This window comes from Periophthalmus magnuspinnatus, chromosome 24 (assembly GCF_009829125.3).
Source record: "Periophthalmus magnuspinnatus isolate fPerMag1 chromosome 24, fPerMag1.2.pri, whole genome shotgun sequence".
Taxonomy (NCBI): domain Eukaryota; kingdom Metazoa; phylum Chordata; class Actinopteri; order Gobiiformes; family Gobiidae; genus Periophthalmus; species Periophthalmus magnuspinnatus.
In genome coordinates this window covers 7378660-7613014 of record NC_047149.1, presented here as the reverse complement: position 1 = coordinate 7613014, position 234355 = coordinate 7378660, and the positions used below count along the sequence as shown (strand labels likewise).

General features: G+C 40.6%; 2 protein-coding genes across 5 annotated transcripts; both read right to left on the bottom strand.

Moving 5' to 3' along the window:
- Nucleotides 1-1048: 1048 nt before the first annotated feature.
- On the bottom strand, nt 1049-20986 carry pals1b (protein associated with LIN7 1, MAGUK p55 family member b). Of its 2 annotated transcripts, none has more exons than XM_033990889.2 (14): nt 20900-20986; nt 16760-17199; nt 15341-15549; nt 13519-13596; nt 8239-8361; nt 7789-7950; nt 6932-7009; nt 6338-6521; nt 5391-5462; nt 5239-5307; nt 2938-3099; nt 2057-2259; nt 1592-1702; nt 1049-1385 (listed from the first exon to the last, which is right to left on the bottom strand). In XM_033990889.2, the coding sequence occupies exons 2-14, from the start codon at nt 17106-17108 to the stop codon at nt 1209-1211; spliced, it is 1977 nt and encodes a 658-aa protein (XP_033846780.1). In that variant the 5' UTR covers nt 17109-17199; nt 20900-20986; the 3' UTR covers nt 1049-1208. The 2 variants fall into 2 exon arrangements, with proteins under 2 accessions (XP_033846780.1, XP_055088259.1); XM_055232284.1 differs by having other exon boundaries at nt 8239-8349.
- A 5176-nt stretch (nt 20987-26162) lies between these two features.
- Nucleotides 26163-139495, bottom strand: gphnb (gephyrin b). Of its 3 annotated transcripts, none has more exons than XM_033990885.2 (25): nt 139413-139495; nt 94010-94088; nt 86021-86078; nt 85479-85571; nt 81120-81214; nt 79915-79981; nt 76076-76366; nt 73293-73427; nt 58056-58097; nt 55043-55117; nt 48930-48986; nt 45423-45465; nt 41818-41955; nt 38007-38099; nt 37405-37460; nt 37190-37309; nt 36750-36808; nt 36476-36629; nt 35064-35185; nt 33335-33422; nt 33038-33111; nt 31496-31563; nt 31238-31341; nt 28192-28288; nt 26163-26901 (listed from the first exon to the last, which is right to left on the bottom strand). In XM_033990885.2, the coding sequence occupies exons 1-25, from the start codon at nt 139474-139476 to the stop codon at nt 26768-26770; spliced, it is 2406 nt and encodes an 801-aa protein (XP_033846776.1). In that variant the 5' UTR covers nt 139477-139495; the 3' UTR covers nt 26163-26767. The 3 variants fall into 3 exon arrangements, with proteins under 3 accessions (XP_033846776.1, XP_033846777.1, XP_033846779.1); XM_033990886.2 differs by having other exon boundaries at nt 31499-31563; XM_033990888.2 differs by lacking the exon at nt 48930-48986.
- Between the last annotated feature and the right edge of the window lie 94860 nt (nt 139496-234355).

Below are 234355 nucleotides of genomic sequence, written 5' to 3'. Positions count from 1 at the left end.
AGCCCTGAAATGTCCAATCTCTACTGAACAAAAGGTAAAAGGTAGCTGGTAACCTAAAAACTACCACTTCAAGACATCACAAGGTGGAACAGAGCATTTTGAGCTTTGGAGATGCAGACAGACTAATAATATAGAGTTTGTCAAACGTGTGAATGAAACAAAACACAACTCTGGGTATGTTTTTGAGGAGGTAACAACATAATAACATGATTTAAAGCTCATAAGAGTCAATTTTGTGTAATATAGGGCATTTAAGTGTAAGCACTCACAAATACTCACAAATAACACATGAGATATTTTGAGATTGTATACATTGTTTTGTCAGTGGTCAAAATCTTATGACTGAAAGGTGAAGTTGCATAATATGAAAATTGCTTTGAAAAAAAAGAGAAATACAATGCAAATCGTTTGCATCGACATCAACACAAGACAGATAATACTGACACTGGTGCAACAGCAGATTCAAAGGAAGACCTTTTCTGAAATGTCTTTTTGGTTTGTTAACGACATACTTACATACAAAGCCCTTTAGCCAATATTTAAACTCCACAGTAAAATGTTTTAGGTTTAGGGCAAAAACAAAATATATGTACAGATATAAATAGCTGATATGATTTTCTATTTGGTCGATAAATGACAATTTTTGTAAATCTGGAAAAACAAAACACAGACAAACATACAGTATTAACATGACAATAATAAAATAAAGTCCTTCCGCCTCTTCTTCATCAGAGGTAAATGTGCAAATGTGATCCATCACGTTCACCTGGTACTTCAACACGTCTGGTTCAAAAGTAAAAACACATTTTTTTTTTGCCTTTATTTGGTCATCCTCAGAAGTCTTGGTCATCATTGGAAGTGAATCGTCGGTAACACTTTATATAACGACTACACCTTAATTAGTCCTAATAAAGCATGAATAAAACTTCATTCAAAATGAATGAAGGAATGAATAAATGCAGGAGTAAAACCATTGCTCAGACATGTATAAATCATACTAAATACAACTTCCAGAGGGTAAATGAGAAGGGGAAATAACTATAACATGGTTAAACACTCTTTAAAGTCGATTTTGCGTAATAGGTCCACTTTAAGGATAATCAAGGTGTAGTTGTTATAAAGTGGTAACCCACATTTGTAATTCATCCATTCTTTAAAATATTTTGGGCTTTAGTAATGCTATAATTCAAGTATTCTGCAGGGTGAGTCTAGCAGAGCCAGGAGGTAGGGACCCACTGTGGCTCTGTGTCCAGCCTGTCGATGAGGCGTCGGAGCTCGTGGAAGGACTGCTCCTGGTCCATGTTCACCAGGGACGCGTCAAACAGGTGCCCAAAACTCTGCTCCATCTCACGGGCCTTGTCCAGCACCTCCTTCAGCTCCTCCGGCTGTGGGCAAGGAGGCAATATCATGTGAGCAAAAATAGAATAGTAAAATTTGATAAACCACATCTGAAGCAGCAAGTTCAGGCTTGAATAAGGCATGGTCCAGCTTTTTGGTAAATTGTTTAATGAAACACAATTAATACATTTGCCAACTGTTTGCAAAAGTCAGAGTCAAACTAGATTATGTATAATAGATAAGTGCAGTATACCTTTGGTGTTTTCCCCTCTGCGGCCAGCAGGGTGCGTAGTCGTTCCTGAGATGGAGGAGCGATATAAATGACATAGGGTTTGAGGTTGGAAGTCCTCAGCACTTTTAATGACTGTAAGACACATACATAAACATGTCATTATTTAGTGAAACCACCAGTGTTTGTAAAATTGGACAACCACATTTTGAGAGAAAAAAAGAACAGAACACAGTTAATAAGACATTTACAGATATTCCATGCAATAAATTTCCATTTGGGGGTCCAGAGTAAACGTCTGAACCCAAAGAGGACGGTGCGCCTGGAATCTTTTCAACAACAAAAAAGTGCTGTCAATCACAAATCAATCAATCAATCAAAAAAAAAAAAAGAAGCATATTGATCCCATCACAGCATAGTCAGATTCTGTAGTCCCTCATTCTCCGTGCGTAACCCTCCCTCCACAGGCTGTAGTGCTGAAGTATTTACCCTGGAGTGCAGACAGAGCAGGCAGATCTTCCCTGAGTTGACCACATGCCTCACAGAGTCAGTGCTGGTGCCGTACAGGTTCTTCTCGTATTCTCCGGACTCGACGAACTTCCCCATGGCCAGGTCTGCCTCGAACGCAGTGCGGTTCACAAAATGGTACTCACGCCCGTTACGCTCATGGATTCTTGGATTACGGGTCGTGTCTGTAAAGAAATGTTTAAAAATATGAGCTGGACTACAATCTAAACATGTACTCTATAGTATTGATATCTCAATATCAAATAAAGATACAGTATTGTCTACATTATATTATCAAAATGTGCTAAATTAGAATTGGTGAATTAAAAAGGAAACAGGGTATTTGTAGATTTCAGCTTCCTAGGTGCCATTTTTTCATCATTCCAAAAAATAGAATGTTTTATTGTGAATTGCTAATTGCTATGGTAACAGTCCTAATTTTTCATTGCTCTGAAACTCATGGATTAACTGGTATTTCTACACTTATGTGGTTACAGTCAGTTCACATTTGTGCAGAATCATCTCCATGGAGACAAGCTGGAGGAGTAAACTTCACCTGAAAAGTTACATAGTGCACCTTTAAAATATTCAGCAAGTCTGGTTAAATTAGTCTGGTTTAGTCTTTATCCATGGGTTTCAAAATGATGGAAATTTGTTGCCATAGTAATTTACGATTTAAAACTAAATATTTTATCTTCCAAATGGTAAAAAGTCCTCAAAATGTTGCATGTAAGTCAAATGTGTCAAAATAGCTTATTCAAACATCACAAAATTCACAAATGGACTATTCGCAATTATCACATTTATTTTTACATTTTTAAATTAGAGTTTTTTTATGCTGTACACAAACATGGATGCCTTACGTGGAACAGCTACGGCGTATTTCTCTGGTTCGATAGAGAGCAGCCTTCGCCGGAGCTCGTCGTGCCCGCTGTTAGTGGGGCCGATCAGGGCGATGGGGCGCTTCCGATTGGCCGGCTGGTGGTACAGGGACATCTCCTCATAGGTCAGGATCTCATCGCCGTCTGAGCAAACACGGAGAGGGTTAAATGCAATCTTAAATGAGAAAGGTGAAGTCAGGCAATAGTTATGTGTTCAACACCAGATTATTTGGGTTAAAGTGGCGGTTAGTGTTATCAAAACTCTGGCTTGAAGTTGTACAACTCATTGTGCTGAATGATTAGGATACATAAGGTCAGTGAGGAATAACTTTGGACAACTGTAAACTGTTTAAAATGAGCTAGCTTGTTTTTCACATTTTTAAGACAGTAAAAATCAGTTACAGCGACTTAAAGAAATACATAATAATAAGACAGAGATAAAATATTTAGAAAACTGGTCCACACATTGAGCAAATAGTATAATTTAGCATATGTTTAAAAATTGTTTCAGCTATCAAGCTAAATTTGATTATAATGAGGTTTTGATGCACTGATGTAACACAGACTAGCCAGAAATATGCTATAATATATAAGGTGTACCCTCTACCAGAGAACACAATTTTATAAATGAAACTAAAAATATATAATGCACCTGACCAGTTAAATAGTGAAAATCTAAATCTAGTAGCGTTTGGTAGGCTTGTTCCAATGTGAAGTAATAATGAATGCTTCTGACAATTTTGTGGCCCTATCATAACGGCTTAAAGTGAGAGGTTTTGATGACGCTGCAATTTCTGCTTAAGTTAGTGGGATAAAACATGTAAATATACATGATTTTTTTTTACACCATCAAGAAGAAATTTGTGAAAAAAGTTGAAAATGACAGGAAATAGAGAGTTGTATTTTAGAGAGTGCCACACTGACATCGCATTGGGAGAATTCTATCCAAAAATTTCAGAAAGTTTTTTTTTTCTGATACTTCAAAAATAATTTCAACAAAATAAAGGCATTTCTTATATTTGTATCTGTCAAGTAATAATTTCTGTGACATTAGAGGCCTTGTTTGCAGTATGCTTGTTAACAGGTTGTACACGAAGGATGTTAGGTAACGGTTATAAAATTCCCTAGTGTGATGTCATGATTTCCAACCAGGAAGTATAATTTGAAACTTAAAAAATGTCCAAACTGGGAAAAAAGCAATTGTTTTTGTAAATTGTGAATACAATGATTTAAATTGTGTTTTAGTAAAATGAATAGCCTATTATTTAAAATGTCATGCATTTTAAATAATTGATTTCTCCAGGGTGTGCACAGGCCTGAGGACTTACAAACCCTGCAGTGGTACAGAGGCAGTACAAGTGTTAATAGTGTTAGACACCTGTTCTCAGTCTGATCCCATCTACAAACACTGGACTAATCTAGTCTGGACAAGCTGCTGCTCTCAAACTTCAACTCCTGACACACTACTGCACATGCCACATGCTGCTACTACTACTGCTACTACCACTGCTGCTTCTGCTGCTTCCACTGCTGCTGCTTCATCTATGGCAAGACTGCTAGTACTACTCAATGTAAAAATAATGGAAATATTCTGACTGAAATATATCTCATGTCTCTCAATGTTATTGCTTTGACAAATGATTTCATGTCAAAATGATTTAGTCCTCTCCAAAACAGTGGATACTGTGCTATTTTATAACAGAAGTAGTACATTACTACAGTACTAATGTTACCATTAATTATGTGTTATTGAATATTGTAGTTACTGGCATTGCTTTAAGTGACGCTGAAGGCTCATTTTAACAAGCTGAACATGAGCAGGGCAAGGGGCCGTCGCTGTGTGTCTGAGAAGAAGAATACACTGATTTTATTCAGTCTGTGCAAGGCTTTGGAAGAGCACACGTCAGACTTGAATTCAAAGCAAACTTTACCAAAAAAAAATTCTGTTAATTTGTTATCAATCACAGACAAGTAGCTCGCTTTACCGCTGCACACATTTATGAACAGCACACAATGGTGTGCGCTTGTGGAGAGGAGGTATCATGAGGGGGAAGAATGTGCTGTGAGGTTTCTGTGGGGAGCAGGCTGGAGGTCTGCATACATGCATCACATGCACTGGCTCCGGTCACTGTCTCCATTTTTGTGACAGGAACAGGAGCAGCTTCTGCTCTGACTAGCTGAGTCTTAACTAAAACTAACTACTACCAGATTACGTGGTAGATCAGGGAAACATGCACTTTACTACAATAAAGGATTATGAATCTATCGTTGTATTGTTCTTACCATTTTTGTTTGTGCTGGTCAGGCTCTTCTTCTTTTGCTTCTTGCTCTTCTTCCCATACCAGTGTTTTCCTGTAGAGTCACAATGAGCATGTTTTATGAGAGCCCTGTGTGGAGTGTAAAACAGGCCATGTGTGAGAGAGGAGGGACTGGACCTTGTTGCTGGTCTCTGGCTCGGTCTGTGATGGTTCTTCTCAGCGTCTCCCTCTGCTGCTGGAAGCTCTTTCCTGAACAAACAAACAAACGGCATGTTATTAAGCTTTATGGACTTACTACACAAGTTTGAACAGTTTTCTTAGTTTTTTTCTTTTTAATTAATATACTGTAACTTTTTTTTTTTTAATTTACAGTATGTAGTTTATTTGACAGCATGTATGTAGTGACATTTTTGGGATCTGTCTGCTGGTATCACTGGGGATGGACATAGACCTAGTTTTGCAGACACTACAGACCTGGGTCAGTGTAATTACAAATGACTCTTGGGTGTTTTAACCTTGTGGATGTGCCAGCTGGGTGGAGTTTGCTGCCAGGGCAGATCAGAAACTGCCTGGTTAAGTACAGTACCATACATAATGCCTGCACATACATTATATAAAACACAAATGTTAAGGCTATATTCTTTTTTATATTTTTAAGCCAATCTCACCCTACAGGATTACACAAATCTGACCTGTAGCTTTTCCTGCTTGTCACCATGGAGTTAGTCCAAATACAATGTTGTGGAACATTCCAGGCAAACCATGGCCATCCCTCTAACAGAAAGGTTACATAGAACACCTTTACAGTGAGACTAAAACTAAACTCTGCCCACAACCAGATTTCAAATAGAGCTGCTAAACTGGGCAGTACCTGGAGGAAGAGTGGGGGGAGGGGGGTCTGGGCAAATGTTTGTAATCAGAAACACCTGGCTGTGTGATGTCACATAGTACATGAAATTGCAGCAGCCACTGGAGGCAGTGATATTTTTTTACCAGAATGCAGCAAATTTCCACAAAAATTGTCAAGGAGGAACCATAGACACTTGTATTCAAACACCACGTCCACAGTTAAGCTGCAGCAGGCCTTTTTTTCAGTACATTTTGCATCTTTGCCTCTTTTGTACCTGGCACCAGTCCTGCGAGCGGCTGGTTGTCCTCGTCCCCATCCCGATACGCCTGCCACCAGTTGGGGTCATCCTGGCTGATCACATGCAGGATGTCGCCCTTCTGGAAGGACAGGCCCAGCTCCCGACACGGCACAAAGGGGTCATCCGAGGGGTCGTAGTCAAAGTAAGCCTTGACATGCATCTGTGGACAGGGTGAGAATGCGAGTAGTGTAGTGGCAGACAGGAACAGACAGGAGCAGACAGGAGCAGACAGGAACAGACAGGAGCAGACAGGAGCAGACAGGAGCAGACAGGAACAGACAGGAACAGACAGGAACAGACAGGAGCAGACAGGAGCAGACAGGAACAGACAGGAGCAGACAGGAGCAGACAGGAGCAGACAGGAACAGACAGGAACAGACAGGAGCAGACAGGAGCAGACAGGAGCTGACAGGAACAGACAGGAGCAGACAGGAACAGACAGGAACAGACAGGAGCAGACAGGAGCAGACAGGAGCAGACAGGAGCAGACAGGAACAGACAGGAACAGACAAAAGCAGACAGGAGAAGAGAGGGGCAAACAGGAGCAGACATGATACACTGTATATTTACCACGGTGTGTCTGTGAGGGGCCGCTTTAATCTGAGAGCTCGGGATCAGGAGGAAGGTGAGTGTCCCCTGCATTTGTTGCTGATGGAGAAACAAGATAATTTTACTGAAGCTTTTTGCACGTTTACAACTCACAATGTTTATGTACTTTAGAATTGAAAAACAAAAATAGGGTGACCCTAACTAACCCCTATGCAAACAAGTGTATATGACACTGAAAATTCAATTGAGTTTAGTACTGAAAAAGGAAAAAGTATCATACTTGATACCTAATCAGACACATAAGTGATAAGTACAAACACACATACTTCTCAGACAATAGAAGCTATTGTTAAAAACTGTGCTAGTAGCCAAAAGTTCATGCATGTGAATATTAGTGATGTGCAAAAGGGTTTGTGAGAGCTGAGAATTAGTCAATATAGATATAACTGCCTACTACCTACTTTCACAGTACCCCTGCTTTAAATGACTTTTTTCAGTTCTCAATTGTGTACCTTGGGCCGACACTAGTTTAATGTCGTTTATTCTCTGTCCTAATTTATAAACAACTCTAATGCAAACAGAGAGATTTGGCAGTGAAGATAAGCAAATCATAGAACTGATCAAAAGCACTTGAGCACTTCCTGGTTTCTGCTTTTCTGGTTTCCGCTTCATGACATCACAAGGTAGAACAGAGAATTCTGAGCTTTTGAGATGTAGACAGACTAATAATTAAGGAAAAATCAAACACGGGTGAAACACAACTCCAGTTATGTTTTTGATGAGGTAACAACATGAGAACATTGCTTAAAGCTCACAGGAGTCCATTTTGTGTAATATAGGACCTTTAAACCCATCATGTGAGTGTGGACCCTCCTCACCAGCATGTCGTGCACTTCGTTCACATGTTTGCCCCGGATGGGGATACCGTTGATCTCCAGTATCTCGTCTCCTTCACTGAGGAGACCGCTGCGCTCGGCCACGCCCCCTTTGACCACACGACTGACCACAACGCTGTCCACATCGTTACGCACTGTTGCACCCTACACACCACAAAATATCACAAAATAAATGTTTGCACAAAATTACCAAATACAGGTTTTGAACTTTGCAATGTGCCTATGACTCATTTCAAGTATTTATCAAATTTTTCAAAGTTTGACAGTATTTGTGGTTTATTCTTATACTTAACTTTCTGGTATAAAATTATGACATCATACTAGGTATAGGTATAACTGTTACCTGAAAACCATAGTACACTGTTTAACATGCACAATATTTATTATACGACAAATAATAATCAAATAAAATGTAATTAAATAAAAAATAACCAGTGGCGTGTCCCGGGTCTTCTCCAGTCTGACCAGTTTGACGGACTCTCCAAGATACTGAGTGAGCACCTGGCCCTCCGGCAGCTCCTGCTCAGCCACGTGGTCATGGGCCTGCATCAGCGCCTGCCACACACACACACACACATAGAGACAAGACCCATAGAGACACATGGACACACACACATACACACATGTGCACACACACACACAGAGACAAGACCCATAGAGACACATGGACAAAGACAAGGACAAAACACACAAACGTACAGAGACATGAGACAGAGACAGTGAGAGAGACAGAGGCAGGCAGAATTAATGGGACAGGAAATGTTCCATTAATGGGTCATTATTAGGGATGACACAAAAGCATAATTTTGTTACATTTTGACTGTCAAAAATGATATAATAAATGTGATGAGGAGTCCAGTACAAATAATCTCCACTCTAAATCTTTCTGAGGAAATAAATGTCACTGTTTACACATTTGAAAAACAAACTCACTGATATAAGTGGGATTAGTTCTGAACAATTTGAGAAAATTATGATTTTTTTCTGACAAGCCTTGAGACTGTGACTAGATTTGTGATTTATGTTTTAATGACAAGAATATTTATGCAGAATAAGACATATTCTGTTGTTTGTGGAGGAAATTAAGGTACTTCAAAAACTGCAGCCTTTGTGATTACGCCCATTCAAATTGTGACTGAATACAATTAATCTTGTAGATTTAAGCGGGATTAATATATCAAGCAGTACAGGTTAAACATTGTCTACATATTTGCTACATTTTTCAAGAGTTATTTTTATCTATGTATCATGCAAATTAACATTATAAATGTTTTTTTTTAAATGCACCTCTGTGACTGGTTTGATAACTAAGTTTTAGAGTTAGAGACGGGTCTGTCTGTCGGGCTGGGAATCGCAGGGTCCCTCATGAGTCCTCATTTGAAACAATTCCTGCAGATAAACATGGTCGCCCACATACAGAATGGTTGGCTTTAAGGAGGTTCTGTGTGAGGAGGAGGAGGTTTTGTGTGAGAAGGAGGTTCTGTGTGAGGAGGGTTCTGTGTGAGGAGAACGTTCTGTGTGAGAAGGGTTCTGTGTGAGAAGGGTTCTGTGTGAGAAGGGTTCTGTGTGAGAAGGGTTCTGTGTGAAGAGGACGTTCTGTGTGAGAAGGGTTCTGTGTGAAGAGGACGTTCTGTGTGAGGAGGGTTCTGTGTGAAGAGGACGTTCTGTGTGAGGAGGGTTCTGTGTGAAGAGGACGTTCTGTGTGAGGAGGACGTTCTGTGTGAGGAGGACGTTCTGTGTGAGGAGGGTTCTGTATGAGGAGGACGTTCTGTGTGAGAAGGGTTCTGTGTGAAGAGGACGTTCTGTGTGAGGAGGGTTCTGTATGAGGAGGACGTTCTGTGTGAGAAGGGTTCTGTGTGAAGAGGACGTTCTGTGTGAGGAGGAGGTTCTGTGTGAGGAGGAGGTTCTGTGTGAGGAGGAGGTTCTGTGTGAGAAGGAGGTTCTGTGTGAGGAGGGTTCTGTGGTTCTGTGTGAGGAAATTTCTGTGTGAGGAGGATGTTCTGTGTGAGGAGGAGGTTCTCTTTGAGGAGGTTCTGTGTGAGGAGGAGGTTCTCTTTGAGGAGGTTCTGTGTGAGGAGGAGGTTCTGTGTCTCTCTAAAAAAAAGCAGGAGTGTCTTCCTCACCAGGCTAAGCCTGCAGTGCACAATCCATCCTAATCCCTCTGCAATTAAAAGTCAGGCTGCACCACTTACTATCAGTCATCTGACCTGTGTTTGTGAACTTGCCAAGAGGAGCCATTTTGATAAAGCTGGCACTCTGTCACAACAGTACTAATGTAGACAGAATCTAATGATGCTATGTGAGAATACAACATGGCCAATATAATTACAAATGATACAAATGTTTTTTGTCAAAGCAAAGTCCTGTCCACATGGATATCACTTTAAGGACTTCTTCCCAATCAAAGATACTAATATTTGCCTTTACCTTGTTAATCGGTGTGGCAACAGTCCTACATCAAAGCACAGGTTGAAAATCAATCGATCGATTAAAGGTCCCATATTATTATCTGTTATTTTCTGATCTATTATAATGTTGTTTCCTCATCAAAAACAGTTGGGTTTTGGTAATACAGGAAATGCCCTCACTGTGTTTTTAAACTTAATACTGCTTCACTAGACTCACTTGGATAATTTCTCTGTATTGAACTAAAGGTAAAGGGTAAAAACTACCACGTCATGACATCACGAGGTGGAACTGAAGATTTTGAGCTCTGTAGTTGTAGACATCCTAATAACGCAAGATTACTCAGACATGTGTGAATGAAACAAAAGACAAAGGTATGTTTTTGATGAGGTAACAGCATTCTAACATCGCTTAAAGCTAACAAGTGTCCTTTTTGTGCAATATAGTGTATAATGTAATTTAACCTAAGATGTTGCCATCTTTTGTAGCTACAACTACCATAGGATTATACTGTGTGATCTGAGCCAGTGTGCTACAGTACTCATTGGGCAGGTAAAGGGTCTGACAGAGGCACTGGCATGGCTCCCTGCTCCCCTCTGGCTCCCTGTGGTCCAGATCTTCAACCGCATGCTGTGCTCATACTCTACGGTTAAAACTAAAGGAGCAAACAGTTTTAAAAGTGACTATAAGAATCTAGAAGAGGAAGACGGTTCTGAGGAAACAAAGTGCAATAGTACTCGGTAACTAATTGCAAAAACCTCACATTACATTATTTTAATATCATTTTATCCACAATAAGTTAAAGCAGCATGGCATGATTTTTGATGGTGGGCACGCCATCATCCATGATAGATATATTTTATTGGTGTCTTCCAGTCGGCCTCAGAGGTCAGATTTTCCAAGTTCCGACTTGTACTTCACAACTGGAACACCCGTGATCTCGGAATTTCTACTCAGAAAGTCAGAGAACATTTCAGAGCCTGAGTTAGAATATCACACAGCCCTGCATTTTGGTGGCCTGTGTGTTTCATGGTATTTTAGTCCAAATAAAACACCCATAGAAAATAAATCCCTCTTACTTTAGTGTATTTTTCAGTTGTAGTCTTAGTCTGTAGTAGTCTGTAGTCAGCTGATTGTGTTTTGATTCTGTTTTGGCTAATGAAGGTTCACAATTTTCAGTATGTAGCTCAGCCTTTGCACAGAGAGCCTTCTCATACAAGGACATTTAAGACTGGAACAAGCTCCCAGGCAGACTGAAACTCTTCTCTGATCTGAGGGACTTCTCTTATAATGTTAGAAAAATCCTTTTAGGGAGTCAGCTTTGTCAACACTCATTTGCATGTGGTAGCTTAAATGGTAATTTTTGGCATGATATTTAAGTAATTTAAATGTGGAAATGTGAAGTGTGATGTTTTTAAATGAAAGAATGGGAGATTGCATGGTTTGATTTCAAATGAGCGGATACTTAGATGTATTTTAATTTGTAGTTTAGTTTGTAACCTGCCCGGGGACTGCAGATGGAAACCAGTTTGGGCAAAATCTGGTGTAACGCATCTCTTCTTTCATGAGATGAATGTGTTCACACATGGTCAATATTAAAATAAACCAATAAACTAAACTAATCTGTAGAGTTATTAAGTGTGATGTCACTTCCAGGTTCATCAACTGATTGAAAACAAGTAACATGTTTACCTCTTAATGACAGCACATTTCACATTGAGAAAGCTAACAAGTTTATAAGCATGGATCTATGGTTATAACTGTGACAGAAAGTGTATGAGGGGGGCTGAGGTAAGAAGCTAGGCTAGGCTAAAATAGCATTAGTGGTGACCGGAGGTTAGTGAGATATACACACAGGTAATCCTATATGCTTAATGATAGATTATTACTACATTATTTACATATTTGATACAATTTGTGGTTGAACATACACTTTAGAAAGGTAACGGTCTCTTTTTTGATGATTAAGGAATAAAAAACAAAGCTAGAAATCAGCTGTGAAGTTTCTAGTTGGACTCAGAAATGACAATCACTGAACAGCTCCATTGTAGCAAACATGGCAGATTTAGCCAATAATGTGCTGAATATCTTAATTCTTGCTTTGCTGTATAGTGACCTCACGCGATTCTGATCAAACCTAGTTATTACACACTGTCCCCCTGTGTCCTGACTTCTATAACCTTGGTTCACTTCATTTCACATTCTTCAACATTTGTCTGGCTCTGCTGCTTGTCTTCAAAATCTCTCTCTCATTACAGACACAGCGGCCTTCTCTCCATAATGGCCGCCTCTCTGCCCAGTTTCATTAATCTCTTGTACAAATGGTGCCAAAAGGCGCTCCGCTTTGACTTGTCTCAAATTAAAGGGAATGATAAAGGAGTGAGGTTAAATGAATGTGCCAGCAGTGGGGAGACAAGAATTTCATTGCTCCATCTTTGGTGTTGAGATATGCTACTGTACCCCAGTTCAATATTCCAGTGCTCACTTTAGTTAGGAATTGTAACTTATCTGGTGGGGGATCTGCCAACTGCCTGTCTCAATGGAGAAGTTATTGCTTTGCCTGGAATATTCCACAGTAAACTTATCTATGTTGTCTTAACTAGATTTCAAGTGTTATGAAAAAAAAAAACAAAAAAACTTGATACAGTAAATATGCATTCTTACAGTGAGCGGGTTGCCTCTCGTGACATTTGACCTCTGGGTGCGATAGATTACGGTACTTTATCCTTCAGAAAGTTCAATTTCATAAAGTGTGTCACATAGTAGATGACCTATACCTAGACCTATATTAAAAAGATATATATTTTGTTTTCTGGCTTTGTCACGGTTTGGTCCTGGTTTAATCCTAGTTTATTTCTGGAATAGTCCTGGTTCAGACTCAGTTGGTACTAGTTTTAGTTTGATGCTGGTTCAGTACTGGATTGAGAATTTTGCAGATCAATGTTGGTAAAGCCTTTTGCATTTATTTTTCACAAAAATCGAATATAGCAGTTGTTACATCATTATGGAAACAGATCTGGTGTTGGGGAGATTTTGTTGCCCTCCAAAAAACTGACCCTTAAGAAAATTAAGTTGAATATTCCCATACTAAAGGAATAGTAAACGGTGATCTATTAGACAGTATGAATTTGTCCAATTGGTCATGGTGGCAAAATAAAAATCTGAAAAAATAAAAATAAATCATGATGTTTCTCCTCATTTTAATTATAAAACCAATATTTAATTTGATATCAGAACATTCCTAATCCCCTTTAAGACTAATCTTATATCTGCTCAGATATAATAGTGTGTGTTCTGAGGTGTGACCTGTAGGTGGGGGTTGGTGAGCAGCGTCCTCAGTTCAAGCCCCTCCTTCTGTTGGCTTGACTGGAGAATTCGCTGCACCTGAACACAACACAAGTAAGAAACGTTTTTTTTAATGTCAGAAAAAAAAAGATGTGCTGAGGGCAGAACTGTATAGCCAAAGCTGCTATGCTCTGGTTAGTAGGTAATTATTTTTCAATTGGTCTATGATACATTGAAATAGTTTAAATACAGTTTAAGCAAGTAAAAGCTGACTGTGATTTCATCTTCTTTACCAACACACACAACAAAGAGCAGGTGCAACCACTCCACCTTAAAAAGTCTAACTAGGTCAACTAAACCACAAAGGAAGGGGAAATATCACAACTAAATACACATAATTCCATCTGCTCAAAAGGCAGACCAAGAGCTTTTAACCTCCATTTGCCTCTGGATCCCAACACAGGTAACTTATATAAGTATGCTTAACCAAAACTAAATTTACTCAGTAAACAAGGTTAAGTAATGCAGACTGGCTTGGTTCATAATTCAGCATTTAATTAAAGAGTTCAAAAGGGACATTTAATTAAAGTGTTCAAAAGGGGTCTCAGAATAAAACTCCAATCGCAAATCTAACTGCAATTCAGTCAGAAATAGGGAAGATCAAGATTATTAGGTTAATCGATAATTGTGACAATTCAAGTCACAATATAAAACGAAAAACTAATCCTTGTGGCCATTTTAGAACCAAAATTAAGTAATTTCAGTTCAATCTAACAAACATCATAACACTGAAATTTCTGTGACATCAATAGAAATAATTAGTTATTCAGTCCTAAATGTTTTCCCCCTATCCCAGCTTTAACCCCCTGCGGTTCTGTGTGGGTGTGACAGGTGAGTCCCCCTCCCCCCACACTGTGTCTGGGCTCTCACTGCCATAAGCTGCTTTCCTTTTCTGTACCAGGTCCACTGCTTCTGCTGCTGCTGCTACTGGAGATTAGCTCCACCTGCATGTGCTCAGGCCGTCTACACGCACAGGCACTGTTAAAGTAAGCAATCCTAAAAATACTCTAATAGTTTCAATTATATTATAGTGAATGTGCCATGTCTGCATCATCAGTGTTTTGGCATAAGAGTCCCTAGTGGATAATCACCTACATTTTGATTTATCTGAGAGACTTCCCATTCGCCCCAGTCATACAAATTGCTGGGTTTCAGATGGCATCATAACATTCTACAGGCCAATAATATTTAATACACATGGAGGCAAGTAAAATTATCAATAACAGAAATGACCTTGGATAAGTTATTGTTCTGTCTGGAATGTTACACAGCATGGTACTTAACTTGTCTATCTTGTATTTTTCCCAAATTACAGATGTTTTTATTTCTAAAATAATAACATCCTTGGGCAACCAGTTCAAGTTATGGGTCAGATCTGTGAAGAGGCAAGCACACTGTAAGAATATGTTTTTCAGTTCACAGGTTTCAGGCAAATGATTCTTTCCTGATTTGCAAGAATTTGCAAGGACCTTTCCCCAATCAAAAGATATAATAATTTGATTTGAATTGTGTTGTAGCCATGGCAAATCCTCCAAATCCGGAAGAAATCATTATGCCTGAAATCCATGAATAAAAACACCTATAATTAAATGAATACTTGATTGATAAGTTAGCTGTCATACTGTGGAACATTCCAAGCAAGTGGCAGTCCATCATTAACTGGACAAAAACTAGTTAATTGAGTAAATGTTTTTTGTTAGAGGAGAGTAAAAAATGGAATGAATCATTACAATTAGCATCCCTAAATTTGACTGCAGAAGACTTGTGTGTGTTGATCCTTTACCTCCAGACAGAGGTCCTGTGCCTGTGTGGTGATGGGTGAGGTGGGGCTGACATGGCTCAGTTGCTGGGACACCACGCTGTAGATGCTGTAGGCGCTGTGGAACTCCTCTGAAGACAGGAACTGGAGGAGCTGCTCTGTGTCCTGCAGGCTCTGAGGGTCTGACAAGCAGCGCTCGGCCCATCTCAGGGACTCAATGAACTCAGACACATCTGGGGAGGAAGCGTGTATGGTTAACTTATCAGTTTTCCAAAATAGCTCAGAAAGGACTAATTGATATTTTGCAGTGACATAATGCTGGGGGTGGGGTCTGAATGTTTGTCTATAGTGGAATGTTCAGCAGTTACAATAGTGACACAATGCACACATTAGCAAACACTACAAAATATGTTTTTAGATTGTCTGAAAATTCAAGAAACAAATACAAAATGGATAATTTTTTTCAGGAGATTGTGATCAATACGAGCGTTCAAGGTCCTGTTTAGGTGTTTGATTTTCAACAAAAACATGACTGTTGGCTAATGCTAGCTAGCTTGTGACTGTAATGTTATTTTAGAGGGACTTGTTTAACAGCACAAATCAGCTCATCTGTTGTAGTAACTAAATCAGTTATTTTTGTGTTAATGCAAAGCTCAGATTAAAGTCTAACTTGAGCAACAGAGCTTCAGACAGAGCAGTGCTTCCAGATAGCTTCACCCTCCAGGAAATGTTAAGAGAGTCAGCTGCAAAGTATCAATAGGCTAGACGTGGTATTTATACTCCATGAGGTGCAGTTAGAGCATAAGTTTACATTTTGTTCAATATTCATCTACAATAGCTTAATAATAGAAATGGGTTAATTGACTTCCTGTTAAAAACTGAAGAACAATAAGCACATTTTTGTGACATTTTTAAACCCAACACATAAGTAAACACAGAGTAGTGGGCGGGGATAGGGCTTAAGTAACAACAGGAATTTTCTGAGCACAAGTCTCAAATGCAGGACAATACAGGATTACTCCAACATGCATTAATCAATCAAAATACAACTTAGAGTAAGATAATAATGAGGAAAAACATCACACCATAAGCCACCTCAGACTCTCCATCCTCTCCTTAACCAGTTTTAATGTCTAGCAGGGAGGCCCGAGATAACATGTTTTATGAGGGTAATACATAGTCAAAGAATCTCATCAAGATAATGTCATTTATTGGATCCAAATATAAGTGTTCCTCTGCTGTTCTTACAACGCCTTGTTCACTATTGTTACTTCAGGCTCTACAGACCTATTGTGTTGGATTCCTGTGTGTCACTTCTTTGACCGCTCTGCCTCTGGGTGGGACCTCCCCTGTTGTTTTCTTCAACCCCCACACACCCTATAATCTATTTTAGTGGTCATAATCCTTTGTCCAAGTCATAATAACACCGCCTTTGCCACTCACCAGTCACATAGTCCGGTACACTCTCTCGGCTGATCTTCTCCTTATTCTCAAAAGTGGGGTTATCGATGCCCACTTTCTGGTTCTGGGAGAGCTTCTTGAGCCTGAGCGATGCATTGGGGTCAATCTCATGCTTGCCCCCCCTGCTGGCTGCCTCCTCCTCGCGCCTCCTCCTCAGCTCCTCCTGATAGTGCTTGACCCTCTCTGTGTGGGCAGGACATTGGGGAGATTTGACCAGGTTTGGGGCAGACTGGTGGTCAGCTCCCTCCTCCTCCCCGGGACAGTCCACCGCCCGCTCCCTCACGCCCGGTTTGGCTTCCTGGACATAGCCGTTCATGTGGCCGGTGATCATCTCTGCCACATTTGAGAAAATTTATGTTTTGTTTCTTGGTTTTTCATCTAGAGTCCCATACCAGATGTTCAGAGGACATTTTCAACAGCTCCTAAAAACAAATAAAAAGAGAAAATATCGGTTGATGTTTGATGTGGTTACTATTTATATTTGGTAAAGTAAAAGGGGAGGCAAACCCATTCATTGTAGGGTAACAAAAGTGAGTAAAATTAAAATAAAATTAAAAAATATATATTGATAGGAAACACAACCTTACGTTTTTAGATTGTGTTCAATATTAGCATTCATGGTCCTGTTTAGGTGTTTGACAAAAGTTGTTTAACAAAACAAAGCTGAGGCTTGTTGGCTTGTGCCTGTAATGTTACATCAGAGGGACTTGTTTAACAGCTGAAATCAGCTCAACTACTGTAGTTTCTAAATCAGTTCTTTAAGGTCAGATTTTGTTTAAAACTCAGACTAAAGTCAAACTTAAGTAACAGAGCTTCAGACAAAGCAGTGTTTCCAGTTAGCTCCTCACACACATCATGACATCAGCTGAAAGGTAGTAATATCTGTCTGCATGATATTAAAGAATAAAAATCAAGACACAGCAGTGTTGTTTTTTGCAGCAAACTAGAGGAAACTGCTACTATAGGAAACTGAAACAATTTAAAAACTACCTTTTTTAAAAATTGATGATAACTTTGATCATTTAAAAAAAGGAATTTCTACAATAAAACTGAATTTCTACAGTAAATAGAGGCGTCCAGCGCGTCCTTGATGCCCCGGTGTAAGAAAGCATAAGAAATTTAAATATCATATCATACCTAATGGAGATTGTAAATTGTTATTCCTATAGTCATGGTTAATCAAGGACACCTCCACCCTCTCCATCACTCTCTCTAATCTAAGTGGTCCCATTCAAATCTCCTAACCCCTGCATTGTACACCTGCCCCATGTGTCCAACAGCTTAGCCCTGCCCTGCCCTCAGAGACCTCTATGGAAATCTACTTTACAGGAATGTCCACCTTTAACCCGCTAACAGGGTACAATCATGATCTAGATTATGATAATTTCATGAATTCCGATGAAGTGCAGGGGCCAGCATTATATGTAATATAAAAATATGCATAACATGTAGGAAAGGCAAGTTTACAGTAAAATCACAATACAAACAAATCAAAACATATATAATCATAAATAATCATCATAAAATTAACATTAAAAGAAAACATTTTCAAAGTCGAGGCCTGTCTCACATCTTCACAAAGACTGCTCCAGGTTTTAGCTGCATAAACTTGAAACTTTGATTCCCCGTGTTTAGTCCTGACTCTGGACACCAGCAGGAGGTCAGTCCCTGAAGTCCTCAGAGTGTGAGATGGTTCATATGGCACTAAGATGTTGGAGATGTACTTTGGTGCTAGACCATGGAGACATTTGTACACAAGCAGAGCTGCTTTAAAGTCTATTGTCTGAGCCACAGGAGCCAGCGCATTATCCAAAATGAAAATCCATAAATGATGAATGACTTATGACTTTTACTGTCAACAATCATATTTTTGCAGTTGTGAAAAAAAATAAAAATAAAATTGCCTTATTTCCATCATGCCGATGGAGAAGACGTTGACCTTTGGGCCAGTTTTTGTTTAATGTGGATTGGAACAGTAATTACAGGGATATCAACCATAAACCAGGTCTGCAATCTGCCAGTTAAACAGTAAATTCCACCATATAATTCTGACCTGCCTCCAGTTCAGGTTAAACTATAGGGATTTTAAATGTTCTGATGTCACTACCTATTAAAATGAATGACTGGTTGTAGTTCATAATGTAACATAACTTAATGTGGCACTTGTGAACCAGCTTTGAACTCGTTAACCCATCCTCTCACCCTGATGATCATCTGCACGTCCACTGTGATCACAGAGGTCAGGGAGGTCTTGTTTTCACCTGCTTGTACACAACCAACATTTATAGAAACCAGAATGTATACATAGGCCAGACTAAGCTTCTAAACAGCTTCAGTCCTCCTCATGCTTCTGCCCACTGTCATAGATATGATCATGAGCCATATTAGCTCTGGCCCCTGGTCCTACTTCCCACACTTTATTAGGTTTAGCGATTCGGCTGCCTAAGCCCTGCCCACTTGCTGTTAAGCATTTAGCCGCGTTTAGGCTTGGAGTAGTGGGGCTCACAACTAACACAGAGCGCTAAAGGACCATCTGTTCTACGGGCTTAATTAGGCCAGTGTGCTATCTGGATCAGTGGTCACTAAGCACTGGTAGTATACTGGGCAATAGGCAGGGACTGAGAGCTGGGCCTAGAAAGGTGCTATTGACCTTATTCCATCCCTCCCACTTTTGCCATAAGTATAACTAAACTGTGCTTTTTTGTGGTGGCACTTCAGGCTAAGTGGGAATCCCATTCATTTCAATGGAGAATTTGGGAATAGTTTTGCCGCTAAAATATGATATTAAGTAGGCTGATTTGTGTGAAATGTTCAGTGTTTATGTGCAACAATAAGTAATTGCACTGATTCTCTGGAGACTTTAAAACGGCTTTGCAGTTCCTATAGAACTTATTTCTTTTTAAGATCGCCAGTCCCATGCAGAATAAGACAACATGAAATAGCGATGGCAGCTCTGTGATGCCATGTTGGTGTTTTATTGTTCTTTTCCTATGTATTCTCTTGCATACTGCATACTTTATACATTTTTTGTTAACTTATATGTGAAGCACTTTGGTCAGCTGCAAGTTCTTTTAAACGTGCTATACAAATAAACTTGAATTTAATGGAAATGAATAGGCTACATGGGCTGACAAACATAAAAAAGTCAAACATTTTCAGTGTAACCTCACTGTTAGTGTCACTACTTCCTGTCCAATGGTATCCCTATGAGGTTCTTGCCGAGTCAAACTAAAATGAATGAATTTTTAAAGATCAGGCAGAGGACAGGGAGCTGTGGGTGTATGTCATTGACAACTTATTGAAGACTAAACAAATGAGGTGAAGACTACTCTGAAGGGCACTTCTGTGTTTGGAAAGAGAGATGCAACGCTAATGATAATTTTGAGACATAAGACACACGACAACATCAGCTCCCATTGGCACTGTAGTTTTCTAACGTAGAAGGCAGGTGACTTGTTTCTTTAAATAAGCTGTTTTAGATGAAAATTGCGATTTAAAATGTCCAAATTATAACATAATGATCCACAGGTGTCATAGATTATAACTATAGAGCAGACACAATAATACCCTGAGGCAAGAGGTTGATAATGTTACAATATCACACTTTATTACAGATTACATCCCTATGTCACAAAAATGCCTAAACTTAAAGTCCCTGTGCCCAATTTTTTTCCCCATATATTTGAGCAAAATGTGTCTTGCCCCAGTGTGTATATATATATTGCATAAGAAGCTCTTGAGGTAAAAAATAAGTCAGCTCTGTTCTGTCAGCATCTAATGATAAAGCCATTTGTTTGTCCAATAATTAGGAAGTGCATTCTTAGCATGCTAGTTGCATGCTCTACTGTCAGAAAGTTGTGAAAACGGTGCATAATTAGGATGCTCTGAATGCATAAGATAAGTCAGGAATACCTTCGGCCCACTGCTGTTTTAAATAAACTAATTACGATTTCCCCATTTTTAAGAATGTAAGGTGACTTTAATCTCAAAACTAGATTGTCTTAGAAGCACAGAGCTGTAAGAATTAACTAAACAAAATGAATTATTGGTAATGATATAAGCTTGCAGAAGCTCTTGAGGTGGTGAATGGTAAAAGTGGTGTAGAGAGTATAATTGAGTTACCTGGCATAAATCCTCTTGTACAGTGCTGTCCTCTTTTAATGGAATCAGGCTTCAAATCCTTGATGAGAAGAGAGGAAATGCACACTCTCCTTCTTTGTGAATTTCTAGCAAGCAAAACACTTTAATTCTAACCAAGTCAACCAGTTGTCCTTGATAAAGTCATAGCATTTCTTTTAAACACTACAAAACGTAAATGCACATTTATTACTTATACAGACATAAAGTGGTGATGCCCAGCGTTACAAACTTTACTAAAGCTCCATATTACAAACTGTAAAAGAAAACATACTCTTTTTTTAATCATTCTAGGCTTAGAAAACAGGCCACTGATGCAAACATTTTACTTTGTGCTCCTTGTTCAAGAGGACAATTCCAGGTTTAAAGGTGCACTTTTCTAATGGAGGGTGCACAACTTAAGCTTCTTGTTCCCCAACACATACTGGTTTCCCCTGTCCCAGTGGCTTTCGATACAAAGGAATAGACTCTGATACCACAATGATAATAAAACATTCTTTGTTTAGACAATAGAATATAATTTGCACCTTTAAATCATAGTACTTTTGTTTACTTTACAATGTGGCTTTATATCTCTGTAATCCAGGTAGGTTCCATAGTAGTCCATGGGTGTATACTAGTCTATGTGTCTTATACTTGTTCTAATACAGCTCAAGATCATTCTAAAGTTATCCAGGTTCATTTCTGTCCTGTGAATGGGACTTTTTCCTGTATTGATACCTATTTAAAACGAGTAGGTAGCAATACAATGATACTTCTGACAACCCTAATCAACCCTAATTAGAAAACTGAGTCATTCCATATTGATTCTATCTTAGTTTAATGGAAAAAATAAATATATTTCAACTTTTTTTTTTTTTATGGGCCAACTGCAGTTAGATTTGACCTCCCATTTAATTAGCACAGTGTGGTTCAGCACCCCAGAATAATTCAATTTTAGCATCTTCTTATCTAATCTATGGGCATTTAAAGTCTGTTACTCCTCAAATTCAACTCTTATTAACTCGTATATAATATGATAACAACAATTACGCAGTTTTACTTCTCCAAAAATAACATTAAGCTTATTTTGTAGCTATCATGTTGCTAATTCATCTTCCATATTAACTTAGTAACAATGGTAAGTAAGTTAGCCTAGCCACGGCTAACACCAGAGCGCTACTCCTCTCCTCCGCACGTACTCACCACAAAGCAGCCTGTTGGTCGTGCAAAAGTGTATGGTTTATTTCGTTAAAATCCCATGGAATTGAAAGAACAAAGTGTAAAAGTGTCCAAAAGTGCGCCGTAGTGAGCAGGATCCGGGTGGAGCAGCGGGTCCGTGTGTGTATGGGACTCCCGGGCGGACAGGAGGGTTTAGCGGAGGAGCAGAGTCCGGGCAGCCGCTGTTTGGGGCCGTTTCCCCGGTAACACCACGGAGGGCACTGCGGTGAGACTGCGACGCCACGTGGACAAAATGGTAACTACAATGTATGTAGAGGTTCATAGCCAACAGGTTCAACTTTCAGAAAATAACTCAATTTACATTATTTTAGGTCTGATATTACATTCTGGGCCACCCTTACAGTGCTACTGATACTTTGCAGCGGATGTCATCAAAATTCTCTGGGGGTGTGATGCTAACTGGAGGCACTGCTCTGTCTGAAGCTGTTAATGAAATTAATTTAGATTTAATCTGAGCTTTTCAGCTTTACAGTTACAAGCTAGCTAGCATTAGCCATCGGTTTTTCAGTTAGTCACTCTTACCTTTTTTGTTAAACATCAAAATCCTAAACAAGACTAAACTCTCAAACTCATCACAGGCTTCTGAAAATGTGTGCATTGTCACTATGGTACCTGCTGAACAGTCCGCCATAAACATACATGTTGAACCTCCCAGCATGATGTCACTGCAAAGTATCAATGTTGTTAATTAAAAAATGACATCAAAATTAAGTAGCCTATCCATCCATCCATCCATTTTCTTCCGCTTATCCGGGGCCGGGTCGCGGGGGCAGCAGTCTAAGCAGGGACTCCCAGACTTCCCTCACCCCGGACACGTCCTCCAGCTCCTCCGGTGGGACCCCAAGGCGTTCCCAGGCCAGCCGAAGAGACATAGTCCCTCCAGCGTGTCCTGGGTCTTCCCCGGGGCCTCCTCCCGGTGGGACATGCCCAGAACACCTCCCTAGGGAGGCGTCCAGGAGGCATCCTGAGCAGATGCCCGAGCCACCTCAGCTGGTTCCTCTCAACGTGTAGGAGCAGCGGCTCTACTCCGAGCTCCTCCCGTGTGACCGAGCTCCTCACCCTATCCCTAAGGGTGCGCCCAGCCACTCTGCGGAGGAAGCCCATTTCAGCCGCTTGTATCCGCGATCTTGTCCTTTCGGTCATTACCCAAAGCTCATGACCATAGGTGAGGGTAGGAACGTAGATTGACCGGTAAATCGAGAGCTTCGCCTTCCGGCTCAGCTCCTTCTTTACCACAACGGACCAATACAGCGACCACATCACTGCAGACGCTGCACCGATCCGCCTGTCAATCTCACGCTCCATCCTTCCCTCACTCGTGAACAAGACCCCGAGATACTTGAACTCCTCCACTTGGGGCAGAGACTCACCACCCACCCGGAGAGAGCAAACCACCTTTTTCCGGTCGAGAACCATGGCCTCGGATTTGGAGGAGCTGATTCTCATCCCAGCCGCTTCACACTCGGCTGCAAGTAGCCTAGACCTCATGATTTAAAGGTGCATTGTGTAACTATTCTGGTGAGGAGTCTCTGTATTATTAGTTTGTTGATGTCTCCAAACCTCAAAATGCTCTGTTCCACCTTGTGATGTCATGAAGTAGTAGGTTTCAAGTTAACAGCCTACCTTTAGTTTAGTAGAGGTGTATGGAGTTTAAAAACACAGTAAAGCACTTCCTGTATTACCACATGACATCACAAGGTGGAACAAAGCATTTTCTGATTTTTTTGATGAGGAAGTAACATTATAACAGATCAGAAAATAGCGTAATATTTGCCCTTGAAATTACATTAAAAATACAGATAACATAGTAACAAATCCAGGAGCTGTTTACAACCTGTCAAAAGAGCCCACACTTTGCATAGTTTATATAGGTTTTATTAAAAAAGGAAACCCAACAAGAACTTTTTTTACATAATGATCAAGGATTTTTATTCTCGTAGCCTCTTTCGTCAGTTTCATCTCATTACAGAAAATGTTATAGTACACCGTAGTTCAATGTCTCCTCATTGCTTAATAATAATTTCCATAGGAGTGCTGGTCACATATATCTGTACAATATGGTTCCATTTTTTTCCTGTACATTTTTTGTGAAGTTGGTTAAAAAGGCTGTCAGCACTTAAAGAAGCTGCTTCTTTTATCATATTTCATTTTTCTCATAAATATTTGATCAAACAAAAAGTTATTTCTCCCCAGGCTCGCTCGCTCGCCCACCCCTCTGTAGTGAGGCGAGGGAGGGCCCAATGTAAGGAAGCTTTGGGCAGGTTTCCCCCTCTCCCCAGACACCTCCTCCTCCATCTCCTCCTAACCTAACCCCGCCTACCGCGCACTCTGGCTCCGCCCCCTGCCCAGGCATTTGGCACTGCGCACATAAACAAGATTCACAAGATAAACAACAAGCAAAGCTTTTTGTGAAGCCGTTATGATGCATACTAATGAGAAAAACGGAAACGTCCCCTCGGACAGGAAGTCGGGGCATCTCGGACAGGAAGTGGCCGAGGGGGTCTCGAACAACTTGGCATTTTGCCCACAAAACTAATCTTTAACTGTTGTTGTTAAATTAACTTTGAAAAAAAAATAATAATAAAAAAGTGTTATTAGAAACAACTTAGAGTAATCCCTCATTCATCCAGGAGTGGTCCATGTGTTTTTAGTATTATGTTAATGGTTAGGGAAAGTTATTTTACTTGAAAGGATATAGCAATAATGAAATCATAATATCACAATATAGTGTTATGTCATTTACACAGAGGAAACTACATAGACCATGATCCTTTGCTTTCTTCTGTGCAGCCAACATAGACTGTATAAAGAAGTGGACTAAGTGAGTACTTCATATTTGGAATTCCGGGCACGAGTATCATAGCAACCAAGAGCCAATCCGGAGTGAGGCTGTTGAAGGTTAACGCCCCTTTCCCCCGCACCACTGGTCTAGCGGCAACACTGTCAAACAAATCTGTTGCTAATGCTAGTGGGAGCAACCTCTGGAAAAGAAGATGCCTGATTTGTCTGTTATTGTGTCATGTCTTGATTCAAGGACAAAATGGCGAAATAAAAATACCAGAATCATGTAGAGCGGGTCCCAATATGAAGATTTTAAGACCAAAATGACAGAGAGAGGGGCGACGGTTTTTCAATAGAAAGTGAATTGAAGCCAGAGTCGACTGAGCCGGAAGCAATTTGGAACGTGGCGAGTTAGCTATGTCCATTTATATATACAGTCTACGGTAGCCAACAAGAGGAATTCACTAGGCCTAATTGAGATGAACTGCCCTGCCCTGTTGACGGTGTCGACAGAGGGTGTGGAAAAACTGCTGAAGTTAAGCTGGTGTTATGCCATGAAGTTCCCCCCAGCCAAAAATTTAAAATGCATTCTTCACTTCAAGTTGTGATTTTTTTCCCTCCCTAAATGTCTTAAAACTGAGATGCGAGATGATATTTTTGTTAAAATTACTTGAAAATAGCTGACGGTGTTGTGTATTATTTTATATGTTTTGACATATAAGATGTAATACTTGGGAAAAAAAATTATATTCATATTATCCAGAGAAAGGAAACTGGGGATTTTAGCATGGGGGAACTTGATGGTATAACACCATATCAACGCAAATGACATCGCAGCGAGTCAGGGGCAAGTTAGACACAAATCTAACCAGGGTGTACTGCATTCAGATCAACGTTGTAGCTCATCTCAAACAAGTCTATCCTTATACTGTAATAAATTTTTTTTTTTAAATCTATTTCCTTTAGCGCAAAATAATGACTGCACTTAAATCCAACACTTTTAGAGTACCATTTGTTGTAGTTAGCCTCCATACAATATTGCAAAAGATACAGTACCATGAAGTGAACTGCAATAAAATATTCTACCAGGAAATGTGGGTAGTGCTGCATATTTAGTCATCAGCACATTGTAAAAAGGCAACTGTGTAAATATGATGTTCCTTAAACTGCTCAAAATAACTAACCAACTAACTCAATGTTCCAGCCCTTCACCAGTTGTGTCTAAATCAACATACATATTCCTGAACCACGCCCACTCTGAGCGAAATGCCTTGTACCGAGCCCCCAGTGGCCACGCCCCTCCTTCCTCTTAGCTGAGCACCATGGGAAATCTGAAAGTCTTCCTCAAATGTTTTCTTCATTTGTCAAAAAACAGATTATTTTTTTTCCACTAAAGATGAAAAAATAATAATTTCTTTTTTTTGTCCCGGCAGGCACCTACAGCTGTCTATTAAAATGCTACTGCTATAGATAAGGTCTAGCATTGAACACACAAAGCAATTGCAATGAAAGGAACAAAGTCGCCTTAATATAATAATGATAATAATAAGAATAATGATAATAATAAGAAGAATAATCATAATAATATATTACAGAATAAATCTCTTTTTATAATTCGATTTTTTTCCATTAAAAGTTATATTTTCTTAGTTTGAAATACTATAATCTTTTTAAATTAATTTTTTATATGTATCTAGGTGTGATCAAGATGTTGACTGTACCTCAACGTTATCCAAATCAATAAAAACTAGCTGTGCCGTTGCATATTACAGAATGATATGTGGACATGCACCGTGAACCACCGCCTCATTCACACCCGCCACACTCCACTCGCGTCCCACAGTGATGACATCATAGCCGGCCGATCACCATGACGTCCACCACCTCGCCCTTGTGCAGCTCCACGTATTGCTCTGTTTTGGGAGGTAGCATCAGGAGCCCGTTAGCGCTGCGCATGCTCATCAGCCGGCAGCTCACCTGGTTACCTGCGTCGGCGACCCAACAGGGAGGGAGAGAAGGTCAGGTCAGACAAAGATAGTTATAGTCATTAGTAATATAGTGACCGCAATATTAGAACATTTTCTAAGCTTTTGTGTTACTTTCCCACCCATCCACCCCTCCTACTGGTCAGCCTGTGTCATGCTCTGAGTGAGTGACAGGTGGTGTTAACCAAATGTGAAAAGTGTACTTTTATTTGTAATTTTTCCCACTACTGTGTCATATTTAAAATGTCCCCATGTATTTGCAAAATGTGTCTTTCCCCAGTACAGATATATTGTATAAGCAGCTCTTGAGATCAAAATAAGTTTGCTGTGTACTGTATGCATCTAATTATAAAGCGTTATAAAGTGTGCAGTTAGCATGATAGTTGTGTTACCTTTATCGTTAGTGTAAACTCCGCTCTTGTCTCTGAAAGTTGTGAAATGTGAGTTGTGCAACTCAGTGAATAATTAGAATGTTCAGAATACATAAGGTAATAATTTTGGACCCCTGCAAACCATTTAAAATAAAATAATAGTTCTGTCTTTCATGTTTTTAAGAATTAGGTACAGAGCCTTTAAATTGTAACACCAGAAATCGAAAATAAATGGTTTTGTGTAGCCAATATCCAAAAATCTTTGTTACTCTTGTTGCATTCAGGTGGTGTTCGGGAACTTGGGGAAAATGTTTTTCCGAGTTGATAACTGCACATGAATAAAGCAGAAGTCACAAAAACAACAGGGGAATTCCTGACGTCACCTTCTGTGAAGAGACGGACCAAAATAACCATTGGTTCAGTTTGTCAGTTGATCTGAAACATTTGAGCTGTTTGAGTTAAACTTTACAGGGGTTTACTGTGAGCTGACCAGATCATAAGATTTACACAGGAAAAGACCCACCAGTACAGTCTGATTTATAACTGAACTGAACTGAACTGTAACGTAGTAAGATGAAGTCAACATGGTAGGGTATTTTCCAAAAAATGTAACATTTAGTATTTGAGAAGGCTAACAACACCACATCTTACTGGTTAGCTCTATCATTTATCATAGAGTGAAAGTGGAATCTCAACTTCTAACCTTGGAAAACCGAGCACCCACAGAACCACATGAATCCACCAAAAACATTTGATCCTGATTAATTACAATAAAGCTCTGTCAGGACATAAAAACAAAACGTAAACAACAACAACAACAACACAAGCAAAACACATCCACAAGACATCACAGGACTTCTGTTGTGTACATGTTGTTCATGAACTCATTTTGGTGAGGTCATTGTTAACCCCATGTTACCTGTGCTCTGTGCCCATGGCAGAGGCTCCTGGTGGTGCCATGTCAGAATGCAGCGATGATACTCAGGGCGTGGGTCCAGCTTCACGTCACACGACAACTGAGGGACAAACACAGCAGACGCAATGTGTAAGTTACCATTTACAAGTGTGTATTATAAATGTATATATGTAAATACTGTATCCCATTAAATTATAGAAAATACATTATTCAAGCACCTTTCTTTCTGCACTGGATTATAGTGATATAATACACACGAAGACTTCAGCCACTACTTTGAAACCGTTAGATACACTCTTTCACTCAGCCCTTCATTTCATAACAGATGATGAATTAAAAACCCATTACTGTACACTCTTTGTAAAGTAGGTTGGCCATTGCTATCTCTTAGAAGAAAACAACACTGTATGAAATGTATTTATAAGGGACTGTCTCATAAACTGACTGAATATCTGACTTGCTTGTTGATCATTGGTACGGGAACATTTAATACAAAATCACATGACTGTATAAGTCTAAGGACAGGCCACACCAGAACTCAGATGGGAGAAAGGGCTTTTGCCGGTTTTGCTTCACTAAAATTGTATGTATCTCAAGGACAAGCATAATTGGATACTTTGGTGCCACAAACACAATTTAAAAACAAGAGCAGAAATGAGTATAAAGGTTAATGGTTTAAATGGACTTATATACCTATTTGTTTTGTTTGTTTTTGTTGTTTTTCTGTATTTGAACAAGGCACCCATGAAAAATAGAGTCTAAGTGCTCTCACTAGGTCTTCCGGTAGAAATAAAGATGGATAAATAAAAAATGTACAGGATTGATCTAGTATAATACTATTGACTAGTTTTTAAGTGGGCACAATACAGGACTACTCATATAAGAATGGTGTTGCTTAAAAATAATAGACCTCACAGAGAATGACAAAAGTAAACATCAAAAAATCAACTTGTATAAAGGTAGAGGTGATATGTGGGATTGTATATTGGCACATTGATATAGGTCTAATCCAAGTGTGAAAACTTATGAAATCATGTGTAAAAACTACTATTTCCTGACAGTAAAAAATGCATTGATAAAATTATTTTAAAAAATGTAAATGTAAACAATATTTTATCAATGTAAAACATATACTTCTGTGGAGGCTAGACAACACAAGTTTAGTAATAAGAGTACTTCAAAATAATATTACTCAAGTAGAAGTAAAAAGCATGGTGAGATATAACTATTCTTAGCAGTACAATAGGTTGGGTTCATGCCATAGACTGTATAAAGAAGTGGACTAAGGGAGTGTGACGTTCGGCTCCAGTCAAGTGACGCTTAACGAGGCTAGAAGATATAGGGGCCAATCTGGAGCCAAGTTGCATATTAGGAATTCTGAGTGTTATAGCAACCAAAGAGCCAATCCGGAGCAAGGCTGTTGAAGGTAGGCCTGATTTGCCTGTTATTTCTGTTCATATCTCAGGTTATGGACACAATAGCAAAATAGAAACACCAGAATCATGTTGAGCGGGTTAATACGAACATTTTAAGATGAGTCTGACAGCAGCAGTTATGGAGAGAGGAGCAACAGTTTTCCAGTGTAAAGTGGAGTCAAAATCATTGGAGCCAGAAGTGCGCCCATGCTCACTTCCTATTTGGAACGCAGAGGCTAGCAGGTTAGCTATGTCCATTTTTATATACAGTTTATGGCTCATGCAAAATCACATCATTCTACAATCCCTATAGTTTAAACTCCGCTGTTCTACAGATCAGAATTCTATGGTAGAATTTGCTGTGTAGCTGTCAGATTGCAGATTTGTTGGCCTAGTTTATGGTTAATATCTCTGTAATTTCTGGGCCTATCCACATGAAACAAACAAGATCTTCTCTGTCACTGTAAATAAACTGAAGTGATTTTTCTTTCACAGTAGCTTCAGAAAGCGGTGCCATTATTCAACCCCAGAGACGTAATTTTTGCCATATTAATCATACGTCTTAAAGCCCTTTTAGCTGACAAGTTTTTGGAGCCAATCCCAAATGAATAATGACACAACCTTTGTAGATCATAAGTTTGGATATTTCTTAAAAACAGTAAAAATTAATGATAAAATAAAATATGACATCATCAACTTAGTTCAATAGAACGTGAACACAACCTATTGATACATACCTTTACTTGATTTAACAAACAAAAGTCTATTACCCACCTTCAACATCGACACAAACATGTCCTAATCCTACCACTAGATGGCGATGTGGGCTTGCTTTGGATTTTCCTCCCTGCCTAACTATCAATCATGTTTGGAGAGCCGCCATATTGGCCCGGTCTCATTTGGCTTCTGTGGCGTGGCGCTCTCTGTGCATATGATACAGCTGTGTTTGGCCCAGTGTATGAATATTCAGAGAAAGGGGCAGGAGTGGAGGTCAGAGTGGGCAGTGACGGACTCCCCCGCCCAAACTCAAAAATATGGATGCAGTGAATAGTGAAAAAGTATGAAATCAGAACTTAATATGTTTTGAGTCCTATAAGTTTGTTCAAAGCATAATCCACATATCTGAAAAGGAGAGATTTTTTACAAACTGATGTCAAATGAAACCAAGATGGGTAAATTGTGGCTTTGCGGTAGAGCAGTTTTACACAATTTCGAATGAAAAAGTAAAAGTAAAATTTGTCTTGCCCCAGTACATATATATTTTAAAAGCATTGATCATAGATCAAAATAAGGCCACTCGTGTTTGCTCTCCAAGTACATTTTGAAATGGCTACTTACATACTTAATACTTAAGTAGATTTTTTCATGTGATACATTTACTTACGTAACTTTTTTCCTCTATCTGTACTTTTACTTAAGTAAAAAAATTGAGTACTTCATTCACTCTGCTTGACATTTAGATTTTGGAGTATAGTTTGAATTGAGTTAATTTTGCTTTGAAATCTGTCAAAATGTTTTTTGTTTTTTTTTTGTTCTTTTTATATTGTGAGTAAAAATGTACCCAAGCTTGAACTAAAACTATCTTCTGTCTTTGTTCTGGTCTTCCCATCACCGTGTGTGTGAGTGCATCATACCCTCGCTTTGATTATAGTAGGTCTGGGGTCCAAAATCCCCTGCATCTTTCTCAAGGCAGGAATTACAAAAAGATTACAGGTGACCACAGCCGACACGGGGTTTCCTGGGACAGTCGTCAGGGGCAGAGAGAGGAGAGAGGGAAAAGATGCAGAGAAGAGAAGAGAGAAGGAGAGAAGGAGGGAGAGAGGACATCATATCAGTACTGTCTCCTCAGCAACAGCAGTGTAAATGGGACTCTAGCTCTCTACTTCACACACTACCTGGGAGAGCGAAGATGAGTTTACGAGCACCGTCTATGTCCAGGGTGGCAAAGGTCGTCGGGAGGCTGCAGCAAAAGAGAGATAAACTTAGATTTTTTTGTTGTTGTAATCTTTCTTGCGTTCACTATATTGAATATTAGTCGACGACGACTTATTACTGTAAATTTCGCACTATAAGCCACTACTTTTTCCCCACACTTTGAACCTGCGGCCTATACAACGGCACGGCTAGTTTATAGATTTTTACTGGCTAACGGCCACCGGGGCGGCACTCTCTAGCAGTGAATGCAAAAGTGAGCCAGATTTGGGGAAAGATTATGCGCTGAAGATACACTAGTTTGCATCATGCACACACCCTGATCATGGAAAACACATGAAGAAATGCAAATAATGCAGCTTCTTAGTTAAAGGCAATCGATCTGGTATCAAAGAAGGAAATAGAGCCATTGCACGTAAGTTTGGCATTAATGAATCGATGGTGCGACATTGGAGGCAACAGAAGGAAGAACTTAGTCAATATAAAAAGATGAAAAAAACTTTTAGAGGAAATAAAGATGGCCCGTGTTGGAGCTGTTTGATTTTCTAAACATGCAGGTATGTTCATTCCGTGTTGATGGCGTGTTGGTGCCATACTGCCAATTTTCAGGCACAGTGAAAAAAAGTGTGTCTTAAATTAAAACTCAAAAATAAAAAAAAATAAAAAACTCTGTGTACCATCTTTCTGTGTAAATATCTCATGTTACAACATATTTGTAACATGCGGCTTACATTCAAGTGCGGCCTATATCTGTATAAAATGTGTTTTCTTTTCAAATTTTGCTGGTGTGAATTATACTCAGGTGCGCTCAACAGTCTGAAATTTACAATATGTTATTAGGATTTAATAATAGAAACAGTTCCATTGACTGCTGGGGCCACCTAATTGTCTTCATGGAGATGTATATGTTTAAAGCCATACAGTGAAAGATTCCAGGTAAATCAATTTGTGAGTTTCAAGCATAGACTGGATAAAGAAATGGACTAAGTGAGTGCAACATCACCCATAGTGTTCAGCTCCAGTCAAATCAAGGCTAACAGTTATATAGCGAATTTGGAGCCAAGTTCTATATTAGGAATTAGTTGCTACGAGTATCGTAGCAACCAAAGAGCCAATCCGGAGCGAGGCTGATGAAGGTAACACTCCTTACTGCCCGCACTGCTGGTTTAGCAGGGAGCGGGCGCTTGGCGATGCTGTCAATCAAACCTGTTGCTAACCCTAGCGGGAGTGACCTCAGGGAAAGAAGGCGCCTGATTTGTCTGTTATTAATGCTCATATCTCGATTTACAAACAACATTGCGAAATAAAAACACCATGATCATGTAGCGCAGGTTAATACAGCTCACCAGAAAAGTAACCAAAAAATCTAAAATAAAAATCTAAAATATAATAACTACTGAATATAATTTTCCATACAGTAAATTGTTAGACAAACATTAAAATTTTAATTTAAATTTTTTACATTTAAATTAAAGAAAACTAAAACATATTGTGTCTCTTACCCTGGTTTCATAAAAACACGTCCAAAGTGGATCTGAGCATGGAGGTCTATGTCCATCACCTGTTTTAGGTAGTCCTGAAATCACAAATCAAATCACTGAAGTTATTTGAAAAAGAACAAATGTTTGGAGAAGAATAAACAATTTGTATTTTTTAGTACATTCAAATAAGTTGAATAATAATGCATATTTTATATCAAACTTTACACTGTATTATAAGATCGTGAAATCGCAGCAGTACATGCTTGCAATTCCTTTTCCCACCACACGGCGTCAGTACAAGATAGTGCTGTGCTGTACCTTTTCTCCCATGGACACTCCTCCTGAGGTGATGATTACGTCTGCTCGGCTGATGCCTTCATTCAGAGCGTTCAGGAGGTCATCAGGACTACAAGAAGCAAAAACACAAACCATTATCACATTTAGACCTGAGGTTCACAGTTTTTCAAACCAAATATCACTCAAGAAGTTATCAGCAGTTCTAACCAAAAAATAGGATCTGTGCACAGCAGCACGCTAGCTGGCTCACTGCGTCTCAAACATGGATTTATTAAAATAACTGGACAGGGTATTGCTGCTTAGAGCTGTCTCGAGTTGGAGTAGTGGCCACTCATTGGTACTACGGCAAAAAAATCCCTCCTGCCCAGAAAGGATTTTTCTCATAGAGTGCAATGTAATAATAAACCGCTTGTGTTCAGCTGACAGGGACCTACAACTTTCACAAAGGTCGAATTTTGTGGCAATTTTTACCTATTTTCATAAACTTTTTCTCAACTCAAAATCCGTTTGTTGTCTTAAAAAACACTTTTAAATCGTTAGCTTCACCTATGCTCTACGTCGGCTCTAGCTAAGCTCAAGCTCTGATTGGTTAGAGCGATCACATGGTACGACATAAACGAGCATGTGAGCGATGTGAACAAGCCCAACTGAATGAGCCACAGGTTTAGAACATGGTTCAGAAGCTCCTGGAAGCAGAAACATTAACACTTATAATTTATTTACTATTTCCTTGCCTCATTCGTGGCCTCTCTGCTCTTCTCACCCTCGTCGCACAAAGTCTCATGGGGGGTAACTCAACTGCACATGTTCCATGGGCAGAATCGGATGTACCGAGCCTCTAAAGACTGAAGTCGCGACATGCACCATTGAGCACGACCCATTGACTTCAATGGGCAGCCATGTTTAGACCCTGGGGCTTGGTCTCAAAGTTAACAATCACTTTTATTAAAATAGGAAAAGATATAATAAACAACCTATTAAAATTAAAATTAATTAAAATAACTACCTGACTGTTTTTAAATGTAGAATACTTTAGTTTGTGTTGTTTTAATATTTATTATGCCTCAAAATTAGCATTAGTGTTAGCATTGAGACACAAACCTCCCTCTTCCTAAACATGTGTCTTCCGGTAAGTATTCATTTTATTTGTGTAGTGTTTAACATGTTGCAGGTCCCTCTCCACTGCCTGATCTTTAAATATTTATTAATTTTAGAGCAACTGAGCAAAAACCTCATGGATACAATTGGACAGGAAGTAGTGATGTTGCCGTGCGCTGTTGTGCACAAACCTATTACTCAAAGGACGACCAAAATATGATAAAATTGACTCGTAATTAACAAAACATTTGAACTGTAGAGAAGTGATTTTCAACCATTTACTGTGATAAAGATACTGCAGCACACCCTCCCCCAAAACAATATGAAATGACACCAATATGAGCAATAAAAGTGTAAATAAAGTCTATGACACCATGCTGTAGTGGACCTTACATACCACCAGAAGGAGCTTGAGTGCCACAGATTGAGATACACTGACAATAGAACAGGCACTAAAATCTGCTTTAACGCAAGTAAAACAAGGAACAATTTTCCTTTCCAGGTCGATTTTACCTCTCTTCCATAGCTTTATACACCAAGAAAGTTATATATTTTTTGTCATTTATGATACTTTGGTGTACGTCGGCCTCAACACCTCAACAGAACGGCAAAAGACAGAAGTATATCCGTGTGTATAATGGTCATGGCGTACTTGTCCCCCACGATGCCTAGGTTGATGGTGGGGTATCCGTGCTCCTGGATGGTGGCCAGCAGAGTGGAGCGGTTACTGTCCCGGATCTTCCCAGGATGAAGGTCGTCCTCTGGGTTTAGCAGCTGCACAGCACACAGCACAAATCATTTCAAGAGGCAGAGATCAGGCTTTTGATCATAGTTGTGCTCCTTCATTCAGAACTAACGAGGAATCTGTACTACAAAGCTGGCTATACTTATCCAGGCTAAGCTTTTTCTTATCCAAATAAACTAACCGTGCACTGAATATCTGGCTTCAGTCTTGAAATCTGAATTTGGATTTGAGTATTTTTAGTATTAGATTTAATGTTTAATGTTTATGTGATGGAGAATATTAAAGGGGCTGTACCCATTTTTTTTCAAATACAGATATGATGTAAAAGCAGCTCTTAGGGTCAAAATGAGACTGCTTTGTACTGTCTGCTGGTACACTGTTAGCATGCTAGTTGTTATTAGCAGTAGATTCTTTTTCTGTTCTGATCACTGAAAGTTTTGGATCACGCTTATAAACTCATTGCAGTGAATAATGAGGATGCTAGTAATGCGTTAGAATAACTTTATACCGCTGCAAACAGTTTAAAATTAACTAGCTCTGTTTTGCAAATTTTTTAGAAAGTAAAAATCAGGTACAGCACCTTTAAACTTAATTAAACTTGATAATATATCTCCTAATTAGGTAGCTACCATTTTCTTTCCTCATTGGCAAATAATGTAGCTCAACATAATAATACAAACACATACACTACCAGTCAAAAGTTAGGAAATACCATCTCATTCAGTGTTTTTTTCTTTATTTTGACTAATTTCTACATTTTAGACGACATCATATATATGAAGCAAGATATATGGAATTATGTAGCAAAGAAAAAATGTTAAATAATTCAACTTTTTTTTAAAAAATTCAAATCCTCACCTTTTGCTTTGTGAAAAAAAAGTAGTTCTTTAACTTTTTTTTTTAGTACTGCATAATTTCATAAATCTCGTTTCATATATTTCATGTCTTCTGTGTGTATATAAAATGCTGAAAGTAGTAAAAATAAAAAAATAAAAACATTCAATGCTGAAGTTCAATGTTTGACTGGTAGTGTAAATACATTTGAATATAAGTACCAAACTAGACGACTAGACATCCATGCAATGACTAAACTTATCAAACAAATTTATACAATAGAACTTAATGGACTGAATGAATGAAACTTATTCCTGTACCAAGAACAGTCAAGACAACACAGCCTAATGAGAAATTCACATTCTATTAAGGCCATATCTTATTTTATTAGTTCAAAATAAAAAAAACAAAACAAAGTTAGATGAAATCATAGTATATGTTTTGTGTGATTCCATACCGTATCTGTACCAGTCCTGCTGACCCACCTCGTTGCCTGTGGACATGACAGCCACCACAGGGAACTTCTGGACCTCCACTTCTGTGACGCCCACCGTGGCCAGGAGCCCGATCTCCGAGGGGCCCATGTGAGTGCCCTTGGCCAGCACACACTCCCCGCGCTTTATGTCGTGACCTATAGGCCTGGATGGAACAAAGGGCAGGAGAAACCTTCAGAGTTCACAGTTATTCAATATTTAATAATATTATACAATTACGTGGTGAGGATGCAGTAAGTAGTGAGTATGGAGATATGATACTGACCTGATATCTTGTCCAGGGCGAGCCTGTACTAGGATTCGTACCTCCAACTCTTCTGTACCCTAGAAAACATAGGATTCTCTATTATGTTAAGGTGGCTATTAAGTAAAAGTAAATTTGCACCTTAATTATTGCATTGTAGATAATTAAACTGCATTTAATCAATATTTTTGAACACATTCCATAGCAAACAAGCTGCACTAGCCTAGCCTCACTAGCTGATTGGTACTACTACAAGAGGTCAACACACACTTCCTTTTGAGCCTAAAATTTGCTTTAAGAGAATCTATAGCATTAAGTTGTGGGTTATTAGATGTAAGGTTAAGTGTCTTGCCCAAGGACACAGCACTATATGCTATGTAGTAGGCTTATAGGATTTTTAAAGTTTTTAATAACAAAACTGAATCTAATTTTCATATAGATTCATAATAGCCATCTCTTACGTCTTCTGACTCCCTTAGCAGCTCTGTGTCCTCCACTTGCACCACAGCGTCGGCTCCACAGGGGATGGGTGCTCCTGTCGTCACCCTCATCACCTGCCCGGGCATCACTGTGTGGGTAGGCTGTACAACACACACACACACACACATACATGATATTACATAGGATTTTCACAGTACGTATTGGTAACTATTGCGATATATTCTTGCGTTTGTACCTGTTCTCCAGCTTGTGATTCTCCAATGATAAAGCGGTCGCCGGGTCCATCGGCCGCTGAAGATGAAGGTTCATATAAAAATTTACTAAAAACGCTCTAAATACTTAAAATAAATACCAACATAATAAATAAAATGTTTAAAAATATATGGTGATGAAGGTAGAACTTTGTGTTGAAATTTTGAGCACTCTCAGACCTCAAAAACTCACTATTTGAACAGTTCTCCAACTAACATATAAAGATCTACGGGCTACTGGACAACCCTGTCTGGTACCTTTACCTTTCAATTACACTGCAAGCCATTCTTATAAATGCACTCCCATTCCCATTCATTATTATTACACTTTGTATTTCAGTTACGGCACCCCATCTTCAATGCAGCAGCAGAATCATCAGCCTCTGCAGCTTTGCAATCTCTTCCTCTTCACTACCACATGCCCAGGTCTAAGCACCAAAGCTTATATTTTCTATAAACTACTCTCTTTGCATAATAAACTAAAAACTAAACTAAAATATACCTTAAACTTAAACTAAACTAAAATAAAATAAACCTTAACCTTAAACTAAACTAAAATAAAATATGGATTGCTCTGGAGACATACCTCTCACAGCATAGCCGTCCTTGACCGAGGCAGGGAAAGGGGGCAGGTTGTCTTTGGCATAAACGTCCTGAGCGAGCACCCGACCCATCCCATCTGAGGAGGGGGCAGAGGTCAAAGTTACGCTTAAAGGCAGAGTGCAGTATTTGTTCTAGTATTAGAGGGAAAGGGTTTAGTCACCTAATTGCATCTCGTGACAGGGGTCATCTGTGACACAAACGACACTATAAGAGGTCATAGGCTTGTGAAGAATGAAGGATGGGATGTGTTATGTTTCAGCCAATCAAAAGTAGTTTAAATGTATGGATTGTACAATTTTAATAGGTGTAGCCCTTTTATATGTTGAGGGATGACAAAGCTTACCACGTATGCTAACAGTTTGTGTTCATCTAACAATTCTATGATAGAAGACAAAGATTTAATTATCAAGGAAAAAAATTGTGAAATGTAAGATTTTTTTTTTTTGTCTCTTTCTGTTTAGTCACATCCTTTTGATTTGGAACTCTCAACACATTCTGTAATAAGGTTTAATTTTGTGAAAACTTTTAAACGCTTTCTCCATTTTATTCATTCAATATCATCAAAGAATATTACTTTTAGGTCTGACATTAGTGTACAGTAGGCATGGAACAATATCTCAAGATAACCATCATACGATTGTGCACACGTGAAAAATTAGGTCATGAGATTTTTTACACCATGTGTTTAAAATAGAAACGAACAAGCACTGGTGAGTTACATCTCTTGAGAAGCTGTAGTCCCAAAAAGCTGTGCAAAAATTTGAAAATATGATACATAGAAAAACTGCGAGGCCAAAATTGTGAACTGATGTATTCATTATAAACTGTGTCATGTGGGAATCTTGCTATAAGTTAGGCCCAGTATTGGTATCAGCGGATATCAAGTTTTTGATAGCATCAGATGATACCGATATACAACATCAATATACAACTCTGATATATTTGCCCATCCCTAATCCCTACTGTACAGTGTCATTGTACTTTAAACAACTACTATCAAAGCTGCTATCTTGAAATACTAGTAAGCATATATACATACACATAATTAGATATATATAAAAAACTGTAAAAATGTTTGGTATGGCAGTTCATTATTATCAAAAATGTGTGCTTCTCTAAATCAGCATCACACATAACCTTTTATCTATTTTTACTCTTTAAGACTCTCCATCTTAATATCTCAAAATAGCTGTGCAAACAAGCCCTGTCTCCACATTGTACCGCTGTCATCCTCAGTCAGTGTAATCACATTTAATAGAGCTCTCATATAAAAGCACACATACGAGTGCCCACATACTGTAATCACAGACTATATATAGCCACCCAGGGAGCAGCTTTAAGGTATTTTCGAAGCTGGATTTTTCTCAACCTCCCACTCTCTGTGACTCTCCCACGCACGCAGCTCATGTCTTTGCGCCATACAATGAATTAATCACATCTAAAAATAATCTATAGAAAAGTTGTGCTTCACTGAAAAAAATGTCACTTTTAAAACAGTTTTTATTGGAATTATACTGTAATTATTGTGAACTTGCCTGATGATTTACACATTTATTTAATCTGCCTGTACTAGATTTAGTTACCATATGTATTTGAGCCTTGCCCCAGTACAGATTTATTGTATAAGCAGCTTTTGAGGTCAAAATAAGTCCACCGTGCGCTGTTTGCATCTAATTATAAAGCGTTTTAATCTCCAATAATCATGAGGTGTGCATGCTAATTGTTGTTAGCATCACTGTGATGGCGAAACTTGGCCCCTGCCTCTGAACGTTGTGAAAAGGGCTCATTGTTGTGAATAATTAGGACACTCTGAATACATAAGTTAAGTGAGGAATAACTTTGGACTGCTGCAAACTGTTTAAAATGAACTAGTTAAATGAACAATAAAATCATGTATTGCACCTTCAATTTTGGTGGGGGTCACATATGCCAACATAAAAAATTTCAAGAATCTTAAAAAAAAAAAAAAAAAAATGTTTACAACTGCTCTGTGAATTCCAATGGATATTTCTCAAATGTTAACAAAACTGTACTATATGTTCAGTGTTTACAGAAAACAAAATGGCTGACAGATACTACAAAAAAATGTCAATTACTTTATTTTTTTGTTTTTGAATGTGTATTTATTTACTCATTACCTACCAAGTGTGTCAGCAAAAATATGTGCAACAAAATTTACATAAAACAACTTTCTATGTAGTGCTGACACATTCTTCACAGTGTCCTAATTTGAATGTTAAACTGTGTGCATGACTAAAGCAGTGGTGGTATAAACAAAAGTTGCTGACTCAAGGATGTGTCTAACCCAGCGCTTAGAGACACTTTACAATGTGCCATCAGAGGTTAGCCAACAAGACAAGTAACATCAGCTAATGCAGCCCAGCGGTCAGGAGCAGTATACAAGTGCTGTTATGGTCAAATGTTGTAGTCCCACTATTGATTAATGGGTTGTTTCAAGTGAAAAGGTACAAAGGGACATTTAAAGAGCGCACTATGCAATTTTTCTGATGAAGTGTTTATCTCCTTGTCTCTACAGAGGTGTTATTGTTATTGACTGGAATTTTCCACTGTAAGCATTAAAGGTTCTATATTATGCAAAATTGACTCTTGTGAGACTTTAGCCATGTTAGAACACTGTCACCTCCTCAAAAATATACCTCTAGTTTTGTTTTCTGTAATTCACACGTCTTGAGTAGCCCTTTATTATTATTCTGTCCACATCTCCAAAGATCAAACTGCTCTGTTCCACTTTGTGATGTCATGAAGTGGTAGTTTTCAAGTTAACAGCTCCTTTTACCTTTTGTTCAGTAGAGATTATACATTTCAGGACAGAAATAATCCAGATGATTCTAGTGAAGGTGTATGGCATTTAAAAACACAATGGCGCACTTCCTGTATTATCACATGACATCACAAGGTGGAGTGTTTTCTGTTTGAGAGAAGAACTCAGCCTAAATATACAGGATTTGTGTACTAAACATTTGTGTGTGAGTGAAACAAAACACAACTCTGGGTATGTTTTTGATGAAGATACAACATTATAACATCCAATTACAGGCATTTTTATAGCTCAAATAAAACTTTGGATCTGCTTATCTCCATACTGTGGAACATCACAGGCAAAGCAATAACATCTCAGATCCCAAACCAGAAAAGTTCCCTAGTGCAGCTTTAAATGAGTGTTTAATTTGTTGCTCACCTCCAAAAGAGATGTAGGGTTTTCGTTGAAATATTGGGGTTCTGATGTCAAAACATGCTTCAGCCCTTGTCTCAACTCAGGGGTGTCCAAATAATGGTCCAAGCATATCAAAGTTCTTAATGACAGTTATTTCTTCATGTAGTCTGCACTTAAATGGAACAAAAGATCATGGTCTATGTAGTTCCCTCTGTTTTAATGCATTTAAGTAAAGAAGTTTATAATTCAATATACTGTGACCTCTGACGATACGACACCACAATATTTGAGTTATTATTACGTCTCTAATTATTGTTGGCTTTTAGGCTTCCTGTTCAGTTCCTGTGCAGTTTAAATGATCAAAGGCAGGTGGTTATGTCAAAGTTATACAAGATGTGCTAATCTGAATGACTGACTGTATTGACCCCAGGTTTTTAGAATCCTGTTTCAAATACATTTCCTTCAGTCAGGACACTCCTGCCTTAACTCCTCATTGGAGCGAGTGGTTTAGACGTGATGCAGATGTTTTAAAAGATGATTCCTCTTTGTTATGTAGCTCTATTGTTCAGTCCTGTGTGAGGCCCCCCCTCCACAGCCTGCGTGCGGTACTGTGTCTGACCTCTGTAGTTGATGATCTCGGTGCCCAGGACTGCGGTCATCTCCAGCACAGTGATGAAGGCCTTGTCCATGGAGGTCAGGGGGAACGGGGACATGCGGTGTCTCCGGGCCACTTTGGTGATGTCCACCGCGCTGTGACCTGACGCAAAACAAGGAAAAACAAAATGGTGGTTATTGTAAACAGATTCGAGATTTGTAAGATGGTTTTGTTACACCTAAAGAGCATACTGTCCTAGTCCTTTTGTTCATAATGTTGTTTCTTCATCAAGAACATTTCTGCATGTTTGAAGAAAGTTGACTTTGAGAAAAAAGCATTCAAGCTAGATTTCTGTAATTGAAGGTCCTCCGGATAAATAAATAAAATTAAAAAGTTAGTTTGATTTGATGCTTTGCTTTTATTTGTATTTTCAAAACTTAAATGCAGAACAAGACAGGATTACTCATAAAGGAATCAAATTGCAACTCAGGAAAGACAGAAAACAAAATTAAAATGATTAAAAGCTCATAAAACTCATAAAACCCATTTCACCAATGTCTCATTTGCCAGACTTACATCAGCATCAACATAGCCAGATACTGCTTTTTGCATTATTTAATGCTTCACTTCTCAATACACCTGTTGGGGTTTTTTAATGTAAAAATCACAACCTAAGCACTTCATGTTGTTTTCCACAGATAGTAAACAACAAAGTGGCACTAAATACCTAAACGCCGATGCTAAACTGCACAGTGCCTGGAGGACTAAAGGGGAAAAAAAGAGGAGGGGTCTAGACATATAAGTAACACTGTGATTGGTCTAACAGGTACCCACACTTCAAACTCCGCCCCTGCAGCCAGGTGTTTGCTATGAGACACATCTGGCTGTAACCCGGGTAGTCTTTTGTGATGTCACATAGTACTTGAAATAGCACACAGACAAGAAAGCGGCAAATTTACCTAATTTGTACATATACACAGGTTCGTAGTGAAAAAGTAAAGCAGTCTTTAAAATGTTTGAGTAGCACTGATGAGAGTTAAATGATACGTCTCAGCATTTTTAGCAGTTTAACTTCTTTAACTGTGCATTTTCTAAGTTAAAGGAAAGACACGGAGGGGGTGGAGAGGGGGGGCTCTGAGTGGTCCCAGAACACTGCAGTCTTCTGTTGAGGCCCTGGGGCATCAGCTCCAGCTCTCAGCTCAGTCTACGGGGACTAAACACTGTTTAAAATCTCCCTTTAGACTGAAACGTACAGAAGAACCTCCAAGGATCTGCTGGAGATCTGAGAAAAGGCCTGCGGTAAGACGTGTCTGACAGAAGAAACATGGGGAGTACAATTTAGGAAGGTAAAACGCCTTTAAAGTAATTTCTGACTATAGTTTCAATACATTTTTATTAGGTTGAATAATTAGAACTAAAACAAAGACAAATTACCATGAAAAAACTAACTAAGAAGGTAAGTAAAGGTAAGATATATTTCTGATTTTGAAGCTGTCTTAATATAACTATTCTCGCAGCGCATCCACCATCTGCTTGTCTCCATGGAAATAGGATTGTATTGGAATATTCCACAGTATGGCATTAAATTGTTAATAATTTAAGGAACCCCATTAGTCTCTACAAGTGCAAAGACAACTCTTTATGGGGTCCACTCACAGAATAAAAGCATTACACATTGACAGTTCATAAACTTATACTTATAAATCTCCATGAAAACAAGCAGGGTAGGTAACGCCCCTTCACGTCCGCACCGCTGGTTTAGCACGGAACAGGTACTTAGCAACGCTGTCAATCAAACCTGTTGCTAGCGGGAGAGACCTCAGGAAAAGAAGGTGCCTGATTCATCTGTTCATGTCTTGATTTACAATTATATTCGAACACTAAAATCTTGATATCCGCAGCATTGTAGTAACTTTGTGGTGAAATGAAGTCATTGAGGTGTAACTAATATCATCCCTGTGTTTGTACGCCTCTCCGGTCCTCTCTCTGTCTTTGAGTGGGGGATACATGCCCGGCTTTGATTCGTCCTGACCTACTTTCTCTAAACATGTACCAAAGAGGGCTGCAGTGTTTCTAAGGCATAGCACGCACTAACGACCACCTCTGGCAAAACAACACATACATGTAAATATACAAACAGCAGTATTCAAGCCTGCGGAGACACACATGTACGGAACACGTGTGAGGACAACTGGATTAAGATATTTATAGAATTCTATGAAGTCCTATACGTTTTATATAACTGTAACTGCCATAACTAGACAGTATTCTAGCAAAAACTGTTCAAAGTGCACTGTGACTTTTCTGCTCAAGGGTTCGTCATCTGCTTGTCTTATAAATCTGTTATTGCTGAAATGTTCCATAGTATAACATTAAACATATCTATCATTATAATGCTAAATTGACTTTTTGGGGCTTTCTACCATGTTGTAAAGTTGTCATCAAAAACATGCCTGAGAGGTTTTAGATCTTATCCATACATGTTTGAGTGATCTAGAGATCTCTCCTCAAACCCTTCTTATATATAATGTTTTGTTGTCGCCATAGTGAACCACACACATTTAGCAGTGTGACTCCATAAGGCAAAGAGTGTGACACAATGATGGCACTAAGGCAAGATTTTGAACTGGTGATCTTCTGGTTGATGCCCATAGAATGTATAAAGAAATGGACTAAGGGAGTGTCAACCATAGCATTCAGCTCCAGTCAAATTAAGCTCATTGAGGCTAGCAGGTACAGGGGCGAGCCTGTAGCAGCATTGCACATTAGGAACTCTGAGTGCGAGTATTATAGCAACCAAAAGGCCAATCCAGAGCTAGGCTGTTGAAGTTAATGCCCCTTCATGTCCGCACGGCTTGTTTCACAGGGAGCGGATGCTTAGCAACACTGTCAACTAAGCCTGTTGCTAATGCTAGCGGGACTGACCTTGGGGAAAGAAGGCGCCTGATTTGTCTGGTATTAATGTTCATATCTTGATTTACAGACACAATAGCAAAATAAAAATACCAGGATCATGTAGAGTGGGTTAATATAAATATTTTAAAACCAAAATGACAGCAGCAGTTACAGAGAGAGGGGCACGTTGATGGAGCCGGAAATGCTCCAATGCTCACTTTCTATTTGGAACGCAGTGGCTAGCAGGTTAGCTATGTCCATTTATATATACAGTCTATGTTGAAGCCACCCTAACCTTTTTACAATTATAGCTAAAAAGTAATTATTGGATCCTGAAGTTTATCAGAGAAATGTAGAAAATGAAAATCGTCAGTCAGTTAAAGACACACTATGTAACTTTTCTTGTGTAGGGTCTGCCATCAGCTTGTTTCCATGAAGATGTTGCTGCTTTGCCTAGAATGTAGCACAGCAAACGCAACAAACTTATCTATCACCATAGACACAAGCACTTGATGCCACCAAGCCAAGTTAGGGATCAGATCTGTGGAAAGGCGACAAAAACACCCGTAACTGAATAAATGTAGAATAGATAAGCTAAACACCATACTGCAAACCATCCCATGCAAGACAATAACATCTCAATGGAGAAAAGGAAATGGCATACTTTACACCAGAAAAGTTCCAGCGTACACCTTTAAAGTTGAACAAATCTGTACAGATACTCTGATACTCACTTGCTCTGAGTATATTCTCTTTGCTGCTGCACCTGGACTGCACCTGTAGAGAGAGGGAGAGGTGGGAGAGAGAACATGGGCCAGAGGGGGCAGGGGTCATTCTTATTAAAACATGCTTTAAATTAAACCATCAAACAGAATACAAAACAGACAGTGCACAAGCAGAGGCCAGGCAGTGTCTTTGTCCAGCAGAGACCGATCCAACAATATCGCTGTCTTATCTGACCACCCCATGTTGCTCAAAGTCAAATTATTCCAAGCTGACTACACTTAATTTGTGATATAAACTAAATTGTGGGTGTTAGTGATCAGAGGTGGGTGATACTCAGTTGCATTGACTTGAGTAACTATTTAATAAGATTGTAAGTGTAGTTTTTAGATGACATACTTTTACTTCTCCTTGAGTAATATATTTGACAGTGGGACAGTACTCTTTCTTCAGTAAACGTTTTAGTTCAAAAGTTTTATGTCGACTACTATGATTTAGTTATTTTCATTATTGTAGTTCATCTTTTGAAAATATCAGATTATAGGTGTTTCTACAAGGCAAAGTGGGTGAATGTCTTGCACAAACACGACAGCGACTAGCCACTATGTTTGGGCAGAGACAACCAGTTACTCTAAAAGTTACTATTGAGCAGTAGTTTCCTCAAATAGCTATTCAACTCTTTCTTGAGCACTTTCCTGCACCATAACTTTATACTTCTACATGAGAAACAGTACTCTTACTTGAGAACAATGTTTGTCTACTCTACCCACCTCTGGCAGTAGTTATATATGTATTACAATTTGCAATATTAGAACTATGGAGTTAATGTTTGACCATTTTCAGATCTGTCAATGTGTCCACAAACTTTGGACACCTATGAACGTAAATGGACCGTAGTGTTGTACGTATTGTAAGTATTGTAGTATTGTAAACCTTATAGTATTGCAGTTTTATAAGTATTGTAATATTGTAAGTATTGTAGTATTGTACTATTGTTCTATTGTAAGTATTGCAAGTACTGTAGTATTGTTGCTTTATAAGGATTGTTGTATTGTAAGTGTTGCAGTATTGTAAGTATTGTACTATTGTTCTATTGTAAGTATTGTAGTATTGTTGTGTTGTAAGTGCTGTAGTATTGTAAGAGTTGTATTATTGTAAATATTCTAAGTATTGTAATATTATAAGTATTGTAGTATTGTAGTATTGTAGTATTGTAAGTACTGTAGTATTGTAAGCATTATAGTATTGTAAGTATTGCGCAAATTTAATAATGTACTTCTTTCAGTAAAATAAATTAAATGAATAGGGAAAGTTTTAGCAACAGAGGGCAATCAGATGACAGCATTATTAATAATACAAGAAGTATTGAAAGATTAGGACAAAGGCAGCCACATAGAGTGATGATATCCAGGTAGTAGTAATGTAGTGTAGGTATCTGGAGTGAGGCAATGGCCCGCCCTAAACTGGACTAAAGCTGGACCATCTACACTAGAACTGGACTAAAACTAAAGCTGAACTGAGTTTCCCAAAATGTTCTACTAGCAGTATATTTAGAATTCATGTTTAAAGGTGGTATTTTGAGAACTTCATATAATATTTTGCTTTGAATAGTTAAATGCCATGACAACAGTGCAAATTTTTCATCACCCTAAAACCCACGGATAGCTAACTGCAACAAGCTAAATGTCAGTTCTTGAGCTGCGAATGGCTGAATACATATTAAAATGAGATATTGAACCATTTACTACTAAAAATAAAATAATAAATAAATCATAATAAATAAATAAATAAATAAATAAATAAATAAATAAATAAAGTACAAGGTTCAACATTTATTATGTGTTATTATGTTATTATGTGTTAAAATTTCATATAATTGAAATGGGAATTATCTTGCCCTGAAAGTGAAATCATAATGCCTATATTTTTACAGTAAAACAAAATGCAATAATAATACAACAATACAAAAAAAAGAAAAAAAAAAAATGTAAAAAGTAATAACTGACTAAAAATGTTTTGTGAGTACAGTGTTTAGATCTTACAGCTTTTTGGGAAACTCAGTCATATATACCTAACCATATATACGGTATATTCATGCTATTTCTAACCAATATTTTGAATAATACCATATTTTGAACCTAGCTAACAGTTTCCTGGTAGGGCACCACACAGCCAAGGTGGAGGTGGGTGATGGCGGTGGCACGGTGGAGAAGTTAGCATGACGTGGTACGAAAAGCTAACCAAGAAACAAACAAAAAAATCAAACAGCAAAAGACTATAGACAGAAACTCCACTAAACTACATAGTCTACACACATGACCACAACAGACGTACGTAAGCTACTGAAGCAAAGCATGTTATTTTTCCCCAAAAAATCCAGACACACAAATGCACGAAAAGACATCGGACGGAGTGTCGGAATACCGCACAGAGAAAAAAAGATAGCAAGACAAAAAGGTGAACGACAAGACCAGGGCAACAAGAGGAAAAACACTGTAAAAAACAATATCCAAAAGAGTTAACATGACTTGGATTCAGAATCTGGATTTAAAGAACACATATTATACAAAATGGACTTTTTGGAGATTTTAACCATGTTCTTGCCCCCTCATCAGAAACAGACATTGTATTTTTGTTTTCATGCATGCTTGTTTCATTAATCCATTGATTCAAAGTCGTCTCTCAGAACTAAAGAAAATGCTCCATTGATTTGAATATGGCCATTTTGGTTGTGTCATAGATAAAACTCCTATGCACTTTTTAAGCCCGAACTCATTCTGCAGTTAAATTGTGTTCATGACGAATGCGTGGGTCTGTTAGCATAGCATTCAAGGGGGATTTGTTTACTACCTTTTTGTTCATTCTCATTGCTGACAGCAGAGGGTGCTGTATATTGAAATGCCGCATGGAAATGGAGGTGTAGTTTATAAAGTATATTATCCAAATGCAGATATTAATAAAAAATAAATAAATAAATAAAAGTTACTAAAAGCAAGTTTAAAAGGAAATTAAAGCCACAAGAATGCATGATATGTGTTCTTTCAACAAACGTGACAATATTGACCTAATTACCTGTCCTTGGATATTTGACTTATTTCAAAATATTGTAGGGCTACTTAAAATATTGTGTTTGAATTATAGAATGTTGCAACAGCATTCCTATCAAATTAAAGTATTTGCAGTTGAATAAAAAAAAAAAAAATCTATTCATTTTGTGATTTTTCTTCTGCATCAAAAGTTGAAGCAATTCAAGCACGGATTTTGCTAGCATTCAAAAATATCTTTCAACGTGACAATGTTCAAGGCCTGATAATTAGATAAATCAAGTCAAAACCACTCAAAATTCTGAACTGAAGTCATTTTAACTCTTGCAGATATCATTTTTCACAGTGGATTTTTTCAAAAGAGAAAAGGAGGTAAAGGAGAGGACATAGGACATAGAGTGAGGTGGGGACAGGGGCGTTTGATTTGCGCGCTCCTTGAGGTGGGTGAGGGGAGAGGTGGGCGGGGATAGTTACTCGAGAGCTGAAGGTCCTCCTGCGATCATCTTTTAGGCCCTCCAACCTACACTGGAGCTAGTGGAGATAGATAGATAGATAAAGCATTGGGATCACATCAGTGCTTCTGTCAGCACACAGACACACACACGGACAGGACGGAGGACACACCCACTACAGAGGCAACTACGGCAACACCACAAGGACAAAAGAAGGACAAAAAGACAAGAAGGCTTTGAGGGATCTGGGAAGTCGCCTACTACTATGGCATGTACCTATAAATCATGGGCTGGGATTATTTTTAATTAGATCTGATTAAAAGATTAACTTTGCAAAAACTGTTTGTTACTCGAAATAAACTTGAGTAAATCATGCTTTTCCAATTCAAACTATCTACTTGTTTTTTGTCTAGATAAGTGAAAATGAATTGAATTAAAAACATCTTCATTTGAGCAGGTCCAACTAGATTTATTTACTATAACTGCACTTAATATTTTAGACAAACTGAATTTATTGCATCTGTGCACAATAGCCCGTGGCTAGTTTTGCTAGAACAGTCATCATGGCGACTTCTGCCCCAATTTTATCTCTATGGGGTTTTTATAGTTGCTCTAAAATGATCAATTCTAACAGATCACGCAGTGGACAGTGAGTTTCAGGTGGATGTCACTGACAGCACTTTAAAGACTTTACAAATGAAGTGAAGACGCGTCTGTGTTTAGGAAGGTCTTTCTGGTTCAATGCTAATGGTAAAGCTAACTTTGAATCATAAAAAATAGTATAACACAACAAACTGTAATAATACTGACATAAAAAAACAAGTGTTTATGTAAAGTTTTAATGAGCTTTTTAGTTAGATTTTATGATTTAATAAAAGTTAGCATTAGCTTTGAGACACAAACACCTTTAGCAGAAGTGTTCTTCCATCATGTATTCTCCATATCTGTAAAGTCTTTAACATGTTGTCAGTGACATCTATCCACAACTCTCTGTCCACTGTATGATCATGAGTATTTATTCATTTCAGCACAACTGAACAAAGACCCCACAGAGACTGAACTGGGGCTGAAGTGGCCATGATGATGTGCACAGAGCCTGTCCATTTCATTTTAAAGCAAAGATAGTCACGATTAACTTGCATTTGTGTGCTGCAGAACTACAGATGTGAAAGGTTTTTATTTGGCCAATATTCAGGTAGGGGGCGTTATAAACAAGATATGTCAGGATAGTCCCATAGTATTTTCATGCTGTGCAAAGAACGCTTGGTAAAAGAAGCAAAAATAGTAACGAAAAAAGATGAAAAGAGCTAAAAAATAGCTACAGCAAGACACAAAAGATAAAAATATACACAAAAAGCACATACAATCTAATTCGACAACTTGCGCTACAGCACATCTTATTCAGCATGAAACCCAATACAAAATATCATACGATTAACATTGCACAAGTTGCACCTACTTTCCAAGAAGCTAAAGCTAACATCCTAATGCTAACTCAAACTCATAATATAAAACAGATCGTACCATTCTATGGTGCCGTGGAGAGGAGACATTTGCAAATATGGAAATGGAAGGGGAAAGGGGTGGGGCTAAAGCAGTGGGCGTGGCCAATGTGTCAGGATGGGAGGGGTGAGCAGTCAGACACACTCTTATCTAATCTATACTGCTGTTATAATGGAAAAATGAAGACAAATGAGGAGGCATTTGAAAGTGTAGTAATGTAGTAATGAGAACGATTGTGTTATAGTCAGGTATTAACAGGATTTGGTACTCGCATATCAAAACATAGCATAGTATAGAAAAATGCACTATAGCTCATGGAAGTGAAGTATTTATGGGTTTCAGCTTTCTGTTTATAGGTGATATCTTGATGTAATATTTAGTTTTGAATTGTTAATCGCTTCCACACAAACCTCAATGCTGCTCTCTTTTAAGGTGAATTCTTGTGAGTTTGTGAACTCACAAATATCGTGAGAGTCCATCTGTGCAGGGTTCAATTGCTAAACCAGTGGTGCTAAATTTTCACTATGAAACTCATGGATAGGTAAAGTTGGACCGATGTGGGGTTTTTTCACGCCTGACTCTGATACTGATTTTCTTGACTGAGGGCCAATAATGCTAACAGCTAATGCTAAAGGTGTTTCAACAAAGCTTTGTCTATCTCCTTTAATCTGGTGGTGAAGCCATACACAATATCGGTCAGCGCTGGAGGTTTAAGGCCGATAACCGATACGCCAGACACTGCTAATATCGGCGCATATATATGTTGGCAGTATCTATAAGGTTAATGTCTGATAATTCAAGTAAGCATAGTGGCACTGAAACTGTGGAATTGTACTGTATTGGGTTTGAAAGTGATATCTTAGCCTGTCATCTGACCAAAAAAAGATTTTGTCATTTTGCCAACCAATCACAGATTTAGCGACACACTGCATCGACTATAAACATTTCTTATACCAAAACATTCAAAAAAAGTTGATCTTCACGCTGTGCGACTGTACAGTAGGTAGCGGCATAAAATCAGTTGTTTGTGATGGATTCTGGATTGGAAAGTAATTTACAATTGTCTCCACTTGTACAAAAGAAGATAAGATAGGTGGTGCTGTAGGCTTTATCCATCAAACGTCCATACAGGATAGTTATATAATTTGTCAGGCAGCCTCATTCTTCAAGATGTACACTATTGTTGAGCTGACAAATGGTTGAACTCGCTAATTGAAATGCGCAGACAAAATGATGAATAACCAATCTGGCTGTGACACACTGATCACTCTCCTCGCCTGTCATCGCCACGGAAACGGGTGACGGGTTGTCATGGATACGTGCCAGGAAGATCAGAGATGGAGTAACGAGGAAGAGCACGGTGCCAGATCCGTGCGCCGAATTGGTAACAGGGCCAAGTCCGATGGGCAGGACGGGGGGAGGGAAAATCAATGGACCAATAATAGGACTGTTAAAGAGATGCCTCAGGAAAAGATTAGCTCAGCACCAAGCTAACAGAGTTGTCAAATACATTATGTAAAAAGAGTAAGTATTTAGCATAGCTGTCAAAATTCAAGTGTCAAAATGCTCTTCAAGAGATATTAAAGGGGCTGTACATAACTATTTTTCATGTAATAAAATAACATTTGTTTTGCCCCAGTACAGATATATTGTAAAAGCAGCTTTTAGGATCAAAATGAGGGTCAAAATGTGAGGTCTTTATCTAATTATAAAGCGTTTTAATTGCCTGCTGGTCTCTGAAAGTTGTTCAGCAGTGCTAGCATGCTAATTATTCTTGGTAAATAATTAGTGTGCCAGGAATGCAGGAAAGAAAAAAAAACTAAGGAATAACTTTGGAGTGCTCTAAACCATTTAAAGTGGACCTACACATCTAAACTCCGCCCACAAACACATTTCAAATAGAGCTGCTAAACTGGGCAGCACTTGGAGGACTAAAGAAGAGAGTGAGAGAGGAGGAGGGGCGGAGTCTGGGAGTATAAGGAACAGTGTGATTAGTCAAACAGGTATCCACACTTCAAACTCCGCCTCTGCAGTTAGGTGTTTGTAATCAGAAACACCTGGATGTAATCAGTGCAGTTCTGGGTCATGTCACACAGTACTTGAAATTGCAGTTGCCACTGAAGGCAGCATATGTTTAGATTTAAATGGTTTTGGCCACAAAGCTACAAATTTACCTAGTTTGTACAAAAGTTGAAAAAATAAATAAATAAATAAGAACAGTAGATAATACTATTAAAGCATCAAATACACAGTTTATTTTAGGGAAAAAAAGTGGATTTAGTGTTTAGTTCCATTTTAACATCAACTAGTTCTGTTTTTCATGTTTTTAAGATGGTAAAAGGTGCAGCAGCTTTAATTTGCAACAATAACTCAGGATTCAGGACTCTTCTATAATAAAGTCACTAGTGAATCTATAACTAAAAAACATACATTTGCTGAATATAAAATGCTGAATGAAATATTTTGAGAAAAACATAATTTGGCTGTATACTGTCTGTGCGGCTTAGAGTCCATTATTTGCAGAATATAAAGATAAATTTCGATTCTAATTTAATAAGGTATGTGTGAAAGGTGGTGGTTGAAGAAGCCATTGGCACAGGTTGGCAGCCTAACTTCCCTCAGTCTACCCCAGGGCAACTGTGGCTACAACCAACATACCACCACTGTTCATGGAGTGAATAAATAATACAATGTAAAGTGTTATATAAATCTGAGGTATTGATGTGATAATACAGAACTGAAGAAGCGGCTTGGAGGAGCAGCGAAACGTCTTCATTCCTACAATGTTTGGTTGAGTTGACAGATTTAGACTTTGGCTTTTACTACAGTTCAAAAAGATTATAATTTTTGGTCATTTTGCTCGGGCTCCTATAAATGTTGTGGTGTGACTGGATGGGTGAGCGATGACAGAGGGATGAGAGCCAGAGGAAAACATTGATTTTATGATTTAAGATCCAGTGTTTTCTGCCAAACCTCAAACCTATCTCTAGACATTTGTCCCATGGGAAAATGTATTGTCTATAAATGTATTCTTTTCATTACCTGCTTTAACATGGTCTAGATGGATTCTTAAAATTATTACAGAAGTCTTATTGGCTCTGATCAGACGGATTGTACCCAAAAGCGCTACAATTTCAGCTGGGTAGGTATTTTAACTCAGATACCCTTTTTGAATGCAGCTAGCCACATTTGCTGTGAATGAACTGGGCAAATAGGTTAAGTGTTTTTTCCAAAAAACACAACATCAAGCGAGGTTTGAACTGACAAGCTTCTGGTTAGTGGGTAATTGCTAAACCCACTGGGCCACCAAAGTTATTTTTAAGTTGTATTATCATATGTCTTTGGTCATAATTACTCTATAACAATACTTTATACTTTTACTTGAATCAATTAAAGGTGCACATTGAAACTTTTCTGGTGTGGCGTCTTCCACCTTCTTGTCTCTATGGAGATGTGATTGCTTTGCCTGGAATGTTCCACAGCATTGCATTAAATGTATCCATCTTCCATATTTTCAATGACTCAAATTGCTCAAAAACCACCTCGAAAAACTTGGCATGAACGGGCTCTCTTCTCCATAAATCTGACCTGTAACTTGGCATAGTGCTGTCACGTGCTCGTCTCCATGGAGATAGATAGTTTATTGTCATACTGTGGAACAACCCTCCACCAGAAAAGTTAAATATTTAAACTTTTTCTATTTGAGCAACAAGAATTTTAAGTTACTGGAGTTAATTTTTGATTAATTAAGATGATTATGCATCCAGATCACATGTTAAAACCAGGTTATGATTTCAGACACTACTTTCACTTCACTCTAACTCAGGGGTCGGGAACCTATGGCTCGCGAGCCAGACATGGCTCTTTTGATGACTGCATCTGGCTCTCAGATAAATCTTAGCTGACATTTGTTAACACCATAAGTAATGAATAAATTATACATAAATACAGAAGTAATCAAATCAAGTATTTCTCAAAAATAAACAATACTACGGCAAGAAAACCATTTGGCTCCGTCTTTACGTGCTGCCTCAACTAACACGTTGTCACAGCGCGTGCTGTTTTCCCTCGTGTGTGCGATCGCTCTTAAAGTGACAGTAACATATTTACGTAAAACTTCAATAATGACAATCCAAAGATATTTTCCAAAATCAACATTAATGCAATAAAACAAGTGTAGCTTATACATATAAATCAAATATTAACATAAAACATAAATTATTAACATTAAAATATTAACACTGAATTTGCATGCATTACCAAACATAAACCAAAACTTGGCTCCCACAGATGTGATAAAAAAAATACATTAACAATACATTCAGAGACTTCTTATACTCTAAAATTGTTGGTCTTGTTTAAAAATTCACACATTTATTTGTATTCAGAGTTAAAAAATATTGTATGGCTATCACGGAAATACATTTGAAAATATGTGACTTTTTTTTGGCTCTCTCAGCTAAAAAGGTTCCCAACCCCTGCTCTAACTTCTAACGTCTATAAACAAACAGCAAATTGTCTCCATGCAACGCCAAATGATTTCGCCATTTATATCTACGTGTTAAACAATATGTGGTGAGATGCCATGCTGGGCGGACAGGTGCGTGGTATAGGAGGTGGGCGGAGCTTTACCTGGTCCAAGGTGGAGTACCTGGACTTGAGCGTGATGACCTCATCCAGGTGCGCCCTGAACTCTCTCCGCGAGGCCTGGGGAACCATAGGAGAGTCACGTCATGCACAACAACACACGAGCAGGCCGACTAGCATGCGAGGAGTAGATAGAAGACCGACGAAACCTACACCTGCTAAAATGAAGTCACACAGTCAGAGGCAAAATAACTTTAAAACGTGAGTAAAGGTAAAGTTTGTGTAATATAATGGGAAAAATATATATATATATTATAGCTATTTTTCAAGTAAGAAACTAAATACATTGCATAGGGCCCATATTACAATATTTTCTGATCTATGTTATAATGTTTCCTCATCACAAACATACCGGGGGTTGTGTTTTATTTCATTAACACACAAACCCTGTCTTCTTCTCTCAAACTGAAAACACTCTGTTCCACCTTGTGATGTCATGTGATAATACGGGAAGTGGTCCACTGTGTTTTTAAACTCCATACACCTTCACTAGAACCAATTCATTTCATAATTTTTGGAGTTGCCAAGCTCTACTAAACTAAAAGTAAAAGGTAGCGGTTAACTTGAAAACTACCACTTCATGTCATCACAAGGTGGAACACAGCATTTTCGGCTTTGGAGACACACAAAAAGATTACATAAACACGTGTGAATGAAACAAAACGCAACTCCAGGTATGTTTTTGAGACGGTAACAGCATTCTAGCATGGCTTAAAGTTCACAAGAGTCAATTTTGCGCAATATGGGACCTTTAATACTAAGGTCATTACTTATTTTTTATTATATTAGTTTGTCTACATCTCCAAAGCTCAAAATTCTCTGCTCCACCTTGTGATGTCATGAAGTGGTAGTTTTCAAGTTAACACCTACCTTTTACTTTGGCTAAATCCAAACGATTCTTGTGAAGATGTATGGATTTTAAAAACATAGGGCAAAATAGCACTTCCTGTATTACCACTTGATTACATCACAAGGTGGAGTGCTCTCTGTTTGTGTTAAACATCTACAAATGAAACAAAACACAACTCCAGGTATGTTTTTGATGAGGGAACATTATAAAATAGGTCAGAAAATACAGTAATATAATCCCTTTAAAATGCTTCAAAAATGAACTTGTGTTGACAGTACAACGGTATACTTAATTATTAATTGGACAAAACCTAATTTAAACATGAAAATAATGTTCCTCATTATTTTTACTTGGATACTTAGGTAATTCTTTTGCACCTCTCATTACCACTCCATTAAACAAATCTATAACTTCCTCAACAACATGGGACACTGGGTCAATACAATCTCTACTACTGTCGTCTATTAGGTATTGGCATTCTCCACCACATTTCAAAACACAACACTTGCAATAGAAATCATTCAAAGAACACAAAGAGAGCATCTTTCAACTTCATTTCTGACGTTGAAATGCATCCTGGGAAAGAAAGAAAGATGGCAGCTTGTTGGCTTGTTTACATGTGAATGTGGAGAGGAAAGGGTTAATAAGTAAGAGTTACAATACGTTGGACAAGAAGACGACAGGAGACATATTGAGGAGGCTAGACCAGATGACACAGAGAGGACAGAGAGGGCAGAGAGGGCAGGAGGGCAGGCAAAAGCACATAAAGTGCATTGGTAGTGAACAGTAGAGCTCCAGTTGTGGTTGGGTTAGATATACTGGTTGTCCAATAGACTAATATTTTCACTAACCACACAGAATAATTTATGACTTTTTTGTGAAATCTGACTAGCACAAATGTTGGTTGCCTTTCCCGACATAAACAAATAACCTCATGACGGCTATGTCCAAATGCCACCCCTAGCCCCTAACCCCTCATTCACTACAAAGTCTTGGACTCTTTAGCAGACTCAGCCATAGACTGTATAAAGCATTGGACTAAGTGAGTGTGACGTTCCCCACAGCGTTCGGCTCCAGATAAATGAAGCTCATCGAGTCTAGCAGTTATAGGGCGAATTTGGAGCCGAGTTCCATTTTTGAAATTCCGACCGCGAGTATCATAGAGCCAATCCGGAGCGAGGCTGTTGAAGGTAATGCCCCCTCCTGTTCGCACCGTTGGTTTAGCAGGTAGCGGCTGCTTTACACTCTGATGGTTTATATAATAGTGGTTTATTCATGGGTCAACAGTGTGTTCAAACAGTGCTTCAGTCTGCTGTTGTGTCCAGTTAAGACATTGTGGTCTAGTACCAACGCTGGACAGTACTTTTCAAGATGCATTGTGGAAAATTCTGAGAGCACTACTTTTTCACCCCCTGGCCATTCAGACACTGTTTTGTGCCCTATCTAGGAATTAGTGTGGACATTTGAACACAGCCGATGTCAACAAAGCCTAGTGTATGGAACAAACCTGAGTGAGCTTTAAGGGGCCTGTACTTGTAGTCTCGTTTTTTAATCTTTTTTTTTGTACTCCTTTTACTCCATACAGCAGAACTCCTCAGTATTGTGAAGAATACTTTGAAAATGTATTTAGTTACAGAATATTGAATACCTTCATTAAAATGTATTTTATAACATATTCTGTTACATGGTCAAATTAGAGTACTGTCTTCTAAATACTTATATTTTTAAGTTGAGTTACAGTGAAAGTAACTGTATTCTGGTACAGTTACTCTTAGTATTCACAATATGTAGTTTCTGTATGTTTAGTTACTAGTTACTATTGTAAAAGCAGTTATTTGTGGAAAAAATTAGACTGAATAATTTTGCCTACACTGGGATTTTGTTGGATGAGAATTATGAGGAAACAACTACACACAATTTCATCCAATTAGAGACAGTTCTCATGTTGTAACGAGTAGCTCAAAAGTCTAAACCGATGGTACCTAATCCACAATTTGACAACCAGTCGTCCTGTTTACTTCCATTGCACACAAATAAAAGTGTACAGTGAGGGAAAGCGAAGCCGGGTGGATGCAGGTGGATGACACCGGAGTGCAGAGGAGCGATGGTGAGACTGTACCCGACACACACACATGCAGGCAGGAGTACCTCGGCAATGCTTAGGGTGGATGAACAGGAAGGGAGCCGCGCCTGGTGCCACAGAGAAAAGAACAGGGTTAAAAAACGGTGCCAAAGCAGGTGGGGCACAAGCACACAGCGCCCTCTGCCTGTGTGGAGGATGCGGAGGGGTAGGACTCTGTGGGGAAAAGCATCTTTTTTTAAAATCAGCCAGAACAGTGAGGAGGACATAGAGAGGACAGGAGACATGTTCGGGACAGTTGGAATGGGACAGCAGGTAGGAGGCATAGGGGTCAAACTGGTTTAGGATAAGAACATTTTTTTTCAATTTCAATGTATTTATTTGACTAGATACACAATTAAGTACATACACATATTTTAAAGGGGTCGCACCTGATTTTTTCATGTAAATAAGTTTGCCCCCAGTACTGTAAAAGCAACTTATGGTCAAAATGAGAACACTGTGAATTGTCTGCATCCAATTATAGAAAGTTTTTTATTGTCCGTGAACCAGGAAGTGTGCTGTTGGCATGCTAGTGGTTGTTGTTAGTTACTGTGATGGCAAAAATCCGCTTCTCAAAGTTGTGAAAAGTGCTTATAAACTCGGTGAATAATTAGGATGGTAAGAATGCAATAGGAATCAGTTAAAAATGAAAATGAACTAGTCTTTCACTTTTAAGACAGTAAAAATCAGGTAGAGTGGTTTTAATTGAAACAACCAAAATGTATTTTCTTCACATTAGAAGTCTTATTTACATCCTTTTTTTTTACAAATACTGTATTTGCAACATGAATGCCCGGGCAGGAATTGAATCGGCAACCCTTTGGTTCATAGACAATTGCTTAATCCACTACACCAACATCAAATTACAAGCAAATTCAATATGTCTAAAATGTCTACACCTGTCCACACATCAATAGTCTCTATTAAATGAAATCATGTCAGCCATTTTGGTATGGTACAGTAGGTTTGCAATCTATAAAACTCCCAACATTCCCCATTTTATAACACAGGATAAATGCTCAAATATATTTATGAACATTGCCTTGTCTGAAATCAAATCAGAGTACAGTGTGTGGAGTTTGTCCTTACTCTCCCCACAGTGGCTTCAAGTGATATAAAGTTTTGTGCTTACGTTTTCAAAAATAAGAGTTATTGAAAAAGCAGTCTCAGATGGGCCCAGGATAAATTCATAAAACAGTAAGAGGAAAGAGGTGGATCTGACTTACAGGTAAATGTCTTACGTTACTGTAGCATCAGCTTATAAATGTTGGAGCGATTGTACTTATAGAAAATAGGTACATTAAAGCTCCATTACCAAACTTTTCTCTTGTATATGAATAAATTGTGCCGCGGATGCCAATATGATATGATGTGCCAAAAGGTTTGTGAGAGCTGGCACACGCACTCTCTCCTCACAGTAAAATATCTTCTCATGCCCTTAAACAACTAAAAACACACCCACCAGACTACTCCTCCAGCACCACAATCACTTGAAGAACAGAGACAGCACTGATGGGACGTATCATGAAGTGACCTTTTGAGTTAACTGGTTTTAATTGCAGAATCTGGCATCGCAAAGTGTGTAACTCATTCTGATTGGAAAATCGGCTAATGAACCAAAACAAATTGTAAACAGCTTGTACATCAGATAAATGTTTTTTGTAATTATGAATAGAGCCAACATTACCAGAGTGTTATCAGTGAAGTTAATATCTGATTTGAACATTCTTCACTTATACCGTGTCTGAGCTCATGTTATGAAATATTTAAGAATAAGCCGGTAATACAAGTACGGCTTCTAAACTTGCTGCAATTATTCAGTTATCAAAGGTCATAAATCACTACATTTGGGCCAAAACATGGTAATGGTAAACGGTCTCATCTGTGGGAGCTGGAATCGCACCGCCAACCTGTGGGTCAGTGGATCTGGCCACTCAATAATAATAATAATTTATATGTCAAAAAGCGGAATTCGAACTGCTAACCTTCAGATCAGTGGATAAACACATTACCAGTTACCACATGACAAGCTTTACGTCGCTGTGTCTGAGTTTTGGCTCATTTTAAACCATTTCCATGTTCAAATGTTTGCGAACTTATTCCTCACTAACACATTCTTACTATCCTTATTACTCACCTCAATGAGTTTATAAGTGCTTTTTAAGTGCAGCGGAGTTTTGCTGTCACACTAACAAAAACTAGCATGCTAATAAAACGTTTTATAATTAGATGCAGGCAGTACACAGCGGTCTCACTTTTACCTTAAGAGCTGCTTTTATCATATCTGTCATTGGGCAAGACAGATCTGATTTATTAGATTGATTTAGCCTTCATGAAAAATCCAGTAGCGCCCCATACTATCTTGTAGTGTATGAATGCATCCTCTAATTGTTACACATTAAGAGTGACAATAACTCAACCCACGCATATCCCTCCCCTCTCCTTCCCTGTCTCGTCCATCTGTCACAACAAAACCTGCTCTTCCTCTGTATCACCGTTAACTCCAGAACAATTCACATAACACGGGGTTCGCTGTTCCTCCTCCACCCCTCCCCAAGGCCAATACGGAGTCAGGGGTCTGATAATACGCAGAAGTAGTTATGAAGCTAACTAACAGCTAACAATTGCAAATGAATCATATGTTGACAGCTGAATGTAGCAGTTTAACTATTCCATTGGGTATTTTTCTATTTTTTTCAAACCACAAATGAGCTGTGACAATAGGAAATGATTTGAACATTTGTGGTTCAGATATGCTTTAGCTTTTCTCATTTTTGTCCTTTTATCCCTTAAAAATAGCAGATTTGGTGCATTATTTCATGTTTTGTTCTTCCAATTACAGTAACTTCAGATATTACGTCCTGCCCGTTACTCTTACTTCAGTAGTAGAGTAATATCTTGGACCACTAATTTGTACTTCTACTTACATATTATTTTGAAGTACAATTTCTGGCTACTCTACCCGCTACTGCAGTTTCCACATTTTTCCTCTTCTGTGGTCAGCTGTTTAGCCCACCTCACTGATGTTGATGATTGGTAGCACTTTTCTTGCTAAAGCTGCATGTTGCGAGCCGGGCGAATGGCGACGCAAACGTAATCGGATCAGGATGCTAAAGCTAATATCGAAAATGCAACATATATCTGAGAGATGACGACGCAGTTTATTTGTCATGTTAGCAGTAGGGTAATACGAATAGGAGTTTTAGATTATAGTAAGTCTATGGTCCGTAATGCAGTGTCAGTGTTATTTTCGACTTAACTGGGACTAAATATCATTAAAGCAACATGTAAGCTAACAAAAAAATATGTCATTGATCTATGAGGACCTGGAATATGGTGCCCAGCTAGCAAAAGTGTATACGCTATTCAGGCCCCACAATGTGATGAATAAGCGCAAATAGCAACAAAAACACATTCAAATATTGGAACATTTTTAACGTATTGCGTATCATCCTTAAAACTCCAGCAGAGGCCGATATTTTGTTTGACCAACCAGCTGCCTAAGTATGCACGAAGAAAATATGTAAAGCTTTATTTGAACACTTCAGTTCAAGAGGGTACTGCTCCTCGAACTCCTCCTCCTCCTCCTCCTCTTCCCACCTCCGCAACTTTGGCATCATCTTTGATCAGACTCTCTCCTACAGACACCACATAAAACTTCTCAACATTCAGAACTCCTCACCTGCACCTCCTCCCGTGAACACATCTCCCCTGGCTCCCCATTCCTTCAGCGCATCGAATTTAAGTCCCCTCCTCCTCCTCCTCCCACCTCCGCAACCTTGGCATCATCTTTGATCAGACTCTCTCCTACGGACACCCCATAAAACACATCGCCCAACCCGCCTTCTATCACCTCCGGAACATCGCTCGCCTCCGCCCATCCCTCTCCCCGCAGTCCACGCTTTGTCACCTCCGCCCTCGACTACTGCATTAGCCCGCTCTACGGTTCACCTTCCAAACTCTTCAATAGACTCCAGGACATTCAGAACTCTGCTGACCCACACCTCCTCCCCAACCCCACCTCCTGTCGTCAGAGATCTCCGCCGGCTCCCCATCTCCCGGCGCATCCGATTCGAGTTCCTCACCGTCGTGTACAAGTGACCTCCTACACCGACCTCCTACACCTCCACAAACCCAAATCCGTGTTCTCCTATCAGCTCACGCCAACCTCCTGTCTCCCCCCATCAGGACTAAACATAAGACCTGGAGGGGACAGGGCCGTCTTCGCTGCTGCAACTCCCTGCCCGAACACATCAGAGACTCATCCACACTCACCGTCTTCAAAACAGCCCTGAAAACTCACCTGTTCAAAACCGCCTTCAGATAACTGCATCTGCTTTTAAATCGGTTTCTTTCATTTGTGTTTTGTCTGACTTGAATTGTCTGAAGCGTGTTTGAGCATCATTAAAAGCGCTATACAAGTGTTTTGTACTAAATTCAAATGAGACAACTTGAGGAAAATAATCAAATTCAGTGCTACATATCAGGAAAAAAATATCGGCAGAGCGTATCGGACATCGCTTTCTCTGGATTCAAAACAAACAAAAAACAGATTGGTCATTCTCTACATACTATCTCCTGATCTTGATCTAATACGTGAACATTTATCATAATCAAATCAAAAGTGAGTTGAGTTGAGTGAGTTTGAGTTAGTGCAAATATCAAATCGTTATACAGAAAAAATCTTGTTGTACCTGTAGACCTCTCCAAACATGTTCTGAAATCTGATTCTTGCATTATTTCATCAGTTCAGATGTCAGTCTTCTTGCAAATTTTAACACTCCTGGAGTTATTAACAATGTTTACTCAGAACAGAACATATATCGCTAATCTAATCGCAATTTTTTTACCCTAGAGACTGACCGATATCTGTTTTTTCATGTTTAGAATAAAGAGCAACTGATGACCGATATTTAAGGCCGATATATATAGGGCAGATTTGGATCATTTTCCTCAAATTAAGTGAAATTTACTACAAACTGACCCACAGGCTTTTTTTTTAACCACAGACCTTTAAGAGAGCTGTGTATCACATTTAGTGCAGTTGTCTCTTCGTATTAAAGTGTTCAAATAAAGCTTTGTGTATGTTCTAGGCAGCAATCGACTAATACAAGACAATACAAGATCTCTGAATAAGTCTAAAAACTGACTGCACTTTCAAGGACACGCAAAACAGAATACATTGGTGCCACAAATGGACTTTAATAATCTGGTGATATACATTTATACTCACACCTTTTCCTGCTTTTAATGTTTTAAATTGACTTATTTTTACTATTTTTTTTCTGTATTTTTCAGAGTTTGAGTGCTATAAAGATTAAAAAAAAAAAGATAAAGCTGGTTATACGCAAGTCCAAAACATGCACACACATTTTAACACATCTATGTCGAACGCCATAAATAACTACTGCTTATACTCCATTGTTTTATATAACCACTTCTCCTTTAGCATTGAGCTAACATAGCATATACAGCCTCTTCTCAGACTCATCACCAACAATATATAAACAAAAGGATCTCTACCAAACCAAACAAAACCAGAACTAAACAATACTATGGACGTGTTTTAGCCTGCTGGGAAATTAAACAGATTAGATCAGATTTGTCCAGGAAAGATATGAGCCACTTACCATCTTGTGTCTAGAGACGGAGCAGAGTGAGCTGTTCGGAACATGCACACGAGGTACACGCGTTACATAGTCGCTAACTGGCAACCGGAGGGCGAGAGATGGAGGGATGAGATGGAGGGAGAGAGAAAGAGGAAGGGGAGGGGGTGGAGGAAGGGAGGGAGAGAGAGAGAAAGGGGAGGTGATAGAGGGGAAAGGTGGAGGGAGGTGAAGGAGGGAGAGAGAGGGGAAGGGTGGAGGGAGAGTGTGACAAGGAAAGAGAGAAAGAGAGAGAGAGAGAAAGAGGGAGGGGAGGGGGGTGGAGGAAGGAAGGGAGAGAGAGAAGTGAGGTGATGGGGGGAAAGGTGGAGGGAGGTGAAGGAGGGAGGGAGAGAGGGGAAGGGTGGAGGGAGAGTGTGACAAGGAGAGAGAGAAAGAGAGAGAGAGAGAGAAAGAGGGAGGGGAAGGGGAAGGGGGTGGAAGAAGGAAGGGAGAGAGAGAGAAGTAAGGTGATAGAGGGGGAAGGTGGAGGGAGGTGAAGGAGGGAGGGAGGGAGAGAGAGGAAGGGTGGAGGGAGAGTGTGACAAGGAGAGAGAGAGAGAAAGAGAGAGGGGAGGCAGTATGAGAAAGAGAGGAGGTAGGGAGAGGGAGGAAAGAAACATATGGAGGATGAAGGGGGTAAGAGAGGAGGAGACAGGGGGAGGTGAAAGAGAGAGAGTCCGGAAGGGTGGAGGGAGAGTGAGAGAAGAGAGTGGGGAAAAAGTGTGGGGGGGAGAAGACAAAATATGGTGGATACGGGAAGAGGAGGAGGAGGAGGAGGAGCGTAAGAGAGAGGAGTGGTAGAGGGAGGTGAACGATGAACAAAGAGAGAGAGACTGAGACAGAAAGGAGGGATAAAGGGTGGTGGAGGGAAGAGGAGGGTAAGAAAATGTAAATGGAGAGAATATGGAGAAAGAGGGAGGTGAAAGATAGACAGCACCGACAGAAAGATAGAGAGAGAAAGAGAAAGGGAGGGATAGGGGAGAGGAGAGAATAGAAGAGAGTGAGAGTGAGAGAGGGGGAGATGGGAGGTGAGGGAGATGGAGGGAGGTGAGAGAATGGATGGAGGAACAGAGTGCTAAATCATAAGAGCACAGAGAATGTCTGTTGAAGCTGTTAGCTGCAAATTGCACAAGGATGGATAGATGCATATTTAGATGAGTAGACAGAACTAGTCCTATGCTTTTTGATTTAAAAGGTGCAGATAGATAAGTTTAATGTCATACTGTGGAACATCTCGGAACGATAACTTTTCCACCAAGACTAGTAGGTGGCAGACCCTCCGCCAGAAAAATTAATTTGTGCTTTGAACCATGCAGGACTAGCATTTAGCAAACCCAAGTTAAACCAAAGCTAACCACTCTCTGAGGATCTGTTGTAGTCTATGTATCGTGAACGTTAAAGGGCTATACTTGATTTTTTTTCAGTAAAATTTGTTTCGCCCTAGTACAGATATTGTAATAGCTCTTAGTGTGCCGTTAGCATGCCATTTGTTATTAACTGATGATAAAACTGACTCAAGGTCGATCTAAAGCTCTTCAAGAAAGGTTCATTTCTGTCTGTGAATGTGACTTCCATATCGATACCTGCTCAAATGAGTATCTAGTGTCGATACTGGTTTTAGTATCAATTAGTATCTGATTTTTGATAGTTTTGACAATCCTACCAGCAACAAACACACTCACAATATTCATACTAGGCAAATTAGGTGAAATGTTTTGCTCAAGGACACAACAATTTCCATCACTAACCTGAGGCCCCACTGTGGCCCCTGGAACTTGGCTGGGAGATCACTGTGAACACCAAACCTGGTCCTGCTTGGTTTCAGAGATGTGACAAGAACTTTGAAATGTTTGTGAGCAAATTAAAACACTAGCTCTTTAAACCAGGACCGTGACAAAGCTCTATTTTCCTATTCCCAGTCCCATGTTTCATTTATATCCTTCTGTCCTCTCCTCACTATCCCTCCATCTCTCTCTCTCTGTCTCACTCTCTCTTTCTCTCTCTATCATGCTTTTTTCTATCTATCACCCCCACTTTGTCATTCTCTCCATCACTCTCTCTCTTTTTATAGCACTCTCTCAATCTCAATATCACACTATCACTCTATCTCTCTTTATATATCTATCTCTATCACTTTCTTTCTCTATCTCTCTCTCTATATATCACTCTTTCTTTCTCTATCTCTCTCTATCACTCTCACTTTCTTTCTCTATCTCTCTATATCACCCTCTATCACTCTTTCTCCCTCTCCCTGTATATATCATTATCTATATATCACTCTATTACTTTCTCTATCTCTATATATTACTCTTTCTCTATCACTCTCTCCATCACTCTATATTTCTCTATCACTCTTTCTATACCTGTCTCTCTCTATCGCTCTCTATATTTCCCTATCACTCCCGCTATCACTCTTTCTCTATCTCTATCACTCTGTCTTTCTATCACTCTCTCGCTTTCTCCCTCTTTTTTCTCTCTCTCTCTCTTCCTCTCTTTCCTTCCCTCTCTGACTCACTTCTCACCATTCATCCACATATTCACATTCAAATATTATGGAGTGCAAAAAAGTCCAGTACAAATGCAACACTTACACATCAAACTAAGGCTCTGCAAAAAATAAACAAGGAATTTTTCATATAAATATTTTTTTCAGAAATCAAAATTGAGTTGTACATGTCCAGGAGCATTAACGTTTGAGATATGAACAGCTAAACTAACACAAGAATCCCATGCAGGTGTCAGCTTTTCCACGGAACAAGACACAATGAAGACACAGGGACATTTTGGACCCTAAAGCAGCACTTTCAATCAACAAACCAAACCAGCTAGAAGGCCTCCACCAAGGCTCTAGTCCCATCTCGCAATGAGTAGCCTATAGTAAGGAACAAAAACTAAATGCAGTGGGACAAAATACCTAGACAACCACATTGCAAATAAAGCTGCTATTACTTGGAGGACTAGAGAGAAAGAGAATGAGGGGGGAGAAGGGCTGGGTTAATTTGCTTCTTTACTGACCCCTTTTGAATAAAAATAAAATACATAGATTTAAAATAATCTTATGAAAATGTGTACTTGTGTGCATCTGATCCTTCATTCCATCCTTCAACACAACTGTCCTAACCGCTAACCCGTCAAGAGAGGTTAGCCACCGCAGTAGTAGCAAGCTGAAGGATTAGACTACTTCATCAGTACTGTGTGCTAGTACATGGTAGTTGTTTCAGAGCATAGCCCCTTTCCCCCCCACACACACACCCCGCACCCCCTCCTCCCTCCACCCCCCCCAGGCCTGTATACAAAGTGCTGTACATGCTGCTTGTGATTGATCGACCTCACTGTAGTCAGCTGATTCCACAGTGTCCATAAATCTCCCAGGACTGGTCACCGCTCCTGCAAGGCTACTGTCGGACATCTTTGGACTGTGCGTGACTAGCATTTAGCGAACCCGAGTGACCGTCAAGTAAACCGTCCAAAATATGTATTGTATGGATGGTGAATCTTAACGTACATTGCCTTAGTGCTTACAGTATCGCCCAAACCCATAGTGTCGATGGTGGAGCTGTCTGGAGCAGAGAGAGACAACATACATCACGCTTGTCTTATCTAATCATTGAATAGTCAAAGTTAGCTAACTGCAAACATGAATCATACATGGTACAATATAGTAACAATATTAGCGAGCCTTTATAGAGAGCGAAATGTCCTGTCTCCATGGGCTCTTATGTTTATAAGCTGCTAAACCTGTAGTTTACAACTCTACAAAGAAGTCCTAATCTGCGTGGGATTGTTGTGTTCTTTCAGCAGTTCATAAGGATGATTACTTAATTACAGGAAAAAAAAACAAAAACCATGTGATTGTTTTAATCATAACGGAAGAGAGTACTGTGCGTCAACACTTAAAACTAAGAAAAATGAAAGACTAAATTCAAGCAAGAGATGAGTCAAGGTCTAAACAAGCTGTTATGAACGTAAGTAGAACACTCCAACGTGCAACCCACCCAGACACGGGAAGAATTTGCAAAGTCTAAACTTTAAACTTCGCCTACAACTGCTTTTCAAATAGAGATGCTAAAATGGATAGTACCTGGAGGACTAAAGGGGAGAGTGAGGAGAGACGGGGACCGGAGGACTAAAGGGGAGAGGGAAGAGGGAGGAGGGGCGAGCTCTGCAGGACTAAAGGGGAGAGTGAGGAGGGAAGACGGACGAGTTCTGGAGGACTAAAGGAAAGAGTGAGGGGGGAGGAGGGATGGAGTCTGGAGGACTAAAGGGAAGAGTGAGGAGGGTGGAGGGGCAAGGTCTGCAGGACTGAAGAGGAAAGTGAGGAGGGGTGGGGACTGGAGGACTAAAGGGGAGAGGGAGGAGGGATGGGGTCTGGAGGACTAAAGGGGAGAGGGAGGAGGGATGGGGTCTGGAGGACTAAGAGGGTGGTGGGGGGTATCCACACTTCAAACTGTGCCAACTACTGGAAAATTGCAGAGGTTACCAAAAACAGCACAAACTAATGATACAAATGTATCCACTTTGCACTAAAGTTGCCAAAAAATGACTAGGAACAGTAGATAATGCTATTAAAACACCATATATTAAAATTTACTAGTGAAAAATCTGGATTTAGTCTTTAGTTCCACTTTAATCAATTTAATTAGAATTGTGCAGCACTTCATCCAATGCTCATCTCTATTCCATATCCATTGAACTGAGTCTTACACAGCCAAACAAATTCAGTCCCCAAAAGAAAAATCAGCACTTATTACTAACTCCAGCCCTAGTTTAACCACACAAATCAGATCAGACCTTTTGGCCATAGTCCTATCCACTGCGCACTTTACCCCCCTGTCCTGGCGTCTTTAGCTTCTGTCATAGCGAAAAGAAACATGCAGCTTCAGTGTGTGAGCATGTAGAGCACTTATGTAACAGGCTGAGTTAATGAAGCGGAGGACACAGACTCGGGGTAATAACAATATGCAGCCGCCCCATGTATATTGGTCTTGTTTACACCGGGGAAATAATGTGCCATCATATACACATACAGACAGGAGCCAGACAAGTGATTTGATACCTTTGAAATATTATTTTTATGAGAGGAGATATTGTAATGTGAACGTGAAGTGACAAATATGAACAAATAAATAAACAAGACTGATTTAAACTACAGATTTTCAGGAGGCTGTGATTAATACGGGCGTTCATGGTCCCGTTTAGGTGTTGGAATTGATTCTAGCTTCCACAGATGAATGCTCACATAGATGAATGCTGTCGTGTCCTTGGGCAAGACACTTAACTCGCCTCTACCCTCGTGTCTGCGTACATGTATGAATGTGCGTGTGAATGGGTGAGTGTAAAGTGCTTTAAGTGCCTTGAAGGTAGAAAAGCGCTATGTAAAAATGCAACCATTTACCATTTAATGCTATCTTGTGACTGCAATGCAATTTGAAAGGGAGCCCTGACTAACAGAGCTTCAGACAGAGCAGTGCCTCAAGTTAGCTTCACAATTCATATTCAACTAATTGCACATATCTATTATCTCTTTCTTACTCCATGTGAACGCCTGGGTGATATGTGGCGGCATCTGCTGGCAACATTTAAAAGTGAAAGATTTTTAAAAGACAAATTGGCAGCATGGCAGATGTCAACATGAGCCCAGTGCAGGTAGACAGACAACACAAATGTACCACCAGAAAGGTTCCACAGTGCACCTTTAGAGAGGCTGTTACCAATATTTTTTCATGTAATAACTATAATTTCTCTTGCCTCAGTAGAGTGAAAAAAGGCTTTTGGGGAGACCACTGGGAGTTGTCTGAATCTAATTATCAAGCATTTTCTCAACCACAAGCTAGGAAGTGCACTGTTAACATGCTAGGTGTTGTTAGCATTGCAATGATGGCAAAACTCCGCACAGAAAGATGCGAAAAGTGCTTATAAACTCATTGCTGTGAATAGTTATGATGCTAGGAATATGCTAGTAAACTGAGGAATAGCTTTGGACCACAGCAAAGACGAAATAAAAGGAGCCTACGGTGGCTTTAAAATAGACTAAAGAAAAAGAAAGGTATATGAACCCACTCATGTTTATAAATAACTGACCTCGACATGTAATCCTTACTATTACAAACAAACACGGGCCCCAGTACCACATGCTCTGCTTGAGTAAACTCAGACGGCGGGGCCCCAGGGACAGTGTGTATATGGAGTTGGCAGAAGCTCTGGACCTGGGAATATCCGGAACATATGTTGTCTGGAGCAGAGGAGCAGCCTGGCAGACTCCGGCAGTCTGGTACATTGTTGCCTACTAACAAGTGTAGTGTCACTGGGACAGTAAAGAAAACTGGCAAGATTACAATGCTATTTAAAAAGGGGGTATTATGCAAAATCGACTTTTTGGAGCTTTCTACCATGTTATAACCTTGTTCCCTCATCAAAAACATGCCTGAAGAAGTTTTAGACGTCATTCATGCATATTTGAGTAATCTAGCAATCTCTCCGGGGCCCTATTTGAACCCTCCTTAAGGTTAGCAGTACAATCCTGTCAAAAGCTTGGCCCACAATTCTACATCACCCATGCTCCCACACAGCAACTTTCCATAAATATATAAAACGATACAAAACAATATACTACGACTTCACAAACCTGATGTGATGTGCAGTAGCTCCATTAGCAGGATGCATGCTGATTGTAATGTGATGTCACTCTGAAAGGGGATGGACTTGGCACGAGACATGGCAGTGAAACTTTTTAACATGTTAATACACTGTTTTTGGCAAATATAGCATTTTCAAAACAATAAAAGGTAACATGGTGATCTAAATATGTTATGTGTGTTAGCAATTAATTCCCCATCTTCGTGTAATACCTCCTCTTTAAGATCATTGATAGCAACCATGGCGATGCCTAAACAACATCCTTCAAACTATTTTCTTCACTTCCTGACCAAGACTAGCACACGATCTGTAGACGGGTCCATGATTGGAGGAATGGGTCAAATGCTGAGGACACATTTTTTTTACAGTGACAATAAAAAGCCCTTAACCTAGTGATGTTGAACGATTTAGAGAAAACATTTCCTAAAGGAGACAGCAAAGTATGCAATAACGTTTACCCAATCAGTATAAAATATTCATTAGCCAATCTGTGCGAATGTGTGCATTGGTCTGAGCTGGGATTGAACCGCTGACCTTTGGGTTAGTGGTCAAACTCTCAAACCACTCACCCATGTTTAGTCCTAGTTTAGACTCCAGGTATGTTTTTGATGAGGTAACAACGTTCTAACATGTCTTAAAGCTCACAAGAGTCAATTTAGTGCAATATAGGACCTTTAAATCACTGTTAGAAAACTGCACACGCTACAACACAAAGTTACCTACGTCCCCTAAATAAATCAAGAGTGCCGATATTGCGCGCTGTAGAGGAAGGCAAAAACAGCTCCGAGTCGGGTCCCTGGTCTCCTCATTATGCACAGTCGGTCGCACCAGGCTCCCGTGAGGTCTCTGGAGCGTTACATGCAGATTTGTGAATGTGAGAGAGAGAGGAGTGAACAGGACAGATGGAGATGTGAGGAATTAGACGAGAATCTGTGGACATGGAATTAAACTATAAACTATAAATTATAAACTAATTACAAGTCGGTCAGTGCTGGATAATGCTGTATGTATGTATGTATGTATGTATGTATGTATTAAGTGTCTGGCTCAGGGGCACAACAACAGTGTGTGTTTTGGATGACATTTGAACCAGCAACCCTCCTAATAACTATCTGTGGTTATCAGATGTGCATGAGACTTTAGAGCTGTTTGTAGTTGTTTGTAGAATCAGTACAATGACTTAGTTCATATTAAAGTATCTAAAATGTCATAACAATCAGAAAGCAGAATGAGCCTCACATGAGTCTCTCGTTTAGGTTGGAAGTTTCATTGCTGAAATCCAGTTGATTTAAACCTAAAAGGACTCTCTCTGATCTGAATTGTCAACTGAGCTACTGGGGCGAGAGTGTTTGTCCACTGATCCGAAGGCTGGCAGTTCGAATCCCGCTATTAACATAAACATCATTAGTTGAGTGGTCAGATCCTGCTCCCACAGATGAATGCTGCCGTTGTGTCCTTAGGCAAGACACTTAACCCCCCCCCCCCGTGTGTCTGTGTACACTGGTGTATGAATGTGTGTGTGAATTAGTAAGTGGTTCCTTAATGTAAGATGCTTTGAGGGCCTTGAAGGTGGAAAAAGCCCTAAATAAAAATAAAAGCATTTGTTACCTAAACCCAATCAGTGCTAGTGCAGCCTCTGCAGCTCAGTGAGTGAATTCTGGAGGTTCTGAGCTTTTACATGAGGCCTGTCCATAAACTGAGAAAGAGAAAAACCTGTTCATTTAAACATATAGCAAAATACTATAGAGGCACACCAGTTAGCCAATCACAGTCAGCTACCTTTGCATCTTCACCAGTCACATATCAAACCAGTATTCTCACTGTAGCAGCAGAATTATGGGCTTCCTCAGCCTCTCCATCTCCTCCTCTTCACCACTAGACCACTATCTGTCTAGACTCACACATATTACAAAGAATCTATCTTAGACCCCAGGAGACAGAAACGTCACCAATGTAATGAACAAGACTAAGCTCCAGAGTTTATCTATTAAATACATTAAAATGCATCTCTCGTTTTGAAAAGTTATGAGTTGCCACCTGCCTGCTGTCCCAAAACAACAAGAACAACAAGAGTAAAAACAATAAGAAGAAAGTAGACAGAAGAAGGAAGACCTGGAAATGTAAGGCATTTGGGCAAAACATGAGATTAGGTTTTAAGATTGTATGACAAATGATGTGTATGTATGTATTTATTGGATAATCCAGATTATCCTCTGGGTGGATTTCAGATTGTAGAATGTGATGGTGTCATAGCCTCAGATGGGGGCAAGAGCCAGATTTTCCTTTTGATAAGGTTGATAAAGGTAAAATCATAAATGTTGAACCTGATCATTTCTATTAGTGACTAGACCCATTAACAACTTGTATTACAATAAAAATCAGCATTTTAACAATATTCATTTTATCTGCCCCCATCTGTATTAAACATTATAGGCCTATAGAATGTCATGATGAAACCCACCAATAGGTCGGGTTCACATGACATTATAACATTCAATTCCTATAGTTTAATCTGAACTGGAGACAGGTCAGAATTCTACGGTAGAATTTGACGTTTAACTGACAGATTACAGATTTGTTGACCTGTGTGCGGTTAATATCTCTGTAATTCCTCAGACTAGCCACATGAAAGAAAAACTGGCAAAATGTTCAATGTCTTCTCTGTTGGCATAAATAAACAAAAGTGTATAATATTACAAATTTGTGGAGCCAATCCCATAACAAATAATGATATGGTTCAACATTTGTGGATTTTGGATACTTCTTTTAAAATTTTCCATAGAGTTATATAGACCTCTGCCCTCCATCTGAAATGACATCATCAGATTCTACTGACAGAAAACAGGAAAAAGATACTTACAATGTTACAAAGTCAATTGGATCAATAAAATATGATAATGTGTAGCAAATATAGGAACAGTTTTCAGATAGAACAGACATTGTAACAGCAGTAGTGAGCACTTTTGTTGTTGTTCTTACCTTGGGTGTGGGACAGGAGGCGGTAGAGAGGCGCGACGTGGCCTGTGCCCGAGGTGATTCTGAGGGCGTGGTGCTCAGAGACGCCGTATCCCGCGGCAACACCTGCACACCCCGCGAGATGATGGAGTCTGGGATCTGAGGTCACATGACACACACCGCGCACATGTAAACAACCACCAACAGATACACACAGACACCAGGGACGGAGAACGTCATAGTGATACTACTCCATGCACTGGGGCTCAAGAGCTCCACCTATTGGCACAGGAGCAGCGAGCCATGAGGCTAAATGCTGGTTAGCTGTGTAGTGAACGTCATTTCTTTGTTTGAGAAATCCTAAATATTTAGTCATCTCTTTCTCCTCAGTAAGCCTGGCCATCTGCCATCTGGTGCTCATCCAAGAAACAGTCCATGTAAACACATCTAATAATAACAATTAAACCATGCATTTGTGATGCGCTGTGCTTGTCAAAGCGCTGCACTGTTGTCATTATTCATTTACTCCAAACTTCTGTAGCCACAACTGCCCTGGGACACACCAATGGAAGTGAGGCTGTGCCATCGGCCCGTCCATCACCAATCACTCACACACACTATAGTCATACTAGGCAAGGAGGGGGTAAGTGTCTTGCCTAAGGACTAAGGTCAAAGCCCAGACCTTCGGGTTGGTGGACCTAACCACTGAGCCACCGTTACATCTACCAGTCATTCTGATGAACTCAGTGATCAAACACAGCTAAACAACTGTGATGATAGCAACTCTTGTTTTAGCTTTGTTTGAAAATGTGAGTGTTTGTGCCTTCTGCTGACAGCAGAGGTGCTTTATCCCAAACAAAAATCATGGACAAGTTCATTTACTTTGTTGTCAAGAATACAAATTAGTTGCAAGTTCTTCTTTATGCAATCGCATGAGGTGCATCATTTCAAAATCCAAATACTTCATAATAAAAGCAGAGCACGAATCTCCATGTCCCTCCCTGGTATCTGCTGTTTACATATAAAAAGAACATCAGAGTCACACGACAATCAACATGTGACAACACCAGCCCATATAATGGAGTGATATGAAATGAGTCTTACCTATGACATCTGAGCCTGGAGCAGACTGCAGACACAGTGAGAGGAGGAGGGTGGAGAGATGACATGAAAACATGAATATGAAAGGATGACAAGATACAATAACAAATGCTTATCACAGTAATATTCTTATTACTTTTGTAGAAGCAAAAAGCAGCGTTCCAAGAAGTGTCCTGGGGGTGAGTTCAGAGCACTAAAGGCTTGATACTTGATACTGATTACGATGTTGTAATAATAGTACTTTCTATAAAACTGCACTGTGGCCTTATGCTAGTTCTGATATAAAGATTAAGAAAAAAAGAAAAATCCAACCTATTTATGTGATTTTTTCTCAGTATCAATACTTGTTCAAATGTGTATCTAGTTTCTACACCAGATTTAGTATTGATTATAACATCAATACGTTTAACAACACTAGTACAACTGCATATTTAGCTCATGTTATTTGTACCCTCCTATCTACACAAAAATAAGTCATGTGACCTGTGATGGAGGCGAGTGTTGATGGATGCCACATGAGAAGGTGACACAGAGGATGGAGCTGATGTAAGACCTGCGCAACTTAGTTCAATGACAAAAACCCCATTTAAACAGGCACTTTCTGATCGGCACGGTAACAGTACTCAGCATCAAAATCATATACGAAAATATATATGCTTTGACTTTAGAATATATTCAGTAATATATAGAGATGTAGTAGTGATATGATAGTGGCTAATTGGTGTAACTGCGATTTTGGATGACGTCTATTACACTGCCGATCAGTAACACACATTCAGAGATGGAATATGCAGGATTTTATTTTTCAATTATTACTCATAAATTGATTCATCTCAGGATAGTGCTGTCTGTATGTATCAAATCTTACCTAGTATTTTTTTGGCTAAACCGTTACGTTACATATTGCGGCTTTAAGATGTGTTAAGAGCAAAACGTCTAAGGAACAACTTTCGATGAAGAATAACTAATAACAGATCATTTTAGGCATTTTATGATATTTCCTGGGGCCCTTGGTAGCTTGAGTCTGCTTCAAGATTGCTGATTGAATGATATTTAAAAGCTACTTACTGGGAAACTTCTTAAAATTGCTCTAACCAAATTCTAGTCATAATCGTAGTATATTTTTAAAGCAGACCTATTCTGCAAAATGGACTTTTCAGAGCTTTTAACCATGTTATATTTGTTTCCTTCTCATTTACCCTTATGTTTGGAATGATTTAACTCCTGTTTTCACTGGCACTGGTACACGCTCCAACTGTATTTTCTTAATCGATACGTGTAGGATTCGGCAGCGTTGCATAGCAATTTTGGTACAAATGACATAAAAAAAATCAGCTACTCGCTAGTGTGATGTGCAGCTATCCATAGGAGCGGCCAACAACTGTACATCTCTTTGTTGTGATGACGTTTACAGCGACGTCAGCTCCCATAGGGCATGTTCTAACACGTAATTTAAGGGACTTATTTCTTTTATTAAGTTGTTTTACTTGAATATTGCTAACATAATGATCCACAGGTGTCATAGATTATAACTATATAACAGACACAAGCACAATATGTCTTCTTTAAGTCTTAACATAGATTTTTGACAATTCAGATATACAAATCCTACATACTGCATCACTCAGAGTAGTAATAGTAGTAATATAAAAATGATGAATGGACAATAGCATGTCCCGCACCTGTCTGTGTCTCTGCCCCCGTACCTTAGCAGCGATGGAGGCAGCGGTGATGTGGGAGGACGAGCTGTCTTCGGTGGACGCCACGCCGCTGTCCTTCTTGTCCTCGTCCTCATCCTCGCACTGCACGCCCTTGTCCTGCGTGTGCGTGCGGGGCGGGGACAGCGGAGGGGGCGGGCTTCGATTGGGCGGAGACAGGGGAGGCGGGGGCGACGGGAGCTCCTCCAGCCCGTCGGATGCCTCCTTCACCCGGACAACCGCGTCCCGCAGCAGGTCGATGGCGTGGGGCAGGGCGGGCAGGATGAACTGGAAACACTCCTGGGAGAAGAGAGGATGAGAAGGTAGAGCTGGTGTTGGTTCGATGGTTGGATTAGCTAAAAAACTGTCCCTTACTATAGATCCCCTTTGGATCTATAGTACTTAAATAAAGTACAGATACCTAAAAAATGTATTTAAGTACATTTTACAGTGGATACGTTTTACTTTTACTTCACTACATTTGAGTTGAGCAGTATCTGTACTTTCTACTCCCACTACATTTTTGAACATTACTGAAAAGTAAATAGTACTTTTCATCTGATTTGAGGGTTATTTTTACCATGTTCGTGGCAACATCCTGACTAAAGTTTTCGAGTTCAAGTTTCAGCTTTGAGCAAACAAAAATAAACAAAATTCATAAGAAAAATTAAGAAATTGATTTGTCTTGTTAATGTTGAACAAAAAATCTCTCATCTTTAATCAATATTACTACATTTAACACTTAAACAAATTAACAATACTAAATCAAAATCTGTGTGAAATACTTTTACTTTTTACTCTTTAAGTAAATTTTTAAATGGGTACTTAAATACTTTTACTTTGTCCATGTGTACATCTACTTGAGTTTTAAATTTTCACCTGTGTATCTGTAGTTTTACTTTGGTAATCCTGGAAGTACAAGTACATGGTAGGGTCCTATTCTAGCCACAGCTGCCCTGGGACAGGCTGACAGAAGTGACACCAAACACCACATTCATACTAGAGGGGAAGCTGGCCCGATGTGATCAAAATAAAAATCATCTTTTACCAGACAGATTTATTAAAACAACTTCAGTTGTTTATTCAAATTAACTAATTACAAAATAAACTGTTAATTTGGTAAGACAGAAAACATGTCACTTAAATTAAACACTACAACCACCTGCACACAACCACACAGAAGTACTCCAACTCCAACTGGCAGCTTTTATACTCCCATGTGAGGGTCAGGACCACCCACACGGCAAAATAGATGAACAATAGCAGGTTATCACAACTTCATGTTTTTATGTCCCAATAAATGCAATTTGAAGTAAACTATAAACACAAGGAACCAAAATCAAATACAGAAATACAGTGGAAACTCAAAGAAGTCCAAATAGACTACCCCTACACATGGTCTGGTCCATGACCTCAACCAAAGCTTATAAAAATGTCTGACATTAGACATGCCCCCTCTGTGGTGAACCAGGTGGATGTGTATAGATTCAACTCAAATGTACAAGATTGTAATGTTTAGTTGTATATTGCAAAAGAAAATGAAATCATGAAGTGGTAAATAAAATAATGGGACCAAGTAATCATAAAACCTGCTTCTCACACAAGTCAAGGGGGTAAAGTGTCTTGCCCAAGGACGCCACTAGCAGTCCCTCATTTCCGTATTAACTAAGCCCAACCCTGCTTAACTTCAGAGATGAGACGAAAACGGGCTCTGACAAGGTGGTATGGCCTAGTGATGGGACTTTCAGCTCCTTTGTGGGATCAGTATCTTTTGGTCAAAGAGTCGTTCAAAAGACGGGCTCTTTTACTATTTATTTATATGACAAGCTGATGTACTTTTGTGCGGAAATCTCTCACTTGTGTCGTCTGATCTGCTTCTGTGCTGATTCTTGTATTGGTTTAGTGTTAATCAGTGTAAACATACATACAAATTGGAAACAAAAAATTGAAATTTGGATCCAACAGTTCCAACTCATTTACACACATCACATCACTAGTACGGCCACAACTTTTTTCAGAAGTACTCAAATATCTTGTTAGTTCAATTGCAGTTTAAGCTGTGAAAAACTAGGACTAAAATGTTCAAATGTGCTCCCAAAAAAGTCCCAAAAAAAGAAATGGTTATATATTTATAATTGAGTAAAGAAGCTCTTTTGAATACCAGTCCTTGTCACCTGTTCACAGTCCTCCTCTGAGAAAGAATTGATTGTTGAATTTGTATATGACACTGCCCTCTACTGGCCACTTTTGCACCAGCTTGAATTTCTATGTGGGTGAAGTTTCTTTTGGCTTTTCTACAGCACTTTTTTAACATGACAAAAGATATTACCAGATATTTTTAAGCAGTATTAAACTAACTAATATAGCTTTAGAATGATATTGTATTCCAGACAAATTACATAGTTGTATTGTTACCTGTTTTTTGTAGGAATTCTAATATAAGAAAGTATGACTGCACAATTATAAACATGACACATAACCCAAAATCTATAAAAAGGTCTTTTCAGGGGCCAACCTGAAAATACACAGGAATAAAAAGAAGCAGACGTATTGAGAGCGCAGTGCTATGTATACGCACTAGAGGCTGCATTGATTGGGGACTGTGTGTGTGAGCCAAGCACTGACAGTAGTGAAGGTGGGTGGTAGTCTTCAAAATACACAAGGATCACTTATTTTGGTCAAGTAAAAATAATTCTCACTCAGATTTTCACAACTATGTTTATCTGTCTATGGGGTTTAATATAAGAAAGGTATATGGTAATGTTACAGTTTGCATTATGGGTGTTTGATCCCATACAGGAAGTAGGAGGTGAAGTATTGTTTTTCTTTCTTTTTTCACATAGATAAATAGCAACTTTCTACATCTAGTTAATGAGCTAGCGTTCCATAGCATCATTAGCATAAATACCTTCATTACATTCTGAAATTATAGTTTTACCCAAGAAGCCCAAAGAATCCAATCAAAACTGGTCCAAACCCAACCTGGAGCCGGGTTAAGTACCGTTTAAGTACCCTAAGAGTTTTAAAGAGGGAGTATTTCACTTCTATGGGATATTAACCGCTAACATAACATATTTAGATCACCATATTACCTTTTATTGTTTGAAAAAGCTATATTCACCGAAAACAACATATTAACATGTCTTATGCTCTGAGTCTCCTCTCTCTTTGCTCTCTATGCTAAGTCGCTCCCCCTTCAGAGCGCTATCACAACACAATCAACATGCATTTCGCTAATGAAACTACTGCACATCGCATCAGGTTTGTGAAGTTGTTGTGTACAGTTTTGGTATCATGCTTATATATATTTATGGGGAATTGTCATGCGGGAGCGTGGGTGATGTCGGATTGTGGGCGGAGCATTGTACAGATTCTTACAGCTAACAGTAAGGAAAGTTTGATTAGGGCCTGGGAGAGATCACTAGGTTACTGCATGGATGACATTGAAAACCTCTTTAGGCATGTTTTTGAAGGGACCACAACATTATATCATGGCAGAAAGCTCAAAAAATCCCGTCTTTAACCTGGTAAAGCTTATATGTAAATGCATTTGTAGTTGTGGCAGCTTGTCAACCTCTGCCCCACGCTATCTTTCTCACTCACTCCCCTCGCTCTGTCAGGGCATCTGGCTTTTTCTCTCTCATCTTTTCCTCTTTCTCCAGTGTATCATCCATTTATTCATTCACAAATGTCTGCCCTCACATCGTTGCTACGGAGGGACATGTGTGCAGTGTGTTTCCAATGGCCCAACAACACACGAGGAGAAACTCAGGCTCAAATTATGGTCAGAGAATCAATATTTGCCACCATGCCTATGACAGACAGAGGGCGCCAGTGAGTCCTCTTACCTGTGAGCCTTTTTTGCTTCCTGGGAGGTTTATGATGAGCGTCTTCCCCCGAATCCCACACACAGGTCTGCAGTGACACAAAAACACACAAAATGACCACATTGTATCATAATTTGTACAATAAGTGCATGAGGTAATACTGAGGCGTATTATCGGGAGCGTGCCCCACTAGCAATACAATAGGAGTATGTAGGCCTGCAGTATGTACGTAAATGCAGTGGACTGTAACAAAGTAAAAGTAGTGAAGTACTCTATACTTAAGTACAAATTTTAGGTATCTGTACTTTACTTAAATACATTTTCAACTTTTTACTTTTTCTTCACTACATTTGAGAGCAGATATCTGTACTTTCTACTCTGTTAAATTTTTTAAGGGGATGAAAAGTAAAAGTATTTTTATGATAGTTTGAGACATTTGAACCTCAAAATCTGTGTGAAATACTTCTTTTTACTCTTTATTTTTTCATATGATACTTGTACTTAAGTAAAAGTACAGATACCGGAGCAAAAAACAAAAAAAAAACTCAAGTAGCAAAATTGAGTACTTCTTTCACCCCTGTGTAAGTATACGGCCTACAGCAGGGGTCTTGGGGTCCAACCTTTTTCCTCTGGTGAGCTACTTTTACAAAACGGAAATGGCAGAGAGCTCAAAATGGCACATTTACATTTACTAGTCATACCATTGAGTTATTCAGCGTAATAAATATAATTCATAAATCCTTTGGGGAGCTATTTGAAATGGGGTGGAGAGCTACAGGTTGGAGACCCCTGGCCTAAAGTATTAGGGCTACACAAATATTACAAAAGTGTCACTACTGCAATATTGGCTGATGCAATTATTGATATCGCAACAAAATAACTATCACAATAACATTAAGGTTCTCCATCAGATAACAAAATGCACTGTTTTTATGATTATATTAAGTAAAGATTATTTTCCTTCTTGAGTCCAAAGTTAGCCTTGATGTAGTCCTGGTTTTTGCTAGGTTTTTATTTGACCGAGTTTCACTAATATATTAAAGAATGTACTGTTTTACTTAAATATCCCAATAACATCAAAATCACAGTTCTTGTTCAATATCATGCAGCTCTGTACAGTATGTAAATGCACGTATATGGGCATTACCTGGACAGTATGTACAATAAGAGTATGTGTGGATGTAGGCCTAGTTTGTATATGTACGGTGGTCATATGGGGGGGTTACCTAGAGAGCATGCCCAGCGGTGTGACGTTGAGGGAGCCCATGAGCATGGCCAGAGACATCCCCGGGGCCTCGCGCTCGATCACCTCTTTAGTGGCCTGGAACAACAGCGCAAGAAGAGACAAAATATATGTTATGTGCCACAGCTCTTGAGCAATACGCAGAACAATACTTTTGCTGCATTTTAATATACAAATTTACTTAAACAAGCTATAAAACAACTCCTGTTTGTTATGTTTCTAAAATCACAATCATACAAATAAAAACGTCTCTATTAATGTCATATTGTACTTCTAATTTTACTTTTACAATGTACTGTGATGATGACAACTCTACTACTGCCTACAATAGTACTACTAACACTTCAGCTTTTATAATACTGTCAGTACTATTCACATTATTTCGCAGTACTAAAAATGCATTATTCAAAACCCCACACGCACATGCAGCCTGAAGAGTGAACTAAAATGACACGTTCCACTAGCTTCATTCATAATTGCATCCAGTTGTTTGTGAATCATGTCTAGACTGAGCACATCATGGCTGCCCTTCTCATATTGATTTACAGTGATGCTTCGAGCTGTCCGAGGATCCTTATATGACCTCCCTCCCTCTCCGTCTCTCTCTCTCTCTCCATCTCCGTCTCTCCTCCCTCTCTCTTTCCTGCTCGGTTCACCTGCACATCTTTCTATTCATACATAACCTATAAGCAGCGGTAGTCAAAATAGCCAGTATTATCAGCACGATATCAATCTCATAGAAAAATCGCCATGGAAACATCATTTATTTAAAGACGCTGTATCTGAATTTTACTGTCTTAAAAACGTTTTGCAGTGGTCCAAAGTTATTCCTCGCTTACCTCATGCATTGTGAGCATCTGAATTATTCACCGAGATAAGGTAAGAAGCGCTTTTCACAACTTTCACAGTCCAGGGTCTTGGTAATGCTAACAACAACTAGCATGCTAAGACTCACTTCATGTTTATCGGACAATAACGGTCATGGGTCACATTTTTATATAGCGCTTTTCCACCGTCAAGGCACTCAAAGAACTTTACAGCAAAGGACCACTCACACATTCATACAACAATGTACGCAAACACTGGGGATGAGGGGGGTTAAGTGTCTTGCCCAAGGACACAACGAATTGTACTGCCAACCTGTGGGTCAATGGATCTGACCGCTCAACCGATGGTGTTTATATCGAGATCCAACCTTCCAATCTGAGGAAAAACACTCGGCCAACTGAGCTACTGTCACTGTCATAATAAAACACTTTATAATTATATGCAGTAGTAGTTATTTTGACCTCAAGAGCTGCTTATGCAATATATCTGTACTGGGACAAGACATCTTTGCTCAAATACATGGAGAAAATGGGGTACAGAGCTTTTGCGCATATACCTGGTTTTAATCTTGTTCTAATTATTACTTCATCAACCATAGTTTTGCACTCATCAAGTGGCAGTTTGTGAGAAAAAGTTAGAGATTGTACCTCATTTTTTCATGTAATAAAGTAACTTCCGTCTCATCCCAGTACAGATATATTGTAAAAGCAGCTCTTAGGTTCAAAATGAGACAGCTGTGCATCGTCTGCATCTAATTATGAACTGTTTTTATTGTGCAAAAAACAGGAAGTAACACTGGTACACTGTAAGTATGCTAGCTGGTGTTAGCATTAAACTCCACTCTGGCCTAACTAGTTGTGTTTTTCACATTTTAAACCACAGAAAAAGTAGAGCTAGGGACAAATAGAGATTTCTTACTGGCAGAGAAGTTTTCTGATGATTTAAAACGGAAATAAAACTTTAAACAAAAAAAAACAAACAAAAAAAAAACTAGGGAAGTAAGTGTAATTCCCCCTCATCTGTGCACGTGTGTTACCTGTGTCCGCACACATAGGCAGGCACAGAGCTAGCCTGTCTGGTGTCGTTAGCTTCGATCAGATTAGCACTGTTAGCCTTATCGCTACACTACACTGTACAGGTCTGCTCCTCCTGCTAACACGCTGTAGACCGGAGCTGATCCAGACCAGAGATAGGACTAAAAGTGGACCCGCTGTCCCCAATACATGTGTCTGCGCAGGGTTGAAGGAGGGAAGATAGGGCCAGGAAGAAACTGATAGCATTTGAAAAAACTAGCACCAAGTTGGACATTTTAGTACGTTAGAATTGGACGTTTTGTTGCAAATAAGCTAGCTGTAGTACAGGGGTGTTCATTACGTCGATCGCGATCTACCAGTCGATCGCGAAGGCATTTTGGGTAGATCACGTCCCGTCATCCATCCAGTCACATGACTAATATACAGGACAGTCAGATTACACCTTAACTCTAGGTCACATCATGGACACTGCACACACATAAACAAGCGCGAGTTAGCTTAACCCTATAGCGTCGGATCCTATCGTCGCCGATAGAGCGCGGTTGCAGACTTTCCAGCAGCGTAACTCCGCAACCAGTCGTGATCTCATGTAAATTCAAATGACGTCTCAAAGTGGAGACATGGGGCTATCTAAATATTTTACCATCATTAGGGTAATCTGCCTCTGTTGTCCCTCGAAGGTGACGAATGAGAGCGCGGGTGATGCGGGGATTTTCACACTCATTTATTCGATGCATAAAAGAAAACATACAGATGGATGTGTAAAATAGAAGTAGTTGTGTGAAAAAAATGCAGTAAATTCTGATACTTCTTTTAACATGATTTTTATGGCTATAAAAAAAGACAAAACCGTAATCAACATGATTAGCTCTGTTATCGCTTTCAAACGAAAAATGCAATTTTACTCCTGGATGTCAGAAGCTACTGCCCGAACTATACATCCCTCACTGATTCCATTCAGTGCAAGTCAGAGCAGTAATCATCATTCAAGTAATGATGAACATGTAAGAAGTTCAATTGTGTTGTGCAGTATTATCTTATGACGTTGTGCCAGGTCCATCAAAATGCACTGTACATGTAAGAATTCATAATACATTTACAAATAAATATATGTTTAACATTTTTGTATTAGGTGGTAGATCTTTCAGACACGATCATTTTAAAAGTAGCTCACATACTGAAAAAGTCTGAGCACCCTTGCTGTAGTATAATCCCGAGTATTACACCATGTTACATTTAGTTTTGAAAATACCATATTCACCGAAAACAACATATTAACATATTTAGTAAGTTTCACTTCTTTTTGGAGTTCAGAGTCCCCCCTTTTTTTTGTTCTGTGCGCTAAGTCACTCCCCCTTCAGAGCATTATCACAACACAATCACGCAAATGAAACTACTGCACATCGTATCAGGTTTGTGAAGGTGTAGGGTATTGTTTTATATTATGCTTTTGTGTATTTATGAAAAAAAAAGTCTGTGTACTGCTGCGTTCGAATATGGCCCAGCAAAGATCGCTAGATTACTCAAACATGCACAGATGACACAAAACCACTTTAGACTTTTTGAGCTTTTAAATATAATATTGTTTCTTCCCAAAAAAATATCTGTATCTTTGTGTTTCGATTAATTGACACACGTTTGAATAATCCTGCTTCAAAATGCTCGGCTCCACAGATTCCTCTCTTTTAAAATAATTTACGGAGACCCTTGCCTAAAAATAGAACGTGCCGCCTCCTCACCACTTACAGCGCATTATAACGACTCATCTGAAACAACAGCCACCGCTTTGTCCTTTGTCCACTCAGCTCTATTTTTATCTGAGACTATTTTCATACAGACTTTGATTTGGTGATTTCAAACCTGGCTGCGCTTGGTGTGAATGTGGAGTGGAGGAGATGTGTCCGTACTGTGAGAGGTGTTACCGAACTGTTAGTCCTCTAAAGCCACGCGCCAACACTGCAATATGTCATCAACTATCAACAAATATGTCGGCTCACACGTTTAGACAGATCTTTAGACGAATCATTCTACTGTATTTCTACTTTAACTGACTATAATGCAGTATTTGGCTTTTAAATTGTTCCATATTAAAGGACCTGTATGCAGCCTCATTGTGTTTAAAAAGGCACGACCATCACAACTGAATGATCACCTGTGCCTAAACCTGCAGATAGAGAACACATACAAGTTTTTCTCATTCTCACTATATATTCAGATCAAACCAAACAGATTTCTGCATTGAAATTGGCAACACAAATGCCAGATGTGTATAAGGCTGATTCTGATGCTTTCTGATTTGATAACTGCTGTGAACCAAACACCAAATGACGACATCTACCTCCTGTCTAAGGACATGGATCATGGATCTGTAATAAGATCTTATTATACTTCCATAACATATATAGAAAGCTGAAATCAAAATGGCACATTCGGTTCTTTTAAATGTTGTAAAATTGAAAAGTGCTGAACTTGTGACTTACCTCTGGTGTGACGTCTCTCGGGGCAAAGCCGGTGCCCCCGGTGGTGAGGATGAGGTTGAGTTCTTTTTCATCGCACCAGTCCACCAGTGTATCCTGTCACATACCATTACATAAGTTTAGTTGAAATTAGTGATTGCACAAAAACATGTAAAAAATACACTAGCAATCACAGTTTTCAACATACAATGTTACAACAGTAACATTTTTGAAAATAATTGGCTCTGTGCACAACAGCACCCGACAACCTCACTGTTAGTGTCACTACTTCCTGTCTAATTGTATCTCTATGAGGGTTTTGCAGAGTCAACTAAAATGAATAAATATTTAAAAATCAGGCAATGGACAGGGAGCTGAGACACAAACACTGAGGTGTTTGTGTCTCAGTGTTAACAATAATACTAACTGAATTTGAATAGGTTGTTTATTTGTTGTTTTTACATTTTCTGATTGACTCTGACTGAAGTGACCGTTAGCTTTGAGACAGTGAGCTCACTTGTGTGCTGCTGTGCACAGAGCACATTGCAAATATCAGGAAATCATACCTTAATATCTTCTATTTCATCTGGCACTATTTTGTACGCCACGATCATTCCTCCCAACCTGGAAAAACACATGAGACATGGGTAATCAGCAGTGCGACGCAGGCATAATTGTAGTATTGTGTAGTACATGTAGTGTGCATGTCATAGTTATCAAGTAGTAGCCCAACAGTCATAGTAGTAGTTTGTTTTCATAGTAGCAGTATGCAAAAGTTGTTGTATTAGTAGTAGTAGCAGTATTTTTGGTTTGTTATAGCTGTATTTGTAGTAATAGTAGAAGGATTGCATTGACCACATACTCTCAAAAGTATATATTCTTTTCAACTGCAAGTGTAATTTACTAAAGTGGTTCTACTACAAAAACCTTTATTTAGTAGTACAACCAGTAACAACGTATGGAGAAATAGTACTAGTTACTATTTGTAGTTATAAACTGTAGTAGCCTAATAGTTGCAGTAGGAGTAGTTTGTTATAGTGGTAAAAGTATGCACAATTTGTAGTTGTAGTAGTATTTTAACTTGTGATATTAGCCATAATTGTAGTACGTGGAACAGACCTTTTCGGATATTGTCAAATGTACATACCTTCAGTAGTAGTAGAAGTTGTAGTAGTATTTGTTACAGTAATAGGAGTATGCAATATTACTACAGCTTCATAGTAATAGTATTTTAGTCTATGATGGCAGCTGTAATTTTACTGTGTAACACACCTTTTCATATGTTGTCAAATGTTGTCAAACAGCAAGTACATTTACGGAGATAAAACTACCTTCTTAACTACTTATACTACAAAAACAACTAACTGTAGTCCTACTTTTAATTAGCAATACAACCTGTAAGAAAAATACTACAATACAAATTATCCAAAAATCATCGAAGCAGCTTACTCCAGTTCCTCCTGAATGCCCTTGACCGGCCCCGTTAAACACACACGTTACTCGTCCAAAGTGTGATCTACAGCGCCCTCCTGTGGCCACCCGGGGCACTGCAGCTGAGTTAGAACAACCCCGGGCTCAAGGTGAAGCCTCTGCACAGACACGGCTTATGTAACCAGCTTCTCTTTTTTCACATGGGAGCTCTATTTTGGGACGACGGCTGCATCTCGCCTCCCGTGCACCAGCAACACTTAAGGAGAGGGCTAAATTCTGCCGCCCACCAAAAATGCGATACAAACTTGGATCGTCAGACAGTTACGCTTAAAGGGCCCATACTGCGCTATTTTCTGAGCTATGTTATAATGTTGTTTCCTCATCACAAACAAACCCGGAGTTGTGTTTTGTTTCATTCACACATGTTTAATACACAAATCCTGCATATTTAGGAGGTGTTCTCTCCAACAGAAAACACTCTGTTCCACCTTGTGATGTCACGTGGTGATACAGGAAGAGCTCCACTATGTTTGTAACCTCCAAAAACTTTCACTGGAATCATTTGGATACGTTAAACCCTGGAACTGCCAATGTCTACTGAACTACAGGTAAAAGGTAGCTGATAACTTACGACAACCTTTTAAAATACCACTTGATGACATCACAGGGTGGAAACAAATCACAAAAAGTGAACGTTGTTAAGTTTACTTCCTGGTTGAACACAGGTAGCAGACTTGGTAAAAGAGGTAATTCTGCAACAGTTACCTAGCAACTATAATGTTGACAAGGGCCAAAACTCATCTAAATTGCACAGTAGTTATGATCAGACAAATACAAATAAACAACTAACTCTTTATTTAATTTAAGCTGCTAGAAAAATGTGTTAAATCACAGTTCTTTCTTTTATATTCCCATGTGGCCTTATATCTGTGTAATACCTCAGTGTCCAGGTAGGTTCAATAGTGGTCCATGTGTGTATACTAGTCTATGTGTCTTATACTTGTCCTGATACAGCTCAGTTCATTCTAAAGATATTCAGGAAAGGTTAATTTCTGTCCTGTGGCTTTTTTAGTATCGATACCAGCTCAAATGAGTATCTAGTTTTGATACTAGTTTTAGTATCAATTAAATGTTCATAGTATATGGTCACATTTTTATATAGTGTTTTTCCACCTTCAAACCTCTTTACATCAGGAAATCACCCACCTATTCACACACACATTCATACACCAGTGTAACCAGTGTACGCAGACACCATACGCACCAGTGTACGCAGAATAAGTATCTTATTTTCGATGCTTTTAACAACCCTATTACCATGGAAATATAAAGTTCAAGCCGTACTTTGGAACATTCTTCATGGAGATGGACCCCGTTTTATTGCCTAGGGTTCATGTTTTTTATAGTTTTACTGTGGGGGATATAGTCAAAGGAACAGCATTTATATGGCCTGCTCCAGGCCCAATAAGAGTCAGGTTTGTGGAGATGCAAGCCTGTTCACGGTCATGACACATATTTTTCAGTGTAACATACAACAGCCAATGAGAAACATTATTTTAGTCTATTTTCTAGTCTTTGGCAAAAAAAAAGTTACTGTGGCTTTAAGTTTGTATATTTCTTTCAAAAACAGCTTAAGTCCCCTGCCCTCCATCTGAAATTATGACATCACAATTTATAGGTTATCTGAGTTGAAACACTTCTATGTAGCCTCTCTCTCTGTCTTTCTCTCTCTCTTCTCACTCTCCCCTCTCTCTCTCTGTCTCTCTCTGCTCTCTGTCTCTCTCTCCTCTCTCTCTATCCCCCCCTCTCTCTGTCTCTCTCTCTCTCTCTTTCTGTCTGTCTCTCTCTCTGTCTATCTCTCTCTCTGTCTGTCTCTCGTGTTTGGTTCTGGTGCAGCACAAATGAAAATATGCTCGACTCGAATAGCTGGGGTTCCTTCCTGGTTTCCACGGCAACCTCTCCATCCTGTCTGAAGCAGAGGAGCAGTGAGCGAGCCAGCCAAATGTTTCTTTTTTCTTTTTCTTTTCTTTTTTCTAACTATCGGGGATGCCATTTTTGCACAAAGCGGCAGTATGTTGTTGACTAGACGTTTTTGTGAGTGCGTCTTGGGAAGATTTTTGTGCAGTGCAGCGGGAACATATGTCAGTCAATCCCAGAGTCAACACAATATCTGGGCATGGATTTTGTTTAGTTATATATTTGCTGTAAAAAAACAATATTGTATCTATCACTCAAACAGCTGCGAAACTAAAATCAAATTGAGACTAAAATGAATAGTTTAGATTAAATAATTTCCTTTGAAAACTGAATGTCCTTGTGTCTCCTGTGTAAACGCTGCTAACCCTGTACGTTTAGACCTTTACAAGTACGTTCTGAAATGTCCCCGTGTATCAGATGCCCTCCCTGTGTCTCCATGGGATCCTTATTGCTTGTACTTTGTATTTTCCACAGTATGGCATTAAACTTATCTCCATGGACCAATGAGTTCCATCCAGCCTTCTGATAATTTATTTTTCCAGACCGACGTTTAGTTTGTTTTCATATCTGACAGTTTGGACAGCTCTCTAACTGTGTTCCTCAGAGTGGTCACATGATGATGTTGCTGTGACATGAAGAAGTCAGACTGCAGATGGCGCTGTCATCCTGTCTCCACCGGTAAGAAGACAGCACCATCAGGACTGTATACCCATGGGACATTAAACCGGGACGAGGGGGCCTTTTTACTCTCACGCGCCACGTCACAACAACATCACGTGACCACTCAGGAAGAGCGCTAGTGATAATAAACTATCTCCATGGAGACAATCGGGTCGACGCCTTCAGACTACTCGTTACAGGTCAGATCTGTGGACAGCTCGCTCTCAGTAACAGTGCAAGTATTTTTCAAGCAATTTAAACACCTGCAATGGAGCAAATGCAAGACAGAACAACTGAAGACTATACTGTGGAACATTCCAGGCAATGCAATAACACCTCCATGAAGACAATAGTAGTGACCGGTCAAACGAAAAGTTACATAGTGTACCTTTAAAGCTCTTGGGCATGTTTAAAATACTTCAAAATTTATGACAAAAGTGTGTACATGCTCAACCCATTAAACAATCATAGCACCTCACTCATGTCTTTATCTAATTCTTTCAACGTTAAAGACATTGTACCTGGTTTTAACTGTTTTAAAAATGTGGAAAAACACAATTAGTTCATTTTAAACAGTTGGCAGTGGTTCAAAGTCATTCCGAGCACCCGAATTATTCACCCTGATGAGTTTATAAGCGCTTTTCACAACTTTCAGAAGGCAGACTGGAGTTTTACGGTTAATATAATGCTAACAACAACTAGCATGCTAACAACATACCTCACTTCCTGGCCTCACGGCGGCCTCATTCCTTTTGACCCTTGTGTACAGGCAAGTTTAGCCCCTTTAAATTCCACTGAATCTTGTCACTGCTAAACTTTTATTTTCCTAAGACAAAATTTCAACTAAATTTCGAAATATCGTCAGAAACATTTCAATACTTTTATCCAAATGTCGCGCTAAAACGTACAACACAAAGCTTTTCTGTGAGATGGGAACAAGGAGTAGTCCTGGTTTGAAGACGGGCCTTTTAGCTGAGGTGTGGGTACGATTCCCGTTATAGTAACTCCTTAATGTTGGATGGAATGGTCTATGGTTTTGGCCTTGAAAGCAGAGATGACGGGTCCATGAATATAATAGCGACATGATACTTTGAAAGCTTTGGTGCGACTGCAGACCACAGCCACAGAAGCTAGCTTGGGTGTGTTAATAATTGAAGGATCTTGTACTCCTCTCTCCTCAGAGGGAAGGAGTAGTGGTTTGGAGTCCATTATACGATGGTAGTAAGGTTGTTCCAATCTGAGATGCTTCCACAGGTCAAAAACTGTGATGGAATAGAAAGTTGAGAGCTCAAATCTGAAATACTGTCATGACACTACAAATACTATGGACAACAACGAAGTTTACTGCAAGGTTAAGTTGTTGTCTCAAGAAGAAGTGAAGACAGAAAGTAGGACTGCCATAAAATCTGGTACAAGATTCTAAAACTAGAATCAAAACTATTAATACTTTGCAGTGACATCACACTGAAGGGGTTTTACATGTGTGTCTATAGAAGAATGTTCAGCAGTTACCATGGTGACACAATGCAGACATTATCACACTACCGAAAAGTTTAGTCTGAAACTCAAAAAATACAAAATGGATTTAAAAAAACACATTTTCAGGAGGCTGTGAACAATTGAAGCGTTCATGGTCCTGTTTAAGTGTTTGTTTATTTTCAACAAAAAAGTGAGAGTGACTAACTGAAAAAATGTTGCCGAATGCTAGCTAGCTTGTGACTGAAAATGTTATGTTAGAGGGACATGTTTAACAGCACAAACCAAGATACCTGTTGTAGTTTCAACTGAGTTAGTTCTTTACGGTCAGATTGTGTTAAAACAAAGCTAACTTGAATTACAGAGCAGACAGAGCAGTGCCTCTAGTTAGCTTAACCTCCCAAGGAAGGTTGATGACACCAGCTGCAAATTTCTTTAATAATTCACACTCGATTTCGATACTAACAAATAAACTTGATACTTGATACTGATTCTGACACCATGATGATAAAAAAAACACATTTTCAACATTAAATGGTAGCACTCTCTATTTTTTTATAACCCTAGATATGAATAATTAGAATGTATAAGCTAAGTAAGGAAAAACTTTGGACCTCTGCAAACAATTTCAAATGAACAAATTCTGTTTTTGCACATTTTTAAAGACAGGAAAAATAAGGTGCAGCGCCTTGAAGAACTAAAAACAACCCGTCTATATAAAAAAAATCCATCTCCCTCCCAAACAGAGACATGTTGCTTCACCTGTAGCTGCAGTCTCTGTCCTTGAGCTTGTGTGGTGTGTTCTCATTCTGCACATCATTTCTCAAGCTCACCTCCGGCTGCCCCCCCTCCTCCACACACAGACACACACACAGACACACACACAGACACACACACACGCACTGCCCCCTGATGGATGACATGTGTCGGCACGGCCCTGTGTTGTGTGTGCAGCACCCAGACTGTGATTAGGGCTTATGTTACACGTCCTGCAGCTCTCCTTCTCTCTATCTCTCCTCTCTCTGTGTCTCTATCTCTCTTTCTTCCCACAGTGGAGGTAGACTGGAGCCGCGTTGGGTAGTACAGTTACTTTTACTTGTACTTGTGTTGAGTAAAAGTTTTGGTTACTATTCCCATTGTGAGTCTAAAAGTGATAAAAGCTTTGACAATATTACATGGTTTGAACAACGTTTCTGGCACTGTTATATTTTTTTGGTGTATTCTTTAAAAATATCAGATTTGGGGCATTATTTAAAGACACTGTATGTAATTTCTCAAAAACGTGAAAAACTGAATTAAATAGTCACATTTTTATATAGCCCTTTTCCAATTTCAAAACACTCAAAGCGCTTTACATCAAGGAACCACTCACACATTCATACACCAGTGTACGCACACTAGGGGCGATTTGGGTTAAGTGTCTTGCCCAAGGACACAACAACAGCATTCATCTGTGGGAGCTGGAATCGCACCACCATTTAGTTCATCTTCAACACTTTGCAATGGTCCAAAGTTATTCCTTTCTTACCTTATGCGAGTTTATAAGTGTTTTTTTTACAACAGAGATCAGAAGTGAGACATGCTAACAACCACAAGCATGCTAACGCGCACATCCTGATGACCTCAACAGCTGCTTATAGACTATATCTGCACTGGGCCAAACCAAATTTAGCTCCAATACATTGAAGAAATAGGCTACAGGCTCTTTAAATATTTTCTTGGACAACAGAGAAGACGACGACTGCTTCTACTTGAGTAATATTATGTATAATTTGAAGTAGCGGTTTTCTTAGTTGAAAACCTTTTTGGCTACTCATTTCAGTAGTTGAAAAAAATGCTTGACAAATCATATTATGTCATCACAGCATCCAAAATCGACATCCAATCAAATGGCTCGTGAAGTCAAACGCACGTTCTCATTGGCTGTTGGTTACTCTAAAAATGGCCGACAGTAATGTAAAAAAAAATTATAAGTAGCTATTGTTCCTTAAAGATGTGACTGTTAACTCCAATATAAATCTATTATGATTGATTATTTTTTTCACATAAAACTTCTTTCCAAAAAGTGACAGTGCAGTAGTGGGTTAAGCACTTTCCCATTTACCAGAGGGTTGCCAGTTCTAATCTTACACAAACTCATTTGACACTTGCCCGCTAACTGGATGGTCGCTGGTTCAAATCTTTCGCAGAGTCATTCTGTAGTAGACTGTTTAAGTTAAAATACACATGACTTCTCTCCAGGAAGTGACAGTGGTTTAGTGGGTTAAGCCCTTGCCCGCTTTTGAATGGTCTCCGGTTCAAACCTCACCTGACCCCATTCTGCTGTAATCTGCTGAAAGTGAAGTGTACATGACTTCTCTCCAGATAGTGACAGGGGAGCAGTGGTTTAAGCACTTGCCAAATCTCTGGAGGGTTGCCAGTTCAAATCTTAAGCAAATCCATTCTGTTGTAATATGTTAGGGCAGAGTGTAGATAACCTCTCTCCAGGAATTTCCAGAGGAGCAGTGGGTTAAGCACTTGCCAACTTTCTGGAGGGTCACCAGTTCATGTATATATGACATTTCTATAGAGAGTGGCAGTTGAGCACTTGCCCGCTTACTGAAGGGTTGCCGGTTCAAACTTCACACTTCTTTCATAATCTGCTTAATGTGAAGTACAAAATGACAGTGGTGCAATGGGTTAAACACTTGCCCACTTACTGTAGTCTTACACAAACTTGTTCTGCTAATATCACTGAGTATATACATGAGATCTGTACATAGAGTGACAGTGGAGCAATGGGTTAAACACTCGCTCACTGACTGGACGGTTTCCAGTTCAAATCTCACCCAGGCTCATACCAGACACTTCTTAAACCTCTTCCTCCTCCAGTCAAACTCAAATGGACTTCCCGACAGGATAATTCCCGTTGTTTAGGTTACGGGGGGGAATTCACTGGTTGTGTCTGCATGGTCCGTGCTGTCAGTCATGTATGTATTTTTAGAGCTTAATAACCAAAGGCCAGGACTCACAGGGAGGGGTCGTGGATGAGGTCTTTGAGGTTGACACCACTGCGGTCCTCTGCCAGGTTTCGATAGCAGCTGTCACTCACTGCAGAGAGAAAAAAAAAGAATATAAACATATAGGTTAAATGGTGCGAGAAAATCTACATTGCTTTTCTTTATAAGTGACATATCAAATAAAAAAATATGGTTTAAGACAGATTAATACACTTCTATGTGGTATTAACGGCATATGTAAAATAGATTACATATATTTAGATATCTTTTATTGTTTTGGAAATGCTGTATTCACGAAAAACAACATCTCAACAAGTTTCAGTTTCGTTTTTGATGCTCTGAGTCCCCCCTCAGTTCGCTCTCCTTGCTGTCACTCCCCCTCTCAGAGTGCTATCACAACACAATTGGTGTGCATCCAGCTAATGAAACTACTGCACATCGCATCAGGTTTGTGAAGTTGTAGTATATTGTTCTGTATCATAAACGTATATTAACCTTAAGGAGCGTTCGAATAATAATGGATGACATACAAAACAACTTCACGTATGTTTTTGATGAGAAAACAACATTATAACAAGGTAGAAAACTCCAAAAAGTCACTATCTTTAAGTTTTTGACATACGTCTCTTGCCCCAGTACAAATATATTGTAAAAAAAAACAAACAAAAAAAACCTCGGGGTCAAAATGAAACTGCTACGTGCTGTCCAAATCTAATTATTAAGCAGTTTTAACCTCGTCCGTGAACCAGGAGGTAAAGTTATGTGCCCTGTTAGCATGCTAGCTGTTGTTAGCATTACTGAGGTGGCAAAACTATGCTCTGGTCTTGTGAAACACGCATATAATCTCATCGCAGTGAATAATTAAGATGCTAATTAGGTACAGTGGCTTTAATCTTTGCCTTGATATTAGAACATTTTTGAGATTTTTTGTCAATAACGTCTGGACATTTATTTGTGCATTGTATTTTCCAAGAATGCTACTTCTTTCTGGTAGAGAGTGACGCATCCACACTAAGGTCTGTAGTAATTTCAACACACAGTGACCTCAGAGCACACACTAATGTATTTTTTCATCTCGCTTGCCCAACAACCCAAATCCAATATAGTGTTGGTAGACGTCATTGACCTAGACCCACACCTCCTTCACTGTGTAATGAGGAGAGGCCCCTGACTGGAGCAGGTGGGGGCCACAGAAGGGTGGGGGCCCCGTGAGTCATCGCAGACTGGGGGATGGATGTAGACTGACAAGGAGAGAGAGGAGAGAAAGACAGAGGGGAAAGTGTGCAGATCGGCGAGGAGTAAAGGTGTCCCAAAAAGTCGTTAATAACAATAGGTGGGTTTATTTCGGACACTTTAGATTCCCCCATCAACCCAATATACGCTAGCTACCAGAAGGCTAACCGTGTCGCTTTGTAGCACTGAGCAACTGAAGATTCATGGATCCCTGGGTGCTGCACTGAGGTTGCGCCACCGGCAGTACGAGATGAGTGTTTGAGTGAGGTTTGTGGCAGAGCTGCACAATATATCATGAAAATATCGATAACTCAATATTGGCTGATGAAATTATCGATATCGCAAGAACATCAATATATCGCAGCAACTCAAAGTTCGTTTTTGGAAAGTAAAATGGACAAAAACGCAGATTGGATTCTTGATTTTCCATATTAAGTTTTACATTAGACTTGGGTTGGTCTCGGTTTAATCTCTTATGTTTTTTTTTTATTTTGACCCAGTTTGACTAGTAAATGAAGGCATGTGCATTTTCTACTTTAATTTAACTGAACTTATTGTGCCAAAAAGTATATTCACATAGCGCAGTATCGTATCTCTTTGTCATGTCAGGCAGCTCTAGTTTAAAGCAGCACATATTACGCTATTTTCTGATCTTCGTTAAAATGTTGTTTCCTCATCACAAACATACTTGGAGTTATGTTTTGTTTCATTCACATATGTTTAACACACAAACCTTGCATATTTAGGCTGAGTTCATCTCTCAAGCAGAAAACACTCTGTTCCACCTTGTGATGTCATCATGTGGTAATACAGGAAGTGCTCCACTGTGTTTTTGAACTCCACACACCTTCACTTTTCAGCCGATAACTGATATTTAGCTTTTAAAATCCATAACAATGCCCACAAACTTATTTAAACTTTAAGTAAATATCACAAAATACTTTTCACTGTTGTAAAAATAATAACAAAAAGTATTTCAATCGATTTTTTTGTCAGTTTCAGCTAACATCGATATTTCCCCGATGTTGAAACGATATGAGGGATATGACGGTCATCCCTAAAACAAAGTGTGCCTTATTCACAGAAGTGCATTATCTCTCCACTCTATTCCATTTCGGTTATAGACCCCAAATCTGTATCACAGCAGCAGAACCACCAGCCACCTCAGCCTCTCGAATGTGTTATAAAAGATAGACTGTTTTATGGGCTATACTATGGACATTTTGACTGCTTACAACAAAAATGGTTAAAATCTCAACCTTTTTCTGATATATACTTCACAAAAATGTATACAACTCCTTGGCATAACTTATATGAAGAAAGAGGAACACATTTTTAGACTAAGAACTCCACTTGGTCAACTATTGGACATTACTTTCAAATATGTCACCCAATTCTGCTGTTCCAACCTTCGATCTATACGCACATGGAACAAAACTACTTGCTGCATAAAAACCAGGGAACTTCCTTCAAGACTGCAGTGTTCCTCACAAGCCTGCGCCCTCTCTCTCTCCTCCTCTCTCCCCCTCTCCTTCTCTCCCTCTCTCACTCTCTCTGCTTCCCCTTGATCTAAAAATAGCTTGCTCCTCTCTCCTACAAAGAGGCAGCAACTGTTCTGAACCAATCAACATGCACTGTCAAAATCGGGTACCGCGGCTCCGCCATCCCTCCGTGTACGTGTGTGCGTGTGTGTGCGTGTGCAACGCGGGGAAGTCCTGGGTGCAGAAGAGACCGCGATGGAGGAGAGTGGCGATCCTCTGCTAATGTAACGGAGGGAACACAAGCCAAACAATACGACAATCAAATGTGTGTGAAATCTGCAGTGGAAATGGTTTCAAAGGAATACAAAGTGTGATACAGCGCCCACCTGCTAAGCCCCGCCTCTTGGACTTTTCCAGAACTAATACTGCAAGATGATTTGAGTCACCTGCAAAGTCAAAATGCTACAGGTCTTGTATCCAGAGGTGGGAGGAGTCATTTTACACATCTATGGGGTATTAACAGCTCACACGTAACATATTTAAGATCGTCATGTTACCTTTTATTGTATATATGATATGATAGATATACTTCTCCGAGTCACTCCCCCTTCAGAGCGCTATCACAACGCAATCGGTGTGCATTCCACTAATGAAACTACTCCACATCGCATCAGGTTTGTGAAGTTGTAGTGTATTGTTTTGTATCATGCTTTATGGAGATCGCCACATTACTCAAACATGCATGGATGACATCTAAAACCTCTTCAGGCAGCGATATAACATGGTAGAAAGCTCCAGAAAAGTCCGTTTTGAATAATACCCCCTTTTTAAAGCTGCACTGCGTAACTTTTCTGTTGGAGAGTATGCCACCTGCACCTGGTTAACTCTATGAAGATGTTATCGCTTTGCCTGGAACGTTGCACAGTATGGCATTAAACATATATAACTTCATGGAGACAAGCAAGTGATGCCACCAGGCCAAGTTACAGGTCAAATCTGTGGAAAGGCGTTCACACTCACAGAAAGAAAGACAGTTTGGCAATATATTTTCAAGCAGTAAAAACACTTAATTAAAACGTAATTGAAAAAGTAGAAGGTAGATAGACTGCTCCGGACAAACAACAGCTCCATCTAAGTATTTAAACATAACATAATGATGCAACAGTGTAAAAAAATCAGATAAAAAAGCCAGCATGGCCTGCCCCCTTAAAGAATTACAGGATGCACTGGAAAAGCCTGTATGGGTTAATTAGGCCGATTCATGGAGTAAGGGACCCATATACAATGCTCTTTGATCGAGCCCCCTGCTGTTTTCATGTAGTAGCTATAGGTAAGATGAGAGCTGATGTCATACTTTTGAAAGAAGAAAGCGGTTAGAAATTATTTTATGTCGATGTGAGATCTTCTGACTCTAAACTAAGCAATTACTGATCGTCGAAGTTCTCCACACATTCAATTCAGAAAACATGAAGACAATCAAAGTGGATTTGTGTTTTCATCTATGGAGCCTGTAGCTTATTGTACTATTTTAAAATATAAACCACAATATTCATCTGAAATTCAATCTGACTTGAACTTTTAAACTAAACTAAACTAAAAATGGGGAATGGACCATGGTCTCTCTGAACATCACCACAATACTTCCTGGCCTCACCTCTTCAAAGCAGCATTTTACAGAAGTGAGAAGTGGATTGTCAATATAGGCATTTTTTATATTTTTATAGGCAGTTTTTCAAAATTACTATGCATTAACACGACTGACCAAAAATTCTGCATCCAAATCAAAACTAGAGATAGATTGACATATCAAGTGAGTGATATTTGCACTTTTCAGCATGTTGGCTATCGGCTTTACATCTCGAACAGATGCCGATATTTTGTTTGGCCCAACCTGCTGCATGGAAAATATATACATAAAGCTTTATTTTAAAACATCTGTCCAAAGAGGGTACTGCAAAAAAATGAAAACACTGCTCTCCTATCCAGGTTGTAGTAAAACAAGTTTGTGAGTGATAAGATTTGGGGGAAAATGGTCAAAATCTGACCTATATATCGAACCAAAATATCGGTAGAGCTAGCTCCCGTGGATTATAAACTCAATATCGGCATCGGTCATGAAGAAATCAATAACGGTCAATCTCTAATAAAAAGCACTGTACTGGACTGTAGGCGGGCATAGGTGATGGGTTCAACTGGAAATTCTCTGAGCATTCAAGCCTCAAACTCAGACAAAACAAGTATAATCCAACATACACAAAGCGCTCTAACGCTGTATAACTAATAATAATTTTGCATACGTTCCCTTTAAATTAGGATGGAAAAATAAACTGACTAGAGAAGAACGAAACCAGGCCTTTCTTCTCTCCATAATCACAGCGTTGGCATTGACATGGTGACATAGTTCCAGAGACTACACTGTACACTGCACGCTGACAGGAGCAATGACAGGAGCAATGACAGGAGCAGCTTGTGTGATCGCTGTTTCACTCCACTGGGACATACAGCACTCCCTACAGTACAGAGCAGAGGACTATATCACAGGGCTGTACACGGATGAATACACCAGACAGATAGAGATGACAGCCATGCTCCAATTCAAGTAGCAGTAGTAGTAGTAGCAGTAGTAGTAGTAGTGGAACCGCAGCAACTTCTTAGTCTAAACAAGAAAAAGAAAAAAAACTTCAAATGACACATAATTTAAAGTTCAAGGCTGTCTGCGCTGGCTACCTGGAGTAAACAATGGTGTACTTCAAGGATCTGTTTTAGGCCCCAATATGTTTTTCCACAGTATGCTTGCTAACCTAATTTTGAATATTTGTTATGATATATGTAAAACTCTTTGTTATAATATAAATAAAAGAGTGTTTAATGTCTTTACTATGCTAAATTGACTTTTGGAGTTTTTAGCCATGTTGCTTCCTCGCTAAAAACACATCATGTTTTGTTTAAATTCACAAATTTTGAGTAATCCTGCAAATTTTGTCAATATCTAAGAACTCAAAACTCATTGTTCCATTTTGTGACATTATGAGGTGGTAATCCAGGAAGTGCTCCTCTTTGATTTTAAGTCCATGCCATTTCAACTAGGCTAATGCTAATCACTTCAATAGTCGGCTAAAAAAAAAGTACAATAAGATACATCTCAAATTTGAACTTTTTTTTTTTTTATTTAACTTTGAAAACAACTTTTAATTTAATTTAAACTGCTCATCATTCATCAGTGCAACATCCCTACTACTATAAGACCACCTGAAATTAAATAACGTAAACAAATAAACTGACTATAGTCTATATAAACCCTATGAGCAAGCTTTACCACTGATGCAGACCAGCGATCACACCATATATCTCCACTGTCTGGATGCTAAACGTACAGTTAGCATGCAGTCGCTCCCTGTCAGATTAGCCAGTGGGCCGTCCTAGCTAGCGGGCTACGTGCTGTCAGCCTGTCAAGCCGCTAGCTAGCACAATGCATTAATACAGCCCTGGCCTGTTCGCTTCACTCCATCATTTCCGGAACATAAAGCAGTCAGCACTCTTATCTCCCCGGGATCCCTCGCTAATGGGGCTTTCCCGTATAGCAACCACACTCACACACACATAGGGCTGTACGAGTGGCTATAGAATCAAATATAGATGGAGAACACGCTACAAATACAGTAATGTACAGTTTATTTAAAGGTGATGGGGGAAGCCTCGTGGACACCTGCTGCTGCAACCATGGCAACAAGAGGTTTCAAAATGTTGCCATCTTGATACAGTAAGTAGTTTGGACTGGTTCTGAGACAACTGTGTTACATGTACAGATTTGTTTTGATATTTTGAACTACGACTGAATGATTAGGTAAAATTTTTAATTGTGATTTTTCTGACAAGCCTTGCAATTACGATTACTTTTTCTATTTGTTTAGGATTCTTTTCAAAGTTAACAAAGAATCACAGGGTTAGCAGTTTTCATAAGTTCTTATAAGACAGGATATATGGTGTTTGTTGAGAAAATGATGGTAGTTCAAAAGTTGCGGCTTTTGCAGTTTGCTTCTTGCGTCCTTTCAAATAGCGATTTCAATTCAATTACGATTAATCTTGCAGCCCTATTCTGAACCAAATTCTCTGGCAAGATATTTCGAAACTAGCCAGAAATGAATCCAAAAATATTGCCAACTCTATCCGAAGCAAGATTCTCTATTTAATTTCATTTTAATGTATGCGAGGTGAAGTGTTAGTCGGGTAAATTTACAATATGGCTTCTTCTGCTACTCACTATTCTGCGATTCACGATCCCAGTGTCTTCCAGTGTCTGTGTACACTGGTGTATGAATGTGTGAGTGAATGGGTGAGTGGTTCCTTGATGTAAAGCTTTGAGTGCCTAGAAGGTGGAAAAGCGCTGCATAAAAATGACCATTTACCATATGTACCTAAGCCTCTACTAAGTATTGTCCTGCAAATACAGATTATACCAAGACATTTTTTTTTAAATTTAAGAATACTCTCAACTATGCCAATCATCTCTTCAGCCATTCGTATGCACACAACTCCCTTCGTTTCATCCACAGCAGCAGAACCTGCAGCCTTCTCAGCCTCTCCATCTGCTCCTCTTCACCACAACCAGTGTCTAAAGGCTCTGTAAGGGAGTTTACGCATTCAAGATCATTTCTATTACATCTTAATCCATTTTTTTTTGTTGGTTTACATCTTTTTCATGTACTCTACTTTGCATAATTCAAAACACAAGCCATCCCTTATCGAAGATGTTCATGCTGTGACCACGACAACATAGCCCCTGGACTTAGATTAAACGTGCCTAATGACAAACACTGGTATAGATCCTCCTACAGATTTGTAAAGAGGGAGGAGACGAGAATTTTGCTTGGAGGCTATTGGTTCTTAGCTTTCTAAAAAAAAAAAAAATCTGCCATCTCCCAGCCCACGGCATCTTGGGTAGATTTCCAAATTAATAAAAAAGGCTTGATGGGCGCTGCATGGTCAAATATAGTGGCAGCAATAACAGCAGATAAGCTAATCTAATATAAGGCGCTGTATCTTAGCAACCTTGTTAATTCCGAGAGAGCGGAGAAGGCATTCATCATGAACGACACGCCCCGAGCAACGCACCAATTACTCCCGAGGCAGCGTGGGGAATTCAACACACACGCAGGCAGGTGCAGGAGATGGACAAGGATTCTGAAGTGAGAAATAAAATGTAGAAAGAACAGGTTGGGTTCACAGAGATCACAGCTTTCTAGCCTTGTATCTGTGTAATCCCTCAGTCGTCCATTTACGTTCTGTGGTGGTCCATGGGTGTATACTAGTTTGTGTGGTCTTATACTTGTTCTGATACAGCTCAAGATCGTTCTAAAGATATTCAGGAAAGGTTCATTTCTGTCGGTGAATGTTACTTTTTTAGTATCTATACTTGCTCAAATGAGTATCTAGTTCTGATAATAGTTTTCGTCTAGTTTACTAAACCTCCCATAGCGTTATACAGGCCCTTTCACACCATCTGAGATTATGACATCATCAAATTCAAGGTTATGCACTGGCATCACTTTATTTGAAAAATGCCCCTCAACGTTCTGACTGAGTGGCACTGAGGCAGAACTATGGGCACCCTAACAGACAAAATGTGTTTCTTTGCTTTTTATTGCTCACCATTGACATTCACATACCTTTGCCAGTCACCAATAAAGTTCCAAAAGGCTGTGACGTCATCTGCATAACCTCTATGGATGCTTTGCAGAGACATCCTGCTGGGGGTGTTCTACATGTATGTGTATTGGCTGAATGTTCAGCAGTTACCATGGAGATACAATGCACACATTAGCAAACAATGTCAAAAAAGTCTTAAGATGGTCTGAAAACTCAAGAAAAAATACAAAAAACAGCACATTTTCAGGAGGCTGTGATCAATCCGAGTATTCATGGTCCTGTTTAGGTGTTTGATTTTCAACAAAAAAGGTGAGAGTGACTAACTGAAAAGCAGAAAAACTTTAAAAACTCAGAGAAGCTTTTTGGATTGACCACTCGATGTCATCAAGAGGTGTGTTTTCTTTAGCTCTCGTGAAGAGCTCTGACTAAATACACAAGATTATTCAAACGTATGCAAAACAAAACACAACGAAAAAGCTGAGAGTGACTAACTGAAAAACTGTTGGCTAATGCTACCTAACTTGTGACTGTAATGCTATTTGAGACAGACTTGTTTAACAGCACAAATCAGCTCACCTGTTGTAGCTCCAGCTAAATCAGTTCTTTACGGTCAGATTGTGTTCAAATAAAGTTCAGATTAAAGTCTATCAAAGCCTCAGACAGAGCAGTGCCTACAGTTAGAATCACAAACCCAGGAAATATTGATGACATCAGCTGTAACGTAGCAATACAAATTTAAAAGGTCTACTGAATTTTGAACCATAAGAGAGGAGCAAGATTGACCCTGAGTTTGCACTGCTTGAACTTGGTCTATGTTACAGTTTTCATTGTGGTATTGTGGGTCGTCATACTTTATTGTTAAAATGCTGATTTTCTTAAAACGGTATGACGAGCCTGGATCATGTAATTTCACAAGACAAAAGTGTTTAATAACAGTCATTTCTTCAAGTTAGCTATAATGAAATGGAGCAAAGGATCATGGTCTATGTGTTTTTTCTTTGCCCCTGCAACATGTTTTTTGGCTGACAGAGCGCACATAAAATTCAGGATAATATGGTAATGTGTTAAAAATGTGTGAGAGAAACAAAACACAACTCCAGGTATGTTTTTGATGGGGAAACAACATAATAACACAGATCAGAAAATAGCGTAATATGAGTCCCTCGGCAACAACATATTAACTTTTGCTGTATACAAAATGCCATCAGAGGGCGCAAGTTCTCCTCCATTTTTCAGACAAAACATTTAGCTGCTAACGTCAAAGTCAAGAGAGGGTTAGCTCTACAGTGAGAGAGATTTGAGTGCAGAAATGTTCAAAAATTGGTCTTTTGTATCTGAATAAACTTTAAAAACTTGGAGGAGCACTTCTGAATGACCACTCGATGACATCAAGGGGTGGGGGACAAGTGTTTTCCTTAGCTCTCGAGAAGAACATCTCAATGCAGAAGATTACTCAAACATGCGCAAAAGAAAACTCTAGATACATTTTGGATGACGAAACAAGATTTGCGGTCAGTTTAGTATAATTTGTACCTTTTATATAAATTACAACATGAGCAATAGCCTCCAGCCCTCCACTGTTAGCTTATTTGAACATCCTCGGTGCCATTAGCCGCTCTCTCCACTGCTGTGTTCACATGTGCAGGGGCTTACTGTAAGAAGGAGCGGAACAATGGGATCCTAATCGTTCCGGGCCGCATTTCAAAGCTTCCTCTGCAACACGGTTCCCAGATAAGATTTGAAAAAGGCTATTTATATCCTGCAGGGGAGCGAGGAGCAGCCGGAGACCAGGCGCAGCTTTTCATGTATTTCATCTAAATTGGGGAGGAGTTACATAATGCCGGTAGCACAGTGCGACATTCCACAACCAGCGACACAGCCATTGAGAAAGAGTGAGAAAAGAGGATAGATACAAAGACAAGTGTAACAGCTGTCAATATACGGCTCACAAAACCAGTTATACATTTCAATAAGAGATACTTAAAGTCATTTCCACTGTTAGCGACTTTAACCGGTACTACGACTACTATTGCTACAATAACTACTACACTATTTCTAAATCAGTCACAATTTCAGAACTATTAAATACATTTCAGGCCTACATACTTAAGGTTTAAACCATAGACTGATTATATGAATGGACATAGCTAACCTGCTAGCCAACGCATCCAGTTTTGGGCAGTGACCCCCAAACTGGAAGAGTGGGTAGCAGATCCCACGTAAAACATCAGACATCTCAGTCCAGGTAAGTGCAGTACTAGAAACGGCAAAGATACTGCGCTGAACCCTCAAACTCCCAGGCCTCTGGTAGAGCACCTGAGGTTGGACAAAGATCACCCATGAAGGTTGAGGAAGAGCTTATTTCTAAAGAAGTCCAAGTAGATTTCAATCAAAGTTTAAAATGTTATGCTTTCATACGTTAATATAATGTCTAGAAAACAGGTATACAAAATCAGCCGTAAGTTGCGTGCCAAAAAAACCCAAACATTACCAGAAGAGGGCGCAAGTCAAAAGTGGGATTAAACACCTAAACTCCGCCCACACTTCAAATACAGCTGCTAAACTGGGCAGTACCTGGAGAACTAAAGGGGAGAGTGGTGGGTTCTGGCGGTGTGATTGGTCTAACAGGTATCCGCGCTTCAAAGTCCGACCCTACAGCCAGGTGTTTGTAATCTGAAACACCTGGCTCTAATCAGGGAAGTCATGCGTGATGTCACATAGTACTTGGAATTGGAGGCAGGACGCGTTCTAAGCTGCAGAAGAGTTTCGTAGCAGCACGAAGTTGATTTAGCGTTTACTCTCATTTTAATTAAACAAACTTTGCACAGTGACGTGACCGTAGGAGAGGACAAAACACAGACACATGGCTCATCTGCATACTTGGGCACAAACCTAGCTCCTTGTAAACATGATTTGGTTGTTTATGAGCGCTTACCGCCACATGCCCACCCATCACCACATCGATTTCCTTTAGTGCTGAGGTCTGCATTTTACACAGCGCTCTATGGGGCTGCTGTCTACGCCATATACTTCCCACACAACCACATCACAAGCTGCCCAGAATATCCAGACAAACACAGGAGGTTAAAGGTCTTATATTTCGCAAAACTGACTCTTGTGAGGTGTGAGCCATGCTACAATACTGTTACCTCCTCAAAAACATACCTGGAGTTATGTTTTGTTTCACTCATATATGTTTGAGTTACCATTTATTATTAGTCTGTCTACATCTCAAAAGCTAAAAATGCTCTGTTCCACCTTGTGATGTCATGAAGTGGTAGTTTTCAAGTTAACAGCTAACTTTGACCTTTTGATCAGTCCAGATTGGCAATTCCAGGGCTGAAACTATCCAAGTGATTCTAGAGAAGGTGTATGGAGTTTAAAAACACACTTGAGCACTTCCTGTATTACCACATGACATCACAAGGTGGAACAGAGCATTTGAACAAAACACAACTCCAGGTACGTTTTTGATGAGGAAACAACATCATAACATAGACCAGGAAATAGCGCAATATGGAACTTTTAAGATGTACGGGACATGCCAGTGCAAAGGTGACCAAAGTTTAGCATCAAGATGGTATGCTAACTCAATATAATATAAAACTACTACTACTACTATACCTACAGTTACTCTTATTTCTTCTACCACTACTACTATGATGTGCAACTACCAGAACTGCTTTTACAAATATCCCTGTTACTTTATAGTGCTGGGTTTAAGATGACAACACAACTACTATTACTACTACTACCACAAAATATGGCCGATAACTTTTCGAGTCATGTCTTCCCCTTTCCTATCAGCTTTGTAGTGCCTGACAGTCCACCACACCTCTTTGCAAATATTACCCATAAATCCTTGCCTGGCTGCATAATGCCGGTCTTGACTGATGCATACATAGTGCTACATACTGCTAGCTTATGTCTCTACCCAGGTCCATGATAGCTTAAGTGCTAGTATCATGTGATAGTAGTAGTAGTAGTAGTTGTATGGTGGTTGACATTTGGACAGCAGAAGGCCCAGGGCGTAGCAGGCTCTGTGCGGTATCCCCTCCAGTTGTTTACACATCCTCTCACTGTAACTACCGCCGCGTCTTAAGAAATGCATGAGCCCGACCACTCACCACGGTTCAGTGGAGGAGCAAGTGTGCATGTATCTGTGTTAGCTGTGTGTCTACGCAACTCATACTGTATAAAGCATTCAGCTCCAGTCAAATGAAGCTAATCAAGGCTAGCAGTTATAGGGACGAATTTGGAGCTGAGTTGCATATTAGGAATTCCGACTGCGAGTATCATAGCAACTTAGCAACGCAACCGACAACGCTTAGCAACGCTGTCAATCAAACCCGTTGCCTACTTTAGCGGAAGCAACTTCGAGGAAAAGAAGGCGCCTGATTTGTCTGTTGTTAATGGTCAAATCTTGGGTTATGGACACAATAGTGAAATAAAAATACCAGGATCATGTAGAGCGGGTTAATACGAACATTTTAAAACCAAAATGACAAGTCTGACAGCAGCAGATACAGAGAGAGGGGACACAGTTTTCCAATGTAATCCCATGCTCACTTCCTATTTGGAATGTGGCGGCTAGCCAGTTAGCTATGTCCATTTATATATACAGTCTATGATGTAACTGCAAGATGAAGCTAAATGCTGAACGGACTTTGTTGAAGTGGTTATAATGTTAAAGGGGGCAAATTATGTAAAAAAAAATCGTGTTTGCTCATCATTAGCTTAATATTTCAGTTGCATGTGTGAGTAATCCTATTGTCCTGCATTCAAGGCTTGAGTGCTCAGAAAATTTCAGTTTTCACCTACCCCCTATCTCCACCCACAGTTCTATTCTTAGTTCTGAGTATTTAAAAAAAAAAATAAACCAATGAGTTATACATGACAAAAAATGTCACAGCCATTTTTACCATATAGGCAAAATGAAATACGCTGCTTGCTAGTTTTAAATGCCACTACAAAGAGGTGGCATTTGTCAATTCTTCAGTTTTGAACAGGAAGTTGTAAGTGTAGAACTAAATACCATGTATCTATTAAAATAACTGGCTGCTTAGAGCTGTCTCGAGTTGGATTAGTGGCCACTCATTGGTACTACAATGAAAAAATCCCTCAGCCCAGAAAGGATTTTTCTCATAGAGCACAATCACAAACTGCTCGCGTTCGGTTGACAGGGACTGATGAGGACAGGGACCTACAGCTTTTACAAAAGTCTAATTTTGTGGTGATTTTTACCTATTTTCAAATTATAAACTTTTTCTTAGCTCAAAACCTGTCTGTATTAAAAATGCTTTTCAATCGTTAGCTTCACCTATGCTTTATGTTCGCTCTAGCAAAGCTCAAGCTCTGATTGGTTAGAACGGTCACATGGTACAACATAAACAAGCATGTGAGCGATGTGAATGAGCCCAACTGTCATGAACGAGCCACAGGTTTAGAACATGGTTCATAAGCTCCTGGAAGCACAAACATCATAATTTATAATTTATTTATTCCCTTGCCTCCTTCATGGCCGCTCCGCTCTGCTCGCTCTCATCGCTCAAAGTCTCATGGGGGGGAACTCAACGCATGGTCAATGGACAGGGCAGGACCGGATGTACCTAGCCGCTAAAGGCTAAACTAGTGACAAGTGCCATTGAGCGAAGCCCATTGACTTCAGGGGCTTGCTAAATTCCCGTAAAAGGTATAATGTGTTATTGGATGATAATGTCTGGGACTGTCATTGGGTCGGTTGATGATGCTTTAGTCAATTAAACATTTTATTTAGATTTTAAGGATATTAGTAAACAGGCAGATTGAACTCACGATTCATATATAAATACATTGTTTGTTCTTTTGCTGCGTAAATGGTAGTTTTTGCATGTCATATCAGTGCAGTTTGGGGCAGAGACACAGAGATACGCAATAGTTTTGAGCACTTTTGCCACGTCCCCTTTTTCGGAAACCAAAAATGTATTTAGTCGACTACAGCCCAATCAGAAAGATCTGATGTCATTAGAGTCAATGGAGGGTGTATCCAGGTTAGCTATAGGCCTAGCGCTTTCGTAATGCACGCCTGTACAACAACAAGACTAACATGCAAAAAGGTATATTGATTTTTTGAGAGGTTATAATGTTAATGCTAATGCTAATGTAAAAGCTACATAAGCTACTTGGTTTAATTCAAGAGCTGATGTCATTAGTGTCAATGGAGCGTATACATATACAGGTTAGCTACACGTCTTTCTCACGGTACAAAACTGCATGATCAACAAAATAAATGCTAAGTGGACGTTTTTGAGTGGTTATAATGTTAATGCTAATCTAAAGCATACCTCGAGCTGTGTTTAGTTTAAAAAAAGAACTGACGTCATTAGGTTCAATGAAGAACGGCGTACATGTATCATGTATCTAGTCTTTATTAGTGTATTAAACTTCAAGATTAAAAGGCTAAATGCTAAATCCATATTATGAGTCGTGAAATAATCTAAAACATACCTGGAGTTGTGTTTTGTTATATCCACTATCTGACGTCAGAGGTTCATTTGAGGATCATCTGTGCTGTACATTATCCGGGTTAGCTATCTGTCCTTTCTGAAATTAATGACTCATACATCACATTAAAATAAGCATCTTGCCCAAGGACACATCACCTGTGTACAATTCAGAGCTCAGATCGAACCGCTGACCTTCGAGTTGGTGGGCGAGTGCTGAGCCACGGCCGCCCACGTGTTCTACAATTACTTTATAGATTTTCGCGGACAAAAATATCACCTACCCCGCTTAAGATGCTCAGTTTTGCAGATTTTTTTTCATGCCAGATGGCCTTTCAGCAGCAATAGTATAGTGTCACTGGACTGGGTAATGTGGGTTTTGTGCCCTATAGTACAAGTAAACAGGGTTGTCGAAAGTATTGTAAGTATTGTATCGAAACTAGATACTCATTTGAACAGATATCGATACTAAACGATGGACCACAATGGAACCTACCTGGACGACTGAGGGATTACACAGATATAAGGACAAATGGGAATATGAAAGAAAGTACTACTACTACAAGTGAATGTGTGGGATTTGAACTGGGCATCTTCTGGTTCTTAAATGCCTAGGCCACTACCACCACAGTTACTACCACACAACACTAGCTGTAACTTTTTGAAAATCTTTTGTTCCCATGGCTAAACATAGTCACATAGCAACACATTCGATCCAATTTAATATTTTTCTCAGCCTCCGACGCACAGGGCCAGGCTGAAAATAAAGTGTGACAAAGAAACACATAATAAACATATGTTGTTTTCTTTTGGTTGGAGATATAAAAATAACTGGGCTTCTCTGCGTGTGGGCGTCAGAGAGAGAGCGAGAGAGAGATGGAGCGAGAAGGAGAGAGCGATGGAGGGAGAGTGAACTGTCCATAACACCGCTTCTCCGGCGCTACAGGCGAGAATCTCCACACCATTCCACAACCATTCATGTTTTATGATATGAGAACAATCTGATGTGATGTTTGATACAGAGATATAATTGGTGATTCAACTAAGAAAAATATTACTGCAGCAAATAGCTTTTTAATGTAAGTGGCACAGTTTTTAAGTGTAGCCACAGCTGCCCTGGTGCTTGGTTACAGGAACACGCCTGCCATTCTGCACCAATGGCAACCATCAAACACATTTAGTCTGTGAGTGTGTGGGATACAACAGCTAGAACTGAAGTACAAGGACTTTTATTTGTCTTTAAAAGTGCACTATGTAACTTTTCTAGTGAAGGGTCATCCTGCTTGTCTCTATAAAAAATACAAAATAAAATAAGTGAATAAATGTAAATTATATGTTTAAAGCATAGATTGTATAAAGAAGAGGGCTAAGGGAGTGTGACGTCGATAACATCTAGCTAGACTCAAATGAGGCTAGTAGTTAAAGGGGTGAATTTCCATATTTGGAATTCCGACCGCGAGTATCATAGCAACCAAAGAGTCAATCCGGAGCAAGGCTGCTGAAGGTAACGCCCGTTCTCGACCACACCGCTGGTTTAGCAAGGAGCGGGCGCTTAGCAACACTGTCAATCAAACCTGTTGCTAACACTAGTGGGGGAAAGAAGTTATCTTGATTTACAGAAAAAAATAGCGAAATAAAAACATCAGTATCATGTAGAGCGGGCTAATATGAACATTTTAAGACCAAAATAATAATAATAAACTGGGCAGCACCTGGAGGAGTAAAGGGGAGAGTGAGGAAGAGGAGGGACCGGGGTCTAGAGGTATAAACAACAGTGTGATTGGTCTAACAGATATCCACACTTCAAACTCCGCCCCTGCAGTCAGGTGTTTGTAATCAGAAACACCTGGCTGTAATCAGGGCAGTCCTGTGTGATGTCATGTAGTACTTGAAATTGCAGTGACGACTGGAGGCAGCACACGGTGTTTGACCGTTTTGGACCACAAAGCTGCAAATGTTCCTACCAAAAAAGGACTAGGAACAGTAGACATGGCTATTAAACAAGATGGATACAAAAAAGTTGATTTAGAGTTTAGTTCCACTTTAATGCCGTACTCAAAGATTTCAAGCAAACCAATACATGTCCATACAAATACTCAGCAGATCGCCATCAGAAAAGTTACAGAGTGCACCTTTAAATGCAAAGACAAACCGCTATTGCTGTATTAACCACAAAGTTTAAGTGTGTGCTTTAAGTCTTTGAATCCCTCATAGTTATAGTTCATTCACTCCTCGTACTTGGTGTTCCCCGCTGACCACCACCAAATCCACCCAGCACATTCACGCAGGCAAACTGGGTGTAGTGTTGTGTGTAAGAGCTAAACAGCAAGAATACAACCGCCAACCTGCGTACATCTACACATCTACACCACTAACCTGCCAAGCCGTATCATCCCATAGTCCTCTTTTAAATCTCTCTCTCTCTCTTACTCCTCTTCTCAATCCCTTTCTCCCTCTCCTTCTCTCTTCCCCCTCTCCTCTCCTCTCCCCCCGGTGTGTTCATGTTATCTGGGGCTATCCATTAGCGCTGCTCCTCTCCTCTAGTTAGGAGGCAGAATGAGCCTGAGAGCAGCTCTATTGATTTCAATGGGAATGTGCTTACGCCGGCATCAATATCTCTGCACATGGGGATGGCTCCTGTTAGACCCCCCCACCTCCCCGCACAACCGCCTCCTCCACCCCCCCTGCCTCTCCTTCCCCCCTCCGCAGAGCTGCTGATACAGGGAAACCCGGACAAACCCGGCCCGACGGTAAGAAACACCCTTCCTCGTTTGTGCACACGTCTACCAGACTCTAAGAGAAGGCGAAAGGGATGAAACTGGAGAGCTTTTGGCTAGCATAGCACTACCTCGGCCTGTTAGTGTATGGACTAGAATGTCTCAAAGTTGATAGTTGGATGTGATTTTACTAACAATCCTGCCTAGTTTTCTCAAGTGTTTTAGTCCAGTTTGTTATGTTACTTCCTGGTTATGTGTTTATAACACATAATTGGTGTGTTGTGTATTGATGGCATGGACCAGGGGAGTCCAAACTATGGTCCAAGGGCCAAATGCGGCCCTCAGACCAGTTTTTATTGGCCCTCAGGCCTCCTGCTGAACCGGCCCAATTCATCATAAGCAGTACTTTTAACAGCAAATTCAACTATTTCTACCACTATATCCTCAAACATCACATTGCATTGTGACAAAGACCCAAAATGAATGTGTTTTAAGCCTTATTAATACACAACGGCTCTGTCAAAGCTGTGTATAAAGCACCGCACTGCATTGATCACCGGACTGTGGCCCTCCGCTTCAAATAATTTTTTTTTTATCGAGGGCCACAAGATTCCTACTTCCTGAAATTCAACTTTTTGTATCAACTTCTCTTCACAAACTGCCACTTGACTGATGTAAAAAGATGATAAATATTTACCAGCGGCACTTTGCAACCAAACCATGTAATATATATATATATATATATATATATATATATATATATATATATATATATATATATATATATATATATATATATATATATATATATATATATATATATATATATATATATATATATATATATATATATATAAGAAAGTGCAAACTTGTCATATGTACTATAAAGGTCGGTCCTATATTACGCAAAAACTGTGACTTGTGAGCTGTGAGCTTTAAGCCATGTTATAGTTACCTCATCAAAAACAGACCTGGAGTTGTGTTTTGTTTCATTCACACATGTTTGAGTAACACTTTATTATTAGTCTGCCCTCATCTCCAAAGCTCAAAATGCTCTGTTCCACCTTATGTTGTCATGAAGTGATAGTTTTCAAATTAACAGCTATGTTTTACCTTTTGTTCAATAAAGATTGGCAGTTCCAGCGCTGAAATGATCCAAATGATTCTAGTGAAGGTGAATGGAGTTTAAAAACACAGTGGAGCACTTCCTGTATCACCACATGACATCACAAGTGGAAAAGAGTGTTTCCTGTTTGAGAAAAGAACCTAAATATGCAGGGTGTTTTGTGTGTTAAACATGTGTGAATGAAATAAAACACAACTCTGGGTACGTTTTTGATGAGGAAACGACATTATAACAGATAAAAAACTGCATAATATGGGCCCTTTAAATAAATATATTTATAGTACACACTCAAAACAACTCCAATGAACCAAAGTGATGTGGAGAACGGTAATCCAAGTTGAAATGGTTAAAATAACAAAGGTGTACACTCTAGAACAGAACTGACATAATAAGATACAGCATAATAGTAAGACAAAAACAAACAAAATATAATGGGAAACTGCAAGGACGTTAACCCAAGAATCTAAAGTCACTACATTTCTATGCCAGAGGTGGAACGCCGAACAAAATTTGGAATGAAATTGTAAATTGGCCAAAACATTCAAAGTCCCAGTACTAGGAGCTTTAATGTTATAAATAGGTTTACTATCTTCTCTGCCAGCATCAATAAACAAAAGTGAAATAATTATTTGACACAGCTTCAGAAAGTGGTGCCATTATTCAACCCCAAAGACGTGATTGTTGTCATTTTGAAAGAACTTGAAGCCGTAAGATTAATATGGCAGGTTAGTGGAGCCAATCCCATTTGTGGATCGTAAGTTTGGATATTTCTTTCAAAATCGTAACTCTTCCATAGAGTTATATAGGCCCCTGCTCTCCGTCTGAAACTATGACATCAAATCTACAATGTTAAAGGCACAGTATGTAACTATTTAGCCAAAAAATAGACAAAAATGAAAGCATGTTGTTTATAAGTTTGATTTCTGTTAGTGGGCTTGCATCTCTAGAAACTCTTATTTGGCTCCCACAGTATGGTATGGAAAGTATCAGACTGTATAAAGAAGTGGACTAAGTGAGTGTGACATCACCCATAGCGTTTGGATCCAGTCAAATGAAGCTCATCGAGGCTAGCAGTTACAGGGAGATCCATATTTGGAATTCTGACCACGAGTATCATAGCAACCAAAGAGCCAATCCGTACTGAGGCTATTGAAGGTAACGCTCCTTCCCACCCGCATCGCTGGTTTAGCAGGGGACAGACACTTAGCAACACTGTCAATCAAACCTGTTGCTAACGCTAACGAGTGCGATCTCGGGGAAATAAAGGCAGCTGAATTGTCTTGTTAATGTTCATATCTTGAGTTACGGACACAGTAACGAAATCAAAACACCACGATCACGCAGAGTAGGGAAATACAAACATTTAGGGAAATATAAACATTTTAGGACCAAAATGATGAGTTTGACAGCAGCAGTTATAGAGAGAGGGACAACAGTTTTTCAATAGAAAGTGAATTGGAGCCAGAGCTGATGGAGCCGGAAGCGCATCCATGCTCACTTCCTATTTGGAACGTGGCAGCTAGCAGGTTAGCTATGTCCATTTATATATACAGTCTAAGGTATAGTATGTATGTTTTTAACTTTCTATTTCCATGAGACGATGCAGGTGGTCCAGAAAGTTACATACTGTACCTTTAACTATTCAAAATAAACCACGTATAAGACTATAAACTGTAAAATGAAGATTACATAAAGAAAATTACAACTAAACCTTAACTTTTATGGAACTGTTGTTACATCGTACACACATATCTAGTCATGTTTCTACAGTAGTAAAATGCTTTTTGGCCAAATCACATCTCGCATTGATTTATCGAGTGTCTCCTGCCCAATACAGTTCCTCCGTAACAGAACAAGCTAACGGAGAGGATGATCAGAGCGCGGGTCAAGGTGAGAGCGACATGTTTCAAATCAATGAGGCCTTGTTATCCCACCGGCCCCCCCTACAGGTCATGGGAAATGTCCAGGGTTGAGGCACACCCCCAGAGCTGCGAGGACGAGGCCGGTGAAGACGGGACAGCAGAGGAGAGAGGAGCTATGGGTGGTGAAGATGATGATATATTTTTTCAAGATTTAGCTGTCTCAAACAACAAATTTTAAAGGTCAAGAGTATTAATATGGAGAGGAGATGGCAGACTTTTGAACCCAAGTAGTAGTATAGTGCGCATTTAAAAGAAACCAAGATATTTACTTCTGATACATTCTACTTTCTGCCATGTAAAGGGTCTAACTATAAGGGGCAGTGCCAGACATTTTTGGGTGTAGAAGCTACACCCAAAAGCTACACCCCCCCTAGTACAGATATATTGTAAAAGCAGCTCAAGGGCAAAATAACCGCTGTGAACTGTCTGCATCTAAGCGTTTTTACCTGTCACGAACCAGGAAGTATTGCCATTGTGCTGTTATTGTGCTGAGCAGTTATAACAGCTAATCTACAACCATGACCCAGCGTTTCCAGGTACACGGTTTTCTAAATTCTGTATAAATAAATTCAAAAAAGAGACCACGTTACCCCAGTTTTAGTTCAACTCCAATGGCTGGCAGTGAAGTTTAGACTAGATTCTGAAATGTTTAAAAAGCTTAGCAGGGGGTAGCAACGAGCTGTGATAGGTGTCAAAGCTGTTACTAATGCTAGTGTGACCTCGGGAAAAGAATACACCTGACTCGTCTATTAATAATTCCCATTCATTCCATTAATTTATTAATTTCCATTCATCTTAATTTAGGGCTAAAATAGTGAAATTAAAACCCCAGGATCATGTAGAGTGGGTTAATGCAAACATTTTAAGAGCAGGTTCCTCAAAAACAGGACCTGGAGTTGTGTTTTGTTTCATTCACACATGTTTGAGTAACTCTTAATGATCCAAATGATTCTAGTGAAGGTGCATGGAGTTTAAAAACAGACGAGCACTTCCTGTATTACCACATGACATCACAAGGTGGAACGGAGTGTTTTCTGTTTGAGAAAAGAACGCAGCCTAAATACGTATACAGGGTTTCTGTGTTAATCAGGTCTGTTTTTAAGGAGGTAACAACATTATAACGTATATCAGAAAATAGTGTAATATGGGCCCTTTAATAAAGTACCAAGTTCTGTATTTCATGGGGGTTACTGGATGGACTCTTGCACCTTTTGTATTGCACTTTACATTAAAACTATGCTTTGTTTGATGCTCTAAACATAATCCCGTTGTTTTCTATAACTATGATAATACAATCTTGAATCTGAAAGTAAAAATGTGGTACAGCGACTTTAAAGCTCCAATTTGATTTTTCTTCTAACCCGACCATAAACTTTATTTTTTATTTTTTCCACAATTCCCCGGATGAAAGCTGCGTGGACCAGGCTTGCCACCCTCTCCTCTGCTCCACAAATCCGGTTTCACGGCTCCTCCGCCTCTGACAGAGCAAACAAAGGCCCATCAGCGCGTGTGGATTCAGGACACGTGAGACCAGAGGAGCAGAGCAAAGACCACTCTACTGCCCCAGCACCAGAGGAACCAAGGCAGGGGATAGGCCTGTTAAGATAACACAGTTCGATATGTCGCTAAAGTAAATATAGATGATAAACGATAATACTGAAACTAATTTATGCCACTGATGCAATAACCCAAGAGCAGGTTTAGGCCACAAAAAGTATTCCAAATAAAAGAAAAAAAAAACAAAAAAACATGCATGTATTTGTATTAATTTGCATCTGTAATGAGTGATAGCAGTGATCAATTTAACCTTTTATGGCTCAAATCTTATCATATAGACAAAGAATAGCCAAAACCTTCCCAGAAAAAGTACACACGAGAAATATTCACACCCTAAAAAATATTGTTCCATCTAACAAATGTTGAATGACAAGTCGATATAGTAATTATCGTGACCATAGACTGTATAAAGAAGTGGACAAAGTGAGTGTCACCCATAGCGTTCGGTTCCAGTCAAATGAAGCTCATGGAGGTTGGAGCAGTTATAGGGGCCAATTTGGAGCCAAGTTGCATATTTGATTTTTTTTTTTTTTTTTTATATTGGGCCATTTAAAATAGATTTTTGAGAATTTGATTCTCTCATGGAGCTCAACAGTCAGTCTGCCAAGATTACGGAAGTAAATTTCCCTTTAATTTTTCCCATAGACTTTCAAAAAAACTCAAATGTTTAGCTCAAAGACAGAAGCTAACCAGCAATGTGGTGGTAACTAATGACAACTGAGGCCACAACGTCCATAACATGGTTGTTTTAAAGGTCCTATATTATACAAAATGGATTCTTGTGAGCTTGTTGAACCATGTTGTGATTATACACGGCCTGGCCAAAAAAAAAAGTCGCCACCAAAAAAAAAAAGGTCACACACTCTAATATTTGCCTTTAGCTTTGATTACGTCACACATTCGCTGTGATATTGTTTCGATTTCGCTTCTGCAATGTCACAAGATTTATTTCCATCCAGTGTTGCATTAATTTTTCACCAAGATCTTGCATTGATGATGGTCGAGTCTGACGCTGCACAAAGTCTTCTCCAGCACATCCCAAAGATTCTCAATGGGGTTAAGGTCTGGACTCTGTGGTGGACAATCCATGTGTGAAAATGATGTCTCATGCTCCTGAACCAACTCTTTCACAATTTGAGCCTGATGAATCCTGGCATTGTCATCTTGGAATATGCCCGTGTCATCGGGGAAGAAAAAATCCATTGATGGAATAATCTGGTCATTCAGTATATTCAGGTGTCAGCTGACCTCATTCTCTGAGCACAGACTGTTGCTGAACCTAGACCTGACCAACTGCAGCAACTCCAACATATTTGCTTAGTTAAATCCAGGTGGTGACTTTTTTGTTTGGCCAGGCAGTGCATAATGTTGTTATGTCATTAAAAACAGACCTGGAGTTGTGTTTTGTTTCATTCACACATGTTTGAGTAACCCTTAATTATTACTCTGTCTACATCTCCAAAACTCAAAATGCTTTGTTCCACTTTGTGAGGTCATGAAGTGGTAGTTTTCAATTTAACAGCTCCTTTTACCTTTCGTTCAGCAAAGATCGACAATTCCAGAGCTGAAATCATCCAAAAGATTCTAGTGAAGCTGTGTGGAGTTTAAAAACATAGTGGAGCACTTCCTGTATTACCACATGACATCACAAGGTGGAACAGAGTGTTTTCTGAAGAAGAGAGAAGAACTCAGCCTCAATATGCAGGGTTTGTGTGTTAAAAACAGCATTATAACATAGATCAGAAAATAGTGTAATATATGCCCTTTAAGTCCAAACAATGCTTTTATTTAAAAAAAAAAAAAAAATAGAATAATAATATTTTTTTTTTTAAATGACAAAATGGTTTCATAACGTTGTGGTCAATGAAGTTTCAAAAACAGATTTTTTAATTAAAAAATAGGTCTTGGTCATGAACTACCACATAACTAAAAAACACCAACATCTGCATTCTTACATTTCCCATAGAAACCATTATTTGCATATTTAGCTATGCCTTGACAACGTATTTTACGATTATCTCTGAGTGATACTAGCAAACAAGGCCAACGCATGCTGTGCTAAAGCTAACCCATGTTGCCAGTGTGAATGCTGCTGACATGTACGCTTCTGGATGAGGCGGAGGGGCTTGTGTGGTGATGTGAGGAGGCCAGTGATTTCCCCGTAGTACACTTTGAGATCCCACATACGGACGCGGGGAGGGAGGGCCGCTCTGGAAGAATGAGAACTGTTTTATTACATCCGACGCTAGCTAGCAAGGGCGGCCATTACAATATTTATACAAGCCGAACAGTGGCGCTTGCCTTGAAAATCAAAGTTCGACCACTGGCGATCAAACGTTCAGGCTAAATTGAGCATTGATGGGACAAGATCGCGTCTACGAGAATGAGATGAGGCAAGGGTTTGACGGAAATAGTGCGGTTTAGTTGAAAATTTTGGCTACGCAATCAGTAATTTATTTAAACTTCCTTTTTTTTTTACTTTTATTTTAAACTTTTTCTTAAACAATGGCTTTTCAAATCAATAACTCACCAAAACAAAAATCTCACAAGGTTACAATTTAGCTACAATTCTATCTTCTATCTCGTCTCATCATTTACGCTAACAGAACAGAAACATTCACCCAGGTCCTTCTGTGTGGAGTTTGCATGTTCTCCCTTTGTCTGGGTGGGTTTCCTCCGAGCACACCGGTATCCTCCATCAACCCAAAACAACAAAAATACGTGAAATCCTCCAGCTGAGATAATCCTCCTGACTAAGCCTAGCTGGAGATCTGGAGATGGGTCCCAATGCTCCTGACAGGTTGCCCCAGCAGCATTGAAGCATGGGTCAAATGCAGAGGGCAAATTAAGCTAACCTTAACCTTAGCCACTTAGCCATTTCTGTGGTTCTAGACATGGAAAGAGGAACTGGAAACCATACAGTAACATGGTTCTAGCGTCACATCCAAGCGGCTTCTTCAGTTCTGACAGGACACTGATAAGTCACTGCTTATATGTGTCTGAGGGGAGGAGCTAATGGACACTGTAGTTGTTTACAGTAAGGAATACAGTGGTCCCTCGTTTATCGTGGGGGTTACGTTCTAAAAATAACCCGCAATAGGCGAAATCCGTTAAGTAGTCAGCTTTATTTTTTATAGTTATATATGTATTAAGGCTGTAAAACCCCTCACCACACACTTTATACACTTTTCTCACACAGGCATTAACATTTTCTCACATTTCTCTCTCGTTTAAACTCTCTCAAAGTTCAAACCTTCGTAGGCGCCTTTGTCGGTGCAGAACGTTTCATCGACATTGTGGCTTTTGTTGGGGAGAAAATTTGCAAACATACAGCACTTCAGAGTCACACTGTGATCTAACATTTATGTAAATTTGTCTGAACACATTCTGTACTGTACAGGAGACACGGCACAGAGGAGACTGATGGACAATGGTCTACAGTCCAACAGCCAATCATGACGCAGAACACAATGCATGTTAACACTGTAAAAAAAATTTAAATCTGCGAAATAGTGAGACCACGAAAGGTAAACTGTGAAATAGTGAGAGACAACTGTATCTGTTATTAGTTAAAACACAATTTGACTTGACTTTTCAGAGCTTTTAACCACGTTATAGTAGTTTCCCTTCTCGAAGTTGCGTTTAACGTGATTCATGCATGTTTGAGTAATCTTTATACTCCTATATTCAAGACGTCACTGCTCCAGTCAGACCCCATTCTCACAACCTCTGGTACACACCCACTGTAACTCTGTACTTGTAGTTTTATTTTCTTACTCAGTGACACACATAGGCTTCGGTAGCTTCGTTTATATTTACTTCAGCAATATATCGCACTTCAAAATGTGTTATCGTGACAAGTTTAACTGCGACATCAGCTCCCATTGGGCACCTCCATTTTCTAACGTGGAATTATTAAGTAATTTTAGATAAATATTGTGATTTAAAATGTGCGAATTATAATGTAACGATCCAGGTGTCATAGATTATAACTATATAGCAGACACACGCACAATACGTCTTCTTTAAGCCAATTAAACTACCCTCTGTGTCGTTCAATTATTAACTACAGAAATCCAAAGAATGCATCCGCCAATGTGCTTCCACTGTTCTCACTCACTTCTACCATGGGTCTGGGGACATTCTCTTTTTCTCACCTGCTATTTAAGTCTCCACCTGCACTCAGCTCCTTCACCCCTCCACATCTCCACCATCTCACCACTACGCCCTGCTCTTGTACATGTGAATTATGCACCATAGGCCTTTCCCTTTCCCAAGTCTATTTCCAGAAAGCTTTGGCATTGCTCGGTCAAGGTGCCGTCCAATTTCCTCCATTATTTAACACTTGAAATATGTCTGACCACGAAAGCCTCTCTCAGGGAATCAAATGTTTATGTAGCAGTTTCTGAGATGGATTTGCAAGTCCCTGCAGTCAAAATAAAGGAAACATATTTCTAAGTCAATGATGGATCACAAAGCGCAGTTAGATATCACATTTGCAGCCAACCAAAGCTAGCTCCTATTGCTAGTTGTTTTGAGCCCCATTTGAGCCTTTCTTGACAATGCAGAAAGTAGACTTCAGCTATTTTTTTTTGTTTGCTGTAAGTTTCTATAGCTAAAAAATACAAACTGCACTAAATAAACGCAACAGAATGCAACACTTAAGTCATTAACGCAGAAAATTTACTAAAAATGTCCAATTAGTACAAAGAAAAAGTACCCGCGGTAAATATTAACCCCCAAAAAATGACTGTTCTTCGTGTCGTATATGGAAAAATAAATCGATACAGTAATTACAATGACAGGCCTATTAACAATGCACTATGGAATGTTTCACACTATGGCATTAAAACACCGCGCCAAGTCACAGGTCAGGAAACAGACGTGGAGAAGTGACTCTTTCTCCTTTATTTAACCAGGAAACTCCCAGAGATTTGGCAGCTCATTTTCCTGTCCTGTGATCGGGGAAACCGGGGCACCCAGAGGAAGTGTATGCAGGCACAGGGAGAATGTGCAAACTCCACAAAGAAAGGCCCCATGCCGCCTGGAAGTCAAACCCAGGACCTTTAACGCTGCACCACCATGCTGGACTCTTAAGCTGTTAACACTTACACTCTTCTCATTGTAAGTTGGTATGGTTTTCACACGGCAAGATATTAATGCAATATTGTGGGACATTCCAGGCAAAGCAAGAACATCTCCATATGTTTCGTGAAATCCATAGACTGTAAATATATATAAATGGACGTAGCTAACCTGCTAGCCACCACATTCCAAACAGGAAGTGAGCATGGGCGCGCTACCGGCTCCATCGACTTTGGCTCCAATTCACTTTACACTGGAAAACTATCACGCCTCTCTCCGTAACTGCTGCGGGGAGCCTCGTCATTTTAGTCTTAAAATTTTTGTATTGATCTCCTCAACATGATCCTGGTGCAACAAGTTTGATTGACGGAGTTGCTAAATGCTTCTAAACCAGCGGTGCGGGCGGGAAGGGGCGTTAGATTCAACGACCTTGCTCCAGATTGGCTCTTAGGAATTCTATCATAGCAACCAAAAGAGCCAAACATGCAACTTGGCTCCAACTTGGCTCCAAATTCAACCTTATAACTGCTAGCCTCGTTGAACCTCGTTTGACTGGAGGTGAATGCTGTGGGTGACGTCACACTCACTAAGTCCACCTCTTTATTCAGTCTATGACCCGAAACTAAGCGAGGTTGGGTCTGGTTAGTATTTGGATGGCAGACCACTTGGAATAAGATAAGACACTTTACTCACATTGTCTAGTATGAATGCGGTGTGTGAATGTCGGTGGGGGTCAGAGAGGCCGATGGTGCGGACAGTGATGATGTTTCAGTAATATTTTAATGAGACATGTTCGTGTAGAAAAGGGTTTATTTGAAATATTCTGCTTAAGTGCTTTTACTGTGTCACGATTTTACATCTCACTTCCCTCAGTCTGTCCCAGGGCAGCTGTGGCAACAAAAGTAGCTTACCACCACCAAGTATGGAGTGGTTTTATAATACAGCCTGTTACTCCTCCTTCATATATTAATCTGTTGAGTCTTCATCTGTCAGCAGCTGGGATCAATACATTTATACTTTTCACGCAGCTTGGTCTGTCCCAGCCTGGCTCGGTCCCTATCTGTGTCAGTGTAATTAGCACCTCATCGCACAGACCGGAGCTATCTCCTATCTGCATCTACATCGCCATCACTCCTCCACTTTCTCTCCTCCCTTCACTCTCTTCTCTCTCTTTCTCCACTCGGGGGTTATCAACACAGACTGACCCCAGTGAATACGACAGGGGTGTATTTTACAGGGACATGGGGAAAAACAAGAACAAAAAGCTTGACGATAAATGGACGGAGGTGACGGAATTCTAGTCTAAAAAGTGACTGGTATAATCATTTGGTACAACTTATGACAGAATAAGAAACTGAAAAAAAAAATGTATTATATAGATTTGTGATTTGTTGGAGCAGAAATATAACCAATACTGCTGTTGTGTCCACGAGCAAGACACTTCAGCCACACTTCACTTCTCTCTTTCTCCCTCTCTCTACTTCTCTCTCTTTCTTCCTTTTATTACTCCTCACCATGTCTCTCTTTCCCTCCCTCTCCACTCTCTCTTTCTGCCCTCACTCACTTTCTCCTTCTTGCTGTCCCCTCTTTTTCTCCATCTCTTTTCCTCTCTCTTCACTTTTCTCTCTGGCTGTTCATCATCCTCTCTTTCTCCCTCTGTACACTTCTCTTTCTCTGTACACGTCTCTTTCTCCCACTTGCTGCCCCATCTTTTTTTCTCCCTCCCTTTCCCTCTCTCTTCACTTCTCTCTCTGTTCGTCTCTCTTGCGTTTCATCACCCTCTCTCTTTCTCCCTTTCCCTCTGTACCCTTATTTCTGCTTCTTGCTGTCCTTCACCCTCTCTTTTGCTCTCTCTCTTTCTCCCTCTTGCTGCCCCCTCTTTTTTTCTCCCTCTTTCCCTCTCTCTCCACACCTCTCTCTTTCTCTCTCTTGCTGTTCATCATCCTCTCTCTTGGTCCTTCTCTTTCCCTCTGTACACTTCTCTCTCTTTCTCCCTCTTGCCATCCTTCACCCTCTCTTTTACTCTCTTCTCTCTTTCCCCCTCTTTCTTTCTCTCTCTTTCCCTGTCACTTCACTTCTCCCTTCCTCCCTCTTGCTGTCCTTTACCCTTCCTCTCCTTCTCCATCTCTCTCTCCCACTTGCTGTTCATCACCCTCTCCCTTTCTCCATGTCTTTCCCTCTGTACACTTCTCTCTTCCTCCCTCTTGCTGTCCTTTACCCTCCCTCTTCCTCTCTATCTCTCTCTCTTTCTCCCTCTTGCCATTCATCCCCCTCTCTCTTTACATTCTGCTGTTTATTTATTGCAGCTCATGTATATTTAAAGTGTTTTTTGTTTATCCTGACAGATCTCGCTACACAAAAAAATAAAACGGTTTCCTTTTATGGATCAATGTCAATTTTCAATTTGATTTTAGACTTAAAAAAAAAAAAAAAAAAAAAAAAAGGCTTTTAGTTTTCACTTTTTGAAATTATTTGTGATTCATTGTAGCAGAAATATAACCAAGACTGCTGTTGTGTCCACGAGCAAGACACTTCACCCACATGGACTACTTTGAATGTGTAAGTCTATGAGTGTTGGCAGTGGTCAGAGGGGCTGATGGCGCAGATCGGCAGCTTCTTTCTGTCAGTCCGCCCCAGGGCAGCTATGGCAACAGATGGTGTTTATTTCATATAGGATGGAAGCTGCAGCCAAAATTGCGCTGAAGAAAGAGTAGAGAGTTACTTCAGAATAAAATTACTCAAGTAGAAGTACAAAGAGATCCAAGAAATTAAGTGAGAGGGAGAAGTGTTTTGGGGGAAGTACTCAAGTAACTGTAAGAATAACACCTGAAGGAGTGGTCTAAGAAACACAAACGTTCAAATAATTTATCAAAACCACTGTCAAACCTGTGTACATTTGCATCTGAAAAGTACTTCAAAAAGTACACATTCATTACAAAATATACTTAAGTGAACGTACTAAATGAATCCGAGAACAACCGACTTCTGACACCCCGATTAACACATGAAACTATAAACATTCTGAGACCTGGCAACACACGACTTACTGAAGTGATGGTTCTCTTTAGCTTCACATAAAAAGCACCGACGCTACGAAACCGCGGCAGACTAAACGCATACCTCCTCTCTTCTCCATGACAGTTCACATAGTCCACGCAGACGTCTCTTTCTCTGTATAATTCAGGCTAAGCCATCCTGAGCGATCATCAAGAGTGTGTGAGCGACACGGATACGGCATTAGCCAAACACGCATGACTGAAAACCACTGGCCAGCTAATCTGCCATGGCTAATGTGCATAAAGAGCTGGTTAGCAGGCGTTAGCTCAGCGCGTGGCTCCAATCATGCTAATATTCACATGCAAGTGAACGCAGCGTGACGGGACAAGATCGGGTCAGTAATACATATAAAGATGAGCAAGTCTTTCACCGCCGAGCGTCAGTTACAGAGGCGTGGATGTAAATGGCAGAAGGGTCACAACGAAACTGATGCCGTTTGGACATCAAAAAGGTGAGCTGGGAGGTAACCACCATATCGACTTATCGTTCAATATATTTTGGGCCCCAATATTTATCATGAGTACTTTTTCTTTGTAAAAGTGGAGATTTTGGGTATTTTTGTTGCAATATGATAAGATTTGAGCAGTGGAGGAGTGAATAAGCCTCTTTTATGGCTAATTATTGTTACATTCTATTTATTTGTTGCAGCTCATGTCTTCTCTCTTTTTCTTTCTTTTACTACCCCTCATCCTCTCTTTTTCCCTCTCTCTTCACTTCACTCTATCCACCACCCTCTATCTTTCTCTCTCCCTCTCTTCACTTTTCTCCTTCTCTCAAACTGTTCATCACCCTCTTTCCCTCTCTTCACTTCTCTTTCTCCCTCTTTCCCTCTCTCCTCACTTCCCTTTCTTCCTCTTTTCCTCTCTCTTCACTTCTCTCTCTCCCTCTTTTCCTCTCTCTTCACTTCTCTTTCTCTCTTTCTCCCTCTTGCCATCCACCACTCTCTCTGTTTCTCACTCTTTCCTTCTCTCTTCTCTTCTCTCCATTTCTTCATCTTGCTGTTCATCACCCTCTCTCATTCTCTCTCTCGGTGCCCCCTCTTTCTTTCTTCCACTTTCTCACTTCACTTCTCTTTTTCTCACTCGTGCTGTCCTTCACCCTCTCTCTTTCTATTTATCTCTCTCTATCTCCTCCCTTTTGCGGCACCTCAACCTCTCTATTTCTCTCCATCTCTCTTGCTGCCCTCTATTTCTTCCTCCTTCTCTTTCCCTCTCTTCACTTCTCTCTCTCTTTCTCCCACTTGCTGCCCTCTTTTTTCTCCCTCTCTCTTCACCCCTCTCTCTCTCTCTCTCTCTCTGTACATCACCGTCTCTCTTTCTCCTTCTCTTTCCCACTGTACACTTCTTTCTCTCTTGTGGTGCCCCTTCTTTCTCGCTTTCCCTATCTCTTCACTTCTATCTTCCTCCTTCTTGCTGTCCTTCACCCTCTCTCTATTTCTCTCTATCTCTCTCTTTCTTTCCCCCTCTTGCTCCCCCCTTTTTTCTTTCTCCCTCTCTTTCTCTCTCTCCCTCTTGCTGTCCTTCCCTCTCTCTCTTTACATCCTTCTGTCTATTTAACATGTTTTTTTTATTATCATGACAGATTTAGCTATATGGAAAAAAACAGTTTCTTCATATGGATCAATGTCAATTTTGACTTTAAGAAAATATGAAATGCTTTATCTGAACTATTTAACACAAAAATCATCAAATCTCTTCCTCCAAACTTTTCCGTCGGCTCCAAACCACAATCTTGTGCTGACAGGAGTTTGGCTGTGGGCCTCTACGTTCAAAACCCTCAATCAGATCAGACTCATTCACATGTTTCTGTTCATTTCCAGCCCAATACTCACTTTATAAAGTATCTGTAAGTGAGAAAAACACAAAACTGTTTTCTATTCTGTATTTTAATAATGGAACTGAGAAGCCTTTTGAGACGGGACGGTATGTTTTAGCATAAGAATCTGATTTTCTATGCATTAAAGTGGAACAAAAATGGTAAAAAAAAAAAAAAAAAGTTCTTCTAAAGTGTGTGTGAGGGGGCGGTAAGGTTACATTTTACAAAACCCTTCGAACATGTGAAAAATAACAACAAAAAACTGCTGTACTGTAAATGGGGACGACCACTTTATATTTTGACTTCACGTTTTATCTTATTTTGTAACGTAAAGCAACAATATGTACTTTATAGATATATATATTCTAGTGGTGGAAGGTAATGAAGTACAAGTAGTAAAGTACTGTACATAAGAATTGTTTGGTATCTGTACTTTACTGTGAATACTTTTTACTACTCTATTTGAGGGCAGTATCTGTACTTTCTACTCTACTACATTTTTGAACTGGAATGAAAAGTAAAAAGTACTTTCCATGTAATTTAAGGAGTTATTTTTTTACCATCTTCAGCTTTGATCAAACAAAAATAAATACACAAAACTCATAAGAAAAATTAAGAAATTCATTTGTATTATTGCCAAAATATAATAGTACATTTGTACATTTTTAAAGTTATTCAAAAACTTAGTAGATTTTTTTCATGTGATACTTTTACTTGAGTATTTTTTTGCTCAGGCATCTTTACTTTTACTTAAGTAACAAAATCGAATATTTCTTCCACCACTGGGTCAGTCAAAACCACGGAAAACACAAATTATATGAAACAAAAGTATTTCCAAAAGTAGTACAGGCGCAGTTGTGAGTGCTATAACAGTATTCTTGGTAACAGAAGTAGCAGTAGTAGTGGTAATAATGACAGCAGTAGTAGTAGTAGTACTAATAGTGGTAATAATAATATTAGTGGTAGTTGTAGTAGAAGTAGTAGTAGTAGCAGAAGTAGTGGTAATAGTACTAGAAGGAGTAGTAGTAATAGTGGTAGAAGTAGTCATTGACGTACTGTTTATAGTAGTAGTAGCAGTAGTAGTGGTGGTAATAGTAGTAGAAGTAGTGATTGATGTGGGGTGCTACTCTTTACAGTAGTAGTAGCAATGGTAATAGTAGTAGTAGTAGTAGTGGTAATAGTAGTAGAAGTAGTGATTGATGTGGGGGCGCTACTCTTTATAGTAGTAGTAGTAGTAGTAGTAGTAGTAGAAGTAGCAGTACACATCCCCACACATCAATCCTATGACAATCTGTTGAACACTTTTACAACTATTTGGGTAAAAATACTTCACAGTAACCATACTCTAATACTACTTCAACCTCAGAACCTTCACTTCAAGAGTCCTGTTGTCTATCTTACATCCCTTTTAGCACCAACCAAAATAGCACACTTGTATTCCAGGATACTGCCTACACTTTGGCAGTACCAGATAAGAGCTTCTTTCTATTTTAGCGCTCACCATCTTTGGAGAGCTTGTTAAAGTCAAACATAGCCTCCAGATATTATCAACGTTAATTAGGATAGGTCCGGTTAGATCCAGAGAGGAAGGAGTGGGAGCAGTCGCTGTGCCCACACATGAGGCACCGAACCTGGGTAAAGCTGCTCCAGAAGGACCCTCGGAGGGACAAGAGGTTAAGAGTTATGTTAGCACCGCTCAGCCACGTTCCACATTAAATTAACTTCTTATTATGAAGTAGATGTTATGTCCACACAGTTTCAAATACATTTACTTTTACTTGAGTAGTAGCAGAGATAAATCGATATATCAGTTGACCGATTTGTACTTTTTAGCGTATCGATTATCAGTTTCATATCTCCAGTTTAGGTCGATATTTTATTTGGAAATACTCAAAATTGGCCCAACATATCAGCCCAAAAATATCGGCAGAGCTCATCGGTCATCAGTTTCTCTGGACAATCAGTATCGGCACCTGCCATGAAAAAAAAAATAAATAAATAAAACATATCAGTCAATCTCTAAGTAGTAGTTTCCCCAAATACTTTTTACTCTTGTCAACTGGACAAAAAGTTGTAGGAGTGAAGACATTTCGCTGCTCATTCAAGCCGCTACTTCAGTTCTGTTCAGATTACTGGTGGACACTGCCTTACATCTATCTGAATTTTCATTGAGTAATTTCTTGGACCACTACTTTGTACTTCTACTTGTATAATACTGTTTTATTTTGGGCAACTCTACTCTCCTCAGAATAAGAGTAAGATATATTACTGAAGTAAGCGCCATCTACTTATGTTATTTTTTATTATGGTAGTAAAACCCAATAAAATAGATTTTACAATAAAATATACTTATTCGAAACCTGTGATCTTTAATTGTGAAATGGGAGAAATTCAGCTGTGGTGCTAGCATTTTAAAATATTCAACATTTTAAATAGATAATTATTTGATTATCTGAAACTTTCCCTTAGACTGTATAAAGAAGTGGACGAAGTGAGTGTGATGTCATCTATAGCGTTCAGCTCCAGTCAAATGAAGCTCATCGAGGCTAGAGCAGTTATAACGGCGAATTTGGAGCTGAGTTCCATGTTTGAAATTCCAACTGGGAGTATCATTGCAACCAAAGAGCCAATCCAGAGCGAGGCCGTTAAGGTAACGCTGCTTAAAGCCTGCGCATTGGTTTCATATCATATCTTGATTTACACACACAATAGCGAAATAAAAATACCAGGATCATGTAGAGCGGGTTAATACAAACATTTTAAGACTAAAATGATGAGCAGTTACAGAGAGAGGGGTGACAGTTTTTCAATGTAAAGTGAATTGGAGCCAGAGTCGATGGAGCCGAGCTAGCAGGTTAGCTATGTCCATTTATATATACATTCCATGGACCTTCCTGGTTGAATAACGATCAGATCAAACTCGCATGGCACATTGGATTACATCACTATCCAGTTTACAGTCAAACTCCTGTCGTTTGGCCCCTCCCTCACACTAGCCTCTGCGCTGTACTACCCCAGGCTGTGGCGAGCGCTTCATTCTCATTCTGTGTGTATGTGCCCGGCTCTACATGCAGCTCATGTACCCGACTGCTCCTCCAAGTCCAAAGTGAGCGACAGCCAGAGGAGAGGGTCAGCCTGCACAACACTGCCACATTCTGCAACAACCACAACAAATGTGCACTTATAAAATCAAATATCGAAATACTCCAAGCACGCCAAGATCTGTGAGACCACTTTTTAGAGTTGAAGACGTCATACACGATTTATATTGTCTTAAAGTGGTGAAAACAGAACTAGTACGTTTTAAATGTTTGCAGTAGTCTTCCTAACATCCTAATTATTCACCCTGATGAGTTTATAAAGCTTCACAACTTTCGCGATAACTAGCATGACAACAGCACACCAGCAGTACTTCCTGGTTAGCCGCCTAATACATTTCATTGATAATATCTTGGGTTACTTTTGCGTATAAGCCTATGTAGATTAGAAATGTGTATGCACTACAGGTTTTGATTAGTAATACGAGTACGCAAGGTTGGAGCGGTTAATATCTCAAACAATTTTACATAATATAGACTCTTAACAATCAAGTAGACTTTAAGATTAGTGACCACAATGCAGTACTTGGGACCTTACTCCAGCAGGTATCGATACTAAAAAGTCACATTCACAGGTCAGAAATGAACTTTTTACGTATAGATCTTGAGCTGTATCAAAACAAGTATAAGACCACGTACACTAGTATATACGCCCATGTACTCCTATGGAACCTACCTGGACGACTGAGGGATTACACAGATATAACACCACACGGATAGTAGTAGTAGGAAGTAGTGTCACGATACAAACATTTCCGGCTCATTTTCGATACTAATACAATAGAATGAACGTGTAATTTTCATCATTACACGGTAGTACTTTGGTTAAATGGTAGTACCTTAATGCTAATAGAATAGAATTTTACTATCATCGCGGTATCAGAATCAGTATTGAGTATCGTGTCCATTTCTTAGTACTGTATTGTAGATTGAAATGTTAGTACCATGACAACACTAACACGACTGTATACATCACAGTGGCAGTCGTACAGTTCTTGGATATCGTCCCTTCGTTCCATTGGTGGCACTACTTTTGGTCAGTCGCTCTGGCACAACACTCTGGTCCCTGCTGACTCGACTCCTGTCTCCCTCAGCTACAGGAGCCCGACTGGGACAAACTCCAAACAGGAAATCGTGTGGAAAAGAAGAGTTTATTTATAGCTGGCCTATATGATAGTAAATGCCAGGATTGAATTAGCATTATTGGGATATTAGCTAGCACAATGTTTATAGGGGAAGACATTTTCTGAAGTTCTTCTACCTGACAAATGATGAGGTTTTGGTCATAAACTTCTTAAAGACGATGTACCCGATTTTGATGCAAAGAATTCATTTGAAATAGTTTGCAGTGGTCCAAAGTCAGGTTGTTAAAAGTATCGGAAATCAGATAATAATTCATACCAAAACTAGATGCTCATTTGACAGACAGCACACAGTGGACCCATTTTAAGCTGCTTTTACCATATATTTGTACAGTCCATGGACCAACCCGAGCAGACTCCGAGGTAGAGACCAGACCAAAATCAGCACCTGACGCTCCAGGGGGTTGAGAGTGCGACTAACAACCCTATCCTATAAAACTACCATCTTGTTACGAAATTGACAATGAATGCTAAAACTACAAGACCTGGATGAAACTCACTGCTGCCTTATGACTTAAAGTAAGTATGATACAAAATGTACACAACAACAATAACAAATAAACAATAAAAGGTCACATGGTGGTTTAAATATGTTATGTTTTAGCAGGTAATACCCCATAGATGTAAATGACCTCCCCTCTTTAAACTGGCTTTGTACTCTATATAGAACTTATTTGCCTCATACTAAATAATACAACCTGAATGACAATGGTGCACCCATGGCAACTTCTACAATAAGGTGAATACTTCAAAGAAATACTTGAATTCAGGTGATGGCCTGATGTCTTGTTGGACGTGTGCCTGTGGTCAATCCATGTCCCTGTGATGGACAGAAGTGACATGTCCCCACATCCTCCATCATTACACCATGGGCCAGGGACAAGACACTGACCAATGATTTCTATCCTGCATGGTTTGTCCAGAGACATTTATGTCATACTGCAACTACAGTGAGAGACTTTTGTGGGTTTCCGATGACATCACAACATTTTATAGACCAATAATATTTAATCTTGGGTCTAGTCACTAATAGAAATGATCAGATTCAACATCTGTGCATTTCCCTTTACCTATTTTATGACAAAGTACAATGTGATCAACAGGGAAAACTCTTGTCCCCATCTGAGGGTATGACGCCATCACAGTCTACAATCTGAAAACCTCAATAATATAGTGATAAGTTTTTGTATAAAGTACCACTTAAGAGTTTTTGTGTTGCTGAGTTCCACCACATCTAAACCAGTGGTGGGGTGCTCAGGTCAGATCTCTTCTGACTTGATGTGCCGACATCAAATCGACAGCTCGGACTAAAAAAGCAAGCCCGTTGAAAAGATATATCTGCATTTCTCTGAATGTATTCAGTGGTTACGCAAAAAGTACAACAAGTACGCACTATATTTAATAATGTCATAGTACGACATTATTATTGTACACACAATGTATCGTAGTGTAATTTTAAGCTAGATGGGCCAGAGCCAACTTTCTAACCCCATTCTAGCCTTAACCATAATTTATAACCCTGTTCTTAAATCTCATTCCCTTTAATGACCGTTTGTCCCTCTAGGACAACTGTTTAGCTAGCACCAAGCTAAAACAAGCAGCACATGCTCGCAGTTTAGAGCAAGCACCTGGGCACATCAACTTGATGGGCATACCGACTCTAAGACTCGATTCTTTATTGTGAGTCAGAAGAGCCGATTCCCCTGAAGATGAGCCAAATCTAAAAATGCTCTAGCTTAGATCTGCTAAAACCCACACAACACAGCATCATGACATAGGCCAACAGTGTGCACTTCAAAATCTATTCAAAAATAGATTTTATTATTATTATTATTATTATTATAGACCATTAAACAACAATGGCTCCAGACCAAATTTCACAATCGATCAATAAAATCAAAACAATAAAATGATCCAAATTCAGCATGTAGCTAGCTAATCACCGCTCATCTCCCCAGGCTGCGTCAGCTCACCTGCCTGCTCCAATCAGAAGGGAGGGGGTGAGTGATGGAGCAGGGGGTGGACAGCGTGAACTTTGACCTCATACACACACACGCACACACACACGCACACACCCATGCTAACAGGCTAACAGCGGGCTAACAGAGATTGAGTGCCGCTTTGGAACTACATTAGCATTCCCCTCACAGAGACATGCCGCGCCGCAAGCTAACCGCACAATAGGTACCCAACCGGAGGTCCAGGTTATGTTTTAACTCAATGTGGACTGGGTTACTGGGATAGTGTAAGGTTCAGTTGGATAGGAGCAAATATTTTTATTAGTACTAACTTTATACAGTACTTATTACCTTAAAGGGGACATACAAAAATTACTTGAGTGCTACTGAGTGAAATTTTTATTTTATCTACCCCCATCTCAGCCCACTGCTCACCAAGGAAGTTGTTATAAGCATTATACATTTGGTATATTTGTGTATTTTCAAATAATTAGTTTTAGTTAATCATGTGAAAACAGTTGGAAGAGTGGCACAATTAGTTAAGCGGTCACCCACCCAATGCGAATAGCTGGTTCACGTACTGTTAGTGCCATTGGTGCCATTGTGTCCTTGGTCAAAACACTAAACCACATTGTCCTCTAAAATGACGGGTATTTAGACCTTATTACCACCACCACTACTACTATTACTCCTGATAAAGTACAACACATACATCTTCATGGTAAATGGTCACACTTTTATATAGCGCTTTTCCACCTTCAAGACTCTCAAAGCGCTTTACATCAAGGAACCACTCACCCATTCACACAGACACTTGTTGAGACTGGGATTTGAACCGCCAACCTTCAGACAAATGCTCTATCAGCAGAGCTACAGTTGCCCCCATCTTCACCTTTGCATTGACCTGTAACCTCATTCATCCTGACCTCCCTGACAGTAATCCTCCCTCCTCCCACTCCAAACAAGGCCGTCGGTAATGTCCCCTCTGTGCCTCATGTTGTCTTATGTATTCAACCCCATCCAAACACCCCATCCATCAACGCACTCCGCCCATGAGCGCCACCCTGGAATGACTGGTGATATGTGCATTACCAGTCAGGTTTGGACACAACTTCTCATTCAGTGCTTTTTTTTCTTTATGTTTACTACCAGAACAAATCAAGTAAACAATGCAAGATATATGGACGTATGTAGATAAGAAAAAACCTTAACTAACTGATGTATCCAAATCCTCAAAGTAGTCACTCTTTGCTTTGTTTACAGCGCTTCAAATCCTTGGTCTTCTCCCAATGAGCTTCTTGATGAACTCTCCTGAAATTGTTTAAACTTCACAGATGTGGCTTGTCAGGGTCAGGAAATGCCAAAAGTGCAAACCAGGGATAAAAGTGAAGGGTGGCTATTTTTATTTTTATTTTTATTGAAACTTACTATAGTCCATTTGAATCAGTTTAGTTTTGATGTCTTCAGAGAGAATCTACAATGTAAATAATCATGGAAATAAAGTTTGATTGGTCGTGTGGACAGGAGAAAGAAACATGGAGGAGAAGTGGAAGAGCAAGAAGAAGAAGAAGAGCAGGAGATGGTGTTTTTGGGGAGTAAGGACAATGAACAGGGTTGAGTTAGTGGTGAGTTGGTGAGTGATCAGCTTGGGTCTTTTAAATGAAGAGATCCGCAGCCAATCCTCTGTCTATAAAGGTATGTGTTTGGAACAGACACAAAACTGCTGAAACTTAACTTCTGTCTTGTTTATGTTCAAGAGATGAGTGTTGAAAGACCTTTTTATTGTTTTTAAAGCCATCGTATGTCAGTTTTTAGCCAAAAATAGACTAAAATAAAAGCTTTTTTGTGTGTGTGGTGTGTTTATTGCTCTAAAAAACATGCACCATTACTGTGAGCGGGCTTGCATCTCCACAAACCTGACTCTATTTACCCTAGAAGAGGGCCTACTGCTTGTCTCCATGGAAATGTTGTTCCTTTGGCCATAATCTTCCATAGTATGATATAAAAATGATCTATTGCCATGGAGAATGTTCCGAAGAACGCTTTTAACTTTATATTTCCAAGGAATTATGCAGATGACGGCCAACCTCCGGAAAGTTACATACTGTAGCTTTAATACGGGAAATACAATTGAATATGAGGAAAACAAAAACTGATTCATTTTTGTCACATCGTGGGGATGTAAAACTTATATTTGCAATATAAAACATCTCAAAATGCACAATAAGAACACGCCAAACCACATATACCATGATCCTTTGCTCTGATCAGCTGCAGCCCATATTATGTAATCAAAAGTTCCCTATCAACATGGTGGCACAGTAGTTCAGACTTGCGCCTTTTTACAAGAAGGCTAAATTGCTAAAAAAAACAAAACATGCGGGTAAGGAGCGCCACAGCCCTGCACTAACTCAGCAGTCTGCCATTTTGTTGTACTATTACTACTATTAATACATGAATAATGAAAAACAAAGCACTTATACTTGATACTCTAGTGGAAGTAGAGGGGGTCAGACGAGGCAAATTCTGTTGTAGGAAGAACAAAAATAGAAGTTAAAATGCAGTGCAGCGTATCCACAGAGAGGCAGGCCAGTGCTCCCTCTGGTTCCTATATGGGGTTGTCCTCGCCTCAACTTTCTAGCATCAGAAAAAAGGCATTACACAGCAACGGATAGGGCGGAATTGATACTTTGCAGCTGATGTCATCAACATTCCCTGGAAGTGTGATGCTAACTGTAGGCACCGCTATGTCTGAAGCTCTATTGCTCAGGTCAAGCTTTAATTTGAGCTTTATTTTGACTGGTAAGGAGCTGATTTAGTTGGAACTGCAAGAGGTCAGGTGATTTTGTGCTTTTAAACGAGTCTCTTACACATAAATTAACAGGCACATGCTAGCTAACGTTAGCCAACAGTTTTTCAGTGAGTCGCTCTCACCTTTTTGTTGAACATCAAACACCTAAACAGGACCGTGAGCGTGTGATTAAGTGTCTTGCCCAAGGACGCAACAGCAGCATCTAAATCCAATGCTGTTTAAGTCGAGAACAGGATTTGAACCACTAACCTTCGCATCAGTGGACAAATGCTCTACCAACTGAGCCTCTGTCGCCCATATGTAGTTTAAATCCATTTTTTCTTGAGTTGTCAGACAATCAAAGAACTTGTTTGGCCCATGTTTTGCTAATGTGTGCATTGTGTCACCATGGAAACTGCTGATCATTCCACCCTAGACATACAAGAAGAACACCCACAGCATGATGTCACTGCAAAGTATCGCTACAATAGAAAAAAACGAAATTACACTTCTAGAAACTAAATCGTGATTCAAAGCTATCACGCAATCATCTTGTAAACTATTTTAAACACAAACCTTTCACTACTCTCCATTTTGTACTTCTCAGATCACCAAAAACACTCACTCATTCATACAGGTGTGGAGCTTGACGTGTCTTGCCCAAGGAAACAACAATATGCAATATGCTAAACGAAGGGAATAGAATGGTCAAGGTTTGGGTTACGGGGTGGACCTTTTCTACCAACTACGAGATTGTCACAAATATAATCAATAGTATAATATAATAATACTATAATATATAATTAATAGTATTTCAAATGTATAAATGTTTTAACCGTTGCGTTTGGCCATACTCGTCAGTCTGATTATTATCTTATCATTATCGATTTCTGGAGTTATAAGATTTAGTGATAGAGCGATATGTGTTTTTTCATGGCCGACGCTGATACCGATATTCTTGGGACGATACGTAAGGCCGATTTTGATTATTTTCTGCAACAATTTAAATGTACTACAAACTCACCCACAGCGCTTTTTGTACCATAGACCTATAAAACAGCAGTGCAGTCACGTTTTGTGCAGTTATCTCTTTGCTCTATTAGAATAAATCTGTGTGTGTACTTTTATACAGCAGGTCGGCCCAAACAAAATATCGGCTTACGCTGGAGATTTAAGCCCGATAGCTGATACGCTAAAAGGTTCAAATCTCGATATCTGATTCTGATTGCAGGGGAAACTAATGTAGCAAAGACACAGAGGGATGGAAAGAGGTATTTTAAACTGCACTGTACTTTGTCTTCCAAATACAAATGGTAAACGGTCACATTTTTATATAGCGCTTTCCACCTTCAATACTCTCAAAGCACTTTACTCACCCATTCACACACCGGGGTACGCAGACACTGGGGGCGAGGTGAGTTAAGTGATTTGCCCAAGGACACAACAACAGCATTCATCTGTGGGAGCTGGAATCGCACCGCCAACCTGTGGGTCAGCTGATATTCTTTTGCGCAAATAAACACACACCAAAAACCAGATGTAATTATTGGGTTATCTGATTACTCTAGCTAGCTGATTTTGTCTGGTCATGTAAATGTACCCAATAGGGCCGTAGTCGAAAGAAACTCTTGTCCTGCCGATTGATTTGTCGACTAAAAAGGGGGGCGTGGCAAAAGCTCTCAAAACTATTACGCATCTCTATGTATGTGACCCAAACTGCACTCAGAGGACTACACGTACAGGGGGAGTTCATGCAAAAACAACTATTTATGTAGAAAAAAATAAGTACTAGGAAACAATGTATTTATATAAAGATAGATTCAAGTTGTGAATCATGAGTTTAATCTGACTTTTTACTAAAATATCAAATCTTCAGCTAACTCACTCTCTCACTTCAGCTTTCTTGCCCATATAAATCCTTACAATCAACAACAAAAGTTTTGGTGGACTAAAACGCTATCAACAAATTACTCGACTAAATGACTACAGCGCTAGTACCCAGGGAAAATTTTGACTTTCGGGCAAAAAGTCTATAGTGAAATGATTCTACCTCTCCACTAAAGTTGCAGAGATGTTACTTGCAGCCTTTTCATTCTAAAACAAAAATATAAATTGCACTACGGCAGATGGTCACATTTTTATGTAGCGCTTTTCCATCTTCAAGACACTCAAAGCGATTCACATCAAGGAACCGCTCACACATTCACACACACATTCATTCACCAGGTGGGTTAAGTGTCTTGCCCAAGGACACAACAACAGCATTGATCTGTCTGGATCTGACCGCTCAACCAATCATGTTTACGTCGAGAGCGGGATTCGAACCGCCAACCTCAGTGGACGAACACTCTGAACATTTTTTCCGACAAACCTTGCGATTGCGTTTAGACTAGTGATTTATGTTTTAATAAAAGGATTCAAAGTTCCCATTTTAAACGCATCCAGAAAGACTGACAAAGCTAACATTTCAGAACAAGTTCGTACAGATCTAAACTACAGAACTAGCCGTTTTTAAATGCAGACTAACATAGAAGATTTTGTTGTTTGTGGAGGAAATTATGGTACTTAAAAACCAAGAGCATTTGCGATTTTGTTTCAATTGCGATTAATCTCATGGCCCTGTACTATAACATAGCGCTAACCATAAAACTTCCCATATCTCTCCACCCCATCTCTACCTATCCCCAGCAAAAAAAACAAAACACCGTCTGTGCCTCCGTGTGGCGAGGGTCCCCCGTATCCCCCCGTACCCCCCTCCCTTTCCTCCGTATCCCTGGGTGTATCTATCTTGGTGCAATATTTACCGCGCTCGGGTCAGTACCGCACTGATTTGTGAGCGACGCTAGATTTCAGCACCACGGACAGCGCCAGGAGAGAGAGAGAGAGAGAACGAACTGAATAGAAGAGTGGAGAGGAAAGAAAGGAAGGAGGGAGGGGAGGGAGATGGAGAGATGGATCAGTTGTCGGTGTGCTGGCGAGGGGATTTCCCAAGCAAGGCAAGGCAAAGAAGCGAGGCACCCGTAACGCCTCCTTCCTCCGTCCGATCCCTCTGCTTCTTCTTCTTCTCCTTCTTCTTCTTCTTCGCTTGGATGTTCTCGAGAGGAGGACAGGAGAACACAGGGACAGGGCATCCGCATGAAATATTGATCCGGGCCCCTCGCTTTCCCTCAACACGGGATGGATAGAACAGATGAAGGCAAGAGAGGAGGAGAGGACAGAGAGAAGGAAGCAGAAAGAAGAGAGAAGAAGGAGGAGGGGGGCTAGTCGGTCGTTGTACTGTTGTAGGCTATTGAAAGAGAAGTAGGTAGGGGTATTCCACACTGCTTCTTTCTTTTCTTTTTTTTTCCCCAATCACGTCCTCCCTCCACTTTGCGGTCATGGCAACACGCCGCCTAGAAACATGACCAAGCAGTAGACGAATATAGGCGCACTGGCGAAACCGTAAAAAAGCAGCCACCAACCGCCAACTCGTCTCCTCGTAGCGACAAGCGTTTGTGTGTGCGCGTGTGTGTTTGTGTGTGTGTGTGTGTGTGTTTTTTTTCCAGGATAAGTGACAGACACGCCGTCATCGCTTTCATACGTAGCCATGGACCGTATCAAATCCAGAACATCCCAAAACGCATTCATACAAATACATATATAAATAACTATATATACCCCCCCCCTGACTCCTTCCCTCCCCCCTCTCCAGCCCCCCTCCCGCCCCCCCACTTGCCCTCCCATGTAAAAGCGGCCGTGGAGGTAGCGTGTGCACGTATGGGCCCCCCCTATCTGTCCCGAGCGTCGTCTGAAGCGAGAAATGTTACGGGGAAAAAAATTAAAAAAAAAATTAAAATACCAATAAGTCCATGGTGTTTGGGCGCGGAGTGGTTTTCAAGCACACACATAGTGAAATGAATAATTCAAGACGCATCCACGGAGCGCGCGCTGTGCAGTGGGTGACAGGGAAAGCATTGCAGAGGTTTTTCAGGGCATTTTTTTTTTTTTTTTTTTTTTTTTTGAAGGGATTGTACGTTTCCAAACCCGATCAACGTACGCGCGCTGGTTAAACGGTGCCATAGCGATGCGAAAAACACGTAAAGACACCGCCAACACCACCAGCAGCACCGCGCCACCTCCGCGTAAAAAAGCAGAACCGACATGACATGTATGAAGCCGGCGGATGAGGAGGAACGAAACGAGAGGGGCGCACGGGAGACACGAGGCGAGCGCACCGCGGGATGGGAAGGGAAAAGGGACAGCGAACGAAACAAGGTCGAGGTGGATTCAGTGTGGTTTTTTCAGTAAAGACACACGGGGGCTTACCTGTCAGGACGCCGACCCGGATTTGGTGGTCGTGGTTCGTTAAAATCATCCCGTCTGACGCCATGTTCAGCAGCGAGAACTCACGGCAGGGCCCCGAGCCGAGAGCATCGAACTTAGACGGGAGAGGGAGGGAGGGGAGGGGAGGGGAGGAGAGAGGGAGGGAGAAGGCAGGGAAAAAAAAGGGAAAAAGAGATTCAGGCGTGAGGAGTAGAGAGCAGAGTGGAGCACACCTGCGCTGGAAGGAGGTTACAGTGGAGATACAGCTGTGGTTTGGGTGTTTTTGGGTGTTTTTAGGTGGTATAATGATCAGCTTTTGGATTAGAAAGAAAAAGAAAAGTTCAGATTCTAAAATATGGTCTATAGAATGGTGTCTGTCCAGGTTTGATCCATAGTGTGAGCGATAAAGGCAGTGTCCACCAGTAAACTGAATAAAGATGAGCAGCCAAACGACTTCACTCCTACAACACTTTGTTCAGTTGCTTTTATTCTATAGAACAGGGGTGTCCAAACTTTTCTCACTGAGGGCCACATATAAAAACACAGACAAAGCTGAGGTTCGATAGAGGGCCATAGACTGGTCGCAAATACAGTGAATACTTCAAATTTGCGTCAGACTAAAGCACTAGACCTTTATTCACGCTCACATCCTCAACGGGATCAAATATTTGACATGTGCTTGTTAAAGTAGATTTTCATAAATGTACAGTAAAAAGTACAGTTTAAAATAATATTAGCCAATTCACCTGGAAGCTTGAGGGCCAAGAAAAATTGGTGTGAGGGCCGTATTTGGCTCCCGGGTCACATTTGGGGCATGTCTGCTGCCGAATGATGATGTTCAAAGGCAAAAAATGTGTAGAACTTTTATTTTATATGTCATAAACGCAATCTATCTGTGTCCCCATATATGAGGTCACCATGTTCTAATCATACATAGCTTTTACTGATAATAATGCTGATCTATTCTTTAAAAAAAAATATTGGACATGGTGGACAACTTCTGTTATCATAGTGTTTTGGTTCAAGACGATTATCTGATTAGAAAGTAAGTCTGAGTTCTGAGCTTTTACATGAGGCCTGTCCATAAACTGAAGCTACGTCAAGTTGTCCCTTTATCAGTGGTGGAACCTAACCAAGTAAAAGTAGTGAAATACTGTACTTAAGTAAACATTTTAGGTATCTGTGCTTTGTCTAAGTACATTTTACAGTGGATACTTTACTTTTACCTCACTACATTTGAGAGCAGTATCTCTACTTTCTACTCCACTACATTTTTGAACAGGACTGAAAAGTAAAAGTATTTTTTTATTCTTGTTTAAAACCTTCTGAAAAGGCTGAGGGTGTAATTTTAACATGTCTCGCAGTATGACTAATAAACCAATAAAAACAGCTAGAAAAAATACAATTTACTTGTTTCTGTACAAATCTGTATCAAAATCACTACAACTGAAGCTTAATTAGACTTCAAAATCTGCACAAAATACTTTAACTTTCACAGGTACTTTAATAGTTTTACTTAAGTAGATTTTTTCATGGGATATGTTTACTTTTAATTGAGATTTTTTTCGCTCCGGTATCACTGAGCACTTTATTTATACTTTATTTTATTTTGAAAAGTTCATTTTAGTACCTTATCACCAAAGTACATGCTACATATCGTCACTTTAATAAGCCAGAATATGATTTTTTTTTTTTTTTTTTTACACCAAGCTACTCCTCCCTGTTGCTTATAAACGGAGGAATTCCCAGCCTCTTACATCATCCCCACTGCCCCCCACACCCGTACCTACAGTCTGGCTTATGCTGACAGATGAGAGGGTCCACACACGGGGCCCTGGAGTACCCCTCTGGAGACACAGCCTCCCCCACACTCCCCCCTCCCCACACAGGCTCACCGGAGCTAGCTTACACCTGACCTGCGCTAACGCGACTACATCCTCAGGCGATGAAAACCTTACGATGCTATTTTTAGTCCGCCTTTCCATATCCTCTTGTTTATCTCACGGAAAAAAAGGGAAAATAACCTCGATCCAGACTTTCTGTTGGGAATCTGCCTATGTACATAATTCATGAAGCGTACAACAGGCGCGTCTGGAAGCGGGGTCAAAATGCTAGCTCGCGTGACTACGGCTTCTGTAGTCTTTTTGTTCATTGACCTAGACCCAAATTTGACACATGTGCAATTGTTAAAACATATATAAATGTGTGTGTTTTTTGTTTTTTTCTCAATAGTATATGGTAAATGGTAAACGGTCACATTTTTATATATAGCGCTTTTCCACCTTCAAAGAACTTTACATCAAGGAACCACTCACCCATTCACACACACATTCATACACCGGTGTACACAGACACTGGGGGCGGAGTGGGTTAAGTGTCTTGCCCGAGGACATAACAACAGGATTCTTATGTGGGAGCTGGAATCGCACCGCCAACCTCCGGATCAGTGGACGAACACAAGTGGAAGTGGAGTGGAATGAGGACTAAAACACACGCTCTCTACAGGATAGTACAGTTTCTAAGTTGCGTTTACCTTGTAGAGTTTGATGATGTCATGATTTCAGATGGAGGGCGGGGCTTGTATGATTCTATGACAGATTTATCCAAACTTATGATCCACAAGGTTAAAGGTTCTTTGTTATGCAAAAAATGAGATTGTATCCATGTTATGATGTGACCTCCTCAGAAACTGCTGTTGTGTTTTGTTTCATTCACACGTTTGAGTAACTCTTTATTATCAGTCTGTCTACATCTCCAAAGCTCCAAATGCTCTGTTCCACCTTGTGACGTTGGTAGTTTTCAAGTTAACAGTTAACTCTGTCTTTCTCTCTATTCTCTCTGTCTCTCTCTAATCTCTCTCAATCTATCTCTCTGTACTCTTTCTCTCTCTCACTCTTTCACTGTGTCTCTGTGTCATCTCTTTCGGCCTCTGTACTTTATCTGTCTCTCTGTCTCTATCTTGCTCACCTCTTTCACTCTCTATTCTCTTTGCCTCTCTCTACTCTCTCTGTTGCTCTCTCACCTCTTTCACTCTCTCTGTCTCTCTCTCACCTCTTTCATTCTCTTTACTCTATCTGTCTCTCCACTCTCTCTGCCTCTATCGCTACTCTCTCTGTCTCTCTCGTCTTTTTCACTCTGTCTCTCTCTCTTTACTCTCTCTCGCTGTCTCACCTCTTTTGCTCTCTCTTCTCTCTCTGTCTCTCTCTGTACACACTGTCTTTCTACTCTCTGCCTCTCTCTTCACTCTTTCTCTGGCCCCTTTTGCTCTCTACCCTTTCTGTCTCTCTCTCACCTATCTTGCTCTCTCTCTCTGTCGCTCTCTCACACTATCTCCTCTCTCTGTGTTTTCCTCTCCCTTCTCTCTTTCTCCTGTGTGAGAGCGGGTAAGAGAGATGATGAAGGAGGGGGGAGGAAGAGAAAAAGGTTAGAGAGAGTTCTGTTTTTCATGTTTTGAAGACAGTAAAAATCATGTACAGTGCCTTTAATGTCTCCATAGCGACGGTGGTTTGCATTTGACCCGTCGTCCCGCAGCACTGGGGCCTGTGAGGAGCAGATGTCTGGACGCAGATATTGGACCATCTCGCTGGGACCACTTGACGAGAGAAGCAGGTGCTGAAGCGACAGGAGCGAGGCAGGTGCTATAAACGACAGAGCTCCTGTAAATGACGTCACCGCCACACGCCAACGAGCTGGAGACTCCGGATACACGTATGTGCAAACAGCGCTCTTCATTCTCTCGCTTCTCTCTCCTCTTCTCTCCCTCTCTCTCACTATCTCCTGTCTCACTGTTTACCTTTCTCTCCTCTCTCTTTTCTTTTGCTCTCCCTCTCCTCTCACTCTCACTATCTCCTCTCTCACTGTTTGTCTTTCTCTCCTCTCTCCCCTCTTTTGCGCTCTCTTTCTCTCTCTCTCTCTCACTATCTCCTCTCTTACTGTTTGTCTTTCTCTCCTCTCTCTCCTCTTTTGCGCTGTCTCTCTTTCTCTCTCACTATCTCCTCTCTTACTGTTTGTCGTTTTCTCCTCTCACTCTCCTCTTTTGTCCTCTCTCTCCTCTCTCTCAGCTCTTTTGCTCTCTGTCTCTCACTCTCCTCACTCACTGTTTGTCTTTTGCTCCTCTCTCTCACCTCTTTTACTCTCTGTCTCTCTCCTCTCTCATCTCTTTTACTCTCTCCTCTCTCCTCTTTTGCTCTCTCTCTTTCTCTTTCACTATCTTCTCTCTCATTGTTTCTCTTTCTTTTCTCTCTCACCTCTTTTGCTCTCGCCCCCCTCTCTCTGTCTCTCTCTTTTGCTCTCCTTCTTCTCTTTCTCTCTCCCTCTCTCTGTCTCCTCTCTCGCTGTTTCTCTTTTTCTCCTGTCTCTCATCTCTTTTGCTCTCCTTTCTCTCTTGCTGTCTCCTCTCTCACCTCTTTCCCCCTCTCACTCCTCTGTTATCTCTCTCATAATCTCTCCCTTTCACCCTCCTCTCTCTCTCACCTCTTTTTCTCTCTCTCATTCTCTCCCCTCTCTCTCTCTCCCAGCTTTGTTCTCTCCTCACTTACTCTCTCTCTTTCTCCTCTCACTGTTTTTCCCCTCCTCTCTCTTTCTCTATTTTGTTATCTCTCGCTCTCTCCCTCCCTCTCTCTGTCTTTCTCTCCTCTCTCTCTCACGCCCACAGATCACAGGCGGCAGACGCTCAGAGCTGGCACGAGCTGAGGGACGGCTGCTGGGATACCCTCACTGGAAGAGAGAAAGAGTGAGAGAGAGGGAGTGTGAGAGAGAAAGTGAAGAATAGAGAGAGAGAGGAAGGGAAGGAAGGGAGAGGGCAAGGAGAGGGAGAGCAATGGGGAACGTGGAAGGGTGAGAAAGATAAAGACTGATGGGGACAGAGAGGGAGACCATCAGAGAGAGGGAGAGAAAGAGGGAGAAAGAGAGTAAGCAGAGAGTGGAGAAGAGAGATGATGAAAGAACGTCATAGGGAGGAGGGAGAGAAAAAGGGAAAGAGTAAAGAGAGTGCGAAAGAAGGAAAGAGATAGAGAAGAGATTGAGGGAGAGAGAGGGAGAGAAACAGTACACAGAGAGTGGGGAAAAGAGATGATTAAGGAGTGTGAGAGGGAGAAGGGAGAGAAAAAGGGAGAGAATAAAAGAGAATGAATGCCATAAAGAAAGTGGGAGAAGGAAAAAGAGAGAAGAGATTGCTGAAGAGAAAGAGAGAGAGACAGAGAGTAAGAAGATCTATAAAAAGTGAACAAGGTCTGTGTTTTCAAACCAGAACCAAGTCGACCCAATATTGTTGGGAGCAGACTTCCCCCACCCCAGACACTTCCTTCAGGGGCATCCCAAGATATTTTCACTTCAGCCAAGAGCCAAAGTCCCAAGTCTCTCCGTGGTCTCCTTCCAATGGGGAGTAACATACAACTGTGGAGGAGCAGCGGCTCTACTCCAAGCTTCAGTCCAGGATCTTGTCTAAAAGAACAAAAAAAACAAAAAAAACACATGGAGACAAGCAGTTGGGGGTAATCTCCTCCAGAAAAGTTACATAGTGTACCTTTAAAGGAGTTATTAAAGTGAATCTAACTCCTGCTTGACCATATTTAGATGCTATTGCGTAGAATATTACACAGTATGGCATTAATCTTAACATTAAGGTGTTTTATGGGTGTTTTTATTGCTTAAAAATGCATTAGCGAGGTCACCTATTCACAGATCAGACCCATAACTTGGCTTGGTGACATCATCTTGTTATCCCCATGGAAACAGATGCTAGTTTAAAGCTTGACTGTGGAACATTCCAGACAAAAACTTATCTTCATAGAAGCACCCAGGTAACATGTAATTAATGTGAACCTATTCCTGCTTGACTCCACTGAGATGCTGTTGCCTGGAATGTTTCACAGTATGGCATTAATTCTATTACAGACGTTTTTATTGTGCAAAAAGTGTCAAAAGAAAGAGTTTAAAAAAATATATATATATAAATTATGGCGGTGGAGACAGAAGAGGTATTCAGCTTTTTTTTTTTTTTTTTTTGGCAAGAAAACAAAAATAAAATGCATGAAGTTTGCAGGTTTTTGTAATTTTGTGTGCAATATTTCACCCAGTACGTTGGCATAGTAACATAAAATAATAAAAACTTAACATAGTCTACAGGCTCCTCTCTCCACAGACCCCACCTGTAACTCAGCCTGATGCTATTACCTCCTCGTCGCCATGGAGACAGACAGGTTCAACGGGGAGCATTTACAAGCAAACAACTAACGTCTGCGGGGTCGAGCTGACGGAAAAGTTACGCAATGGACCTTTAAGACACCCACAGCACTGAACACTCCATATAATTAATGAGGCCGGTGTTAATGACGCTGTAGTAAAGACAACAGCAGACGAGCTCGGTTAAACGCATGATAAAGCTAGCATATGGACCGCCCTGGCTCTGCTCCTCACCGTGGCAACATGTAGGTCAGATCGCACGTGAGGAATCGTACTACAGACTCAGGCGTGCTGGAGCGGAGCCGTTGTAGCGGGGCCAAGGAGCAAAGGAGGTATCTGCATTGAATGAAGTAAGGAAAAAGGAAAACTAAACTTTCTGGAGCACTATTCAAGTCCTCCTCACAGTTTGATACACTGTACAAGACCACGCCTCTTGTCTAAGGCACAGGTGAATGCTGTTGTTGTGTCCTTGGGCAAGACACTTAACCCTCTTCGCCCCCAGTGTCTGTGGGCACTGGTGTATGAATGTGTGTGTGAATGTGTGAGTGGTTCCTTGATGTAAAGAGCGTCTTGAACGTGGAAAAGTGCTATATAAAACGTGACCATGATTATTTTACCATATAGCAAGTGTTTATTGGCAAAAATTTTAATACATTTGGGTGTAGTTTTCCAAGTCAAACTAATGCAACAAAAAATATTCCTTGATAAATTTACTCAAAGTTAACAAAGATAAACAAAATACGTATATAAAATAAAATAAAAAAATTAAATACATAAATTTAAATTAGTAATATGAATAATACAAAAACAGGCCACTACCTGTGTCATTGGTTTGAATCCTGTTGCACTGTTGGGCCCTTGAGCAAGACACTTCACCCACATTGCTTATCTGTGATTGCGGTGGTTTACATAGATGCTTAGACAATCACTGCATAGTTTACAATACTGAAAACAGAGCATTATTTTGTCTTAAATTTAGTCTCTAATCTTGATGAAGTTTCAAATTGATATCTCTATTTATTTATTTATTTTTCCAATTCACTGCAGCGTCTTAATAAACATTTTCAAAGCTATCCTTAAAAAAAAAAACAACAACTGCGCCACAAGAAGACGGAAGATGTGGGGGCGGAGAGGAGACGGCGCGGTGTATTTCACAAAGTTTATGATAGTGAAAGTGAAAGTATGGCAGTAGTTGGGCTGCTTGTAATAGGAGCGAGGATATATGGAGCGGTGGGACTATAAAAGCTCTATATGTTTACACTGGGGGCTCTGGCATTTGCATAATTAACACTGTGGCATTTGGAAAAGCTCAGAGTCAGCACAAACATGGAGGCTAAACTTCACCAGGGGCAGGTTCAACACTGGGACCGAACACGCTAAACTTACACGTTATATACGACGGGTGTTTAAAGGGACTGTGGAGGGGCCGCACACTGCTGGTCTCTATGGAGCTGTTATTGCTATAACTGGAATGTTCCACAGTAAAGCATTAAACTTATCAAGATCAGTGAAGACAAGTAGAAACAAAGCTAAGTTAAGAAACAGGTCAGATCTGTGGAGAGGCGTCTATGTGTATCATAAGAATCCCTGTTTTTTCATGGTTTTAAGCAATACAAACACCAAATAGACAAGTGTAATGCCACACTGTGCAACATTCCAGGCAGAGCAATCACATCCCCATGAACACAAACAGGTGGTGGAGCCTCTACCAGAAAAGTTACACAGTGCACCTTTAGATAGGCAGATAGAGACACATACAAGTGTGTCTCATTCTCAGTTTATGGACAGGCCTCATGTGAAAGAACCTCCAGACTTCACTCCCTGAGCTGCAGAGGCTGCACTAGCACTGAGTCATGACTGTCTGTAGGTGTTGGAGTTTAGGCCCGACTGAGAGACTCATGTGAGGCTCATTCTGTTTTCTGATTGGATCATCTTCTTAAGAACCAAAATAATAAATTATAACATTAAAAAAAACTTGTCCATAATGTCCAGTGTCTGTCGTTAGTAAAAACTATCATTTTAAATCAAAGTCTTACGTATGATTCCTTTAATTAAACCAGTTTTGGGCAAAGGTGGGTGGAGCAGCACAAACATGTACTCAAATTGACTTAAGAAAGAAGAATGTTACTTTGAAATAATCTACTCAAGTAGAAGTAGAAGTACAAAGAACTTAAAACTAACAAACTATAACAGATCAATCAAAATCACTTTATTTGTCCCCGAGCGTCAGTTTAAACACACAGAGCAGTCAAATACTATAATAATAAAAATATTCAAACTAAAGTCTCAGTTCAGGTCGACAGGAAGATTCATCAGCTCCAGTGTCAGGGCAGTTTGAGGAGAGTAACAGCCCTCAGGACTGTCTGAAAAACTGTCCCTCCTGTTTGTCCAGTGTGTCCTGCAGCAGTGTACAGGGGGAGCCGGCTCCATGCTGGGTCGCCATGGATACAAGTAAAACAAACCCCTAAAATCACACAGTCCAAGAGTCCTGAACTTCTGTCCTTTCAACTGCACAAGAGGCTCTTCTGAGTTGGTCAAAATCCCCAAATATTAACTAAAAAAATTTAACATACTTTTTTTTAAAGTTTAAAAACTGCTCAGTGTGCCAGCCAATCAGCCACAAGAGCAGCCAACCACAACCATGTCAACCCTGTTTATTTGTTTACTCATACCTGTTTATTTTACAGTTTAAATGAGGCTAGTAGAAGCAACAGTAGCAGCTAGTGGTGAGATGCACTGTGGGCAGTTTTGGAGTATCTGAAATGTTCTCAAACCAAAGACATTATGCAGCTGTTTCTCACCTTAAAGATCCATGAGTCATGAGCAGAGAGCCGCTCAGAGCCACTGACCACTGTCTGACTCCAGGCTCTGGACTTATATCTATGAGATACATCCAAAGGGAGAGTTTTAATATATGCACAACGGTCTGTACCTTAAAAACATACCACACATGCCTAGAGAATGTTTTTTAGTTTTGTTTTGTGTTTTGTTTCAGTTTTCAGCATTTCAGCAAAATGCCTCTTATGTATAAAACATTTTAAAAGTTGTGTTAACATTGATCCTGAAGTACAGACTGTGGCAAAAGTGCATCTGAATGTAAACTCAAGAAATGACACTATTTCAACCCAAAACGCAACACGAAACACTGTATTTTTACAAAGTTCAGTGAAAATCCTATTAGTTTTAAATAATTCAGTTTGCATCATGTTAAAAAGCCAAAAACTCTCAACATGACCCTGACACATACATGTATTTGTACAGTACAGTAAAAGCAATTAACCAAGAAGATACATGGACTCTGAAGAAAAGAATTTTAATTTTATCAGTAATTCTTTGAGCTGTGTGATGACATTCCAGTGCAAATCCTCACAGACATAAGCCTTGTAAATGAGCACTAATTAGCTTCTTTTTTTCTATTTATAATTTCAACTTAAAATTAAATTATTTCCAAGCAGTTCGTCATCTTTTTATTTATTCAAGTGACATTAATGTTTGATGATCCGACACCAAAATGACGCCAGAAAACTCCAGACTTACCATTTTTCAGTTCTGCTTGTTGTTATAACGTTGTTCCCTCATCAAAAACATACCTGGAGTTGTCAAAATGCTCTGTTCCACCTTGTGATGTCATGAAGTGGTAGTTTTCAAGTTAACAGCTCATTTTACCTTTAGTTCAGTAGAGATTGGCAACTCCAGGTCTGAAATTACCCAAATGATTCCAGTGAAAGCGTGTGGAGTTTACAAACACAGTGGAGCACTTCCTGTATCACCACATGATGACATCACAAGGTGGAACAAAGTGTTTTCAGTTTGAGAGAAGAACTCAGCCTAAATATACAGGATTTGTGCATGTGTGACTGAAACAAAACACAACTCCAGCTTCATGTTTGTGATGAGAAAACGGCATTGTAAGATTAGCATTAGCATTACATTAGCAAACAACTTCGCCATCATGTTCCGTGCTGTTGTAATTAAGAATACATCACCATTACTATTGTTATTTGGCAAAGCGACATTTCATTTGAACGTGTTTTTAAAATCAAAATCTTACATATAGTTCTTTTAAAGGTGGAATATGTAACTTTTCAGTCAGTTGCTTGTCTCCACGGGGTGTTATTGCTTTGCCTGGAATGTTCCGCAGTATGGCATTAAACTGGCGGACTTGATAAGGCGGACTGTTCTAGTTTGAGCCCTCATGTAGACTTGGTTTGGTCCTGGTTTAGTCCCGGTTTAGTCCCGGTTTAGTTAAAATATCAACCAAACTACAGGCTAACATAAAGGTCTCCACGTGTTTGGGCCTGTGGTGGATTCCCGTGTCCACCAGGTCTTCGCAGCCCACATAGAGGCTTTGTTTTGGGTCAGTGCAGGTGGGTTGTGTCCCTGTAGCTTGTGGTTGTGCTAACAGAGGCTAACAGAGGCTAAGTCCATGCTAACGCTACTGTTACTGCTGCTGCCCGGGCTCTGTGCGGCTCACAGAGATGTGGATTGCAGTTTGATGAGTGTTTCTTGCTGCAATGCTGAGAGAGGGAGAGAGGGAGAGAGGGAGGAGAGAAAGAGAGGGAGAGAAAAAAGGAGAGGGAGGGGGGAAGAGAGAGGGTGGAGAGAGGGAGGAAGACAAGGAGAAAGGGAGGAGAGAAAGTGATGGAGAGGGGGGATAGAAGGAAGGGGAGAGAGAAAAGGAGAGGGAGAGAAGGAAAGAGGGAGGGGGAAGAGAGAGGGTGGGAAGAGGGACAGAGGGAAAGAGGGAGAAGAGAAAAAGAGGGAGAGAGGTGGGTAGAAGGAAGGGGAGAAAGAAAAGGAGAGGGAGGGAAGGGGGGAAGGTAGAGAGAGGGAAGGAGGGGGGTGGGAAGAGGGAGAGAGGGAGGAGAGAAAAGGAGAGGAACAGGGGGGTAGGAGGAAGGGGAGAGAGAAAAGGAGAGGGAGGGAAGAAGAGAGAGAGGGGGGAAGAGAGAAGGTGGAGAGAGGGAGGGAGGGGGGTGGGAAGAGGGAGCGAGGGAGGCGAGAAAGAGGGAAAGAGATGGGTAGAAGGAAGGGGAGAGGGAGAGAAAAAAAGGAGAGGGAGGGAATGAGTGAGAGAGGGAGGAGGGAGAGAAGGAGAGAGGATTAGTGGGAAAGAATGAGAGAAAATGAGAGAGGGGCTAGAAGGAAGGGGAGAGGGAGAGAGAGAATGAGGAGTGAAGGAAGGGGTCAAGGGGGGAGGAAGAGGGAGGGAAGAAAGAGGAGGGAGAAAAGGAGAGAAGAGGAGTGTGAGGAAAGCAGAGAGGGGGAGGGAAGAGGAAGGAGAATAGAGAGAAGGAGGAGTGAGGGAAGGGAAGAGAGGGGGGAGAGAAGGAGAGGGAAGAGGAGTGGGAGGGAAGGAGAGAGGGACGGGGGTGGGAAGAGGGAGAGACGGAGAGAGTGAGGGAGGAAGGAGAGAAAATGAGAAAAGGAGAGAGAGAATGAGGGAGGGAGGAGTGGGAGAGAAGGAGGGAGGGAGGGGGTGGAAAGAGAGAGAGAGGGAGGGAGGAAGGAGAGAAAATGAGAGAGAGATAAAAGGAAGGGGAGAAGGAGAGAGAGAAGGAGAGTGAGGGAAGGGGAGGGAGGGGGAAGAGAGAGGGAGGGAAGAGGGAGAAAAGAGAAGAGGAGTAGGAGGGAAGGAGAGAGAGAGGGGGATGGGAAGAAGGAGAGAAGGAGAAAGCGAGGGAGGAAGGAGAGAAAGTGAGGGAGAGAGGGAGTAGAAACAAGGGAAGAAGGAGAGAGAAAAGGAGAGTGAGGGAAGGAGAGGGGATGGGAAGAAGGAGAGAGGGAGGGAGGAGGAAGAGAAAGTGAAGGAGAGGGTGTAGAAGGAAGGAGAGAGGGAAAGAGAGAAGGAGAGCGAGGGTAGGAGAGGGATGGGTGAAGAGAGAGAGTGGGAAGACCGAGAGAAGGAGAAAGAGGAATGGGAGGGAAGGAGAGAAAGGAGTGAGAGAGATGAAGGGGCAGAGGGAGAGAGAGGGAAAGGAAGATAGAGAAGGAGAGTGAGATGAATGGGATGGAGAGGAAGAGAGTGAAGATGAGAAAAGAGTGAGGGTTAGAGAGAGAGAGAGAGAGAGGGGGAGAGAAGGGAAGTATAGTATAGGACGGGAGATGAGAAAAGTTGGGAAGAGGGAGAGAGGAAGGCGAGAGAGTGAGGTAGAGAGAGCAGGAGGAGAGGTTCCTTAGTGGCTGTCTGCTTATATCCACATCTGTGTATAAATATTTAACTTTGGTGTGTTTGAAACAAAAAAAAAGGTGATGATTGACAACGATGTATTTCTTTTAACATTATCGAATTAGTTTATGCCACATTTCTACCCCAGATGCCCTTCCAGACACCAGCACATTATGTTAGCGACTTGTACTGGACTCAAACTCTCGGCCATCTGCGCCAAATATGGAACAAACAAGATTAAAAACTTCATCATGCAAAGAGAGAATATGGAGTTTAGACCTCCACAAAGGCACTATCCCGCAACGAGAAAGACATATGGCTCAAATATGTAACATCACTTTTTATGCATTTAATTCTTTTAAGAAGAAAAGGTGGAAAGATGGAGAGAGGGAGGGAGGAGGGAGGGAAGGAAAAAGGAGTGGGAAGGAAGGAGAGAGAGAGAGAGAAAAGACAGGGTGGGAAGAGGGAGAGAGAGGGAGGTGAAAAGGAGAGAGAGGAAGAGTGGGAGGGACGGAGAGAGGGAGGGGGAAGAGGGACAGACAGGGAGCGAGGAGGAAGACAGAGGGAAAGAGGATGAGTGGGAGGGAAAGGAAGATGGAGAAGGGGGAGAGAGAGGGAAAAAAGGGAGGGAAGGAGAGAGGGGACGTGTGGGAGAGGAGAGAGGGGAGGAGTGGGAGGAAAGGAGAGAGGGAGGGAGAAGGCAGGAAAATGGAGAGAGAGGAGGGAGAGAGGGAGAAAGAGGAGTGGGAGGGAAGGAAAGAGGGAGGGGCTAAGAGAAAGTGTGGGAAGAGGGAGAGTGAGAGAGAGGAGGGAGAGTGATGGAGAGGGAAGGAGTGAGAAGGAGAGTGTGATGGGAGGGAGAGGAAGGGTGTGAGGATGAGAAAAGAGTGAAAGAAAGAGAGAGATGATGGAGATAGGGAAAGAAGAGACAGAGAATGAGAGAGGGAGAGAAAAGAGGTATAGGGGGATGGGGAAGAGAAAAACTGGAAAGAGAGAGAGGAAGGGAAGAGAGAGAGTGATGGAGAGGGTGAGAGAGTTAAATGCATATTTTTAACCACCTGGCCCTGTACTATAAAAAAGTAAGTGATCTGTAATAGCAAAACACTTAATATAGCCCCGCCCCCTCGCTAGTAGCCAGAGCCAAATCAAATTAGAGAGAAGTTATTCAGGAAGGGAGGGTGAGTGGGGCGGAGCCATGGATCTATTAAAACAACCGGATGGGGTATTACTAGTTTAGAGCTGTCTCAAGTTGGATTAGTGGCCACTCATTGGTACTACAATGAAAAAAATACTTCCTGCCCAGAAAGGTTTTTTCTCATAGAGCTCAATCACAAACTGCTCCTGGTCGACTGACAGGGACTCAGAGGGACCTACAACTTTCGCAAAGTCCAGTTTTGTGGTGATTTTGATCTATTTTCAGAGTATTCTCAGTTCAAAACCCATCTGTTGTCTTAAAAAAAGCTTTTTAATCATTAGCTTCGGCTACACGTCCGCTCTAGCTAAGCTCAAGCTCTGATTGGTTAGAGCGGTCACATGGTACGACATAAACGAGCATGTGAGCGATGTGAACAAGTCCCACTGTCCTGAACGAGCCACAGGTTTAGAACATGGTTCAGAAGTTCCCTGGAATCAGAAATATTATAATTTATAATGTATTTATTATTCTCTTGCCTCCTTTGCAGTCGCTCCGCTCTGCTCGCTCTCATCGCACAAAGTCTCATGGGGGTAGTTCAACTGCACACGGTCGAAGGGCAGGACCAGATGAACCTAGCCACTAAAGGCTAAACTCGCGACCTGCGCCCTTGAGCATGGCCCATTGACTTCAGTGGACGACCATGTTTAGACCCCAGGGCAGAGGTATTTTTTTTAAATACTCTGAGATATTAACCATAAACCAGGTCAACAAATCTGCAAACTGACAGTTAAAGGGCCCATGTTACACTATTTTCTGATTCTAATGGTGTTTCCTCATGACAAACAGACCTGGAGTTGTGTTTTGTTTCATTTACACATGTTTGACACACAAACCTGCATATTTAGGCTGAGTTCTTCTCTCAAACACAAAACACTCTGTTCCACCTTGTGATGTCATGTGGAAGTGCTCCACTGTGTTTTTAAACTCAACAAACCTTCACTAGAATCATTTGGATGATTTCAGGTCTGGAATTGCCAATCTCGACTAAACAAAAAGTAAAAGGAGCTGTTAACTTGAAAACTACCACTATATGACATCACAAGGTGGAACGGAACCTTTTGAGCTTTGGAGATGCAGACAGACTAATAACAAAGGATTACTTAAACACAACTAACACAACTAAGGTATGTTTGTGAGGTGATAACAACATTATAACAGCTTAAACCTCACAAGAGTGTAACATAGGGCGTTTAAACAGCATATTCCTCCATAGAATTCTGTCTCAGTTTAGCTTTAACTGTGAACATACAATCTAACTGCTTTTCATACAAACAGAGCACAATGAGTAGCTTTGATCGTCTTGTGCTAGCTCGATACTACTGCTGCTTGACAATGCACGGATATGCTGCCTGCATGTTAACCAGCTCTGGGCCTGCACCCTCCGCGGGACGCCCCATACTCTGCACCCATCCCCCCCTCACCCCTTCCCCTCCTGTCCCGAACCGGCGCGTCACCCCATCTGACAGCTAGAATACGCAGAAAAGGCTACTGTAGTGTATTTTAGGCTGTTTGAGTGAAATGAAATGTAGTAAAGGTCGGCGTACGTGCTAGTTGTTAGGCTAATGGTATATGATGATGTCATAGAGTCAGATTTCACTATTGATTACATTGTATTTACACGGGAAATGCATGGAGAGAAAAACTGACACATATTGAAAGTCCTCGTTGCTATTAACGACAGAACCCTAGAACTCGCTATATCATAGAGATCTCCATTTTAACATATTTAATTTGAGTTGCCCCCATCTGTATTAAACATGATTGACCATTAGAAGCTTCTGATGTCATCTGAGTTTGATGATGTCATGATTTCAGATGAAGGGCATGGACTTATTGGGCAAGAAGATTCCGAGTTTGATTCCTGGATCGCAGTTTGCATGTTCTCCCTTTTTCCATCTTCAAGGCTCTCAAAGCGCTTTACATCAAGGAACCGCTCACCCATTCACACATGCAAATTTGAAGCTGAGTTCCATATTTGTAACTCCAACCATGAGTATCATAGCAACCAAGGAGCCAATCAGAAATGACGCCTTTGAAGGTAACGCCCCTTCCTGCCCACAACGCTGGTTTAGCAGGGAGTGAGCGGCTAGCACGTTAGCTATGTCCATCTATATATACAGTCTATGATCTTAACCTTATTGAACTCTATGGGAGAACTACTGTTTTTAAAAGAAATATCCAAACTTTGGGAAAACACAATTATGGAAGTCCACTCTTGTCTCCGCTCCTGTTGGGAATGGAAACATGAGTGGGAGCGGGAGTGTCATGTAGCCTGTCCTGTTACTAAACACAAGCAAAATAAAAAGGCTTGAAACTTAACATCACACCTGCAGCTTAGTGTTTCAGAACTAACTTGCCATGTACTAGATTTTTTTCCATTTTTTTCCATTTCTTTCTTTCTTTCTTTCTTCATTCTTTATTTGTCAGGGACCACGTGCAAATCCATTAATCTTATAAAAGAAAAGATGATTTGTACCAGATTTGCCAACTGCTACTTTCCATCTGCAGTCCCTGGGCAGGTGAACACACATAAAGAATACACAGACCAACCCTCTGTCGGGTCAGGCGGTTACCTCCACGATGATGGAGCCGTCCTGACCAGCACCCCCTCAGGGTCTCAGGTGTGACCAGGAAGAAGGCCATCTGCCCTTAGCTGTACTGACACTATCTGGCAACAGAAGAAACCAAGGGGTAATGGAGGTAGGAGAAAAGGGAGTGTATATATTTTTTTTAAAGATGAGGAAATGAAAGGGAAAAAAAGAGCTTTATTTTTTTTCTCTTCTCTTCTTATTTCTCTATTTTTTTCTGTTTTTGTTTTATTACTTTCCTACCTAGTAAATAAAATATCCCAAGAACGATTTTTGTTTATATCTTGAATTATAAACACAACAGTTAAATAAAATTAGCAGGATCACATAGGACGGGTTAATACGAACATTTTAAGACCAAAATGACAAGGGTTTTTGTCTTTTATTGTTTGTGTTGTCTCTAATATGACAAAAGAATTTTTTTTTTTATAAGATTAACCTAGCTCATCTTTAACATTAGCAGTAAAATACAACAAAATGTCACCACTTCCAATACATCATTTTCTAAACCACATACAGAAATTAAAAAGTTTTTACCATGAATACAGAACAGTACAAATGAACTAGACTGATATGGACACACTTTATTATCTAAAATGTGCTTTTTCAAATCTATAGCAAAATTATTAAAATCTACAGACAATTTCAGACTGTCTGGAGCTGATTCCACTCTCTGATGGTTTGAAAGCAAAATGCCGACTGAGCAAAGGCCAAAGATTTGAGTGCAATTAGTCTCGCCCCAGTACAGATATATTCTATAAGCAGCTCTTGAAGTCAAAATATGTCTGCTGTATACCGTCTGCGTCTAATTATAAACTTTTTTCATGCTAGTTGCTAGTTGTTGCAATGCTAGTTGTTGTTAGCTTTACCGTCACAGCAAAACTCTGCGTGTATAATCTTGTCATGGCGAGTGTACGTTGGATTTGGACCACTGCAAGTTCTTTAAAATTAACTAGGCTCTGCTGTTTTTCACCTTTTTGAGACGGTAAAATCAGGTACACGTCTTTATACTTGGTACCCTTAAAGAAATAAAAGAAATGTAAATAGAGCTAACAGTGAGCTAGCTTAGGCCTGATTGCGCAGAGAGCCAGTTTAGCTTTAGCCGCAGAGACTCAAACATGTTTCAAAATGTGTTATCGTGACAGGTCTAAATGTAGTGAAGTAAAAGCAAAAATTATCCACCGTAAAGTAAACTACACATACCTAAAAACTCTACCTAAATGCAGTATTTTACTACGTGTACTTTGTTACCTTCCCTCACAGCTACAAACCAACTCCACGCGCGCTTCCTTCCTCAAACCCGGACGGCGTATCATTTACAAAGCTCGGATTAGGACCAGAATCCGAGATGAAACACATTTTTTTGGTCATATTTTTGGCGGCCCGCATAGATCCATTGTGCGGTGATTGGCAGGTTTCTGTGTGGAAGCCTCCGTAGAAAGTAACATGGCCCCCGTAATGCTGTGGCTTTGATAGTAATAGGAGTCTTTTTAGCGGCGCGGATAGCATTTGCATTTAGATTGAAATGACTCTGAGATGGACAGAAGACCACAGAAGGGCTGGAGAAAGACGAGACGCCGACTTAGGGGAGGGAGGCGGCCGTAATGTGCGTTGGATTTACCTCAAAAATCAAATATGAGCTTGTTGCATAGACTGTATAAAGAAGTGGACTAAGGGAGTGTGATGTCACCCATAGTGTTTATAGCGGTGAATTTGGGGCCGAGTTCCTTATTTGGAATTTCGACCGCGAGTATCGGAGCAACCAAAGAGCCAATCTGGAGTGAAGCTGTTGAAGGCAACGCCCCTTTTTCCACAACGCTGTCAATCAAACCTGTTGCTAACGCTAGAGGGAGTGACCTCAGGAAAATAAGGAAGCTGATTTGTCTGTTATTAATGTTCAGATGTTGAGTTACAGATACAATAGTGAAATAAAAACACCAGGATCGTGTAAAGCGGGTTAATACGGACATTTTCAGACCAAAACGACGAGTCTGACAGCAGCATTTATAGAGAGAGGGGCGACAGTTCCTCAATACAAACTGAACTGGAGCCAGCGTTGATGGAGCTAGAAGCATGCTATTTGAAAAGCAGTGGCTAGCAGGTTAGCGATGTTCATTTATACATACAGTCTATGGCTTGTTGGTAAAACGTGACGAGAATCCATGTTCAAGGGGCAACGCTTGATGGAGAATGTTGCCGGTGGCTAGCTTACAGTGTGTTCTAGAGTTGTTTTGCTAAATAAAGCCTATCTTATAACAGAACGTATTATTTCTTACCTTTTGACCTTAACATTAAAGGAGTTATACCAGATTTTACCATCTTAAAAACGTGAAAAACAAAACTTAAAGGGCTTGCAGTGGTCCAGAGTTATTCCTTATTTACCTTATGCGTTTCTAGCATCCTAATTTTTCACCAAGATGAGTTTATAAGCACTTATTTTCAGAGCGTGTATGGATAACATTTTATAGAAGTGATGCGGTGTAAATGAGGCAAAAAACAATAGCTGTAAGCTTTGTAGCTGAGATTCATCAGTGTAATTATCTCAGTGAAGGTGTGTGAAATTTCAAAAACATTCAAGAATTTTAACTGTAGTTCTGAAAGAATTCCATTTTTGTTATTTTCAATATTTCTTCCTTAAAGACAAGTTTTCATGTTTTTCTAATTCTGACTTGGTTTGGTGGGATAGTACCTTAGGTTAAATATTTATCATAGTTTTACATTGGTTCAGTGACAGATTGTGGGAATAAAGCTGAGAAAAAAGTACAAAAATACAGGAAATAGTGCTGAGTTATAAAGCAGAACGGTCCTACCTTGGTGGTTCGAGTCTCACTTTTGACGTAAACATCATTGGTTGAACGGTAAGACCCACTGACCCACAGGTTGTTGGTGTGATTCCAGCTCCAACAGATGAATGCTGTCATTGTGACCTTGGACAAGACACTTAACTACAGCATGTTTTAGTAAAATATAGTCTAATCTCCACTTTAAACCAATTTCCTGTTTCTATCTTCACTTTATCCCATTAGAAAACCCCCCACTTTTCACACTCTCCTTGTACTGAGTGGAGTATAGGCTTAATGGACCCAGAGTAAACACCTCATTGGCACTGCACTGAGCTAATGTTAGCACAAGGATTTTAGCATCTTACGGGCGTGCACTCCTGGTTCTGAAAGTTTGGAAGTCTGCATGTTTCTATTCATTTGCCCATAGACCTTTTTAAAATGAAAGGGTCTAAAAGATCAATTAAAAACCAGGTGCTAAATCGTCTTTACTTTTCTTGTCCTTACATTTCCCCTTTTGTCCTAGAACCCCCCCACTCTCCTCTTTAGTCCTGCAGACCCCCTGTCACTCTCCCCTTTAGCACAGACGTCCTCTCACTCTTGCCTTTAGTCCTCCAGACCTGTGTCTCACTCTCCCCTTTAGTCCTCCAGACCTGTGTCTCACTCTCCCCTTTAGTCCTGCAGACCTGTCTCACTCTCCCCTTTAGTCCTCCAGACCTGTGTCTCACTCTCCCCTTTAGTCCTCCAGACCTGTCTCTCACTCTCCCCTTTAGTCCTCCAGACCCCTCTCTCTTCGGGAGATGCAGTATCTGGAGTAACTCATAACAATAAAACTTTAATGACATTTATAACTGAACTCCAAGTACTTTCAACAAAATGTTCAATATAATTATTCTGGATTGAATATCGCCGACTCTTCTGTGCACTGATTATGTCACAAAACAGCAGTGGTGGAAGAAGTACTCTATTTAGTTACTTAAGTAAAAGTACAGATAGTGGAGCAAAAATACTTAAATAAAAGTAAAAGTATCACATGAAAAAATCTAATTGACTAAAAGCATTAAAGTACCTGTTTACAAAGGTACTGAAAGAGCAAAACGTAAAAGTATTTTGTGCAGATTTTGATTTTGATAAAGATTTTGCTGAATTTTGTTCAATATAAACAATTGATTTGAATTTTTTGTAGTGGTTTTTATTTGTATATTTTTCTTTGCGCAAACTACTGACATATTAAAAATAAACCATCCATCGTTTCCGCAGGTCTCAAACTATCATAAAAATACTTATACTTTTAAGTCCTGTTAAAAAATGTAGTACAAATACCTGCTCTCAAATGTAGTGAAGTAAAAGTAAAAAGTATCAGTACAGATACCTAACATTTATACGTAAGTGCAGTACTTTACTTCTTTTATTTCATTTTGTTCCATCACTGCAAATCCACTATTACAAAAGTCTATAATAAGTTACTTTTTGTGTTTCAAACAAAATATCTTGAGTAATTCAGGGATGACCAACTGAGGCTGAGACTTTTCTTCTGGATATTTGAAAATATGATACAATTCAATACAATTCAATTCATTTTTCTAGAGCCCAAAATCACAGCAGCATCTTCTCACAGGGCTGCACAAAATTTCGATTTATCAAACAAAATATGGAAAATGAAAACAGTGAAACACTGATGGAACAGGGACTATGGCTGAGAGAGCAGCATCAGCATCTGTGGAGTAAAAAAAAAACAAAAACAAAACAACAGAACTAAAACAAACAAACAAAAATGAGCACTATATCAAATGTGTAATAGAACAGAGCAGGTACATGGTCTCTTCTGGTGGACAACAGCACCACCTTGTGTCCATATTTCATAGTGCAGGCTGCTCTTGTGCTCAGTCACAGGAGGAACAGAGCAGGCTGCACATACTGAGAAAATACATCAAATAAATACAATTAAAAACATAAATACAATATGACCAAGCTCTCCAAAAATAACAACAAGAAGTGTAACCAGTAACATGACTTCAAATCTGCTATTAGTCTATATATTCACCAGTGAAGTACTTGATTTTGTTACTTAAGTAAAAGTACAGATACTGGAGCAAAAAAACAAAAAAATAAAAATCACATGAAAATATAAAATATATATGTAAATATAACTGAAAATATTAACGTAGCTGTTTAAAAATGTATTTAAAGTGCAAAAAGTAAAAGTATTTCTTGCTTGAGTCTTATAAATCTTCAAATGTATTGATTTTGAAGAATATTTGTGCTGAAACATTGGAATTAATCATTTTTCCTCTGATTGTTTGCTCAAATTATGAACTTGATACAAATAAATCCCACAAATTTTTCATCACATCTCAAACTGTAATAAAAATACTTTTTATTTTTCAGTCCAGTTTAATTTAACGGAGTAGAAAGTACAGATACTGCTCTCAAATGTAGTGAAGTAAAAGTAAAAAGTATCCATTTAAGTAAAATGCAGATACCTAAAAATTATACTTAAGAATAGAGTACTTTACTACTTTTACTTTGTTCGTTTTATGAACCTTAATGCTGTGACATTTCTTAAACATGTTCACATGTTGCTCTGTTCTGCCTGTACTGAACTTTTCAAACTCAATTATTGATTAAAAAAATGTCAGGTTGACTTACATTTACACAAATACTTATCAAATTTTATATGTCATTTATGAATGATGTTTGATTTGAATAAAACAAGTTAAGATCTTTATATTTAAAGCTACAGTATGTAACTTTCTGAATGTGTAACTTTCTGATTGTGAAAAATCACCTTCAGGATTCCATGTAAATAGAAAGTTAAAACAGTACTTTGGAACATTCTCCATGGAGATAGATACATTTTATGTCATACTGTGGAAGATTATAGCCAAAGGACAATAACAAGGAGCAGGTTTGTGGAGATGCGAGCCACACATATCAGCACTCACAGTAAGAACACATTTTTACAGTGCAATAAGCAAACCCACGATGAACAAAACAACAACATGCTTTTGTTTTAGTCTATATTTTACACACTGGGGCATAAAGATTTTACTAAAAATCTTAATTAAAATCCTAGTTGTTAAATTTCGGTGAAGTTGGTTGAACACGGACAGCAGATGTGACGTGTGTAGAGATAATTCCATAACTGATCTGATCTGTGTTATAAAGTTTCAGACTCAAACAGACCTGGAGTTGTGTTTTGTTTCATTCACATGTTTAACACACAAACTCTGCATATTTAGGCTGAGTTCTTCTCTCAAACAGAAAACACTCTGCTCCACCTTGTTGTGATGTCATGTGGTGACACAGGAAGTGCTCCACTGTGTTTTTAAACTCCACACACCTTCACAAGAATCATTTGGATAATTTCAGCTCACTAAAGGTAAAAGTAGCTGTTAACTTGAAAACTGTCACTTCATGACATCACCAGGTGGAACAGAGCATTTTGATCTTTGGAGATGTAAACAGACTGATAATAATATGTTACTCAAACATGTGTGAATGAAACAAAACACAACTCCAGGTGTGTTTTAGTGAGTTGACAGTATTATAACAGGACTTAAAGCTCATGAGTCATATTTGTGTAATATAGGAGCTATAAACTACCATGAAAATACCTTCTTTCCTTACGCTCCATATAAAACGCAATATTATGACTATTTATTTATTGTATTAGTATGCAGCACAGTATTGCAGCCTGCAGTTGTTGATAGCGTCCTGCATGTTAATTAGCTGGATCGATGTGATGCAGAGGGCAGATAGACCACAGCACTTTCCCTGTGAGATCAATATCGCCTCGTGCCCTGTGTGAATATGAGCTTTATATCTATGTCTATGAGAGAACGCATATGCTCGAGGGGCACCTGAGCGCACAGAACAAGCTTCAGTGAGTGCACGCTTTAAAATGAAAACGCTTCAAAATGTGCATTGAATCAACTAATCATTTTCCACTTTAAAGGGTCATATTACACTGTTCTTTGGTCTATGTTCTAATGGTGTTTCCTCATCACAAACAGACCTGGAGTTGTGTTTTGTTTCACTTGTTTCACACATGTTTAACACACAAACCCTACATATTTACGCTGAGTTCTTCTGTCAAAAGGAAAACACTCTGTTCCACCTTGTGATGTCATGTGGTGATACAGGAAGTGCTCCACTGTGTTTTAACACCTTCTTCACAATCATTTGGTTAATTTTAGCCCTGGAATTGCCGATTGCTACTGAACTAAAGGTAAAAGGAGCTGTTAACTTGAAAACTACCACTTCATGACATCACAAGGTGGAACAGAGCATTTTGAGCTTTGGAGATGTAGACAGACTAATAATAAAGTGTTACTCAAACGTGGGAATCAAACAAAACACAACAAAACACATGACAGTCAAGTTGTTTATGTTATAATTTGGTATTTTGGTTCTCAAGACAATTATAAAATCAGAAAATAGTAGTAGTAGTAGTAGTAGTAGTAGTAGTAGTAGTAGTAGTAGTAGGCATGGAGTTTGCATGTTCTCCCTGTGTCTGTGTGGGTTTCCTCTGGACACTCCCCCATCAACCCTAAAGGTATCTGTACTTTAATTAAGCAAATTTTACAGTGGGTACTTTTTACTTTTACTTTTTACACTTGAGAGCAGTATCTGTATTTTCTACTCCATTACATTTTTGAATTAGACTGAAAAGTCTATGTATTTTCTTAATAGTTTGAGCAAACAAAAATATACAAATAAAAACAGACAGAAAAAATTAGAGTTTCAATTGTTTCTATTGAACAAAATTCAGCATAAATCTTCATCAAAATCACTACATTTAAATCTTTATAAGATTCAAAATATGAGCAGAATACTTGTACTTTTTACTCTATAAATATATGTTTAAACAGATACTTTAATACTTTTACTTAAGTAGATTATTTTTCATGTGATACTTTTACTTTTTGCTCTTTAAGTACTTTTCAAATGGTTACTTTAATACTTTTACTTAAGTCGATGTGATACTTTTATGTTTACTGTATTTGAGTTTTTAGGGGTTTTTTTTGCTCCAGTATCTGTACTTTTACTTAAATAACAAAACTGAGTACTTCTTCCACCACTTGTCCTGACCGAGACAAGCTCAAGATCTGGCCCAGGATCTAGACTCATGCAGCACTGACCTCACCACTGACATCAGAGGTCAAAGGTCAGGAGGTCACATTTATAGCACTTTGGCTCATTCCCCAATTTGAGTCATTTGCTGAATTTGCGTCACTCATGCCAGTCGTTATCTTGAGTTTATTCCTTTATTTTACTCAGCAGACAGTTAAAAACACGACCTGTCAGCTGAAGCCTTAGTTCACCGTTCATTCAATTTAAATAGAGTTCACAAAGAGAGTTTCACAATGATTATTTTTAGAAAAGCACTCCTAAAATACCACAGCGCTGTGATCACAAAACACATGAAATATCACAATAGAGTCAGTTGACCTCGATGCTCCTCTGATTACTCTGTTTACTCCAGCTTTTTTGCAGTTAAATGTGGTGTTTACACAAACGTTTGGCTCATATGTAACTTAAAATAAACATATTTAAAGAATGAAACTCACTGATAGCACATAACATGTAGTTTGTCCATGTATGTGTTGCCGTAGTAAATTATTAACATTTATTGAATTTTGATGTATATTTGTCTGACTCACTCTGGGGAATCACAGGGTCAGTGTGTGATCTCTGTGGAGTCGTTGTCGTTACAGGCTTTTTGTCTCATTCACACACTCAGTCTGACCTGGGACTTTTCCTGCATTTAACCAGAGTCATGTGTGAATGAAGCCAGAAAAAAACAGGGACAGTTTTTTGTTTGTTTGTTTTTTAATAATAATAATAATAATAATAATAATAATACATTTTATTTATAGGGCGCCTTTCTGGGCACTCAAGGTCACCTTACAATACAATATAAATCATTTTGCTATGTGAGTCTAGTTACTACTACAACTACAACAACAACAACTACTACTACTACTACAGCTACTACAACTACCACAACTACAGCAACTACTACTACTACTACTACAACAACAACTACTACTACCACTACAACAACTACTACAACAACTACTACTACTACTACCACTACAACTACAACAACTACTACTACTGCTACTACAGCTACTACAACTACCACAACTACAGCAACTACTACCTACTACAACAACTACTACTACCACTACAACAACTACTACAACAACAACAACTACTACTACTACCACTACAACTACAACAACAACTACTACTACTACTACTGCTACTACAGCTACTACAACTACCACAACTACAGCAACTACTACTACTACTACTACTACTACTACTACTACAACAACTACTACTACCACTACAACAACTACTACAACAACAACAACTACTACTACTACCACTACAACTACAACAACTACTACTACCACTACAACTACTACAGCAGCTACTACTACTACAACAGCTACTACTACTACTACTACTACTACTACTACTACTACTACTACTACTACTACTACTACAGCTACTACTACAGCTACTACTACAACTACTAAAATTACAACAACAACTGCTACAACTACTACTACAACTACTACTAGTACAACAACTACTACTACAACTACAACAACAACAACAACAACTAAAACAACTACTACTACTCTGTTCCACCTTGTGATGCCATGTAGTGATAGTTAACAGCTACTTTTACCTTCAGTGGAGAATGGCCATTCTAGTGAAGGTATAGAGTTTAAAAGTGGAGCACTTCCTGTATCACCACATGACATCACAAGGTGGAACAGAGTGTTTTCTGTTCTGAGATAAGTCTAAATATTTAAATCGTGCCTCTGTTCATCAACACTGAACCTTTTCAATGTGCCTTTTATATGAGCTGGTCCTGGGCTCTACCTACAGCTCCCAGGTGGCGCTATTGGTTTTCTTTTATTATTATATATTATGTTAATTAAATTATTGAGTTAGCATTAGCCAACCCTCAGAACCGCACACACACACTCTGCTCCTTAGAACCAATAAAGAGAAGAGTATTGTATTGTACTGTAGTGTATTACATAATGTGTTAACAGCATCTTACGGAGAAGTGACGAGCCCCAGGGGGCGCTCTAATCTCCACCGCAAAACAATATAATCAGCTATGTCAATAAAATCCTGACCACGCTATTAAAGAACACGTTTAGTGCTTGAGCCTGGAGCCTGCGCTGTAGTTATAATCTCTGACACCCGCGGATCATTATGTTAGAATTTACACATTTTGAATCACAATATTCATCTAAATTTACTTAATAAAAGAAACAGGTCAGATGATGTCCACGGTAGAAAACTGTGGTGTCCAGTGGGGGCTGACCATGGATCTATTAAAATAACGGGATAGAGTATTGCTTAGAGCTGATTTGGACGACAACGAAAAAATCCCTCCTGCCCAGAGAGGATTTTTGTGAAAGAGCACAATGTAATCACAAACTGCTCGTGTTCGGCTGACAGGGAATGACAGGGAATGACAGGGAATGACAGGGAATGACAGGGGCTGACAGGGAATGACAGGGAATGACAGAGAATGACAGGGAATGACAGGGACTGACAGGGGCTGACAGGAAATGACAGGGAATGACAGGAAATGACAGGGAATGACAGGGAATGACAGGAAATGACAGGGACTGACAAGGACTGACAGGGACTGAGAGGGAATGACGGGGACTGACAGGGAAAGACGGGGATCTGCAGCTTTCACGAAGGTCCAAATTTGTGGTGATTTTGACCTATTTTCAGATCATGAACTGTTTCTCAACTCCCATCTGCTCTCTTAGAAAACGCTTTTTAATCTTTAGCTTCGGCTACACTCTACGTCAGCTCTGGCTAAGCTCAAGTGCTGATTGGTTAGAGCGGTCACATGGTAAAATTGTACGCATACATCACAGTGGGTGTGGCTGATCTGCAATATGGCGTCTTGAAAACGAGTGCACGAATCACCACAAAAACAACTTCAAGAGAGTAAACGAGAAGCAAACGAAACGAAGCTCTGAAAAGTACGTTTTGTTGAATAGGTCTGATTTAAGAACCCTGCAGAGATGTGAACGATTTTATACTAAGAAAGAGAGAGGGAGGGATAATAAAAGAGAGGTAGAGAGAGAGAAAGATGTACTGAATAGAAGAGGTGAGGGAGAATGAGATACGGAGAAGAATGGAGAAAAAATGGAGTAAAAATGCAAGATAGAGAGAGTGGAGTGGGAAAGAGGGGGAACAAAACAGAGAGAGAGAGAGAGTAAGGGGGAGTAAACAAAGAGGGAGACAGAATGGTACAGAAGAGAGGAAGGGCAAAAAAAGGAAGCAAGGAATAAGGGAGAGAGAGAGACAAAGAAAGAGAGAAATGGTAGGAGAGAAAGAGAGTCAGAAAGGGAGGAAGAGAGTAAGGGGAGAGAGACTAGGAAAGACAGAGAGAGAGAGGCAAAGAAAGAAAGAAAAATCAAGAGTCGCAGATGTAAATGGAAATGTAGGGAGAGAGAGAGAATAAGAGAGAGAGAAAGACACAGAGAGACAGAGAGAGAGAGGATAGAGTGAAAGTGAGATTGAAAAGGAGACAGTGAGAGAGAGAGAGAGAGAGAGAGAGAAAGGAAAAGTAAGATTGAAAAGGAAACACTGAGAGAATGCGAGAGGGAGGGAATAAGAGAGAGACCAAGAAAGACAGAGACAAACAGAGAGAGAGAAAGAGAGAGAGAGAGAGGATAGATAGAATGCGAGAGGAGATGAGATGAGAAGAGAAGGAGGAGACATCCGGGTGATGGATTGGCCCCAGGGGGTGGACCGTGGATCAGTCTAATACCTGGCACTGCAATACAAGTGCGAGGCATCAGGAGCAGGTTAATAAAGCCAGAGGGGAGGAGGGGGGTCGGGAGGGGGCTAATCGCTGGGTCTAATGGCTTTTTAATCATGTGCGAGGTGTCTGAGAAACACTAATGCCAACACGAGAGGAAGTGAAGGAGGAGAAGGAGGAGGAGGAGGAAGAAGAGGAGGAGGAAGAGGAGGAGGAAGAATGATGAAGAAGAGGAGGGGATGGAAAAACATTGGACAATTTTAAACATATTTGCGATTAGAGAAGTCTAATTCTATGACTGTTTTGATGTAGTGTCACAACTACATCACTATTAACAACTCTAGTGTAACTGCTGCTGCTACTACTGACATACTACTACTACTACTACCACCACTACTACTACTACTACTACTACTACTACTACTACTACTACTACTACTACTACTACTACTGACATTACCTACTACTAATGACATATGACCTACTACTATTACTACTGGCATATGGCCTAGTACTACTACTACTACTACTACTGCTACTACTGACATATGGCCTACTACTACTACTACTACTACTGACATATGGCCTACTACTACTACTACTACTACTACTACTACTGACATATGGCCTACTACTACTACTACTACTACTACTACTACTACTGACATATGGCCTACTACTACTACTACTACTACTACTACTACTACTACTGACATATGGCCTACTACTACTACTACTACAACTACTACTACTGACATATGGCCTACTACTACTACAACTACTACTACTACTGACATATGGCCTACTACTACTACAACTACAACTACTGACATATGGCCTACTACTACTACTACTACTACAACTACTACTACTACTGACATATGGCGTACTACTTCTACTACTACAACTACTACTACTACTACTACTACTGACATATGGCCTAGTACTACTACTACTACTACTACTACTACTACTACTACTACTGACATATGGCCTACTACTACTACTACTACTACTACTGACATATGGCCTACTACTACTACTACTACTACTACTGACATATGGCCTACTACTACTACTACTACAACTACTACTACTACTGACATATGGCGTACTACTACTACTACTATTACTACTCCTACTGACATATGGCCTACTACTACTGCAACAATTACTACTACTACTAAGTTTAACTACACCTACTATTACACAACTACCACTACTGTGAAAACTAGTCCAAATTACTATTGGACCAACTACCTGTGCTAGTACTAGTACTACTACTACTACTACTACTACTACCACTACTAATGAAGTTTTACCACAAATGTTATTACCACAACTATTACAACTGCTCAACCAGCTAGTGACACTACAACTATGAATCTAACTAGGCTGCTACTACTACTACTACTACTACTATTCTACTATTACACTATTACCCCAACTACTGTTACTGCAAAAACTAGTACAAATGACATAAAACTACCATCTACTGTACTGATAAAACAAATAAGCAGCTCTTGAGGTCGAAATATGTCCACTGTGTGCTGTCAGCATCTTTTTAATAACCAGGAAATGCACGTTCTCATGCTAGTTGTTGTTAGCTTGACCTTCAAACTCCGCTCTGGTCTCTGAAAGTTGTGAAAAGCACTTAAAAACTCATCAATGTGAATAATTAGCATGCTCAGAATCCATAAGGTAAATGAGGAATAACTTTGGACCACTGCAAAGGCGCTACTTCTGTTTTTCACGTTTTTAAGACAGTAAAAATCAGGTACAGCGCCTTTAAAATTCCATTTGGAGCGTGCTAAAGCTACGTACTTAGAAAAACGAATAGCTAATGTAAAATAGATGTACTGTATATTACAATATTAAAACGGTCTGATTTTTTGGGAGTACACGTAGCACATTTTATTATCTCCCATTGACTTTACACATTAATAATTCCCCATTAAAGTCAAGAGCTAATCGTCCATTCATCTTTTAAATACTATTCTACCATTGCCCTCCTATTAGGATCGCTGCAGGGGTTAATAGGCTGGGAAATTCTCTGATTTGTGCCGCAGTACCGCTCTCCTCCAGCAGGTGTCAGCGTTACCCTCGGCCACCTCCCCGGGCCGTCACGCGGAGGACAGCGAGCGGACAGGCCAGGCCGCAGTGCATCAAACGCAGGGGGGTAAATTGGTATTAATACGCCGTGGCAAGCAGACCCCCGGTGGGACGAAAGGGGAGGGGGGGAAAGAGAGAAGTGAGAAAAGATGGGAGAGGGAAGGAGGAGAGGGGAGCAGGGAGCATGGGGGAGTGGGGGGAGTTGTACATTGACACCCCAGTCCCGCCCGAGGATTTATAGTCCCTGCAGCTCCAAGCATCATTCAACATAACTCATTTTTAACAGTCAGACAGTGGCAGATGCAGGCACATAAATTTGTCAAAAGGCTGTCCACGCTGAGAGCTGGAGACGGGACAAGACTTAGGGAGCTTTTTTTTTTCAAACAGAAGTTGTATTCTGAACTCTTTTTTTTTCTTCCATACTTATAATTTCACTTAAAGGTGCACTGTGTAACTTTTTAGCCAGCGTGGATAAGCATAGACTAAAACACAGGGCAACAGTTTTTCAATAGAAAGTGAATTGGAGCCAGAGTCGAGGAAGCCGGAAGTGCATCCACGATCACTTCCTGTTTGTAACGCGGCGGCTAGCGGGTTAGCTATGTCCATTTATATGTACAGTCTATGTGGATATGTTAGTAATTCGCTGGGAATGCTCCATGGTGTAGCATTAAAGGAGAGGCGTGGAAGGATGGGTCAAATACAGAGGATAATAAAGTGTACCTTAACTTAACTTAACTTAACTATCTACAGAAGAATTACTTAGTTTTGTTACTTAGGCTAAAGTACAGATACCAAACCAAAAAAAGTACCTGCTTAAAAATGTACTTAAAGAGTAAAAAGTAATTATTTTGATTATGAGGTTTCAAATGTGTCGATTTTCATACAGATTTGTGCTGAATTTTGTTCAAAAGAAACAATTAAATCGATTTTTCCTTTCCTGTTTTTTATTTGTAGATTTTTGTCTGCTTTAAAAAACAAACAAACTAAATCTTCAGCCTTTTCAGCAGATCTCAAACTATAATCAAAAATACTTTTACTTTTCAGTCCTACTCAAAACATAGTGGAGTAGAAAGTACAGATACCTCCTCTTAAATATAGTTAAGTAAAAGTAAAAAGTGTCCACTGTAAAATCTACTCAAGTCAAGTACAGCTACTTAAAATTTATACTTTACTGCTTTTACTTTGTTACATTCCACCACTGCTTATTTATCTAGTATTTATTCCATTACAGATGTTTTTCTTGGTCAAAAATATTGATACGTTGATACTGACAGGGTATTACACAGTGTCGATTCTAAGGTTAAAATACTTGAAATTTTGCAAAAATGTACAACAGGGCAACTGAGACATGACATTGAAAAGTACTGTTTTTAATCATTTTTAAAATTTTAAAATTGTTATATTGTATATGTATATTTTAGTTTATCTCACCATTTAGACCTTTAGAGAAGTAAAAACAGCAAAAATTAGCTTCTATAGACACCAAGATTTTAATACATTTTAATACAAAACTCACCAGTATGGGCTCGATATCAGGACACGTGCCGTACAATTTCGTGGTACAGCAAAAATCCCTGGTATCGCTCGTCTCTCGTTTTTAACACGTGTTTCTCCATTTATTTTTACTTCATAAAATAACCCAATATGCTGTGTATAGACAAGCACTATGGTAACACAAACTTTCCCGTTGCAGTTCGTGAACCTGCTGAGATAAAAATACTCCACCCATATTAGTCCTTCCTGTTGATGATTCACAGACGGGTGACAGGGTCTGTTTGTGCACCTGTCCACAGCGTCAGGCTCCATTCATGGGGAGGTTATAGTCCCTGTCACACCTGCACCGACCACTTTTTCTTCTACACTTTTTTTCAAAATCAGAAAAAACCAGACTTTGATATACAAATACAAAATATACAGTGTTACTATTACAGCTGTACCAACTACTGAAATACTACAGCTCTGTTACTACTATACTATGAGCAGAACATCAGAGTAAAACCACTACTACTACTACTACTACTACTACTACTACTACTACTACTACTGCTTCTTTTTGTTAATGTAGTTCAGTCCCGAAGGTTGTCAGTTCGAATCCTGCTCTCGACATGAACATCATTCACTCACACGTTGGCGGTGCGATTCCAGCTCCCGCACATCAATGCTGTTGTTGTGTCCTTGAGCAAGACACTTAACCCACCCCAGTGTCTGTGTACACTGGTGTATGAATGTGTGTGTGAAAACGTGAGTGGTTCCTTGATGTAAAGAGCTTTGTGTGCGTTGAAGGTGGAAAAGTGCTGTATAAAAATGTGACCGTTTACCAGATGAACGGAAATTTTCAGGTTGGCGGTTCGAACCCCACGGTTGACAGTGGTCAGATCCAGGTTGGCGTTGCAATTCCAGTTCCCACAGATGAATGCTATCATTGTATGAATGTGTTTGTGTGAATAAGTGACTAGAACGTAGAAAAGCGCTACATTAGCGGGTAAATCCAATATGGCCGCAGGTGGCGTATAGGTCACGTATCTGGCATGAAACATTTGTAAAAGTATCTCTTAAGATCAAAATGAGACTACTGTGTGCTGTTTTGATCTATTTATAAAGCATTTTTGTTGGCCATGAACCAAGATGCAATGTTGGTGTTCTGTTAGCATGCTAGTTGATGACAAAACTCTGCCTTGGAATATGTAAAAAACACTATGAACACAAACCATTTTTGAAACATATTCTCTTCCCCAATAAACAGTAACCATTTTGCTAATTTCTCATCTTTTCATTACAAAACCTCTACTTAAAACAGACAGAGAGTACACACTTCTTTTTCAGACGAATTGACAGGAAAATTGGGCGGAAGCAGTGCAAACATTGTGTGGAGAGCGGGCAATTAGACACGGATAAAACTTAGACAACCGTCCATTACTTCCATTAATCCTGATTTAGAAGGGAGCGGCTGGGGGGGTGGGGGGGTCGTGGGGGGTGCGATCCATCCCCGTGACAGGAGCCGGTGTCTGGGGTCGCGGGCGGGCGGCGGGGGCCGACCTCCTGCCACGCTGACGAGGAGGCATGGCGCTGGCATTTGGAGCCTAATGCTACATGACTGCTGATGTATTTGCGCTGGCCGTAATGAGTTTAATGGTGGACAGTGGAATCAAAGGGAATATGAATGAGCAGGGGCCCAGGGTGGAGAGCTGTTGACAAGGATTTGGTGTAATGGAGTTTTGATAGCACATAGATTTTCTGGGTTGGGGTCTAATGTGTCTGACGTTAATGCAACTCTTAAAGGTCCTATATTACACAAAATGGACTCTTGTGAGCTTTAAGTCATGTTACCTCCTCAAAACAATACCTGGAGTTGTGTTTTGTTTCATTCACACATGTTTGAGTAACTCTTTATTATTAGTCTGGCGACATCTCTAATACTCAAAATGCTCTGTTCCACCTTGTGATGTCAGCTACTCTTTACCTTTTATTCAGAAGAGATTGGTAATTCCTGGACTGAAATGATCCAAATGATTCTTGGAAAGGAGTTTATAAAAGTTTAAAAACACAGTGGAGCACTTCCTGTATTACCACATGACATCACAATTTTGTTTTTTGTTTTTCTTCAGTTAGTCACATTTTTATATACAGTAGCGCCTTTCCACCTTCAAGGCACTCAAAACGCTTTACATCAAGGAACCACTTGCCCAAGAACACAATGACAGCATTCAACCAATGATGTTTTTTAACCTTCGGAGCAGTGGACCAGCACTCAACCAACTCAGCTACTGTCGCCCTCTCAATTCAATTCAATTTTTATTTTTCACAGTGGTCAGCATTATGTAAGGCACATACATACACACACGTAGCAACATACACATCTACACACTCAGAGTTTACATACTGCATACAGAAGTGTGTATTGTACACATATTTCTGTGTACTTATGTATGCAGTATATACATGACCTTGTGAAAAACATGGAACCACAAGAAGCTGTAAAGCTTATGAAAAGAGGTCCATCACCCTGTGCAAAACACAACATTTGTGGCTTGGCAGATAGTTGCGTTTTACTTTTGCCATTTGACACGGTGTTTTATGAAAGCAAAAAATTGTAAGAATAGAAAAAAAAGAAAAAATAAATAAAATAGAGACAAACACAATATAACACAATAATTAAACACATTCAATTATATACTGATATAATTATTTTATTTATTTATTTACCTTCATTTAACCAGGATTAAATTAAAGAAAAAAATTAATTAAAAAGAAATAAAAGTAATATTAATAAAATAAAGCAATGATAAAATAATAAGGTGGTGTTTTCAGTTTGAAAGATGAACCTATTTATGCAGGGTTTGTGTGTTAGACATGTGTGAATGAAACAAAACACAACTCCTATGTTTTTGATGAGGAAACAGCATTAAAATTGCGTAATATGGGCCCTTTAAATTTGGTGCAAGAATATAATAAGGAACAGCCACTGGTAGGTTTAAGTATTAAGAGTAAAATAGAGTTGATCTAAATGCAAAATATATCATATTGACCGAATAGTCACACAAAACCAAGCAGTGCAAATAAATAAAGCAGTTAAAACTAGTTATCTCACCAGAATGAGGAAAACCCAGGACACGCTGGAGGGGAAAACCTTCGGGTCCTACTAGAGGCGCTTGAGGAAGTGTCCAGGGTGTGGGAAGTCTGGGCGTCCCTGCTTAGACTGCTGACCCCGCGACCCGGCTCCAGATAAGCAGAATAAAATGGATGGATAGTTACTGCAATTCTCTATAACAGTGAAAGGTAGGGCTGAGGCAAAGGGCAGTGCACCTTTTAAAATGGAGCCAATTTGGATGCGCAGTTCAAACCGAGCAGTCACTAAAACACGGAAATACACTGACGAGGAAAACTCACTTTATTTAAATGTGTTGTCACTGAGCTCACAAAACGTCATATTGAAAGTACTGCCTTCTTTTGACCTTGTTACCGTAGTCAGAAACCAGTGAAATATTCTATGTGGCAAAGCAATTAACCCTAATTTAATCTGGCTGCACACTGGAGGATTTTAGCATTTTAAGACGTGACACAAAGCACACAGATCACAGACGTAAGGACATTTTGAAACGATTATTTGTCTCACGTTTTCCCATGAAGGACAGAGACAAGTCACTCAGCGAATTCTACAAAGCGCATTCAAATTGGGTTGGGAATCAAATTGGGGAATCACAGTTCTCTGCTATTTCTACAGGCTAAAGAGCGATCACTAGACAAACGATGGCTGGCGCGTTGTGGCTGTTCTGATTGGGTGGTTATGGCGCGGCCGCCCCAGTTCGTCCGCCAGTCCAACCTTTCCACGGCATTACCTTTGCATCCTATTTTCTTCCCAGTGGGATCCAGTTGCTTGCTCTTTTCTTTTCCAGTCCGCACCAAGCCCTGTTGTGGTGATTACCCACCAGCGGGGGATTGGTGCAACTGAGTCATGTGATGGTTGTCCAGGTTACAAAGGAAATGTACCTTACTCACGCAAAGGATAAAAATACAGAATATCATAAGATCATTCAACATCTGACATAAAGCTCACCACAGGTATAAATATTCAACATGTCGGAACATTACGAGTTGATGTTTTGGAGCTGCGACTGACAAATATCGGTAACAGAACGGCACTGACCCCACACACATGAGGAGAATCACCTCAAATAATCACTCATGAGAAGCTCTACTTTTCTCACTCATGAAGAGGCTGTGATCAACAACAAGTCCGGAAAGACACTGGCTTATTGTTGTTCCAAAGATTGGGTCTTAGTCAAAACCGTAGACTGTATATATAAAGGGATACAGCTAATGCTCCAGTGTCCACGTTCCAATAGGAAGTGCTCATGGGCGCGCTTCCGGCTCCATCGACTCTGCCTCCAATTCACTTTACATTTCCCCCTTCTCTCTGTAACTGCTGCAAGGAGCCTCGTCATTATGGTCTTAAAACGTTAACTACATGATTCTGTTATTTTTATTGAACTATTGTGTCAGTAAATCAAGATATGAACTTTAATAACAGACAAATCAGGTGCCTTCTTTCTCCGAGGTCTTTTCCGTTAGCCTTAGCAACACGTTTGATTGACAGCGTTGCTAAAGACCCGCTCCCTGCTAAACCAGCCTCGCTCCAGATTGGCTTTTTGGTTGCTATGCTACTCACGGTCAGAGTTCCAAATATGAAAATCAGCTCCAAATTTGCCCCTATAACCTCTAGCCTCGATCAGCTTCATTTAACTGGAGCCGAACGCTCATGGTCAAAACTCAAACCTTGATTAATATTCTCAATTCAAGTCATGCGCAGCAAGGCTAGATATTCGGTGCGTTGACCGTACTTAGAGCCTACTTATTTCCTGGTTCATTCTTGGTGTGAACATTTCCGTACCCACAGGACTGAACTGGAACATCCACTTCATACTTAACACATCCACCTTCTCCTGCTTTCTGTCAGATGTACCACAAATAGCTGTAAATACCCATTCACTCTTGGGTACTTTTGCGACTGCACCTCATCTCACTCCCCCTCCCCTGTCAGCAGACACGCGTTGAGTTATTTAACAGTGTAGACATTTGGGGCCCAGTTTTGCGTTTGGCACCCCATTATCGAGTCCTCCCCTCCAGTACACACGCTCTCCGCTATCTGCCAGATTGAGCGGCGAACATATGGGCCTGGAATCTCACTCCACAGTGCGAGAGAAGAGCTGTACGGAGCAGAAATATGGTGATTAAGGAGATCATTAGCAAAGTTTGAGATGACTGAAAATGGATTAAAGAAACTGTAAGAAAGTTTTAGGTTTGCAAGATTGGGAAGTTCACTGGAGCTGAAATGTTGGTGCAAATTGGTGCAGAGGTAATGGAGGGATTTAAAGAGTTACAGACAGTAGAGATGAAGATGTTGACGTCCTTGTTCACGATGAGGATGGGCAAGAAGAACTAAGAACACTTTAGGAACATTTACAAGTCCGTGGTACTTTTTTGGTACCTGTCCCCTTTTGACATGAACTGTAAATTGTGTAGTTAAAGAGGGGTATTGTGCTAAGTTTTTTTGCTTTCTACCATGTTTATAATGTTGTTCCCTCGTCAAAAACATGCCTGCAGTTTTGAGATGTCATCCATGCATGTTTGAGTAATTTAGCGATCTCTCCTGGTCCCTATTCAAACCATCTATACGGTTAGCTGTAAGACTCCGTCCAATGCTCAGTCTACAAGCCTACATTACCCATGTCCCACACAACAATTCTTCTTAAAAATATACAGAAGCATGATACAAAACTGTACACAACAACTTGACAAACCTGAAACGATGTGCAGTAGTTTCATTGGCACGATGCAAGCTGATTGTGATGTGATCTGAACGGGGGAGTGAGTTCCTTAGTTCCAGGAAAACTGAGCAGCTCCAGGAAACAAACAAACCTAAATATTTCTTGAAAAAATATGGAATGTGGAGCGCATACATCCCACATATCCATACAATCTGATATAGTGACAGATCATTTGAGGACTTTATAGGTGAACATGGTTTAGTTTTTTCCCTGCACTTCTTTTCAGTACAATTGCAATGCAAGGGGGAATTCAGGCAAGGAGGATATTTTCTTAGTTTGGTGCAGATTGCTTTTTATTCCCCAACAGAATCATTTAACTGACTGACAGGTGTGAAAACCACATCCTCAGATAGATACCACCTTCAGAATGCCAAATCTCACCTGATCTCAGAAGCTAAGTAGGTCGGGCCCGGTTAGCACTTGGATGGAAGACCGTTAAAAAGAGCAAGTGCCGTACTGAGACAGCAGCGGCTCTATTGTGTCCTTGGGCAAGGCACTCCCCCCATCCTCTCCCAGTATCAATGCGATGTGTGCCTGATTGATTGGTGGTTGTAATTATTATTGTCAAACTTGCTCAACACTTTTACCATTGTACCAACTTCTTTCACGTCAACACTCCAGCCACCCACAAACACGAGCAGGTGCCACAAAATGGATGACAATAGGCCTAGGGCTGCGGAGCTGTTTTTCTTTTTATAGTCCCAGTTTGACAGAAAACGTCAGAATCCCAAAAATGCCAGCTGCAGCACGGGGAAAAATGAGCGCTTTTGCCAATGACTGTGTGTGTGCAGGTGGGGAATGCAAACAGCCCTAATCCGGAAAAACATGATTCCTAGACCAGCGTGAGTCCTGTATCCAGTACCCCCCACTGCTGTTCAAAGGCTTACATGTACACACCGACACTGGGACTAAGTACAAATAATACTTCAAAAGATTATACTATGACTTGTATGAAATTATATTGTTGGGTGGATGGTGTGTCTGGGACTATACCATAATTTTCTGTCAATCTTCAGCTACTTGTCTCCATGGAGATATAAACGTATAAAGACGTACTCTGGAATATTTCCATGAAGACCCTCCATCAGAAAATGTACACAGTTCCTTTCAATCATTTATTTATTTATTTTTTTGACAAACTATCAGTATGTTTGGTTGACTTACTTTTAAAACTTTTAATGATAGTTTAAGATTTTTGAGGGAATTTTGGATTTTATTAAAATCTTGCATAAAGCTTTCTCTTAAAATTTCAACCAATGGAATTAATATATACAGTATAAAGTAGCAGGCACTTCTTTGTAACTTAAAAAAATGGATTTCAACCCATCGGCTGATGCTGAATGGGTTCTATTTGGAACCAATTACATGTACCATTGTAAAATCCAATATGCTTCAGACTTCATATGCTTCAAGAGGATTTTATGGTCTATGGAATCAAAAGCTTTAGTCAAATCAATGAACGCAGCCACATAATCTTGTTTCTCATCAAGGGCTGTAAAAATGACATTTAAAAATTGTGTGGTTGCAGTGAGAGTACTGTGCCCTTTTCTGAAACCTGATTGATAAGACTTCAAAATTGAGCATTTATTTAAATAAATTGTAACTTGATTTGTAACTTGGTTCTGAGCGGGATCTTGCTGTCCTCCAGAACTTTGCTGGATTTCTGTGACTCTCAATCAGACAAGAATAAGAAGCTTGAACACGGGCAGAGATTGGCTGACTGCATCCCACACCAGCAGGAATTTACACTGGGAACAGATATGGTCGTGTCTGATTCATTCATCATGGAGATGGACATGGACTTAGATCTTCTCACTGTCACCAGTGAGTTAAGGAGTCACGAGACTGGCTCTGGGTTTGAGTCAGTAAGTGTAGGGCAGTTCTCTGTCTCTGTCATCCTCGCTTGCAAGTGCAAACACCTGTCACAGTGCGTCATGCTGTTGAGTGATGCCATAGTCTAAAGGAAGTTAAACTAGACCAGTAAAAAGATCAGCTCTAAAGAACTGTTTCATGAACTTAATCACATCCATTTTAAAACTTCAAAACTTACACACAAGACCCTGAAAAGGAGCCCACCGCTTTGAGATGACTTGAGACTTTATGTGTTTGACACGTAATGTGGGAATCCTCGCCTAATATTATAGTAGCATTATAGTATAAGAATATTTGCACCACCTGTATATTTCTTGAGCTTGTACCTTTGTTTTACTGCCACTGATCGAAGGATTTTTGAGTAAAAATGCCCTATAATGTTAAGATGTTTTGACGAAAAGATTGTAGATTGCCATGTCAACGAAATTAACACTACAATCAGATATGCCTTTTACCGGCCGCTAACCCAATCACCCCTCGCGAACATGTCTCAAGCCAGAAAACACCATTTCTAAAGCATTGTCACAAATAACAGCAGCAGCAGCAGGGGGGTAAAGAGCCTAAATTACCCAAAAGGCAATGGGCTATAACAATGCGGAATGGTGCTGAAATGTTTGGGTCTGGCACAGGCCCTCACTTAAGGATCCATCTCCAGACCTGATTCATAACTCAAGTTGTCAGCTCAGAGAGGAAATGGACCGAACAATGGTTGTACGAAGCAATAATCGCTATCCAAGATCTACGAAGACATGTGCGGTAAGTACAGACAGTGGATTACGCTGGCTAAGAAGTTATTGAGAGAATGAAGAGATCTGTACAGTTGGCAGAGGTGGGCAATACTCAGTTACGTATTTACACAGTTACATTTACTTGAGCAACTTTTTATTTTGAAGTAACATTTTAACTCTTACTTGAGAACAAGTAAGAGTTAAAATACCCACCTTTGATTGTTGTGTTTTAATTGCATCATATTATTTAGGCCTGTTTCTGATTTTACATTATTAATCATGACAAATGTTCTTTACACATATAATCTATGCATTCTATGAAAAATGTTCTCGGGTAATAACTAAGACAGAGGTTACTGACGATGTCACCCTTTTTTGTTCAGTCAGACACATTGTTTACTAAAGCCTTGTTTCCACTGGTTCGATTTGGAGTAGTCGTGATGTTGACATGAACAGGGGACATATTCCAAGATAGACCTAGAGGAACTCAAAGGTACTGGAGTCCAAACAGAGAGCAGAGTCCCCCGCACCCCACTCCACCCACCCCACAGACTGAGGTCAAGATTCCAGGTAAACTTTTCACCCTGAATAACAGTTGGACCCCAACAAAAAACACAGAGAAGGATAGCAACTCCAGAAATAAAGCCCAGGATCCCAGCCAAGACTCCAGAAAAGCATGTAACAATCATAGCCAAGACCCTAATCAAGTCCCACACTAAGCCTCCAACCATGACCCCAAGCATGACCCCAAGGAAGGAGGCTGAGACCCCAAACAAGAATGAGGACTGATCTACATGGTTCCCCAGATCTCCCTAGAGCAGCTGAGATCTGTGGTGCTTCAATACTGGGAGCAGGCGCTGCAGTACTCAAACACCCACCATTCTCTGGCAGAGATGCTCCTGGAGGTGATTGGGACATTGTCAAATTTGATCATGGATACCTTCAGTGAGTTAGTGCTGAGTGACAGAGAGCACTGCCTGCAGGTGTCAGAGGAGGCTGTACACAATGCGGTGCTGTCCAGTCTGAGTGAACTGCTGAGTAAGGAATCATGCGCCAATGTCAGCATCTGTTTGCTCTGTAGCACACTGCAGTGCAATGAGCTGAAAGCCATACTCCGCCCTGTCAGGTCCATACTGTAGTCTGTACAACAGAGGTCATCTCCAGAACCCTGCCCAGAGGAGAAGTCCAAGACCAGGCTGCTGTCTACCAAAGACCAGAGCTGCTTCCCATGTGTCACAGAGGATGGGACAGGTGTGACAGAACAGACTGTGACCGGGTTGGAAAAGCCCTAAACCAGGTCTACAACCTCTGATGTGTTCAGACCACAGAGCAGATTGAAACCCACAACACCAACCCAGTACCTGTGAGGGGCAGATGGAGCTGCTAAGGAGCCTGAACCAAGACTTGGAGCATGCGGCGCTGTTTCTGTGGAGCAGCTGATGGAAATTGCCTCTCCTCTTCTGCAGGAGCTGGTCACAGACGACACAGAGCCGGATCTGTACGAACATCTGTTCCAGGACCTGAGTGTGAGACACAACCGAGAGATCAGCAAGCAGCTCACACACACCATCTTTGAAAGTATGGCACCTTCCAGAGGACAGCGCACACGCTGCAGGAGGTTAGCTCATGTTCACGTGGACTTCCTCGTGGAGAATACTGGAGCTTGGCTTAGCTTCCAACAGGAGCAGGAGAAAGACCCTGTCAAGACCAGTGTGCAACAGATTTGGAAACTGGTCTCCAAAATCACTAAGACCCAGAACCAAGAAGACCAGGAGGAAGTGGATCCAGGTCTAGTGGATCCCACAAGTGGAATTGCTGGACCTGGGATCAGAAAGGTGTTTAGAAGCCTGCTCAGAGTCTAGGATCAGAGAGATCACTATCAGCTGAAGACATCTCCACAAACACCAGAGCAGGAACTGGACAGAGCTCAGAAATCAGCAGCAGACATAGCCCGTCTCTCAAAGATGACCTCAGAGCATCAAGACCAAAGGTTAGACCACCAGAGCCCCTGTTCTGGTCCTCTATGTAAGGAGGAAGGAGCAGATGTATAGATGTTTAATGACAATTTTGCTATTAATCCTAGTTTCCCATATTTGGATTATTTAGTTCAAAGGTTCTCAAAATTTTACAAGCAGCTCAACTTCAGATTATTTTATGATTTCTGAGTACCTCCAGACCTAAATCAGGACTATGAGGCCCAGAGTAGGATCAAAAATGGTCTAACATGAGACTAAGCCGTGGATTAGATATTTCTAAATAATGATTAACCCAAAGGAGGACAAACATGAATACTTTGACTCTGAATAAAACAAACACTGGGCTAAGTTACACCGTAGTTATTGTCACATACATACATACATACATACATACATACATACATATATATATATATATATATATATATATATATATATATATATATATATATATATATATATATATATATATATATATATATATATATATATATATATATGAATGAGTTTCCCTTCCCTTTGCACACCAGTCAGCTCTCATAATCAGCGTACACCCCACTAATGAAACTACTGCACATGGCATCAGGGTTGTGAAGTTGTAGTGTTTTGTAACTCGCTTTTTTATGGAAAATTGTTGTATGAGAAGATGAGTGATGTGGTCTTGTGGAATAAACACTGGGCAAATTTCTTACAGCTAACTGTAAGCTAAAACATCTTCAGGCATGTTTTTGATGAAAGAACAATGTTATAAAAGGGTAGAATGCTCAGAATGATTTTGCATAATACTCTCTCTTCAAACAGCCCAAGTAAAGCACAACCCGCGGAGCCAGATTTTCCCCTGTGACCTTTGAAGAAAATAGCCAAAATGAGCGAGGCAAACTGCGGACCTGGCAACTATGAGTGACGCCCAAGTGTGTGGAGTGAATGAATAGAGCAATTACAACGATTAATTTCTCCTAAACAGCGCCATATAAGATCAGCATAATTACAAAACCTATTATTTTGCCTGGGTAGACAATTATAATATGTGACATTCTCAAGTCCAATTCATAGAGTAATGACTTTGGCCTGCGGTTTTACAACAAAGCCAGGATCTGCTCTGTAGTTTTGCTTATAGTGTTAATATTATCTCAATGTTATTCCCTCTTATTGCCCTCATCTGAACTGCATTTATCCAGCTATCCATTGGATCCTGCTGCGGTCATTCGCGAGCCTTCATTGGAGTGCACGGCCCGCTCTGCTCCGCTCTTATCTGCCTCTTGTCTGTTAGCTTCGGGCAGCCGCTAAGCTAAGACGGATGGGGCTGACCTTGGCCTAGTTCCTCCGCTCCTCCACCCTCCTCCACAACTCCACCCCAGCCCCGATTAGCAGGCACGGGGACAGGCAGCGAACTGGAACCGAGTGTCGCAGTGCAGAGAGGCCGCGGAGGAGCTTAGTACGTACAGTTGAAAGCAGAAGTTAACATACACAATATAAAAAGACACATACGCTTTTTTCCCCTCTCTGTCTGACATGAAACGAGACTAAACTTTTCGTATTTTAACTCAAGTAGGATTACCAAATAATTTCTATTTGCTAAATGACAGAATTTAAAAAAGGATTTTTTAGACTTTAGAATTTTTCTTCACTTTCTTCAAAGTCTCATTTCAGTTTCATTAGTTTTTTGTACCATTTCCCTTAAACTGTATGATTTGGGTCAAATGTTTTGAATATCCTTCCATAAGGTTCTCTCAATAGTTGGCAGAAATTTTGACCCTTTCCTCCTGACAGACTCAAGCCAAGTTTGTAAGCTTGGTTCATGCTTTTTCAGGTCTGTTCATACATTTTCAATAGGATTGAGATTATGGCTTTGTGATGGTCACTCCAAAACACTAACTTTGTTATCCTTAAGCCACTTTGTAACTCGTTTGGCAGTATGCTTCGGGTCATTGTCCATTTGGAGGACCCATTTCTGCCCAAATTTTTACTTCCTGGCTGATGTCTTTAGATGTTGCTTCAGTATTTCCACATAATGCTCTTTCCTCATGATGCCTCTGTTTTGTGAAGTGTACTAGTCCCTCCTGCAGCAAAACAACCTCACAACATGATGCTGCCATCCCTGTATTTCACAGTCAGTCTTTATCCCTGTGAGCATTTGCAAACTGTAATCTGTCTTTTCTTTTGGAGTAATGGTTTCTTCCTGACAGAGTGGCCTTTCAGTCCATGTCAGTCCAGTATTCATTTCACTGTGGATAATAACACACTCTTACCAGCTTCAGCAGCATCTTCACAAGGTCTTTTGCTTTTGTTCTTGTGTTGACATGTACATTTCGAACCAAAGCACATTCATCTCTGGGACACAGGTTGGACATTTCCATTTCCCTTTGCGTATTATTGTTTGAACAGATGAATGTGGCATCTTCAGGCATCTGGAAATTGCACCAAGGATGAACTTCCTGATATCTTGGCCGATTTTTTTTGACTTTCCCATGAGGTTACACAAAGAAGCAGTGTGTTTCAGATGTACCTTTAGATACATCCACAGGTGTGTCTCTAATTAAGTCAATTGTTGTTAATAAACCTATTAGAAGCTTCCATCATCTGGGTTTTCCCAAATTGTTTAAAGGCAGAGTAATCTCACTGTAGGTAAACGTCAGACTTTGAAGAAATCCTTCTCTCATTATTCTGGCACTCAGCAAATAGAAATAAATGTGGTAATCCTATTTGACCTAAAACAGGAAAAGTTTAGTCTGATTTCATGTCAGACAGTGAGAAAAAAAAGCATATGTGTCTTTTTATATAGTGTATGTAAACTTCTGGTTTAAACTGTATATTATCATGTTTTTCTAGTTATTACTTGGTTTGGTGGGATGGTACATGTGGTATAGTGATCATAGTTTTACTTCAGTTAATGTTACTTGATTTCTTCCCAGATGTTTAAGCAAAATGTGTCTCGTGCCAATACAGATATATTGTATAAACAGCTGAGGTCAAAATACGTCCGGTCTGACAAACCTCTACCTATGTCATTAACACAGACAACACAGGACAATTATGCACAAGGAATGTATTTTTTGGCAGTTTAAGCCTTCATTTAACAAAATTAACATGCTGATTTTTTATTCCTTTTGTTAGTCTAATCATAAATGTTGTGTAAGACGTTAGATGTATATCATATCTGCTGCTTGTGTCCAACCAGAAAGTAAACTTATAAACTTGTGTTGTTCCGTCATCAAAAACATGCCTGAAGATGTTTTATATGTCATCCATGCATGTTTGAGTGTCTTAGCGATCTCTCCTGGGCCCTATTCAAACCTCCTTAAGTTTAGCTGTAAGATTCTGTGCAATGCTCCGCCCACAATCCTACATTACCCATGCTCCCATATGACAATTCTTCATAAATATACATAAGCAGGATACAAAACAATACACTACAACTTCATGACCAATTACGTGATGTGCAGTAGTTTCATTAGCGGGATGCACACTGATTGTGTTGTGATAGCGCTCTGAAGGGGGAGTGACTTAGTAAGGGGAGGTGGACTTCAGAGCATGAAAACTAAACTTAAAAATGTGTTAATATGGTGTTTTTGGTGAATATAACATTTTCAAAACAATAAAAGGAAACATGGTGATCTAAATGTGTTATATATTAGCAATTAATACCCCATAGAAGAGCAACACCCCCTTTAACTATAATAATAGATCTGAAAGAGGAGGAAGATGTGAAGAGTTGAGGGTAAGAAAAGGAGACAAGGAAAGGAGATAAGGAAAGGAGACAGGAGCTCTCAGCGTGTGGCCGGGATAATGGTCACGGTTCAACGGCAGGTCAAGGGGAATGCACTAGGAGGACAATGGCAGTGTGGACACTTGAAGGAGGAGGTGTTTGGATTTTGGCGTTGGTCAGAGTAGAAGTATAAGACACATAGACTAGTATACACCATGGACCACTATGGAACCTAACTGGACGACTGAGGGATTACACAGATATAACTCGACATGGATATATAAGAAAGTACTACAATTACAAGTTGAAAATGACATTCTTTTGTTTAAATATGATCGTGGTATGGGGATCGGTATTGAGTATCGAGTCTGTTCCTTAGTATTGAAATGGAGTTTGGAATTTTAGCATCGCAACATGACTAGTTCTAGTTATTAAACAGAACTTTGCTCGTTGCGTGTGCTCCGTGTGTGTTATAGACTGGGGTCCCTGTGGGTGAGCCTGAAGAGGTGCTACAGTCTCACACACCAGACTGACTGCAGGGCGCTCCCAGCTCCATGTGAGGAGAGCTCTGAAGAGACAGGGGGAAAGTCAATACAAAGTCAGGCACACCAAAAAGACGAGCTGCAGTCAAAGCTGTGCACTGGTATTTTACATTTTATAGGCGGCATTGTGGATGGTGGCACGCTGCATGAGAGCTAGTGTCACATCAAGAAGATACTAGGAGCTCTATCACGATAATGACGATATTCACTTATCGTTCAATAATTAACAGATGGGACAGTCATTTTTAGGGGTCAATATTTATCATGGGGACTTTTTCTTTGTACAAGTGAAGAACCTTTAGTTAGTTTTCCTGCACTACGATAACATTTGAGCTGTAGATGGTTCAAATAACTTCTACGACTCATTAAATGGCAACAGTAGCTCAGTGGGTCCAGCATTTCTCCACTGATATGAAGGTTGGCGGTTCAAATCCCATTCTCGACGAGGTTGGTGGTGCAATTCCAGCTCCCACAAATAAATGCTGTCGTTGTGTCCTTGACACTTAACCCACCTCATCCCAGTGTCTGTGTGCACTGGTGTATGAATGTGTGTGCGATTGGGTGAGTGGTTCCTTGATGTAAGACGCTATAAGAGCCTTGTAGGTGGACAAGTGCTATATAAAAATGTAACTGTAGCTACTAAAGTGTTGCATTCTGCTACATGTTTAATGCAACTCATGTTTATTAATGTGATATTTAAAATATTTTTTGGGAATAATCAACTAACAATGTCATTGTTTATCATCAGTATTTTCCTCAACAGTATATGAGACGTTAAAATTTGTGTGAGGTACCAGGTTCAACACCCGGCTCACCAAAATGACTATATCGACTTATCGTTCAATACATGACAGATAGATTTATTATTTTTGGGAGTCAATATTTATTGTGGGGACTTTTTTTTGCACTTGTGGGAAACCATTTGGTTATTTTTCTGTGAGATGAGATTTGAGCTGTAGTCAGCAGATTTATTAAGTTCTACGACTCTTTATAGACACAAGCTAACTACTTAAGTGTTCTGTTATATATTTATAGCAATTCATATAATATTTTTTAACAATTTTGTACACTTAGAATACTTTTGGGAGAAAGTTTCTGCTTTATGATTTGGTTCCAATATTATTGCAAGAAATAATATTGGATATATTGCTATTTACTTTAGCAGTATATCCATCCATCCATCCATCCATTTTCTTCCACTTATCCGGGGCCGGGTCGTGGGGGCAGCAGTCTAAGCAGGGACTTCCATACTTCCCTCACCCCGGACACGTCCTCCAGCTCCTCCGGTGGGACCCCAAGGCGTTCCCAGGCCAGCCGAGAGACATAGTCCCTCCAGCGTGTCCTGGGTCTTCCCCGGGGCCTCCTCCCGGTGGGACATGCCCAGAACACCTCCCTAGGGAGGCGTCCAGGAGGCATCCTGAGCAGATGCCCGAGCCACCTCAGCTGGTTCCTCTCAACGTGTAGGAGCAGCGGCTCTACTCCAAGCTCCTCCTGTGTGACCGAGCTCCTCACCCTATCCCTAAGGGTGCGCCCAGCCACCCTGCAGAGGAAACCCATTTCGGCCGCTTGTGTCCGCGATCTTGTCCTTTCGGTCATTACCCAGAGCTCATGACCATAGGTGAGGGTAGGAGTGTAGGTTGACCGGTAAATTGAGCACTTTGCCTTCCGGCTCAACTCCTTCTTTACCACAACGGACCGATACAACGACCGCATCACTGCATCACACGAGTGAGGGAAGGATGGAGCGTGAGATTAGCAATATATCACACTACAAAATCTAGTCTGGACTGGAACTGGACAATAGAGGGTGAAGTGGATGCAGAATGACATCTCCTCTGAGTCTGGTGCTTCGATCACTGATTCTGCACAAATCTTCCAATCATTTATGTTGTGTTTTCCTCATTTTCACAATTTAAGCAGCCATATTTGTTTTTGACACAAATGGTCTGTGCATCTCTCTGATTGGTTAATCCGCCTGTCAATTATGCCGTCTGGAGTCAGTGAGACAGGATATGGCTCTAGATCTTACAACTAACCATAAGCACACTTCAATTAGGGCCATGGATGGATGATTTTGCACAATACATCCTCTTTAAAAGAAAAAAATACGACATTCTCCCATTCAAAGTATATCATATTTCATTTTAAATTGTTGATTGCCATCGTAACATTATTTTTGAATCATTCTGAAATCATATGCATCATATTTTTTTCTTTAGATTGTAAGTTTTGCCTTTCCCAACCAGTACAGATTCCTCCCTCTCTGTATACTATGTCCTTGGCTCCTCTCTTGTCAGCCCTACTCTTCCTCCCTCCTTCTGCTGAACCTCAAACCGATTTCAGTGCACTTTAGAGACAGGTGACAGCGGTAGGGGGCTAGCCTTTGTCCCCTCCCACTCTGTCCCTGTGATGCTTCCTATATAGTCCATAACATATTATACACTCATACACGCATTCCACCCAGTTATAATCCGGTCTTTCAAATTCGCTGATGTATATTGACTAGGAGGCGGGCGCGTGCTCTGCTAGGTCCATTCTCCAGGTGTTAGCGATAATATAAGTGCTAAGTAGCTCTCAGTGTATAAGGAGGACTTATTGAATAGGTGAAGATGAAATGGTCGTAATCTATCTACTTAGAATAGTTCTCTCGACCTCAAGTGCCTGCTGACTCAGTGCAATCTTTCCATCGGTAATTTATGTGGCATAAATTAAAGGCGCATTATGCAACTTTTCCGGTGGGAGCATATGCCTGGAATGTTCGTAAACGGTCACATTTTTATATAACGCTTTTCTATCGTCAAGGAACTCAAAGCGCTTTATGTCAAGAAATCACTCGTCCATTTATACATCACACATTCATACACCGATGTGCGCAGACACTGACTGGATTTGAACCGCAAAACGCACAACCACCTGAGCTACTGTCGCCCCAGTGTCTGCCGATCTATTTCGCGTTTATTCGGGCTTTTAAATGATGGGGAAAAAATACCTTGAACTTTGTCTGGTGGCATCACTTGTCTCGAAAATGATGGAACATTCCAGGCAAAGCAATCATTTCTTCTTGTAGACAGGCAGGTGGTATGGCCTCCACCAGAAACATTACATATTGCACTTTTATAATATATATGTATCGATGGGAGGAAAGTACATAAACTATTCACTTGATTTCCACATTAAAATGCCCTCCAGTCATCTATTGTGCGGTTTCATCACAACTTTCTAAATAATAATAATAATTAAAGAGGGAGGTTTATGCAAGATCGACTTTTGAGCTTTCTACCATGTTATAATGTTGTTCCCTCATCGTAAACATGCCTGAAGAGGTTTTAGATGTCATCCATGCATGTTTGAGTGATTTAGTGATCTCTCCTGGGCCGTATTTGAACCCACCTTATCGTTAGACGTAAGATTCTGTCCAATTCTCCACCCACAAGCCTACGTCACCCACGCTCCCACACAACTATTCTGCATAAATAACAACTTGACAAACCCGATGTGATGTGCAGTAGTTTCATTAGCAGGATGCGCACTGATTGTCGAAAATGAAAGTTATAAAACATGTTAATACGTTGTTTTTATACCCCATTGACGTAAAATACCCCCTTTTAAAGAGACTTACTATTTCTGTCTGTGAAAGAGCAGCAACAAAACAGGGGCCTCAGGTTTCATTCCATTTGCTAAATATAGTATAAAGAATATAAAGTGAAACATAGCCTGTGTTGTTTGTGGGAGTGTTGCGTGCGATTTAATAACTGGAAGTGCACATATTATTTCTGATGCAAAACTGATCTGTAAAAAAGCATTCATTGAGTGCAAACGTGTGCATGACTCTCCTCCTGTGGGCTGTTGTACTTTTGTAGTGTTCTTGCATTGTTGATTCACTTTTAACGTGCTTAGCTGCGTAGCACATGAGCAAACGCTTGATATATAAGGCCCGTCTCATCACATGGTAAATAGTCACATTTTTATATAGCGCTTTTCCACCTTCAAGGCACTTAAAGCGCTTTACATCAAGGAAACACTCACATGTTCACACATGGGCAGGACAGAACAAGAGCAGTCATCTGTGGGAGCTGGAATCACACCGCCAACCTGTGAGTCCATGGATTTAACCACTCAAACCATGATGTTTATGTTGAGACGGGGACTCAAACCATTGACCTTCAGATGATTGGACAAACACTCTACCAACTGAGCCAAATATTACAAATATTATGTGGATTGGAAAGAACAACAGTTTACCTGGCCCTGGTGATAATGAAGCGTAACCCGGGCACAGTCCAACCTGGAAGATGATAGTAAGAGAGACAGGAAGAGGAAGAATAATGTAGTAGGGGGTGGTGCCATCTGTTGGCCGTAGCAGTGCACCACCCACACAGTACATGTCATACTGTGATTTGCTCAGAAAAAAAATCATCACAGTTCATTTCTATCATACAGTTTCACTAGAAAACCTTCACTTTCACAAATTTCAAACTCAATTTCAATACTGAGGACTCGAATTAAGGACACTCTTTATTCAGACAATAGAACACGATTTTCGATATTAAATCATAGTACTTTCTTTTATATTACCATGTCTATCTGTGTAATCCCTCAGTCGTCCAGTAGATTCATAGTGGTCCACGGGTCTGTTCTGATACAGTTCAAAATCATTCTAAAACTATCAAGGAAAGGTTCATTTCTGTCCTGTGAATGTGACTTTTTAGCATCGATACCAGCTCAAATTGAGTATCTAGTGTCGATACTAGTTTTAATATCGATTACTATCTGATTTTTGATTCTGTTGACAACTCTACTCTCCATTGTAACCTCCACCCCAGAACATGTTTTCATACATATTACACATAAATGATTTTGAATGTTAAAACATGGATTATTATTGTAAACCCCCAACACCACCCCTCACTTTAAAGGTCGACTTACATATTTTAAAATGTAAAATCCCGCTGTCTGATTGTTCTTGTTCTGATTGTTGATGGCACATGAAACACACTGCACGACCTCTTCTGTATTCACCCCCACACAGCTGGATACAGTGTAGTATTAGACCCCCAGGCGATCGGAATAACTAATGGAACGTATACGCCGCGCTATGTATTTAAATGTCCCTTTTGCACGTGTGCAGTGGGCCGTGCGCCGCAAACAAGCACGCACTCTCACTGTGAACAATGGACTTTTGATGGAGCCAAATCAATGCCGTTCATTAAACACAAATCAGTGCGAGAAGGAGAGACAACAACAACGTAAACGAATAAGAGGAAAGCACTGAATGGCATTAACAATTATCTAACAATTAACTTCAATCACAGGTGCTTTTTCTTTTCTTTTTTTAAATAAAACTTAAACAATGCACAGTAGGCTAATCCCCAGCTTGGTGTGATTGTTCAAGATCCAGATACAAAATTAAAAAACTGACTTAAAGGAGACATACTGTGCTTGTGTCTATGCTACAGTTATAATCGATGCCATCCGTGGATCATTATGTTCTAATTTGCACATTTTAACTTCCAATATTGATGTAAAATGACTTAATAAAAATAAACAAAAACTCAGCTGACAGGAGTTGACTGGCAATATTGCATCTTGAAAATAACTGATTAAATATTGCTCATTTTGCACCTTCAAATTAACACATGAACCATTTATTTAGGTGCAGTAGACGAGCCCTGGTGAAAACAATAATACAAAACATGGTAGTGTAGATAAAGTAGAGGATAGATCAGTTTTGAATTTAAGTTTACAACACAGTATAAAACAGCCCTTACAGCATTAATAGTGATAACCGTCCCAACAACAGCACACACAGGTCTGGTTTCTGCAGAGGTACACTGACTGATTGGGCGCGTTAGCCATAGACTATAAATATAAATGGAAATAGCTAACCTGCTAGCCGTCACGTTGCAAATAAGAAGTGATCATGGGCGAACTTCTGGCTCCATCGACTCTGACTCCAATTCACTTTACATTGAGAAATTGCCGCCCCTCTCTCTGTAACTGCTGCTGTGAGCCTTGTCATTTTGGTCTTAAAATGTTCATATTGACCCGCTCTTGACTGAGTGGCACTAGCTGAATGGATGAATACATAATGTTATTTACAGTGACCATAACACGCAAACATGCACAAGTCACTGCAAATACAACTCCAGAGGGTAAATGAGAAGGAAAAAACTGTAACATTAAAAGTCCACTTTGCAGAACAGGTCATTTAACTGTATTTATAATGTTTCCCATCAAAACCTGGAGTTGTTTCATGTCTGATCAATAGCTCTTAACCTCAGCAGGTGGTGATCCAGAAGTGCACTCATGTGTTCTCCTTCTTTCAACTTATCCAGATCATTTCAGTCCTTAAACTGTTTTCACTTAGCAGCTCATCAACTTCAGTGCTGGCAGCTGTTGTTTTTAGTCTGATTTTAGGGACTTGATTTCTCATGGCACCAGCTGGTAGAGTGAATCCTTTCACCTTTTATTGGTGATTGTTGATTCGATTAAAGTCTGAATAATGAGGCCTTTTTCCAAACTGGTCGTCAATTGCTTGTCTCCATGGGGATGCCATAGTGTGGACTGTTCAAAGTAAAGCATTGACATCTTTGTCTAATGTTCCAAATAAACTTAACCAAATCAAAATTGAACAGAGACAAACAGGTGGCTAACTCGACATAAATCATGTTTCCATTGGTTCGCTTTGGAGCAGATTGGTACGGTTCAAAAGTGTTTCCATTGTCTTAAAGCAGACCTATTAGGATATGTAGGATTCAGCAGCATCGTGAAATTATTTAATCATTATTATTTTTATTTTTTTTATTTGGGGCTTGCTCATTTATGGTGACGTCTGCTCCCATTGGGCACCACAGTTTTCTAACGCGGAAGTCAACAGATTTGTTGCTTTACTAAGGCGTTTTAGATGAATATTGTGATTTAAAATGTACAGATTATAACATAATGATCCTCTGGTGTCATAAATTGTAACTATAAAGCAGACACAAGCAAATTACCATAACCATACTGACTCGTGGTGGGATCGACCTTATGATTCCCAAGTATAATTCAGGAAACAGACGCCTGGACCCGGAGCTGTGCCTGGAGTTTGGAAGTGAATTCTGCTATTCAAAATAACCACAAGAGTTTGGACACCAGAGACAGTCAAAATATGCCAATAGTGAACTTTACACTACACAAAGTAACATATCAAACATTTGTATCCATGGGTAGTTTAAAGTTGCCTTAACAAAACATTGTAAAGGGCCTTAAATGTTATCTTTGGATTTAAAAATGATAAATTCTATGTGTATTTAAAAAAAAATCTTTTCTCCTATGGTTGCATTTACAGTATTAAAGCTCACTGTACCTCTGCACTCGTGAACATATGAAGTAAATGGCTTCTCAGATCAAGGCCACATTCACTTGCACCGCATTGATTTATCGATGGACTCTTCAGAGAGGCAGACGAGGAGGACGAGGAGGAGGAGGAACAATGGCGACCGCTGATGGACCATGGTGATTCATGCAAAAAAGGCTGCACTCCCTGTGCTGCAAATGATGAAGAATGAACATTCACTTCTACAAATCAGGATCAAGACTCAAAGCGTAGCTGTGGATTCAATCTCCGATGCAAACCAGGTCCACTCAGTCTGTGTAATGAATAACCACTAGGGGGCGGTCAAAGTCAGTATAGAATTTACCTTAAACCACTAGGGGTAAACACCTAAACTCGGCCACAACTACATTTCAAACAGTGCTGCAAAACTAGGCTGTATCTTGGGTACTACAGGGGAGAGTGAGGGGGGGGAGAAGGGGCGGAGTCTAATGGTATAAGGAACACTGTGATTGGTCTAACAGGTGTCAAAACTTCAAACCCCTCCCCTGCAGCCAGGTGTTTTATGAGAAACACCTAGCTTTAGTCAGGGCAGTCTTTTGTGATGTCACCAACTACTTGAAATTGCAGCGGTCACTGAAGGCAGCACTCACTTGGACTTAGACGTTTTTGGCCAGAAAGATGTTACTAGTTTGCGCTAAAATTCTCCAGAAATAACTAGGAAATGTAGATAATGCTGAACACACAAACAGTTTAGTAGTAGTAGTAGTAGTAGTAGTAGTAGTAGTAGTAGTAGTAGTAGTAGTAGTAGTAGTAGTAGTAGTAGTAGTAGTAGTAGTAGTAGTAGTAGTAGTAGTAGTAGTAGTAGTATTGTTGTGGCTTTAGTTCCCTTTTAAACGTGCTTTTGGTCACCTTGGGATAAGTATTTCACATTTCTAACTTAAAATAATCTATGCATTTGGAAAATATACTTAAAACTAACTCCACCACTATTTCCTATGGGGCATTTAGGTGTTGGAGCTCCCTCTGCTGTCAGGAACAGAAATGAACAATGGCAAAGTAAACAAATGAAACCTCTAGGAAACATGAATGCTATGACTGTAAAAAGAGTGTGGTGATGGTTTATGGGCTTAAAAACTGCATTGAAATCTGGATATTTGCCTGTGATTCAACAATCCAGGCAAAAAGCAAATGGAGCATTTTTAAATGTTCAGAGAAAACGACTTTACATTAGTGGATTAATGAAACACGTCTTAAGTTAGGACAGAGGATTTTCACCCTCTATTGTGTGTAATGTAGAAGGGACTGGCTGATTAGGCAAATGCTTTTTTAGGATTTTGAATGAAACTACAGCTTACGTAGATCATTCACTGTTCATTGTAAAACCTAATATTGGTCTAAAACAGTGTAATAATGAAAACCGGTCTATTGACATTAAATCTGTATAAACTATAGACTGTGTATACGAATGAACATAAATGGACAACGTGCTAGCTGCGGCTCCATCGACTCTGATTCACTTTACACTGAAAAACGGTTGCTCCTCTTTCTGTAACTGCTTCTGCCAGGCTCGTCTTTTTGGTCTTTAAAATGTTCTTTAATTAACCAACCCGCTCTACATGATCCTGGTGTTTTTATTTCGCTATTGTGTCCATAACTGACGATATGAACATTAATAACAGACAAATCAGACGCCTTCTTTTCCTGAGGTCGCTCCCGCTAGCGTTAGCAACAGGTTTGTTGACAGCGTTGCTAAGCCCCCGCTCCCTGCTAAACCAGCTGTGAGTGTGGGATCGGGCATTACCTTCAACAGCCTCGCTTCGGATTGGATCTTTGGTTGCCATGATACCCGCGGTCGGAACCCAAAGACGGAACCCACCTGGACGACTGAGGGATTACACAGATATAAAGCCACATGGGGATATAAAAGAAAGTACTGTGATTTAATGTTGAAAATAACATTCTAGTGCAAATAAAGAGCGTTTTGTATCATCTTATCATCTTAGCATTGAAAGTTTGAAATATTAGTAATGTGGCAACACTAGTTACATGGTTAAAAGACGGGACGATCACAGGGACGATCAATACCTAAACCTCACAAAAAACATGAACATTTGTCCAAACACTTCTTTTTAGATAACCATTAGCAGCAGCAGAACACCGGTCCTTCCTCTGACCTCCACAAAGCCATGCACACAATAGCACGAGGTTTTACAGCATGGCCACAGCTGAGCCCTTTCAGACTGAAGAGCTGTGAGATCTGACAGAGGAGCGTAAAACATCACCAGGAAACAAGGTCAACTACTTCAGTCATAACACCACAGCCCTGACATGCTAACAGACAATATGCTACCAGCGAGCGTACCGAGAAAAGAATCAGGTGTGACGTCTAGTTTATTGAATGAATAGACTTTCATACCTGGACTTTTAGAGGCCAGATTGGAGTCTTGCCGTGACAGTAATGCTAACAACAAGCACCATGGTAACGCGCACCTCCTGGTTATCGAACAATAATGCTTAGATGCAGATGGCGTGCAGCTAACATATTATGACCTTAAGAGCTGCCTATACAATATATCTGTACATGGGTAAGACAGATTTTGCTCAAAAACATGGTGGTTGAGAACAGGTTCACCTTGTCAAAAATGTTTTATTGTTATTACTTATAAATTACTTATTTAAAAACTGGAGTACCTAATTTACACTGCACAGAAGGAGGAAGTTGGTATTTAAATCTGTCTAAGTAGTCCATAGCTCTCCCAAACCCTCTGACACATCGTTAATATCCACATGGATTAATTTTCAGGCGCATGCACGGCCTTTAGAACAGATTTTTTCAGTTGGAGAAGTAAAACTATGGTGGAAGTTCACGCATAGCCAATCAGTGTGCTGCTTTTGGTTTTTACTTCTGAGTTGACAAGCACAGAGAGCAGTGGTCTGATTTTGTCAAGTGCTGCTTTGATAATATGCTGTTTGGGGCAAACACACAATTCAATACATCTATAAAGAGTTCATGCATAGGCTTGTCTTCGGCCACTGATCTTAGCTCAGGTTCCTCCAGCTGCAGTGAAGGATGGGTCAAATGCAGAGGTCAGATCGCTTTGCCTGACGAAATAAAGATGGTCAAAACATTCCAACTTGGGATGGTCCAAACATAACTGCTCATTTGTAGCATGTGTCTCTCAAATGCTAAAGATAACTAACTTCTTTTACCAGAGTTTGGTGTTTTGTTCACTCTGCAAAAAATCCACTCTGTTTCTTCATCCTCTGTTATTTTTCCTTTTTTACCCATAAGCCGCCATGTTTGTTTTTACCAGAACAGACCGTGTGTCTCTCTTGATTAATCTGCCTGTCAATCGAAGCCCAACTCAAAACGTGGAGACAGGATATGGTTCCAGACCCACTCATCTTTGACAAGTTAGTACTGTCAAAGCGTTTGGTTTTGGCTGGCCAGGTGGAACATTTCTGTCTAAAGTTTATTCTAATTTGAAAAAAAAGTCCTATTAATCAATGTTCTGATCATAAATCAGACCTATTCTGCAAAATGAACTTTTCAGAGATTTTAATGTTGTTATAGTTGTTTCCTTCTCATTTACCCTCTGAAGTTGTTTTTGGAGTGATTTGAGCATGTTTCAGCAATCTTTAATCGCTTATTTTCAAGATACGCGTAGGATTCAGCAGCGTTGCGTAGTCATTTTGGTAAAAATGAAAAACAAAAATAAAACAGTGTCTCTGTAGCGTGATCTGCAGCTATCCATAAGAGGAACCGACAGCTGTGTGGCTCTTTGTTGTGATGAAATTTACAGCGACGTTGGGTCCCATTGGGCACCACAATTTTCTAACATGGAAGTCAGCGGATTTGTTTCTTTTATTAAGCCATTTTAGATCAATATTGAGATCTAAAATGTACAAATTCTAACATAATGATCCACAGATGTCATAGATTATAACTATAAAAGGGACACAAGTACAATCAGTCTTCTTTAAAGCCACCATGTTGTCAGGTTTATATTAGGTCACTGAGTGGTTAATTCATGTTGGTGTAAATTTTATGGATGTGAACTGATCTTTTTCTTTTCTTATTGTCTGTCGTAGACCTGCTATGTGTTTATTTGTAAACTGTTTAGCTGATCCACAGGTTGGCGTTTCGAATCCCGCTCTTGACATAATCATTGGTTGTGTGTTCAGAATCATTGACCCACAGATGAATGTGTCCACGGGCAAGACCCTTAACCCACCTCGCCCCCAGCGTCTGCCTACATCGCTGTATGAATGTGTATGCGTTTGAGTGAGTTTCCTTTGCTTTGAATGCCTCGAAGGTGGAAAAGCGCTGTATAAAAATGTGAGGATTTATCGTCACATATTATTACACTAAATGCAAACATTGTCACGCATTTATTTTTGGAATATAGTTGCTGGTGAAAAAAGTCTTAAACTGGAGTTTTCCACCTCTTCTATATACCTTCTTCTTCTTCTTTTTTAGGGGGGGAAGCGATTCATCATGTTAACAGAGCAATGAGCCGTGAGTTATGCCTCTGCTTATGGGGCTCTGTGGGTTTGCATAGAATGTCCCTGGAGGGAGAGCTAAATAACGCGCTAGTTAACGGTCATTTGTCAAAATAAGATGTTGCGGCAATAAACACTTTTACTACAGATTTGATAGGGTTTTATTAAACTTGAGCCATAAAAAACGGGTCAATGTGAAGCCTTACATAAGTGCTAAGGGTTACACATAAAACGTAGCGGTAGCGACAGTTAGCAGCGATCAAAAGTCCTGATTTAAACATAAGGGACATTATATTTCATGCTTTTCTTTATGCTGCAGATATATTTTTATGTTTGCATCGTGGACACATTTTGGTATTTATTTAGCTAATTTAAAGGCGCATTACTTCACTTTTACTGTCTTAAAAACATGAAAAACAGAAAGAGTTGATTTGAAAACAGTCTACAGAGGTCCAAAGTTATTCCTTATGCATTCTGAGCACCCTGAATATTCACAGTGATGAGTTTATAAGCACTTTTCACAACTTTCAAAGGCCAGAGCGTAGTTTGCCACAATGTTAAAGCTAACAACTAGCATGCTAACACACACTTCCTGATTTTCGGATGATAAAATAAAAGTTTAAAATGAAAAATGAAATGCACACAGCACACGGTGAACATATTTTGACCTCAAGAGCTGCTTATACAATATATCTGTACTGGAACGAGACACATCAAATACATTGTCAACATATAGATGGGATAGTTGTAGCTTGGTGTTTAAAGTGCAGTATGTAACTTTTCTGGTGGATTCACAACCTGCTTGTCACTATGGAGATGTTATTCCTTTGACCAAAATGTTTGACAGTATTAATGGGTTTCAGGCAAATGTTTGCTTCCTGATTTGGAGGATTTTGTGAGACCCATTCTCCATTCAAAATACAATTTGTTGTCATATCATAAAAATTATCCATCCCATCTATTTATTCAATCAAATCTAATTATTCAATGGGTGGCGTCACACTCCCTTAGTCCATTTATTTATACACTTTATGTCCCAAAAGCAATGCAATTCATATATTCTGCCATGGTGTTAATAAGCAAGACATTTCACCTGTGTACCGTAAATTTCGGATTATAAGCCGCTACTTTTTTTCCACGCTTTGAACCCTGCGGCTTGTACAGCAGTGCGGCTTATTTATGGATTTTTTACTGGATAACGGCCCCTGGGTTTTATTTTCACGGACAAGCCTTCTACACGTGGCAGATAAATATGGCAAAAACAACTTAAGTGCATTAAAAAAATACAACTCACCAAACCGCTGCATCAGAGGGAGCCCTGCGCTGATTATGTGATTATGTCTACTCTGCTCCGCAGTTTCTTTCAAAAACTCTAAAGGCGTATCGTTTAATCCCAGGTACTTATTCTCCATGTGCCAAAGCAGTTTTGAAGGTTTCATTGCCTTATTTGCTTTTCCCGTATGTTACGTAGAGCGGACTGTGCGCGTGAGTCACCTGCAGCGACAAACCCAGATTTTAAGTAGGCATTGTCTGTTAAATTTATCTTTCTTTTTCTTGAAGATCGTAGTCTCCTCTTCTGGCTCCTCAGTTGTCCTTTTCCCTTTTGTTAAAAGCTCTCCAAAGACTTTTGTTTTGGCTCATTTTCACTCGCTTGTGGCTCTACTTTTGTGCGTCGTGTCTGATGTGTTATACGTGATACGTCACCGCGGAGACAAGAGCAGATCTATCACAGATATAATAAACTTAATACTACATCAAATAGATTTCTGTGGCGATTTCCAGCAGGATTTTCATGATACATCTACGGACGAGTTTATTAGTGTGTCATTAGGGACGGGCGAAAGTTGCTCCTGACCCCTGTGCGCACAACGTCTGAAAATCAGGGCTCTTTACGCAGGACAGTGAGCTGTGTCTGTGTCTGTGAGACGTGAGACGTGAGACGTGTTTGTTTTGAACATTGTTCCGAGTGTGACGCTTATTTTGAGCAACGAAAAATAAGAAAATATTATTTTATTTTAAGATCATAATAATCTTCCAATTTAAACTACAACAAAAAAGAGCTAACACAAATAAAATACACTTCAGCCACGCAGAGCCGCAGTATAAGACTGAAAGAGGCGCATGCGGCTCCGGAGCCGCGGGTTGCCGACTCCTGAAATAGAGCCACTGCACGTAAGCTCGACATCAATGAATCCAACTTGGTCAATGTAAAAAGACGACAAAAGTTTTCAGAGGAAATAAAAGCAGATTTTCCGTGTTGGTGCAGCTTTATTTTCTAAACCTGCAGATGTGTTCATCCCGTGTTGTTGTCGTGTTGGTGCCAATTTTCAGGCACAGTTTAAAAAAAAGCGTGTCGGTGCACCGTCTTTCTGTGTAAATATCTCATGTTACAATATGAAAACCTGCGGCTTTTATTCAGGTGCGGCTTATATATGTACAAAATTGATTTTCTCTTCAAATTTAGCTGGTGCGGCTTTTAATCAGGTGCGCTCTGTAGTCCGAAATTTACGGTAAATATGTTAATTCATAGTGACCATATATAGAACAGGGCACAGAATTTCCGCCATGTCGCTCTTATTTTGCCCCAGTGCAGATGTATCTACAAAAGTTGCTCACTCACCTAAAAATATACAGTTTTTTGTTTCTTGTTTCATTGAATCACAAGGTGTCTCCTAAGTTCTCCTTTTCAACAAGAACATTTGAAAGTGTGAGATGTTCCTGCATGTTTTAAATGTTCACACACCTTCACGGACTGATTGCTTTGGCAGTTTAATTGTCACGATCAGTATCTATCTGTCAAATTTTTATATAGCACTTTTCCACCTTCAAGGCACTCAAAGCCTTTTACATCAAGTGATCACTCACAGACACCAGTGTATGCAGACACTTAAGTGTCTTGCCCAAGAACACAATGACAGCAGCACAGTGAGTGTTGTTGTTGTGAGTACAGTGAGCGTTATTGTTGTTGTTAAGAGTACAGTGAGTGTTGTTGTTGTGAGCACAGTGAATGTTGTTGTTGTTGTTGTGAGTACAGTGCGTGTTGTTGTGAACACAGTGCATGTTGTTGTTGTTGTTGTGAACACAGTGCATGTTGTTGTTGTTGTGAACACAGTGCATGTTGTTGTTGCGAGTACAGCAAGTGTTGTTGCTGTTGTTGTTGTTGTTTTTATGAGTACAGTGTTTTGTGCACAGCCTGATCGGCGTTTGGGGAGTCTAGTTAAAGTTCAGTACTGACACAGCGTACTTAGTGCAATGATCCATCCACAGCCTGTGACTAATGAAGAAATAGATGCGAACGCTAATGCTCGCCCACTCCATTGGCTCGCTAATGACTGCACACGCGTCTATGTACCAGGGATAGGGCACGTGTGCACTGAGGACAGAAGCAGGACTGGAAGTACACGCTACACGCTGGAGTTACTTTTATGTGGATTTCAAAATGAATCAGTATAAATATTAATAATTTCATATGTTTGACAGGTTGAGTTCATCTAGAATTACTTTGAAAGATGAGGTGACACCAACAACCAAATGTAAAACTAAGGGAGGGTACAATAATAAGTCAGAAGAACCTAGCCACCTGCTTGTCTCCATGGAGATGTTGTGGCAGTGCTAGAATGTTTCCAAAGTATGGCATTAAAACGGTCTCCTCTGTTATGAGTGAGTTATAACATTCATTGGCACAGGTAAGGCAGTTACTACTTTTTGCTTGCCTGAGCAGCCTGTCGCTTCTACATTCTGTCTAAACCATAGACTCTATAACGAAGTGGACTAAGTGAGTGTGACGTTACCCATAGCGTTCAGCTGCAGTCAAATGAAGCTCATTGAGGCTAGAGCAGTTATAGGGGCCAATTTGGAGCCAACTTCCATATTTGTAATTGCAACTGCAAGTATCATAGCAACCAAAGAGCCAACCTGGAGCAAGGCTGATGAAGTTAATGCTCCTTCCTACTACTCTTTCAACACGGAGCGGGTGTGTAGCAACACTTTCAGTCAAATCTGAGGGAGCGACCTCGGGGAAAGAAGGCGTCTGATTTGTCTGTTATTAATGTTCATATCTTGACCGTCAAACACAATAGAACAACAGAAAAATATTAGAAGCATGTAGAATTAGTTAATACGCACGTTTTAAGGCCAAAATCACAAGCATGATAGCAGCATTTTCGAGAGTCGCCCCATGTGCACTTCCTGTTTGGAACGTGGCAGCTAGAGCATTTGCTATGTACACTTATATGTACAGTCTATGGTTTGAACACAGAAAGGTCTTGAATTGGAGCATAGAGCATGAAAAACCTCTGTCCTAACTTGGGACGTGTTCAACAACAGCCACAAATTTATATCACTTGCAGAAGATGTCTCCTCTTGAAAATTCTTGTAACATTCAGAACAAAATATCTCACTTCTTTTACCTGAGATAGATAAGAGACAGGGTATGGTTCCACCCCCACCCATCTTTGTAAAGGCTGGACAAGTATTCTTTTTGACCCCCCCCGCCCCCCACCCTGCACATACCTGGCCCATGGAGACGAGCAGGTACTGCAGTCTTCACCAGAAAGTCCAGCACTGCAACTTATTATTACCTTGTTATAGTAAAACATATAACATAAAGCACAGTCTAAACAAGCTCAGACTTAACAACTCAATCCATAACCTGGCTTCCCTGTCGTCCCTTTAACTCAAGTGCCCTACCCATGTGCCCCCTTGTCCCACTTGTCCACTCCCCTCTGCTCATTAGGCACTCTAACAAGGACATAACCAGGGCAGTAAACAGGCAGGCTGGGATAACTGGGTGGAAGACTTGCCACCTCTTCACTCACTCTTTCTGCTCTCTCTCTTGCTCCCTCTCCCGCTTTTTTTCTCCCTCTCTTCTCTCTCCCTCTCTCTCTGTCCTTCCTCTCCCCCCTCTCTGCTCCCTCTCCTTCTCTCCTCCCTCTGTCCCCTCTCTGCTCCCTCTTTCCCCCCTATGATCCTATCTCTGCACTCTCTCCCGCTCTCTCTCTTCACATCTTCCCCTCTGTTTTCTCTTTCTCCCCCTCTTCCTTTATTTCTCTCCCTCTCCCTTCTCTTGTCTCTTCCCCTCCCTGCTCCCTCTCTCTCCTTCTATCCCCATGATCCCATCTCTGCTCTCTGTCTCTCTCCCCCGTTCTGCTCCATGTCCCCTCCTCTGCTCCCGCTACCCCCCTCTCCTCTCCCCTTCTGTGCTCCCTCTTTCACCCTCTTACCCCCTCTATTTTCTGCCCCTCCACTCTGTATGCCCCCCTCTCTCTCTCTGTTCCCTTCTCTCTCCCCCTCTCTGCTCCTTGTCTCTCCCTTTCCTCCCCTATAATCCCATCTCTGCTCTCTCGCTCCCTCTCTGCTCCCTCTTCTCTCCTCCCTTCCTGCTGTCTCTCTCTCTCTCTCTCTCTCTCTCTCTCACTCCCTCTCCTCCCCTATAATTCCCTCTCTGCTCACTACTCTCCTCCTCTCTGCTCTCTCTCGCTCTCTCCCCTTCTCTCTGCTCCCCCTCTCCCTTCTCTTCTCCCCTCCTCTCTTTGTCCCTCTCCCACCGTGAACCCATCTATGCTCCCCCAGTCTCTCTCCCCTCTCTACTCTGTATTTCTCCTTCTCTGCTCCTTCTCTCTCCCTCTCTCTGCTCCATATGTCCCGCTCTCTGCTCTCTCTCCCCACTCCCCCTCCCCTCTCTCTTCTCCCTCTGTCTCCCTCTCTCATCCTCACTGCTCTGCCCCCCCCCTCTCTCTTCCCATCTCTCCCTCCCCCTCTCTGCTCCCTCCTCTCACCCTCTCCGTTCCCTCTCTCCCCTGTATCTCCCTTTCTCCTTCTCTCTCCCTTTCCTCTCCTCTGATCCCATCTCTGCTCTCTCGCTCTCCCTCTTTGCTCCCTCTTCTCTCCTCCTCCCTGCTCTCTCACTCTCTCTCCCTCTCCTATAATCCCCTCTCTGCTCCCTCCTTTCTCCCCCTCTTTGCTCTATATCTCTCCTTCTCTGCTCCTTCTCTCTCCCTCTCCTATCCCTACGATCCCATCTCTGCTCTCTCTGTCGCCTTCTCTCTCCTCTTCCCTCCTCTCTCTGTCCCCTCCTTCATCCCTCTTTCTCCCTCTCCGTCCATGGCGGAGCTAAGTACCACTGTGTAAAGCGATAGCAGATTGGGACATTGAAGAGCTGTACTTGTGAGTCATACTTGTGACGTAAAACAGAAGCAGCAGACGTGGTTTCAGCACTTTGTCCACTTGAGATAAAGGTGGTCAGGAGAGCACAAAGACTTCTGAGCAGATGAGATGGAGTGCTGATGGATGGCACGTACAGAGGAACAAAATTATAACTCAAGTACTAAAACACTCAGGCCCGTTGACAGAAAATTCAGGGTCCGGGGGAAGAAGCCTCACATGGGCCCCCCTCTAATATCAGCTACTTTAATTAATTAATGTCATTCACACATTGATTATTTCCTTGTTGCTAACTCCATAACAGCAAACATCACAAACTCGACAATACAGTAGAGCCCATTATTATCAGTGACCAGGCCCCAATAACATTTATCTGGAATAACTCAAGTCCACGTAAAAAAAAAGAAAAAAAAAGACCCAGAGCTTTATAACCTTATTCAAAGAGAGTGGACTTCCTTTCTTGAAATAAATGATTCCTCAAAGTCATCTCCGTCGACTCTTAATGGAAAGCAGTCGATAAGGGGAAACATCATATCGTTTTCAACATAGAATCAATAAAAAACAGGAACAAAATGAATTAGAACAGACAATAAAACAACTGGAAACAATAAATGCAAACAGCCCCACGGAAAAAAAAAAACACAAGACGAACTAAGACAGCACAATTACAAGGAAGGTTCAATTCGGGTCCCCCAAAACTCTGGGGCCCAGGATAACAGACCCCTTTGCCCCCCCCCTCTTCACATCAGTGTATGGCTGCTGTCACGACGAGTATTTGAATCTGATTGGTCGAAGTGTCACAACAAAAATCTAACTTTTGTTCCATCCAGTTAAGAGAAAAGAACATCTTCCCTGTCCACAAACGCACAAAGTTAGTGTATGTAGTTAGTTATACACCCGTGGATCATTATGTTATAATTTGGACAGTTTAAATCACAAAGTTAATCTAAAACGACTTAATAAAAGAAACAACTTTGCTGACTTCTGAGTTAGAAAACGGCAGTGTCCAGAGGGAGCTGACATCGCTGTAAACATCATCACAACAAAGTCCACACTATCGAGCAAATCCTACATGTATCACAGATTAAGAAAATAAAATTGGAGAACAACGTACGTACAGAGCAGTGGACGTGTACTGCGACAGTGAAAACGGGGATTGATCGGCAATGTGGTGTCTTGAAAATAAGCGATTAAAGATTATATATACACCCAAGTCACTCCAAATACAACTTTGAGTGAGTAAATGGTGAAAGGAGAGCTGACGAGGAGGTTTGGTCAGTACCATCTACGTGTACTTATATATCTGCATGTACTATGACTACTTACTACCAGGGGAGTCGACAGAGGGGGACAAAGGGGTCTGATGTCCCCGGCCCAAGAGTCTTAGGAACTGACCTCCTTAATTTATATTAAATGGGGTCCTATGTGAGGCTTTTTGCCCCAGGACCCCAAATTTCTGTTGAAGGACCTGCTTACTACAGTATGTGTAATAAAAAAAAAAAAAGTATGAGTGAAAGTGAATGGACTTAAAATACACAGAGGAACACTACAACTACTGCGCCCTTCCTTCTCCGCTCCATATCACACCCTCTCCCCCCCATGACAAATATATATGTGACAAAACTAGTTATTCGACCTTCAACTCCCCCTGTAAAGCTTCAGTACACACATCCCCCTTTACTCAGACAAAGTGACTGACTGAATGTAAATATACAGCGAGTACAAAATAGAACAGCTTAAGAACTGTTATGTAGGTTGTGTGAAGTACTATATATGTGTTTGTTCTTTCATGAGTGGAACATAAAGTGGGGACTTGATTTAGTTTTAGTAGTAGGAATCCTTGAATTGAAATATGCGTACGCTTGTACTACTGCATCTACTACCATCACTACTATTACGACTATTACTACTATTATTACTACTGCATCTACAACTATAACAACAAGGACTACTACTACTGTACCTACTACTACAATTTCTACTTCTACTACTTCTCTTACTGAGGCGGGTCACGAGTCACTAAGGTGGGTCACGAGTCACTGAGGCGGGTCACGAGTCACTGAGGCGGGTCACGAGTCACTGAGGCGGGTCACGAGTCACTGAGGCGGGTCACGAGTCACTGAGGCGGGTCACGAGTCACTGAGGCGGGTCACGAGTCACAGAGGCGGGTCACGAGTCACAGAGGCGGGTCACGAGTGACTGAGGTGGGTCACGAGTCACAGAGGCGGGTCACGAGACATTGAGGCGGGTCACGAGTCACAGAGGCGGGTCACTGAGGCGGGTCACGAGTGACTGAGGTGGGTCACGAGTGACTGAGGCGGGTCACGAGACATTGAGGCGGGTCACAGAGGCGGGTCACTGACTTTAGCTCTGTCGTTAAAAATGGTGTATTTCTGTTTGATTATTCATTATATGATCACTGCCTAAGTGCATTTTTATGTAATTTGTGACATTTATGAGCTACTATATTGTACAAGAGTTATTACACAGGAAAGGACTGTTACACATGTCATGGCAGAAGAGAACTTTTAGAAGCTAACGTGACTTGCTGTTCTTGTAGAGTGCTGCTCGTGTTGAGCCGTGGTACATATTTAGTTTTATACAGATCAAAATCACAAAAGAAATAAACTATACGACAGTCAAAGACGAGTTATTCCTTCAACCAAGCTGGACTTTTGCCAAGTTCAACGCGGTTACACTACTACTACTACTACCACTACTTCTACTACTACGGCCTTGAAGAACACAGACGATTCAAACTACACAGCTGAAGTGAAGGACATGTGTCACATATAAACACAACAGAGAGACAGGAGCAGAGAGGAGAATGAGGGACAGTTCATGTGAGAAAAACAGGATCAGAGTTGCCAGATTGAGACGGTATAAAACGTACAGAGGAGGGACAGTGCATGTGTAATGAGGCTGAGCTGCCCGATAAGAGGCCAAGAGAAAGATGAAAACATTGAAAAAAGCATGTTTTGGAATTTCAGTGTTTGTTTTCATCTTAAGTAAGTAATTACAAAATATGACAACAGGTGTTTTTTGGTTAAAAGTGGAAAAAAATTCTATTCCGTGGGGAAGCTGGTCAATGTGTCTTAAGTCTCAAAATTCATTAGAAAAATTTGGATGATTTCAGTCCTATTTCCAATCTTTCCTGAACTGAAGGTAAAAGGAGCTGTTAAGTTATTACTAAAGGTTTGAGGTGATCACACACCAGTGATATGAACGAGTCGGCTCTTTTGAACGGTTCATTAATGTGAAGGGTTACAACCGGATCTCATTTTTTGTCGTAACCAGTGAGGCGTAAGGACCAAAGGTGCGAGACTCACGACGTTTAACAATGTCTTTATCCACACTAACTGATCACAGAAGTAATAGTTCAAAAATCAGAGTTCATAGTCCATAGAAGCTGGGGAGCGTAGGTGCGGATCCGTGAGCGTGGAGAAACATGAGTGCACGACAAGACAGGGAGAACACAAGACCATACCAGGACAGGGATCCGGAGCTGGTTCTCGGGCGGAGGTCTGGAGCAGAGCAAAAAAGTTCCAATGAGACAAGGGAATACAAAAGATCAAAAAGGTGTTAAGCCATGAGCATATTCACGTGAAACACGCGGACGTTCCGCGCCGAGTGACTGGTCCTGACCCCTCTTATCCACGGCAGGTGGTGTTGATTGCGTTGATGGGAAGCAGGTGCACGCGGGAGGAGTCAGGACTCCGCCCAGCTCCGGAGACAGGCAGGTGAGGGAGGGGGAGAGGAGAATACAAGGACAGCAAAACAGGAATCACGACATTTTTAAAAGAACCAAATGTTTTTGTTTCTAATTTTTAAGCTTTTTTATCCTGATTTATCCTGATTTAACACAAGAATCTGCTCAAAAGCAAAACAGGCAACATGAGTGAGAGATTTGTGCAGAAAAATTAAAATAATAATTGCGTTATAAAAACAGATTTAACCAGGGTTTAAACCAAGATTAAAAAAGTTAACAGATTTTAACCACAACGTGTCATAAAAACCTGCGGAAAAGCGAGACATAATCAAGGCTCAAACCACAGATTCATATTAAAGTTGGAATGTGTAACTTTTATCATAACAGTTTTTTTATTTGTTATTATTATTGTAGTGTCATCATTTGAAGGTGAACACATTCCCACTCTCAGTTTGAACCATTTTAAACAGATTTGAGTCTCTCTGTGATCAGTTTGTTGTTAAAATGCATTAAAACAGTAAAAGAGCCAGTCTTTTGAACGGCTTTTCGAAATGAATGGACACAAAAGATTCAGATCCCATAAAAGAGCCGAAAGTCCCATCACTGTCTTTCACTATTCAATTAAGTGTGATAACAGTACAGATATTTAAAGTGTAATTATGAGCGAGGGCACTGGTTTTGCCTTAAGGTGAGTCGTCTGTTATGGGATCAACTCACTAATGATAAGAATTACTGTGAAATTTAGATTTAAAATATTATCCCGGCGCTGCACCTGATTATAAAAACTAAAAAACATTACTCATTCATTTTAAACGGTTTGCAGTGTGTCACAGATTATAACTATAGAACAGACACAAGCACAATATGTCTGCTTTAACGTTAGTATAGTTTCGTTAACAGTTTGACACCTTCCGACGTCTTAGCCACTTTCTCTCATCTAACCATTTTTGCGAACTACTGAATCATCTCTTGTATCTCATCCTAATTTGTGTTTATTCATGCGCTCTCTCGGGAACCTCCCCAAAATCCCACCCACCTGCCCACTCATTTTCAACATATCCCTGGTGAATTGTAGCACAGCACTCATAATGAACCAGTACTCCCACTACTGCAATCCTGCTCTTACAGCACAAAATCAGACAGAGCAGTGCCTCAAGTTAGATTCCTCCAGGGACTTAATGTTACTCAGTGTGTGGTGTAGACTGTGTGAAGAAGTGGGCTGAGTTTGACGTCACCCATAGCATTTGTCGAGGCTAGAGCGGTTATAGAGACGTATTTGGAGCCAAGTTTCCTATTTGGAATTCCGACCGCGAGTATCATAGCAACCAAAGAGCCAATCCAGAGCGAGGCTGTTGAAGGTAACGCCCCCTCAAGTCACTGACCACTGGTTTAGCAGGGAGCAGGCGCTTAACAACGCTGTAAATCAAACCTGTTGCTAACACTAGCAGGAGCGACTTTTAGGAAAGAAGGCGCCTGATTTGTCTGTTATTAATGTTCATATCTTGATTTACTGACACAACAGTGAAATAAAAACACAGGGATCATGTAGAGCGGGTTAATACAAATATTTTAAGACCAAAAGTTGTCAAAAGTTGTCGAGCCGATGGAGCCGGAAGTGCGCCCACGCCCACTTCCTATTTGGAACGTGGCAGCTAGCGTGTTAGCTATGTCCATTTATATATACAGTCTATAGTGTGCACTTTAAGATTAAAGCAAATATAATCCAGTTAAAGGAGCACTATGTAACTTTTCTGGTGAAGGTTGGACTACCACCTTGTTTCCATGACGATGCTATTGTTTTGTCTAGAATGTTCCAGAGTATGATCAGTGTTGGGAAGTGACTAAATACATGTACCGAAGATACACAATCATAAAACTATTTTGAGTAACAGTATTCTGGTAGAGTTACTCGTTTAGTAGTATTCAGCGTACAGGTACTTTTCATGTCAATTTGGCTTTGAACTACACGGTATTGGTGAGAAACGAAAGAAAGAGATTTTTCCTTCTCATATTTGACATAAACTGGGTCTAGTGGAAAAAGCCTAAATGATGCAAGTGCGGAAAATTTATACTCAAGTAAAAGTACAGTTACTTGGCTAATGATGTACTCAATTACAAGTATACATTTTTAAAGGTCCTATATTACGCAAAATTGACTCTGGAGTTACCTGGAGTTGTGTTTTGTTTAATTCACACATGTTTGAGTAACACTTTATTAATTAATAAACACTTTACACTTTATTAATAGTCTGTAACATCTCCACAGCTCCAAATGTTCTGTTCCACCTTGTGATGTCATGAAGTGTTAGTTTTCAAGTTAACTGCTACATTTTACCTTTAGTTCAGCAGAGATTGACAAATCCAGGATTAAATCATCCAAATGGTTCTTGTGAATGTGTGTGGAGTTTAAAAACGCAGTGGAGCACTTCCTGTATCACCACATGACATCACGAGGTGGAACAGTGTTTTCTATGTGAGAAAAGAACTCAGCCTAAATATACAGGGTTTGTGTGTTAAACATGTGTGAAACAAAATGCAACTCCAGGTCTGTTTGTGATGAGGAAACAACATTATAATATAGACCCAAAAATAGCGTAATATGGGCCCTTTAAATCACTAATCGACCAATCAGAGCAGGCGATACAGTGCTGTTATGTGAATGTGATGGATTTATTATATAGAAATATATTATGAATTACAAGCACAGTTTTGTAGATCAACTCTGAAAACTACAACTACCCAAAAAAAGTTGTTAATTACAATAACGGAAGTATTTGTAATTAGTTACTTTTCACCCGTGTATGAGACTCATAGATAAGAGAACAGTTTTTAATCCTTTTGGTAAATAACAAAAAACATTCCGATTGGCAGTGTACGTGTGGAAGACCCTCCACTCCCTCCTCTCTCTCCTCTTTCGCTTGATCTTAGCAGGGGGCAGATGAAGAAAAGAAGAAAAACGACAAAGAAAGCGAAACGCGAGAGGTGCTTTTAACTGTGAGAAAAGGTTATGGTGTGAGGACGTGCTAGCCTCGGGCGCTAACACCGACGACCTAAGTATGCAGAGGGGAGGAAGAAACCGGAATGCCACGCACGTTTTTTTTTTGTTGTAGTGAGGTGGGAGGAGGTGGGGTTGTGGGTCGTGGGGGGCAGTTCGGGTGTCACGTGGGTGGGGTCCCAGGGTGCTAGCTAGGTGATTTCAATAAGGTTCAAAACGGCAGCGCTACAAAGCCTGACCCAAATAGATGAATGCAGAGTGTTTCGGACACAAAAGGATCTAGCGGCTAAGCTAACATGGTTTAGACAAAAGCTGTTAGAGATGCTAGGTGGTAGCATGTGTCTAAATTGTTGTTTTCGTTGCCGTGTCTGGAATGTTCCACAATATGAAAAGTATAAAAAGTCCCGTATTACGCAAAATTTACGTGTGTGAGCTTTAAAACGTGTCACAATTCTGTTATGTCCTCAAAAACATGCCTGGAGTTGTGTTTTGTTTCATTCACACATGTTTTAGCAACACTTTATTATTAGACTCTCCAAAGCTCAAAATGGTCTGTTCCACCTTGTGATGTCATAAAGTGTTAGTTTTTAAGTTAACAGCAATTTTTATCTTTTGTTCAGTAGAGATTGGCAATTCTAGGTGTGAAATTATCCAAATTTTAGTGTATTAAGGTGTATGGAGTTTAAAAACATGGTGAAGCACTTCCTGTATCACCTCATGACATCACAAGGTGGAGTGTTTCCAGTTTGAGAAAAGAACGCAGGGTTTGTGTGTTGTATGTACATGTGTGAATGAAACAAAACACAACTCCAGGTCTGTTTGTGATGAGGAAACATTATAACGTGGCTTAAAGTCCATTTTGTGTAATAAAGTAACGTACAGATACCCAAAATTTGTAATGTACTTTTCCTTCATTACGTTCCACCAGGGATAATAAAAATTAAAACTAATGAAAACGATTTTTTGTCAAATTATGTCGACAAATGAGTCTGATCTGCCAAACACATTTTAACTTGTCCAGTTCAGTTTTCCCGGTGTAAAAGTGACTCTGACACGACGCCTTTCCCTGCTGGCCATCTAAATCTCATCTTACTTCCTCAAATCCATTATTGCTACGCGGATGAAAAACTACAAATGTTGCTATGGAAACTCGGACAGGCTAAAGACCAATTGGTCGAGAAGAATGGAGGACGTGGGCGGCTTTGTGTGTTTGCGAATCAACAGGTGCAAATTGGCCGAAGCAATATAGTGGTCCCAAATGGGCTAGCGAATTAGCATGAGCGCAGCACGACACCGGACTGCGGATTATACGGCAATATGATGCAGCTTGTGCCGCGCGAGAGAGGAATATTACAGCCAAGGTGCCAGAGTTATTGTTGGAATACGCCACAGATGGACCTCATTATTAGGAGATTAGTCTGTGCCTGAGTTAAAATAAGTCAATTTAAAAAAACAACAACAAACAAACAAACAAAAAAAGGATTGGGAGATGTGTATCAGAGAGTGTAATATAACGAACACGGGGAGTAGGTCTACGGTTGCTGTGTGTGTTTGTGATCAAGCGTTTTATATAGCGCTTTTCCACAGTCATGGCACTCCAAGGGCTTTACATGAAGGAAGTATTCACCCGTTCACACCATAGACTGTACATATAAATGGACAGAGCTAACCTGCTAGCCGCCGCGTTCCAAATAGGAAGTGAGCATGGGCACGTTTACGGCTTCATCGATTCTGGCTCCTATTCACGTTAAGAAACTGTCGCTCTTCTCTCTGTATCTGCTGCAGTGAGCCTCATTTTGGTGTTAAAACGTTCATACTAATCCGCTCTACGTGATCCTGGTATTTTGATTTCACTATTGTGTCTGAAAATCAAGATATGAACATTAATGTGAGACAAATCACGCACCTTCTTTCTCTGAGGTCGCTCCTGGTAGTGTTAGCAACAGTTTTGAGATGCTGAGTGCCCGCTCTCTGCTAAACCAGTGGTGTGGGCGGAAAGGAACGTTACCTTCAACAACCTCACTCCTGATTGGCTCTGTGGTTGCTATGATACTCTAAGTTAGAATTCCTAATATGGAACTCGGCTCCATATTCGTCCATATAACTGCCGTAGCCTCGATGAGCTTCATTTGACTGGAGCCAAACACTTTGCGTTATGTCACTTTCATGAACTCCTCTTTATACAGTCTCACACACATTCATACACCAGTCTACACAGACACTGGGGGCGAAGAGGGTTAAGTGTCTTGCCCAAGGACACAACAACAGCATTTGCCTGTGGGAGCTGGAATCGCACCGCCAACCTGTGGATCAGCGGATCTGACCGTTCAACCAATCATCACCAAACCTTCAGATCGATCTACTGAGCTACTGTACTGTGCAATTTGAAAAGCTTGATTGTGGATTGTACAGCCGTTTACAGCCTGAGGTGGTAGCATTACTCCATAACACTCAAACAATTCAAGGAGTGTTCTTTGGTAAACGTTTATTTTGTCTTCAGTGCAAAATTTTGTTACTTGAGTAAAAGTACAGATACCGGAAAAAAAAAAAAAAAAAAAAAAAAACTCAAGTAAAAGTATCACATTAAAAAATCTACATGAATAAAAGTATTAAAGTATCTGTTAAAAATGTACTTAAAAGACTTAATGCAATACTTACAACTAGAAAAAATTGTATTCTCACTGAGAAACAAACAAGCTTTTTTATACCATATGGCAGCCTTTTATTATTTTAATAATAGATAAATATTGAGACAGTCCGTGTATGAATCTAAATATGTGTATAGACTAATATGTGTATGTATATCTATCTATGTATATGTGCATGTGCAGGTATTCAGTTCTGTTATTTATTTTTTTACATATATATTTATGTATTATGGTCATCTTTTTCTTTTTTCGTGTGTTTTAAAAAAATACTAAAAAGAGTTTTAAAAAAGTTGAATGTTCTGATGTTGAGATCTTAAAAAGCTTCAAATATTGTGATTTTGACACAGATTTGTGCTGAATTTTGTTCAACAGAAACAACTGAATCAATTGGGGGGTTTTTTTAACCTGTTTTTATTTGTATGTTTTTGTTTTTTCAAATTACAAATGTGTTCAAATTTAACTTCTCAGCCTTTTCAGCAGGTCTCACAGAAGCACACACTGGGTTAGGAGTTTGCCCACTAACCAGAGGACTGCTGGTTCAAATCTCATACTGTTCTTTTGTATCCAGGGCAATTTATCAGTGAGACACACAGAGACATTCACTGACACATGTGTCTGAGATAAGACACATTTACATTTGAAATGTTTTGAATAAGTAAACTGAAGAAAACTAACTGATGCAGTAAAACTCCAAAATTCAAACAAATAAGTTGAAAAAAATAAAATAAAATCTAAAATTAAAATCCACCTTCTGTGCTGGAGTAACGCTCTTTCATAATATTATTCAGGATTCCACCTCCAGGAAAAATAAAAAACCCAGTAAAAGTTTTTGGAAAGTTCGGATATTTCACTTTCCAGATGTTTCTCTGCTCAGCGCCAAAAACCTGCTCCTGTGTTTCACATCAAATACTCAGCACAGAGAAGAGAGAGACACAAGAGAGGGAGAGAGAGACGCAAGAGAGGGAAAGAGAGAGACACAAGAGAGGGAAAAAGAGAGAGACACAAGAGAGGGAAAGAGAGAGACACAAGAGAAGGAAAGAGAGAGACACAAGAGAAGGAAAGAGAGAGACACAAGAGAGGGAAAGAGAGAGACACAAGAGAGGGAAAAAGAGAGAGACACAAGAGAGGGAAAGAGAGAGACACAAGAGAGGGAAAGAGAGAGACACAAGAGAGGGAAAGAGAGAGACACAAGAGAGGGACACAAGAGAGGGAAAGAGAGAAACACAAGAGAAGGAAAGAGAGACACAAGAGAGGGAAAGAGAGACACAAGAGAGGGAAAGAGAGAGACACAAGAGAGGGAAAGAGAGAGACACAAGATAGGGAAAGAGAGACACAAGAGAGGGAAAGAGAGACACAAGAGAGGGAAAGAGAGAGACACAAGAGAGGGAAAGAGAGAGACACAAGAGAGGGAAAGAGAGAGACACAAGAGAGGGAAAGAGAGAGAGACACAAGAGAGGGAAAGAGAGAGACACAAGAGAGGGAAAGAGAGAGACACAAGAGAGGGAAAGAGAGACACAAGAGAGGGAAAGAGAGAGAGACACAAGAGAGGGATTGAGAGAGACACAAGAGAGGGAAAGAGAGACACAAGAGATAGAAAGAGAGAGACACAAGAGAGGGAAAGAGAGAGACACAAGAGAGGGAAAGAGAGAGACACAAGGGAGGGAAAGAGAGAGACACAAGAGAGGGAAAGAGAGACACAAGAGAGGGAAAGAGAGAGAGACACAAGAGAGGGAAAGAGAGAGAGACACAAGAGAGGGAAAGAGAGAGACACAAGAGAGGGAAAGAGAGAGACACAAGAGAGGGAAAGAGAGAGACACAAGAGAGGGAGAGAGAGACACACAAGAGAGGGAAAGAGAGAGACACAAGAGAGGGAAAGAGAGACACAAGAGAGGGAGAGAGAGAGAGACACAAGAGAGGGAAAGAGAGAGAGACACAAGAGAGGGAAAGAGAGAGAGACACAAGAGAGGGAAAGAGAGAGACACAAGAGAGGGAAAGAGAGAGACACAAGAGACTTTGACTTTTAACAATACATTTATTTTGTTTCACTTGTCAGTTAAAAGAAAATATTAAATCAAACAACACAATCACACATCCATATTCCAGCCCCTCCTACAGGTGCAGAATTAACTGCCCCTCCCTCACTGAACACAGCGCCCTCCTCACTGTCCACACCGCCTCAAAATTCTCCACCTGCCCCACCAGTTTGCTGTACATAAACTCCACTTTGAGCCGTGCCCCCACCAGTCTCTTTAACAGGAGCTCCAGGTCTGTGCAGCCTGAGCCGGCCATGTGGTTCCTCCGGGTGAGCCACACGCTCATCTTAGCCTGGCCTAGGGTAAAATTGACTAAAACAACAGTTCTACGATTGGCCACAGAAAATTTGGGTCCAAACACAAAGAGTTCCCGGGTGAGTGTTTGTCCCAGAGTCTGCAAACAGCGTCCCACGAGACTGAGGAGGGGGGCCAGCCGAGGACAAGACAACCACAGATGTTCAAGTGTCTCTTCTTCTTGGCAGAAGGCACAGTGTCTGTCTGATCTTGGGTCAAAGTGGGCCACATGTCTGTTTGTAGCCACGGCCCCATGCACCACCCGCCACTGAAGATCCGCACAGCGTTTCTCCACAGGAGGGTGGTACAGGGACCTCCAGCAGCCTCGTGGAGAAGAACCCGGGGCCAACACATCTGACCACCTGGACTCCGGGACACCGAACAGCTCGGCTCTGTGGAGGACTTTGATGCATAAAGTATGGAGGTCCTTCTTCTTTACTGCAGACATCTCTGGGAGGACAGGGGAGTCAAACGATAGCAAGCCTCCATTGTTGTTCTGTGGTCCTCCAGCGGGCCGCACACACAGCAGAGGAAAAGCCCCTGTCTGGACGGGTGGAGATTGTCCATAGAGCCCCAGTATCTCTCTGAAGTGCACAGGGAGTCCATGCTGCACCTCCCACAGCAGCTTCTGCAGCACACGCTCAGACCTCACCCCGGTCTCCCAGCTCAGCTGGGCTGCACTCTTCCAGCCTCGCTCAGTCCTCAAGTTCATCAGCTTGGTGATCCCTGCAGCCACAAATGCCTGTCTCATGTGGGTAGAGTCCAGCAGGCTGCTCCTCACCACAGGGTTAAAAAACAGTGGCTCTTGCCCCACGCGTCCATATGGCTCCTCCCTGGAGCACTCCAGCACCGAGCTCCAGGCCTTCAGCACAGACTGGTAAAACCTTGACGTCTCTGATAAGTCCGCTGCCTTCAGGTCCAAGAGGAACAGGTGCTTATCATAACACAGTCCTCCCACTCGGCGCAGCAGGACAGCTGCCGTCTCTGTCCACAGTTGTTGGGGGCCATAGAGGAAACGTTTGGCTGTCCACAGACGGAGTGCCGCCAGTCTACTGGAGATGTCCACTAACCCCTGTCCTCCCTCCTCCACAGGTAAGTACAGCACTGCAGCCTTCAGCCAATGATAGCCACCCCAGAAAAAGTCCACCAACCTCTTCTGAATATCTGCCACCACAGAGTCCGGAGGCTGTAAGATGGTAAAACGGTGCCACAGACAGGAGGCAGCCAGAGTGTTGGCCACCAGAGCTCTCCCCCTGTAAGACAGCTGGGGCTGGACCCAGGCCCATCGAGACAATCGGGCACTCACCTTTTCCACAAGACCATCCCAGTTCTTTGTCCGAAACTGCTCGCTCCCCAGAAACACGCCCAGACACTTGAACCCCTCAATGCTCCACTGCAGCCCCTCGGGAAGGACGGGCCTCGCCTGGTGCTCCCATTGTCCCAGGAGGTAGGCCTCAGACTTTGACCAGTTTACCTGTGCGGATGAGGCGCGCTCATAGAGGGACAGACTTTGCTGCACTGTCTCCACGTCCTCCTGCCCTGAGATGATCACAGTGATGTCATCTGCATAGGCCGACAGGCAGAGGGGCTGTGAGGCCTGCTCCAATCTGAGGCCCCTCAATCCTCTGCCGAGCTTCCGGAGCAGTGGCTCTATGGCCAGAACATAGAGCATCCCTGACAGAGGACAACCCTGCCTGATGCCCCTCTTCACCTCCACCGGCCGGCTGAGTCCTCCCCCCACCCTTAGCAACACTGTGGCTCCTTCGTATAGAGTCTCCATCCAGCTGATGAACTTTGTGGGAAACCCAAACGCACCCATAGTCTTGAACAGATAGTTATGGTCTACCCGATCAAATGCCTTTTGCTGGTCGATTGACAGGAGACCGACATTCAAGTCCTTTGTTTTTCCGATGTCTATAATGTCCCGGATGAGAAAAACATTGTCCATAACAGTCCGTCCAGGGATGCAGTATGTCTGTGTTGGTAAAATTATACTGTCCAAGCACTCCTTTAGTCTGTTAGAGAAGACTTTAGCAATTATTTTATAATCTGTACAAAGCAGGGACACTGGCCTCCAGTTTTTTAGCAGAGTCAGGTCACCCTTCTTTGGCAACAGTGCCAGGACCGCTCTAGTGCAGCTGCGTGGAAGCCGACCCAAATCCAGCGCTGAAGTGAAGATGGCATGTACATCCTCCCCCAGCACCGACCAGAACCTCTTGTAGAACTCTGGAGGCAGACCGTCGATCCCAGGGGCTCGGCCACAACTGAGCTGCTGCACTGCAGAGTTCATCTCCTCCTGAGTAACCGGAGAGGCCAGAGCTGCTGCCTCAGAGTCCTCCAGCTCAGGCAACCCCTCCATCATCTGCCCCCGACTCCCCTCGTCACATTCACCGGCCCCAAACAGTTTACTGTAGAAAGTAATGGCCTCCTCTCGCATCAGTGATGGGTCAGAAGTGATCTCCCCGTTAGCCAATTTGAGGTGCATTAGACTATTTGATGCACTACTTTTCTTTTCTAAATTAAAAAAGTAGCGTGTGGGTGCGTCGATCTCATACAGTCTAATAACCTTCGCCTTGACTAGCGCCCCTTTTGCTCTCTCACTCATAAATGACCTAAGAGCACCCTTCCTATTTGCCCACGTGCTTCTACTCCCTGTTCCCCTGATCAGTCCCTCCTCTATGAGGGCTACTTCCTTCTCTAACTGCACCAGCTCTTCCCTCTCTGAACGATGTGAACGTGACATGTACTGTTGGACGAATAGTTTGATTTGGGTCTTCCCCACCTCCCACCACTTGAGCATGTTCTCAAAGTCTGCCTTCCTGCACCTCCACTGTTCCCAGAACTCCCCGAAGGCCTGGATGAACCCCCTGTCCTGCAGAAGTCTTACATTCAGGCGCCAGTAGGGGCAGCGTGGAGCACATGCTGGTAGAGTGCACTCCATTGTGGCCAAATGGTGATCTGAAAAACCAATAGGTATTATTTGGGCTCTTTTGAGATGGGTCTTGTGCGATTGGTTGATGTAGATTCTGTCCAGACGAGCTGCGCTCACACTGCCCCCACTGGCGCGGACCCATGTGTACTGGCGTCCCATAGGGTGGCACTGCCTCCATGTGTCCATGAGGCCATTCTCCCTCAGTACACTCGCCAACAGAGCTGCTGTATTTGGGTGGGGCTCTACCGTGTTCCTGTCGTGAGTGTGAGTCGTGCAGTTCCAGTCCCCTCCCACCACTATCACAGAGTCACTGTTAAACGTTTTGAGCTGCCTGTTAAGAGTGTGCACTAGCTGTGTGCGGCTCACAGGTGAGGTGTGTGCATAGATGTTTATGAACACAAAGTGTCTATCCTTGATAGTCCCCTGCACCACCTGCAGCCTGCCTCCCTCTACCTCCAGGTGAGTGGCATTACCCAGCCTCACCCGCTCAGACACCAGTACTGCTACTCCAGCTCTCACATTAGTCCCATGGCTCATAAAAATCAGCCCTGACCAAGCCCTGCTCCAGTCTGTCTCATTGTCTCCTGTGCTGTGTGTCTCCTGTAGGAATAACACATCAATATGTTTAAGTTTAACCATTTCAACCACCGCTGCTTGCCTTTCTCTGTCCCTGCCCCCATTAATGTTCAGGGACCCTATCTTGAGGCTCTCCATAGGAAAATAGAAAGGAAAATAGAAAACAGTAAACAGATACAAGCTGAGAAAAAAACACCAAAGTGCACCTCCCATTATTTCAGTTTACTGGTCCCTGCTCCTTTCCTGCCCTTACTGAGCTTTGCTAAAAGCTTTGCCAGTCTATACCTTTTCTTTTGACTTAACTGTTTGATACCAACCTGCCTTTTCAATTTCCTGACTGAGTTGATGAAGCCATCAACATCGGGGAAAAAGTCTTGTACATTAACTGCTTTGTTTCCATAAGTGACATCCAGGAACTCATTAATATCTTTAATAGAGTAAGGAGCAGGTTCATCTGGCCCCGCCTCCTGAGACATATCTGAGAACTGTGACAGTGTGTCCTCCTCATCCCTGTCCTCTCCGTCCTCACACTGCTCACTGTCCTCTCCCGCTACGTCCCTGTCCTCTACGTCCCTGTCCTCTACGTCCCTGTCCTCTGCGCCCCTGTCCTCTGCGCCCCTGTCCTCTGCGCCCCTGTCCTCCGCGCTCTCAGTGTTCTGTGACGGGGCCGGGGCAGTGGTTACACTTTCTCCCAGCATGTCCGTCTCCTCCTGCTGTGGCTCACTCTGCATCTCTGCCTCAGTCTGATCATCTGTTGCTCTGGAGGGCCCTGGTTGCTCCTCCACTGTCTCGGGAGTGGCACCGGGTGTATGGGCTCTCGGTGCGCCCGCCTCCCGCTCGGCCTCCCCGCCCCGTGGCTCTCGGTGGGGGCATGACGCGCGCTTGTGCCCTACATCTCCACATTCAAAACACTTCATGCTCCCTGAGCTCACATATAAAGTGTAGTGTCTGTTTTCAAACTTAACAGCAAAAGACAGCTCAAGTGCACCGCTCGGATCATTTAAATACATGAAGCACTGGCGTCTAAGCGACTGTACGTGCTGCAGACGGGCGTCTTTACAGCCCAGACGCACCGGCCTTAAACCACTGGATATTTTACCAAAGCGCACCAGCTCCCGCTCAATACACTCATTAGATATGAACGGTGGTACACCGGACACCGTCACCCTCACAGACGGCACAAACAGTGGAGACACCGACACGAACCCGTTCTCCAGCACCAGTCCGCTCTCTACGGCGTCATGAACGAAACGCGTTTCACGTAAAAACGCGACCACCGCCCTGTTCATGCGTGAACCAAACACAATATTTTCATGGCCCACCTGCTCCCCCAGGGCCAACAGCACCTGCTCTACAGTGACCCGCGGGTCAGTCGCTACTCTGACCCCGTGTTTGAGTGACAGGGCCTGCGCGCCCTCCTCCGGGAGGGACGCCATGCCCGACACCACCGGGCACCGGACACCGGGCACCGGACAACTCGCTCAAAGTTTAACACAAACCAACACAATAAACCCCCCTTACCTTCTACTGAAGAGTGACAGCAGATAGATGGAGAAAAGTGTCCACTCACACACGCAGTTCTCTTCCTCCTCAAACACAAACCTGCCACACGCTCACACGCACACGTGCACCCAGCATGCAACAGGAGAGAGAGAGAGAGAGAGAGAGAGAGAGAGAGAGAGAGACACAAGAGAGAGAAAGAGAGAGAGACACAAGAGAGGGAAAGAGAGAGACACAAGAGAGGGAAAGAGAGAGAGACACAAGAGAGGGAAAGAGAGAGAGACACAAGAGAGGGAAAGAGAGAGGCACAAGAGAGGGAAAGAGAGAGACACAAGAGAGGGAAAGAGAGAGACACGAGAGAGGGAAAGAGAGAGAGACACAAGAGAGGGAAAGAGAGAGAGACACAAGAGAGGGAAAGAGAGAGACACAAGAGAGGGAAGAGAGAGATACAAGAGAGGGAAAGAGAGAGACACAAGAGAGGGAAAGAGAGAGAGACACAAGAGAGGGAAAGAGAGAGACACAAGAAAAGGAAAGAGAGAGACACAAGAGAGAGAAGAGACACACAAGAGAGGGAAAGAAAGAGACACAAGAGAGGGAAAGAGAGAGACACAAGAGAAGGAAAGAGAGAGACATAAGAGAGAAAGATAGAGAGATGAGAGAGACTTAAGAGGGAAAGAGAGAGATACAAGAGAGGGAAAGAGAGAGACACAAGAGAGGGAAAGAGAAAGACACAAGAAAAGGAAAGAGAGAGACACGAGAGAGAAGAGACACACAAGAGAGGGAAAGAAAGACACACAAGAGAGGGAAAGAGAGAGACACAAGAGAAGGAAAGAGAGAGACATAAGAGAGAAAGATAGAGAGATGAGAGAGACTTAAGAGAGAAAGAGAGAGACACAAGAGAGAGAGAAGAGAGAGACACAAGAGAAGGAAAGAGAGAGAGAAGAGAGAGACACAGGAGAGGGAAATAGAGAGACACAAGAAAAGGAAAGAGAGAGACACAAGAGAGAGAAGAGACACACAAGAGAGGGAAAGAAAGACACACAAGAGAGGGAAAGAGAGAGACACAAGAGAAGGAAAGAGAGAGACATAAGAGAGAAAGATAGAGAGATGAGAGAGACTTAAGAGAGAAAGAGAGAGACACAAGAGAGAGAGAAGAGAGAGACACAAGAGAAGGAAAGAGAGAGAGAAGAGAGAGACACAGGAGAGGGAAATAGAGAGACACAAGAGAAAAAGAGAGAGACGCAAGAGAAGGAAAGAGAGAGACAAAAGAGAGGGAAAGAGAGAGAGAAGAGAGAGACACAAGAGAGAGAAGAGGGAGAGAAAGAGAGAGACACAAGAGAGGGAGAGAGAGTGACACAAGAGAGGGAAAGAGAGAGACACAAGAGAGGGAAAGAGAGAGACACAAGAGAAGGAAAGAGAAGAGAGAGACACAAGAGAGGGAAAGAGAGAGACACAAGAGAGGGAAAAATGGGAGACACAAGAGAAGGGAAGAGAGAGCAGAGAGAGACACAAGAAAGGGAAAGAGAGAGAAGAAAGAGACACCCACGAGAGAGGGAAAGAGAGAGACACAAGAGAGAGAAAGACAGAGAGAAGAGAGAGACACAAGAGAAAGAAAGAGAGAGACAGACACAAGAGAGGGAAAGAGAGAGAGACACATGAGATAGAAAGATAGAGACATAATAGAGTGAGTTAGAGGGGAAGAAAGAAAGAGAGAACATCAGAGAAAAACAGAGAGAGTAAGGGGATAGAAAGAGAGAGCTATGCATAAGAGAGGGAGTGGGCTGGAGAGAGAGGAAACAAGAGTGGAGATAGAAATAAGATGTGAGCGAAAAGGAAAGAGGGAACGAGAGGGTTGAAAGAGAAAGAGACAGGGAGACGGAGAGGTGATAGAAAGAGAGCAAGAGATACACAAAGAAATAAAGAGAGTAAACAAGACAGGGGCCAGAAAAAAGAGAGACATGACAGAAAAAGAAAGAAAGAGAGGGAGAGAGAGAGAGAAAGAGGAAAAAAGAAAGCGAGGGAACTCCCTATTGCTCCTTTGAGGCCAGACGGGGTTTAAGAAGGTCTGCTGTGCTCATGTGGGACAGGGAGTACACAAATATACTGTGGCTGATTAAAAGAATTTAAAAATCGTTCTTCCAGTGGAGGGAGGCCAGTGCTGGGGAGATGGTTTGAAATCTTGTGTTTCTTAGGATTCTTGGTGCTGTGTTTTGAATTAACCGACGGCGTAAGTACACTTTGAGTTGATCCCTGAGTAAAGAGCAGTGTCATAATCAAAACTTGAGGAAATGAAGCAGTGTAGAATTTTTTCTAGGTCAGATTGGGATAGAAACAGCTTCAGTTTTGTCACAAGCTTTAACTGGGGAAAACAGGATTGAGTAACTTTGGTAATTTGAGAAAGAAAAGAGAGCTCAGAGTCTGGGATTAAAGACGTGCCGCCATCCAAATAGTCATGCATGTGAATACTAGAAACAGACAATATATCAATCAGCGTCTTTAAATGGCGTGGAAACATGCACTGGGTCACTTTGCCATTACTATTTCACATTTTCTAACTGAAAATAATGTTTGAAAAACCAACGTTACAATCTACACCTTCAGTTCTAGTGTAGTATTTAGACATTAGCGCTCTCTGCTGTCAGCTGTGGAAGTGAAAAAATAATATATTAAGCTCTTAGGCAACATGACCACATACAGTACACTCAGAACGGGTCTGGTAATGCATTGTAAAAGAAACATTCGAATCAACTGGACAAAAAGTTGTAGGAGTGAAGACGTTTGGCTGCTCATCCAAGCCTCTTCTGGTCAGATTACTGGTAGACACTGTTTTATATCTATCTGAGGAGGAGCTAACTACACTTGTCTACACTGTCTTTCCACCAGTAATCTGACCAGAACTGAAGAAGTGGCTTGGATGAGCAGCGAGACGTCTTCACTCTTACAACTTTTTGCCCAATTGACAGATTAGAGCAGACATGGGCAAACTACGTCCCCACACACAGCCCTTTGGGTTTATTAATCCGGCCCACCAAATGTCACCAAATTTTATTAAAATAGGTCAGAGTAAACCTTGTTCCACGTTTTTTTTTTTTTTTTTTTTTTTGTGTGTGTTTATTTTTATCGCATCATATGCGGTCACTGTATCGGTCCGTTGTGGTAAAGAAGGAGCTGAGCCGGAAGGCGAAGCTCTCTATTTACCGGTCAATCTACGTTCCTACCCTCACCTATGGTCATGAGCTCTGGGTAATGACCGAAAGGACAAGATCGCGGATACAAGCGGCTGAAATGGGCTTCCTCCGCAGAGTGGCCGGGCGCACCCTTAGGGATAGGGTGAGGAGCTCGGTCACACGGGAGGAGCTCGGAGTAGAGCCGCTGCTCCTACACGTTGAGAGGAACCAGCTGAGGTGGCTCGGGCATCTGCTCAGGATGCCTCCTGGACGCCTCCCTGGGGAGGTGTTCTGGGCATGTCCCACCGGGAGGAGGCCCCGGGGAAGACCCAGGACACGCTGGAGGGACTATGTCTCTCGGCTGGCCTGGGAACGCCTTGGGGTCCCACCGGAGGAGCTGGAGGACGTGTCCGGGGTGAGGGAAGTCTGGGAGTCCCTGCTTAGACTGCTGCCCCCGCGACCCGGCCCCGGATAAGCGGAAGAAAATGGATGGATGGATGGGTTTATTTTTATTTAATAAACAAATTTTTTATTTAAATAATGCATTCGGAAAACAATTTGTACAATGAGCCTTGCATTTTCATGATTTACTATATCTATATCTCTCTCTCTCTCTCTCTCTCTCTCTCTCTCTCTCTCTATATATATATATATATATATATATATATATATATATATATATATATATATATATATATATATATATATATATATATATATATATATATATATATATATATATATATATATGTATGTACATATCCTGGCCCGGCTCCTCTGTCAAATTTTTGAAATGATTGTGGCCAGTGGATTAGAATGTTTCTTTTGTATGAAGAGCTGGATGACTGAGAGATTAAACAGGTGATGATTTATGGAGTTAAAAAAATCCACAGGCGAATCTCAGGTTCCATTTCTGTTATGAAACTATAAGGAAAAAATTGAAACAGAGTGATTTCTGAGGCTAAGACAAGACAACCCCGTTAAACAGGATTAAAGAGTAGAGGTATTTAACTTCTGGGGTGCTAATTGCTAATGCATAACATTTAAATCAACATGTTACCTTTTATTGTTTTGAAAATGCTATGAGTATCCCCTCCCTTTTCTCTCTGTGTTAAGTCACTCCCCCTTCAGAGCGCTATCACAACACAATCAGCACATCTACTGATGAAACTACTGCACATCACATCAGGTTTGTGAAGTTGTTGTATACAGTTTTGTATCATGTTGTTGTATATTTATGGAGAATTGTCATGCTTGTGGGCGGAGCATTAAACAGAACCTCACAGAGAGATCGCTAGATTACTCAAACATGCATGGATAACATCTAAATTATAACATGGTAGAAAGCTCAAAATGAATTATAAGAATAAATGTAATTAATCAAAACACAGTATGTATGTTTTTGATGAGTGTTATAACATGGTCCATTTGGGTTTGGTGTAGTTCCTCGTTCATCCAGGAGGGGGCCATGGAAAGGTATAAAAGGTTTCAAAGGAGAATGACGGCCTTTGAAACCTTCTGATTTGCATATGTCTCCTTTAATATGTCAAAGTCAAAAACACAAAATGTACACTCACAGCAGAGAGAGAGGAGAATCGTACAAGACACAGAGAAAGAGAGTGTGAGAAGAGAGAGGAGAGGAAGAAAGAAGAGAGAGAAGAGATAGAGGAGATAGAAGGGAGAGAAAGAGAACAGAGTAGAGACAGGAAAAGAGAGAAGAGATATAGGGGATAGAATGAACGAAGAAAAGAGAACGAGAGATGAGAGGAGAGAGAGAAGAGGGGATGAAGGAAGAAGAGATAGAGGAGAAAGAGATAAGAGAGGAGAAGGAAAGAGAGAAAGAAGAGAGAGAAGAGATACAGTAGATTGAAGAAAGAGAGAAAGAAAGAAGAGAAGAGAGGGGAAAAGAGAAGAGAGAGAAGTGGAGAGAAAGAAGATAGAGGGGAGAGAAGAGAGAGTGGAGAGAGAGAAAAAAGACATAGAGTGGATCAAAGGGAGAGAAAGAGAGAAGACAACAGAGTAGAGAGGGGAAAAAAGGAGAGAGAGAAGAGGAAAGAACAGAGATAAAAAAGAGAGAAGAGATAGAGGAGATCGAATGGAGAGAAAGAAGAGAACTGAGGAGAAAGTGGAAAAGGGGAGAGAGAGAAGAGGAGAGTGAGAAGAGAGAGGGCAGAGAGAAAGAAAAGAAAGAAGAGTTAGAGGAGAGAGAGAAGAGAGAGAAGGGGAGGCAAGAGGAGAGAGAGAAGTGGGGAGAAAGGAGAGAGAGAAGAGATAGAGGAGATAGAAGGGAGAGAAAGAGTACAGAGTAGAGAGGGCATTGCAAATACTGACAAAAAACACGTGAGAGAGTGGAGAGGAGAGAGAGGGAAAGAAGAGAAAGAGAGAGGGAAGAGAGAGAGGAGTGAGACAGGGAAAGAAGAGAAAGAGAGTGAGAGGGAAGAGAAAGAGGAAGGAGACAGGGAAATAAGAGAAAGAGAGAGAGGGGAGAAAAAGAAAATAAAAGAGAACTAAGAGAAGAGAGAGAGAGAAAGGAGACAGAAAGAAGAAAGAGAAAGCATCACCATGAAGGTCATTTACATTAGTCAGTGAGGAGGAGGAGATAAAGAGTCGTCTCATCTTTGGGGTCACTTGAGTGGTGAAAGACCTCATCTTCATCACTCATGAACAAAGCACCAGACCTCCAGACCCCCCCAACCCCTCCTCTCATCCCTCCACCCCCCGTTCAAACAGGCATCGCTCAGCCCTGATGGTCCCTGCCCCTCCACAGAGCTGGATTTATGAGCCTCTTTGAATCTGTCATATACGGCTAGAATGTAGACTAGTGCAGAACAGTGCTGCTGCGGTCCTATATTTTTGTCTGTCGAATGTGAAACGAGGCGTAGTAATACAACCCAAAACATGCGCAACGGGTCAAATCCACCAGCTAAAGTAGTCCTGACCAAGACGAGCTCGAGATCTGGAGATGGGTCCCTCTGCTCCTGACAGGTTGCCCCAGCAGGAGTCTTGAAGGATGGGTCAAACGCAGAAGATAAATTTACCTTCGGGGATAATAAAGGGTAAAGTGTACCTAACATGAAGCCTGAAGAGTATTTAAGAGGTTTTCCAAGTATGTTTGAGTAATTTAGTTGAGTAAATCCAATACTCCACCCACAAGCCTAGATCATCTATACTCCCACACGACTATTCTCCATAAATATACAAAAGTATGACACAAAACTGCACAAAACAACTTCACAAACCTGATACTGCTGTGTGGTGGAGAGGGGGCGGGCTTACACCATCAGTCTGCTAAAGCAACTGACCATTCACTCCGCCCAAGAACGCCACCAGCTAACATCTACATCTAACAAAAGTGTCGTCAAAAACACTATTTCCCCCAAAATAAAACTGTTCTCTCCCATCAGGTGGAACGTAGAAGATCCCTTTACCCCAGCAGAGAACTCTCCCCTCAGGTTGGATCGTTTGTAGTGAAGCAGCGATGTCCTGACACAGACCTGAACCATTCAAACTTCTGCTCAGATAATCAGGCTCCAGGTGTGCTAGAAACCCAAGCGATTCAATTTGCATTTATCCATTTACTAGGACAATAAAGAACTACCTCAGGCTCGTGTATAGACATTTCTGTCACAATCCTCAGCTATCCCAAGCTTTTTTAATCAGTTTTCCAGATAGTTTTTGTGGATCAACCAATCACAGCACTTTCAAAAAGCACTTTGATGCATCAGCGAACTTTCTGATTGGCTGACAGGCGCAGTGTGGAGTGTTGCAAAGACCAGCCTATAAGCAAATGACTGTCCACTCTGCAGACACAGGACTGTCCACTCCCCTCAGATACAGAAGACCCCTCTCTAGGGCACTTTCAAACTTGTCCTGGGTCGGTCCTTGTTTGGTCCTGGTCTGATCCCAATTTGAGTCCTAGTAGATTTGGTTTGGTACTAGTTAGTTTAGTCTTGGTTTGGTCCCAGTTTGAGTCCTAATATAGATTTGGTTTGGCCCTTATTTGGTCCTGGTTTGGTCCCAGTTTGAGTCCCAATGTAAACTTGGTTTGGTACAAGTTTGGACCTGGTTTGGTCCTAGTTTGGTCCCAGTTTGAGTCTCAATGTCAATTTGGTTTGGTCCTGGTTTGGTCCTGGTTTGGTCCTGGTTTGGTCCTGGTTTGGTCCTGGTTTGGTCACAGTTTGGTCCTGGTTTGGTCCCAGTTTGAGTCCCAATGTAGATTTGGTTTGGCCCTGGTTTGGTCCTGGTTTGGTCCTGGTTTGGTCCTGGTTTGGTCTTGGTTTGGTCCCAGTTTGAGTCCCAGTATAGATTTGGTTTGGTCCTGTTCCAGTCCTGGTTTAGTCCTAGTTTAGTTTTGGCCCACATACCTTCACCTTCAAGGTCCTTCTTTTTTCAGTGTATAAATTGGCTGCACAATAGCATTGATCTGGTAGAGCCATGGCTATTGTGGCAGAGGTCAAAGGTGAAAGGTCAAACCAACACTTACCTTAAGGCATATATAGTGTCTAAAGTGGTGTTGTGACCTGTTTTCGCAGTGATGGGGGAAAATGTATTGGATCATAAATTGAGTATGGATTTTTTTGGGGCGTAATTGTGTAATTTTTACTTGTATAAAATCAGAAATACCTTTAAACTTGAAAGAATCTATATCTGAATCTCTGAAATAGGTTTGCGCAGAGCAAATAAAAATAGTGCATTCTCTGTCAACACAAATTAGCTCAACAGGTTGCCCAGGTAGGTTTTATGCCAAAAGAAAATGTAATTCTGTCAACTGGGGGAAAAAAATGGAGCGAATGGGTTTTTGTTGATTCACTGCAGAACCTATATATATAAATGGACATAACTCACCTGCTAGCCACCGTGTTTTAAAGAAGAAGTGAGCATGGGCGTGCTTCCGGCTCCATCAACTCTGGCTCCAATTCACTTTCTATTGAAAAACTGTCACCCATCTCTCTGTAACTGCTTCTGTCAGACTTAGCATTTTGTCAAATATGGAAATTGGCTCTGAATTGAACCTTATAATGGCTAACCTCAAAGAGCTTCATTTTACTAGAGCTGAACGCTGTGGGTGACGTCACACTCACTTGCTCCACTTCTTTATACAGTCTGTGGTTCACTGTTTTATATCTAGCTGTCCATCTCTGTCAGTCATTTACAACTCCATCCGTAGACCCAAACCAAAACAAAGAAAACAATAGGGATATCCAGTATGTTAACAGGCATAAGATCAGCCATTAGAGGCATGAACGATGCAAAATATGACTCAGGGACAGTTCACACCTTCAATATAGTTCAATGGTCTAAACTAATTACAAATACTCCTTGTAAACAACTAGGGTTTGTTTGTTTCAGTGTAGTTTGCTCCTCCTTTTACACAGATACAGGGATGAGTGGAGAAACATCTGAAACATTTGAAATGTCAGTTGAATTGACTTTTAAAGTTCACATGGTTTGGGGACCAAATCTATCACAAATAATTTTGTCAACATGTGTGTGTTTTCTGTGTCAGTACTTCATTCAAAAACCTTATATCTTTCGTATTCCATATATGATGATATATATCTATCATTTCTTTGGAGAGGCAAGCCCACTCGCAGTAAGAATATATCAACGTCAGTGTGACAGTATGGGTTATATGGGTTGGTGACCAGTAGGTGGCACCACACCGTAGTATAAAGGTTCCCCTGACTCCCCCTCTGCCTCTCATACATCCGTCTTCCTGTTTGGGTGGGCTGTGCCCACAGGTTGTACATTGTTCTCTTCTGGGTCAGGTACAGATTTGATTTAATTCAGATGTTCATAATCAGCATAATAAATCCTAATGTACATGATCTATAGTGCTGCAGTGAGGACACACTGTCTCGGCTGCTAGCAGTCCAGACATGGGGTCCCACATTGCAGCCGATGGTGTGGTTGAAGCTGGGTACTGGGCTGGTCAGTGGTGGACTGTGATGGGACATTGTGGGCATGTGGTAATTCAATTCAATTCAATTCATTTTATTTTTGTAACACCCAAAATCACAACAACAGTTGTCTCGAAGGGTGTTCATGTTTTGGTTGATGGGAGAAACCGGAGTACCCGGAGGAAACCCATCCAGACACGGGGAGAAACATGCAAAACTCCACACAGAAAGGCCTGGGCGACCCGGGGATCGAACCAAACCTTCTTGCTGTGAGGTATGAGTGTTGCCACTCAGCCACCGTGCTGCCTACACACAAAAACAAACAGGAAAATCAAACAACAGGAAAAATCAGACAAAACAAGAAAGATAAGCCAGGTGAGGAGGAGGGAGGGGGGAGGAGGAGGGCCAGGCGAGGAGGAGGAAAACCAGGCGAGGAGAAGGAGAGCCGGGTGAGGAGGATGAGAGGCAGGCGAGGAGGAGAGGGAGGTAAGTTTCCTCCTCTCAGGTTTACTAGTTATGTTTTAGGGTTCTTAACTAACTCTCGGTTTATCATAGGCTTCGGGGTTCAACACAACAGACACTCTGCTGTTGCCTTGTCTTGTTTGGCCTTCCCATTTCTATTTTATTTTGACCTTGATGTAAAAACAAAGCAAATATATGCCACAGACACTGATTTAAATGAAACCTGTTTGAAGTACTCTACTGATCCTGAAGCTTTGAACAAAGGTGTTATGGGTTTTAACCATAGACTGTATAAAGACGTGGACTAAGGGAGTGTGACATCACGCATAGCGGCTCCAAGCAAATGAAGCTCATTAAATGACCCGTTAAAGAGGCGAGTTTGGAGCTAAGTTCCATATTTGGAATTCTGACCCTGAATATAATAGCAACAAAAGAGCAAATCTGTAGCAAGACTGTTGAAAGTAACAACCCTTTCCAGCCACACCATTGGTTTAGCAGTGGGCGAGCAAAAGCACCGCTGTCAATCAAACCTGTTGCTAACGCTAGCAGGAACAACCTCTGGGAATAAATTTGCTTCATTGATCTGTTAGTAATGTTCATATCTTCATTCACGGACGCAATAGTAAAATAAAAACACCAGGATCACTGTAGCATGGATTAATATAAATATTTTAAAACCAAAATGACGAGCCTGACAGCAGCAGTTACAGAGAGAGGACGTTTTATCAATAGAAAATGAATTGGAGCCAAAGTCGATGAAGCCGGAAGTGCGCTCATGCTCACTTCCTATTTGGAATGCAGTGGCTAGCAGGTTAGCTATGTCTATTTATATAACAAATTAATGATGCAAACCTAAACAAAAATAGCTTAAAAGCATTTTCCAACATAATAAAATGCTAAAGTGTTTAAATGGAATTGTTGCCTTATCCAATGACCTTACCTGTATATTTATTTTATTGCCAGTGGTGTTGTTGGTTTATTTTTTAGCTAACTATTAATTTTGTTATACTTCCTTTATTCCACCACTCTAATGCCACATCAGTGTTTATTTTTCAGCCACAAAAACAACTTTAATTGCATAACAAATGACGTTTAATACCATACAGTGAAACCTTCCAGGCAAAGCAGTCCACCAGAAAAGTTACATAGTGGCGCTTTAAGCTAATATGAACTGTAATGTTTTATGTAATGGATAAAAATTCCTGTGGAGCATATTGCAGTGGCGCTGGCAGAGACTCTCCTTATGATATCCGCGCCTACATTAGCGTGTTAGCAGTGTGGTTAATGTAGCTGTGGGCTGTGGACACTGCACAGATGGGCACGGTTAGCTTCTATTTCAGCTTTGATAATGTGTGTATCATTTTCAGCCTAGCCAGGATTCGCGTCGCTCTGTTTGGTTAGCGAGGTAAGGCATCATTTGACTTGAGCTGGAGGGATTTTTTTAAACCCCCTATTGTGATAATTACAGATCATGTTGGAGGCGTATAATCATGGAAATTGTTCTAAATATAACACAGGTTGATTCAGTGTGCTAACGCATTTGGTGGTTAACTTGAAAACCAACGGGCTTAATTTGCTCATCACCAAGTAGAATATTGTGAATGCAATAGTAGTAGTAGTAGTAGTAGAAGTATCAGGCTAGTAGTATTAGTAGCACACTAGTAGTGGTACTAGTAGCAGGCTAGAAGTAGTACTAGCATCAGGCTTGTAGTAGTAATAGTAGTATTATCAGGTTGGTAGAAGTTGTAATAGTAGTAGTAGTAGTAGCAGTATCAGGTTAGTAGAAGTTGTAGTAGTAGTAGTATCAAGTTAGTAGAAGTTGTAGTAGCAGTAGTAGTATCAGGTTAGTAGAAGTTGTAGTAGTAGTAGTATTATCAGGTTAGTAGAAGTTGTAGTAGTAGTAGCAATAGTATTATCAGGTTAGTAGAAGTTGTTGTAGTAGTAGTAGTGCTGTCAGGTTAGTAGGAGTATTAGTAGCAGGCTAGTAGCAGTACTTGTAGTAGTAGCAGAAGTATCAGAGTAACAGTAAGTTGTGATAAAACTAGTGGTGACAAATTACTTGGTTAAACTCACTTCTGCTAACTAACTTAACCCAAAACATTTAAGGAGGAGAGACTCAGGGGAGAGTGTCAAAAATAAAAGGGAAACTTAGAAAATTTTTAATATGTTGTTTTCGCCGAATATAGCATTTCAAAACAATAAAAGGTAACATGGTGATCTAAATACGTAATGTGTTAGCAGCTAATACTCCACCATAATCCTGTCCGTAAACTTCAGCAGTTCGAATGACCACTCGCAGCAGACCATCCCTCTGGGCTCCACATTCCAGCATTAACAAAATTAAAATCAATACTGAACATAATATAATTTAAAAATATGAAGATTTTGTGGCCCGTTACCCATCTGCCTAATACAGTAGCTTTGGCAACTGAAGGTATCTGTCTCTATCAGGGCTGTGTTGTAAATCACTGTGATGTGAAATTACTTAGGAGAAGGCACCGGCTTCATTGGAATATTCTTCTTGATTTATGCTCCACAAAGCAGCACCACCTGGGAGCCTTGATGTGATGAAAAGAAAATAAGCCAAAATGGTGAGTGAGGGGACAAATTATAAAATGTATACTATGGTACAAGTATCTAACATGACAATATTACTAGTGGAAAAAGTGGAAGTGAATATCATTATGCTAAATTAACTTTCTACCATGTCATAATGTTCCCTCATCAAAAACAGGTCTGAAGTGGTTTTATATGTCATCCATGCATTTTTCAGTAATTTAGCGATCTCTCCTGGGTCCTATGTGAACCCTCCTTACAGTTAGCTGCACGATCCTGTTCAATGCTCAGACTACACTATACTACAACTTCACAAACCTGTAGCTTATATAAATTATAGTAGAAGAGGGCACTGCTTTTTTAATGTAATAAAGTAAAATTGTCTTACCCCAGTACAGATATATTGTGTAAGCTTAGAGTTAATTATAGCGTTTCAATCATCTGCAAAACCAGGGGAGCTATTAGCATGCTAATAGATGTGCAGTAGTTTCATTAGCAGAATGTGACGGCGCTCTGAAGGGGGAGTGACTTAGGGCTGGGAGCAAAGTTTTTGGTGAGTATAGCAATTTCAAAACAAAAGTGTGTTACAAGATAATATACTACAACTTCACAAACCCGATGCTATGTGCAGTAATTTCATTAGCAGAATGTGACAGCGCTCTGAAGTGGGAGTGACTTAGGGCAGAGAGCAAAGTTTTTGGTGAATATAGCATTTTCAAAACAAAAGCATGATACAAGACATTACACTACAACTTTACAAACCTAATGTGATGTGCAGTATTTTCATTAGCAGAATGTGACGGCGCTCTGAAGGGGGAGTGACTTAGGGCGGGGAGCAACGGTAATACGTTGTTTCCGAAGAATATAGCAAAAGTATAAAAGCTAACATAGTGATCTAAATATGCCATGTGTTAGCAGTTGAAACCCTATAGATGTGTAATACCTCCTCTTTAAACACAGAAGGAGAGACTGGAAACCCCTGCCGCGTGCCCGCATTTAGTCTGAATGGTGTAGGAGTTGACAGCTCTCCACACCTCGAGGGACGTTTTTGTACTTTCCCCGTGCACACACACCTCCACACGGGGAGATTAGCAGCCACTCTCTGACTCCCATCACATTACTCAGCGCTTTCAATTGAGCAGAACTTATGACGGCCAAGTTTGCTTTTCGAAAGATTTGCAACTTGCAGCGAAGTCTGGAAGTCTATAAATACCAGAGTGCAAAATGTAAAGTGCGAGTGTGGGTGGATCTGGCCTACCGGACCGCTTCTCTCCCCTAGCTCTGAGTCATAGTGGAAAAAATGTGCATTATATTTGAGGTAAATTGCACTAGAGAGGGAAGGTATGGTGCGCTCTATTGCCCACATAGGAAAATGTGTCCATACGTATGACCCGTGCTTTAACGACACTTCGGAAACTTGTCTTGAGCGTTTTAATACATGAAATAACGGAGTAAAACATCTTGTGCCATTTATATTCTCAGATGTCCAGATTATTCATGTAAAAGTCTAATCAAAAGAACAAAACAAATTTAAAAATGTCATGTTATTTCAACTCAATATAACCCTTCTAAAACGAAAAAGTCAATTTATAATGCCTTTTTATGTGGCTGTTTTATGTCAGATTAACTTTCAGACAAGTGGGTGTTGTCCAAGGACACAACAACCATATGCATTTGTTGAAATCACTGACCTTCACATTGGGAGAATTCTCTAAGGGCTGATTCGCACCAGAAAGTCCGCACCAAGGTCCAGAGTTACAACGTACAAAGTGTTCTATTATTTTCGTTTGTTCCTCAGACTTTTGGTTTCAAAGTACGTCTCTTAAATCCGAACACTCCCGACTTTCCCTGGCCTTGCCTCTATTGTAGTCATGACACCGGGAGCGCGACTCGTGAACGCGGAGCTTAGAAGAGCTGCAAAGTTGTTGTTTTTTTTCCTGGATCAAAAGAGACCAGGTGTTTGAGGGACCGTTCACACCTGGACTTTGAACAAAACCAAACAGGAAAGTCCGAAAATCCGGAGCGCACTCTAACATAGCCACAACCGAACTGAAAGGGGTAGATTATATAAATGTGTACTAGAAAAGGACTCTACGTTTTTAATGTAATAAAGTAAAATTGTACAGTACAGTGGTCCCTCGTTTATCGCGGGGGTTACGTTCTAAAAATAACCCGCAATAAGCGAAATCCG

Excerpts from the sequence above, each read along its gene's own strand:
- pals1b (XM_033990889.2), bottom strand. The coding sequence starts at position 17,108 with ATGATCACCGGCCACATGAACGGCTATGTCCAGGAAGCCAAACCGGGC. Across the intron at positions 6,522-6,931 it reads CCCCTCACAGACACACCGTG|ATGCATGTCAAGGCTTACTT; the intron begins GTAAATATACAG and ends CCCTGTCCACAG. Across the intron at positions 1,703-2,056 it reads TGCTCTGTCTGCACTCCAGG|TCATTAAAAGTGCTGAGGAC; the intron begins GTAAATACTTCA and ends TGTGTCTTACAG.
- gphnb (XM_033990885.2), bottom strand. The coding sequence starts at position 139,476 with ATGGCGTCAGACGGGATGATTTTAACGAACCACGACCACCAAATCCGG. Across the intron at positions 37,461-38,006 it reads GGACGGCTATGCTGTGAGAG|CGGCCGATGGACCCGGCGAC; the intron begins GTATGTCTCCAG and ends CTTCATCTTCAG. Across the intron at positions 26,902-28,191 it reads GCCATGGGCACAGAGCACAG|GTAACCAGGTGAGCTGCCGG; the intron begins GTAACATGGGGT and ends TCGCCGACGCAG.